Source organism: Hypomesus nipponensis, chromosome 9 (assembly GCF_054491055.1).
Source record: "Hypomesus nipponensis isolate SF chromosome 9, ASM5449105v1, whole genome shotgun sequence".
In the NCBI taxonomy this organism is placed as follows: Eukaryota; Metazoa; Chordata; class Actinopteri; order Osmeriformes; family Osmeridae; genus Hypomesus; species Hypomesus nipponensis.
In genome coordinates, this window is record NC_140369.1 from 17,473,437 (window position 1) to 17,717,229 (window position 243,793).

Genomic DNA, 243,793 nt, shown 5'->3' on the forward strand with positions numbered 1-243,793 from the left:
GGAAGCATAATTCACACAAGAACTCTTCGACTTGTCTGTTGAGCAAAAAGCAACAGCATGTTGGCACAATGTAGCAGCATAGCAGGGAACAAAAGTATGCCATTAAAGACATATCCTTGTGGTGATTTGACATTCTGTTGTACATTTGCGACAGTAACAGTGACAGTGTGTATACCAAGGGGCATTTTGGAGTGAACACTATCTACCCGTGGTTTATTCATGTGACATGATGTTTATACCAGGCTGCTGTTGATCACATAGGTCCCTCGTACAGAACGACCATATTAGGGAATGGTTACCAGCGCTATCAGGGTGTCTCCTTGCCCTTGGCCTGTCCAGAACAGCTGTCATCCCAGCCCCACTGCCTGAGCAGATAAGAGATGTTCCTGAGACCAGCACCCAGCCCCAACCCTAGCCTCGCCCACAGCCCCAGCCCCAACCCCAGCCTCATCCCCCAGCCCCTGCCTCATCCCCCAATCCCGCTGTGATGAGCCCATGTGGAACCTCAGTTCTGACATATCGCCAGTCTTTTTGTGTTATTCGATAAAGTGCATAGTAGCCTGGGCCTGCAGAGTGAATTTGGTCACGGTTTATTTTCACATTGGAGACATATTCCATATGGGTCTTGCATATTTGAGAGCAGCCTGCCACTACTGGGGTTTTTCTCTCTCCCCTCTTCTATCCTTCACGCTCTCCGTTTCCCCTTTGGTGTTGATGTTTGTTCACATCTGGAAGGTTCTCTCTCCTCTGCTCTTTTTCCTCATTCCTCTTGTTGTGTTTATGTCTATAAATTTAGCCAAAAAACATGTTCAGGCCTTCCCTTCGGTGACAAGAGCAGTTTGGCTCTCATATGCTCCCCCCCTCTAGACACTGGTTAGTGCTGTTGGGTGTGTGTGTGTGTGTGTGTGGGTGTGTGTGTGTGTGTGTGTGGGTGTGGGTGTGGGTGTGTGTGTGTGTGTGGGTGTGTGTGTGTGTGTGTGTGTGTGGGTGTGGGTGTGTGTGGGTGTGTGTGTGTGTGTGGGTGTATATGTGTGTTTGTGTCTGCGTGCCAAACTAAAATGAGCACTTCCATTACTTTTGAACTGGAGGTCACTTTAACAAAGGAACGTTTTGTTCTGAAACCAAAAAACAGAGCGATTATTAACAGTCGGCGGCGGGAGGCTTCCAGTGAATGGGGTGTGCGGGTCGCTGCAGGAGAGGGCAGGTCAGGGACCTCTCTTCCCCCCCCCCCCCCCCCCCCCCTCTCTCCAACCTGACAGCTCGTCAGTGCCTCCGAGCAGTAATTGAAAATCATGGGAAAAGTGGATGATGATCGTTTATTTGTGGGAGAATTTCAAAACGAGGACTGGGAGAAAAACCTGGACGTGGCGGTTCGGGGTCTTATCTGGCTGTGGTCGGGTGAGTAATTAAATCAGAGAAGCGGAGTGAAGTTCTGCTCAGCTCAGCGCCGCGTCCTGTTTCTCCTTTAATCAGGCGGCCATTAAACCTCTGATTGCGTTCCTCGTCTTCTGACTCCGGCTTAGCTATTAAAGTAGGACTGAAAGCTTTTTCTCCGTGGCATCAGCCAGAGAATGTGGGGCGGAGGGTTTTTTTTCTGTGTTGAGCCAGGGGAGGAGGTAATGGGAGCACTCACAGGATGTTTAAGAGCGAGAGAAAAGCAGGTATGGCGAGGGAGTTGTGTAGGGAGGGAGCGAGGAGGGCGGGGGGGCGGGAGGGGAGGAGAGAAAGACAGACAATGAGACCGAGAGAGAAATATGTTGGCCGTATGTGTGGATTTATGAGTGCCATTCAGGATGTTTTCTTGTTCTGCTTGAATACGTGATGAATTCTTCTCAGACGGACCATGAATCCATTTCACAGCGTGCGGCTGACCTGTGAGATATAACTGTGACCTCGCGCTGACACGCCAGGATGTGCGCGCACGACTAAAACACACACCCAGGCACTCTTAATTCAGCCGGGAAACAGCTACCCGGCAAACCTGCTTGGTTTTATTCAGTCGACATCGCTGTCTCCCTAACACTGTGACGCGTTACCTTCTCCAAGGTCATGCGGCCCCTCAGCGTTGCTCTCCGCTGCTCCAGACAACTCTCATGTCCTGCCCCCATGACGAGCTGGGTGGCACAGCTGCCTAGCTGTCTGCATACATAAATACAAACATGCATTCATACATATATGCATACGTCTTTATGGAGCCCACCACCGCGGGCGGACAAGGTTATACAGCCAGACTGCTCCATTCTATACCTTACTCTGCTGGACGCGCAGTATGAGGATGCCCTACTTTGGTCCTTGTCATGATGAATGTGTACAGTCCAGTGTGTGTGTGTGTGTGTGTGTGCTGACAGAGTGTGTCTTTCTGGCCTGCAGCCCCGGTCATCCTCAATGAGCTGAACTGGACGCAGGCTCTGGAGAGGGTCTTCATCGAGAACCGGAGAAACGACAGCTCCCTGCGTTGGCAGGTGTTTGGGAGTGCCACAGGGGTCACCCGATACTACCCAGGTGTGTACTGTTCACACACCCACGCTCTGTTCCCACACGTTGACCCTTTTTCTTTCCGTAGAGGTTGGGGGGGAGGGGGTTGGTGATGGTGGCGGGGCATTGCTCTGTGATGGCAAAACGGGGCCCATCGTATGTCAAATACAGCATGTGCTAATATCCTTTATTATAAGGCAACGACGCTACGAGCTTTCTGATTGGCTAACGGGTAGTCATGCCAGCCGCGTATTGACCGCGGTCTGATAAGTATTCTTATTGCCCTAATAATAGTAGTAATGATATACCGGACTCCTCTCAGCTACTTGTATATCTGCCTGGTCATGTGTGGTCCCCTTGTTCCCCCACAGCCACGCCGTGGAGAGCTCCCAACAAGATCGACCTGTACGACGTGCGCAGACGACCGTGGTGAGTAACCCCCACCTCTTCCTGGTTCACTCAGGAAGTCCATCATTAGGAATTCTGCGGAGGCGCGCTCCTGGTCGCGATGAGCCGCTCCTCTCTCGCCGCATTTCAACACGGAGCAAGGTGTCTCCGTGTTCCGGGGCTCTGGGGGTCCTGGTGTGTCCTAACCCCCCCCCCCCCTGCTTATCTCCGTAGGCCACCCTGTTACTTTCTCTCTTTTCCCGGTCGCACGACGACGAGATAATATGCTGGCGCTTGGGCACAGACTTTCGCTGGCGGCTTCATCGTCGTACATCGGGGTGGCCTTTGGTAGAGGCGGCAGACTTCCGGAGCACGTCTGTGCACGAGGAGTGCGGACCCCCCCCCCCCCGACCCCGACCCCCGCTGCGCTTTCTCTACCTGCTACTGTCACATCAGCTTTGGCGGATGACCTGCCTGTTGCCTGGTTGCACATGAAAGCAGACTGGACATTGTCCTGACAGCCATGTTGATTAGAGCCGATCCCTGTTGTCGTCCTTGTCTCCGCCCCGCTCTCGCTTAGCCTTACTGGATGTTCCAGGTCATGGGGGACGGGGTGGCGGAGCGTGGGGGGAGGTGTGTGTGTGTGTGGGGGGGGGGGTGGGGGGGGGTTCAGCAGGGGTTGGTGAACGCCTCTGCCTGGATGAACCGAGACAAAGAACAAACTCGCGAGCGAGCCAAAGCACGCGGGGGAGTACACCGGAGTTTGAGTGAGGAGTGCGGCACGCGCTGTCGATGCTGGCATATACACGCCGCGTGAAGGTCTGGGGCTCCTGGGCCTTCGCTCCGTTGCCAACGGGAGATTGACGGGAGCTAAGCGCGTGTGAAGGGGCCCAGAGTCAGCCCAAAGTCCTGCTGCCGTGCTCCCCTAAGCGTCAGGTTGAGGCGCTAACGAGGTGCTTCCTGACTCATTAGACTCATTAAGGTTCGCACGGTGGAAAGAGTCCCTGGCGCGGCGCGTGTCGCCGCCACGTGACCGCTACCTGAGAAGCGGGGTCCACTTCTGCCGTAGCAAACTCTGCACCCCGGGGGAGCTCTGCAACCGGCCGACGGCGGGCCGAGTCGCCGGCAGAAAGGAGAGCACTGAGGAGCACCTCGCGGGAAAACGAGCTCGGGAGAAGGTGGGGGAGGGGGGGGGGGGCGGGGTGTCTAGTTTGTCACTGTCATCTCTCCCATGCCCCCCACCCCCACCTACCCTTGCTCCCCTCTCCCCCCACTCCAATTGCCCCACTCCCCACCTCCCCTCACCCCCTACCTGTACTTCCTCTCGCCCCCCGCTTCCCCTCCCCTCACCCCGCCCCTCATCTCCCCCCACCCCCCCCCACCTCTACTTTCACTCCCCCTCCATTTCCTCTCTCGGCTCCTGTGGCCTGTTGCCTAGCAACCTGTGCCCTGCCGCGCTGAGTGGCAGAGTGGTGGCAGGGAGTGCCATGATGTGTCAGGTCAAGCTTGTGTGATTATGGTCTAACACGCTGTCTCCGCTGGTGACAGTCTTAGGAGAGGTCAGCCAATCGCTGAGCCCAAAGGACAGGCCGTTAGCTTAGGTAAGCCTATCGTGTGGTGTTGTGACAGACATAGATCAGCACACCTTTCAAGGGGAATCTGGTATGAACAACACACACGTAATCAGACAGCCAACCAACCAACCAACCCCCCCTTCCCCGATATGCACATCACTGCATATCTACAGTAGGTTGTGGCAGTAACACACACACGCACACATATATATATAAATATAGAATACCAACACTCTATGTCAAATACGTGCAGATAAGTGCTATCACACTGAACGCTATGCCTTGAGATACCCTCCAAAAATACCACCATAGGAAACCGAGTGCACAGATGCAATCTGAGAAACCCCTGATAACATGGTCCATGGCGGTGAAGAGGGCCTGGTTTCAGTTAGCGGCCTAATAGACCTCCACCACCGTGGGGATGGATGGAGGGGCTGCCCTGCCTGGGCAGGAGCACCTCCAGGGGGGTCAGGAGCACCTCCAGGGTGGTCAGGAGCACCTCCAGGGTGGTCAGGAGCACCTCCAGGGTGGTCAGGAGCACCTCCCAGGGGGTCAGGAGCACCTCCCAGGGGGTCAGGAGCACCTCCAGGGTGGTCAGGAGCACCTCCAGGGTGGTCAGGAGCACCTCCCAGGGGGGGTCTGCAGACCAGGAGGCTGCGGGTCCCCCCTCCCCTCCCCACAGATGGTCTCCCTCCGTCTGCTCCGCTTCTCCGCTAACGGCCCCAGGAAAATTAATGGTCTAGTCAGCACACTTAATTGTCTCCAATTGCTCTGACATTAATTATTCACATTTGTCCATTATAATGTCTGTTCAGGTTATCAAAGGAAGAGGGGGTGAGAGGGGGTGAGAGGGGCCGGGTGGGAGACGGAGAAGGAAAAGGGTGAGAGAAATAGAGAGAGACAGGCTAGGTCCTGTTAGCCAAGCGTTGCAAGGATCCCATTACCTCCCAGGTTCAGTACAGCATGCAGGCCATAACAGATATTGATTTCTCAGAAAAGTCAATCTACCCTTCTCAGTAAATATTATGGCTTCTGGTCAATCCCAGGAGCTGAAGTTCTGAAAAAAGACCCCCCCCCCCCAAAAAAAATAAAAAAACCTTGAGCCATGGGCTTACCTCCAACCATCCCATGTTCTATCCTCGCCTGGGTGTTGGGGGGGACGGCCTTCAGAATAAAGGCTACGGCATTAACTCTGGGACTGTCGTGTGAGAGGAATGAAATAAGCCAGTATTTGGGACCCAGTAAAGTCACAGACTTCGAGTTGGACCTTTTCGTGCTCCAGTTAAGTAGTGACCTTGAGTCTTTTAAAGACAACACAGGAGATATTAGCAGGTAAGTCAATGAATGACAAAACGCTCAGTCAAACTCAGATCGATTGCAATGATTTGAGTCTGTACATAACGGCTGTACTAAAATCGAAACCATTAAAAGCACATTTACAGACACTGTGTATAGAATAAATTATTTTTCACAGAAAATTTATTTTAGTAATGTTTCCTCATCAGCCAAATGTAGGTAACACTGTAGCAAATATTTCATATGGAGCACAAATATTTAAGCTGCGAATCTAAAAATGTAAACGTGAATCTCGGTGTCAGCCTCTCGTATAATCAACAAAAAGTAAAATAAATAAAAGCCAGACAACATCTCTTTCTCCTGCAGGCTCTCTGGGCCACATCCTCCTATATTTTTTATCTTAATTTAATCTTTATTCGCCACATCCACAAGAGCGCTAAGAGAGCAGCAGTCCATAAAATAATAAGCCCATCAGCACACACACACACACACACACACACACACACCCTTCTCTCTCACTGGCACCAAGCTGAAACATTTCAACTGTAAACAAAAAAGAGTCCCATACACGTTCTCACACATTCCTGTGTGACACACTGATCATATTCCTCATGTAGCGTCCTCTGAGGCACACTGCTGTGGGTCTCCTCCTGCACACACAAACACACACACACACACACACACACAAACACACACACACAAACACACACACACACAAACACACACACACGCACAGAAACAAACAAATACATGCAGTCATGCAGATTAACGCTGGCCATCACACAAACTCATGCTCCTCCACTCATAAACCAGCACGTCGTGAAAGGGGTCTCTGGTCCCTCCGTGTTATATCAACATGGATTATTTGAAATGTGTGCGTAGATCATTCTGCAGATTCAAATGGGAACCACAGTACCCGGTGAAATGGGTCAGGGTGCATAAATGCAATCTCTCCAGCCCCCCCCCCCCCTCCCCCTGGCAGAGTTAATGTATTGATTTTACAGCGCCGCTCCATGATAAAACTATTTCATGAATTCCAATGAGACCCTTTTACTAGACTGCCAGAGAGGGACAGAAATACAATCACAGCAACGCAGAATGTGTCATTGTGTTCTATTGGTTGTATAATGTGTTCCTTTTCCAAATGTTGAGTGGGTTTGGGGTGTGAATTTTAGAGCTTTAATCTACTCTTGTTTAGCCCGCTCGAACCCTTCGCCACTCAAACAAAAATCATTCTATATCATGACCGTAGTTTTCTTTACATTTCTGAGCGTTTGCGTGTGTAGGAACTAGACTACAGTTCTTTCAAGAGGATTGCTAGAATTTCTTGCGAAATTCTCAGTCATAATCTACCAAATGAAACATTTACAAAGTACTTGGCATATTTTAAATTCAAGACATGTCAGCAAATAATCTACAATCGAATGAAGATAAAAAAAAAACGTTTTGAAGTTTTGAAGTAAAAAATAGAATGTAGGATTATATTACATTGAAATGTAATGGCAAACATGAACGTATAATTTGGTAGGCTTGTGGTTCTAATATCTATAAGATTTCATGACACTGCTCTATTGGACTGTTGCACACTGAAGTACTCAACTGACTACCTCATATATCTGTCTATATTGACTTTGTCTGCACTTAGTCTGCCTCAGTGTCTAAATGATTACTATTTGCACTTTTGGCTGGATGTTAACTGCATTTATTTGGCTCTCTTCTCCTACTGTGCACAATGACAATCAAGTTGAATCTAATCTAATCCTTTTATACACCAGAGAGTATTGTTTAGCCATTTGATGGCGAAGCACAGACTTCTTCGCCGTTATTGAGTGAGTCTCGATTTAACCGCCACTGGAAGTTTCCCTCACCTTCCGAGAAGTAGCTGTGACGGCCTAGGTCGCGACGGCGTGACGGCGCCGCCGTGGTTCCGTGTAATATCACATCGGACTAGTCATTGAACACCGAGAGGCTGTTTGTCAGAGGCCTCGGGCTGATGTCTGTGGACGTGTGGCTGGGAGGGGAAGAGGGGGGACAGGCGACTGGGCGCAGTTCAGCACCAACCAAGCCCATCTGCCCATCACCTGGCCTTGGCATGCAGGGGGACTGGGTAATGACAGGGAAAGAATGGCATCAGTGAGCAGGAGCCAAGCGGTAATTACAGACCGGAATCCATGCAGAAACAACACATCTGGACCCGCGAGTCAAATCCAGCCGTAGCAAGGGCCCGGGCCGTGATTTTGGATCCGTCAAACCGCGCAGCTATACATCAGCCTGGAGATTGAAAATCTCTCCCCCCCCCCCCGCCCTCATCCAGCCCCCAGCCTGCTCGGAGGGAGGAAGGGATACAATTCACTGTCGGCAATGAGGAGAGGCTGCGTGCTGACGCAAGCCAGACTATCTGAGGCGGGATCGGCCGCGGAAGCACTATCACTTCTGTCCTGAGTGCCAGCACCCTAGCTCAGGCGCTCCTCCTCCGCCGTCTCTCTCTCTTTCTCTCTCCCTCTCTCTCTCTCTCTCTCTCTCTCTCTCTCTCCCTCTCTCTCCCCTTAAAGTCCTCCTCAAACTCATGACTTTCTTGATAAATGCAACCTCTGTTTGGGAGGTAGGACTGAGAAATGTTTTCTCCGAAAGCCCATTTAGAGTTGTTGGGAAAGCATCTTGTCAGCTTGGCGTTTCTCACTGTGAGCTGACTGAGAGACAGCGGGAGATGACTGCGCAATTTGGTCCCAAAGTGATTAACGTTTGGGGCCTTTGAATAACTTCAGCCATATTATATCATCACCACTGTGAGCAAAAGACTTGCTGGACGAATGAAAAAAAAAATCCATCAGTTGGTCTTCAGGTCTCAACCTTCTCCAAATGGACCTCAACTCAATCAGCAGGCAGGCCTTTCTGTAGCCTGAAGCCATAGCAATGTGGGCTGCTTTCTGGCTGGATGCATCGATGACCCCTTTCACAAGCCCGTCTACTCACAGAATGAAACCATCAATTCTTGCCGTCAAACTCTCTCCTTACCCTCTTCACTGAAATTAAGACCACGGTAATTAAACTGATAAAAAGTCATGCCAATATACTTCATGGTGCCAGACCTGATTCCGAATGCCCCCCAAAATTGTGGGAAGCTGAGGAAATTCTATCTTTGATGTGGCGTTCTCTATTATTGAAAATAATTGGATTCTCCCCCCTTCTTCCACACACTCAGGCTTCTCACTGATCTGGGCATGCTCAGTGATTGGCCCTCCTGCTCGGCGGCGCCGGCGGCGGGGCTGCGTTCCGTCCCGGGGTCCCAGACGGAGCTCTAGCGTGATTAGCAGGAGGCTTTGGCTGTGTGTGTGTGTGTGTCGAGGGGCCAGGGGACACTGAAACAGGGGTCAGAGGTCACGGTGCAGGTTGGAGCTGCGTCTGAGACGCCGAGACCCTCTGGAGAGCAGCGGAGAGGCCTGTTGGGGGTGTGGCCTCGCCTTACCTCCATATCGGCTCGGCCAGACTTCAGCAAAAGCGCCTCGCTAGCCCACAGGCAGCTGGCACCCCTCCACACACAGCCTAACGTCTGATAATCAGCAGACAGAAACCCCCTCGACGATCGCTCTGCCTCTGCCTAAGAACCGAACCGCTCGCTCCTCTCAAGACCCGGCCGACACTCCCCGTCTTAACCCTTTGCCAAACCGCAGAGGCTGTCCTCACCGTCCATCCGTCTCCGCTCCATTTGTGTCAGGTGTAATGCGCTTTTAATTGCCGCTGGAACCGAGTGAGAGCATTTCCGATTCCCCCTCTATATGTCAGCTTCTATCGGTCGCGGCCAGACCTTCTCCAGTCGGCCCCTGTGCTCGTGCGTGGCGTCTGTGTGTCTGTGCCCCGCCGCATGCACACACACACACTCCCAGAGCAGCCCTGCCTATTTTGGGAGCGGTGCAACAGTGGCATACTGGTCTTAAGCAGCTTGTGTCTCCGTGTGACAAAGAGAGAGAGCGCCCGAGTCAATCGTGTGTTTGACGTTTAGGACTGATGAGTCATCAGAGGAGTGTCGTCGACGCTTCGGTGTCCTGACAGCGCTGAGCTGAGCTCCGGTCCCCAACATCCCGGGTCAGCCTCCGTCTCCCAGCTCACCGGCAGCAACCGAATCTGTCGAGCTCAGACGCCGAAGCGTACCAAGCGCTGACTATCAACGGCTAAACAGTCGTCCCCGAGATGTACGGGTGGCACTCGTTAACCCGTGTTCCGACGTTACATCGTTGTACACGTATTTATCCTCAACTCAGGCTAATTGAGCGATGCTGCCATGGCTGTGGCTTAACTTGGGGGGAATACACAGCACAACTTGTTAACTCTTCTAAGCTCCTAAACTATTCCAGCACTCTCTTAGCTTAGGTGTTCTTAGCCTTGGTGCCTACTTATCATTAGAGCTCAGCTTATTGTAACTCCATTAAAAACGTTGTTCAATTTTGGTCAACAAAGACGATTTCTCCGTAAATTGGACCGTTTTCTGTTTGCTTTTTGAACAGGTACATTCGTGGAGCATCGTCTCCGAAGGACATGGTCATCATCGTGGACGTGTGAGTGCCTGGTCTCTCTGTCCTCTGTCTGGTCTCTCTGTCTTCTGTCTGGTCTCTCTGTCCTCTGTCTGGTCTCTGTCCTCTGTCTGGTCTCTCTGTCTTCTGTCTGGTGTCTCTGTCTTCTGTCTGGTCTCTCTGTCCTCTGTCTGGTCTCTCTGTCTTCTGTCTGGTCTCTCTGTCCTCTGTCTGGTCTCTGTCCTCTGTCTGGTCTCTCTGTCTTCTGTCTGGTGTCTCTGTCCTCTGTCTGGTCTCTCTGTCCTCTGTCTGGTCTCTCTGTCCTCTGTCTGGTCTCTCTGTCCTCTGTCTGGTCTCTCTGTCCTCTGTCTGGTCTCTGTCCTCTGTCTGGTCTCTTTGTCCTCTGTCTGGTCTCTCTGTCTTTTGTCTGGTCTCTCTGTCCTCTGTCTGGTCTCTCTGTCCTCTGTCTGGTCTCTCTGTCCTCTGTCTGGTCTCTCTGTCTTCTGCCTGGTCTGTCTCCTTCTCCCTGCTTCTCCTCTGTCTCACCCGCTGTGTTGCCAGTCAGCACTGAAGGCCACCAGTGCCACCTGTTGGTCTGAACGGAATCTGATCCGAGTGTTAACTAGCCTGCACCTTGAAGGTGTTTATATATACAGGCCTATCTCTATTCCATGACTGCGTTCAGACGCACAATATCCAGATTATTATTCCGAATGGGAGGTTTAAATCGTCCGGGATTGGGTCGAGGTGACGGGTAAAGAATGTGGGGGATTTTTCTGTTGTGGCTTCTTCGTACCCGTTGATACGCATTGGTGGGGACGTCATCATTGAATACACAGGGAAAAAAACACGTTGTCCGCAAACTGACACGCTGTCTGGGTGTGGATCAGGCGCGGCGGGGGTTAAGGGAGTGTCTCTGCTGTTTGCAGGAGCGGGAGTGTCAGTGGGCTGACTCTGAAGCTGATGAAGACCTCCGTGATGGAGATGCTCGACACGCTGTCAGATGACGACTACGTCAACGTGGCCAGGGTGAGTGTCCCAGCGGGCTCGTGGGTCGCAGCAGCGCCCATCGTACCTGTCCCCGCGCTGCACATTGGCGTCCTGCCCCGACACGCCGACACGCCGACACACACTGCCCTGGACAGGCACGCGCCGGGCCTCGCCCGACGTTTGACTTGATGTGGTCGCAGGAACCAATGGGTTCTGCTGTCAATGTTTTATTGCTCGGTCCGTATAATTACACAGCCATGATGGGGGAAGCGTTGCCTCTGCGGATGATTGTAATTTCACGTCCCCTATGTGTGTGACTGTCACAATCTCAGTCTCCTCTCCATTCCATGATTAGTATTGGATTCCTATTTCCATTCGATATTACCGCAGACCATGTTTTTACACACGCACCCACGCACACACACACACACACTCAATGTACGCACACAGTACCGGTGGGGTAGCCCTGTTTGGAGACTTCCTTCAGTAATCCCATATAATCCATTGCTCTTAGTCAGGGTTTGCCTCTAAGTCGCGACTCTCGGAGCAGGAAATGAGCATGCTAATCTGGGCGTGGACACAGACGATTTTCACCCCTATAGAGAAAAGAAGAGCTCACACGAGTGAGGATGGGGGAAGATTGGGGATTTAGTGTGTTTGTGTGTTCTCGTGTGTGTGTCTGTGTGTGTGTGTGTGGATGTTACAGTACATGATGTGCAGGTTTAGCAAATAGGGTCCATTTACAACAAACACGGTCAATCTGATCAGCTCACTTTTTCCTTTTGGTGTGGTTCTTGTTTTGTTTAACAAATCATTCCTTCAAGGGAACAAGTCATCTTTAGAAATGTCATCTTTTTCCAGACAATTTTGTTCTAGTTTCTCATCTGCCATCACGACGTCCTCAAAATGTCAGCAGATTTTGAATTGACCTTCTAGAAGAAAACATTTTCCAGATGCCACATATCTCACATTGGAGACCGAACTACAGTGCCGTTCATCACACATACACGCAACCGCCACCCTTACTACCGCCCTGGTTCTCTCACATCTCAACACACGCTCCAACGCCCACAAACAGACACACACACATGTACACGCCAAAAATCAAACTCATCCCGGGGCTAATTTTGTCAAAGAGCTTCATGCCAGAGGACATTACCTTGGCTGGGTGTCTGTCCAGGGTTTGCATGGGTATTTCAGGTGCACCTGTTCTTTGTGTGAAATGTTGTAATTATCTCTGTTTATTATCGCCGGAGAGGCACTGAGCAGCCCACAGCTGCCTACATCCTCACTGCCCATCCTCTCCCGAGCCCGACAAACACACACACACACACACACACAATCATGAAGAAACACATTTGACAGCCTAAGTGGTTTTGAATTGTCTTCTGTCCTCCCTCCAGTTTAATGAGAAAGCTGATGCAGTCGTCCCGTGCTTCAAGACGCTGGTCCAAGCCAACATCAAGAACAAGAAGATCTTCAAGGAGGCTGTCATGCACATGCAAGCCAAAGGAACCACGGACTACAAGTCGGGCTTCACGTTTGCCTTTGAACAGCTTCTCAACGTAAGAACCCCACCGCCAAAGCCCCGCCCCCCCCCCCCCCCCCCCCCCCCCTCAATCGAACGCCTCCCGCATGAGCATGAACACTGCCTGGACGCCAGGAAGCGCCCTGGAGGCGTTACCCTGGTGGTGTGTGTCTGCCTGCGGGGAGGGGGGTGGGGGGAGCGCAGCTGCCCATGAGAGGTCCTTGGGGGGCCTCCGGTCCGACTAGGACAGCGGCGGCACCTGCGGCGGTGCCGGCCGGCCGGTGCGGCAGAGGAGGCATGCACAGGTGCCTCCTGGGCTCCGTATGCTGCGGCGGCCCCACGGAGGCTGGCGCCCCTAATGGGCTCTGATGAGATGATTGATGAGAGGAACCCAGAGGAGATGAGCCACAGACACTCTGTATTCCTCTGGCAAGGCCGGGGGGGCCGGGAAGGGAGGGTGCCGGGGGGGGGGGGGGGGGGGGCAGGCAGAGAGCCAGGCGGCGGCAGCCTCGGCAGCAGAATGAGAAGTGAGAAAGGCCTTTCAATCGGGCGTTTGCGGCGGACGCACTCCCGCGATTGGTGGCGGGAGCGCCAATTAAAAGGGTGTGACTGTGGCGATATTGCTGATCTTTATTAGGATCCTGTCAGGGGGACGTGCCGCCGGCCTGCATGGCGAGGGCAGCTGCCAGGAGGGCAGGGTGGAGGAGGGGAGGGTGGGGGCCGGGGGTGTTGGGGAGCAGGTGGGGTGCGGGAGTATGCCGTACACAATGTGTACTGGAGCCCCATTCAGGTCTGTGTACGCTGCTGCATGCGCACAAACAGCTCTTCACGGTGTCAAATAGGAAGCCTGCCAGTTTTGGTTACTTCCTGCAATAAAGCCCTCTCCCCTTTCATTTCTTTCCTTCTTCCCTCTCTCTGTCTCCCCCCCCCCCCCCTCTCTCTCTCTCTTTCTCTCTCTCTCTCTCTCCCTCTCTCTCTCTCTCCATTCTCTCTCTCTCCATTCTCACTCTCTCTCTCCATTCTGTGTCTCTTCTGTGTTCCACAGGAGAGTAGCGCCCCGAGGGCCAACTGCAATAAGATGATAATGATGTTTACAGATGGTGGGGAGGATCGTGCACAGGACATCTTTGAGAAGTACAACTGGCCCAACCAAACGGTGAGCATGTTCCCACCAAGCCAATTATCGCCTCATCTCCAGTGCGTCCCCTGCCAAAACCACCACCCATGCATATCGAAGCTTGAAGCTTTCCTTATTTGGACAACGTTGTGTTTCACGGCAGACAATGTGGTGCGAGCTCGACTGCTGATTCATGGGCAAACGAGCGGCTTTTCTCTCCGGTGTTTTTCCTCCTGGCTCTCTGTCCCTGCCACCTCTCTCTCGGTGGTTTTCTGTCTCCTTTCTTGTCTTGATGCCGGTGTTAACAGCTCTGACCTGCGGACTAATTAGCCACTTTATCATCGGAGACCATGAAATTACAGCTAACACATGGGCTCGCTCGTTTTTCCTCCTTACCTCTCTCTTGCTCTCCTGTTTCTCTCCCCTCTCACGGGCGCGCACCCTCTCTCGCTCTCAGTCGCTCGATCACTCTCTCCCCTCCGTCTTCCCCCTCTCCTCTGACACATCTACCCCCCCCCCCCTCCTCGTGACATTCATTGTCATAATAGTTTCCATCCTGAGTCCTGTCTTCAGGGAGGCTGTCATCTTAGAATATGTGCCTTTTAACATCTCCCTCTATCTCTCTCTCTGTCTCTCTCTCTGTCTCTCTCTCTCTCTGCCGCATGTCAAAATGCCCATCAGTTGACATGGCAACGAAACAAATGTCCCTCGCAATCAGACATGCAGGAGGAGCACGAGGAGTCTCTCCTTTCCTACTCGGAGCAAAAGAACCCATCGTGGTCCACCGCTCTGCGTCACTCAGAGCGGGCGATGGTGGGTGGCGCTCGGCCCCCCTCTCTCCCTGCCATGCGGGTGGCGCTCGGCCCCCTCTCTCCCTGCCATGCGGGTGGCGCTCGGCCCCCTCTCTCCCTGCCATGCGGGTGGCGCTCGGCCTCCCCCCCCCCCTCTCTCTCTCCCTGCTCACCCCGCGCTCTCTCCTGCCGTCCTCAGGTGCGGGTGTTCACCTTCTCCGTCGGGCAGCACAACTATGACGTCACTCCCCTGCAGTGGATCGCCTGCGCCAACAGAGGTCAGTAGAGGTGACGAGGGGGTGGGTGGGAAAAGACGACACGGAGGGTCGTGTTTGTTCTGAGCAGAGGGCATCGGCGCAGGAAACCAGGCGGCCCGCAGGCCTCGCACCGAACATCCTTCATGGCTTCGCTGCGTGCCGTGAGAGTCACCGCAGATGACTCAGTGTTTTCCCCCCTTGACAAACGGCTGCATCCCCGGTGAGATAGCCCCGCCGGACGGAAACCGGATGACGAATCCAAACGTGGCCGTCAGCCACGATGACCCCGTCGAATCCTGAAAACCCCCTCCCACCCCCCGCCACGCCGATTCCCGTTTCCCCTCTCCCGCGCCATTTCCCACCGTCACTCGGACACGGAGTCTCTCTCCTTCCGGAGCCTTCCGTGGCTCCCGGGGTCTCGCGCTGACGAGCTCGTTTGGCGGAAGAGCCGAGTGCTTCAGAAGTGCCTCCCCACAAGTCGTTATCAATTAGCGGGAGGAGCCTGGTCGACGGGCGATAACCGCGCTGTCTGTCTGTCGGGCTCGGGGAAGGGCCAGGATGAGGCTGCTGGTGCCAGCCTGCGCTCTGCTGCCACGGTGCCAAAGCCGAGCCGACACAATCGGTGGCGGCGTCCTATTGGTCTCTGAGGAGCGGCCCTGCGACATGGGCTGTTGAGGGGCTCTTTCGGTATCACACTCACACAGTGGCTGTCTCTCGACACCCCCCCCCCCACCCCCCCCACAGGCTTGAGCCTCACGGACGCAACATACACACAGGCGCGCACGCACACTAGACCCGAGGCACACGCCGTGTACTCACACACAAATCCCCGCAAATAAAGTACAAAACCAGGCCACTTGACGGGCCCTGGTTCCAGTCTCACTTGGCTTGAAGCCGCAATCCTGTCTTAAGTAACGGCTCACCCCCTTCTCTGGCTCTCAGCTGGCTGAAGTCTCTCCTCCTTGGCTCGTCACACTGCTAAACGCCCTACTCCACTCCGCGGTCCGTGCTCTCTAGTCTGCCGCTCGGCTTTCCCCCTGCCCTCCTTTTGTCCTCCGCTGCCCTACAAGCAGACGTGTCACCTTGCCTGGCAGGCAGCCAGGAGCACAAAGGAAAGGAGCGTGACCCTTTTTTTTCTTTTCTTCTGGCTCTCAACCTGCGTCCTGTGTGCGTGCGCACGTGTGCTTGTGTGTGCGCGCGTGGCTGTTCGTGTGTACTTGTGTGTGTGTGCGTGTGTTTGTTTGTGTGTGTGCGTGTGTTTGTTTGTGTGTGTGTGTGTGTGTGTGTGCGAAAAACGGAAAAGGCGGAGGAGCAAAAAAAAAAAGAAAAAAGAAAAAAAAGTGTTGAAATAATGACAGCCATTTCGGCCTCTTTACATTCCGGCGGCGTCGTCTTTATTTCGCGGCTCTTTGTATAAACACTCGCGGCTTTAATAACTTGGGGAGCTGCGGTTATTGACCCGGCGAGTCGCTCTCCTCCATCCCTAATCAGGCGTGCTGCCTGGGGGGAGGGGGGGGGGGGGGGACTCAGCATCCCCTATGAGGCTGCACATGCCGCAGAACAGCGATGAGTGCGGAGGTGTCTCTGACCCCAGAGCCCCTGTCGGCCTGCTGCACGCACCCCCCCACCCCATCCCCCCCACGGCCCGACGACTTTACATGTACCTCATGATCTGAGCTCACTGCAGCTTGTTTTACAAACAGAGCGGCTCGGTTGCCGTGTTGTCGTCCCCCCCCCCCCCCCCTGCTCGTTGGAAGCTTTGGTACGCCGAGTGTCCGTAGGAATACCTGCAAGGCATGTTTGTGATGCTCATCGCTATTGATTCTGTCTCTTCCGATCTCCAGGATACTACTTTGAGATTCCATCGATCGGAGCCATACGAATTAACACACAGGTGAGTCTGTGCGTGCGTGTTTGTGCGTGTGTGTGGATGGGTTACTTTACTGTATGTGTGACGGAATCCCAACGACCCGATAGCACTCGCTGGAGTTCACCACCGTTCACGCGTGCGTGAGAGTGTCGAAAAAGGAACCCCTGGTTCATTTCGAGTTCGCACTCCTTTTGAAGATAATCATGCCGATGGGAGACACGCCTCCCAATCCTCCCGCGCGGAGGAGGAGCCCGCGAGGCTTGTGTGGAGGTCTGCGGAGCCGAGATGGAGAGATAGGACCGCAGCTCTCCTCGCTCCTCCAGCAGGTCTCAGTGCTGTCGGCTCAGAGAGCCGGAGGGCCTCAGACCTGATGCTGTGCAGCCTAATCCCACCACCCTCCTCCTCAGCGAATGCCCCCAAACATACACACGCTCGCGCACTCTTCCGTTCCCCCCAACCCCCGATACCCCCTCCAGGACCTACCAGGGCCCAAAGCCCCCTGGGAGAACCTCCTTCCAGCTGTACAAATTGAGTGAGTCGCTTCAGGGTTCTGTGCACCCCTTCCTCCCCCTCCCCTCCATCCAGCCTCCCTCCTTCCCTCAACCCCTCCTCTCCTCGCCTCTCCCCCCCCCCCCCCAACCCCACAGAGCGATCAGGGCTCTGAATAGACTGTCAGCTGTTCCATTAACTCTGGCTCATAATTATATTCTGAGAACTGCCACTTACTTTAATAGGTTTCCTACAGCAGGTGTGTGTGTGTATGCGCGCGCGTGACAGAGGCAGGATATATGGCAGTCTTGGATACACCTGGGCACGGCGCATTGCACTGTCATATTCTGTCCATGTTCGGTTCACACCACTGCTAGGTGTACCGGGAGTCCTTTCAGACAGACGGAGATACCACCACACTGGACGTTGGCTCATTCAATGGTGCGTTGATCTTTGGGCACGTTGACTTTAGAAAAGGGTGTCGTCGGATCACATCCCCTCCGTTTCTTCAAGCCGATGTGTCTCTGTGTGGCGCGGTCACAGGGGTGTGTGTTTGGGGCGGACGCGGACAGTGTGTTTGCGTGTGTGAGGATGGTGTATTTGTACTGTGTGTGTGGGTGTGGGTGTGTAGCATGTGTAGACAGTGTGTGTGTGTGTGTGTGTGCATGGGCTACTCGTACCGCGGGTGTGGTACGTGTGTGCGTGCGGTGGATGTGATCGCCTTGGTGAACTGTGTGTGTGTCTAGCATGTGTATGCAGTGCGTGTGTGTGTGTGTGTGTGTGTGTGTGTGTGTAGCATGTATATGCACTGTGTGTGTGTGTATGTGTGTGTGTGTAGCATGTGTATGCAGTGTGTGTGTGTGTGGTGTACCTGTATGTGCGCGAGCCGTTTCCAGCTCAGTGAGCTCTGAGATGAAGCGAGATGGTTCAGGTGTTACCAGAGTGGGTGCTCCCCTAACCCTGCAACCAGGACGAGGCGTAAGCCGCCTCCAGCTCCCTGCTGACTTTCCCAGACAGACAAGGGGCTAGTTGGCTCTGCCCCGAGAAACTCGAAACAGTCCCACAGCCCACATCCTGGCCCCCTGGTCCGTGTCTCCTCCCCCCCCCCCCCTCGCGTAACACAGCCGCATCAGCTGCCTTGTCTGGACTCGAGATTGTTCTAGTCAGGCGGAACGTTTTCCCCATATCCTGCGAAAAGGTCTGCCTGTCATCTTCCTGATGAAATATGTCCCCGTGGCGCGTTAAACGGGACTTTTAGTGAGCTAATAATAGAATAGGTCACGCCTGTCAGTGGCCCAGTGTCGAGGAGGTGAATAACAAATGGTCAAAGGCATTTACACTGGAATAGGAGTGGGCGACACAGGACGCTCCTTTTGCATGTGCAGGATAGATGTGGGTTGGGGCCAAGGTCAGATTTTTTGGGATAGCGCTTTGTTGCCGACTTTGTAAACGCCTCAGGAAAGGGTCACATTTGTGTCCATTTCATATCTGATTTTCGCAGTCTGGTCTGTCATACACACTGGTTGTTTGTACAGAACTCAATATCGTGAGATCATATTGCGTTGGACGCTACAGTGGTTCAGCTTTGTTGCCGGGGGGGGGTCGATGCTAGCAGACCGGCGGGCCATCGGTGCCCGTCGAGGGTCCCGACGCACAATGGTTTTCTCAATCGCGCACCAAGACCAGCATGACAGGGATCAATACATCATTATCCCCCCCAAATCTCTCATCTGGGTGAGACCCCGCTGCACATGCTGCAGAAGGGGCCAATCAGATGAAGGGGGAAGCACGAGCTGTAGGTTTAACCCTCCACCCCTCCTAACGCACTGTGGGCTGTCGTTTTCCTGCCCGGTCGACACCGGCGTCGCAGAGGGAAGGGGCCTGTTTGCGCCGCGTGCCATCCGACGCTCCTAATGTGTTTTTAATAGCTCCTTCATGATGATGAAGAACAGCCTTGGGAGGCCCAGGCCCGCGGGGGGGGGGGGGGGGGGGGGGGGGGTTTACGGCTCCTGGGGGGCTCCCGGTCGGACTGCTGCAGGCTCGCGCCTCCGTCTGTGGGAGACGAGCCCTGTCATGGTCCTGTCGTTTTACGATGAATGAACGCTGACAGGCTCTTACAGCTCACTGTTTTAACAACCCCGGTGTTTGACAAGCGTTATAAACCAAGTGTATATAGTGTGTGTGTGTGTGTGTGAGAATGTGTGAATGTGTGTGTGTAGGTGTGTGTGTTCACGTCTTTAGAGGTTTGCATGTGCGTATATGGTGTGTGGGTGTGTGTGTGTGGGTGTGCGTATATGGTGTGTGTGTGTGTGTGTGTGTGTGTAACGACTGTGTGTTGTGCGTTTCAGGAGTACCTGGATGTCCTGGGTCGTCCCATGGTTCTGGCAGGGATCCCAGCCAAGCAGGTCCAGTGGACTAACGTCTACCAGGACGCCCTGGTGAGAAGCAAACCTTTTGAACGATGCTCTTTGTTCTCGGCATGACGTCCAAACGTGCCCGTGCGAAGGCGCAACATCACAGTGCTGTTTCAGTGACAAGTTGACCTTCAAGCTGTCCACGATTCAAACAGACTGTCTGGCATATTTGGCGCATGTGAGATAAGGTACCATTCTGACTTGCTGATGTCTGTCTGTCTCTCTGTCTACAGGGATTGGGTCTGGTCATCACTGGGACAATGCCAGTCTTCAACCTGACAGACGACGGCAGTGCTAAGGTACTCCCCGCTCTGTGGACCCAGAGCTCCCCGTGTCTGTTTTTGACATCGCCACATTTCAACACGACAGCAATCCCTAGTGTACTGTTAATGGCATTCAATGACGTGTCGCTCAGAGAGAGGATTGTTTCAGCCGTGTCGGTGAGTCTTTCCGACTCTGTCTCTTCGGGTGTTGGCACATTGTCGCCCCCATGGTCATCTCTGTCAGCGTCAGTTACGTATGCCTTCAAACGTTCGTTTAAATGTCGGAGGAGCTGCAGTGTGGCAAGCCAAACACCAATCCTAACTGGCCAAAAGTCTCTTTCCTTCCCCCCTTAACCATGACGTCGACCATACATCATCTGTTGGTCCAGCCTGTGGGGGCTCTGCTAGGCAACACTGCCCCCTGGAGGTGTTGCGCATGCACACCAGCAGGCTGTCTCCCCCCCAGTCCCCACGCTCCATCTGGCAGAGATGGATCTGCTCAGCGCACCAGCCTTCCCCCCGTTTACTAGGCAATGATTCACACCGAATCCGAAAATATTGACTGTGAGATAATGGCGGCGGCTAAAAGCAGAGACTCAGTGAGTAATTGACTCCGTTTCAGGGCGTGGAATAGGGAGTAATCAGATGGTGCACAAGATTAGGAGTCACAGATGGCGAGGAAAGCTCTTCAGCGTCCCACTAGCCCTGTAGGCTGCTGGATGAGAGTCCGCTGGTTGAGGCTGTTTGAGGCTGGCTGAGGCTGGTTGAGGCTGGTTGAGGCTGGCTGAGGCTGGTTGAGGCTGTTTGAGGCTGGCTGAGGCTGGTTGAGGCTGGTTGAGGCTGGCTGAGGCTGGTTGAAGCTGGCTGAGGCTGGTTGAGGCTGGCTGAGGCTGGTTGAAGCTGGCTGAGGCTGGTTGAAGCTGGCTGAGGCTGGCTGAGGCTGGTTGAGGCTGGTTGAGGACATGGTCAGTCAGACTGGTCCGCAGACGTTCTTGACACCGATGCGAGACTTTCCGCGGGAAGATTAACTCACCACATTGTCTTTGCTCGTTTAGAATCAGCTTATTCTTGGCGTCATGGGAGTGGATATTGCAATTAACGAGATCAAGAAGAAGACACCAACGTACAGAGTAAGTGTCTGACCGTGACCTCAGGAAGTTCACCATCTCACTGTACTGAAGAAGGAAGATACAGTGAGGGAGAAACCTTGTATGAACTGATGTGTGAACCCGTGTGTATTTCCAGCTTGGCGCTAATGGATACATCTTTGCCATTGACCTGAATGGTTATGTACTCCTGCATCCCAACTTAAGGCCCAAGGTACAAAATAACTGAACACCAACCTTCTCTGCACGCCGTTTGTGCTTCCTCTCATCAGGAGTGGTACACACACACATGCTCGTAAACACAGATTGTAATGTTTTCCTTTCCTGGGCTGGCTCCCCTGCTCTCTGCTCAGATCATTAACTTCAGGGAGCCTGTCACTCTGGACTTCCTGGATGCAGAGCTGGAGGACAGCAACAAGGAGGAGGTAAACACTGTCTTGAACGCTACCCAGAACACCTTGCTAACACGGTGCACACTGGGTTCGGCATACCATATTGATCAGCTTCTTTTTTGTGGTTGTATTTCTACTCTTCTTAACATGTCGTTTTTTGAATCCCTTTCTGTCTTTCTTGCTCTCCCCCCCTCTATCTCTCTCTTTTGCTCTCCCCCCCCTTAGATTCGTCGCCAGATGATTGATGGCAAATCAGGGCAGAGGAGAATCAGAACCCTCATTAAGTCAGTTGATGAGGCAAGTTGTCAATAAACGAGGTTTAGCCATGATCCATACTGGCCCCAAACAGAATCGTTTGGTCATGACTCTCAGCCAGAGGAGTCGGCATTTGAATGTATGTAACAGCAGCCTTCTCTGGTGCTGTGCCCTGTGTGTTGGTGTCTGCTTGCAGAGATACATCGACGAGGCCATGAGGACATACACCTGGACACCCGTCGAGGGGACTAATTACAGGTCGGTGAAGCGCTAGCTTGGCACCTGAACACGCGGTCCGACTGAGAAATAGCTTCTGTTGTTTGCTTTCGATCCTCCACGACTGGGAACGTGTGCATGCACGCTCTCCACGTCGAACCTGGATTTGTGACCTCTGCCTGACCTCATCAGTGTCGACCCGTAGGCCCACTCTCACAGTCGCGCGTCGGAAACACGTGATTTCATCGACCACCGTTGGGTGCGAAAGCGGGATCCTGGGCGCCAAGCATGAGCGTCCATGAGATCTATTCCAGAATAGAAAGGAACTGTTCGTGCTTGAGCTGTGTTTGTCAGAAGATCCCTCCGGATCAACATACATTAAGAGCCCATGTGTCTTTATCAAGGCACTGTAGCATTCTGAACACAAATTGACTGCATGGTTTATTCCTCTTAAAGCTACGTTGAGCATTTGAGGTTGCATTCAAATTATATTTCCTCCAGGCAACACTTTGCAAATGACATTTGATGATATTCAAGAGTCCTCCAAGTGCCTGATGAGTGGTTTTGTTATTGCCCATCTGTTAGCAGGAAACCAGGGCCCGCTTGACGGCGAGCAGAATGCCGTCTACCCTCCGCTCTCATTAGTGTCGAACATTATCCATCAACTGTTTTATTTCTCTCTTTCTCTCTTGAATTTGATTTCTACGACTTTGTTGTTCACACCACTGTAAACATTGACGTGCCCTGTGAAGGAGGTGTGGGAATGTACGTGTGTGTGTGTGTGTGTGTGTGTGTGTGTGAGTGTGTGTGTGTGTGTGTGTGTGTCTTTCTGTGACTTGGTGTTTTTTCTGTGTCTGCCTCATCCCTGCAGTCTAGGGCTGGTACTGCCCACATACAGTGAGAACCACATCAAGGCCAATCTGAGTGACCAGATCCTTCAGGTGCAGTGTAAGTACCAGTAGACCACCCAACAAAGGGCCTTTCACTCTCTCTGTCTCTCTCTCTGTCTCTCTCTCTCTCTCTCTCTCTCTCTCTCTCTCTCTCTCTCTCTCTCTCTCTCTCTCTCTCTTTCTATCCCTTTCTGGTTCTCCCTTTCTCTCTCTTCCTCTCTCCCTCTCCCTCTCTCTCTCTCTCTACTCCGAATATGACCTCGACTCAGTGGTGCATCCTGGGTCACCAGTACCAGTGCATCCTGGTGGGCGTGTCCTCCCCCAGTCCCCCCCCCCCTCTCCCCTGAGAGACTGACAGGGACTTACTGAAGGAGTGAGAAGACTCCTTTACTCTCTACTGCCCCCTCTACCCTCCTGTCTCCATGCTGTGCTGTACTATGGTGATTTTTTTTTTTCTTCACATTGTTGAAGAAAAAACCCGAAATGACAGAAAGGTGAAAGCTGTGGTTTTACTGTGTTACAAAAAAGGTGAAAATAATGGTGACCTTGTGCTATTATTTTTTTTGCCAAATGCTCTCGCCTGTTCTCCACCAAGTAATGATTCTGAAGCGTCTGTTCAAAGTTCAAACGGGTGAAAAAGGCATGCTTTTCACCCCCTTCCATTTGCTTTTTATGATTTGGGAGTATGAGTTTGGTGTGCAGTGCTTTTCCGTTGGACTGCTTTTCTGGTGGATGTTTTGTTTTTGTCTTCAGCTTTGGAATCATTTTAATAGATGAACTCCCGCAGCCCTGCAGGAGTTTGTGTTCCCTGCGTCTGAATGGGGACACCTGTTGTCTCTCTCATTCTCTCTCTCTGCAGAGCCGGTTGTTCTGTTCTTTTCCTGACATTATTCACTTTGGGTTGACCTTCCGTTGTTCCACATCCTCTTTTGCGATGCTGATTATGTCTTTAACGTTTTCTTATAGTTTACTTTTCCCATTTGTTCCGTTTCTGGTTTGCTCTTGCCAAGCTTGATTTGATTTGAGTTCATTTTCTTGTATTTTTTTGTCCGTTTGACTGAATTGGTTTCCTTCTTTTTAAGAAAACAATATTTTTATTCAAACAGTAATTGAATAAAATATTGTCTGTGACCCCCCCCTTCCCACCCAATCCCCTGTTTCTTTTCTTGCTCACTCCTTCTCTGACGGATCCACACAGTGCCATACTCCAAGGGCAAGTATACTCCATATTGGTCCACGTACTCTATCTTTACTTCCTACTCCCTACCGCTGCCTCCTGTCACACCTCCTGTCCTGAAACCCCTCCCGCTGCCCCCCACCCTCACCCTGTCCCAGCCTGCTTGCCTTTGTTCCTGCCCGTCTTGCCTCCAGGACCCTATCCCTCCTCCTCCTCCTTTTCCTCCTCCTCACTCTCCACCCACCCACCCACCCACCCTGCTGCTGCGGCTCAGACCACATCTCTCTCTCTCACAGTGGCTCCTCCCTCCGGTGTCCGGCCTCACCCCCACATCTCCCGTGCTTCGGTCACTCTCAGGTCTCGAATCCTTCCAACACGCCCCGAAGGAAGACAGGCGCTCGTGTTCCCTGTTAAAACGTCTTCTCTCTCTCCTCTCCCCCCCCCCCCCCTCTCTGCCTCTTTTCCCTTCCGACGATGGCTCCGATCGGGTTGTTGTCGCTCTCTTCTTCTTCTGTTCCCCCTTTCTTTCATCTCCCCTCTCGTGTTTTCTCTCTTCTCCTTCCCTCTTCTTTCTCCGTCTCCCTGCTCCTCTCTCCTCCTTTGCGTCCTCACTCCCTGCTCCTCACTCCGACTCTCACTCTCAGTGGCTCCTTCCTCTTCTCGCTGACTTGTCTTCCTGTCTCTCTCGGTTTCTGTCTCTCTCTCTCTCTCTGTCTCTCCTTAGTATCTTGCAATCACTGTCTGACGATGTCATTTGAGCTGAATAGCTGCTAATGAATGAACAGGGTTTAAGAGAGATTTAAAAGTAAATCTTTACTGTGCAGGACAGCAACAGACTACCCCGCGATGATGAACCTTAATTAATTCAATTCTGTATTTAACCTAAGGTTTACTGCATGTAACCACTGTTCAGGCTGACTTCATTTGACCTAAACTACAGCTTATTTAACCGACAATCAACCTAACTAGTGTCACCTAGCCTAGTTTAGGTTAGTGTAACAACAATGGAATGTAACTAAGCTAAAACTGTTAACTTAAGGGGTAGGTCGTCATTAGTAGGGGAATCGGGCTATTAGTCTGAAGGTTGCCAGTTCGATTCAGAATGACGTTGTGTCCTTGGGCAAGGCACTTCACCCTACATGCCTCGGGGGGAATGTCCCTGTACTTACTGTAAGTCGCTCTGGACAAGAGCGTCTGCTAAATGACTCAATGTAAATGTTACTTAGGCTGTTATGTATTTAGATGTATATAGATTCGACGAGTCGATCTCCTTGTTAAATATGACACTCACAGTATTTGAGCTTCTCCGCAGTGGGGCTCATCCAAGAGGAGGGATAGTCTGTAACCATACGGTCTCCTCTGAGTTGTTCCACCCCTCCGTGTGAGCAGACGTGGGTGCAGAGCGCCCCCCGCAGGGCCTCGCGGTCCCCCTCGTGTGGTCGGGAGGCAGAGCGCCCCCGAGGCCCCTGACTCGTGTGTCGTCCTTCTGTAATCCCTGTCTCCATCAGCTTGTGTCCCTCCCTCTCCCCCTCCCCCCCCCCCCCCTCAGCCCTCAGACTGCCAGGGTCACGGCCCCCCCCCCTCAAGTTCCTCCAAACCGTGACCTGGAAGTGCACGGCATTGTGGGCGCAACACTACCTGGGCACTCAGGCCGTCCCGCTGTAGACGCCCAATCCATGACGTCGACGACCACGTCCGCCAATTGAATATCACCGTCTGTAAAAAATAAAATAAAAAAAAGATTTCGAATGCAGATCCGTCATTTGATGGAGGGATTGTCATACGTACGAAATGTTTGGAGCGAGAGGACTTTGGGAATGAGCCGAGAACGTTCACGTTTGAATTCACACCGTGAAGAAGAACAAGTTGCCCTTCGACATGCCCTTCACAATGCCATGCACTTCCCCTGATTGTGTGTCCCTCGGAGCCCTCTGACCCTGCCAGTCTGAGGGGTGACCACTTCCATCAGGACCCCTGCGCCACCCACCTCCCCTGCAATAGTTGGCCATGTTGATGCCTGCCTGAGAAAACGCACTCATTGTGGGTCAATTGTCCGAGAACTCACTTCCTATCATTGACCTTTGCCGGGTAAGTCAGTTCTCCGACATCCAAAAGTTCAGAAGCTTCAATAACGGCGTAAGAAATAGACGTGGTTGGATTTCTCTGCTGGTGCCACTGTAACGCAGTGTTCCATTGAGGCAGTCAGGTTCCATTTGAGGCACCATATTGGCTAACGCTGGTGTTCCCCCCCATGATACCTCGGTGTTGCTATGGTGAACTCCCTCCTGCGTCCCCGCACCCCTGAAGACCGGCTGCTGTCCGCCCAGACCTCCCCACTGCTCTGCTCGTGGCTCTTCCCCGATAATCTTCCCCCTTTCTGTTGCAGATTTTGAATCGCTGCTGCCAAACAGTTTCGAGTCCGAAGGCCATGTTTTCATAGCTCCCAGGTAGCCCTCCTGTGTGAATTCTCGACCCAGTCTTCCCCATTCGTCATCGCCGCCTTTTCGTTTTCCGTCCTCTCCGACTCACACGCCACCTCTGTGTTTCACCACCACTCCTCCATGACCCTCGTCACCCCGTCACCTGACTTCACTCCCGTTCTGCCCAACGGGCCACTTGTTAGCGTCGGTCACACCTCTCCTTTTCGTGTGGACGTTTCGCCCACCGTGATTTTGAGTTGAGTCCTTGTTGTCGCTGTTTGATTCCATCCCGTATTTGACTTGGTATGCTTTGTTGTCCTCAAAGTGACATTGATGTATTCCTACAAATCATTTTGGAAAAAAGACCGAATTTAGAGCCATCCATTTGGGATTCCACACATTTCCCCCTCCCCCACGCAACCCTCCCATCCCAAGTCTTCCCTCCTTGCCCTGCCCTTTCCTCTGGCTCCAAACTCTGCACCGCACTCGGCCAGTTGAAGTTGCATGTCTCTGACTGTATCTGGGTGTGCGTGTTCACGGTTTGGTCCACGGATGCATGCTACTCTGAGAGGGACACACGTCGTGTGTGAACGCCCATTGTCCGCCGAGCGTCATTTGTGTGTGAACATTGAATGACGTCCCTCGCGTTCTCGGACCTGACCCGTTGATGTTTCTCGTGGCATGAAACTGCTCCTTCTCTGACAGACTGACAGTGTCCTCTCTCAGTATGCTGCCCGCGCTGTGTTCACCCTCCACTCCATATCTCGAGCTGACAGCCACTATTGTCAGCACATTTAATACCCTTTGAGCCACAGGACATGCATGCTTATGAGTGCGAGCCAGTTTGGGAAGGTTGAAATGGGCTCCCACTTTGTGAAGGAGTGCTGTTATGTCTCTGCATAAATAACAGAGGCAATAAAGAGGCACTCGGGAAACAGGATGTGTTTGTTTTGAACATATTACCAGAGACTAAAAATGTCCCTCGCTCCCCTCAGGGAATACTGCAACGATCTGGAGCTGTCCAACAACAACACAGAGTTCCTGTTGAACTTCATCGCTCTCATGGAGAAGGTCACACCTGACTCCAAACAATGTGAGTACCTCCATGTTCTTCCTGCTTTGCAGTCAGAGTTGACTCGGGTTCAGACTAATGCAGGACCAAGGCGTGCTGCCTCTCATAGGAATATGTGTTCTCACTCACGCCCCAGGTGACAACCTGCTCCTCCATAACCTGATACTGGACACTGGCATCATCGGACAGCTGGTCGACAAAGTGTGGAAGACTAAAGACTTGTTTACGTAAGTGGAGGACCGGCTCCGTTCAAAGCACGGCACGGTTTGCGTGCGCCCGCGTTGTCGTGCGCGCCTCACGATTGTCGCTCCCCCGCTCTGCAGGTACGGCTTCCTGGCCGTGTTCGCCGCGACAGACGGAGGGATCACGCGAGTGTTTCCTCACAAGTAAGCCCCTCTCATGCTGTCACCCACGTCTCCACGTTTATATATATGGGGCAAATCTGCCCAAGAATTCACTTACGAGGCCATAAAAGCCTGTGGCGACGTTATAAATGGGCGAGGCCATAAACCCCCAGTAAAGATTGCGGCCGACACCGGGGCCCAGCTGGCATTTTACAGCTCCTTTGCTCGGCCGGCGGTTTTAATGTTTGTGCTGCATATCAGGGCTGCGGAGACCTGGGAGGAAGACCCTGAGCCCTTCAACGCCAGCTATTACCGCCGCAGCCTGGACAACAGGGGCTACATCTTCAGAGCGCCCTTTCGCACCGGTGAGGGAAGGTCTCCACACTCGGCGAGCTTTACGGCGTTCTTCTCTGTGTCTGACTCCCCGCCTGGCCTCTGCCTGTCTTTCCATCCCTCCCTCCCTCCCTCCCTCCCTCCCTCCCTCCCTCCCTCCCTCCCTCCCTCCCTCCCTCCCTCCCTCCCTCCCTCCCTCCCTCCCTCTCTCTCTCTCTCTCTCTCTCTCCCCTCCCTCCCACCCTCTCTCCCTCCCTCTCTCTCTCTCTCTCTCTCTCGCTCTCTCTCTCTCTCTCTCTCTCCCTCCCTCTCTCTCCCAGCGAGTGATGAGCTGCTGAGCCCAGACAACGACACCATCGGGATCCTGGTCAGCACGGCGGTGGAGATCACGGTGGGGGGCAAGACCATCAAGCCAGCAGGTGGGAGCTCTCCCAGGGCTGGGAAAGGAGGGCGGCGTTCGCGGGTGTCTGATAGCAACGGATTGTTGATTGGCTCGTGCCAAGTGGAATGAAAGACCTTTCAAAAGAAAGATAGAAAGAAAATGTTCCCTGTAAAGGACACATGATCCTTTCCCCCCCCCCCCTCATCGGCTGGCTGTGTGTCTGTCTGTCTGTCTGTCTCTAGTGGTTGGGGTGAAGCTGGACCTGGAAGCCTGGTTGGACAAGTTTAAGATCCTGGCCAGCAATCACACCGACAAAGGATCCACCAATACGGTACAAGAGTCTTTGCGACCAACAGCCCGTACACAGACACACGCTGACATTCTCACACGGCAACTTCACACGGCCACACCCACCCGCGTGGGGATGCCGCGCGTGTCGATGTTTGGGTTGACCGTCTGTTGTCTCTCTCAGCAGTGCGGGCTGTCGGGCGGCTGCGAGATGGACTGCGAAGTCAACAGCGACGTAAGACCCCCGACACCAACCTCCTCCTCTGTCACTGCGCATGACATGGACCATCTTGCTGTAACACAGGCTCTTTCTCTCTCTATACCGCTGATGTCGTCGTCCCCCCCCCCCCCCCGCCCGCATGTGTGCAGGACCTCCTGTGTTACCTGGTCGACGATGGGGGATTCCTCATCATGTCCAACCAGAAGGATCACTGGAGCAAGGTGGCCCGTCCTGACTCTTGACACTGCCTCACCACGGCCCTTCTGACCCCCGACTCACCCTTCTCCACTGTGCTGTCTCCCCCCCCCCCCCCTCTGCCCAGATCGGGATGTTCTTCAGCGAGGTGGACCCCTACCTGATGCACGCCCTGTACAACAACTCCTTCTACAACCGCAAGCGCTCCTTCGACTACCAGTCTGTGTGCGCGCCCGTTCCGAGCAGCAACACCGGCGCCGCCCCCAGAGGGGTGTTTGTGGTAAGGGGGGGCCGGGGGACGCCTCGAAGGCTGTTTGTGAGGGAGTGTAGCGTGGCGTTGGAGCTCCCTTGTGTTCATTTGTTGTCGTTGTCTCCGCCTCAGCCCACCATCGCAGACTTTGTGAACCTGGCGTGGTGGTCATCAGCGGCGGCCTGGTAAGACTGGACGACCGTCCTTCCTGTGACGACCACAGCTAACTGGACGGCACACGGCAACATGAGCGGGGGTCTTGATTGCGATGTCTCTCTCTGTCTCTCCCACATTCTGTGTGTGTGTGTGTTTGTTGTTTGTGCGTGTGTGCGTGTGTGCGTGTGTGGCTGTGTCTCTCTGCTCCAGGTCACTGTTCCAGCAGCTTCTGTATGGCATGGCCTACCACAGCTGGTTTGTCACAGGTATGTGCAAAGAGCTGCTCTGATTGCTGTCTCCCAGAGAGAATGTTCCATGAATGTAAATGCCCTATGTGAACGCTATTACTAGAGAATGTAGAAGTACCGTGAAAGAGATGCATATGTAAATAAAACATAATTTCTGTCTGTATGTGTGTGTGTGTGTGTGTGTGTCTATCATCTATACTAGATGAGGTGGAGGCAGAGGGCATGGACTCCAGAGAGACCAGCTGTGTAACGATACAGACCCAGTTCTACTTTTCCAACATCACCAGCTCCTATGACATGCTGCAGGACTGTGGCAACTGTTCCCGGTACGCACGCGCGCACACACACGCGCGCCAACACAGCACACACACACACATTTCCACAAACACACAAGGAAAGCGCAGTTAAGTCGTGACACAGCTAATGATCAAGACTGATGGTGATGAGTTCATGGTGCAGTTAATGAAATAGACATCGTCGACCGAATGAGCCTTGCAAAGACTGCTCCATGAGCCTTATCCCACGGCGAACGAGGCCGTGATGAAGCTGCGGTGGGAGGAGTCGGTTGAGTGACCCCCCCTCCCCCCTCCCCCTGCCTCCCCCCCCCCCCCCTGCAGGCTGATCCACGCCAAGAGGATAAACAACACCAACCTTCTGTTTGTGGTGGCAGACAAGATGCCGTGCAACACCTGCGAGGTGGAGAAGCTGTCCCAGGTGGAGACGGAGCGTATCCTTCACTGTGCGTCACGGGAACCCCCCCCCCCCCCCCCCCGACCAGGAAGTGGTGGCTGGGGTTCACGTGTCCGCGAGGGGACGATGCCCGTGGGTGTTTTGTTCTGCTGTGTGCTGTTGGGCCTAGATGTTGGTATGAAAAAGGGACCGTGTGGTGTGTGTGTGACAGTCCTTAGCCGCACTTCCCCCAGTGAAGGACAATAACCCCTGTGGGTACAACACAACGCAGGATCTCAGTACGGCGCGGTACCGAAAAGGGCCTCTGTTCTGCTTCGACTACAACAAGGATGTATGTGTATTAGGTTTTCTTGTTGTATACATTGCGATGAAACACGACACCAGAGTATCTGTGAAATAACTTTTGCACTACTGGGTAAGAAAATCAGCGCATCAGGTGCTTGTCTCTCCATGTGGCTTCTGCAGAATAATGAACAGCATCCCTCCCTCTCCCTCTCCCTCTCCCTCTCCCTCTCCCTCTCCCTCTCCCTCTCCCTCTCCCTCTCCCTCTCCCTCTCCCTCTCCCTCTCTCTCTCTCTCTCTCACTCTCTCCCTCTCTCTCTCTCTCTCTCTCAATCCGTCTCTCCAGGAAAACAGAACGGACTGTGGGCGAGGACACTCTTTCCGCCCCTCCCTCCCGACTCTGCTGCTGATTCAGCTCGCCCTCCTCTATCCTCTCGCCAGTCCTCATATCCTGCCTCTCCTACTTTAACTCCGCCCCCCCCCCTCCTTTCGCCCCCCCCCCAGCTCTTCAACCATCCAGCCCCCTCCCCTTCATCCCCCGTTGCCCCCCCCCCCCGTGCCCAGCCCCTGCTCTCGTCATAGGTAATAATAAAGGGACTTCCTGTCACTGCAGTGTGGAAGCCCTGAGTACTGCGCTATACCCAGCTCGCTTCAGTTGATGTCGCTTCGTGACAGTTGCAGGGCCTTTGTGTCCTCAGCCAGCCCCCCCCCCTCAGCTGGTGGGGGGGGGGGAGCCCGGATGAAGCTCCACCACCGGGATCATCCGAAGCTGTGTGTGTGTCTGAAAAAAGCAAAAAAAACAACCCCTCCCCGTCGAAAAGGAAGAGAGTGGAGACCGATGCCTCATCGCAGACCTCCAGTCGTCATGGACACAGCGTTCAGTTTGTCCGTCTCTGCCCGTGATTTGTCAGAGGGGCGAGGAGAGCTGGCTCCCTCTCTCTCTGTCTCTCTCTCTGTCTCTCTCTCTCTCTCTCTCTCTGTCTGTCTGTCTCTCTCTCTCCGTCTTGCTCTCATCCAGACCCACTCAGAGCCTCACCCCTCTGCCTCTCGTTGGGGGCTATGAATCATGCAGCCTTTTTCAGCTAACATAAAACAAAAGGAAAGGAGACAAAAAAAAACATAAGTATAACATCAATTATAAACTGCTGAAGTGAAGTATTCAAAACATGTTATAGGCTATCATTTGAAAAATGGAAGTGCAAAGGTGTTACTTTAAAAAAGAAAAAAGAAAAAAAGATTAATTTATGCACTATATCTACTTCTTGCCAAAATGAGATAGACTTTCATGTGGTCTTATTTTTATAGCCAAATTAGCGAGAGAAAAACCAGGCTACTTGGGTAGAAGAAGCTAGAAGAAATTGCGTGAAGAAAACAGTCGCGTAAGCCCCACTCATCCTGTACACCTCTCAGTCGCTTCACTCAAAAAGTGGCTTCAAGGCATTTGCCGTCGTTACGTAGTCAAGGGATCATAACAAAGAAGCCTCGGCGTGGAGTGATGTCAGTGTTAGCGACCCCTTCGTCCTCCGTTTCACCGACGCCGGCGACGCTCCCGTCGAGGGTCGTCGGCGGGGCCGCGACGAGGGGTTGTGAGGGTCGGCGGTACAGTTAGAGTGGGTCTTCTGGACTTCAGTGCTGTGGATGGCGCGTCGTGTGTCGTCCCGTCCCCCCCCCCCCCCCGCTTGACCTGAGGGTCTGCTGTCGACAGACGTCCTCTACCCCCCGGCAGTGCTCTCTGACGCGGACGCTTCCATCCTCTGCCAACTCGTCATGTGGCTGCTCTACCGACCTCCCCCCCGCCCCTCCTATTGATCTTTTGACTCGTTTGGATGTGTTTGTTTCTGTCGTGGCGATGACAGGATCTGCTGACGGCTCCCTCAGACTCCGGAGGTGGGTGTGGGGGCAGGCTCGCGCTTGTATTACCTTTTGGACGGATGCTGTTCAATTTCAGACCATTTGCTGCTGGGGGAACAGGGGCTTTACGGTACATTTCCCACAAAACAAGTGCGTCAGAGGCCAATCTATATGGTGATGCACTGCAGCCTGGTGTAACCTGTTTGAGTACATGTCCTTTGATCAATATGAAGTGAAATGTCATTAGACTCCCGTGTTTAGGAGCCACTCTCTGTTTTATAGTGCCTTGATGCACTTTGTTTTGGAAAGCACTGGCTATGTACAGGTGGGCTACTGTATAGTATCTTTATAGTGCAGCCATCTCTCCTCACGGCTGTGGAGCTACATGATCTTCAACAAGCAAATGTATTGGCTGTAGAGCTGTGGTAGCTTTGTATCATGCCACACGATTGGCTTCAAGTTATTTTAGCTGAATTTTGTCATCCAAACGGCTTGGGTCATTGTATCTTTACAAAGCTACTTGACTGCCACCACAGAGTTACTGTACAGTACCTTTACATAGCCACCTATAGAGCTACACTATCAGTATAAAGCGACTTTAACTGGCCAATAGAACTATCTTTATAGGGCCACCTGACTGCTGTTGTTGCATTTCTGCCTGAACTGTATGTGCGTTTGTGTTTGTGTATGAATGTATGTGCGTTTGTGTTCACCCTCAAAGGGAACGTGGAGAGGACGAGGGAATGGCAGTTGTGGTAGCATAGCTGTTTGTCATTCCAATTACAATGGATGCAGTGTTAGACAGTGTTGTTATGGACAAAAAGAAAAAAAGAAGACGAATTTATCAGAACAAAAAAAAAAATAATCCAACCCGTCTTTCCAGACCAGTTTGATCAATATTGTTGTTGGGGAGCCTTGAGCTCCCTGCATTCACACAGGTGTTTCGAAAGAATGTTTCATGATGTTGGTGTGTTTCTGTTCCAAAGGCAACATAGTGACTGCGCCTCTTTCAATGCCTTAGTGTTCTATCAAGCTGTAATTCAATGTTTTTTACAGTATCTCTCACAATTCTCTCACAAACACAATCTCTCACTCTTTTCTCTCTCTCTCTCTCTCTCTCTCTCTCTCTCTCTCTCTGTTGCTTTCTGTGATGCATGCAGTGGACCTACTAGATATCAACCTTCCTCTGTGGGAGATGGTTGGTCTCTGAGAGTAGGGTATCTTAAGCAGGTATGGAGAGCTGGTTGTTTTAAGGGTTTGGGATTCTGACCTGTCTGTTAAATTACATTTTTGTCACACACCTGTTTGATTCATGCTTAAAGTGAAGAAGATTCAAAGTTGGAAACCACTGACTCGGACTGTCCTTTGCCCTTCTCACTGTATTCCCTACGTTATATCCAGACATCATAATCTTAACCCTTAACTCAAAACACTCGTATATACTGTATAGAGAATGAAAAGGCTAACTTGAATAGGTATCGTAACTGCAGGACAATTCAAATTGAGAATCTGATGTTCCTTGTTGGAAAATTTCAATGTGAGCAATTTAAATCTGGATGCAGTTGTGTGCAGTCTATCTTGGCTTTTGTTTAGCTCTCCTTTCTGCTCTCCAACCAATGAATCCTCTGTCAAACATCACATTCACTGTGTCACTGAATGCGATACATCTGCCTGTGGAAATGCACTCTCTGTGACTTCCTATTATCCTGACTCGTGGTAGTACGCACCAACCCACACTGACACACACACACACACACACACATCACCTACGTACTCAAAGCACACACATGCACAGTCTTACGACGCCCTCGCGCCGGCTCACGCACACAGCTGGGAGATGTTTGGCACCAAACTGAAATAAGCCAAGGACATCCCTTTCCCAGGCGCCCGGTCCCAGTGTGCAGCCGACCGGTCCGAGGCGAGCGCAGGGAGTGGGTTTCCACAGAGCAGCATGGATGGCAGCTTGCCTCCTGAGGCATGTCGCTGTGTCAAAGGTCAGAGAATCAAGGTCGTGTCAGTGGATCGTCCCGGCCGAAGCCACCAGAGTGTGCTGAGGGGGGGACACAGGGCTGTTTTCTGTGGTTTGAGACATTTACTTTTTTTTGCCAAAAACACAACAACAAAAGACGAGAAACAAGGAACAGCTTGGGGTGAGAGGGAGGGGTCTGCTTTATGGCCGTCCCCTAAAAAGGGGAGGGGTCTCCATGTAGCCCTTCCCCGGCCCCTCCCTGCCCTTGCCCTGTCCGTGTGGGTGTCTCTGTGGGAAAGACACGTGTGTATGTGATTCTGTAGTCTGTAGTCTGGTGCTATGTGACCATGTTTGACAAAATGTGTTTAAAAAAAAGTCTGTAACAAAAGAGTAAAATCTGTCAAATTTTAAGTGAAGTAAAAAAAAAAAAAAAAAAAGGAATACAGTACTGCTGATAAGTTTGAGATCTGAAGTCAACTTTTGTTTTGGTTTTGTTTTGGTTTCTTGTGTGTGCGTGAGTGTGTTTGTGCGAGGGAATGATTTAGCTCCTTCTCTCCGGGACTGGTCCATGTCGCTCCATTCTTTTGTACAGATGAAGCTAAAAAAAGAAGAGGGCAAAATTTGTAAAATATTGTGTCTGTGACTCCTTGTAAAATATTTTCAAATTGTTTATTACAGAGAATCAGTTATTAAATAATGTTCATATTTTTCACTTCATTTCCGTGCGTAGCGTTTGTTTTCACATCTCAAAACAGGCAATAATCACATCTGTGATACTGTGTCAGCTGTGGTCCCACACAAACAGGAACATTATGGCACACCACTGATTTGAAAAGCACTCTTTAGACCCATCTTTATCAGTCAGCACAATATTAGAAAAAAAAATTCTAGAAGATGTTAATGTTCACAATCAAAACTGGTAATTAGTTTATAAAAATCCCCTCTAAAAGTATTACTAGATGCAAGAAAAGAAAGTCATTTGAAGTGCATATACCAATCTGTGTGTACAGTACACATTCATATTTTAAGTGTTACTCTACATATTAAATTCCACGACTCACTGAGAAGACTGATCATTGACACGATTACTGATAACATAGACTTTAAGTCTGCACGCGATCACACTGGGCGACGACATCACACCGTCTGCAGGAAGTCTGTCAGAGCCTTGTGCCACGTGGCTGGGTCGTCAAGGTAACAGGGGTGTCCCGCCCCTTTCATCACCACCACTTTGTGATTGGCTAAATGTCTCAGGTTGCTCAGAGACGCCTCTCCGAGCTGATGGTCCTGGTCTCCGTAGACTATCAGAGCCGGGGCCTGCAGGGAGAGAGAGAGAGAGAGAGAGAGAGAGAGAGAGAGACCACAGGCATGATGAAGCTCGCCCCACCACATTAGGGACTTGTTATGCAAGTGACACCATCCCTCACTCGTCACAAGCACCCCAGTCTAATACGCAGCGCCAGCGCAAAGCGTCAAGGGGCCGCGCTGCTTTCTTGCGCCTACCTGGATGCCGCTGTACTGCTCGGCGGTGAACTTGTCAGTGCAGATGGGAGCGACGGGGACGTAGCCCCGCACCAGCGCCTGGTTCTGGAAGAGGAAGGGCAAGGAGTAGCTGCCACTGAGGGAGGGGCTGATCACCACGGACGGCTCCAAGTCCAACGCCTCAAACACCTGCTTGAGGAAACCTCCGGGGGCCAGCTGGCCCACAGCCACAGGGGCCTCGGCTGACTTGGACTGGCCCAGCCCTGGACACCAGGAGAGAACCGACAGGGTGGTCGGGAAGGCGGGGGTTGTCGTGCTCATATCAAGAATAGTGTTGCAGTACTGAAGAGATGGGTAACGGTTTGAGGGTAGGCTGATGTTTTTTGAATGGTTCTTCTGTTCCCCCCAGGTAACTGTCCTACTCACCAGGCAGGTCTATGGCCACAGCCCGACAGCTGGCGTTGGCGAGGGCTTCCAGGGTGCCGATGTTGAGCCAGTTCTCAGATGAGAAACGAATACCATGCAGGAGCAGGACAGAGAGACTGGCTGCACCTGTGGCAGGCTCAGCTTGTCTGTAAAACAACGGGGCCTTGCAGGACTCTATGCTGAAGGTCCCTTCTGTCATTTTAACTCCAGCCATCTTGCAACAAAAAGGACATTTCAATAAAGTAGGGGTGGAAAGTTAGTACGTGCAACCAATCTCACGCTTCATTGCCCAAAGCATTGTCAACGTTGTGGCTTTAACAATTAAAGTTTCAACTGAGGTTTGGAAAAAGACTGAACACTTCCATGATGTTGTGTTAAATTAGGCGCTCTACTTGAATGTGGTATTTGTCTCAACGTTTTGATTTTGTTTTCACTTTCTATTTGGCAATCTGTCATTTCAATGATCTGTGATCATTTATTGACTAAGTTTGCCATTTCGTGGTCAGCCTGCCCTTGCAGGTTCTATTTTCTTATAGACAATGTTTCATTTGTAGAAACGAATTATTAGGGAGACGTTCTTTCCGTGAAAGTGTAAGTCTTCACCCACACAATGTCACCTTCTGCTTTTGCAACAATCTTAACAGCGTAGGCTATTAGGTATTTAAGTTCTATATGAGACACCATTACGCTTTACCTTCGCAGGAAATCAGGAAAAGAAAGTGACTCGACCCGGTGGATGTTGTTGCGACAGGGAGAGGAGGAGCGAGTAAAATATCCACTTTTTTCCGGAAATCTTATTGGTATTCTACTGACCTCTAGCGTTGATCATGTCACTGCAGTGCTTGTTCACTGTGAAAGGAGAGACACCAGTTGACTTAACCCCTCTCTCTGTCTGTAGGAAAAGAAACCATTTTTGTGGAGGGTCCCTGGTGACGAGTTACAAATCATTAGAAAACCACAGAAAAGCAAATTGCTATGAAATGTAATCGAATGAATTTGTAATCGCTTTCATGAGGAGGGTGAAGAAGCTGTTTGAGACAAACGTAAAGTTCTGTTAGGCGTCAGATTTCATTAATGATTAATATGTATCGATTGGTTGAGTTTGGAATAGAGCCTCTGTTTGGTTAGGCTCCCTGAATGTTCACATGTGGGTGGATGAGATTAAGTCATCGTACATCTATACCGATTCAATAACATTCAACACCCCTGAACACCCATGAACATCTGACCGCTCTCAGTATTTTGGATGTGTTCCTCTACCATTTCATAAGGTGATGTTAAATATATAGTTTTGCTAAAGTAGCCTAATTAGCAGATACGCGTCAGAGGATCCCCTTCACTCAGAGCTGTCAGAAAATCAAAGTCCTCGACTCTGTTTTCGACCAGTGCATCTGCAGGAGCTATGAAACGTGTTATTCGCGTTATTTCGTGTATTCTCGCATTTTGGACTGGATTTGTTACAGGTAAGACAATGTTACTGGTCTTGATTAATATCTTGTTTTTCTTTTGTGCTCCTTTGGTTTTGAGTTGTAGCCTACGAGGTAAATATTTTCAATAAGGGTCTCTTGATCTTGAATTTGATCATTCATTTTATGTTGCCGTAATTTGGTAATTAGGCCTACTAGAGCCGACAAATGATAAATGTACCTATTTTTGTCAATGATAGAATAAAAGCTATGCGAAACATTTCAGATGTGTCTGTGAGTACCGACATAATGGAGAAAATACATGTGAATAATGTGAGCAGTCAGAGGTGTCCTTGTAGTGCTTTGTTAGCTGACAGTGAACACAGGCCACTCGGCATGCAAAAAAAAACTAGACTATTTAGGTCCAAAGGTTATACCTAATATGTACGCAAGCCCCATGGTCACAAACCATCCTGCATGTGGCCACCTAGGACAGTTCACAAACACGTTTCAGCTATATCGAACCTAAAAAGTACAATTTGACACAATCCGCCGGGTCTGACAACAGGGACCCGTAGTCTCTTGAATGACTTCCAGCGCTCCGAGGGAAGGGAGCTGGCCCCCACAGTCTGGAACTCCGCACGTGTCCACATGTTACCAGGACTCACTCTGGAGGACTGTGCCAAGAGCTGCTCAAAGACTCTGGACTGCAGGTACCTCCCAGGGTCCCTGACACATTCATCACACGTCGTCATGAAATCTCCTCCAGGTGTGTCCATGACCATGTCTAACCCTCAGAGCCTTCAACTATGAGACCCGTCCGTCCATCACCTGTAAACAGCTGCCGTGGGTGGGGGATGGAAGCAATGCCGAGGTCAAAAGAAACGTCAACTGTGACCTTTACGAAAAGAAGGGTAAGACTTCAGATATCTACTGACGGATGTTTGGAAAACATCCTATTCCCCCCCCCCCCCCCCCCCGAAACGTGTAGGTCCTGAGTTTATTCACTTTCGTACCAGTTTGAGGCGGCTCACATCTTCACAATTCATAGTCTATGTAAGGAAATGCATCGTGGGTAAAGGGGAAGACTATCGCGGCAAGGTTTCAACGACAAAAAGCGGGCATACTTGTCAGCAGTGGTGGTCCAAGTTTCCACACGATCACAGGTAAAAAAAATCCTTCAGAATAATCACTATTCAGATAATCCTTTGAATAGCTTCAAAGTAAAGATTGTTTCTCTCTCATGTGACACTTGTGACATGTTTCCCTGTGTGTGATAGGTGGATCCCCTCATCCACTAACGGCTTGGAGCTGAACTACTGCAGGAATCCTGACGGGGATCCCATAGGGCCATGGTGCTACACGACTGACCAGGAACGCCGCTACGAGAGCTGCAACATCCCCCACTGCAAAGATGGTACATTCCACTTTCCCATCACAATGGTTCAGATACGACACTCTGCATTGAGAGGATTTCTCATAGTATACATGCAAGAGAGTATACCATTCTAGTTTTAGGCTTGTTTTGATCGATGTTGATGTGTGTGTGTGTGTGTGTGGCGGAGGGGTTCCCTAAAATTCATTCATTCAGTCATTTAGCAGACGCTTTTATCCAGAGCGACTTCCAGTAAGTACAGGGACATTCCCCCCAAGGCAAGTAGGGTGCCTTGTCCAAGGACACAACGTCATTTGGTGTGGCCGGGAATCGAACTGGAGACTTTCAGATTACTAGCCCGATTCCCTAACCGCTCCGCCACCTGACTCCCCTCCTTACAGAGGTGTGTATTACCTGTAACGGGGAGGACTACCGAGGCCAGGTGGACCACACGGTGAACGGCAGAGAGTGCCAGAGGTGGGACCAGCAGTTCCCCCACCAGCACATCTACCAGCCAGAGAAGTAAGACTTTAGTCTGCTGCTGTCATCCCCTCTCCACTTTAATCTACGCCTTTGTTCAAAAACCTCCTATCTGCGATTAGTACTCTGCTGCCGTTAGGCTATACTGCCGCTAGCCTATTACACATTTCATCAGTGCATGTCCACTTATCTCTCAATGTCATTTAGACTGCTATGGATTCTTTAAGAGACGAGGTATTACGGCAATCGATATTCCTATTGAGCTGTGAAATAAGTGAATGGTCTTTTCTAGGTATCCAGATAAGAGCCTGGACGACAACTACTGTCGTAATCCTGATGCGTCTCCGGTCCCCTGGTGTTACACCATCGACCCTCTGCTGGAGAGGGAGAGCTGTGAGATCAGCAAGTGTTGTAAGGCTGGCACCACGCCACACTCACAGACAACATGGATCCTCGTGACACTGTTCTGTAGTGGCATGTTCCACATCTCTCTCTCTCTCTGTGTCTCTCTCTCTGTGTCTCTCTCTGTGTGTGTCTCTCTCTCTCTCTGTGTCTCTCTCTCTGTGTCTCTCTCTGTCTCTCTCTCTGTCTCTCTGTCTCTCTCTGTCTCTCTGTGTCTCTCTGTCTGTCTTTCTCTCTCTGTGTCTCTCTCTCTGTCTCTCTGTGTCTCTCTCTGTCTCTCTGTGTCTCTCTGTCTGTCTCTCTCTCTCTGTGTCTCTCTGTCTCTCTGTGTGTCTCTCTCTGTCTCTCTCTCTGTCTCTCTCTCTAGCCGTGGTTCCAAAAAGACGCGCTCGCTTCAGCTTCACCACCAACTGCTTCCGCGGCCGCGGAGAGGACTACCGTGGCAAAGTGAACGAGACCACGTCCAGTATCCCCTGCCAACGCTGGGACGCCCAGCAGCCTCACGAGCACCCATTCTACCCCAACACCTACGAATGCAAGTAAGCCAGGGGGGGGGGCCGCAAGGCAAGGCAGGCTGGACACTAGTGGGAGGAGTCCCATTTGAACCCCGCTCAAAGTACACATGGAAATATATGATCCCCCTGGAGCGTGTTCTGAAGTAACGACTGTGAAAGCGGCACGCCGCTTTGAAGAGTAAACGTTTATGGTGCGTTAGACGCAGTGGTAACTGTTTTTCTCACTTTTGCTCCCAGAGGTTTGGAAGAGAACTACTGTCGCAACCCAGACGGGTCGGAGGCCCCCTGGTGCTTCACCTCCGTGCCTGAGATGAGGACCGCGCTCTGCCTACAGATCAAACGCTGTGCAGATGACATCGAAGCTGAGGGTACGGCGCCCTCTGCTGGTTTAGCCCCCTCAGGACACCATTGATCCGTGGACACAGCGTTATTGACCGATGAATCCTTTTTTCCCCCCACCTTTCCCAACCAGATTGCTACCACGAGAATGGTAAAAACTACAGAGGCGTGGTACGCAAAACCCGTAAGGGAATCACCTGCCAGAAATGGAGCGTGAACACCCCTCACAAAACCAAGTAGGAGACACAAGGTTTAAGACCGCCATGATTTCATGGCGTATGTTGCGACGATGCGATGCGTGTACTTCCTGTTGCATGTAACTTCCTGTTGCATGTGTGGACTCATGCTGACACTGTGTTTCGCCAGGATCAACCCAGAGACACACCCTCAGGCAAACCTGACAGAGAACTACTGTCGGAATCCAGATGGAGATCAGCATGGGCCCTGGTGCTATACTACTGACCCCAAAACTGAGTTTGACTACTGTGCCATCAAGCAGTGTGGTAAAGTCTACGTGTTCACTATATGTTCCACTGGATGCACACTTACTTCCCTGTTTACAAGTCTCTATCGCTCTCTGTAAATAGTGGATTCTTTATTTTGAAACCCTTTCTCCTATCACATATATGGTCTTTTAAACAGCTGGAGAGAAAGTGTCCCTGATTGAGCCTGCTGGTCAGTTCCTTATTACACATCACTAACTAAAGAATATACGCTTTCTTGATGTTGACCGAGTTCTTCATTTCATACGTGTGCTTGTTTGTGTGTGCACGCTCACGTTTGTGTGGATGCAGAAAAGGTGGAGTTTAGTGAATGTGGGAAGAGAGACGATCGTATCACAAGCAGGTTACGCATCGTTGGTGGGGTCCCGGGCAACTCTCCCTGGACAGTGAGTCTCAGAGACAGGTCAGTAGGCGTGCGTGAGGTCATCATGGGAGGGGCGGGGGGGGGGGGGGGGGGGGGGGGGAGAGACAGCAGTCGACTTAACCCCTCTCTCTGTCTGTAGGAAAGGAAACCATTTTTGCGGAGGGTCCCTGGTGAACTCCAAATGGGTCATCAGCACCAAGCAGTGTTTCTCCTCGTGGTAAACTCATCTTCTACTAACAGTGCCTGTGTCAGAAGTAGACAGGTTGCAGAGAATAACGAGTCTGAACTGGTTGTTAGATGTCATGGCAACATTATTCCTTTCGTTGTGTATTGCTGTCTTTGTTCATCTGATGAACACGATGGGACCCTGCTTCTGTGTGTGCTTTTCTGGGTGCAGTTATGTGGACTTGCCAGGGTACTCAGCCATGATGGGGACCCTGTACAAAGACCCTAAAGAGGGCGAGCCAGACCGCCAGACAATCCCCCTCACCAAGATTGTCTGTGGACCTTCAGAGTCTCAGCTGGTCATGCTACAACTGGAATAGTGTGTACAATCCAGCCTCGAACATTGTGTATTGAATACGATCAATGTATTTCCCTGCCCTGCTCTACCTGAACCTCTTGTGTCCTCCACCTCAGCCCCGCCCAGTTTAATGAGCGTGTGTCTCAGATCTGTCTGCCCCCCGAGCGCTACATTGTTCCCGAGGGGACTGCCTGTGAGATTGCTGGATGGGGGGAGACTAAAGGTAACAGCAGCCTCGGACATCAACAGCTGGGCGGGGACTCTGGCCCCTTGGTTCTCCATGGAAACCTGATATGAAACCTAGTGTGGTTGTAGTCATCTGGTTAAATGAAGCGAAAAGATACTCTCATTATGTCTTATGCGACACGTCGTGGTGGTTTTGATGTCTTCTTGAATTCCCTTTACTGAACATCAAACTTCTTTTACGGTATTAGTCCCACTTGTCCTGTTTGTTTTCAGTAACAGGCTGAGACTAGTTTTGCAGTTGAAGTATCTGTTTTACTAAATGACGTGTGCAAATGAGGCAGAGTTTTTTTACTTGAACAACAGATTGTTATTTCCAGATTGTTATGTGCCCCCCCCCCCCCCCTCCCCCAACCCTTTCGTTTTCTCTTTCTGTTTTGTTTAAGGCACTGGAGATGAAACTGTCCTCAATGTGGCTCAGATCCCAGTCATTAGCAACAAGGAATGCAACAAATACTTCCGGGGTCGTGTCCGGGAAAATGAGATGTGCACAAACCCCTTTCAGGGTGGAGTGGGAGCCTGTGAGGTAGGTCGGTGTGTGAGGGTGTCATCCTCGTGTGAGCGGACAGACACAGCCTGGTCGGTGACTGACTATGTTCCCACCCCCTGGCCCTCAGAGAGACTACGGGGGTCCTCTGGCCTGCCAGAACAGTGACTGCTGGGTCCTGGAGGGAGTCATCATTCCAATGCGGCGCTGTGGGCACCCAGGCCAGCCCAACATCTTCATCCGGGTCTCCGTCTATGTGGATTGGATCAAGAAGGTCATGGAGATGGCCTAGGAACAGATACACCTCCAATCAGGGACTAGCCCTGCCCTTCTACCTGTCCTTATGATAGTGCCTGGTTTATTTGTTTGACTGATGACTGTAAGCAAAATGACGCGTAGTGAGTCTGCAGTCTGACCCATGACAATGAATGCATCTGCGAATACTGTGCAAGTGTGAATCTTAGGAATAACCTCAGGATGTGCTTGTGAAGGGTGTTCAAGTTCATGTTCCCCAAAATTCCCCTTTCACCCCTCACTAAAAATGCTGACCACCAAACCCTACACCATCACTTCTGTGGGACTGCGTGGTGCACTCGAATACCTTCTTTGCCCCCCAGCCTCTGAAGAAATCCCCCTCTGCCTGTCTTTTGATGCCTGCCCCCACCTCTAAAGACATGCCATTGTGCCTTATGCAGAACTGTATACGCTGCACATTCTTTCGGGTTCTATAGGAGGATTTTTGTAACTCGGTCCTGATGAGCCCACGGAATTCAGCTTAAATAAACCGAAGAGTTTAGAGATCAGAGACCAACGGAATCTCAGACACACCAGTCTGTAGAAGGGCAGTGGACTGACTCTGGCAGTGGTCTCTCTCTCTCTCTCTCTCTCTCTCTCTCTCTCTCTCTCTCTCTCTCTCTCTCTCTCTCTCTCTCTCTCTCCCTCCCTCCTGCCCTCTCTCTGTGTCTATCTCACACACTCTCTCCCTCTGCCTATATCTCTCTGTCTCTTTTGTGCACCCACACACAAACTAAAAGCATATGGCAACACAGAATCACATGATTATCCAGAAGCATCTATTGATTCTCTGACAAAATGTATATGCATTGGTAGAAGAGTTAAGAATATGATTACACAGTTTAGATGGCAGTTTGGCAGTTCAGAGTTTACCGTCATGCTGCTCACTTTCATGAAATGATGTTCCTGATAGATGACTAATCAAATACAGGTATGACTGGTGTACTACTTTAGTTCTGAAAAACATGACCAAAATTGTTAATGGATGAGTAGGTTAACGTCACAACATGTAGATTCTGATCTATCATAAAGCTGTACATGTGTTGTAACTGTAGAAAGAGAGATCTGAAAGATTTAAAACCCCAGTGGTGTTTGGATACTTTGTCAAGTTGTGTGAATTTTTAACCCCCCTGTCTCGTATTAGAAATGTGCACAGTGTTGAACTCAGGTTGTAATCATGCAATATTATGCAGTATCGTACTGTAGACTGAATAATTGCACAAGCCCATATGAAGCCCACTTCGTTTAAGTGGGGGGTGGTCTATAGAAAAGGAGGCGTGGCCGATCGTTTCACCCCTCCTTCCCTCTGCTCTCCTGAAGCATGCTATAGAGAAAGTATGTAATGTTCATATATGCTCCTTCAACCCCCATCCTACTTCAACTGGGTGACTAAACGAGAACGCTACGACAGAAATGTAGCCTAACGGATCAAGTTCAGATTCAGAGAGAAAGAAAGGAAAGATTTAGTGTAATATTAGTCACATTGCATTTAAACTTTATTCAAAGCGTCCGTCTTTAAATAAACGTTTGTCAGCTAGATAACTAGATACAAAAACCACAGAAGAAGCAAAGTAAGTAACCCAATTCTCCAACTTCATTTTGCAAATGAATCAGTGTAGTTACAAACATCTGAATGACCAACAGCATGCCCCACTATTAAACATCGGAAAGGATACCTGTAAAACGCTTACCATCATCCTCATCTTCTCGCGCCAGTGTAGCCCGAAGAACATTCCCGCAATACTTCGTTACCTGACTAGTATGGCTTCTGTGAACTTCTGAGGGCCCCATTTATTAACGATATGATTTCTAACGATATCAATGGCCATTGACTAATGTCCCGTCGCATCTGAGGATGTGTGGGTGGTAAGCACCCACAGTAAACCCACAAGATCATGGCAGATTAAATGTATAGTCTATGCCAAGTAAATTTGAATTTCTTCCAAATACGTTTTGACAGCTTGGATGTAGCCTGACTGCCACACAATTTTGTAGATTTCCAAAAATGTTCATAATGTGTTTTTATGGTTGTAATTTACGCCGGTATGGGAACAGTGGATTCAGGACAGGGCTCCTGAACTGCCAACTGTTGTTGAAAGGATTGTATCTTACCTTGCAAGAGTGCATATCTTGCCGCGGGATATTTAAATTACATTGAAATGTATAAAAGTTTATTTAATGTAGCTACGCATCGTAATCTTGTGTCTATTCCATTTAATATAAATGTATGTTTGTTTATTATGTCCATGTAGCCTATGTATAATGTCTATGTATGTATGGTGACCTTGATTTTGAAATGAATCAGAATGGATATTGACACCCATCTGTTAAAAATTATAACTTCACTTTAATGCTACACAAAATGTACATTTAATTAACATTAAATGTATCAAAGAAGGTAAATGTTCCACTACTAACAGAGGAATTAACAGTAGAACTCCATATGGTTTTGTATGACCACTTCCGAAACCTTTGGAATAGGCCCATGCTAGAAGCATTGTGTAGAAATATATAAAATATGGACACACATACATAAGCAATCACAGTGGAGCGTCACAGTAAGATGTGACCAATAGTAACGGCTAAAGGCTGGATACATTTTGGATAGGATATTGAGTTGTGAATATCTGTGCTACTTTTAGTCACTGCACACCGTTCTCATGTTTCCCTGCGTTTGCCAAACCCCTGGCTGTGTCCGGATGAACTTGCAGTGACTGGTGCCAAGGCTGATATTAAACAGTTCTCACGGTTGCACTGCCATAGAAACCCAGTGTGGTTTCCAAATATTATTTCATGATGCGTTTGGTATAAGTTCGATGATCTGTTTTAATGTCAACCAGTCAAAACACCGAAAATCAAATGAGAGTCAAACTGTTACAATAAAGAAACTACAGTCCATCGAACCTAGCCTTTTCATCCTTGTTTTCTAGACGTCCTCTCTCCTGTTTCCCAGAAGTTAAGTCTGCACCCTCTCTTGTCCCCCCCAGCACACAGGCCTGTGCTCGGGGCCTCCATGCCCACATTCCCTTCTTGCTGTCAGGGAGAAGCAGGTGGTCAGACACAGGAATGAGCAACCGTGGGACCCAGGAGCCGTCTCCACAGCCAGACGAGGCCCAGTCGTCTGACCAGCCTCCACGCCGAGGTCGAGGCCGACCGCGGAAGCAGCCGCAGGTCAGTCGTCACCTTGTCCTCCAGACGCGGTCACAATCTCTCACGTGAGAACACACGCCTACTGTAGAAGATCCGCCGATTCATCTTAGTTTGCGGACCGTAATCAAACTCATCTATGGTCTCTGGTGGGTTGGATGATTTGAGGTTATATTTGATTATGTTGTGTTTACCACATTCCAGATGTTACTTCTTGTGAGTATACACATAGCAACGGTAATATGAGGCTGTTGACACTCATTGTCTCCAGGAACCGAGTGGCCCTCCAGTTCCAAAGAGGCCAAGAGGACGACCAAGAGGAAGCAAAAATAAGGGGCCTCGCGTTGCTCCAAAGGTACGCGACAGCTTGAACTGTGTCATTTGGCGCAACATTATGGATACAAATATTGTTTGAAGTGATGATTTGAAAGAATCCTTAAAGGCAGGAAATTCAAATGGTCCTAACTCAACTGACACGTTAACAAGGTGTTTTGTGATGTATGATTTAGTACAGAACACCTATAGTGCTGTAATGGATCAAGGCTGTTGACTGGAAAACAATCTTGTTGGAGAAGTTACAATTGTTAGAATGCCATTCATTAAGATTATTTGAGCATGGTTGGCAAAAGACTTAAGTCTATGGAGGGTCATTTGGAATCGTGAAATAAAATGTTAATGATTGGTCAACTTTATCAACAAAATGTGCTGTACTCTATATTACCCATGGCTAATCTTTTCATAGCAGTCAAATTTACTGACACAGCTGTAGGCTTGTGCTAAAATAGAGCCAGATTGAGATCTCCCTCATTTGAAAACTACCAAACAAATGTGCATACATTTTTCCCAATGGCTGGACCAAAGGGCTTTGTAATCAATTGGGGAATGGCTGAAATATTAGCTATCATTTAGAAGATTTCGAAGGGAAATTCTGACCGCATTATAACCGTCTATAATTCATGTCATTTGGTTGTCTAGGAATTGGAGCATTTCTTCACAGCAGGCTTATCATACTCACTGCATTCTCTCTTTCTCTCTCAGAAAGTAGAGCAAGGGGAAAGAAGACCCCGCGGCCGGCCAAGGAAATGGGTACGAGACGACCTGCCAGACCTGCAGCCACCTGGAACTCACTACACAGACACTGAGAGTGAAGCTAGAACATATTTAAATCTCTTCTTTCTTCCTTCTCTTTCATTGCCGTCATCTCACCAACCAGCCCCAAAGAGTGGTTCAAGAAGTAGTTCAAGAACCACAGGTAAGAAAACGTTTGTAAGTGTGCAATAAGTGAACACTCCCTCCTCAGTTCCATTAACCAGTGTGCTCATGTACTCGTCTGCATTATTAAAATAAAAAATACAATATAAATGAGGACCTGAGTTAATTTACTAATCATATCAGCTAATTTGATCAGTTTCTTGATAAAGTAATATACAAAATGATTTGTTCTTTTAGGAGGAATAATGTAATCCATTAAAATAGAGATCATTTTATGACTGATGACTCTTTGCCAAAACAAAAAGAAAGAAATTGTTTCACTTCACATTCACTTCCTTTCTTGCTGTTTAGAATGACTAGGTTACACAAACATGTATTTCGTAGAAAGAGGGCCGTTCTCCCAATCTTCTCATCTGTTTTAGCGGCACCCTCACTGTCGAGAGTCAAGAAGTTAAGAGACTTGAAACCGTTAGACTCCTTTTCTGAGATGTATGCACGTGGAGGGGAAGAATGAGTCAATGTTGAGAAGGGAAACCTGATATAACCGCTCTCTTCCCCTGTCTTCTTGGTTTCCTGACATAACCGTCTTCATCCTGACTTTTCTCGCTCTCACAGCCAGACCCGTTTCCCCCACGTATACAAAATCACTCACAGACATTTTCAAACTCATACAAGGATCGCATTATTCATCACACGCTCATGGGCATGCGCACATGTGAAAGCACACATGCATGGGCTCATGTGCAGGTGACAACACCCGGGTCCATGCATACATATGCATGCGCACAAACACACACACACACACAGAGTAAGATCTAGGATGTTCTATCACCCTTGTTGCAGGGTCCACCAGACGAACCCGAGGAGGGTCCATCACATTCTGGGTCCGCTGAGCTTTCGACATCTCCGGTTCCACCTCAGGAAGAAGGGGAGTAGACAATGTGCAGAACTACCTCAGGGCTCGGGGGAGAACATAGGGGTGCAAGCCTGATTCCAGCGAAACAAAGGAAAAACAGGGATCTTGAATGCAGATGAACTCTGCTAAGGTACCACAAGTGTTATTGTGTTGAGGGTCTGTCTGTCCATGCCTGATGTTGGCTCAGTGATGGGTTAGTCATACTGTCTGATCAAATATTATTCAAGGGTTTGGTCAGTGGGTTTGGCTGTGCAGATAGTCTGATCGGCAAGATCCTGAATCCATTTTTTTTTACTAAGGTACTGATTGATTGATTGATTTTGTCTGTATATGTGAGTACTCAATGTGTATTGGGATGCACATTTGAGTGTATTTGATTGTGACGTCAGTGGCGATGGAATGGTTGGAAGGAGGTTCAACATAAAGAACAGCTGCTTTACTAACATTTACAATCACATCACACGGACAAGAGTCACAACCCCTCATGTTGGGGCAGGACTTGAGGAATTGTATGTTTGCTAAGTGACATGGAAATGCTGTGCTGGAATTATTTAATGAGAAAAACCCTTTTGACATTACCATAAGAAACATGAGCTTGAATGTTTTCTATTGACATTTCTATCGACAGTTTACGAGTACTTTGCTCTTACCACACTTACTTAAACCTCAGGTACATTTATATTCAGGAACAACTGTCACTCTACTCAATATGACTATTGTACAATGTCTGTTGTGTTTTTCTGGTCTGAACCAATTCTTGATACACATCCCTCTTAGACCTAATCTCTCCTCAGTCTCTTTGTTTCTCAGTCTACCTCACTGAAAGGTCACTGAGCAACTTGAACCATAAAACATACCAAAACACCTCAGGACAGTTCTACATGCACTCTTACCAACCCTACACTCCTCTTGTAAAAACGATTTTGCTGGCTAGCAAAACCATCCGTGTTAATGCTCTGGAAGGGATCTCTTTGTTTTACTGTAACTCTCTGTAATAAGGCTTGGGTGACTGTAAATCGTCTCGTTATGGAGTCAAAAACACTTGACAGCTACTGTACATGTTTATGTTTGATAAGTTGGATACTATTCAACCCTTTTTTTTAATAACTATTGTCTGTTCTCGGAAGAGCCATTTTGAAACAACATTGTCATATTCTTTTATTTTAAAATTCTTGAACACTGTATCCACAATATAACATCCTTAGTCCCAGGGTCAGTTATACCAAGTACTACTCAGAACACATAGATAGCCAAATGTAAGGTTTTGATTACATTGATGTTGAGAGTGTAGATGTACAAATCCATGCATAACATCTCATTTACCATGTACTTACTCTTTATTTTCCAGTCAGCTTGAGTCTATTTAGTATATTAGTTGTCTTTCTCTTTTTCCTTTGCTTCTGTTGCTCTCGTTGTGTGGCCTGTGGACTAACTTTAGTATGAGCTTTTCAAAGTTTTCTCCAACTCCAATATTGCCATGGTATACTGAATAATGTAGTCCACTCTACGCCAAAGGTACTGTATTGTCAAATCATTGTGAGTGTCTCTTAACCTGCTCACTAGTTATTCTGTTATGCGTCTGTGTCATGCTAGGAGGCCCGCCAGCTAGCTAACAGTATCTAGGTGATGACAGTATTACTATGAATCTGATATTCACAACATTTTCAAAGCACTTGATGTACAGTGACACTTGAGTGAGAAGTATGTGATTGAGGAATAATACTTTTATATTTATGTACTGTATAAAATTGGTCATCCTTACTTCAATCCACCTCCACATGAATCACCTCACATTTTTGTATTTGCTACCACCCTGTCTTGTTTGACTGCATGTTTGCCATAATGTAGAGGTGCTACTTTACCAATAAACGTTTTCAATCATTTTTGTCACGAATGAACCACTAAATAACTGCACACTAAATGTTGGAGGTTGAATGTTTTATTGAAAAACAACAGCTCTTCATTACTCATGAAAACACTAACATTTGAGGGAATGTCCAGAGTTCACCAGGGGAGTGGGAATGAAGCCATGTTATGGTGGAGTGACATGGATGTTGCCCATGCAGTGAACACATCCAGAGCTCTATGTCCAGTGTCTTCAATACCCCCATGTGTTCTCAGCCTCAAGCCCACAACTGTTACATCGAGAAGTCAAAACTTCACATTTTGCAAAACAGCTTGAGCCCTTTTGTCAAACTTATTTTTACTTTTTCCAACAAAGTTTCCTATGAACATATAATATAGACAAAGATTTGTTGACAAAGTATTTTTCTTAGCGAGCTCTCAGATTTATTAGAGAACACTCAGAAACTCCAAAAGTCCTGCTATCAGTTATATCCCACACAAGTACATAACCCTTGTGCTCTGGCTGACAAACAGTGTAAGATGATCTGTTCCAGACAGTTCACATCCTATATTTCTAAAACAGTCTCTGAAGAACATGACTGAGAAGAACTCAGGTGACAGTGAAAATCTTAATATGGTGGACGACAATCACAGTTAAACAAACACCATGCTACAATGATACACGCCTCTGGTATCAGCCATACTTCCGCGACTCAAATCCAGTTTTCCTTTTTATTCTTCCTGAGCAACAAATCTCGGTGATAGGAAAGCAAGTCCCCACACACCCACTCCTGCCTGGAAGAGTGCTGTTACGCATTGAGAGCGTTGGCTACGTCTGTGAAGACCAGACGACTCGGCCTCTGGGTCGTCCCCTGGGAGGTTGTGAGGGTCTACAGAGAGAGGCAGTAGGACAGTGGTGGTTCATATTAAGACCATCTCAAGACCAAGTTAGGAACAGAAATGACATGAGACTGTTAAGGTACTACCGTGTTTTTAAATCCCTACTGCTGAGCTTTAAACAAAGTATGAGCATGCAGAGGAAACATACATTTTTTGCATTATATTCAACTGCTGGGTCTGACATCTGGGTTTAGTGTTGGGAAAATATTTAGGAAATAGTTAGGAATGTATAAGGAAAAAAATTACATTTATTGTTTTAGGTATATCCACATATTAGTAAGTTATATATTTCATAAATTAATTTGAAATGATTATAGTCAACACCAGACCTGAGGAGAAATAGTATTTTTTTTGTTCAAATACTACGTTTCTACTCGGGTCTGTCCAGGACAAATGAAATGAAAGACATTGCAATATGCAATAGGAGCATTTGATGGTAAAATGCAAACAAAGGATAGGATGAAAGATTATTTCAAGGAACGTGGGTCAAGACACACAGTTTATACTTTACCATATTTGACTTTGACCAACATGCCATTGTCACAACTTAAAAAATGAAAGGAAGAAGAACATAAACAGTGACATTTTGCGGTGATCCAGTTTCACAGGAGCACAAGGAGTTTCACAGGAGCACAAAAGTGATTCTGCAATGCTTTCTATACTGTCGTATTATGTATACATACGAGAAGCCACATAAAGGGAATATTGACAATACATGTCCATACGTGAGTGATAAAACGGGGCATATCATAACGGCTACTAGATGAGCGTCAGCATTGTTTAGGTGCGTGTTCTAGATTATTCACCTTGGCGTTGGGTCCTGTGAGGGTGCCTTCACGACCGTGGTCCAGCAGTTCCTGTTCTAAGTCATCCTGCTCTTCTGCCGGGTCAAAGTTGTACATGGGCATGAGCTGATGCCTTAGCTTCTCCAGCCTGGTCACCGGGCACAAGAAGAAAACCAGTTGTGGGCTTGGATGGTTTGAGGAAAGAGGGTAGTACGTGTCCATTGGGAAAATACAACATCAGTTGAAATGTCAGTTGAAATGTCAGTTCTCACCTCTTCCTTTTTCGGATATACAGCATCTGAGGATGGGGACATGGAGGAAGACACAGGGCTTAGGTCTGAGCAACAAAACCACTCATTTACACCACGGTGAAGCCCAAACTGTTTTAAAAACATCAATTATGTTCATGGGCTAAGCAGGCAAATGAACTTCAAATCATTAAGTAATATCTGTCAACATGTTTACAGTGAGATTTGTTGAAACTGAAAAATGTGCGTAATTTGCTGAAAAATAGCCTGGTAATATTTAAATTGGTTACGGACATATGTTTCTCCTCATAGACACTGAATGATAATGGCTGAAAAACATTTGATCAATAATAATAAACAATTGTTCTCTTACAATGATAAGTGCCAGACCAATGACAGTGATGATGCCGAATGGTACTAGAACCATGCCAATTCCTGAGCCTTCGACAGCAACCTCTGGAAGTTTGGTGGAATTGAAACTTGTCTCATTAGTGGCTATCGTTAAGGTCATCAGTGTTGTCCTGGATGTGATATTGTCCCTCTCCATCCTGGCGTCTGGGGTGACTGGGAGGAGGGAGATGCTGGGAGGGTTGGATGTGCTGGGTGTGCTGGAAAGAAAGCTAGCAGTGGTCTTGACTGTGGTCAGATCCATGCTCTTAACTGACAGGAAGCTCTAGGATAGAGAAGATAGCTGCGTTTTCTCTCTGTTGTGGATGTCTCAGGTCTCAGTGTCACTGGCTCTGTCTCTCAGTTCCCAATGAGTCTCAAAACTGACACAGATTTTCCCTTTCTGGACTGAGGTCTGCGGAAGCATTGGGATTCCAACGGGTACATTCTCTCGGGGGGGGAAAACCTGCAAAACACAATGAGCATTTTTACATAGAACCTTATCACGTGCAGATCCCAAACATATCAGCGCTTGAAATGTTATCATCATTCTCAGAATCAACCTTGCATTTCTTGGCTGGTACAGGGTTTGTCTAGAGTTTGTTCCTGTCAACATGAATAGTTGAAGCACATGCACCCCTCCCCCATTCCATCTGAATAAAGCCCACAACCGGTTGTGCCAGCAGGCCAGAGGTGGGGGTTGTGGGCAGGATGTGGGCACCAGAAGCAGTGAAAGAACGTGGCAGAACAAAGAAGATAGGATACCAAGCCAAACCAACCCTGACGCATGTATCATGCAGTGTGAGGTACTAGTATACACAAACTGACAGAATCTGACACCCACCCACATAAACTCTGGAGTACAGAACACACACACACACACACACACACACACACACACACACACACACACACACACACACACACACACACACACACACTGAGAGTGACAACTGAGAACACATACAAATACAAACGAGCAGGTATACAAAAACACACCGCAAACAAACACACGCGTACATAAATATTGACATGGGAATGTTATACTGGAAGTCATTCTTTTGATATGCATATACAGGGGTGTAAATAAAAATGTGAAGTTCACCATAATGAATGATGGTCACCAGCTACAGAAGATAAATATTATTTGAATTTTTTGCCATCTACATTTCTTGCCTGCCATTATTGGAAAGTGATATCACACAGAGTGGTGTCACAGTCAAACCATGAAAACAAAGACACGTGAACCATCCCGCCCTCCTCAGTGCATCCTGTCTTGCCTGCACTCTTAATAAGGAACAGGTGCAGTTTAAGCCTACAACCAATCACCAATCAGACCTTTTTGTTTCAGCCATACAAAGGCAGCGTCCATAACATTAGCATAAAACACAATGGTATCTCACAGAAATGTTACACACAGTATCTTTGTATGATTTAGACAACACAGTTTTCTTGCACTGTAATGTGTATGCCTTTATGCCTATACCTACATGCCTTCCTATGTTACAGGCTAGGCTTCTAATCCTGCCAACGTGACGACCAAGCTGTAACCCCATATGCCTTACCAGATTATATCTACCTACCCTCTTGATGTCTTAGAAAGAAGCTGTAAGGGGAACAGTAGCCGGCAGCTATAGAGGAGGGGTAATATCCCTAGGAGAAGGGATACCCCTCTGTCTACCCCTCCTCCTCTACTTCTCCTTGCTCCTCAACAGCAACACAGGCGCTCCTCTGGGAGCTTGTAAACATGGAGAAGATAGCCGTCCTCACAGATAACCGGCTCCACACTCAGTAACTCGGCACCAAGCTCTGCTGCTCTGCCTAATACAGATGTCCTTCTCTTTCTCCTCACCTCCTTGTATCTATTCCCCGTGTCCTGCCCCTTTTTGTGCTCCAGATAATAAAATCATCAGCAGGGATGCTGCAACCAGAGATGTGTTGCTGCAAAGCTCCCCCCTTTTACTCTGTCATTGGTCAAACGGGGCATGAGCAGCAGCTGCCATTGGCTTGCAGGGCTGTCTGTCTGGCTTTATAGGGATGAGAATGGGATTTAATAGCACACCAGATGCTGTAAGGCAAAACCAAATGATTGCATCCGGGTGGCCAGCCGTGGAAAATTAACCCTTCAGTGTCCCCACATTGCCTCTTAACTGAGGTCTTTAAACGCTTCTTACATTATTTTCTTGACAATGGTAAATTATGGAAGGTAAGTTAAAGGGGCCAGTTGCAGACTAGTAAATAGGATAAGATGATTGAATTGGGAATAATATTGGGAACCTCATATCTTCTCACAGTCAAAATCCTAGTCAAACTCGAGTAAATATCTTAAGCGAATAAAACATACAAACACACAACAAATCTTATATATTCTTGTTTGTTTGTTTTATTATTTTACATGATTTACCACAACTTTTGACAATTTTGCTAGAGCTTTTCTCCACGTGTACATTGACCTCTTCTTTCTTTGAACCACTTAGGTCATCTTGAATAAATCCCCAGTCATCATAGCCACAAATTCTGTGAACGAAAGTTATTTGATGTCACATGAAAAAACACCGACGAAGAATATGTGTATTTCTATAAATGCTTTGTCTTAAAGAACTGTATGCCATTTTACCTTCATAGTCAATAGTGCCATCTCCATCTTTATCAGCCTCTTTCATCATCTGCTCTGCCTCCATTTCATTAAGTGGTTCCCCTGCATTCGTCAACACATATCTGAAATTGATTGAATAACGTTATAATATCCATAATTAAAAAACTGATCGTTGTTGAAGTAATAATTTATGAATTACTTGGTTAAGAGCTACCTGAAATACACCACAGCTCTTGCAAGGTTAATTAGGTCGGAATTAACCGTTGAATGAGTCAAGGAGTTAGTGTATCCCTGTGTGTGCTTACTTGAGCGTGTTCCATTCAATATAACCTTTGGCCTCCTTGTCGAACACTTTAAAAGCCGCTCGTAGTGCAGCATCTTGGTTCTTTGTCCGTTCATGGTACAATGCCATCAGACCCAAGAAGCTGTCACAGTTAAAAGCACCTTTTCCTGTGATGGCAAAAAATGACAAAATATTTGAACTGAATGCAAAGAGAGAACGTTCCCTGTTTTTAGTTATTTGTATTCATACATTTTGAGCAGTTATTTGTATTCATACATTTTGAGCATGGTGTGTTGTGAGCAGTGGCCCACAACACACCAACCTGCTAAATCATCCATCAAATCATAAAGTGAAAATATTCATTTTGACGAAATACAATTGTTGTTGCAATGAATAGATTGTAAGAGTGGATATAATTGTAATTAATGTAGCTTAGCTCCTTTGTCAATAAATAGTTTACGTTACGTTCACATAAACTTGAATGTAAGGAAATACTGACACCTAGAGACAGATCTCCTACAGTTTCATACACAATGACACAAGACTCCCTCCAGTCCTATGTGTTATGAAAATACATGTATCATGTAACATTTTTGTTTTCAATTTAATGTGGTTACTTTACTACTATACCACTGTACTATTTTACTACTATACTACTTTATTGTAGTTTTGTAAAAAAATATATATATATATCAATCACAAAAACCATAATACATAAATGCAGAGATTATGAGAAAACTACCAACCATCTTTGTCCACATCTTTGGCCATCTGAATGAGTTCTCTCTTGGTAGGATTGATCCCCATCAGACTCATGAGTCGCTCCAGCTCTTGTGTCTTCACGTCTCCATTTCCCTCTTCGTCAAACATCTCAAACATCCCTTTATACTCAGTGATCTGCTCTTCGGTCAGTTTGTTTGCCTTAGGAAATGTAGAGGAATACAACATGTAAAAAGGACCTAGAACATGACTGTCCAATATTCTTCCTGGAGAAACTTTAGGCTTTCCATCAAGGTTTACCCCTGATGTAATGAAGCTGTTTCAGCATATCAATTTGCTGATTATTTCTTACAAATGGTGTTCTCTGTCGGGGTTGCAGTGCTAACACAGAGGACAGTGGCTCTCTAGGAACAAGCTAAAGCAGCCTACGGGTTAAGTAAACCTCAGGCACATAACTAAAATAAAAGTATTGCACATAATTAAAAGGAGCTTACAAAATGTAAGGAACATAACCAACACTGAGGATACATTTGAAGGCAATGAGACTTAACAGGCAATACAGATAAGGCAAAAACATACTATTCAATGATAGACTCAATTATAACTGATTCTTGCATTGCATAGGAATCATTGTTTGTCTTTCAAAAGTGAACCTACCATTTTCAGTTTTTCTTTTTCTACAACTGCTTACAACAGACGCTCCGTGCTAACACCACTGTGGCTTGAGACTGACTAAATCCATCTCTAACTTGACTACATGTTACTTTCCCCTGGGTGTAGCAGTTTCTTGGAGACCTTTTATGGAATCAAAGAGGTGGCCATATACAGAAAGTTCCAAGAGAACCCTGTTTTACTGTGTTCGCTATTAAAATGGTATCAATAAATGTGTAAAGTCCAAGACATATGTCCACATTTTTTGTGTTGAAAATGATGGTTTTGTCTATGTTTAGTCCAAATTCAATAGAAATTAAATCAACACAAGAACTTATAAATATATTTAGTAGTGACAAAACAGGACATTTTCTCAATCTAACACAACATTATTTTATTTTGATTTTAGTTACACCCAAAAGATCCGGATACAAAATAGCTCTCAAATGTATTTGGTGAGCGGTGACATCATTGCTCATCTGTGGGACCTGCAAGCTTTCAGCAAGGTCCATGATCAGCAGGTGCTGGACAATCCCCAGTGATTCTGCAGGCTACAACTGACCAAATAAGGAGCCTTGTCAGGGTCATTAGAGTGTATTTCTAACATTGCGGTGAAAGACTTCCTCCACCACTACAATTGGAATTCAATACATTACTGGAACAGAAAGCTTTGCCCGTCAGTGCCTTATCTCTACGAGTTATTACGCTATTTACAACTATTGGTTTTAGAGGCTGTTCCAAAGTATGCTTATTCAATGGTACATTCATTTGAAAACATAAAGCCAAAGTAACTTCAAAGTCAAACTGGTGTATCTTCCAAAGGACCATGTGATTAGCAGATACTGTCTCATAAATGCTGGCACATCCATTTGTGGATTCAACCTTGTCCAAAATATGATTTATTTATTTATTTATTCATGAATTCGTTATCACCTTAACCAGCTCAACATGACCGGAGAGATGGATACAGTTTTAAACTAGACTTCAGTGAGTTTAGTCTTCTGGGTTGGAATACTGCATGTACCCTGATATTTACAATCAGCTAAAACAACTGCTAACTTGGCTGACTTGATCATTGGGCTGATTGTTCTACGTTGGGTCACTACAACCCGGGGTCCAAGTTATATCATAACTCAACCAAACCTTTGAATACACATGGGGAATTTGACAAGGTTACAGCTATGTGTAGATACTACCCCTACTACTACAGTAGATGTGTAGACGACTACACCCAAAAAGTAATTAACAACATAAACTGTTTTGTTAACTCTCTAGCGCCCCCAAAGGTAAACCTATGAATGCCAATGACACTATCTGCAGACGTATTCCTATATCAAGCAGGTTGTGCCCAAAGGAAATGTGAGAATGTCAATGTTCTTTTTTGCTTCAACCAAGACAAGTTGATTTCAAGACTGGTGACAAAATCTATGAGTTACTGCTCTTTCCAACATCCATCTAAACATATACTAATTCAGGTGGATAGTAGACAAAAAAGATCTGGTATGTCAGATTTTTCACTTTTGACCTTCCTGATGTGGTTGGACCTCACAGGCACTGGTAGGCACCTATCTGTAGAAAGATACCACAAGTTTTGTGGCAGCTATCATGAAAATTGTCTTTAAAAATCCCCACAATTCTATTTTGCGGATAATTTTAGGAAGCTTCATAGAAGGTCGTAAACTTAGATTAAGGTTTAATATTATTTTCTTAGATTTGAATATAATTTCTGGTCATCAGGACCAAACGACAATTTGGAGGGTTAAACTGAAATGTTCCTTTCCTAGATCTTGAGACGTTAACCTGTGGGGTACCAAGTAGCCTACCAACTCGCTGATAATGAATGTGGGTGCTGTTTCATTCATACATACTGTTTTCATAAAAATCGAATGACTGTTTTTAACGCATTAAACACAATGTCCGCACCTCTCTCGCAGTTAAATACCCAAATTAGACCAACATGTTCCTACTATATTGTTGGAAGGGCTAATTTGATATTTTTAAATATTCAAGTTTGAAAATAACATAAGCAAAACTTTTAGAAGCTATATGACACCAAAAACACTTAACCTACTACCCGACTCTACTAAAACCATTGTCTGTTACAGAGACAGTAGAGTCCCGGTTGCAGCAGAGAGTGGGTGTGAACCCCCCCCCACCCCGATTGGTTGAGGTTGTTGATAGCTAAAGCTTGCTAGGCAGCGGTGGCTACGTTCGGGAAGGGCTTCTCCTCGAAAAAGTAGCTTGCTAGCTGGTGTGCAAGCTGGCTGTTCACGGCGTTCGTTGATGCTTGGATTGGAAGTTTCCATATCTAGTCAATGCCAAATACACACAACCAAACGCTAATTGAGAAAAGGTAAGAAGAAGAGCAAAAATTGCTCATTTGAATGGGCGTAAATAATTGTGGAATTGTGGCAAATGTAGAATTTCCCGGGGGGGTGGGATACTCCTACTACTCATTGAGATGGCTAGCTAGTTGACAGGAAACGCTGCCCAGGTTTTTGCAAATAGGATTAATAATACTCTACAAATATGAAGATTCTAGTTAGGACTGTTAATATGTGATTTTTAGTTGGTAGTTAGTTAATTAGCCACCTGAGCACAGGACTGTCAGTTGGGTAGTTCAAGAAAACATCGACTTGGATTGTTCACCCGGGCCTCACGAGCAACAGCCCAGGAGTTAGCTACTATTCAGCAAAACCAGTTAGCTTAAGCAATTTCGTAATCTTAACGAAGCAACTTTACGGGAAACATTCTTCACCAAGCAAGGACATTATTTGTCACATTACCATAGCCACTAGATTACCATATTTCATACTACTGGTGCAGTAAGTATCCATAGCTGATGTTGCTACCTCACACGAGACAACCTTTCCGGTGTTTCATTTGATAGCGCGATTTCAAGTTAGCAATAGCCCGCTATCTTACTAGGCTACCTAATAAGGAGGCAACATTTTTAGCTGTGACATAACGATACTTCAATTAATTTATTCAAGAAGTAGTGTTCCATAGAGTATGACAAATCCAGCTACAAAATCAGCTACTTGCAAACAGCTTACTTGAACTCGATATTAACCATCCACTGCCTGGTTGTACCCAGTTAGTGAGTTACTGTCTGCAGTATAGCTTGCTCTTAACTAGCTAGCTACTAAAGGTAGCTAGCCTAAGTCTCTAATCGAATTAAATGGCCACTGCTGGATTTAACGAGCTTGGCCAGCAGTAAAGGTAAATAGTTAATTGGATTCTCTTGGACCGAGTTAGATCATTGTATAGAGTAATAAATGCGCAACATGGACACACAGAGAAAATATGTGAGTGCAGCAGCCCAATTGTTTGGCTAGCTAGCCACCCATTATTTTCGGGCCAATTTAGCTGAGATTTACATTTGCGCCCATGTGTCTACTTTTTTACAAACTAATTTAACAGACTATGTATTGTGTTATTGCACACCAATATGACTGTGCAGTTACTTGGTGGAAATAAACATCTGACTCGTATCGTTATCCTGGGTTTTTCAACCTTGTCTAGGCCTTCATTTATTTCCGTTTACAAGTTAGCTCGGTCTCTTTGCCAGTTGTAAACGAGCAGCAGCTTAGCAAGCTACAAGATGGCGTACACATCACTTCTCCTGGGGTTTATCAACCCAAGTCATACTGGTTAGCCATCGCTTCAGTCATTCAGTTGCTGTTGCCAGTTAGACTAATACTTCTGCAGAATATTTTCAATGTCCTCTAATTTGAAACTGAGCGTCTACAAGCTATCTGTTTTTGAAAATGGTAAGCAACAACAATGTCTGGATAGACTAGCGTTAACATACAGTTTATATGTTATATCCTCATGCTTAGCCATTTGGGTAACAAACCGTACTTCTTTCATGGTGGTAAAATTTGCAAAATGCAAATTTGGTAGTGCAAGCAAATCATGGTAGTACAGTACTGACTTGACCATACAGTGCAGTCCGCATGTAAACGAGTATCAGAAATCCTTTAATGTGAACTTGATTTGTGCAATTGTTGATTTGTTGGCCTTGTGGAACTGTATTCTGACACTGTTTTCCACAAGCCTGACAGAAGTCTTGCACGGAGAACAATTATTCATTGTGAATAACAGAGGGAGGCCATTCATAATGATGAAGGCTTAGGCTATTTGAGAAGTGTTTTGATTCAGATAACACTGACAGGGAGAAATCTAGCTACTTGTTTTAAGTATGTTGTATGTAAGAGACTTATCACATACTCATGGTTTATTTTCTGAATGGAGAAAAATATTTATAATCCAGTGGTTGGCTTTTACCATCTGTTTTCGTATTTGTGGGTATGGATGGGATTAGAGATTTACCGACTGGATTTTAGCTTTCAGGATTATGGGCTTGGTTAGTGATAGTGCTGGTTATGGTATTTTCTATGATCCAGCTTTACACCTGTAAATTCCTCTACTCTCATAATAATAATAATAATAATAAAACTATACATTAAGCCAGTACAATTATTTTGAATATCAGTCAATCAAAATTAAGTTTTCCCACTACACAGAAATGCAGTGCTCGTGGTACAAGAAATGAAACCGCTGTAGTCTATAGTCTTGATATATTAAAGTAATTGTGTTTGTACACAGGCTTATGACTAACCGAATTGTACAAACAAGCCAAAGAACCCAGGGACGTCTTTCTGGTACAGGGAGCAGCAGATAGTCTGGCCTGGAGAGACCTGAGATGGAGCAGTCAGTAAGCCACACCTCCAGGCTGTTTGCTACAACTCTCTGTTTATCATGCAGTCAGCTGACCCTGATCAGGCGCTTAGAAAGGAGAAATGATGAGACATAAGAACGTCTTACAGCAGGGCTTTATGGACTGTCCCCGTCCATTCCAGCATTTATGAAGTCCTTCTGTCCACTCCACCATAAACGGCATTGACCCAATTGACGTCTTCATGACTATGGGGGCATGAGAAGGAGGCATGTCAGGAGGAACGCTCATTGACTTGGTCACAATGACATTTTTATCAACAAGATTAGAAGATTAATGCGCATTTACAAGACGAGGACCTCTCTCTAAAGGTCAACCAATCAGAGAAGGCCTTAAGGTGACCAGGTAGAGAGGACTGTCTAGCACCTTCATTTTTATCAGTGAAGCTCTTGCTGATCAAAATACAAGGTAAGGACATGGAGTGGGAGTTTGCAGGACAAGCTAGTGAATTGGGATGTTTAATCAGTGGTGTAATAATTCAGCATTTATTTTATAATGATATTCAGTCTTGAAATATAAGATTGCAGTGTTTTATTTTCACCTTTGGTGTAACTTGCATATTGGTTGCTCTTATTGTCATTTGGTTGATCGAATGTTGACTAGACTCAAACGTTTATAATGTACATCCATACTAGGATTTAAATCATATTACCCCTTTTATTACTTGTGTCTGCATCTTGATGTAATGTTACCACAGTGACCTACCTGTTGAATGTAAGAATGCAGCCATCCATCAAATTAAGATTTTGTGTTTTGGATGGGAGGCTAAGATGAAGCATAGCTAATGTAATGTGTTCATGTAGCTATCAACCAAGATACTATTTGCTAAATGAGTTCCAGTTTATCATTTCCAGCGTCTTACTAATATAAAGATTACTTTAATGAAATTTGTTGAAGTACAACCTTTTTCATTTTGGCATCGTGTTGAGTTGGCCCAAAGTATGTTCTATACCTAAATAAATGGTTTAGTGATCACTTGGCACAATTGGCCACACCTCTGAGCATCCAAAGGATTGGGGTCAATAGGATAATGGCTGCTTTTCGGATCATTGGCAAGTCATGTCTTAAACGGATTTGGCCAGCAAGGGTAAATGAAGTCTGTCACAGGATAACGCCTATGACATTGATGCGAGAAGGTAGGACTATGCCTAGTCATGTGATAATCCCAGATTCCCCATCTTTTGGTATAATAACAAGTGGCGATATTGATATATTATTGTGTCCTGCTGGAGCCTTGTTGTGCCCGTCGAGCCCTCGTCTGCCTTGGTTGTTTTGTGCCGTGACATCAGTGACCTGAAGGTTGCTGTGGTTCTCCTTTCTCTTCCTTCAGATCATCAAGAGTCCCGGCAGCTGGAGTGAGGCAAACGTACTAGCGGAGAAAGAAAATGAGTGAATTGGACCAGTTGCGCCAAGAGGCGGAGCAGCTCAAAAGCCAGATCAGAGTGAGTGTTCCACAGTTGGTTCACAAAGAGACAATGCTAGGTATTGCATGAAGCGACCGACACGTTTCACTGTTTGAGTTATCAAAGCGTGGGGTGGAGCAACAACCAAACATGCCCCTTGAACAAATTGTACCATTTTGTGTGCATTGATGTGTAATGGTCTTTTTGTCCTTTCACAGGATGCCAGGAAAGCATGTGCAGATGCTACACTATCACAGGTACCAACTTTGGACAACGTTATTCATATGTTACAAAATACTAAAATCATGTCCGTTAAAATGTTTATTTGTTTTTTGTTTGTTGCTGCTGCAGATTACAGCCAACATTGACGCTGTTGGTCGAATTCAGATGCGCACAAGGCGAACACTGAGGGGGCATTTGGCAAAGATCTATGCCATGCATTGGGGTACTGATTCCAGGTAAAGTTGACCCTCAGAGGAGAACTGCCGAGTTATCTAAAAGGAAGCGGCGATCAGTATTTCATGTATCGCTTCACAAAAACAACCCCTACAATTGCACAAAGTGCAATGTGAGTGGTGTCATTTGATAACCACGGCTATCAAATGACACCACATCATTTTGTATGCTTGTACCAGCTGATTGGTTAATCGGAGACTTGAGGCCTTTTCTTTGTTGTTGCGACTGAGTGGGGCGTGTGAGTAATGAGACGTTTCTCGTTAGGATGTAAATCCACGCCCCCGATACCAAGTATGACAAGGCAGAACTCCATTTCTCTGTTTTGTAATGATCTTTAATGTGACCTGGTCCACATGGACTGGGAGAAGAGTATGGACTGTAGTGAGCTTGGAAAAAGCATTTTACAAAGAGTTTCAAGAATACAGTACGAGATACAAAAAAGATGCACTGTCATTGACACAATGGAGGGCCAAATATTCCATCCCCCAAAACCTGACAGAACCCATGCCAGACAAATGTTGTTCATGTACAGCACACAAACACATACAAAACTTACTTTAGTGTTGTCGATATTACTCGCATGGCAAGTGTATGGTTCCTGAACTGTTTGGAAAAGTCCTGGTTATTATGCTACTGTACGAGTGATGTTCAATTATAAAATACCAGGAACAGTTATCCATGAAGTTCATATTTTCTCTCCCATAGGCTTCTGGTCAGTGCTTCCCAAGATGGCAAACTCATTATCTGGGACAGTTATACCACAAACAAGGTAAGACTGTAGTGAGCAAACTTTGATCCATCGGACGCTACTAACAGTAGCAAACGTATTGTCTTCCTGTAGAGCTTAACCCTTGAGCTGCCATCGGGTCACAATGACCCGATGGTAAACAACGACCCTTCGTTGTGTTGCGACTACTTTACCCAATACAAGAACAAAGTGAAGCATTTTTCTTTGAACTGGGGGGGGGGGGGTCTGAGACAGCCTGACGGTTAAAAGAAAAAATGCTTCACTTTATTTTTGTATGAGTTAAAGTTGACGCAACACGACAGTGGGTCACAAGGACTGAAGAGTCACGAGGTCCCAGTGCCCATGATTGCATGTGTGGTTGACCCACCTGTGTTCTCCTTTCCAGGTTCATGCCATTCCCCTTCGCTCTTCCTGGGTCATGACCTGTGCATACGCACCTTCAGGAAACTATGTGGCCTGTGGAGGTCTGGACAACATCTGCTCCATCTACAACCTGAAAACTCGCGAGGGGAACGTACGCGTGAGCCGTGAGCTGGCTGGACACACAGGTAACTTGGGTTGTCGTTTTATTAGAAAGTGTTAGAAAACACTTGTTGGCAGCACATCCTGATTACCATGCTGATTTACTAAGGCTTATATGTGGTTTTTGTCCCCAAACCAGGTTACCTATCCTGTTGTCGCTTCCTTGATGATAACCAGATAGTTACAAGCTCTGGAGACACAACCTGGTGAGCAAAGCATTTTTCATTGGTTCAATTCATAGTTTATTTGTTGAGTTGAGAACTGTAGTTGATACACAGCTTATACTGTATACTACATTGTTTCCTTGTCCAGTTGAGGGATTCTCAAAAAATCCACTCCACAGGTGCAAAGTGTATAGAGCTATTGGATGGATTTGGGACATAACCTGACTTGTCTTTTTGTTTGCAGTGCTCTTTGGGACATTGAAACTGGCCAGCAGACAACCACATTTGCTGGACACACTGGTGATGTCATGAGCCTTTCGTTGGCTCCAGATACAAGGTTATTTGTCTCTGGCGCTTGTGATGCCTCGGCTAAACTCTGGGACGTCAGAGAGGGCATGTGCAGACAAACGTTCACCGGCCATGAGTCTGATATCAATGCTATCTGTGTAAGGGCGACGATCTTTTATATTCCTTACCCATATATCTGCACTATCATTGTTTGTTTTGGTGGTTAAGATAAGGAAATGGACCACTGTCACAGTCTTTGGGTTTTAATACGTATTTCCTTGATGCTGTGACAGTATGCAAGTGATGCTTGTTTCTCTAAATTGCTGTATTGTCTCGTGTTTTTATTTACAGTTCTTCCCCAATGGCAATGCTTTCGCTACGGGCTCTGATGATGCAACCTGCAGACTCTTTGATCTCCGTGCTGACCAAGAGCTCATGATCTACTCTCACGACAACATCATCTGTGGCATCACCTCTGTTGCATTCTCCAAGAGTGGCCGTCTGCTCCTCGCTGGATATGACGACTTCAACTGCAACGTGTGGGACACACTAAAGGCCGACCGTGCTGGTGAGTAGGCCCTGTCCTCCCAGAGAGCTGCCATGTGTTTCACATTATACCTACAAGTGTCAGATGGCTGAGCGGTGAGGGAGTCGGGTTAGTATTTAGAAGGTTGCTGGATCGATTCCCCGCTGTGCCAAATGACGTTGTGTCCTTGGGCAAGGCACTTCACCCTACTTGCCTCGGGGGGAATGTCCCCGTACTTACTGGAAGTCGCTCTGCTAAGAGCGTCTGTTAAATGACTAAATGTAAACCTACAAGTTCTCACCAGCAACAGTGCCCAGTCTTGTACCATTATAACTCACCCCCCCCCCCCCCAAAAAAAAACGTTTATTACTAATAACATTGCATGTACTTTAGACTAATACACGTTCTGTTTCAGGTGTGTTGGCTGGGCACGACAACCGCGTGAGCTGCCTGGGCGTTACTGATGACGGCATGGCAGTTGCGACTGGATCGTGGGACAGTTTCCTGAAGATCTGGAATTGAAGCCTCAAGGTGCTCCTGTTTAAAAAAAAACTGCTGTAAATTTAAACTGTTCAATGTTGTTGTCTTTCCTTGGCGTTCATTTAAAGGAGACATGAAATGCTGTTTTTGGATGCTTTTATATAGGCCTTAGTGGTCCCCTAATACTGTATCTTTAGTCTCTTTCCCAAAATTCAGCCATGGTGCAGAGTTATAGCCACTACGAGTTGTCCCACAATGAGCTTTCCTCAGAACGCGCTGTTTTGGTGTCTGTAGCTTTAAATGCTAATGAGAAGCATGAGCCATTACAACAACATCAGAACAGCTGTCCAAATAACAATGAAGGGTACAACACTCGCATTTCAGTGTGTATTCACACACATATTTTCCGGACTTTAAATCACTAATTAATCGTTAACTGGGCTGTTAGCTGCTAGCTGCAGAGCTGACGTTACAGCCACATTCGAAGGGTAACAAGCTAGGTAAACGTATACAGTAAAGCAACACAATTATGTAGCGTTAGTTGACTTACTGAGGTTTGTAGCTGGACCCAAGAGAGTTGGTACTGATCCAGTCTTCAATTGCAGACGGCCAGGAAAGCCAGCTTTGTATTGTCATGAGTTGTAGAAACAGCTGTCGCTGAAATGTTTGGAGCAGACATGCAAAACTTTGGGGATTGACAGTGAAAATAAAATTGAGATAGTGGTTGTGAAGAGGCTCAGATGAAGGAACTAAAAAAAGATTTGTGCTTGCATTTGTACATCCAAGCACTGAGCAACTTTTATGCATCGTTTGTTTGCTCGCCATCATTTCTCTCCAGGAAAAAACGATATTGCATGCGCCTTAGCACGGTGGTACCTCAGTTTCTCATGGGCGGGCCAGATGATCTGGGCGGGCAAAGCAGAGAGAGGGGAGGTAACCTTCCCCCTATCTACGTCACTAGGGGGAGATTTTCAAACAGAGCAATTGAGCTTTCATTTTGTCAAAGGCGGAGAAGAACACGCAGGGCTTGGTTTACACTTGTCGAAAATTATAGCCACTGGGGGACCAAAGGCAGGCTAGGGGAACTCATATTAATGTTAAATCACCTCATAAAATGAAGTTTTCATGTCATGTCTCCTTTAAACAGGCAAGTTAACAAACCTTATTTGCAACCATTACCTTCACTTAACCCTGTACTCAAATGCAAAAAAAACAAAACTATCAATTCATTCCAGTTTCAAAATGTTATAGTGTCAGCTAATATTTTGGCAGGCTCAAATTGTGTGTTCAGTCACCTGTAAGTGTGACTTGAGATGTATAGTTCAGTGCGGTTTTTCTCTATTCCTCAGATGATATTTGAACTCCAAAGTTGACTGGAAGACCATTACAACTCAGAATGTTTTATCTCACAGCATCATCTTCAACACCGTTTTAAACTGACTTGGACGCCACAAAAACTAAGGGAAACCAATGCCTTTCCTACACAAAGAAGAGCACAATTGTTTATCACCTAGCTAAAAAGAAGATTTCTGTGGTATCAAATCAAAAACTTGTGCATTCCTTCTTGGACCATTGTATGTTCCTTTGAAAGAGAAAACAACACTATCATCCCATGCAAATGTATGTGTCTTGAAAGCAAATGTTGGAGCATAATTGTACAAATTATTTAACTTTTGTTGAAGAATTCTATTCTCTATGGTTTGTTAGTTATATTCAAATGGCTTTCTTTAATGTCATGTTTTCTCCTGGTGGTTTTAGATATGTTTATAATTAAAGTGTGTCTTTTTAATCCAGTTTAATCATGCAAGGAAGATGAGGTAAAATAAACATGCAGAAAGCAAAAGCTTGATCAGATGACATGAGCAGCTTTCAGAAAATGTCCATGGTGTATTTATACTAGCTGTTTTTGTTTTGTCACAGCTTTTTTGCACAGAAAGCTTTGCCTCTACTAATACTATGTTAACTAACCAAGCACATGCTATGAATTGTGATGAATGCTCATTCCAATACAGAGTTGTGAGTAACTATGTGGTTAACCCCTTAACTCTGTTCATGCCTTTGTCTTTGGGTGGGAGGGGGTGGGGGGGTACTGTGAGGTTTAGGGGAATGGATGGATTTTATTTAAGGGATTGGGTAAGTCTGTTAAGTATCCACTTTTCAGTGAAACACCTCACTTGACTAAATAGACAGACACATTCTGTGCTTGGGACTGCAGTTGCTACTCTGTGAATGAAATGTACAAATCAATGTCTGAAAATAATGATCTGAAATTGTTAGGATTACATTTTTGTTTTGTCTGCCATGGATTAATTTAGATGTGCATGCTGTAGAATTGCTTTCAATGGTGCAAATATCCCCCCCACCTCCAACATAATTAGTTTGACAAAAGCAGAGTAAGTGATTCAGAATTCCAGTTTACTCAAGTCACCACTGGCAAAAATGTGCCAGTATATGTTCATGTTTGCAAAGTTATGTACCAGATTGAGCAAGAATGGGGGAGTTACTTAAATAAATGAATGCTTACATGTTCTAATAATGCCAATTTCATATTTCTAAATGGAAGGATTGTGAGACGTCCATTCCAATAGCGAAGGCCTCCTACTCCTTGACATTTCTGAATCGAATATAACCAGTTCATTCTAAAACTTTTTTTTAAACTTAATTTCTTGGTCTTAAATGGAAAGTCACAAAGCATCTGGGTGGCAGAAGATTTCACACAGAAGCACTTGACATTTTCACTTTTTTTTCTGCCATAGTGTACAATAAATGTGATGTATTTGTGTGTGGCCACAAGTAAAAATGCAGTTCAATTAAGATGGATTCCCTTTTCTCCTTCCATTAATATGATAGAGCTCTGCACCCTTATGTACCTTTTCACCTTTTGTATTTTATTTCAGTCTGTTGGTGTTCCACGGTGAGCTGGATGCAAGATAGATACTGTACTAAAATGTACTGTTATTGAACCTGTAATAAAAAGCTGTTTGAGATGTACCTTTCCTTGTTGCTTTATTGTCTACTACTAAACATGTATTTTTTCGTTTTTACATCTGTTAAATAGAAGTAAACATTCTTTTTACCCGATTAAATGCGTAAATCACAGATATAATTTATTAATCTGAATGTATGTGAACGTTACGAGTTACATTTTCGTTTTGTTTTACTGTTCCTGTTTTTCAATTTACACGTTTCTTTTGATAATCACCACCGACTCGCTATGATAAAACTACAAAACCTTGCCCTACACTCCCATCACACGGAAGGAAAACACGTTTGGCTGCGCTCTGGACTCTTTCAATACGTGTGATTTGATGGGGGACATGGTAATAGTAGACAAAAGTTTAAAAACAAAGAGCATACCTCGCGCGTAATTACAGATTCCAGTCCCTACATAAACAACAAATACATCTAGTCTATGTTTTATCCAAACCAATCATTACCTTCTCTAAATAAGATATTTAAAGCAATATAAAATATCCTTTTTATTTTGAGACGGCCCGAGTTTCTGACGTACTTCCTCCATGACTTAGATAATGCCATTTTGAGCTAAATAGAACGGAGCTGTTTTTTCTGTCTTATGCGCAGATATATAAATCGCCACTAGTCCTATATTTGTGAGTCTGCCTTGTTTTGTTTAAAAACAATTGTACATGTTTATCATCTAGCTGACATATTTCAGTCGTGTTTCCAGGAAAATATTGTAGGTTTTGATTGGCATACGCACTTGGTAATAGCTAGCTAGTCCATTTAAAGCCACACTAGGAACGCGAGGACGCCTTTTGGTGTTGATTGAGATAGCCTGCTGTCGAATCGAGCTAGCTAACCGAACAAAGGAACGCAGTGTGACCGAGGCAGCGTCGTTGGTCAGCAGGTATCATAGTTTTCAAATTAAAGTTCGAATTCGTCTAATTATAATATCAATGTACTGGATCGATTAAAGTCAGTGTCTGTTTGTTAGATCCGTTTTGTTTGAAATTATATCTGCAGCCAAACAACCCTTTTCCGCCAACATTCTTTTATAGCTAGGCAACTTGCTAACGTTAGCCTATGTTGTAGCTAGCCTAGCATTGCTAGCAGTAACGTGGTATGCTAAGGCTTGGTCTGTTGTTTATTTGATCCATTAGCTAAAGGTCTACGACAAAAATGGCAGAGGTGTACATTCGCGTGGCAGAAGAAGAAAATGAGGAACCAATGGAGATTCCATCAGAAGACGATGGCACCGTGTTGCTTTCCACCGTAGCCGCTCAGTTTCCAGGCGCGTGCGGCCTACGGTTCCGGAGTCCCGTGTCTCAGTGCATGCGAGGAGTTCGTTTGGTCGAAGGAGTTCTTCATGCTCCAGAGAATGGCTGGAGTAACTTAGTTTACGTCGTAAATTATCCCAAAGGTAGTAATCAAGTAATGCTTTAGATGTTTCATTTTACTAGTATACACGCATTTCGTCGAATACGATGTTGAAAGCAAATTAAGAATGACCTTGTTGTTCTGCATTCTTAAGACAATAAAAGGAAGATGGAGGAAATTGATGCATCCTCTGCAGTGAAGATGAAGAGAGGGGACATGAAAACGTCAGATCTCATTGTGTTAGGTTTGCCTTGGAAAACCACAGAGCAAGACCTGAAAGATTACTTCAGCACCTTTGGGGAAGTTATTATGGTCCAGGTGAGGTCAAGAAAGCAGTCCTATTGCCGTTTTGCCCATTGAGAGAATATGCAAGATCCTTTCATCATCCTTTTTCTGCTTTTTAGGTGAAGCGAGATGCTAAGACTGGGAACTCCAAAGGGTTTGGTTTTGTGAGATTTACTGAATACGAGACCCAAGACAAAGTGATCTCTCAGCGTCACATGATCGATGGAAGATGGTGCGACTGTAAACTCCCCAACTCTAAGGTGTGTTCAGGTTCACCTGTTCAGCTGTTGTGTAAAGGAAGACTTTGTTGGACATGGGATGCATATTTATATATATTTTATATAAACTGTTGAATAGTAAAACACTTAAGAATATTTGCACGAAAATGCAGACAGTGGACTTGCCTTCTAAAGTGTCCCTTTCCCCCCGAAACAGCAAGGCCCTGATGAGCCCATGAGATGCAGGAAGGTGTTTGTTGGCCGTTGCACTGAAGACATGACTACCGATGAGTTGCGCCAGTTCTTCATGCAGTACGGCGAAGTCACTGACGTCTTCATCCCCAAGCCATTCCGCGCTTTTGCCTTTGTCACCTTTGCTGATGACCAGGTACCATCCATTTCATGAGGCTGTTGGTGATAGCGGGCCATTTAGTTAATGTCTTGCTGATGTGCCTGTCCTGTTTTTTTAGGTTGCCCAGTCCTTATGTGGAGAGGACCTGATAATCAAGGGGGTCAGCGTGCACATATCAAATGCTGAGCCAAAGCATGGCAACAGGCAAATGGATCGTGCAGGGCGGTTTGGAAATGGTTTCGGGGCTCAGGGGTTTGGTAGTAGCCGTAGTGGGATAGGAAGCAGCACGAACAGCAATCTGGCAAATTTTGGGTCCTTTAGTTTGAATCCTGCAATGATGGCAGCTGCTCAGGCTGCCCTGCAGAGCAGTTGGGGAATGATGGGTATGTTAGCCAGTCAGCAAGGGCAGTCTGCTACCTCTGGCACTGCATCTACTGGATCTAGCTCCAGTAGGGACCAGAGTCAGTTCTCCAGTACAGGAAACAGTAACTACAGCACCAGCTCAGCCAGTCTAGGTTGGGGCACTGGCTCAAACTCAACAACCAGTGGTAGTGGGTTTAGCTCAGGCTTTGGATCTAGTATGGAGTCTAAGTCATCTGGGTGGGGAATGTAAGTTAAATAGTTTGTATGGTAAGTATTGTGAGAACGACAAGTCTTTTCCAAATTTATTTTTGGTGTTATGCGTGTCTGAAAAAGAGACCGCTTTTGTGAAAGAAATGTTTTGTACATTTGGAAAAATGCAAAAGATATAATTTAGAAAGTGTTTGAAGTGAATTTTTGTTTACCAGGGTTCTCAATTTAAGTGCTATTTTGGATGTCAAATAATTTGTTTTTAAGTTTGTATTATCCTGATTAATTTCAACTGGATTCTCTAATGCATGTATTGTGGTATCTAAAAATGCATGAGTAATTAGTATGGCTCACCATTCTACTGTATCTACGAAAGCAATCTTGCATTGGAAAGAATCTGGTTGAACTTAAAATGTTTTAAGTGCAACTTTATTTGCAGTCAAGTTCTATGGAAAAGCCTTCACTAAAATCTCTTCTGCAGTTCACCTCTCTTCCATTTTCCCGGGAGGAAGCTCCTCTTTGGCAGCATTCTTTGGGTGGTGTGTATCACTCTCCCTCTGCCCATCTGTAAATGCTTTGCCATCAAAGAACGGCTTCACTCCGCATGTTCTAAGAGACGGTGGGTGTTTCATTTTTATCCACTTTTTAATGGAAAGATCTGCGCGTCTGACATTTTAAGAACTCATGAGTGCGATTGAGGATGGCTTGTGGCGAAGAGTGAATCGATGAGTGAGCGAACGGAGAGCGAAAACGAAACAAAAAAGCGTGGAAAGGACTGGTTGTGCAATGAGAGCCCACTTTGACTGCTTTTGTGAGTGTGAATGCAAGCTGCAGATGCAACAAGCGCCTCCCTAACATGGACATTCATTGATTAGTACTTCAAGATCTCCTTTTTTTATCTTTGCAATTTTTCCTATCCTTTAGTATATCGATCAAGTACAGAAGTAGTATCAAATGTAGTAGTGTGTTGTGATGAATATCTGTCTTGCTTAAATAACCTGACCTGAATGCTGTATGGTGTGTGTGGTTTCTTTCCTTGTTATTGAACTGATCTGTAAGTGTGAATTTGATGTGGATGGCACCTGCTGGGGACTCTGGGGACGTGAGTGTTGGTGTGAGAACGTGGAGTGGTGTGGTTGTCAATGATTCCCAGTAGATCTCAATGTCTCAGCGTGTTGTAAGACGTGTCAAATGAAGGGAGTTTCTCTAATAAAGCTTGTTTGAATAGATATGCTTAGTTGATTTGAAATTGATCACATTTTGTGTCATTGGATTTGTCAAAAGGAAAAATCTAATTCAATTCACATATCTAGGGACCTTGGACTCTGCTGCCCGAGGTCTCCGTCTGAACCCTGACGGAAGTCACTGTTCTGAAGGATGAAGATGGAAGTTCCAACACTTTCAGTGTGGCCCTCAGACATGACATGGGGTAGTACTTGTATTTTTTGCTGCTTCTATGAAAGCTGATCTTAGTTTTCCCTACAAGGAGTAAGTAAACATACACATATCCCAAAAAGTACTCTTTTCCCACCCCACCCCCAGTTCCCATCACAATCTAGAATTTATGATGAATTGGGTGAAGCATAACACTTGCTTCTGGTAGACATGGAATATCCTGATCAAAGTCCAATACATTTTGAACCTGCAATTTAAACATTGCACGTTTTATTCTAGGACAAAACCAAAACAATCAAGAATCGTCTACCGTAAACAGGTTATGGTGCTGCATCATACTGTGATCATTGACAAATGCTGCATGTGTGTATCCTGTCTTTCCAAATCACCAGGTAACCCAATACAACATTGTTAATGAAGTGAGTTCTGTTTCAGCTAGTCAGGGTAAGGTGCTGAAATGGTGCCTTGATTCTACAATGTGCTGTACCCCAGTATGGATGGTTGCCATGAACAGAAATAAATGTTTTACAACAATGCCAGTTGAAGCCCATTGATATACAAATATTTCATATGGTGCACTGCACAATACAAGCATTGGTCAACTACTCTACATTTCCCCAAATGAAACCTTATCTGTCTTCACTGTGGATAGTTACACCGTGGATGGGTACAAATTAAGTTTGGGATTGTGCCTCTATTCTTGGACCTCCATCCCGTCATCCTTTTTCCCACGGCACGCTTCTCGTTTGTCCCTCTGTTCCTGATTACTGTTGGCAAGCTCTTCGCTCTTCCTGTGGATGAAGTTGGACTAGGAAGAAAAAGGAATGAAATGAGGGACAGTGATTGTAGTAACATGGATCATGGGGAATGTTACATGGATTCAGCAATGAATGGTGAGTCAACTGGATGTGAAAAGAACACATGTTAAACCATTGCCATGTTATAGTACTAACTAGATGAGTGATCTGTACTCACCAGCGATGTACTCCTACGGGCTGCAAGCTTGACGTCCTCCACAGATACTGTATTTCTCTTGGCATGTCTACATCCCGCCACAACCAGCAGTGTTGAAATGAGAAACACTTGTGTGGTGGGCATTTTCTCCATTTTATACTTCACCCATTTATGAAAACTAGTGATGAGATGTGAGGACATACCTTGCAAAGGCCTCCAAGTCTTTTGCAAATATGTCTATGGAAAAACAATAATTGTAACATTAGCAAACTAGTACTTATGCTATGTGTTGAATACTGGCCATGAAGCAGCCACCCCACTGGACCGACACAGGGTGTGTGAAACATTGTCTTTTTGAAAAATTACATTTTATTCAGAACTGGGGAGTAGACATTTTTCAAAATACCAGTTAGTAAGCTTGTGGAACTATGATGTAAACTTAATGTCAGGTCAGAGTTCATTTTACTTAGTACACTGGTATTTAAATCGTCTAAAGCATTTCAACCCTGCAGTACACTAATTCTTGGAACAAATCAAATAGCTGAAATTGACACAATATATTTTCAAGAACATGAATTTGAATTGAGTACATAACGTACATTCTACACAATGCAGTCAATGGCATGAGTTTCGGAAGAGATCGTTACTACTCACCGCATTGCCTGAATGTTGTTTCAGCTAAGGCTGCAATGACCTGACGGCTAAATGTCTTCTCATGATCTTCTCCTAAACTATCACAAAGGCGTCCCACGGTGAAGTGAACCGCTGCCTTCAGTCTCTGTGATGATCAATTGAGTAAATAATATGATAATATAACCCAAACTTCTAAAATAACATACCTTAGCTAGCCTGCAAGTCAAATTTGTTGTCACATCAAATTAGCTCTATATGCCTGGAAAGGTTTACGTATTGTTTAAAAAAATGTCAATCACAATTTATTTAGCTAGCGTTTGTCGAGTTAGAAAATCAAGAGATATGAGCACAACCTGAAGATGTTCTTCTTTGTCCATTGACTGTTTCTGGAAAGGTAGCTGCTTTACACAACTACTTCAGTAGACAAAGGCAGTAGCACTAGCAGAGAATGTGTAATAAAGATCACACGCTCTGGCAGTAGTCTGTAAATGCTTGTTAAAAGTTGCGCCATGAAAATACTACCCGTATCTCCCGCCACAGGCTACAGACCCGGAAGTTACAAAAAGGAACTACAATCATGGAGACCAACAAGTCATTAATGGCATTCATAATTGAACAAGACCAACAAGGCCCCTTGTTTGTCAATAATTCGTAATCTTAATGACAAGACGATGATGTCTCTGTGGAAACTATGATGTCTTTGTGGGGAAACGTTTATTTTCCAAAGCAGTCCATATATGACTTATAGGTAGGGGTAACTAGCACCACAGCCCCAGGCTACCACTGATCTTGTTCCACTAAACATGTCCTGTGAGTCATCATCATTTTTGGACATATTCCCACAAAACGATTTTGAGGTCGATTGATTTAATCAAATTTTTGGAAAAAATGTAAAGATCTTTATGTCTATATATAGGCCTGCATATGTTATGTATAGCTCTTAACATAAATTATTCACTTGTTTAGAAAGAAAATATTGTATATAATATATTTTATAAACTAGTAACATGTTGGATGAGTGTGTTGGGGGAAACTTCTAAAATCTACACTTGTACCTATGGGTTCACACAAGGGACTTTGAGGAGGCAGTTACCCCACTGCAAACAAACAACAACCTTTTCATGAAATAGCAAATCAAATATGAACTGTAGCCAGTTTATTATCTTTGAGTTTATTAGCCCTAACATAATCATCACCCACATACTGTTATTCCCCAAATATTGCCTGTTTGCTCTTTAAAAAAATGTTTGGATAAAAATATCTTGACATACTACATCTGGCATTTCAAAGTAGGCCCATTAATGCCAACATTTTCTGGGTCTCACACCATACTATTGGACAAAGATTTAGTACATTCTGTTGTAATCTCAAATTCAGTAATCTATGCCAAATATGCCAGGTCGACCTTGTACATCATGTAACAATTTTCTGGATGAAATCCAGCATTCCTTTCTGACTATTCTAATCCACAAGCTTTGAGAGTGGAACAATGGTGAACCAAAATGAGCTATCTGCACTTATTCAATGGGCAATGACTGTTGGCCTATTTAGTACATTTGTTTAGCCTTGGCCCGAACCAAAGACAGGGCTGGGTCTCAAAGGGCATGATTCTATTTCTTGGTATATGGTAGATAGCTTGCAGCTGTGCTTGCATAGTATAAGGTTTGACGTGCAGAGGTTTACTATGTGCTTCCAGTATGAATCCCTCAAAAATGTGTACCAAAAAGCATGACTCTGGTACTCACTACAATATATGGTATATATGGTTTCATCTTTTAAGGAAAGGGGTCATGAAAAAAGGTGACAAAAAGGCTACCTATAGATTGATTATAGAGCTTATACTATGTGATGTTAGCTGATAAATACAGACAGTCTAGGCTACACAGTCTATACTTAAACTACATGATAGAGGTATGTCTCTTTGTAGGAATAATAAATAACATACACATTTCAAGTCAGTATGTTATCATGCACTCCTTTTGAAGATTTGCCTGCAGGTTTTATCTTCACAGGTGATATCCTTCAAGAAGAGAGGAAAACAATATTTTTATTCAGAATATATATTCAAGCTATATGACTGTATTCTTGGTTAACAAGTTGAGTGGTGTTCTCAAAATGCATGACTCAAGACTTACCAGATAGAGCTGGTCTCCCTCTATCCAATGGGTCCACCCTCGATTTTTCTTTTCTCCTTTCTGGACACACACGAGTTTATCGTTTTCCCAGTTGACAATAGTCTGATGGCACAGAAGAAACCAGTTCATGGAGAATGCTTTGCAAAAAAGGCCCAATTATATGAATGTGTAATAAAATAATGAAAACTTAGAGAAGACTGCTTGCTTTTTAGTGTCACTGTTTCTACCTTGCATGTTCTGTTATCCATTCCTTTGGTCACATCTTCAAACTCTTCACCAATCTTGAATGATGTTGTAAGGTTCTTGAATGTAGTAAAGGTTTTAATAGTGAAGGAATCACCATTTTGCTCAATCACCTTCTGAGGCTTTAACACACTTGCAATCTTCCGAGTTGCAAAATCAATCCCTGTGCAATACATTTACACAAAGACAAAGGTTAGTCAAAGATAGTCAAGAAGAAAAAAACCATTCATAATGCTATCTGAGAACCCATTATGTGTGTTTTGCTAAAACCCTAAAACTGATCCAGCCCATGTAACATCCTTGCCTCTGACTGGGCTACATGATGTGTCCTGTCTAAATCTAGATCGACAAAACACAAGGTAGGCCTACAAACAGAACTGGGACCAGGCCACAACACTATTCTTACAGAATTATTATTATTATTTTATTTATTTGTTGGTGTTGATCGATGATCAAACTATGGAACCACGTTTTCAATAGCAGTAACATTTTTAGAATACTTACCAAGAGCAACCATATAAGCTTCAAAGTTTTCATTGCTAATGATGTCCCAGGTTCCACTGTAGTCGACAGGCATGTTGGATGTAAGTTTGGCACCACGATAACTTCAAATGACAAACATTTGGTTTGAGAGAACATATTTGTAGGCACTTTGGTGGGATGTCCCCTAGAGTGATAAAATAGGGCAGGGGTGACCTCTTGCATGGTGGCAAAGTGTACAATGGAGCCGCAGCGGAGGGTGGATCATGACTTTTTGCACACTTGTGTGAGGAAATGGTGCAATTCTCTAGAGGTATGTGCCTCTAAATATGATATAATGAATTACCCATATGGTGGCATTACTGTTTAACAATCGAACATAGCAAAATACAATATTAGGAAAAGGTATGAAAAATATTCTAGTTTATTATAGAGAAATAAAGATTAGGCATCCTAGTAGCCTTGTCACGAAAGTTCACCGTTGCAGCAGCATGTTATTACGATTAGTGACGTCTTCTAAAATAAAAATTTAATTGTACAGTGTACAAAGACAGCCACTGACATTTGATCTGTTTGTACCCTTTTTAGGTTAGGAGCATGATGACAACGTTTCTAGGCTACATAATACAGGATGTTTCATTACGCACTTGTCTACATGGCATATTTTTTCAGTAGATGGCTACCGAGAAACCAAAGGTCGAAATTGTAAGTTGGGGGGTGAGGTGAGAGAATGTAGAAATCTACTTAAATTTTTTATCAAATAGTTCAAAGTAAGTATAGGCTACACAAAAACAATTGTGTAGACATAAACATGTAGCCTATTATCACTATCCTTGTAATAACATTTTGTCTTACAGTCAAATAATAAATGTAGTTTTTGTGATGCTCGTCGTCATTCCTCAAGTGTATGTCCTGACAAGGTGAGTTCAAATATATCTTAGTTTCAACAATAGGTTATTGTTGGCACGTCGTATTTTGAGACTGCAATTTTTAACTGTCGGTTTTCATTCAGACTCAGATCTTCCCGTTATTGTCGGCAGCCTCTCCTAAGCAATCTCTCGGCCTCTATTGTATTATCCTTCATTGCTATAGGTAAAATTTCCTTTATCCAAGTCTTGCCTCAATCAGAAAACAAAATGTATGTAAAAATACAAATATGTATACGTTATGAAGATATCTTAAGGTTTGTCATCACGTCACAAATATTAGTTGGCTATTTCACTCTTTTTAAACTCTCTAACTGTGCCTGACTAGGTTTTGCAGTGATATTCACATTGATGGACCCTGTACCCCAGGGCTTCAGGGCCGCCTACCATCTGTTTGGGTTGGTGTCCTTTGGCCAAGGACTGTGTACCATTATCATGACTCTTACAGCAGCAACATGCGTAAGATATCTAGATAAAGCTGCCTCGATCTCATCCATGTGACCTTTTCTTTTCACAGTGCATGTTAATTATAAATGGATCTCAAATGCAGACATAATAAAGTACTAATTTATCCACAGGCAAAAACCACTCCAGAGTTGTACTACCTGTCCTTGATTTTGTCGTCTGCTTGCATTCTCAGTACAGGTAAATTACAATACTGATGTTCGATTTGTTCAGTACCATAACCTGACGGATTGTTGTATGTTTGTAATTTACTAAATTGTGGGTGTCTTCTTCCAGCATTTGTTTTGGTGAAGGGAGGACTATGGGTAACTCAGAGACTTCCCTCTGTTTGGTCTGAGAGACAATGAAGAAACCAGGCAACAGTGTTAAGTTTCTCTATTCTCCTTAGAAATCAATATTTAATGGGGTTTCCATGTCAACACACTGTAGGCCCACTGAATGGCAGAATGTGAAGTATAATAATGTGGAAACATTTGTTCTCATTTAGTTTTAAACTGTATGTAGTATGTTTGTGTCCTCTGACAAGAGAAATTCATCATTTAATTGTGAATAACCTTACAAATTACTTTTCTCAATTATCACCAAGTACTACACAAGTGGAAACATTGCTTGAAAGTTCCAAGCAAACATGGTAAATCTATTGTAAAATTAGGAATTTTCATATTCTAAAAGGCACTTTAAATATACAACTGTATAAGGCCCTACTTAGTCCACTCTCAACAAATTAAAAATCATACCATCAAATGACATGCAATGTAAACCATGTAACTGTTGTTAGACTGGTTGGAAAACTAAAAAGAGAGGGAACATCAAGAAATTGACTGAACATGGTCACAAACGGATGTAATATTTGGGAATGTGCAGTTGGGGCATGTCATATTCGGAACCATGTACCTGGTCAAATTAAATTCGTTTTGGAATTTGTCGATTTTCCATAAGGAAAAATAATGTATTGTGTAATTTTGCACGTAATATCAGCAGTCTTTTCAGGTACATTCACACATACTTTGGATGCCTCATTCAAAATGCTTTCCTGAGTTCAATCTCTGGCAACCCCTCACACTTCATTTCCCACCAACACACAAGTGCACATTATTGTTGTACGAGATGCAGGACTGACAATGTATATGAAACATTACATTCTTGGTCAAAATACAGCATAAAGATTCCACCTACAGCAAATTCCTTCTCATTTAATGTACAGCTACATTCTCCTACCGCTACAATTGAACAAAGTCACTTCTCTGTCACAACAAAGTCACTCACTTTTCTACCCTAAAAGAGCATCATAGTCTATGTACCATACTAGCTTGCCACTGTTTGGCTGAACTCCAGTTATGGGCCACTTCTTGGGGTCATCTTTGACTCGGCTTAGCTGAGTGACCAGCTCATGCTTGCTCTTGCCCATTACAAGCACCGCAACCTTGTGGGCACGATTTAAGACATTAAAGGTGAGGCTCATCCGCTGGTGGGGCTTCACTGGGCTCTCTGTAAGAACCACCAAGCTGTCCCCATGGTTGACCTGGGATCCTGGGAACAAAGAGGCGGTGTGCCCGTCAAAGCCTACGCCCAGCAGAACAAAGTGGAAGCTGGAGGTATTGACCAGATGCAGGATGTCTTTCTCATAGAGAGGTGCGCCTCGATCTTCTTCCACACACAGTCGCTGGTTGAGCTGAACAGGCATGGGGTGGATGTTGGTGTATGGAATCCTCACGTGCTGGAGCAGGTTGTCGTGGAGATGGAAGAAATTAGAGTCCACCTCGGTCAGCGGAACACATCTCTCATCCACCAACCACACGTGGGTATCCCTCCAGGGGAAGGAGTAGTGGTGCTCAACGAGCCTCTGGAACAGAGCTATGGGGCTAGAGCCCCCAGACAGGGCCAGGTGGAAGGTGCCCCCCTCCCTCACAGCCGCCTCGGCAGCATCTTGCATGTCGGCAGCCAGTCGCTCCACAAGGTCCTCCGGCCACGCGGACACCATGTCGTTGCCCTTGAACTTCCCCTGCATCGTCTGGAAACTCGTCGACCCCGCCCCACCCAGCTTGTCCTGGGAGATCACGACCACGGCTTCGCTGGAGAATTTCAGTTCCTGTCCTTGCAGGTGGAAGTCCAACAGGTTGGTATTGTCAGTGCCCCCGGGGTAGATGCGAGGGAAAGTGCCGTGCAGGCTTTCCAGAAGGGGAGTCCAGAAGCCCCAGGAGGCCAACAGGTTCTCGGCACTGATGAAGTTTTCCTTTCGGCCGTGGTATACCTGAGAAATAAGTTCTGCATAGGCTTCCTTCTGCACTATTGGTGTTTGCACATAGTAGTCCGTGATGGGTAATCCCAGTACACTGACGACTTGGTGTTCTGTCACCTCTTTCCACTCACTGTTGATGAGCTGTGGCTTGAAGAGGTTCTTGCTCACTAAAATAGCTGGGTACTGCAGACTACCATGGCCAAAGTAGAATATGATCTGTTTGGGCTTACAGTAAATGCTTTTGTAGTTCTGGACACAAAAGATTTCATTCTTGAAGAGAACACGAGCATATCCAACCCTTTCATCAAGCATCTTCCCCGAGGTAAGAATGATTGGCAGTCCATCATACTGGGCCATGTCAATGTGCACCATTACACCTTCAATACAAAGACATAATTTTGTAAGTGTCATGAAAAACAATCGTCAACAGCAGAAACTGTGTTTATGAATGTCATATGATAAATGGAAATCACATTTTTCAGAACCTCCTCATTCAATGCAGGATTTGAGTTGAAACCTACTCCACACTTACCAGCGAAGGTGGGAGTGAGGCTGACTTGATCCGTGGTCTTGTTCAGTTCTTGCTGGACCTCTGCATTGTATGTTTGGTACTGACCAATGACAGCTCGCCTCTTGTCTAGGGGCTTCAGGACACTGAAGATCTTTAACTTGTTCTGTAGAATGTCATCACAGTTGCTAATGTTGGCCGGGAGACTGAGGGTCAACAGGGTCATGACCTCCGTCAGATGATTCTGGATCACATCTCTGATGACTCCATACTGGTCATAGAATGAAATACGCCCTGTGTATAGGATAGTCATACAAGTGGACACCATGACAACTTATTAGACAGATTAAATTAGGTGACAAGCCTTTTGATGCTCGAGTTTTACTCTCAGCCCACACCAAGCTGCATGGACAACTTCTTCTGCGACAATATCCATTCAGTCTTAACCTTTATTGTTATGCAATATAGCCAATGGTGTGATTGAGTTTGACACTCCTAGTCTAGTGAGAAAGATGAACACAAACCTTTGGCATCCAGGGTTTCCTTCAGAACAATCTCTATTCTCTCAATGTGGTGTTTGTTCCAGGTGGGATCCAGAAACTTCTTGTTCTCCTTCCTGAATGGCAATATTCCAGAGACAACCTTTTGATTAGGAGAACAAAACAAAACAAACACAATATCGTTTACACATTTCAACCCCTAAAATGAATGTATTTCTTGTGAGCGTGTGGCCTGAGAAATCAAAATATCTTTTGTCACCTGCTTTCCTAGGTAGTGGTCAATCCTATACATTTCCTTATCCTCCAGGGAGTTCGCAAGGTCAGTCACAAGAGTTTGAGCATTGTGGAAATCATGGCCAAAGGGTTTCTCCAGAACCACTCGTAGCCATGCCCCTGTGGCGGGCCTGCAACTGCCGTTGATCTTCTTTGCAATGTCGGCATAGGCAAAGGCTGGCACAGATAAGTAAAAGAGGCGGCCCGCCTCTGTCAACCCCTCTTGTGTCATCTGTTTACGAAGTTGCGTATTCAGCTCCTGGTAATGCTTCGTGGTGTTCAGCTGCTTGTACTGAGCCAACCGCAGGAACTGCTCCTTCAACAGGGCACAGCGCTCCACGGACACATCCTTGCTGCACGTCACGCCCTTCAGGATCTTGAACAGGATCGGTTTGGCCTTATCTGCAGGTGACAGTCCCCCGCCATAAAAGGAAAAACTGTGTCCACTACTGACCTGGTTGATGTAGAGCTGGAAGAAGCCTTGCCACAAGTACTTCTTCGCCAAGTCACCAGTGCTACCCACTATGACCACAGAGACGTGCCCCAGGCTTGGTTTCCCCCCTCCTCCTCAGCGTCAGCTCTATGGCTGCACACAGTCACTGAGAGCAGCACTGCCCACACAACCTTCCACATGCTTTATTCCGTCCTGGGCCAGCTCCTACAAGGACAAGGAAAAAGACCATTTATTACAGAATAGTAAAGCTTTATTAATGCAATGAGGCAATACATACTTCTTTAGCATCAAGTAAACTAATGCTGATTTTGTCTGATGCAAGCAGGATCTTAAGGAGGTACCATCATGCATTTCAGCTCATTTGCACCTGGGAGTAAAACATTTTAAAATTTACTTCCAGTAAAATGATGTCATATGCAGATGAGTGCGCTCCATTCAGATGATTTAGTCAACACATTTAAGTGTATTTTACAGGTATGCATGACACTCAAATATTCCGGTAATGTCGGGATAATATCCATACTTGTCAATGTAAAGGCACTGGTCATTTTATGGGGGGGAAGTCTAGAGTACATTTACCTGGTAAACAAACCATATCCCGTAAAGTTACCCAATCACCACTACCAGTAAAGTTGAACCCTGTTTACACATTGATTGTTAAAACAAACAACATAGGGCACAGACATTTTATACAGTCATAAAAAGTTTGACCAACTCCTTTAAAATATGATTTTATATTTTTTTGTTTGTTCTGTATGACCGGTAGCCTTGAAACAACTTCAGGAAGTTGTTTCAAGGAAGTTGTTTGGGCATTAAACTGAGTGAATCATGAGGTTGGGATATTATTAGTAATAGGATATGCCTCAAATTATTGATACTTTCTGCACTGTAGCTGCATCAATGCTCCCAAACATACACTCAGCCCACTTCTAGACAAGAGTTCTGTTGATAAGACCATGTGCCTGGCTGACTCACATAATCACCAAACACAGGCGATCTGACAGTACGGACCTGTTAGTTCATCAAGCTAAATGTCTGTTTGTGATTTATTCAGCAAACAAAGTCAAACCCAATGCCACAATTAAATATTTCAATACACCTCATGCCAAAATACGACAGTTGCCACAAAGAAAGCAGCAATTGTGCTGTACAACTGGCAATAGATTTAAGGTGCTATATCGCATTTGTTTAATTAATATTATGCTGTGAATCTGAATACATCAGCAGCGTAGTGTTTTGCTAGCCTGACCGAGTTTGACATGATAATAACACCTTGTTATTGCTAAACATTACTATCAAGCTAGACCTGCCTGCGCTGGTACAGCGTTGTCACTCGAAGGGCCTTTAGACAACCATGTGCGGTAATGTGCATAGCCATCACAACTCATACAAAAGGTTGTCACTGTCAGTTTGCAGTTGTCAAACGCCGATTTCGCTTGCAATAGTTCCTCAAATGTTCATAAAAATGTACTTCCAAGTCTGTATAACACTATGCCAGGCGTGTCTGAAACTATAGTAAAAAATCACAGTAGGCAATGTGAGAAATAAACCAACACATACCTGTTCTCTGTAGGCAAGTTAGAAGAATGGTGCAACCATTCTCTGGTGCAACCTTTGTTCAAAGCTTCAGCTCAGTTGCTTCCTCCCAGAACAGTCACGTGATATTAGAGGCCGTGGTTTACACACGTGTGACTTTGTTTGAGTGTATTTAAAGGACTGTCAAAGTGCTCAATTTATGTGAGCTGGATGTGTGTGCTCTGTATGCCTGATCATTTGTAGTAAAAGCACGCAGTTGTCGATTTTAAAATATTTGGGTCATTGAACTATAGAACAGGTAGGCCTAGAACCAATTGACACAAACAGACCTGTACTACGCTCAAAGTAGATTAGTTTTTTGGGGAACAAAATTAATTGCTCAAATGTAGAATTTATTTGGTTTATCTTCGCAGCTTGTGTACAGTACTGTAGCCTGTCATTGAGGTATCACAATATTGTATTCGTTTTTACAGTCTATCGTTTTTGTGATCAAACTGTTTATTTTAAATTAGGTTACATTTTATTGATCTATCTGTTGAACCTTGCAGAATTGCCTTTTGAGCTGGTCGTCAGGTCCGACAACCCACGGGTCAGCTACCTCTCCGTGCTTACCCTTGACTGCCACCCTGTGGTGGGTCCCTTTCTGTCGGTCCGCCATGAACATTTTCATTTTTCGCCATTGTGTTAATTGTAGGCTACACTGTACTTTTTTTTTTTTTTTTTCACAATATTTTAAAATATAGATTTAGGCCTCATATCGATACATACAGACTGTTCAAAGTTGGCTTCTTAGCATTAGATGTGAGGAAAGGTGGGTTTTTTTCATTCAATTTAGCCAGATTGCCCATCTGTTGTTATCACAACCCTGTTTGTGCAGCATTGATTAGCTGGATGCATCATCACTCACCCTCAGACCCACCTCATAGAAAGCAGGTGCACTATTGTTGAAGACCACAGTGTTAGTTACACCTTCTGGTCTCTAAGTATGTTTACACACAGATGTCATGGCAGATTCGAATTTGGGACAGATGCATTAAACTGCTTTCTAAGTAGGACCACAGCAGGTAGATGTGTTTTGTCTGACAGTGGCAGTGACATTGTTTCTTGGTTTCAGAAGGAAAAATATGTATGTTCTATTACATATGTATGTTCTACACCTCCCGCCTCAGCCTCAGCCACCCCCCACACACTAAACGTACATGCATGCTCCTAGACCAACAAAGCAACCTAGCAAACTCACGCACACCCTCACATGCAGCTGTAAGGCCTGACCAAACCACAGAGCCCTCCCAAGTAGGCCATCCACTGTGAAATGTAAACGCGAAACAAGGCACAACTTCCTGAGTGTGTGTGTGTGCGTGTGAGAGTGTGAATATGCATGTGTCTGTAAGAATGTGTGTGTGTGTCAATGGGCCCATGCAGAGCCTGCTAGCCCAGCTGTTGCTGTCGCAAACCTAACTTGTGAGGCCTGGCAAGCTCTGCTAGATACAAGCAGGAGGGCCACAGTGTGTGCTATCAGCCCCCTACCCCAGGCATTCTCCTCAGCCCCTCGCTTCCTTCCTTCCCTTTGTTTAGGCAGGCTCCGGGGCAGACTTCGTCAAGCTGAGCACACAAAGCAACGCACATAAATGTGTGCTGTCATCTTTATTGGAGCCCTTTGCCAACATGCATCACATTCACCACAACACATCACATTTACCACAACACATTACTTGATGACATTTCTCTTTTAATAGCTCAGTCTTTCCCCACTCCTTCATATATTACCAGACAAGCCTGTCCCTGTGGGAGTGAGACAAAAATCCCAATACACAACCTTCATTTTATCCTTACGGACGTATTTGGGAGTAACTGATACAAAACATACTGCTATAGTGTCAGTAACAACATTTACATTACATTTACATTTATTCATTTAGCAGACGCTTTTATCCAAAGCAACTTTCAAGAGAGAGCTTTAAAAAGTGCATAGGTCACTGATAATAACAACAAGATAGTCCCAAAGCATTGCGGGTAGCCAAAACAAGAAGCACCCATTGTGAACAACCAAAAAGTAAGTGCCAAAGGGAAAAACCATAAGAGCATGTAATTAAGCAAGTTACAATTAAAGAACATGAATCTCTAAGTGCAAGTATACCTGTAGAAAAGCAAGCAACAGTAAAATAAAAAATTAATAAAATGAACTAAAATAGAATACAACAGTTTAAATCAGCTACCACTGACCAACAAGAGCAACAGTCTCTAAGCAAGAGTCATTGTGATCCTTGAGGAAACTAGCATTGGGTTGAGCAAACCATTCCTAAGTACCGTTGTACTCTCGGAACAAGTGCGTCTTGAGCCTTCTCTTGAAGGTGGAGAGACAGTCTGTGTCTCTGATGGAGGTGAGGAGTTGATTCCAACATCATTTTTTTTAATATAAATATCGGCTTTTGCTGAAACAAAACATTTCCTTTTTGACTTGACAGAATAGTACTCTTCTAGTATAATAGAAGTAATAGTTCCTCTACAACAAAGTCTAGATACAAAAAAAAAAAATCCCTAATGTAGTCACCCAGGCTTTTAAAATGTAGTTTCCTATCAATACACAGTGATAACAATGAGTGAGAGGTTCAAGTTTGTGATGGGCAATATTCAAAACATGATGCAATAAGGAAGACCTTTCAGTGCATGAAAAACAATGTTTTGAGTCACTCATTGAGGCGCATTGTCACATTACTTATCTTCCTGAAGTGAAAACGTGTCTGAACAGGTTCATTTTGTTCCTCATTCTTTTGTTCTTCCACCAAAAACATGGGTCCTGTGTTACACACAGACGCCCGCCCAAATTCCTTTTGATAGAGGTAGTGTTTTATGGGTGGCCACGGACTAAGGTTTCAGTGTGAGAATCCCAAAAGGTTGTGAAAGAGAACATAATGGAATGTACGCCATGTTACAGATCACAGTATGGTGTATTTAGCAATGTTGTAGGCCTGTGTCTTAGCAACATGAAGTCACAAAGTTGTGATTTTTTTATGTGCCATGGCTATGGTCGCTGTTCAAATCTCTAAATGAGTTGTAAACATATCAAAGATAAATGTGAAAGCTATTTCTGTTTAGTAATTTCTGTAAAAGTTTTACATGAAGAAGTTTTACATGAAGAAGAAAAGACAAAAAGAATCGAAGACTAATCACAAACTAAAAACACAACCAACATCATGCATACGACTTTGTGTCTAGACACGTTTCAACATAGTCCTAAAAGTATGTTTTTAACAATACATTCTGATGATGAATACAAATGTGAACACTTCTACAATTGTTATCATTGATCATCTATTACAGGTGCCCTAACCGTGAGAATTGGAGAAAACGGTAGGCCCATTTGATGTCGGCATTACACAAAAACTCCCCAGAGCTCACAGTAGTGCTCCTCCTCTCTGTTTGCTGATACCACAAGAGGTGCAAGAAAAGTGGGGGATTGGGGGTGACAGAGCCTGAATGACGTGGTGTCGATGCTGCCGCTGCTCAGTGACCCTCAAAATGCAGACCTGGCCCCCAGTGTGAAGTGCTTTTGTGTGGGCAGACCCCTATGAAGCAGAGGACCAGTAAAGGGGGGGTGGTGTGGGCGGGCCTACACTCCACTCATCAGCAGGACGCATGCTCCATAGGTGGATAAAGAAGCCTGTATTGTAATGAAAGCATTTGCATACTTGTGCGCCAGAAAGGGTGTTAACCTTTGACACCTATGTGAAACGACTGACAACAGAAACCACTCTCCGATTTTACTGAGCATTAACATTCTTGAAACACATAACACCTCACTTTACTTCAGCGTCTCTCAAGGCTGTCGAGGGAAGAGTGTTTAATCCTTATAAGTGTCCATGGAACTCCCTTAAGATGAAAGAGTGTGCTAACTTCAAACCTATAATGGTCAATCTAATGTTACTGGGTCTACTCTAAAGATAACCTCAGACAGGTTTGAAGAGAACAATCACGTGGTGATCAGACAACTCGGTTTTGACAAAGATGACAAAGCTGTCAATCCCAGTTGGGATTTATACAAAAACAAATGAGGCCCACTTGACAAATTCCTGAAATTATTATTACATATTGCCTTTAGCAAAGATGTGTATATAATTTAAAGATGATGATCAATGATGACAAATGGAGTAATGGTATCTCCAGCTATATCCTAAAAAGAAACCAACGCTGCCAGTAAGGGAGTTTTTCTGCATTAGTTAATGTTATCTGCTTTCTTCAACAACAGTCTAAAGCCAACACACTCCAACGTGCACTTAACCCGTTAATCCATTTTTAACCAACAACTTTCACTCTCTCTGTTGTATGATTAATGTCCGTGTATGGTAACATCAGACAAGACAATGTACGTGTCTGCTGTTGATTTTTTGGTGTCTTTGTCCGGGCCACTGGTTGTGTTCGGCTGTCAGTTCAAGGAGCTCTCATGAGTTCTGTCCAAGTACACGCCTCTCGACAATGAGGACTTGACTCTGACATTCCTTCAGATAAGAGTTGCTAGGTGATGCCATTGTCCAGGCTTTTTTGTATTCACATATTCATACCCAAATTGTGAGGTTCTCTATGAAAACTGTCTCATTAGTAGTCATATATTCATACCCGTCCACCCCCCTACTTGACCCCACCCTTTCCTGGCGTGGGAAAAACTTGTCTTAGGTAAGACATTGTGGAAGACAGTTAGAATGAGCAACGGTCCTCAACTTCCTCATTTATGATATGCTACTTTACCACACAATTAAATGCTTTTGTTGAATGTGCCAGATGTTTTGGAAGTAGCATTCTGTATAAGACCCAGTTGTAATGCATTCTAATTTAATTGAGATGGGTTCCTTGCAAATCCAGTTGTAAAAGCTAGGCTTATCAATGTTTTCAATTAGGCTAGTGAAATTTGAATTTTTCATGTTGCATTTCATCCAACACAGTCAGAAAATGTTTTTTTATTGTTCTTTTGTTTGGAATAAATTGAAATACTTTTTTTGCATATATATTTTTAATGAATTAGCATGTGCCGATTTGTTTATTTGACATACAAGTATTTAAAGAGAATAATGGAGGAAATCGGTTTTCGTGTGTCCCCCGTTCACAAAGCTTACAATGATTTACATCAATACACATTCGTTTTGAACAGGTAGGCTGCAGTCCGACAGCCTAGACCACGCCCCTCCAGCATACCATATTTGGAATGGGCCAGCATTCCAGGCGGAGCTCATGACGCCACCTGTTTCTCAATGGACTTTCTAGAGAACAGTCGAGAGTAGAGTAGCCAGCCACACTCAAGTTTTTGAGGTACTACCACCAGTGACTGAGACGGAGGAGCTAAAAGATAAGAAAATGGATTCCCGTCGTGCACATTTTTATTCCTTGTTTTTGTACATATTCATGAACCTTGTATTTATTAGTCTACAATCAAAAGAACGTAAGTAGTCTTCTATTTTATTTCACGATTGTAACTCATCAAGGCTAGTGCTCAAGATACGTTAAAATGTATGGAAGAGTTGTAGCTGCTTTTAATGTTTTAGTTAGGCTAGTTGTTGTTTAAATTATAGTTTTACTTTAGCCAAAACATTTTCTGATAATTTGTTGGTGGTTATGTCATTTGAATTTTTTTAAATAGTTAAACTGTTAAATATAGGCTATAATAAAGATATAATTAAGATATGCTGAAATGTACACTATAATATATATTGTATTATTTATATGAAGGCTACAACACTCAGCATTCGGCTACATTATGAAGAAATTTAGCACACCCTTTATAATAGGGCCTAACAGAATATAATTTAGTTGTAACATTCTAAACCTTGGTGTAATTTTACAATTCATAAAAGTCTGAAAAGGGGCAAAATTAAGCAAATAGGGCAGGTTTTTTCATTTGGAAATTAAACTGAAAACAACAAACAGAACTACAGAATAATGTCCCAGACTGTACATTTGAATGGTTGTGTATTATTAAAGGGAAGAGATAATGTGTGGGTTTATAATTCATCTAGTCACAGCTTTGTATGCACAGTTAATCCAGAAGTTTCATGTTCTATGCTTTGTCACTACCCCCGCTTTTCTCAGCCATCATTAAGCTGACTCCTAAAATGCAGAGGTCATGGTGAATGAAACGTTCACACATACGGACACGCTTGATTTAAACGTTATGGAAAGGCATGTGCCCCCCATAAGGCTGTTGTGACCTGGCTAGGTGGACACTATCACCCTGTTCATGTTGTGACCTGGCTAGTTGGACACTGTCACCCTGTTCATGTTGTGACCTGGCTAGTTGGACACTGTCACCCTGTTCATGTTGTGACCTGGCTAGTTGGACACTATCACCCTGTTCATGTTGTGACCTGGCTAGTTGGACACTGTCACCCTGTTCATGTTGTGACCTGGCTAGTTGGACACTATCACCCTGTTTATTTTGTGACCTGGCTAGTTGGACACTGTCACCCTGTTCATGTTGTGACCTGGCTAGTTGGACACTGTCACCCTGTTCACAATCCCCCTGTGGATCAGGTTAGGCTTCCTTTCTGTAATGACATTATTGCGACACTTGAACTTAAATATGAATATTCATGTTTCTGTCTGTAGAAGTTCTTCTGGACATGAAAGCCTCAGGAAGTGAGCTGGGCTGGTTGACCATGCCATATGAGGAGGGGGTAAGTATTTATACCACACTGAGACATTGTACGAATTCCAGTCCTGCTGATTTGTATCGAGAATATCTTTCTTCGGCAATACACTGCAGAGCAGTGTAGATGTAGACCTATCCCAAATATAAAATGAAAGTCACATTTGCAAGTATTTACATGGACAAATATGTAAATTCATTTATCAGATGCTTCGTCAATACAATGTACAAATAGTGCATATGTGTTACATTTGAATTGGACCATAATTTGTGTGCTTCTAAAGAAGAGTTGCGAAGGCCTTCTTTCTGCTTGCTCCTTCCATTTGAATATCTTTCTGGGAACGATGGAATGAGTGGCAGCTAAAGAACTTTTGGCAAAGCTGGTCTGCTCTTGTTTTAGAGCAACCCTTTCATAACGCAACTGTGGATGTCATTACAGTGTTGGGTTTTGAGTTGCCTCGAAATTCACAGTACAGGAGTGCATTCTCTAAAAGTGAGCGCTCACCAGGGTTGTTATCATTCCTACAGAGTCCACACAAGGCTGGATGTTGTGTTTTTTATATATGTGTAGAGAGAGGGTGAGCTGAGATATAAGGAGGATCAATCAAGACAGAACATGAGCTGAAGAGAAAGGAAAACAGGCTGGTTGTGTGGGAGAACCTTTCCTCTATCTATAGTTCTGTGGCCACCTGACTAAAATAAGCAACAAGACGTGGTTAGGTCCAGTTTTGTGACTACTCTCCTCGTGGAACACTCACGTTCACACATCCAGAGTTTCTCATTGTAGCTTGTTTTCTGATGTTGGTCCCTTCTCATCCAACTTCCTCAGCCATTTCTAACAAAAGACGATACATTAAATACATTACACGCCATTAAGCGCCACTCTCTTCAATCTACTTGGGTATTTTATTTCTCTTTCTCGGTAACTAGATTTGAGTTTGAAATTAAAGGACCAGTAAAACATCCATAGATGGTGGCCAGCTGAGGTGTTAAATGAATTCATGATGGTTATTCCTTTAAAAGGCCCTCGTTTAATTAATGGAGGCTTTTAAATGATTCTACCAGGCAAGCGTTTCCATCTCTTCCCTCTCCTAAAAGTCCATAATTACAGCCAATATTACACTCATGTTTTTGCCATGAGCTCATAAAACTCATTTAACTGGCATAGTGTTGGTTGGTATTCCACAGCAGTAGCGTATTTGTTCTAGAAGATGAATGTCTGTCTCTCATATTCACCGTGCCACATCCCAAAGCGTCTGTTTGTGGAAACCACACACGTTGTGAGCACAGCACATGTCCAGACCAATTCCCCACCTCATGTGCAAAGTAGCAAGGCAGCTTGTGCCGTTTATGGGCTCCTCACTACACATGCAAGGAGTCGTCTTAACAATTCAGACAACTGGTCCTTAACAAGAACAAAGTCCCTCAACCCTTCTCTAATTCTGTGAAAGCAAGGCCTCCCTCTTTATTCCCGTGTCTGACTGACAGTGACCCCTGCCCTCTAAACTCTTCTCTTCCCACCCGCCCCTTCTCTGCCTGCAGTGGGAGATAGTCCAGACGGTGGTGAATGGCTCCCTTCTCTACACCTACAGCGTGTGTAAGATAGACGCCGGTGACCAGGACAATTGGCTGCGTACCACTTTCATCCAGCGCCGGCCAGGGGCCACCAGAGTCTCAGTGGAGCTCCGCTTCGTCGTGCGGGACTGCAACACCTTCGATGGCGCCTCGCTGTCCTGCAAGGAGACAATCAACCTGTTCCTCTCCGAGGCCGACGCCGACGTGGGCACCACCTTCCGGAAGGGCCAGTTCCGCAAAGTGGCCACCATCGCCCCGGACGAGATCACCCGGGGCCGGGACCTGAAGATCAACCTGGAGACCAGGACGGTGGGGCCTCTATCCAGGAAGGGCTTCTACCTGGCCTTCCAGGACATGGGGGCTTGTGTGGCACTGCTCTCTGTGAGGGTGTACTACAAGATGTGCCCGGCCACTGTGCGGAATCTGGCGGCCTTCCCAGAGACGGTGGCCGATGCTTTGAAGGAAGTGGAGGGAGCATGTGTGGAGAATGCCATCAGCCAGGGCTCCCCACGCATCTACTGCACAGCTAAAGGAGAGTGGGTGGTGCCAGTGGGCCAGTGCCAATGCCTCGCCGGCTATGAAGCCATCGGAGATTCCTGCCAAGGTAAGACCTTAAACCCCCCCCCCCTATGCTTTTGTTGACGACTGTTTGTTTTTAAAGGCAGCTGTATTTAGACAAGCATTGATTGAGCCCATAACCACTATGTGGGCTATGTTTGAGAAATGACTGCAAAGGAATGTTAATTGTGGTATCCTTCTGTTATTTCACACGTCTCACCAGAGACGAGCTGCTCATTTTTTGGTTGGGAAGTAAGTCAAGAAAAGTAGGACTTTTCCTGTCTTTTAGGATGACATGAAAAGGGATTTGGAATTATTTGTTGGTTTTGTTTTAATTGAGCGGACTTTATGTCAGAAGTCCTACCAACCCACAGGTTTGGTATACAGGTTATAAACTGTAAATATATATACAGCAGGGACCTTTTATAGGTTTGAAGTAAATATGTCTGTTAATGAATCATCTGACCTGTTCCTGTTGGACAATACATTCTTTCCGCTGTCTGTCTCTCAGCGGTAAGAATGGGGCGGGGTAAGAACACAGAGTGTGTGAAATCTAGATAGATAGGTGAGTGTACATCCGAGACTTACACTGGAGTCTACTGCAAAACACTTCGGCACTGTGTACAGTAACATACATCGGTCTGTTTGCTCACTTTGTTTGTATGGAAGTTGCCCTGTCTTTGGTATTCCGGGGTGTGGTATGTTGAACTATCTGGAGGAAACGTGGGTGGAGAGAGGGGAAGGAGAGACTGAAAGGGAGGAACAGACATGTCTGCTGGTTGAGCTGTGGGGATTTCTACAAGGCATTCTTTCACCCTCACGTCACCTACAGTAACTGATTGACTAAGGAGGGTCGTGTGAATGTGCCTGCAGGAGACTACCTGAACGGTGTGTCTTCTCCACACAGCTGTTTGTGTGCATCCGTTGCCATGGGTGCCAAAACCGCAGATTACAGGGATAGTGCCGACACGCCTATCTCGGGGTATTCTGAGTCAGAATGTGGTTTATGACTATAGGTTCCCTTGTTGAGCTACTAGTGATTCTGGTCACCTTGGGTGGCAGAGTGAGTTCAAAGCTGGACTCTAACCCAATGACTTTTCCTGGGCCGTCACCTACAAAAACATTATTTGGAGTCTTTTAAAATAATTCCAGTTTTAAAAGATTAGAGCACTTCAAAAAAGGAGATAGTTAAACTCTGGAATGTTCCAGAGGTCCCAGACGTAGGAATATATCTGCACCTGAAACGGAAGACTGCAGGCCATTCGGCAGGAAGAGGGAAATATTAATGACCGGAAAAAGTCCGATTCCAAACTCCAAGATGACCATGTTATCAGGATACAGGAAACATGTTTTGTCATCTTTTTAAATGTTAGAACTTGTTATAAAAGAAGAAATGCATTGACTATGTTTTAAATTCATTCATTACTTAGACCCTAAAAGAAATGCACGTCTTAGAACCTAATTTATAGATTTTACATGAAACATAGTGGCTACACTTTTTCATTTCAGTTGAAGTAAAAGAGCCCACTAGCCTTCCTGTTGTGAAGGAACTCAGTTCTGTTGATTACACACTTTTAAAGATATACAGTCATTGACATCTATCCTATATCCACTTTGGTTTTCAAATCCCAACATGTCTGAGCTGCTAGATGTCTAAGATTTCAGTCTAGGTTCAAATGTGCTGGGAACAAAGAGTTGAGGAGGAATGTAGAGTGACACAAATAAGCAGGTTGTACGTGAGAAGGAGAGAGGAAGGGCAGTAGGTCGACAGTTGGCGTATGAGGTTTGTTAGGTGCGTGGCTGCTTAGTTGGGTGTGCTGGTGTAATTTAGTCAAGAGGATTAGTAGACCCACAGGCCAGCTGTTAGCCAATGACATCCCCTGCTTTGCTCTTCTTTGCTCTTTCATCCGGTCGTTAACACACGCAATGAGCTCCCTAATCCATGTTCCCACTCATTAGAACAATGGATCGACATAGAGAGCAGAAAACAGATTCAATTAACTGACGCATTGGTGCACACATAAGTCCTTTCATAAGTCTTTAATCAGAAAACCTCTATGAGGCAATTCTTCAAACGCGTTCTCAACCGGGACCAGAGTGATAACCAACCTTTTTTGAATGAAATGTAGCACAAATAACACAATGTCGCACAAAATCAAATAAACAAAATTATTTTGTGTAGTACTATGTAATGATCCACCACAATCAAACTGCAACGGTCCAACAAAACAGAAGGTTTTTCGGCCAAAGCCCCCAAAGAAATTCAAACATCTGGAATGTTCTTTCTCTCCACAAATGACCTTCCCTGTCATTGATGAATGCTGAGCACATGCCACTATTCTAATGTCCTTGGGTTCTTAATTCAACAAAATTCAACATATTTATGGCACCACTCTGTCCAATCTCAGCAACAATGGATGAATAGGAACAGAGGGGTGGTTGGTACGTGACAGAGGCCCTGCTGCTTCAGCTCAAGATGAAAAAGGCAGGCCCCCTTTTCTTATGCGAGAGACCCCGAGCCACCCCCACACACCCCAAGTGACTCCCCAGGGAGAACTTCTGTTGGCACTCAGGACCTTTACCCATCCCCCATCCACCCATCTATTCATTGAAATCCCCTCTACTCATACTCAGACCCGCTCCCATTCAACTATTGTAGGGATCGTTGTAACACAGGGGTCCGTCTGCCGTGCTGGTTAAGTAAGAAGCCGATCCCTGATGTCCATCACAGGCTCTCCTCTCCCCCCCCGGCCACCAATACACAGGTCACATGAAAGCCTGACCCCTAGGGATATAGGAAATGAATGGAGGAAAAACAATCTCTCAAAAGAACCCCCTTCTCCCGTGTTCTTTAAGTCAACAGTCCCCTCACTCATCCCCCTGATAGATGTGTGTGTTCGGACTCCATCAGCACAATCGCAGGCTCCCTTCAGCGGTCCTTCTTCCTCCAGACTTCCCCTCTCCCCGCTCCATCCTGGTATGCTGTCATTCCTAGCGATCACAGGAAGAGAGGAAGGAAGGAGGGAAGGAGAGGCTCAGCGCAGCATCCCGGTTTCTGTCCACCACACACTCGTTAACCCCTGGCACTGAAAGGGGATTTTTTCTTCTTCTGTATATTCTGAAACACCTTCGAAACACCTTCAGTATGCACAAGGCTAACCGCAGATATTTTGTTCAAACAAGACTTCAAAAAGGGAAGAGTTGAAGGATTATCCGGGGGGGACTTAGTGTCATCCGGTTTACTCTGTCAGTGCGACTTGAGAAGAGAACTGGAGGCAGCTAGAACAAGTGGAGGCAAATCTCAAGGAAAACCCCCATTCCGTGCCTTCAGTTTTGTTCTGACGGGGTAACCAGAAGGGGCTCCTGCCAAGTCCTGGTGACGGGCAGTTTGATTGTAGAAACGGTATCTCATTTCACAATTTAGAGTTCTTAAGTTGTGTGTGTGTGTACTATGACTGATACGCACGCACTTGTCTCCCGCAGCGTGCACACAAGGCTCCTTTAAGCCGGCGGCATCCAATGAGTCGTGTGAGATCTGTCCTGCCAACACCAAGGCCTCCTCCCCCGGCGCCCTCCTGTGTCCGTGTAAGGACGGCTTCTACCGCTCCCCCTCTGACCCACCTACCTCAGCCTGTTCCGGTAAGCCTCCCTTTCACCTCGCGACGACAAACATGTCCCCCTGGAGCTGAGCGTCGACTTAACCGACCTTCGGAAGCAGGTCCATCCCAATGGTGCAGTTGCACGACCGGTTCTTCCTCGCAATGACGACTTGGCAGTGGTGGCAGTTTTGAAAACGCGGCTCGCGTGTGACGACTCCACTCATGTCTGCTTCTTCCCCCCCCCCCCCCAGCACTCCCCAGCGCCCCACGTGACCTGTCCTCCACCACCCTGTCGGCAGACGGGCGCCTGCAGCTCTCCTGGGCGCCCCCGCTGGTGACGGGCGGCCGCAGTGACATCACCTACAGCGTGGTGTGCGAGCACTGCGACGGGGCCCTGTGCCTGCCCTGCGGGGAGGCGGTGCGCTTCAAGCCAGGCGCCGCCGGCCTGCAGGACACGGTGGTGACCGCCAGCGGGCTGGAGCCCCACCTGAACTACACCTTCACCGTGGACGCCCACAGCGGGGTGTCTCAGTACGGCAGCGAGACGCCCAGCAGCAGTATCACCACTGCTCTGCACTACACAGGTGAGGGCCGGCTCGACGGTGGCCGCCGCGGTCGCCCTGTCTCGGCGGTGTCCCAGCATGACCGCGTCTCAAACTCAACAAAACGCAAAACAACCCTCGGAACAGGATGTTTGATTGTCTTTCTTTTATCCTCTACTTCCTCCTTTCGTCCTTCCTCTTCCTCCCAGATCCCCCCAGAGTGACATCCATCCATCTGGATGAGCGCGGCCCCACCAGCTTGTCTCTGTCCTGGGCCCTCTCGCGTCGAGCTCCAGCTCATATCAACCACCGCTATGAACTCATGTTCCGCAGGAAGGTACGAGACACAAGGACTTCCTTTGTTTTCTGTTCCTTTTGTTTCTTTTGTTGTGTTTTCGTTCTTTCTTTCTCCCATGCGAATCTCCTCTCAGTATCACCCCCCCCCCCCTCTCTCTCTGCCCCATGCAGGAGGATGAGAGTGAGCGCGACGTCACCACGTATACAGTCCTAGTTCTGGACCGAAACTCGGCCCAGATCGGTGACCTCTCCCCTGGTACTACCTACATATTCCGGGTCCAGGCCTTAAGTCCTGACGGCCACCCTGGCAGCTACAGCATGGAGCATGAGTTCCGCACACTGGCTCTACGTAAGTGTCCTATCAAACAACAAACAAAGAGGGGATTGAGTGTCTTTTGGTCGAGCTCATTAATTGGCAGTTTGTGTTCAAAACTAATAGCCGTTTTCCTGTCCTTTCAGCGGAGTCTCAGATCCAGAACAACTCCACGTGGGCTGTGGGAGCTGTCATCGGAGGAGGGGTCATGCTGCTTATCGTTGTGGTGGTTCTACTGCTGCACAGACGGTTAGAAAAAAACACTACTTGTCATAGTCCTTCTCTGGCCTGTGTGTCCCTAGATAAACCCTGGCACCACATGTACTGCCTGCAAAGATAACCTACCTCAGCTGAAGGACGTACATTTTGAACAGTTCAGGACACGCTTCAACTTCCTTTTTTTACATTGTAAAAATCTAAAAGTTACCATTCTGATGCTCCTCACAGGAGATTGATTTCCCATGGGAGAGGTGGACCTGAGGACCCGTACTTTTCCAATACAGGTAAAGACTACAATACCCATGAAGGCTGAACACTAATCCCACATTGCCTTAGACCAAGGTCTAATTCTGTAGTATCCGTAAGAGCATGCCAGTGTCCCTCGTTTCTAATAAAACTATATAAACATTATTCCACTATTACCTCCTCAGATCAGCTGAAGCCTCTGAAGACTTATGTTGATCCGCACATGTACGAGGACCCCAACATAGCCGTCCTGAAGTTTGCCAGTGAGATTCATCCCAGTCACATAACCAAACAGAAGGTCATTGGAGCAGGTATGAGTGAACTCTATGATACTTATTCACGGTTTACTAAATGGGATCGGCTGCTTGTCTCCAGGAGTTAGCGGATGTTGGTGTTTACCTGTCTTCACCTGTCTGCCCCAGGAGAGTTTGGAGAGGTGTTCTGGGGAGTCCTGAAGGTCCCGGGGCGGAAGGAGGTGGCAGTTGCCATCAAGACTTTAAAGCCAGGATACACAGAGAAACAGAGGCAGGACTTCCTGAGTGAAGCCAGCATCATGGGCCAGTTCTCCCATCAGAACATCATCCGTCTGGAGGGAGTGGTCACCAAATGTGAGTCCCTCCTCAATGACACACACTGTGTGCTCATCAACTTCACGTTAGTGCAGTGTTAGCCGTGGACGTTATCAAGAAGCCTCTCCCGTTTCCTCTATTGATTTGTAACTTTTCTTTTATCTTTCTCTCCAGTTAAACATGCCATGATTGTGACAGAGTACATGGAGAACGGAGCTCTGGATAACTATCTAAGGGTAGGTCCATGTTTACGTCTGATAACTATCTAAGGGTAGGTCCATGTTTACGTCTGATAACTATCTAAGGGTAGGTCCATGTTTACGTCTGATAACTATCTAAGGGTAGGTCCATGTTTACGTTTGATGACAAAGAAGATGTTGTCAGTGAATGTTATCCGACTGCATAGATGTTCAAAGAAGAAGCACTCATTTTGGGAACGTGTCTGGTGTGTCATTCAGGACCATGATGGGGAGATAGCTTCGTACCAGCTGGTGGGCATGCTGCGTGGCATCGCCGCGGGTATGAAGTACCTGTCGGACATGAACTACGTCCATCGCGATCTCGCTGCCAGGAACGTTCTGGTCAACAGCCACCTGGAGTGTAAGGTGTCTGACTTTGGCCTTTCTCGAGTGCTGGAGGACGACCCGGAGGGCACCTACACTACCAGCGTGAGTCCTACTGACAAAGATCAGATATTCCTCTCTCTGCACTGTGAATACTATGAACTTCCTGATGTGTAACAACAAAATAAACGACTAGCAGTTCTAACACCAATGGTGGCCTTTGTCTTCAGTCCCATTAACATGCTGTGTCCATGTCAGGGAGGGAAAATCCCCATCCGATGGACAGCTCCCGAAGCCATCGCCTACAGGAAGTTCACGTCGGCCAGCGATGTGTGGAGCTTTGGCATTGTCATGTGGGAGGTCATGGCCTTTGGAGAACGGCCATACTGGGACATGAGCAATCATGAGGTAAACACGCAAGATCTCGGTACTCTGTTGCCTTGGGAGTCTGTATGTGTGGTGTCGAAGGATGCTTTAACAAAAGACCGAGTTCTCACGCACCTCGTCGCATAAAACCGTCGGCGTGCACTCATAAATAACGGCGACACATGCTCCCGAGGGTGAAACATCATGGGATGGTGAAAACAGTCTAACGCGGCCTCTACCTCATTTCCTCAGGTGATGAAGGCCATCAACGAAGCCTTCCGGCTGCCCGCCCCGATGGACTGTCCGTCCACGGTGTACCAGCTGATGTTGCAGTGCTGGCTACAGGATCGCTCCAAACGGCCCCGCTTCCCAGACATTGTCAACATCTTGGACAAGCTGCTCCAAAGCCCAGAGTCTTTAAAAACCATCGCCGACTTTGACCCACGGTATGTCGAGAATGAACCTGCTGCGTCCTCCGCCGGATTACAAAGCGAAATAGCGACGATAGATATTATTGGAGTGTGTTGATGGTGGATGACTCATTTAGTTCCTTGGTGGTCTTCCCCCTAGTGTGTCCATCCGACTTCCCAGCACCAGCGGCTGTGACGGCACTATGTTCCGGTCGGTGTCGGAGTGGCTGGAGTCCATCAAGATGAGCCAGTACAATGAAAGCTTTGCCTGTGCAGGAATCACAAGCATGGAGCAGGTGCTAGCCATGAGGCCTGAGTAAGTGCACACATGTTGACGGACACATGGCCCAGATGCAACATTGTCACAGTGCGTTAGCCGAGCTGGCACACTTGCTATTTAGGGGAAGCACAGAGAGGGTATTCAGATCTGCCTCGGACATTTGTCATCTGGTATTTCTGAATGTGGCAATACAATACTCTCATCTCCTGTCCATCTCATTCACACCATTCCTCTGTGCCGTGCCCTAACTCAACAGGACATTTGTGCTCTGCTTGATTATAAATCCCATAGCTTAAACATGGCTTTGCTCTCTTCTTTTTAATGTTTTAATTTTATTTTGACTTCTGCTAGCAATGTTAGGTGATTCTTACATGAATGTATTCATTCTTCATTTGGTCATATAGAAACCTAATATGAAATAATGACATATATAGTAATAGTCTGTGTTCTCTTTCTTAGGGACATCAGGAACATTGGAGTGAGGCTACCAGGTCACATGAAAAGAATTGCCTACAGCATCCTTGGTCTGAAGGACCAGACAAGCACACTCAGTGTGTTTGCAGTGTGACCCAATAATGTGATTCCCCAGAATCAGACTGCACTGACCGCACATTTTTACAGGCGCACTGAATACGGGGCAAAGAGTTGGTGGGGCAGGATATGACTGAGCTATGACCAGGATTATTTACTCAGACATGGCAATCTAAATACACGGTGTGACTGAACAGGGACCCTGCCCTGGCCACTCAGAAAAGACTGAGATTATACACTTTGAAGTACTTTATGCCAAGAAAATTAATTAAAAAGTATGTATCATATGTACATAATGTTTTATATTAGCAGACATGTAAACATAATGACAGATTGGAAACCAGCCTTAAAAAGGAAAAAGAGAGAAAAAAAGAGACCTGAAACTGTTCTGTGTTGTATTTTTCTAAACTGGAAGTCTTACGAGGAAACAGGGAGAAACAGGAACAAACCATTCCAACATAGATTTCTCAACCCTAATGAGGCTTTGCAATAACTCATAAATAGAAGAGTAATTTTACCGTTTTAGGAATGGTATTTTGATTTATTGTGCTCAGGGCAACTTATCATATCAATACACTCCTCCATTTTTGTTAGCTAACAATTTTATTTTGTCTGTACAATCCAACTCTAAGTGTTCCTTTCCTATTGTTGTTATGTTTTTTACACTTTGTCCACAAGTAGTCTTACAATGTTTTATTTTCAGTTGTATTTAATATTTATTGTATTGCATATTTATTGAAAGAGACTGACCTGGCACATTTAAAATAAATATTGTATGTTACTGTACCAATAAAATCAGTGTTGAATACAAGTCTAGTGGGTTGGGTCTAACAGTCATTCTCCAGTTGGTAAGAAACAGTCAGATGGTGACTACCATCATAGCTAGGAATGTCACAGCTCCACACAACTGTAGACTCATCACGACTCATTCATAGGCTTCTGTGTCTGTGCTAAATTCCCCTTTCTTATATTACATCATCCTTATTACCCTTTTGTTTATAGTTCTGTTTGTATGGAAGCTGCGTCTGTTTATATGGAAGCCGCGGCTTCCATATAATGTCATACAGAAATGGAGAGCGACAAGTAGTGCAGGAATAACTGAAAGTGGGTGCATGGATGAGTTTGCAGTGTTGGATGTTACAGCATTCATCTTTCAATTCTTGCACTCTCCCTTCTGACAAATATAGCACACTGTTCTCTGACCTAACATTTACACCCCCTTGCTCACACACACTAGTCAAGAATCCCTCTAGCTGACAGTATAAAAGAATAGCGGGGGAGAAATGCAAAGAGCCTTCCTGGCGAACACATGGGACTGGTGAAGTACAGCACATGAAACCAACCTCCTCTACATCGTACACACTCAGGCCTCAATGGAGAACAGTGAAGATATCCTTCCTCAAGAGTTAGAATTGTCCACACCTGTACCCAATGATGAACAGAAATGTGCAGGTCAGTCAGAATTGCAGATATGTTTTCATGTCTTTTTGGTCCAAACTATTTTTTATCGTTATGAAGTTATGCTGTTCAAATAGGCTTTTATTCAAGGCTTTTACAACCAGGTCACACTCACCCCACGGGAAAGATCCAGTCTATTGGGGACATTTATCAGTTCACAGTAGATGTGAGTGAATTTTCTCTGGAGGATGTTGTGATCACTACTTCAAACAATCTCATAGAGGTCCGTGCAGAAAAGGTGAGTTGTTTAGAGACACATTCTTATTGACTTTACTCAATGCTGTGTTGATGGCCATGGTCTATTTCTTGATTTTCTTCACTTTTGTCCTTAGTATGCTGAGAATGGCACAGCCATAAACACTTTTGTTCACAAATGCCAGTTTCCAGTGGACGTGGATCCCATGTCTGTGACATCTTCACTGAGAAACAGAGGGGCACTCACAGTGAAAGCTCGCAGGATTTCTTGATCAAAGACGATCCATCTGTTTTTATATATTGCTGCTCATTCTCTCTAATTACTTGAAATTAAAAACCAGTGCAAACATTTAACACGTTTAATTTAATTATTTTGATTCTGCCAGTGACTGCTCTAGATATGCATATGGACACAAGGCTACACCCAATGTTACCAGATTAAAACTTTAACGTGATACCAGCACCGCTGATGTCATTGGGTTTTAACATTCTATAGTTTCAGTTAGCGATTGTCTGCTGAGTACCTATGGATTATAGTAATTACGAAAGAATTAAAATGTTCACTCCGATAATCAGAGACAAACGTTGCATACAATACCTGTAAGATGCCATTCAAATAGTTTGTTGTATTAACGTACAAATCTATGCTAAATTGCTGATGAATGCTCACTAATCTTAAACACAAGGAGACCGCAGTCTCATATGCGATATGGTCCCCATGTCATAACGTGTAAAATAGTCTACAATAAAAATAAAGTTACCAGTTTATTTGGTCGTTTTCCTTCAGACTTTCAAGTGTCCAGTTCATTTATCAGTAGGCTATAACCAGTCAGTAGGCTATAACCAGGATTCAGACTAGTCTCTACCAGTTTGTCCATCACATAATTTACATTATCAGTCAAATCTATAGATTTGGTCAACTTTGGATCTTTACAAGAAAGCAACCAGACTTAAACATTATAACATGTAAACTGGTTAACGTTGATATTCTCAGCAGTGCACCAACGGCTGGTTGAGTATTATTTGAGTATGACAAATTTCCCCGACACAACTGTGATCACTGGTTGAGAATAATCCTGGCAGTTGTGAAGCCGCCTGGTGTTTGAAATGTGCAACTGCATCTCTTAAGTCTTGAATTAATAAAAATATGGACAGGGGACTTTTATTCTGAAATGTTATGGTTGTCAAGGAACTTGCAAGAGTTTGAGGAAGAGCCTGTAGCTACAAGACAAGTAGCGTGTCTGTTATCCCTGTGTGCTGTTATCTACCGAAACGTGATCTATTTTGATATTTTTTCACTTTCATTGATAAACTGCAGCAAGATAACCTAATCTGACGACCACAGCTAGCTAAATATATATGCCGAGGCAATATCACAGAAATGCTGGATCCTGGGTCGTTAATAGTAGCTGATTGGCATCGATCCTTAGAGAGCAAGGACTTTTTCGGTCGAATTTTGTTTAAGAAAAGACGCAGACACTTTGGTGGGACCCTTTTTGATGTTTACATCGTAACCATTAATACGTTCAATGTCTCATATCATATTATAGTTCATTTTAGTCTGCACCCTGGTTTTATTAGAATTGTATTTTAGGTCTTCTAGAGGCTCCAGTGATGCCTCCCAATGTTGCTGTGGACACAGCCCACTACAAGGTCTTCCTCTCGGGAAAGAGCGGGGTGGGCAAGACGGCGCTTGCTGCGCGTCTGGCTGGACTGAACATTCCAAAGTTGCACTACGAAACGACAGGCAGGGCACCTATGTTCTTCCTTATGCTTTCTATGTAAAACTAAACTACCTAGCAAGCACATTTTCAATTAATCAATTCAGGCACGAACCTCAACATTTAGCCAGCTCTACTAACAGTAAAGTGGTATTTGACATGGTTTGAGATTGACAATGTCTTGCAGGGATTGAAGCCACGGTGATTTATTGGCCTGTGAAGCTGAGAGAGAGTGGCCGTGTGCTCTTCTTCCGCTTGCAGCTGTTCGACTGTGGGGAGAACGCCTTGCGTAGATTTGACCATTTGCTTCCGGTATGCACGATGTACCACATTCATAGCAAAACACGGAATATGATTAAACAAAACAGCAACATTAAATCACTGAATAATAAGGGAAAGACTAGTGTTTGTATCTTGTGTTTCAGTCCTGTAAGGAACAGGTGGACGCCATCCTCTTCCTCTTCTCGTTTACCGACAGAGCCTCGTTTGATGACCTGACCAACCAGATTGCCAAGAGCCGGTCTGAACCCTCAGACAGAGCAGTCAGACTGGTGGTTGGAACAAAGTATCCTACAACACCCATGTTCAGGAAACAGGAAACGTTGCATGTTTAAATTGATGAAATCCATCTTTGTCCTTGACAGTGCCCTCAGGTTCGACCTCTTCATGCACACGGATGTGACGCAGAGCGAGGTCAGCAGCTTCCAGGAGGTCCTGCGGCTGCCCGTTTTCTGTGTGGGGGGGAGGTCAGCGACGGGCTGGGTGAGGTGGCACCCCTCCTCAACTGTCTGGCTGAGCATCTGTGGCATCAGGACTGTGAGGCAGCCAGCATGACCACCACCATCCCCTCACAGCCAGGACTGTGAGGCAGCCCCCATGACCACCACCATCCCCTCACAGCCAGGACTGTGAGGCAGCCCCCATGACCACCACCATCCCCTCACAGCCAGGACTGTGAGGCAGCCAGAATGACCACCACCGTCCCCTCACAACCAGGACTGTGAGGCAGCCAGAATGACCACCACCGTCCCCTCACAACCAGGACTGTGAGGCAGCCCCCATGACCACCACCATCCCCTCACAGCCAGGACTGTGAGGCAGCCCCCATGACCACCACCATCCCCTCACAGCCAGGACTGTGAGGCAGCCCCCATGACCACCACCATCCCCTCACAGCCAGGACTGTGAGGCAGCCCCCATGACCACCACCATCCCCTCACAGCCAGGACTGTGAGGCAGCCCCCATGACCACCACCGTCCCCTCACAGCCAGGACTGTGAGGCAGCCAGAATGACCACCACCATCCCCTCACAGCCAGGACTGTGAGGCAGCCCCCATGACCAACACCGTCCCCTCACAGCCGGGAATGACGAGTATGGGCTAAATGAACTGAAATGCGTTGGTCAGTTGGACTACAGTGTACGCATCGCAAATGGTAACCAGAGGGGATAAAGGATGACCTCTCAGAGTAGCAACAGAACATTGATAGGAGATGACATGCAGTTTTGATGGTTGGTAGGTTTGCCAGTGAACCACCCGATGTCAAAGGTATTTGTTAACTATGTACTTTAGAGTATTAATTCAAATGTATATTGAACCAGTAACATCTCCAACTGCACACATCTGAAGATTTAGAACAAAGTTTAATATAAATTTATGAATTAAAAAGTGTGAAGAGCATTCATCGTTGTCTCATGGTTCTGTCACTGTTGACTTTGTAGGGGATAGAGCCTTCATCCATGACTGTAGGTCAGACCTTAAATACATTTAAAGTGTACTAATTAGAGAACATTCAGCCATTTAGTTTGACATTCAAGATGGTACAATGCCGCAGATTCTCACATTGTGTGCGGCACCAGTATGAGGGCAATGGCCTGGCCTGCATGGTTCCGAGACAGTCGCAGCAAGAAGGATTCCGAGGGCAGACCAGTGACCTCTTTTAACGGCTCCGTGCACACATGGCTGGGAAACGCAGCATAATCCAGCACACTGAAACGCAGACCCCTGTGAGGTAGAGAAGAGGAGGTATTGGTTATTGGGTATTGGAAACGACGAAGCAATGTGTTGTACAAGCATTTTGTTTGCAAGTCTCTGCGTGTGTGAACCCCTACTTTTTCAAGGAGATCAGCAACAAGTCACTGAAGAGGTGGACGTAGATCTCCTTGAAGGTCACCTTGGTGCCCCACGGGCTCCCCAGCAGCGGCTGCCTCAGAGAGCCCTCATGCACCAGATAACGTCCACTGATGATCAAAGCGATGGACTGGTGGGAGGAGGAAAAAGAGACGCAATGTTTCTACTTTGAGGCATCCCTGACATATTTGGGTAAAACTGATTTCCGTCACCGGTTCCCCTCTCAGTCGAGAAGTGAAAGTCACCAGAGTAGCACAAGAAAGAATAACCTTCACTTTGCGGAAGTACACTAGCTTCTCCAAGTGCACTAGTTCCTCAATCCGTTTCATCCGCTGGGTCTGCTCATTACACTCCGACACAATCTGGTCTCAGCAGCAGAGGTAAACAGAGAACGGGAGGAAATGATACATTTTATGTATATAAAAAGAACCATCTACAGTGTAGATACATCTATAGACCCCCCACCTTGTGTATAGCTTCGATAGCCTCTTTGAGACAAGGAACTGACTCAGAGTCTTTTTCTGTCAACTTTACGATGCTCTGAAATGACAGCAGAGATTCACTGGACTGGCAGACTATGGTCCCTGGCTACTGAGTCAGGAAGTCTTTGAGGCTGGAAAAAATGTCTTCATCATCACACTCTGGATAAGAGCGTCTGCTAAATGACTTAATGTACATTTAGTCATTTAGCAGACGCTCTTATCCAGAGCGACTTAGTGAGTACAATGACATTCCCCTGAGACAAGTACGGTGAAGTGCCTTGCCCAAAGACACAACTTCATTTTGCACAGTCGGGAATCGAACCAACAACCTTCTGATTCATAGCCCGACTCCCTAACCGCTCAACCATCTGACCCCCACATGTCAATGTATGACCTCCATTATAATCTTCAGACGAGTAATTCGCTGGAATGGCAGGACCAAGAAGGACTTCAGCCTCTGTCGTTGACACACCGAATCACTCTCCAGCTTTGTCACCGCAAGCAGAAACTCCCTGTTCTCCTGCCTACATGAAGACCATAAACAGCAGTGTAAACAAAAGACAGGTCAAAACAAAGACCCTCCAAAGACTCGGTGGAGACTCACAGCAGCCTCTTGAAGAGGGCCTCCTGGTACATCATGTTGGTCACGTAGGGCACGTAGAGGGAGCGAAACGCCGGGCAGTGGCGCAGCACGATGTCCCCAAGCTGGGATATCATCACATCCTCCCCCAGACGAACCTCGAGGTCCTTCAGAAACCTGGACGAATGAGTACACCAAGAGAACATTGACGTGACCACGACACGGATGTGCAAATCGAATTGAAGAAAAACGTGCGTCACCTCTCACTGGCTGTCTGCACAACGCAGACATTAGAGAACAGAACGCGATGCTCCATCTTGGACAGGGTCAGTCGCAGCGTCGTCGACGTGAAGAAGTGATCGATGACGACGCCGAGGCTCTTCAGGTAGGACGCCTCAGAGGCGATCATCTCAAACTTGGACTTTGGGGGGGGGGGGGGGGGAAACACAAAAGGCAAACATTTCACAGCGAGTGGACGGGTTACGACGAACGCACAAGAGGTAAACGACTGGGTTTGTACAGGGTCGACGCCCACGTGCAGTACCTCCTGTAGGCGAATCTCTCCGAGGGCCAAGCAGGTGAGCAGCCTTCGCTCTTTCACCTCAGCGAGGTCCTGCCAAAGTGTACATGGCGTCACCTTGAGGATGTGCTGCGGGGGGAGGCGGTGTCCAGGCTGGTGTGCAGCGGGCTCCGAAGGCCGGGGAGACCCTGGGAGGTCACTAGCTTGCACAGGTTCATCATGTCACCTTTTCCAGATGCTTTACAATAGTCCTGATACAGAGGGCCTGGGAAGGAATGAGTGGATGAAGCCAGAATGAGTGGATGAAGCCAGAATGAGTGGATGAAGCCAGAATGAGTGGATGAAGCCAGAATGAGTGGATGAAGCCAGAATGAGTGGATGAAGCCAGAATGAGTGGATGAAGCCAGAATGAGTGGATGAAGCCAGAATGAGTGGATGAAGCCAGAATGAGTGGATGAAGCCAGGTAAAGCAAGGCATGCATGGTGACAATTCACCGAGACCCATCAACACAGGTCGTGATTTAATGAACGCCAACATAAAAAGGAATAATGCACTCAAATCTCACTGTTGAAAACTTACAACCGTGAATGTACTTGGATTTAAAATGTGTCGCAGGTTTATGCTTTCCAAATGACCTAGAAAGGAACAAAATCACTTTAGGAAGCTACTTCCTTAAAAAGGGTAATTGATGTCATTCATTTGTTTGCAGTTACATAAACTTATACCATTGGTGTTTGGCCTTTGAGTCTGAGGAGTCCTTGTTCTGGTCAGGCACAAGGCATGGCTGGGACTCTGGTGAGTCACACCCTCCATGACCCCACATATGGAAAGCCACAGACTTGAGTGCTGAGGTTATGCCCTCAGGAGTACTAACCACAGAACACGGAACCGTTATCACACACCCAACAAATATGGGAAATCTAAACTTTGTATATGATGAAGCTGTATACCCAAACAAGTGGTCCAGTTGGTTTGCAGCCTCGCTCCCCTTATCCTCGGCGACACCGTTCATCTGTTTGGTACAACCCTCGGCACTCGCGTAATCACTGTTATGAGACCAGGAACAAGCGAGGTCATGCTGAGACATTGTGCGCTCACCTGCTGACAGAAGACAGGCCAGCTTTGTCAAACATGAGCAGACATGCAGTAGTTGATTGATCCTAGGAAGTAAAGAAATTCACAAAACTTTTATGGAAGGAAAGCATGTGCACGATAGGATTAGATAGTCATAAGTGAGGAGACCCACCTGCTTCAGCAGGGATTGGGCAGTTGTTAGGTACAGCTGTGCGTCGCTGTGCCTCGTTCACATCATCGAGCGCCCCAATCACAACAAGTACTTGCAGGTGTGCAGGCTTAGGAACATTCTTGCAATGTGAGGAGACGCCGACCCTAAAACTGCATAAAAAGCTTCAGGGATGTAATAACCAAAAGGACAGATAGATTTTAAGCATATTTTAAAATTCCAAACTTGAAAAGGACGGGGAAGATTAACCACTCAAATGACACCAATTAGAAATAAAGTTTTTATTTTTTATTTGCATGTTTAAATTTGGTACAAGATAAAAGTGAATACTTTGATCAGCCTGCCTGATGTTGGGACATTGGCATAAAATCATTATTCTCATCCTAAATCGTTTTGACAGCTTGACCAGATGACACCTATTGACGATGGATGATTTCACTAATGATGATGCTATATAATTAGGTGAAAGTAAAAACATGAAACTGGAACTACTTTAAGGTCTAAAATCAATAGATCGGAATTTCTAAGATGTGCTATGCCAGTGCTGCAAGGACAACACGCTGAAGACTATCTCCTAACCCTACTAGCTCACTTTCACATTAAATGGCCCAAAATCTATGCATCGCTTTCATGCCATATAATCCCATAAATCCTTTCCATCACTCCACTGTGCATCGCAGAGGAAAAGGAAAACGTATATTTCCACTTGATCTGGCCTTAAAATACGGGTTTATCAACCATAAAAAAACACCCTTAAATCCCAGAAGATTGGCAATGGCTGCATGACAGAGGATGACGTGCCGTGACTGCCGAGTGTTGAAAAGGATTCAGCAGCACGTGTAGAAAACACTTCCTGAAATGTAGCAGTATCCACAGTGTTATAGTGTTTGAATAGGCTTGGTTGGCTTTATTGAAAGAATTGAGGATCATTTTAGTCAAAGCAAAATAACAGGAAAAACAAACAACTCCCCCCCCCCCCCCCCCCAAAACCCATTTAAGCTTTAGCGGACACATTTCTGCTTTAAAATGACTACTGGGGCTCGAACGTTGATGGAATATCTACCTCAGGGAATCAGGTTCTACCTCACACAGAAAACGGATCGTCGATGGATGTCCTCTCGCTCATTACTCCATCAAATAGGTGTTAAAATGTCATTAGAACCAAGCACAAGGTAAGTACCAAGTACTTTAAAATATTTGGGGCAAAAACATGGATGCGAGGACATTGAACGTACCAAATTCAATTGTAAAAACCCATCAAACAAAGGCCTTCGGAGACACCAACAGCAACTGAATGCACACACTCACCCCCCACCTACTAAACCCAGTGAACAAACGCCAGCTGTTTTTAGCTTCACGGTCTGTCAGACACACACACACACACAGCGTTGAACCCCCCCGTTTCACCCTGTAGCAGAAGGAACAAGCGACTGAGATGTCAGTATCAAGAACGAGACAAAAGGTATAAAAACACGAAAAGATGACGAGAGGAGAGCGTGGGCGGGGCCCTCTCAGGTGGGCACAGTGATGTTTCGGGCCAGGAGGGCCATCAGAGCCAGCTCCACACTCCCCCGGGCCTCTTCCAGGGCCTCGGCCGCCTCCCCGGCCGAGAAACCCGCCGCCTGGATCCGACGGATGTGCTCCGACGGAAACCGTCCCGGCGAGAGTCCCGGAGCGGAGGACAGCCGGGCGGAGGAGCTGGCCTCGGGGCTGGAGGGGGAGGTGGAGAGGGGCGACACGCCGGGGGCCTCCTCCGGGGAGCCCGCGGCCAGCGACAGGGGGCTCGGCTGGAGGTCGACGGCGTCGGGGGCGTCGGAGGCGCCCGAGGCTCTTCCGTCGGCCACGCCCCGCCCCTGCTGGCCCTCCGGGGGCTCCCGGAGCGCCGGGTGGCCCGGACGAGGGGATGGGCCCTCCGTTTCCGTCGCCCCGCGTCTGTCCGCCCTCCTTCCCCACGAGCCGTCCGAGGCCTGCGGCCGGCCCCGTCCCTTCGTGGCCTCGGCGGCCGTCCCTGGGCCCTCCTCCTCCTGGCCGGAGGAGCCCGGCGCCAGAGCCTGGGGGGGCGGCGGCCCTCGGGCAGGCACAGCAGCGTGGTCGGCTTTGGCATCGCTCGTGTCTGCACCAGCGGTTGTGATGGCAGTAGAAGGGGGAGGGTCGGGGTTCTCAGGGGTCGGGGCGGTCCGGGGGGGCTCCGCCGGGCGGTCGCCGTCCGGCCCCTCGGCGTCTGAGCGGAAGGGACGGGGGGGGGAGCAGGAGGCGCTGCGGTCCTGGGCCGGGCAGTGGCTGTTGGACACCAGCAGCTCGTGGAGCTCCAGCAGGGCTGCGGCCAGGGAGGGGATGTGGTCCGAGCCGGGGCCTCGCTCGCCCTCCGGCTGGTCCCTCTCAGGCGGCACCGCTCCCTGGGAGGAGGAGGGAGACTCCATCTCGGCAGAGCCGGGCTGCTGGCCCGAGGCTGGGATACAAGTCCCCGGGGGTAGGGACGGGACAGTAGACATGGACTGATGTTGGGGACTGCCTTCCCCCTCTGTGGCCCGTGGAGATGTCCCCCCGGTACTGGCCGACACGTCCCCTCCCTGCTCCATGGGCTGCGCGGGGGACAGATCATCTGGGTGGGGGAGGAGCGGGCCTTCCGCCCCCTCCCCGGGGCCCGTGTCCACCTCTGGAGCAGCGGGTACCTGATCCTCTGTTGGTGGAGGAGGGCCAGTCGCAGCCTTGTCTGCTGGGGGAGGGGAGGGTGTGGACAGCGGGTCTAGAGCTGAGGGGGTGGGTGGAGGAGGTCGGGTCGGGTCGGTGGTCGCTGGCGGAGGGGCTTTGGGGGCTGTGGGAACGGTGGCCTGGACTTGGGACGGGGGCCCGGGAACTCCCGGGAAGCCGGGCTGACTGGGGCTCTGCCCCGCTGTGGGAGCCTGCTGCACGGAGGCTGGAGCCGACTCGGAGCGGCCCAGACTTCGGAGATGGCTTGGCGTCGAGGAGGTCGAGGTGGCTGTTTGATTGAGGGGTCTGGGCGTTGGGAATGGTGAGGAGCTCGGTGAGGTAGTTTGTCCATCTGCAGTGTCTATCGTGGTAGAAACGGCAGAATCATAAGGATTAGAGTCAAACTCAACATTGGAAACCTGCTATGGATCGGTGTCGCAAACCATGCCTTTTGGGTACATGCCAGCTTTTGAAATGAAATATGATACATAGAAATGCTGAGACACCTAATCGTCGACTTAACTCATCAACGTGAAAGACTTTCATATGAGTCGTTCGATAATTGCGTTACCAGTTTTTTTCTTATCATATCGCTTCCAATAAGCTGGAAATAATAGATCTGACAACAACAAAACACGTAGAGCTGGAGAAAAGGAAAGAAACGTCATTGGACTTAGCTAGCATGGTCTCTGTCGATGTGCAGTACCTGGTTGGTAGGACCCTCTCCAGCCGGCTCTCCAAAAGAATCAGTGCTGTCCTGCTCAGGGTTAGGGCACACGCCACACATCATGCGGAGGGACGCAGAGAGTTAGCACTCGACACACAGCATGCGTCACACGGTCAACCTTTTCACTCCCGGGGGTGAAGAGTGTATCAGCCAAAGAACTAGGACTTTGGACCCTCAAGGAGGGGCTCACTGTATGATCACACCTGCTGTCATCTGACCTCTGAGAGCACAATTGGGCTCAAAGGGCCTTTTTGTTTTTCCTGAACTGTCGAAACAAAACCTTTTTAACCAATTCAATTTTCTAATAATAATAATAATAATAATAATAATAATACTGTCACCACTCAAAACTTGACTGCAACAATTATAAGGCCCTCCTTGAAGTCCCAACTTCGGAAGGCTTGTTTACCAGTTACATATGATGCAACCGCGTACTTGGCCGCGGGTAACCTCGGGTCTCAATTTCAACACCCCGTGGGCTCCTGCACATACGCTTTCCAAGATGACATGAGGCGATGACACCAAAGTGATCTTTATGCAGACGACTGCATAAACAAGGGCTCGCGGAGGCCCGGAGCGCCGAAACTGGGGCGCATGCAAAACGCGGGCCCCGTGTCTGAACAAGCTGGAAATGTCCCCCACGCCTCCCCCCCCCTTACCGCTCTCCTGCACGGATCTCTCCAGCGCCTCGGCGAGCTCCCTGTCGGCCATCTCCTCCTGGCGAACGTCCTCGCGGCCCTCCGTCCCGTACGCCAGGCGGGCGCACTCTGGCAGCTCCGATTCGGGCAAAAAGTGAGTTTCCGTGCCCGTGGTGCCGATCAGGACCAGGTTCTTCTTCAGGTCGATGGAACACTAAAAGGATGAAGAGGGGGAACGCATGAATGTCGAGTGTCGTTTTCCACCCCGGAATGTAATGCTGTAACACACAGTGGGGAGTTGGATTTCCGCGCGGGGGGGGGGCCACAGCAGATACCTGATGTCTCTTCAGCATGTCGAGGCCCAGCAACATGTCCATAGGCTGGTCCTCCAGGATAGAGAAGGAGCAGGGCAAGAAGTCCCCTTCTATCTGGACTTGAGCTAGTGGAGCCAAAACGCAAACGACTCGTCAGTGCCATACCAGACCAGGCACAGAGTCGCTTCGGTGAGCAAGTACACACGAGCTAAGGCACAGCCACGATTACAGCTCTGCCACAAACTCACAAACGGGTTGAGGGGCGACTATGAACACTGAAATGCTACCGAAGGGGGGAGGTTCAACGGTGGAGAGAGCAGAGGCGTACCCAGGTGCACTCTGCCGATGATCTTCTGGGTCCCCACGCCCTTGGCGATGCCTGCCCAGCGCCGGTCCACCAGACGCATGATGTTACAGCGCTCGGCACACGCCTGACTCATGATGGTCATCTGGGCTCCTGGCGCGCCCAAGACCCCGCGGAGGTAAAGAGGAGGGGAGGACGTGAATGATCAGGTGACCTTTTTTCGCACGGATTTCCAAAGAAAAGACATTAAGAGACGCGCGGGAATATGGGTTACCTGAGTCCACGAAAGCCTTCACAGGATGTCCGTTGACCTTGCAGTTGATGTAGAGCATGACCACCTGCCCGAAACTCTCTGGAGCCTCTTCCATGGCGATGGTCATGTTCTCTTCAACATTATGCTGCCTGGGCCACAAAGATATGACGACACGTTGTGGAGATGTTCCATGAGGAACGTGGCAGACTAGCCTTTGCGTACTTCAAATTGGCCACAGACATTCATGAGTATAGGGCCTGTTTGATTACCCCCCCCAGTCCCACATCTGATCTGTATTCAAGCCCTCCATGTTGCTGCCCCACATTATTGAATAGACTACCTGATGTCCTCCTCTATCTTAGCCTGGGCGTCCAAGTCAAACGGGTCGGCAGTCAGCAGCCGGATCCTCTCCTGCTCCCTGCGCGCACGGTCCTGCTGCTGCTCCGACAGCACTTTAGTGAAACGCTCTGGAACGCACACAGTCAGACAATATGAAGCTCTGGAATGCACACAGTCAGACAATATGAAGCTCTGGAATGCACACAGTCAGACAATATGAAGCTCTGGAATGCACACAGTCAGACAATATGAAGCTCTGGAATACACTCAGTCAGACAATATGAAGCTCTGGAATGCACAGTCAGACAATATGAAGCTCTGGAATGCACAGTCAGACAATATGAAGCTCTGGAATGCACACAGTCAGACAATATGAAGCTCTGGAATGCACTAAGTCAGACAATATGAAGCTCTGGAATACACACAGTCACACAATATGAAGCTCTGGAATACACACAGTCAGACAATATGAAGCTCTGGAATACACACAGTCAGACAATATGAAGCTCTGGAATACACAGTCAGACAATATGAAGCTCTGGAATACACACAGTCAGACCATATGAAGCTCTGGAATACACACAGTCAGACAATATGAAGCTCTGGAATACACAGTCAGACAATATGAAGCTCTGGAATACACACAGTCAGACAACACAAAGCTCTTAAATAGACGCAGTCCCTCACCCAGGTCTCCACTTAGCAGGGCTTCAGCCAGTGGTGGGTTGCGCTCCTTGAGGAGCGACAGCTCGTGAGGGTTGGCCAGAAGCATCTGCTGGAGCAAGGCTGGATCATCCAGTCCCTGTGGAGAAGAAGCAGAGCCACCCAGGGTCGGGGGTGCGGGAGGGGGCGGAGAACGCTGCTGCTGCTGCTGGGAGTTTGGAGACTGATGTGGCTGCTGCTGCTGCTGCTGCCTTGTGGCAGGCCGTTGAGTAGCAGTGGAGGTGCCTGGGACTGCGATGGAACTGAAGTCAATACGAGGCAGACCTAAGGGGTTAAGACGGAAGACCTTTAAGTGAGATCGGGGCTTATCGTTCCAATGGATTTAAAGGGAAAATAATGAGTTAACGTAATCAGATAGAAATCCAGTATGGCTCTCATTCTTTCAGCTTCCTGAAGAGCAATTTGGATTTAACAATTTACCTGAGAAAGCTGGCGGAGGCCGTCTGTCAGCCTGTCGAAGAACCACCACATCCCCATCCTTCAAACCATAGGTCCCCAAGGCACGTGTCAGGTCTTTCAAAGGTTGCTCTATATATAATATCTGGAAAAACAGGTTAATAGATCAAGTAAAAAAAAGTCTGGCAACAATCATTGAGGCAAAATGCCCTTCATCTTCACAGTATATAGAAACACCAAGAGTATTTATGCTCTAGCTTATAATCAAAATATAGTGGCGAGAGGTCAAGTATCAGGCAGACGTGTATAATGTAGCTAGTCATCCAGCTAACACTGAAAACAAGCGAAGCTAACAAGTTAGCTAGCCATTGCAAGTAGCTCTAAGACATATGCTAGCTTAGTTAAGCTAGCTATATAGCTAAGCTAGCTAGCATCTTTTGTTTTACCTGAATTTCTCCAGCCGGGATCCCTGATTCTAGTTCACAAAGCGCTACGAAGTCTCTAAGTTCGAGCTCTGGAGACACATCTAGGGCAAATGTTGTTTCTGGAAGCTCCCTCGGTGCGCAGAATACGGTCACCAGCATTGCTGTTCTTGGGCTGGTCAGGGTAGCTAGCTAGCTAACTTGTAACTTGCTGTGATAGAATATTTTAGCTTGGGTGTAGTTTCTTGTATCACTCTCAAGCTAATAGCTAAATATGTCCACGTATATTTGTAAGCAAACACAAATGTCAATAAAAACGCTCATCGAAGTGCAATTAGCTTACTAACATGACATAACGAAATGTCAAATGACATTCATGCCAACGAAACATTAAAATAGTGTCTGCCCGGTCCGTTGATTAGCTTTCGGTTCCACTTGTGAACCAAACAACCGTTACCGTATTCCGACAGCTGCCGCATTTGCAATGTGTTGTCGTAATTACGATCGCCACCCTTTGACGACACCACAACCACAATGTAAATCCGTTTTCCACCCCGATCACTACTCAGAAAGTATTTAAATAGCTCAATTTATTCAACTGTGCAACCCGTACCTATTACTTCTAGTACCACACTTTGATAATTTACATATGTGTTATCTGCAACTACAAAATATATAGAAGGCTATATGGTCAGGATATGATGTAACCTACATTACCCTGTGAACAGAATGTCGAAACTTAACCTGCCTGTCAGCTCATTATGAGAGTACGTTAAATCTATTCTTCATTTACAGCCGTAAAAAATATTACTGTTTTTTTCTCCATGGAGGAAGTTGCGTGTTTGCAGGAAACGTTGTAGACTATTTCCATGGAATCCAGTCTCAACTTCTGACTAAAAACAAAGCATAGTTTCCGTTTATAAACCCACAGCCACACTTAGGATGCAGTGAACGTGCAGAAGAAAGTGCACTTGTTAATGTTTCTATACACGATATCCTGTTGTTCACATTATATATACAAATCCTTAAACATTATTTGCCAGAGTGACACCCATAAATACAATACAATAAAGTAGTCATGTTGACTTGGCTTTACATCACACCTTACTTTATTTGTAACCACTCTCAGTCACTTTTTAAAGCCTCCAACAATATTGTCCTCAATATGCAGAAGGTGAAATAGCTGATTGTGGGGCTGTAGTGGAGCATGTCTCCAACTTTACATTTCTTGGAGTTCACATCTCTCTGGAAATCAATGAACTTCTCCCTCATGAAGAAGGCCCAACGACGTCTGTATTAGCTGAGGCGGCTCAGAAGTGCCCACCTGTTACCCAGAATCATTCTTTAACCACTGCACATGAGAGCATCTTGACCAGCTGCATCTCAGTGTGGTACAGTAAATCCACATCCTGAGGGTCGTCAAGTCGGAACAGCATATTACAGGTACCCAGCTCCAAGCCACCCCAACATCACCCCAACACCATCCCAACACCACCCCAACACCATCCCAAAACCACCCCAACACCACCCCAACACCATCCCAACACCACCCCAACATCACCCCAACACCATCCCAACACCACCCCAACACCACCCCAACATCACCCCAAAACCACCCCAACACCACCCCAACACCACCCCAACACCATCCCAACACCACCCCAACACCATCCCAAAACCACCCCAACACCACCCCAACACCATCCCAACACCACCCCAACACCACCCCAACATCACCCCAACACCATCCCAACACCACCCCAACACCATCCCAACACCACCCCAACACCATCCCAAAACCACCCCAACACCACCCCAACACCATCCCAAAACCACCCCAACACCACCCCAACACCATCCCAACACCACCCCAACACCACCCCAACATCACCCCAACACCATCCCAACACCACCCCAACACCATCCCAAAACCACCCCAACACCACCCCAACACCACCCCAACACCACCCCAACACCATCCCAACACCATCCCAACACCACCCCAACACCATCCCAACACCACCCCAACACCATCCCAAAACCACCCCAACACCACCCCAACACCATCCCAACACCACCCCAACACCATCCCAACACCACCCCAACACCACCCCAACACCATCCCAACACCACCCCAACACCATCCCAAAACCACCCCAACACCACCCCAACACCATCCCAACACCACCCCAACACCATCCCAACACCACCCCAACACCATCCCAAAACCACCCCAACACCACCCCAACACCATCCCAACACCACCCCAACACCATCCTAACACTACCCAACACCATTAATTGTATATAGCGGGAGAGGTTATCCCTTACTTCTCAGCGTGAGAAATGGTTGAAATGCATGAGAAATACAAGGTGTTACAAGGTGTATACAAGGCGTGAGAAATGGCTGAAACGGCGAATGCGTGAGACTTGAGAGCCCTGGAAGTAATATTTTTAAAATATAGCTTATAAAATAGACAACGAATGGGTAAATGAGAATAGTAAGACAACAAACATGTTTTACAGGTAATACTATTTTATTTGGGCATTCGACCCAGAAATGATGCCAGATGTGTGTCAGATGATGAAACACAGATAGGCCCACACAGAACATCCTTGGACCGCTTTTCTATGGTAGGCTCAAAGGAAGGAAATCACGGGGATTTATAATTTCTGAAAATATCGTCTTTAGTTCCTCTTATCACAAACGTTTAAGCCAGTGAAATGTTGCCATACATTTTAAATTCAATATGCATTAATTAGGCTAGAATAGCCTAGGACATAATTAAATATGCCTTTTGATTCATTCTGGGAGTTCAAACAACTCTGCAATGCTTTTTAATGCATTATTATGCTATTTTAAGGGCGGTTTTAGAAAATATAGAAACTTTTTTCTACTTAAGTAAACAAACATTATGGCCATGCATATTATAGCCAACTCAATATGGTATTTATTTGGGTGTAGCCTATATTTCTAGGTCGGTCTATGTAGGCTAAAAGCAGTGAGAACAGCTATTGTTCCGATGAATAACACCCTGGTTACAACATCAAGGAAAGGAGGCGTGTGCATATAGGTTAAAATGATTCAACACTGAGATCACATGCAGAGATACCTTCGGCAGGCAAAGTATCTGTCATCTGGGGTTCTGATCTTTTTGCATAGAGATTCTGACATTTTAAATTGATTTCTGTCTTTTGCCTTCTAAAAGTATAGTCTAGCAGCTGTGCTCATATCTCAGGCTTTTTCCCACATCTCATAATGAACTTGAGTGGAATCAGTGCTCTTGTAACGCTAATATGCTATTTTAACATTCCGGGACTGTGTGTGGCTGGAGAGTGCGGTAAAGGTAAAGCAGCCTATATCCAAAATTACCATTGCTATCTCTAAACTGGTGTTACGGTATAGGCTATAGTTTTGTAGTCCTAATTTAGATTGAGATAATGCTAATCATAAAGGACAAAGTCGAGGCTGATCACATATTTACAGTGTGATATTTTGTATTTGTTAAAGTCGCTTTAAGTTATCCTCCTATTATTACCATATTATTTTAGCTTATACTACAGGCAGTTCAGACCTCGAAATGGGACTGGATCTGAGCCATGGTAGATACTAAGTTGTATGATATAGTCTATGGGGATATTTCTCTGCATTGAACGTAGGTTATTAGTAAACACGTTTATTCATTATCATGCTACAATGTTCTCCATCTCTACTGAACATAAATGATCCAATTTGTATTGTCTTGCTGGTCCTGAGGGGACTAGTTTACCACTAAACTAGCTTTAGGAACTTATCTTCTTGAGATATCATGATATATCACAAATGTGCTGTGTTGCAGTCATACCACATCCTCTCTTGGTTTATTGATTCATTATATCTGTTCAATATATTTTCTTTATCAAGGTCAGAGGATAGATTCAAGGGGTGTGGGGTGTTCTGACTGTTCCGAAAAGACTTTCCAGCCAACACCAAATGATTCAAAGTTTTGTAAGCCATGTACCCTCTGTTACAAGAGTAAGTCATACAGTGTTTTATACATTAACTGTATCTGCTGTCTTATCATACAGTTTGTCTCTCAATTGGTATTATTAGGAAGCCTGTATATAGTATTAATGGTATTATCGCATTATATAATGCAAGGACAAGATACGCATTGCCCAATTAATTTGTTCTATGTAGAGCATTGGAGTGTAGAGGTGAAGATGTGCACAAGGATTATGGACACAACTTGCGAATGCCAGGATGGATTTGTCCCCACAAATGACAAATCTTCTGCATGCAAGTGTGACAAAGGATCAGGAATAATGAATGTGAAAGGTAAAGGTTGAGCTCAAAATACTTCATATCATATGATTATCTTTAATGAGGATTGTAGTCTGTTTGTGTTCATTTGCCATTGAGTCCAATTTTGTTGTCTTAGGACAACCAATATGCCGTAAGTGTGAGAACGGATTCTTTACATCAGAAAAGGACAATTATTGTGTTAAATGGAAAGAGTGAGTACATTCAATAGTCTTTTCTCATTTGTGTATGGTATGTTTAGATTATGTTTTTGATATGATGCTGTAACATAGTATAGACTTGTGCACACTCAATATTACAATGTAATATAGTGCTACATCTTTTCCTGCAGCATTTGAGACTCCAGTTTTGTACTAAGCTTGTATTTCCTTGTGTTCCAGATGTAGTAGTGGAGTTAGAGTGAATGGCAGTAAGACGTCAGATGTGATCTGCAACAATAATTCAGAAATTCAAGAATTCAGGATTCCCCCCACTGCACCGCCCTCTCCTCTCACCATCCAGACAAGATTCTCCGAGAGACCCCCTCTTGAGCTGACTTCTCCTACCTTTATATCAACCCCCTCCAAACACGAGGATGGTAGTTCAAATACAAACCGCAAATCTGGTAAATGTTCTTTGCTCCCAGCTCTGTGGCATCTCCATGGCCATCTAATCTTCTATTGTATAGTCTCTGCTAGCCAAGACTTCTAAAATATTGAGGTAAACATTAACAACTGTGTTGTTTCTGTTCGCCAGGAATATTACCCTTAACCTTAAGCTTAATCTTTGGACTTACTCTGCTGGTGTTGGTTTTCCTGACCTACAAATTTACCATCACTCCTTGTGTTGAAAACTACAAGTTGCCAATAGTAAAAACAGGTATGAGACTCCTTTAGAGATTATAAATTGGACTGTACCATATTCTTGTGCTTAAAAGAGTTGGGAATGAGGAGGTAAACACTGGCCAACACTGAGGGCCTCATTTACTAACACTGCGACAGCAGCTTAATCTGCGCCTTTGCCCAACCGCACATAGCGGACGGTGTATTTCCGCATTTTGCGTGGTATTTTTCAAACCAGATCCTCGCCGGGCAATCAGCGCCCATTAGTGTGAATTAGCGCGACGTTAAAAGACGGGGAAAATCGCATGCATGTTACTGCCCCCATGGGTGATTCGAGGAAAACAAACGAACAGGAGCTAAACCCACAGTAGCGGTTATCTGCGTTTTTACCCAAATGCGCTGCCTTTGTAAATACAGTGTTATGTCTTTAACCGCCAATTTACGAATGAAATGGGCGCAATCCAAATGAGGCCCTGAGTATCTTGTACATTCATAGTCGATATGTATTCTGACTGTTGTTTTCCCCCAGCTCAGGACTCATGTCGAAGGCCAGTTGAGGAAAGTGGGGACAGTAATCTCTCCTCTCTGGTTAAATCAGGTGCTGAGGAGCCATGATAGAACAAATACCATCCAAGAAAAAGAAAGTATCTTCATCACTGCCAGTATATGTCAGTTGTCTTATTCTGAAACATTGTCAATATTTGACATCAGTGTATTGTTTTTGATTAAAGTGTATCAAATACAGTAAATCAAGATGACACATTTGTAATTATTTACTTGTAAAGTTACTTATCAATCAACTCCTGTCTTCTTTAGACTTTGATGAATGTAGCTGACTAAGGACTGTCAATGCTAAATATATATACTGTCTGATGTTACAGATGGGCTACCGACATAATTCTGAGAAACTGTTAAATTTACTATTTCAGAGGCATGTACATAATTAATGCTTTTCTGGATAAATATGCAAATCTCTGTGTGAGACATGTCTATGTGTGCATTGCTAATTCTGTCTGGAGATGAGTAGGGCTTAGATTGTGTTTCTCTGATGTTATGTTAATGTATTTCGATAAAGTTATTTGGGTGATGTTGAGTTCTGAGAATCTGAGACGTTGGGACTTGAACTGGTGAAACAAAGTGACAAACAGGAGGAGGAGTGGTTTCAGAAGCAGAGTTAGAGGTTTCCCCTACAGTGGTTTTAAGCCTACCTCGTTTCCATGAGATACCTTGTATGAGATTGAACCTGCAGAGTTGCAAATATATGAATATTGTCACAGTGATAGTTTGTAAGTAATCATCTATTCAGGGAACAAAAATCATACATTTATCAAACATTTTACTCAGAACCTCTACGCATGTTAAATTTGAATTGCTTTAAATGGAAAGTCAAAAGATTTTCTGTCTAAAAACAACTTTTTTCCTCTCGCTACTTCCGTTATTATTATGATCAGCCTATTATCAGTTTCAGGGAAAGGTCACCACATCTGTCGTGGAAAAACAAAGGCACGAGTGCACCTTGAACAGTGAAATGTCCTGGCACCTTGTTTAAAAAAAACAATGCAACAAGTCTGTTTTTTAAACGCGACAAATTTTGCTGTGTGCCTGTTTGTATGCAAAGTAAAGGTATTTCAAACACTATTTTATCTTTACTGTCACTTTCAAAAGGATGTTTTATCTCTGGGTCAAATTGATTCGGCGCTGCTTAATTAAATGTACAGGATAGCAAGTTTCAGGGAAAAAACAATTACCACATTTTAATCTTACATTCTTTTTTTGTTTGTTTGATACAAGACTGTTAGCAGCACAAAATGCTTTTGTCAGGGAGTCAAAGCAGAAGTCCCACGTTGTAATGTTACCAAATCTTTCACGATGTGTCATCATTTAATCCAATAGAATAGTGCAACTCGCTGCTCGCTGGTCTCCCAGCATGCGCAGTCCGCCCTCTCCAGAGGATTCAGAACGCAGCTGCCCGCCTGGTCTACGATCTACTCAGATGCTCCCATGTTACCCCACTCCTCATCTCCCTCTACTGGCTTCCCATCACGGCCCGTATCAGATTCAAGACCCTAGTACTGACCTTCCGAGTGGTGAACGGGACTGCATCCGACTACATCAAGTCTCTCCTCCAGCCTTACACCCCCACCCGCTACCTACAGTCTTCTTCTGACAACCGTCTGGTGGTCCCACCTCTCAAGAGCGCCCGCTCTCAACCCAAGCTCTTCTCCTGTCTGGCCCCCCAATGGTGGAATCGCCTCCCCACCTCCATCAGAGACACTGACTGTCTCTCTCCCCACCTTCAAGAAAAGGCTTAAGACGCACTTGTTCCGGGAGTACAACGGTACTTAGGAATGATTTGCTGGACCAGATGTTTGTTTCCTCCAGGAACACAATGACTCTTATTGAGTGACTTGTTGCTCTTGTACTTGTAACTGATTTAACTTCTTGTACTCGCTGTACATTATATTATTGTTGCTTGCTTTTTCTACAGGTACACTCTTGCACTTTTTGAGGTTCATGTTGTTTAATTTGTAACTTGTTTAACTGCATGCGCTTATGGTTCTTCCCATTGGCACTTATTTGCTTTTCACAATGTATGCTTCATGTTTTGGCTAACCGCAATGTTTTGGGGCTATCTCGTTGTTATGATCAGTGACCTATGCACTTTTGTAAAGTTCTCTCTTGGAAGTCGCTTTGGATAAAAGTGTTTGCTAAATGAATAAATGTAATGTTTCATCAACAACCCACAACATTTCTCTGTTATTTTGATAACGTTTATTTTGTATTCATGGAAATAAAATGGCCTTTACAATATTCTATTTTCTATTTAAAAATGACTGAAGCTGTGTTTAATAAAGACAAACCATTGGCAATATTTTTTCAAAATAATGAAAAACAAGAACAATATCATAAATGTTAACATTCATTCTAAAGGATCAAGTAAATTGCCAAACAACATCCCTCAGAAATTAACAAGTAGAATGTTAATATATTATGAACACAATTGTGTATTACAGTATAATATACTATCATAATACTTATTATCATGCATGGTTGCATTTTGTAAATCGTTCTGATACTGCTGTCGTAATGACAGTTTACATGTCATTCATCCTGTGGGTAGTTCTGAGTAGGCTTTGTTAACAGTGATACCTCACTAACGGAAAATTGTACGTGTGAAAGTTACGTAGATGAAGGTAGTGTGACATTTCAAGTTATCCAACGTCAACCACGTGCTTTCGGTGGTCATATGCTGCAGCTGACGTCTCTGAGTTGGTGGTAGCAAGTGTGACGTACATTTGTGGCACCTTCCCATTTTAGGCTATAGGCTGTGTGTGTGTGTGTGTGTTTGTGGGTAGCATACAGTGACAGAGAAAAAGAGGAATAGAAAGACAGTGAATTGAAGTTCATCGTGACAGTGATTGAGAACATTTAAACCACACATTGGTGGGCGTGAAACAAGAAATAGGGGTATCACCAAACTTGACTCAGAGTGAGAAAGGTCTTGCACTTATGGTGTAATCATAAGAACAACAAAGAATGGAATACCCCCTCATCAAACAAGCAAACAGCATCGTCAAAAATCCTTGAACATGTACAGATGTTTTTTACACCTTCATTCGCCATGTGATGTAATGCACACGTGCAGAGAACAAGGCACTGTGTCAGCACACCACCTTTACTTTCAATCACCCCAGTACCTACCTCACCCTATCTTTCAGCAAACCCAATTACAAGGCCCTCCAACCCCTTCTTTATAACTTTTGGATAACTATTCTTTGAATGGGCTGTCTGTTTCTCTTAGCTTAGAGTTTGGCTTTCCTTCTTACAAATGTGAGGTACCTGTTGTTTTATTTTTTTTGTTTAAGGTTTTTTTGTTTGGTATTTTATTACTTGAAAATAAATCTTACTCTGCTCATCCATTTCAGAGTGCTTTACATCAAAGTATATGCATGCTTTGTTAGCACCATCTTACTCACTAAACGTACTTGCACTTTGTGACTGTGACCACAGCTTTGTAACAGTACATAGCATGGTAACCACAAAGGCCGGGGTGACGTCTGCATGTTGTCTCATAAAACCTGTCAGGGAGTTGAGCGGAGAGGACACTGACAAGAATGGACGTGTTGCATCTTTATCAGACAGTTATTAGTTTTTTGACTGTTTGGGCAATTGGACTGGCGGTAAATTGCAATGATAATCAGTTTGAGAGAAATGGATTATGTTGTGATGTTTGTCCTCCAGGTAAGCAATGCTAACAATTGCAGCATATAGGGAATGACAAAACTATTTATTTTATAATGTTTAGATGTTTATTTACAGTTGTAGTTTGAATAAAATGAAATCAATGCAGCCACATCAACACAACGTTTCTCTATGTTTTGATTGTGTTGTTGAACATTCTTTCTTGCTCTTAGGAAAATATGTCAAGGAGACCTGCACTAAGGATAAAACCACTGTCTGTATCAACTGCTCAGAGGGCTATTACTCTGAGTTCCCTGACAGACTTCCGAGCTGTCTGCCATGCCTCAAATGCGAACAGGGTAAGGAGTAAATTAATTAGACCTGAACTTCAATGGTTCAAAATGGAGAGCAAATGTTGTTTTCCTTTTCACTACATCGGAGAATCCCTTTCTATTTCCATGGTGTCATTAACGTTTGAAAACTATGAACTTACCAAAACATAGTATACCACAACACAAGAATATCTAAAGCGTTATAGCTCAGAGGACTATCTGATTGACATATTGTGAGAAACTACACTTATGGTACTGAAATGCATCGTCCTTCTGAATTGACCAGATGTGTCCGTGTTATCAATGTCAAATTGTAAATGTAACGTGGTTTATATTTCTCTGTGGTACCTTATCTTCATCACCTGAACATATCGTGTCTTTTCACTGCAGATTATAACCGAAAATGCACCCTGACCGAAAATGCAAAGTGCTCATGTCGATCTGGTTTCCGGTGCTCAGACCATGTCTGCTCAAAATGTGAAGAGGACAAGAAATGCCAAAAGGGGGAGGAACTGAAGACAACTGGTAAAAAACACTTAAAGAGAGGGTTCCTTATTATTAAACATTCAACAACCAGGTTTTGAATCCTAACCCTAACCAGGTTTTTGCTCAATTGCAGGTTCCAGGGATTATTCCTTTAAGTGTGAGCCGTGCCCTGATAACACATACTCTGACACAAGGGAGGGTATCTGCAAGCAGTTTACACGGTAAGATGACTATTTAGAGACATTGTGTCATCAGAGTAGAGCTTTACACCATTTACCATCTGAACTAACAATTTGTCCGAATGCACTGAATGTGGCAACTTCTAATGTACAGGTGTGGTGACATTGGTCTCGCAGTGGGATTTCCTGGAAACAAGACCCACAACTCAAATTGCCATGCTCATGGTATGTTGAACATGACCATCTAAAACATTGAGATATATTATAATGCATTGTTTTGATGAATCACTTGGTCGTCCATCAGTCCAAAGTGGCACCCTGCAGATGACAGCCATTGGACTCTTCTTGTTTGCCTTTGCCCTCTTGATATTTCTCTCCCAAACCTGCATAAAGAAAATCAGGCAGAGAAAACGCAAAGCCAGTGAGTACCAAAGAGCTATATCTTTGATTTGGACTCATCGCACTTTTGTTAAATTAAGTAATCAAATAAACTTGCATTAATAACTAGTTTTACAGAAAATAGCAATGAGTGGTTTGAGGGCTATTCAGCGGTAGAAACAGTCTGCTAATGTCCTCTCCCTCGCAGGAAACTGTCCTGTAGCAATCATCTCAGCAAATGTTCTAGAAACGTCTTGGTGTCCTCTGTCGAAAGAGGAGATTGGGAACCAGCTGATCCAGCAGACCAAGCTAGACTCAGTACATGACAGTGTTCTCTCCCTGGAACACCAGCCATCTACGCTCTGACCAGAATGGTTATCATGGTCAGATCTCTGAACTAAAAGAGATTACATTACATTACAGAATTGAAGATAGCAGGACATTCAATTGATGGTGTTTTCTGTTGAGATCCTACCCTGCATTTGGTTTACTGTAGTTACCTTTTCTCATATAAAATACTTTTAAGTGACAATATTCTGCAGTTTAGAGTCAGGTGGCTGAACAGTGAGGGAATCGGGCTGGAAATCTGAAGGTTGGCAGTTCGATTCCTGGCCGAGTCAAATGACGTTGTGTCCTTGAGCAAGGCACTTCACCCTACTTGCCTCGGGGGGGAATGTCCCTGTACTTACTGTAAGTCGCTCTGGATAACAGTGTTTGCTGCTAAATGACTAAATGTAAATGTAAACTAGTGAACTAATTGACAAATCTGACATCCCTCTGATCTGAATAATTCCTCTGATCAAGGTGGCATTCTATAAAATGTTATTCTGATCTTTTCATGCTCATTTGTTTGTCTAAAGTGTTTTTTTTTCTTTCTGTTTGTACTTTGTAGTTTGTTCATTTAGTTGACTTACAACTAGCAAGTAATGTTCTCTGTTTATAATTGACATTTGTCGGTGTGTGCACTGCAATAATACTTAAATGCAGATGTAGTCTTTCACATAAATCTTTTCTATTGGTTTTGTAAATAATAATGTGAAACATGTGTGACACATGAACAGTGACATAAAAAAGGCTAGGTTCATGCAATAAAAACGTTTTTTCAGATGACGGGTATGCAAATGTTATGCAATAAATGTATAAATCATACATTTATGTTGAGTCATGGATTGGATGTAGTAAGAGAATGGTATAATTATGAAAGTATCCACGTGAGGGCGTTGTATGGGCTAGGTCGGGACTAAGTCATATGACAGCTGCCAGCCAGCCAGCCACCACCACGCACTTCCTTTTCACTAGTTTTGTGGAAACGCCAAACAGACAACAACAATTACAACAAAGTTCAGTGAGCACGTCAACCCGAAGATGCTGGCCCTCATAAACCGGCTTTTAGACTGGTTCAAGTCACTGTTTTGGAAAGAGGAGATGGAGTTGACTCTTGTTGGACTTCAATACTCGGGGAAAACCACATTTGTTAATGTGATCGCTGTAAGTCTTATAGCCTCAGTGTAAACAACCTAAGACTATTTAGCACTCTTGACGACTTCTAGCTAGCTAACAGCTAGGCTAGCCAATTAGCTAGCTTCTACGGGCTGTGTAGCTATCTTAGCACATCCTCATCAGCTTAGCTCACACATTGTAGCTAGACTAGCTACATCACTAGCAATTGTTATGTAAGCTACTCAACTTGTTTTCCTCAGCTTTGGAATTACCCACACAGAGTAACTAGATAGCTAGTGTAGCTCTATTGATGGACTAACTACAAACTCAGAGCTAGGCTTACCATGGCAGCTAACTGCTAAGTAGTTCCAGCATCCCCAACTTATGAACGTGCAATATCGTAGGGATCACATAGCGCTAGCTGTTAAACACTGCTTAGCTGCATATTACCAACACTGGAAAACTAGCTTCCATTGTAGCCATGTATTTTATTTAGTTTAACGTAGATAGCTGGAGATCAGGCTACTATAGACAGCCACATTTGATTTAATTCCATATATATGGTGGTGTAATTCAACATCGTGGTGCAGTTTCTTAGAGCACCCTGCGTAAATATTACTGGACGAGTACAACTCATATTAAATACGTTTGGTTTACCATCTCCCAGTGTTTTAGTCCACATAACCAGTGACACAGCTTTAGATAAAAATGAGGATATCTTCTCTTTAGCTCAAGAGTGCCTTAAGATACGATAAAGTAGACCAAAATAATCTATCTTCTCTGTACATTTAAATTCAAAAGGCTTTCATTCGAATTGTACACTGCTGTTATTATGCTCCATGTTGTCTCAAAGTTGCACCACATCAACATTCGTATCTACTTCCATCAGTGGGCATTTACCATGGCTGAACCTGAGAGCACCCCCTGTTGCCCCAACAGCAGTAGTTATAGTGTTCACTGGCTCTGCTGTATTGTACTGTGTACGTCAAGGTCTTCTCAAAATCACTGCCTTGTTATTTTGCCATGGTGAATCAAAAACTAACAGAACATTCAACATTTTGTGACACAAAGCTAGTGGATGTGAACACTTTTTGGCTTGCTCCTTTGCAACAGCGTTGCAAAGCGTCTATTGTATTGTGCCAACTGTATATTACCAGTATTGCAAAAGGATGGCTAGAGTACAATAATCTCGGGAAATAGTTGAACTTTCCTATTGGGGCTGGACATATTTGAACACTGATATCATGACATCTAAGAACTGACAATAGCAAAGCTATGCATTCTAACTCTGATGCTACATGCTTGCCTTTCACCTATTTACTGTATTCTCAGTAATAAGTCAACAAGATGTATAATCCATGTTTGGCCGGGTTTCCCAGATTTGTTAAGAAGCTCTTAACGCTAAGAGCTTCTTAAGAACGTACGAAAAGCGCTCTAGAACGCTCTTAGCGTTAAGAGCTTCTTAACGAATTTGGGAAACCAGGCCTTTGTATGTTCAACTGTATGTCCTGTGACACATTTGTGATTAAGATCCCTCTAAATGATGTAGAAGTGATTGGTGATGGTCAGAATTGTATGAATGGACACAGTGGGGGTGGTGCTCACAGGCTTCAGTCATATGATCTCTGCATTCACTTCCACTTAGTTTTTGCTCTGGTGACTTTGCTAGTCATGTGGTACTACAAGTGAGCCAAAATATAGCTGATTGCTACCACAGAGACTGTAAGGATGCAAGAAAGTGGGCACTTTTGAAGTCTTTCTTATAAAAATGAAATTAAAACAGTTTAAGTCCTATTGTCACTGTTAAAGATAAAATACGTCTTTCCTTATGTGTAGCTGGATATCCCCTCTCACTGCCCCGCCGTCTCTGGGAGTTTTCCTTTTTCTGAATTCATATAAGAAGCTTGGAAATCTGCACATTTTTCTGTTGAAGCCATGACCACTCATAAGCCTTGAGCTTAGTGGAACTACTGTTGAACTACTAGTGGCATTGCAAAAGTGCAATGAACAGTCGTGGCCATAAGTTTTGGCAATGACATGTTGTGTTTTGCAAAGTTTGCTGGTTCAGTATTTGAGGAAAATGTTTTCACATGTTTCTATAGAATACTGGAAGGCACATCCCATATTTTTTAAAGCTTTTTTGGGGCAAAGATTTTCAATATTTGCAAATAGTCCCCTCTTTTACAGCAGTCCAACTGCTCTCAAAATCCAATTAGAATGATAGAGTGATTTCACCTGGCTAGAACTAGTTCACACTCCCCCCTGTGCTGATGATAGTACTGAAATTATGTTAGCAGTGATTTTATGCGAAGGCCCAGCAAGCTTTGCAAACACAAAATGTATGTCGCTCCCAATACTTTTGGCCACAGCTGTACAGCTATAATAGTATTTGTTTTGTAACTAAACATGTTTTGTTTTCTTCTCCTATTTCAGTCTGGGCAGTTCAGTGAAGATATGATTCCCACAGTTGGATTCAACATGAGAAAAGTCACAAAAGGAAACGTCACCATCAAGGTAGGTATTAACAAGGGTGGGCCTGTCGATTCAAATAGATAAGATTCAACTTGATATGTTGTACAAATAGTAATATGTTATAAACTGAGGAGTAGAGCTGCGTAGAGCCTAGAACTCTCCGTCACTGTTGACCTCACCTCTCGCTTGGCAAGACACCTCGGTGTCATCCTCGATGACAACCTGCGAGCACCTGGCTTGCATGTCGGAGGACATTTAGTGGCACCTTTAAAACGGTCCTTTTCTGCATGTTGTATTTGAGATCTGGAGAGCGCATCTCGTAACCAGACTGCACCTACAAAACTGTTTTTTTGATGTCGCCATTAAAAGTACTATGTGACATTGTCGTTCAGATGTTGCACTGTGCCGGGTGAAATGCCAGCAGTTCCTCGGCTCTAACCACTATGATACTGTTAGAACTGCACTTCTGATCCCTGCTCAGCTGCGGGGCTCTCTATATGCACCGTCTCTATGTCACTTTCAAGAAATCCATCGTATTTATTTATGTAGCACATTTAAGAACAAGAGTCAACCATTGCGCCGCAGAAAGAAGTACATCGAGCTCTGGATAAAAGTCTTTGCCAAATGAATCAAATGTCAATCGCGTCTGTCGGTAGATATTTATATATATATATATATATATATATATATATATATATATATATATATATATATATATATATATATATATATATAAAAACATATTTCATGCTTCTAATGTTCCAGATCTGGGACATAGGGGGACAGCCGAGGTTCCGGAGCATGTGGGAGCGGTATTGTCGTGGAGTCAATGCCATTGTGTACGTACCCTTACGTTTGGCCTTCCATGACAGTCTTCAGGCACCATGGTGTAAGAGTTATGGTTAACAGTGTAAACAAACAGTTGTGGTTCCTGAACATTTAGGATGCTAAAAAAGCATGACCTTTTATGATACTTTATGTGCTTTTTTGTTGTTGTTCAATTATTTAGATACATGGCGGATGCAGTTGTGGTTCCTGAACATTTAGGAGGATAAAAAAGCATGACCTTTTTTGATACTATATATGCTTTTTTGGTGTTTAATTATTTAGATACATGGTGGATGCAGCAGATAAAGAGAAAGTGGAAGCATCCAGAAATGAGCTGCATAATTTATTAGACAAGCCGCAATTGCAAGGAATTCCTGTGAGTACCTGTATGCAGGAAATAACGTTCTATACAGAAGACTCTTCAGTTTGACACTATAGTCTTTCACGTCTTCCATCTGCTTTGAAAAACTTTCAACATGCATAAAACGGAGGGATGTTTTGCCACAGGAAACCTGAAATGTTGTCCATTTTCAGGTGTTGGTACTCGGCAACAAAAGAGATCTCCCCAGTGCCTTAGACGAGAAGCAGCTCATCGAAATAATGTGAGTCAGAAGGATGTCATGGGAAACCAGGGACAGTGTACCAGAGCTCTACTATCTAGTGGACTGTAACACAGTCACAAGGCTTTTCAATTATATTCCTCCCATGTGATTCTAATGTAAAAACATGTTTTAAGGGAAACCATCTGGAAACAAATATGCATTGGTTTATCTGTTATAAAATTCTTCCTACAGCATATTGTTTACATGACAAAAAAAAGTGTTTTGGAGCTTTTGTTTATGCTCTGCCTGGATTTTCTAAATAGACATAAATTGATTCCAAAATGAACAAAGACATTTTCATAGAGTAGTGTTTCACTCCAAACGTATATCTAGCGTCTATAACGGTGACCAAAGTTTTTTTGTGTGTGCTTTAGCTTAACCCTTGAGCTGCCTTCGGGTCACAATGACCCGAAAAATCAAAACGACCCATCGTTGTGTTGTGACAACGTAACCCAATACAAGAACAAAGTGAAGCATTTTTCTCTCAATCGTTGTGCTGTGTGTGTGTGTGTGGGGGGGGGGGTCTGAGACAGCCCGACAGTTAAAAGAAAATGCCTCACTATTATTGTATGAGGTAAAGTTGTCGCAACACGACGGTGGGTCACAATGACCCTAAGGTAACACAAGGGATGTATTCATGCTTCACACTGTTTCATTGTGTCGGAGGAATGTTTACGAGTCACTTTCTTCGGTTCTGCAGGAATCTGGCAGCGATCCAAGACAGAGAGATCTGCTGTTATTCTATTTCCTGCAAAGAAAAGGACAACATAGGTGGGTGAGGGTTGTAGAAACGGCGGCGGCGGCGGCAGCACGTGTCCGTGTCCTACGTCGCTGGTCTCTGTATCACACACCGATCTAACCATCAGTCACTCCTTACCCGCCCTCTGTTCCTCTCCACCTTCTCCAGACATCACGCTGCAGTGGCTCATCCAGCACTCCAAGTCCCGGAGAAGTTGATCGCGCAGGATATCTCCCAGGTCTCCCAGCTCCATCTGCCGTGTGTCCCTCATGCCGTACCCCGTTCGCTTTGTGAAATGCGGCCGTCCCACCAACTCACTGGGCTGCACTCCTCTGCTCGTGTCTCCCTGTTACTGTTTCACCCCCTGGTTCTCCCTCTAACCCCTGTAATGCACTACTAGATGTCCCCTACGTCTCTACCGTAGACACAAAATCAGCATTATATCTTCTGGAATGTGCTCCTCTGGCATTTTGATACTGAGAACTTCAGTCACAATCTGCTGGCTAAATTACAGGTATATCCAGTTGTGTAAGGCCATAAATCCTGTTGTCTGTAACACCAGTAGTGTTGGGGATGGATTGGCGCCATACCCTCAGGATGACTGTTTAGTCATGCTATGGGGTCTCTAGAATCATGAATGATACTAGGTGATTCTGTAAGTATTCTCAAGATAGTCCAGTAGCTAAGGAGGGGGAATCAAGTGGACTCCTTCCTGTCTATGTTATGTTTAACTGTGAGATTGTATATTTTTTTTAATGGCTATTGCTTTTTTTTTGCCAAATCAAAGTGTATCTCTCAAGGACATTTATATTGTTTTAGAGAAGAGAGCAATGAAGTAAAAAAAGAAAACAAACAAAAAAAATAGTTTTGTAGTTCAGAAGGTATGTATGAATATCAAGCTGGCAAGATTTTTACTGAGAAAGCTGAGCGTATCTGAATGTGATTCTATTTAAAGTTTGAATGTACGGAAGGTAAATTTGTATTGGATTGTGTGGGTATCAGCCTTTATTGTGTGTAATTTGTCTCAGTGGAATGATGTCCTCTGTGCTGTCTATAAGCTTGGAGAGAGAGTGGCAGACATGACAGTGCCTTGTGCAATATCTCTCACCTCTGAAGCAACGCAGCATGAAAGGTGTGCCTACTTACGCAAATAAAAATGAAATTAAAAACCCACTCATATTCAATAAATAAAATGGCATGCTTTTCAATTTAGACTGTAGTGTTTTTGTATTCACACGCACAGAGTTCTTTACATCCGCCGTGTTCAACATGTGTGTTCTCTATTCATCCACTATATATTTCATAAATATTGTAGTACTGGGAATAAGTAATGTCAGAATGAGTGTCACTGTCGCCGAAATCGATGAAAATGAACTTTCTGGGACTTCTGCTTGTGGCTATTTTCCATTGGCCAGAAAGATGTCTTGCTTTAATGACGAGGCATGCCACAATTCAGAGGTAGGATTCTGATGGACGTGCAGTCAGCCAATTGCAGTGACTTGCCTGTATCTAAATTCTAATGACGACTTGACTGAAGGTCCAATCACACTTCAAACCCGGGGAGGGGCTGGTTTGTTGACAGGAAGCAGAAAGTGGTGCGTTTTCAGACAGCCTCTTTGTGGCTTTTGACCAAAGAACAGTTGGTGCAAAATACTTCGATCGTATTTACCTCGAAGGTCAGAGGAAGTTCATTATGGTTTTTAAGACCGACTCTGGGCAAAGATGCAATGGAGGTCAATAGTAGTTGGTCTTCTCGTGCTGAGACTGACTCTCAGTTGTCTGTTATGGTTAGCGTTTGGTTTGGTACCGAGCTGGGGTTTCAACTTCCCCTTGAATTTTAATTTCAATTTACACAAAATAGAGTTGTTCAGAGAGAACGAGGGGGTGACTGTGAAGACTAACTCTTGGTCACAGCGAACGCAGAACCATGGAGAAAGTGACACACGACAGACCTCATGTCCCAAGATGGGTGATGACTCCAGCAAAAGGTCTTACCTGAATCTCTTTGATGGCAACAGGGACGAATATGCCAGGAAGTACAACTCCTTCCCAGACACTCTCAAGACAGAAATGAGACATATGGCTAAAGAAATGTTCTACTTTGGATATGACAACTACATGAAATATGCCTTTCCCGAGGATGAGCTAAATCCTATTGACTGCCAAGGAAGGGGGCCTGACGTTCTGAACCCGTGAGTCTTCCAAAAAGTGAAATTATACGTATTGTAGAGATTCAGCACACAGTTAGGTCCGTGTGATATGTTGACAGACCGAAGTATTCCAGTTGGTTGATAGACTGAGCCGATTTGTGTGGCCAAAATTGGCGACTGTCAGCCATGCATAGCCTTCAAGCAAATCTGATAAGTGAACAGTTAGCAAATGTGTGACTGTAAGTTCCCTTCTGCCACGAACCAAGTTATGTAGTTTGTACACCATTCCTGATAACGGAAAGCTCTTTCTGTTTTGTTTTTTACCATGACAGTCAAATAGCTTTCAATGGTTCACTTTTGTAACTTGGTTCATAGTGCTAAGAAAGGGTCTAATCATGTTCTCTCAATTCAATATAGCCTAGATCTAGTGAGTAACCCATGTTCTGATTGGTTGTGTTTGTGTGTATTTTCTTTCAGGTCAAACATCAACATCAATGATGTCTTGGGAAACTATTCCCTCACACTCATTGACACCTTGGACACTCTTGTGGTAAAACATTTTGGTTTTATTTGTGTGAGCTTCCGACAAGTTAGGCTGTACAGTCTTTCAAATCAAATCAAATAGCTTACCTATGTGAAAGATAGTGACGTCTGTCCTCTTAGACCATAGTGGTGGGTCTGCTCTGCGCCATGTGAAGCTACGGCTGTATGATTTAGTGTCCGGCATTCAGTAAAGGACTAATGGTTAGTTTCTCTTTTCAGGTGCTGGGCAATGTCTCCGAGTTTCACAGAGCTGTTAAGTTAGTAATAGAAACAGTGTCCTTTGACAAGGACTCAACAGTGCAAGTGTTTGAGGCAAACATCAGGTATACATGACTTTCCTTAAAATGTTTATCTGGTTTTCTACATGCTATGTCTAGATTCTAGAAACAAGTGTGTCAGGGAAGTGTTTAATTTCCATGGTAAATCATAACATTTGTTAAATCCTAATCTGGCTAAAGGCTGCTTGGCATGCCTGATAATGGCAGTTATAAATCTTCAGGAAACTGCCAATAATGTGTGATAATGTGTAATCTAGAAAAGTTGAGATCATATGTTGTTTAGAGTAGAACTAAGTACATTTGCCTCCAACCCTGCTAAAAATGTCAGCAGTGTTAATCGCTAACTTTCTTTCCTTTTTGTCATTTTAAAAGGATTTTAGGAAGCCTTATCTCCTCTCACATTCTCCTGACTGACTCCAAACATCCCTTTGGAAATGTGGGTCTGAAGGACTATGATAACGAGCTGCTCCACTTGGCCCACGACCTGGCCGTGCGTCTGCTGCCCGCCTTCGAGAACACGGGCACAGGTATCCCCTACCCCAGGGTGAGAAGCACGCGGCTGCTCTGGATGCTAACGGGCCGTACGAAGGCTGCGGGGGACATAGCCGTGCTATGGAAACCCACTCGCACACTCACTCTGTTGACTGCTGTCTTTTGCTCGTGACCTTTTGTCCGTGGTTTGGTTCCCCCTTTCCCAGGTGAACCTAAAGAACGGGGTTCCTCCGGACAGCATCAACGAGACGTGCACGGCAGGGGCGGGCTCTCTGCTGGTGGAGTTTGGGATCCTCAGCCGCCTGATAGGGGACTCGACGTTTGAATGGGTCGCTCGGCGGGCTGTCCGGGCACTCTGGAGTCTGCGAAGCAACGAGACCGGCTTGCTAGGTCAGTCGAGAAGGTTTGGCATTGGTGTTGCATTAAGTACAACTCAACTATGTAGCAATACATCCTTGTGGTTACACGGGAACTGCTATGCAGTTCCACTTCATTACGGTTTCGCGGAACAAGCTGTTGGGATGGGCGAGGTTGGGCTTTCCAGGGGTTAAGTGGGGTGTTACCGTTGATCTGGTTTTGCTAACCGCCGCGTTACTGACACTGATCCAAATCAACGTACAAGGGAGGATTTGAACGTGCATCTTTTTGTTCTGCCGTCAACTGCTGTACCAATAAACTACACCGTGCCATTTATTTGAACGTCTGTCTCGACATCAAACCTTTTTGCCGACCACCTCTTCAACCTGCAGGGAATGTGGTGAACATCCAGACAGGCCAGTGGGTCGGCAAGCAGAGCGGTCTAGGAGCCGGGATGGACTCCTTCTATGAGTACCTGCTCAAGTCCTACATCCTGTTTGGCGAGAAGGAGGACTACCGGATGTTCCAAGCTGCTTATGGGAGCATCCAGAACCACCTCAGAAGAGGGTCAGTACTGGATGCCATCTTGAGTAGGGTGGTGGGCCCTCTGTTGTAGATTGGGATGTTTCTACATCCAGCGCCAGAAGCTCTTTCTCGGAACCACATGCTTCCGTAACCAGTTTTCAGCATGCACGTCCTCCAATGTCCTGTTTCCCTACGCAGGAGGGAGTCCTGTAACGAGGGCGAAGGCGACCCCCCTCTCTACGTCAACGTGAACATGTTCAGCGGCCAGATCATGAACACCTGGATAGACTCCCTGCAAGCTTTCTTCCCTGGTCTCCAGGTAGGATTGGAGGGCCTCCGGCGAATGATCTCCCAGAAAATATACGCCGAATGTACAAAAGAAAGTCTGAAATGTACGTGATCGCCGTGAAAGCGGGATCGTTTTGGCGACATCAACGTCACGTCCGCATTGTGTGGCGCAACAAAGGATCCATGGACTGCTGCCTGGCCCAATACATTGATTATCTCGTCCCTGTTAACTCATTTAGCTGACGTGAAATTGAGACTTGTTCCAGCATTCATTTGTCATACGTAGTTTGCTGTTAGAAATCCTCTGCGTTGTCGTCTTCCGTTACCTTTTGACGTTTGTCTTTTTAGGTTTTGAGTGGAGATGTGGAGAATGCCATATGCTTGCATGCCTTCTACTATGCCATCTGGAAGCGTTTTGGGGCTCTTCCTGAGAGGTATAACTGGCATCTGCAGGCTCCAGATGTCCTCTTCTACCCTCTGAGACCAGAGCTGGTGGAGTCCACCTACCTACTGTACCAGGTACCAGGACAGGACCTGCCCCACGTCCAACACGTCAACAGTTAGCTGCAAATGTCCTTGGGACAGTTGATTTTAGTATTTCATACTGTCCCAAGATAAATTAAAAGCCAAGTCTGGTCCATTGCCAACTTCTCTTAGATATATTTCATGCAAATCTTTTGGTGGGTGAAGGTTTTACTGTATGTGTGTCATTATACACGCAGTCATGTGCAGTTTATAGTGTGGTTCAACCCAAATTGTCCTTGTAGGCAAACAAACATTGATCATTTTGAAAACCGTACATCATCCAAATGACAAGAAATGCATTGCTGTCCAAAGATAAGTTTCTAATTGTATGTGGAATTCCAAAATAGGCTGTTTTTAAGTTAAAACACTTTTTTAATTAATTTTTTTACACCTCACAGGCAACTAAGAATCCATTCTATTTACACGTTGGAATGGATATCCTTCAGAGTCTGGAGAAACATGCCAAAGTCAGGTGAGAGACGTTGCTGTTTTCACGCTGGATCAGAAGGGTAATCAATGGTGTTGTTTCCCAGAAACGGGAGCAAGAAGTGCAGTTATTTCGACGCATTTTAACAGTCATTAAACTCCTAGGTGTGGTTACGCTACTCTTCACCATGTGGTGGACAAATCCAAAGAGGATCGCATGGAGAGCTTCTTCCTCAGTGAGACCTGCAAATACCTTTACCTGGTATGTACAGTGGGTTCTGCCCGGAGTTTTGGATCAGATGTCGAATCCCTTAGCTCAGTCAAAGGAAGCCCACCCTCCAATGAGAAAAAACCTGTCTTTGTCTCCCACAGCTGTTCGATGAAGACAACCCGCTGCACAATTCGGAGAATAAGTACATCTTCACCACCGAGGGCCACATGGTGCCTATAGACGAGCGCTTCCGGGAGAAGCAGTGCAACGACCTGTTTCCCTGCCTGGATGACGCTCCGCCCGACCAGCACACCACCAGCCAGCCTCCCAGCAACAGCACAAACGTAAACTCCACCCCCCCACACACACACACTCACTCCTGCTGGGGCTTCGATGTCTTTGTGGAACTGCCCACTTTGCCCCCCACTGCCCCCCACAAGAGCGTCTTTGAGGGGGGCTTGTTGTGGGGTCCGATTGCTCCTTCTGTCCCCCCCCATACCTGTAAAGTCACACGTCCATGTCCTCTGCTTTTCTCCAGTGCGACCGCATCTCCGAGGAGAGGCGCTACGCGCTGCCTTTGAAGAGCGTGTACATGAGGCAGATCGATCACATGGTGGGACTGTTCTGAGCTGGAGGGAGGGAGGGAGGGAGGGGGAGCCGGACGAGGGCCGCCCGTCCACGCCCCCTCGGTCCCAGCTGTAGTGAGGGGGGGCGAGACCTCCTCAGCCCCCGCCCCCCCCCTCCCCCTCCCCCCGCGCTTGGGTTGTCTACCGCTCAAGACCGGGAGGAAAAAAGACCAACAATAGGCAACACTTTCAAATTGAAGTTTGTTCATGTACTGTATTCATTGAAAGTATACGTAGCCTTTTGAGTCCTTCTTCGATTCAAACTTTTTTTGTTTTGAATTTAAGAGGAAAAGTAACCTGTTTTGTGGAATCTTGTTCCACAGCATTTTCGTGTGTGCGAGTCACTACGTGGTTGGGTTTGAGCATGACTGAGATTCGTTTTTGTTCAGGAATGAATGACACAAAAAGGGCTTTCCTGTTTTTAGGTATTGGTTTAGGTGTTCCCGTGTACGCCCATGTGTAAATTTTCTGAACAAACACCGACGCTGTGAATATTGGGGTGTTGAGGGAACAGTGGCATCCAGTACCACATTAAGTTTGAAGCTGCTTATTACACAGCGAGATCTCACTACGCAGTGACCAGTGCCTCACATCAAAAATGGTTTTCACTTGACCTAGTGTTATTTCTCAAGGGCTTCACACTAACAAATGGGTAAGATTCTTAACACAACTAAAGTCACATGATGGATGTAAATGTTGCAGCTGCCTGTTCAAGATTGTGCATTGTCCATTATCTTATAGAAATTGTTCTCATGCACAATTACATTTAACATTTTGAAAATGCTTGCAGAAAGAGTTACCATTTTCATCTATTTATTGAGACCGCGATATGAGGCGAATGGAACGAGGTGACATACCCGCATTAAGATCATATAATAACAGCCCGGCATTCCATATGCATGTGGAAATAAATTGAACATGACATGGTGGTAGGTATTCAGGACTACACAGACCCTTTTAAAGTGCCTTTGGCCTTTTGGTAGCTGAATCCGGAACCGTGCTTTAGTCCACTAGTTGTGATGCTCATCAGTGGTTGACGTTAGCGTCACAGCAGGTTGACTCAAACTAAGACAGGTCTGAAGCCAAGTCTGCTTTTTAGGTACCTCATGATGTTGAATCAAGATGACCGAACAAAAAAAAAGTATTTATCTTTGAGGCCATGAAGATTATGGCAAGCTGGGCACCATTCCTTAATAGTACGTGTGGTGTTGTATCTTATCGACACTGATGATGGCACAGGCTCTCTCTGTAAAACACAGGGACTGTCAGGACTGAACAAAGCCATAACTTTGTCATTTCGTCGGTGGATGTTTGTGTGTAAAGTTTCAAGAACAGAATGGATGTGAATGTCAATAGCCAAGCATGAATAATACCAATGTGTTACCTGTCCACAGAGTTTATGCTGCATAGTTATTTGAACATAGGTGTACCAAGTAACCACGGTGACCTGTAGGGTTATGGGACATCACTATGTGTATTGGCACGAGCCCTCATCACCCAATGCTCAGACAAGACCTCCCTCACCTAGGGTGTACCCCCAGGAGGATACTCAGGGATTGACGAATATCACTTACTTTTTGTTGTTGCGGTGAATACTATTGTTGACGACTGTCTTAACATCTTGTTGCCTACAGTGACAAGGCCCAACCTTGGTCATTTTTGGGAGGATCATAAAACAGATTTGTTTTTAAATGATTTTAAATTTTGTTTGATTTCTTACTGAAATGTCTCTTGTCAAAATGTCTGCAATAAATTCAAAATACTGTTCATGGTAATATTTAGTACGAGTGCTTTATCCCAAACTGCGGTCCTACATTTCCAAATCGAATATGTTACACACATTCTATATTGGTGCCGGAAGGAATCACAACAATCCCAATTTTATTTTCTACGGAAGCTTTAATAAGATCATTTCAGACTTCTTTCATAATTTTCATTTATGTACAGACTCCAGGGCTCAAAGGCCTACATGTTTGTAATTCCTTGCAACACATATTTCAAAATGTTGCTTTAGCACAGTCACTGAACAATGGAGCAGAACAACACTGGAGGGTTCCTCACTGTGATATTTCACTAACTACCGTGTAAGTAGAACTGGCCCAATGAGACATGATAAAGGTCTTCTCCTGCTGGTAGTTTATTCCTCGTTCGAATTCCTAGTTGTACAAATAATTGTTTTGTCTAAGATGTGTGCGACATCTACGTATCCAACGCCGTTTAGCTGACGAACGACTCTGCGTCGCAACAGAAGTTGAAGTGCATATGCAGGTGGGGAGAGGCCATCTTTTTTTTGTTCGCAGTTTGGCTTTGTGGGCCTTTACTAGAGCTCAGATATGTTTGCCTTACAACGCACTTCCACTTACTGATGGGCCTGAGAAGACATGTCGCTGTTTGCCATCAGAAGCGTCTACGGCTCCACTACAGTTTGCTTAGCACTGCGGCGAAAATTAATTTCGATTCCAGAAGATTGTGATGTAACAGCTTTACTAAAATCAACTTGTAATGAACGTCAGTACAGGGCGTATCCGCTAACTCTCAGGTCACACCTAGGTTAGGTCTGTTATTTCAACTGGTCTTAAACTACCGTGATAGTCTTTGGACAAAAACTGATGTGTATTTTTGAACTATCAAATTCATAGATGTATGCGTGCGTACATTTGGGTGCGTGTGTCTGAGTGTTTGCAGAGACCATTTCTTGTCTTGGCTCTCATTGGATGTCCTGTTGGGTTGAGGAGCGAGTGTCCACACTTTGAATATAGGAAGCTTAGGAGTGATGGGTCAAGATTAGACCAACACCCTGAAAGAAAGACAGACATTGTCACTAGCTAGCGAGAACCTTATTTACCAGATGGCATTGTGCATAGTGAAGGGAACAACAAGGTGTGATTCCCGGATCAGAGACCAAAACCCTTACCTGCTCCAGGGCCATGCTCAGCGTGGCTCTTAGAAGAGACCACAGTCCTTGAGATTTTCTTTAATGATGATGTCAGTTACGGCATCAAACACAAACTTGACGTTCTCTGTGTCTGTGGCACAAGTCATGTGCGAGTAGACCTCCTTGACGTCGCGTGCCAAGTTGAGGTCTAGGAACTGGAGTTTGATGTAGTTACCAGCATCCTCATAGGTGTTGGGGCCTGTCGTGAAGGTTTAGAACGTTTTGTCACACCCGAGGATCTGAATATCATCTAGTCTCTGCAGTTTCAGAAGGCATACAAGGAGTACATTTGATCAAGAAAATGACTCAGAGTCAGAGCTGCAATTGAGGTCTCACCATCATAGTCAGGGAAGCACATGCTGAGGTGAGCCTTCTTGATCTTCTCAGTGAAGACATCTTTCTTGTTGAGGAAGAGTACAATAGAGGTGGTGCGAAAGTAGCGGTGGTTGCAGATACTGTTGAACAAGTGGAGACTCTCATGCATTCGATTCTAAACCGGGGAAGAAATCATGTCAAAAGGACATAACATTTGATTATAATCCAATGAAACGTAATCAAAATCTCACATCTTAATCATATGATGAGAAAAAAGAACGATGACTAACACCACTGTGAAGTGCAGTGATGTTTCTGCAGCAATACCTACATGCTGGGGGCTGGCTACCAGGACAGCTAGCACAATAACACATCAACTTGACTCCATAAGGCCATCACAATCGATACCATTAGTTTATATCTCATTCTATGATGCTGCTTATTCGATCTGTCTTGTCCAAATGGAGCTCCTTCTCGTCAGGTCATCGTATCTCACCACTTCATCGTCCTCCACCAGCACCATGTCGTAGGCGCTCAGAGCAGCGATGAAGATGATGCAGGTCACCCCCTCGAAACAGTGGATCCATTTCTTCCTCTCAGACCTCTGGCCTCCGACGTCAAACATCCTGCGAGAGAGACGGGGAGAGACGTCAGCTTTCGTTCTACCTTCACGTCTCCGGATGCCGGGTGGCGTTTCCGTGGGTTTCCTTGTCTGGCGTCGTTTCGTATCCTGAGAGGAAGACTCACCTGAAGTTCAGATCTTTCAATCCAAACTGAGTCTCGATGATACCGGTGGTCTTCACTCGTGATCGCAGCATGTCCTGCTCGGTGGGGATGTATCCTGGCTGGATTAGCCTCTCCAGGTCCATCAGGTAGCTACGAGGGAGACACAAGTCACGTTTGGACATTCCAACGCAAAAGGACAGTTGGGGAGACTTTAAAAGAAGAGAGAATGTTCGTTGGGAGAGAGAGCCGTAGACGGAGATGACCCACTATCCAGCCGAGTCGTTGAGCTGGTACTCGGAAGCTCTATCGTAGCACGCCTGGATCCCAGAATCCTTCCAGAGACGCATGATGATATCTGCCAGCTCCTTGGGCATGGAGCCCTCCTCTATGGTGTCGGCCAAGTGCATGAGCTTCCGGGCGTCGTCCTAACAACACACTGTCTGTTACAAACCCATACACATTGGTAGAGAGCAGGCGGACACACTTGTGAAGAAAAGCGTTTGGCATTTTTGTGAGGAAATGGAAGGACGCCTGCACAGAGCAGCTGTGGAGATACACAGATAGCGATGACCTCGTTGACCTGTGAGGCACGGGGACACCTACCTGCTGAGCGGGATCGCCATAGCCAATGTTGAGGGTCGTCATGGCCTTGACAATAGCCATGGCGGACTGCAAGGTGTTGCTGTAGATGATGGTGACGAACTCCATACTCTCTTCAAGTGAGTAACCATCTTGATGGATAATTCTGTGGAGTGCAGAAAATAGGCCATGGAGGAAGGAATACGTGCACATAAACGTATACAGCCGTGGATTCACAGGTCACAGAAATGCAGAACATTTGGAAGGTCAGCACTCACTTCATCTGTTTGACAATTGTGCTTTTTCCTGATTCTCCAGCACCTGTAGACAGAAAGGGACAACAGTCAGGCAGTGTGGAGAAGTAGCACAAACTATCAATATATCTGCAAAACACTTTGGTAACAAACAGCTGTGTACATTGTAGAGTCCTAGCAGTACAAGCCAGTACATTTGGCTTATTTGGAGGGACTTTCAGTGTCAGTCTTTGGAGCAGGTTTAAAAATCCAAATGAATCATGATGTTTACCAGGTGTCACCACAAGGGCTCAGTGTTTAGTTGAACTCATTTCTTCATTACTATATCGAAAGGGACGGTTCTGCCAATGTGCATTTGACCAGTATTAACAAAACGGAGAAATGATCGCAATTTGCACCTCTATAGACAATACCCAAATTCTGCTTCCTGTTTTCTCTCAACTTTGCAACTCTGCTGGATAATTGATCCTTGGTGATTTGAACACACACTTTGTATTTCCCAGTGGTGACCACTGGGGTGTGTTGGCCTGCTGGTAAAACCATCTCAAACCTAGCTGCTCCTCAGTGCTGGCCCCAGCACCCTGACTTAGTGAGAATCCACCTGTGGGTGAGAATCTCATTACTAAGCTCCCCGGAGCTGATGTCAGGGGGAATACTTTCTGTCCCTGACCTACATGATCATAAAGATGTAAGGCCCCTGAGAGCGCTGAGGGGGAGTGACTTCACCTGATTATGATTACCCGAATCAGCTTGAGTCAGATTCAGTCCCTACAATCCACGACTGGGATATTTCTAAGTACAACTCAGGTGATGAGGAATTTGGTGGTTGGAAAAAGAGCGTCTTGGATCGACAAATCCTTTTCTTTTCACCTAAGTACATCAATGTTTGTTAGGTGCTGAGGGAGGTGAAGGATCTTCTGGTCACAGTGGGGCTTTGAGGAGTTTGTCTTTGGGTTAGGCTGATGGCTTACTGAGTAGCACAGCGAACCCTGTGGACTGGAACAGTTGTTGTTTTAGGATTATAAAAGATTGAGGTGAGCAATTCCCAAAGTGTTTCAATCAACACAGTGACAGGGGTGGATAAGCTGTTTTCAGCTCCAGCAGAGTTTGCAAGGAAGATAATCCACAGGAGATAGTAGCTTGCACCCTGTCCGCAGGTAAATCAATGTTCCTAATGTACATTTAGAAACTTCTTAAAAGACAACTGAACTTCTATGAGACACATTTGTTTAACACTTTGTATTTAGAATGACTATTCCGAGACTGAGATTAAGGGCTCTATAGCAGTATCTATTAAATGAAACAGAAATGGTCAAAAGCAAATATTATCTGGAGTATTAACATTTTTCCAACATCTTAAGTACTTTCATAAAGTCTGTGAAGTATTAAAATACATGACCTGCGATTCCCAACAACCCCTGTCCTAAGTAACATAAACAGTGGAACGAGGATCCCCGAATCAAACTTTTCCAGAGCACAAAACGTCAATCAGTCCTTTGGGAGGGACTTTTTAACAGTTTCCTCACGCCAAAAGTAGATGATCATGCCCTAGGGTCCTGTTAGGGGGGGTCTTTGTTTACGGATGACTCAGATGGGTGTTCCACAGGGATACCTGACTTCCATTCTTTATACCACCTTTCCTGTACCTCAGGCCCCATAGACCAGCAGTCCACCAGTCCCCCAGTTCCCCAGACCTTCCCCCAGAGAAAGGCACGCAGACATTACCCAGCAGCAGCAGCTTGACTGTCCTGGCGTCCTTGTCGGCATCCTCCTTCAACTTCTTCTCCAGCTCCCTGGAGTGCTTCTCCTCACTACTCGCTCCTGCCCCCATTCTCACTCACCGGCTTCGGCCTTGATACTCACAACCAAATGGCGGGAAGAAAAAAAATGGAAGGTTCCAGCAGATTGCCTACAGGCCGCCTGGTGCCGTCAACTACGCCGCTGGCCAAGTCAACTGCTCCTAACCAACACTGGCAAATTGCTGAGTGTTTTCCTGTCTTAGGGAGGATTTGGGGCATCCTCTGTGCACCTGATCAGGTTCGGCCAATGAGCCACAAGGACAGGAGGGTTCTGGTGCTCAAGGAGGAGGGAGTGCGAGGCAGGGGTACGCTGGTGTGCGAGCATACGACCTCACCTTCGGTTTTAGGGGACTTTGCTGTGCTCAGCTGAAGATGCACATCGGCTCAAGTGCTTATCTGCCCTCACTGTTCTCAGCTGTCTTTAAAAGAGGAGTGGAAAGAAGAACACTGAGCTGTGTTTGTCTCTGATGGTATGAGGGATGTAAAGGGTCCTACACTAATATACTGTGCGGACACATAACTGCTCGGATGACCATGAGGCCTGAATAACGAGCACAGTGTTTCTCGTCGATGACGGAGGACACTTGGAAGGCATTTGCCTTTGTCCGTCTCATGTATGAAGCCTAGATTAAAACACAGCAGGACAATGTCCACCACAGCCCTTCGTGTAGTAACGAAACTGGACGCACTGATATCCTATACACGACTGCAAACTGAGGGGTGATATATAAAGTACTTAAAGAGCTTTGCATTCTCACCTGACAGATCTCATTGACCTCAATCTGAAGATGGCAAGATATCCTAATCTATTCTTGTGTGTCCTTTTAGAGAGAAAGAGAGAGAGATATACAGACAGACAGACAGAGAGACAGAGAGAGAGAGAGAGAGAGAGAGAGAGAGAGAGAGAGAGAGAGAGAGAGAGAGAGAGAGAGAGAGAGATAGTGACACCATTCCCATGCTCCTCTTGTACATTAACATAGATATCAATCACTGGTCCACAAAATAAACTGCCTGTATTTATAAAATATAGAGCTTTAATTTATTAGTCAGCAACATCGATGAGAAAGGAGAGATACTGTACTCATTTATAGAAGTCATTACAATAACATCAAATGTGCATTATACCCTATGCAACCTTTCCTCTTAAACCCCACAGGCTAAGATGACAGAAGAAAAAACTATGCAAATGTTGGAAATCAACCGATAGATTTTACAGAGGGAGAGGGAAAGGGAGAAATAGAGAGAGAGAGAGAGAGAGAGAGAGGTCGGTCTAAAACCCATTTCTTTGTTATGTATTCCACCATAAGGGTAAACCTCTGTCTTTCCCGCCTTCCACTGACACTATCCCCACGTTCCCACAATGAGAGAGAGACGTCCACTGACATCCACAACAACATAGCATTTTTGGACTAATATCATATACGTTACATACACATTTCATGCACACAATGAAAAGCCACCATCCCAAAAGTTGGGTATGTGTTTTTCTGTGTTTAGATGTGTTTAGATATCCTAGTGGTTTTAATTATATACATAACGTTCAGTTTGGAAGCAGAGTTGTCGGAGGAAGGTTCTGTGGCATATGAAACATTTTGATGTGTTTTGGGAAGATGCCATCAGCACCACCTGATCTAGCAGTGCCGGATAAACAGCTCCGAATAACAGAGGCAGAAACCAAAGAGCCCCGTTCCGCCCTAAACGGAGCTTCGCGTGCGTCTGCTCAGGAAGACTGACGACAGCTGCTCCAGATCCACTCGAGTCAGTGACAACCCACGGCCCCCACGCTACAATCTTCCACTCATCCTCCGTAAGTCTACATGGCAAGCCTGCGTGCTGCTCTCTGCTTCCCCCAGGCTCCATCTGACCCACGGGTGACCGCCCGGTCACAACAGCCTGACTCTGGACAGTCTCCCGGGGCCTCGGACCACAAATCAAATCAAACAATCCCGCTCGTTAAGGTGTCTTCAGACCCTCGTCAACTTGGATAACTTGGCCAACAGTATTGATGTTGACTTGTGATATCATTTCACTGTCGTTCTCAGACACTTACTATGTTGCTGACCTGAAGTTATGGCAATATGGGCATCTAGTGGAATGCAAACTATAACGGTATAGTTCTGTTCGGATCCGTTTGGAAGCAAAAAATACATTGGACAAGTTATTATACTCTTCCATAGACAAAAACACAATACATGCGTTGGATGTGAAGTATATGCCACAAATACCAACAAATGTTACGTATTATTTACCAACGACCGATTCAGGTAGTGGATGGTGCTCCGTCGGTCTCTTGTGCACAAACAAATTGTTTGAAAACGTACGTAGCTGCTTGCTGGAGATTCTCCGTTTTAGTGTGGACAACAACAGGGTCCTTCCCGTCAAAACAGCTGTTCTAAGCATCACATTCTCAAGGATACAACATTGAGATGTCATATTTACACATCAACAAAACACCCCACAGCAACTACTTTGGAAGAGACTTGGCAGGTATTGTAGATGTAGCAGGAGGGGAGGGGGGGGGGGGGGGCTGGGCTCAAGGAGAAAAGAATGGAAGCCTCCTTCAGCAGTCTGTGGAAGAACGAAGAGGTTCTGGGTCTTTTCAAACCCCATTGGTCAGCTAACCCTTCGGCACCTCCCATCACACAGGTGTGGCCAATGAATATACTCAAAGCTGCAGTCTGTGGGCTTTCCCTTTCTCTGCATTCATGACATGCCTTATCTGAAGAGTCCATTGGCTGTGTCCCATAATGGAGTCAGCTGTTCATTCTGAAGGTCCTGGATAGTGTTCCATATCAGAGGCTGGTCACCACCAGCAGTTGAAGTTGATCCAACATGCAGCCAGTGCACTATAACCTTTCTTAAAGAATCTACATCAGTCCTCCAGTCCATGTCCATAAATCCATGTCCATGATATATACACTTTCAGTTCTCTTCATGTTCTATGAAGTGCTGCTGTTTCTCCAAACAACAAAGCATAAAGATATTTGTAATATAACACAATTTGTAATAAACAATACAACTAACGACAATAATATCATAATAACAACAATATTTGCACAGATTTACCTATTCACAAAAAAAACGTTCCTAATTAAGTACAAAGAAATGCACAGAATCCTACTATGTACAACCTACAATAAATACTGTGTAAATTCTCCAACCGCTAAGAAGAACCTGTTTGCTGACGGCGTTTCTCAGGGGGGAGGGGGGGGGGGGTTTCGAGCGTTCGGTTTTCGAATCCTGTGCGGCGGTCTTTCCCATGTTGTAAGGGGTGTGCAGAGAGGGAGACAGGTACACGAGAGGGGGGGGGGGGGTAGAGGAGATGTAGAGGAGGGGTGCGTGAGAGGGGGCCGTCCCCGCAGGGGGGGGGGCAGGGCCCTCATGTATCGCCCGGGGTGGTGTGCTCGTCGTGATGCCGGCGGTTGCGAGGCTTCTTCTGCTCCTTGAGCTCCTTCAGTCCCTTGGCCTTGCTGAGCCCCGGGGGGGCCTCGGCCAGGCTGCCTTCCCCCAGCTGCCAGTAGTCCTGGCAGTACTGGTTGATGAGGCCCATCTCGGGCTGGCTCAGGATGGTCAGCAGGTCCTTGTACTGGCCGGCGCTGGGCGTCCAGGCACTGGACTGAAGGGGCGGCAGGGCGGGGCTGCCCGTCTCCACCAGCACGTTGTTGACGGTGCGTCCGGAGAGCACCACCAGCTGCAGCTTGACCAGGGTGTGCTTGAAGTTCTTCTCGGTGGACGTGCACTGGTAGATGCCGCTGTCGGACGACTGCAGGGAGCGCAGGAGCAGGCCCTGCTCGGTCTTCAGGAGGCGGCCCTCAGAGCGGATCTGGACGGGGCAGAGGGGGGAGAGGGAAGTTAGCGTCGTCCGCGAGCGCGCACAGGCTCATACCGCACGCCGGGCTGGAAGAAGGCCTGGCTCACTCAGACAGGGGCCTCGGGGGCAGGTTATGACGGGGCGCCATGCTCTCACCTCCTTCCTCCTGTCACTGTTCTCCCTCTGCAGGTGCCACTTGAGAGACACGTGAGGGGAGCGCGCCTGGCACTCCAGGAAGGTGGTGCTGCCCTCCACCCCGTACTGAACCATCTCCAGGGTGTTCTTATTGGCTGCAGCAAAAACGTCACATGGGTTTAGACATCCCAAGGTCAAGACAGCGGTATGAATGCATGCACGTAGACACGAAGGCATTCGACTATTTCATAACGCGCGACGTGCTGTGTCGACAAATCGCTGTTGGTTGCGAGAGTGACTTTCTTCCAGCGCTGCCTCGGTGCGTGCGTGTGAGGGTGGAGCATGTGTGAAGGCAGAGTGTGTGTGAGGGCAGAGTGTCTGAGGGCAGAGTGTGTCTGAGGGCAGAGTGTCTGAGGGCAGAGAGTGTCTGAGGGCAGAGTGTCTGAGGGCAGAGTGTCTGAGGGCAGAGTGTCTGAGGGCAGAGTGTGTGTGAGGGCAGACTGTCTGAGGGCAGAGTGTGTGAGGGCAGAGTGTGTGAGGGCACAGTGTGTGTGAGGGCAGAGTGCGTGAGGGCAGAGTGTGTGAGGGCAGAGTGTGTGAGGGCAGAGTGTGTGAGGGCAGAGTGCGTGAGGGCAGAGTGTGTGAGGGCAGAGTGTGTGAGGGCAGAGTGTGTGAGGGCAGAGCGTGTGAGGGCAGAGTGTGTGAGGGCAGAGTGCGTGAGGGCAGAGTGTGTGAGGGCAGAGTGTGTGAGGGCAGAGCGTGTGAGGGCAGAGAGTGTGAGGGCAGAGTGTGTGAGGGCAGAGCGTGTGAGGGCAGAGAGTGTGAGGGCAGAGTGTGTGAGGGCAGAGCGTGTGAGGGCAGAGGGTGCGTGAGGGCAGAGTGTGCGTGAGGGCAGAGCGTGTGAGGGCAGAGGGTGCGTGAGGGCAGAGGGTGCGTGAGGGCAGAGGGTGCGTGAGGGCAGAGGGTGCGTGAGGGCAGAGGGTGTTCTCACCGTTAGAGTTGTAGCCACGGCACTGGCGGATTGGGTTGCCGTACTTCACATCCTGCCGGCGGCTACGCCTGGAGGGGTCAGATCAACATTCCCCAAATAAAGAGGTTAACTACAACATGCTCTGTACCACAACACCTCGGCACGGTCCACCTCTACATGAGGGCAAACGCTCCCAAAAGGGATTCAAGGCCCTCACCCACACACACACATTTTCTTGGTCCCTCCCTCCCTCCCTCCCTCCCTCCCTCCCTCCCTCCCTCCCTCCCTCCCTCCCTCCCTCCCTCCCTCCCTCCCTCCCTCCCTCCCTCCCTCCCTCCCTCCCTCCCTCCCTCCCTCCCTCCCTCCCTCCCTCCCTCCCTCCCTCCCTCCCTCCCTCCCTCCCTCCCTCCCTCCCTCCCTCCCTCCCTGCTCCCCCGTCAGGGCGGAGGCGTCGGGCATGCCCACCCGCTCCAGGAAGCACAGGCCTGGATCTCTCTCCCTCTCTCTCTCTCTCTCTCTCTCTCTCCCTCTCTCGATCCTCACCTCTTCTGGGAGGCCGAGTAGCGGGAGCAGGAGTTGCCGTCCCAGGCGCAGTAGGGGTCTCTGGCCAGGCAGCAGTCGGCGCAGGCCTCGCCGTACACGTCACAGCGGTGGAGGGCCAGGTGGGTCACGCCCAGCACGGAGCCCACGTACAGCTGTTGCTGTAGGGGGAGAAACGGGGACGAGGGACGAAAGGCGTGAGAGAGGGAGAGGGGGGCGAGGGAGACGGCCTTCCCAGGTAAGAGTGGCTTCGGGAGAGGCGTCCCTTGGCGACGTGGGGGTTGAGAAATGGAGTTTGAAAGTGTAAACCTACCCTCTTGGAGGAAATCTTCATGGTGGTGATCGGGGTCGGAATCTGAAAGGGGTAAAGGTTGGCGGGAGGTCAGGGTCGAGGTCGATACGCTGGGGGCCGAAGGTGAGGACAGAGAAGAAGAGGAGGGAGAGAGAGGAACTCACCCTGAACACCTCCACCTCCTCCAGGACCAGCTCCTCAGTCTGCAGGTCGTCTCTGGGCAGGACGATCACCTTCTGCACCGTGCCGCGGTCTGTGAACGCCGCAAGACAGGGGTCACTTCCCACCTCTGTCTCTCTACCCCTCTCGACCCCCCCCCCCCCCTCCTATAACTGTCTGCATCCCCCACCCGACACGGTGAGTACACCAGGAAGGACGGTCTCCCGTGTTGTGGAGAGCTCCGCGCCCGCCGCCGTTCATCGTGGAGCCGAACTCCGGCGAACGCGGCAGCTCAGGGTCTCCTCCACTCTGATCCAGCTGTGACTAATCGTCCGAACAACAGAGCGAGCACGAGCGAGGCCGCGTGAAGCTCTGCCAGACGGCGAGAGAGCCGGCCGGCCTCACAAACCCTCCCCTCCCTTGACGATAACCCCAGCGTGCGACCCAGTGGGAAAGCGAGTTCCCGAGGGGGTTTTCCGAAACCCCAGGGCCCTCGTGGACTCACCTGTCCCCAGGAACAGCACCTCGTAGCTGCCGTCGGCGGCCGCCACCTGGTCCACGGTGATGGTGGTGAACTCGTAGTCCACGTTGGTGCGCACCACCAGGGGGCGCTTGTGCACCGGGTACACAGCGTTGTACATGGTGGGGTGGTTCCTCATGAAGTTGATGACCTCGTCGGGGTAGTCCTTCGTCGACTTCATGTTGGGGGTGAACGTGCCCCCGGGACACTGCGTTTTCCGAGGAGAGAAGCGTCGTTGAAATAACAAATTGAAAAACCCAAGAGTCAAGAGTGATGAGGATGATTATGTTGATGATAGTGATTACGGAGACCGCGCTGGTGATGATGATGACGATAATGATGATTGAAAAGTGGAATTTTTCGTGCCCGGGTTCTGCGTCTGTCTGTGTGGATGTGTCACCCATTGAGCTGGGCGTGTTTAGCCAGCCACGTACCGTCCCAGGGCGAGGGTAGGGGATCTTCCCAGTGTAGGCCACCCACTGGTAGTTGGGACCTTCCTTGTGGGCGAAGGGTCCGTTGAAGACCTGCCGGATGTCAGCCATGGAGTAGACACACACGGCAGAGCCCTTGAACACCGAGCTAGAGAGAAGAGATCAAGACAGTGGCACGTGAGAAGCTGTAAGCACGTCAACCGAGCCCATTCGGACTCACTCACGTCCCCACACTCGGACGCAAGCACCTGGGTCCTAACGCGCTCTCTCCATTCGACCGAAGCGCCCCCCGCCGAGCCCGTTTGACACGATGACGTTCGGTGCCAAACGCCCACGCATGCGGGATCAGGCCCGGCATCTCCCGGCCGCTGAGCAGGGGCGGGCTGTGTTGATGTCTGATGTCACAGACACCTCTCATTACTGCTTCTTTCTGTTGTCATCAACCGTGCCGCCGGCTGGGGGATCCACCGGCCGAGAGGCGGGGAGGCGTCTGGAGCACATGTGACAGGGAGACGGCCAGATCCCGTTGGTGACGGCTTGTCGTCAGAGCTGACCCCATGAGGGGCCGTCCTCTCTCTCTCCCCTTGCTCCCCCCCCCCCCTCTCTCTCTCTCTCTCGCTCTCTGTCTCTCTCTCCCTCCACCCCCTCTCTCTCTCTCTCTCTCTCTCTCCCCCCACCCCCCCCCCTCTCTCTCTCTCTCTCTCTTTCTCTCTCCCCCCACCCCCCCCTCTCTCTCTCCCCTCTCTCTATCTCTCTTTCTCTCTCCCCCACCCCCCCCCTTTCTCTCTCTCTCTCTCCCCCCTCTCTCTCTCTCTCTCTCCCCCCCCCTCTCTCTCTCTCTCTCCCCCCACCCCCCCCCCTCTCTCTCTCTCCCTCTCTCCGGGGACCCTCGGCCTCAGAGCCCTGGGCTCATTTCCTCTCAGGTCTTTGTAGTCGGGCCGGGGCGGCACGGCATGCGAGGAGAGGAGCGCTTCAATAAGGGAGAGAGCGGCGAGCAGGTGCCTTCAGGCAGAATGAATATGGATGGAGGAGGAGCGGAGAGCACAGAGGGAAGCCCCGGCCCATCTGGCTCGCATCAACAGGTCAGGACACACAGGACACGAGTCGGGGGGAGGGTTTTTTTGGGGGGGGGCTGGTCGGTTGTGAAAGCAGTCGGCCGGTACTCACCCTGAAACGGAGAACACGCCGTAGATGACTGGGTTCTTGGTGTCCTGAGTGGGCTGGATGTACACATCCCCTGTTAGAGGAGACAGAGAATCCGTTAGAGGAGCAGTGCGATTCGTGCTGCGCGGCGTATGTCGGCTATACCATCTGGCGGATGGTGGTTTCCGAAAAGTCGATGTGGGATGGCGTTTGATGTCGATCCCACAGGCTGTGCAGGCCTGCCAGGTTAGCCGGCGGCTTTACGTCTTTGACCGTGAGCCGTAAGCGTGACATGGAGACGGGTTCTCCTTCCTCCCTTTACACGAGAGGCAGGTTCCAGGAGAGGCCCGTGGGGCCACAGTGAGGTCTTCCATCCACCCAGCCCTTCCTGAGCAAACACCCGATCCTGAGTTACAGTTTCTAGACACAGAGCTCTCTGGAGGAACGGGACTTTAATCGGAGCCATATGGATTCGAGAGGGTGAGGCTGTTCATCCAAGGGCTTTAATGAGCAAAAAGTGCAAGGAAAAACAAAAACGGGAACATTTAAATCAAGTCAAAATAGACGACCTCAGAAAAACACCATTCCAGACTGTTTTCTGACCGGGGAAATAAGTCAGGGGAGAATATCTCACGGCTCGCATGGACGAGGAAGTGCAGAGGCTATAGGAGCACACAGGCACGAGACCCTGGGATGACCAGTCACTACGGATATCTAACACAATAAGATCAAGCATGGAACCCTCTCTTCTTCTCTCGTGGTCTAGAACTTGGGACCTTTTGTTCTGTGCTTCTATGAGACCAGGGCAACCACGTGGCACACCCCAGGGTTAACAGGGCCCTCACCCCACACCACTCCAATCTATGTCACATACTGCCTTCTCAGGACACTATGCAACAGAGTGACACAGCCCACTTTCTGCCCCCAGCCTCCCTGCCCCTCTGGACTGAGAGTCATATTTAATATATATAAACTCACTTTTCCGCCCAAAGGCGTAAGTCATATTATCCAGTATGGAACGTAGTATGGAGAATGTCCAACCAATACCATGAGGAGCTTTCACCTCGCCCCCCCCCCCCCCCCCTGCTTTGTAGTGATTCACTTATAGTTGTAGCAGTTGTATTATGGCTCTGACATTTATGAGCTGATATTCATCACAAAAGAAAATCCTTTTTACTGGCAGGGTAAAAGGGTGACGAGAAGGGGCGCAAACAAGAGCGGGAATTAACTTCTGGCAACTTCTGGGGATGTTTCGTAACCCATCTGACGCCAGTTTGACAGAACTCCCGGCTCCAGACTGAGAGGGAGGGGAAAGAAGACGTCCATAAAACAATAATGAAACAAGTTGCATCACCGACTTTGACTTTAAACTGTTAGGCTGATGCCCATGTGCTGAACCTGGGCAATTCAAAAAGAAGACATGTAGGAGATAGAGAGACAAGGAAAGACGGAAAGAAATATCGTATATGCACAGGATATATATCGAGAGCGTTACTGCAGAGAAAGAGAGAGGATGAGAGAGAGGGAATGACAGACAGCGGGAGAAGACAATAAATGAATGAGTGATGCCACTATTTTCCTCAATGGTCCCGTTTAACCAGAGAGGACGAGGGCTGTCGGATGACGGCAGACAGTATTCGTCCGTCTCCATGATGGCTACTTGGACAGCAAGCAAACAGCAATAAAAGCCACACTGCTCCCTCGGTGACACCAAAAATAACACAGAGCCAACATTTCCAGAAAAAAAAACATTGCTCCAAAAATGATGACAAAGGAAAAAATACAAATAAAAGGGACTGTGTCTGATCCGAGGCAGAAGATCGCTCAGACAAGATGACTCAGGCCCAGAATAGCCTTCAACATCGTATTTTAAAAACAGGCAGTAACGTCTCGACACACCCATTCCTCCCTTAAAGTTTTGACTGAAACATGGGCCCTCGGGATGCCTGTCAACTCTCTTCACATCGACATTCCTTACCGTACCTACTGTAGCTGACAGACTGGGCAGGCTGTATGCTTTGAGTCCTTTTCTCTCCCCAGGTTTCCCAGCATCCCCTCGCCCTTTCTCCCTGACCCCTCACAGCCCCTCTCTGAGCCTCCTCTGAGCTCCACCAGCACCAGGCAGACATCCCTCATCTGCTGCCCACCAGACATCCCTCATCTGCAGCCCACCAGACATCCCTCATCTGCTGCCCACCAGACATCCCTCATCTGCTGCCCACCAGACATCCCTCATCTGCTGCCCACCAGACATCCCTCATCTGCTGCCCACCAGACATCCCTCATCTGCTGCCCACCAGACATCCCTCATCTGCTGCCCACCAGACATCCCTCATCTGCTGCCCACCAGACATCCCTCATCTGCTGCCCACCAGACATCCCTCATCTGCTGCCCACCAGACATCCCTCATCTGCTGCCCACCAGACATCCCTCATCTGCTGCCCACCAGACATCCCTCATCTGCTGCCCACCAGACATCCCTCATCTGCTGCCCACCAGACATCCCTCATCTGCTGCCCACCAGACATCCCTCATCTGCTGCCCACCAGACATCCCTCATCTGCTGCCCACCAGACATCCCTCATCTGCTGCCCACCAGGCATCCCTTATCTGCTGCCCATGGCTGAGGGGAACCACAGCACAGACGGCTGTTGTACTGTACGTCAGGTCTACCATGTGACCTCACTGGGGGGGGACCCTGCCTGTGCTCAGGATTGGGTTAACCCCTGACCCCCCCCCCCCCCCCCACCTAGAGGGACCGTGGCACTGACAGAAGAAAAACACACCGTGTCATTCAACGTTGGGGGACGTTTGCCTCTAATAGCCGCCCTAAGCTGCAATTTGAGTACAGCAGGGTCACCCGGTAGATCATCATTCATCATCATTTTCCCCTTCTCTCTCTCCGTCTGTCTCTGTCCCCCTCTCGTCAGAAACACACTCGTGATATACCTCTCGCTAACTCTTAACATGTGGAGTATCAGTCACCCAGAGGACATAAACCTCAGACGCCTCACTGTTCCAGGAAGCCGCACGCACACGATTCCCACGTCGGTGCGTGTGCGTGCGCCAGAGCCGACATCGTTCGTGACACGTCAAATGAAAAGGGAGTGCGGCTGATGTTGAGCACGCGTCGGGCTCGCTCGCTTGGCGCCCAGTGACGGCCGTGTCGACGGACAAAAGCAGGACGACTTACGGAGCTCGTCGAAGTGCGTCTCGATCCCGTCCGCCCCCGGCACGGAGCAGATGAGCCGGGCCTTCAGGAAGGTGCTCCACTTGTTGACCAGGCAGCAGTGACCACCGTCGTCATTCTGAGGGGGGGAGGAGGGGTAAAAGACACTGTCAACACCCCCCTGGAAACCACCGCAAGTGGAACAGTCCACATCGATCCAACCAAACAGCTGTTAGCGATGACTCAGAGGAAGGAGCCACGTCCGGCTCCGAGGGGGAACATTTCAGAGGTGGGTAGCAAAAACCCAGAGAACTGGGTAACAGAACAGCCCACAGTCTCTCACACGTCAAGAACTGTGAAGAGTGGGAAAAGGACGGGAGTTTTAGCACTTCTAGAAGTTCTGCGGTACTAGACGTTCCGGAGTGTCTGGGTTCACATGGAAGAATCTGTTTGTGTCTGGGTTTGGTTGTTCGCTCCGGAATCCTGCAGCACTCCAGTATCCTGGTCTGAATGTTCCATGACCGTATCTGTTTCATACACGTTCAGGAAATGTTTCAAGTCAAACTCTAAACCCTATGCTCTGAGTCTGCGGGTTTTAGGTTTGTTTAGGTGCAGTCACGTGGGCATCTGTGAAGCCCTTTGTGACATGGCTTATAAAAATGGCTATTCAAATACAATTTGATTTGATTTGGTGTCAAGGGGGGCTATAGTATTCATTGGAGGACAGGGGCAGAGGGAAGACAGACCATGGACAGAAAGACAGACAGACGGCAAACAAAACCTAGACAGACCCTAGACAGGCAGACAGACAGACAGGATTGGATTTAATATGAGACACAGTGCAGTGAGAGAAAATGGTCCCCCACTTAACCCCCCCCCCCCAACCCCCCCTCCCCACGAGCATAAATAAACACAACCACACCACAACTGGGACTCACACTGTTGAATAAACATCGCTCGGAACCCCCAGTACATGCTTGTATGCATATATCCCTGTATGTTTACACGGCGGGGGGCAAAGGGCAAACTCTCCCACTGTTATAGTTTATGATTAGGAAACCAAAACATGCCTTCAAAAGGACAATATGTTATCCTGTATGTGGACTGGCAGTTAAGGAAACGGGGGGAGGGAAAGTGCTGTGGGTCTCCAGGGGCGTCGAATGGCCAGAGACGGCACGTGCTCGGTGGGGCACGTCTTGACGTCAACACGACACCAGAACCAGGGCCCGACTGGGTGGCTCGCTCTGTGGGGGGTCCCACTCACCAGGCAGATGCGGCCGATCCTGGACTGGGCCATGGGGCTCTGGCCCATGTCGGACGCCTTCTCCCGGAAGAAGAAGTACAGCTTGTCGTCGTTCTTTTCCGCGCTGTCTGGGATGAGGTGTGCGTGGATGAACGTGGGGTCTGAAAGAGAGAGAGAGTTACCTTAGGACTCTTTTGAAGCCTGAGCATGAGAGAAAGAGCAGACGACAAGAAACAGCCGGCGATATGGGATCCCACAGCCTGACACTTCGGCCTGTTTACAGTGCTGGTCTTACAGCAGAGCCTCCGGGGACAGCCTCCCCACTCTATCTGTCTCCCGCTACGGCGCTAAGAGGCTAGCGTCCTCCTCCAGGACGTGTGGCTGTCTTTCATGTGTGAAGCGACCCCGCAGGGGGTGAGATAAACCAATAAGGACCGTACCGTTCAACCATCGAGAGTTGTACTGGTCTGTCCTCATGGCTGTATTCTTTCCCAGCGTCCGGAAGATGGCCGAGTCAGTCCCCATGAAGTCGATGTAGACCCCTGCATAAAGCTCTCCATCTGCCAGTCAGAAACAGGGGAGGAAGAGGGTGGTAGGGAGGAAAGGATGACGGGTGACACCATGCCAGGTGTGCAGTAATCACACAAAGGAAACGATCCAACTAAAGAAAGAGCAGTCTGTTTGTATGTGTGTATGTGGCACAGCTCTGTGGGCAAGTTATGTACAGGATGGTTGCTGCTCTCTAAGGGTTAGGTCTGTTGGGGCTACAGGAGGTTTTAGACACACACACACACACTCACACACACACACACTCACACACACACACACAAACACACACACACACTGGGGGGTAGAAGGTCAGAAGAGTCAAGACAGGGAGGAAGAGGTCAGCCTCGAGACTGTCCATCTGAAAGCTGCTGACAAGTCAGAGCAGACCACCTGCTGCTAGCTTAGCATGAGAACGACAAGTCAAAACACAGCATGTCGTTGAGTGGCGCAGGCCAGGCCAGTAGCATTGCACAAGTACAAGGGTATTTGAAATGCCAAATGTCACAATAATATCATTAAGACTCCAAATATAGATGGTGTCTTGGTGAGATGTATGGGAGGGTATTAGTCTGGATAGGAATGAGCCTGTTTTCTATATCTTGAAATAAGGGGGCATTGGTACTTACTGATCAAAGACGAGACACTGTTGAGCTTAGGGTCATACGGGCATTTCCCTTTCCCGGAATCCACTTTGCCCGGCTCCAACCGAAAAATGTACTCCTGAGTGAAGAAGAGACCGGAAGCAGAGACAAGCAGAGACAAGAGAGAGAAACAATTATAAATCCCATTTGGCTTCAGAGGTTTTTGAGCATGAATACCCTTCCTTCTACCACACTCAAGGCATCCGTGACTTCTGAGTGTCTGGCTTCCCGGGAAAGTGTTAGGACATGAGAATATGACTGCCTGACATTTTGTTGCAATACTGCAATAGCATGCCACTGTAGAATGTCTTGCAGTCATAAACAGACAGGCAACAAGAATGCACACGAGTTACCACACCGCCCAGCACTGAAACAAATGACTATGTAAGTCCCACTCGGGTTGGTGCCACTGTATTAGATTGCAAAAGCAAGAGCACACATGTTATCAGTTATTATCCAGCTGGAGATCTTGAGACGAGAGCAGAACGCAGTTCCAGATCTCTTCCATCTAGCTTCTCAGAGTCAGTGAGGCGGATGACAGCTCCTCACTGCCCAGAACAGGAGCACAGCAGCCCTGGGATCAGCTTTGGACAGACAGCCTAGTCCTGACTGGGATGGAAGAATACGTTTGACCACAGTGGGGCCCAAATAAAGGCGACACAAACCAATATCTGTACCGCTGTATTTTTATACCATTTGTACCTCCTTCAAAGGGCTTTTTGGAAAAGCACAATTATTCCCTGTGAGTCCATTAGAATACTAATGCACCAATGAAAGCAGATTTGTTTCGCAGTTAAAACAGCCTGTTGGAGCTTGATGGTGTCTGTGGTTTCTGGTCTATAGGCTTCTTCCCAGAGAGGGTTCCCTTGATAGGCTTGTGTTTCGGCAGAACAACGTATTCTTTTGTTTTCCAAGCTACTGGAAGGATTCGAGATTTTGACATTGCAAGAAATGCATATGTATTACAAAGCTTTGACAGTAAATGTTACGGGGTCACAAGTTGAGCATATTTTACAGCTTGTTGTGGAACTCTATGGAAGACTCGAGGTATGGTAATCCCCCATCGCTGTTGTTTGTCTTGGATGGCTCTGAGTGATTTGGCAAATACTCAGCAACTCAGTCTTAACAAACAGTGGAGCCAAGATGAACCATAGGCCAAGTCCAAAGCATTGTGCTATGCATTGTTTGTTGTATCATTCGTTATGGTCATGAAACCTAAGGGCATTTTATGGTAATAACTGGTTGCACCATGACACCAAACATGACCTCAACATGCCCACTCTTGAACCCTCATGGAATCCTCAATAACCCTATCACCCTTCTCCGGGCTGTCTAGAGACACCACATATCTTCAATCACCATATCGCTACATTATCTTCCCCATTCAGCGCCATCCACATATAACGTTTGGACGACTGAGATTCAAGATGGACGCCAGACCCAGATTTGCTGACGTACCAGATGTAGTCCCAGTCCTTAAGACGCAAACCCAAACCCGATCGAGACCCCAACCAGACCCAGAAGAGGGGATCCGAACCTAAACCCAACGCCCGGGCCCAGAGGGTCCCCCAAGCCACGGCCCACCTTTAACTCCAGAGGCCCTGCTGTGGTGGTGAAGTCTGCTGCCCGACTGGTCCTCCCTCCTGACTGAGGTGCCTGGAGGTAGAGGGAGCCCTAGAACAGAGGAGATGACACAGCGTGCCGTGGCCATTACCACCACGAGCACCCCAGACCACCCACCCAACAGTCCTCTGGAGACGACCCACAGGAGAGCCATGAAGAAGAACGCCGGCGAGAACCATGACGGCAACAGCCCAAATAAAGAGTGTACTAAATGAAGAGAACGGAATGGAGAAAGAAAAAGTCTGAAGGACAATTAGCTCTGAGAGAACACTAAAGCGTCCGATGGAATCAGACAGCAGATATCACGAGAGGTTCAGAAATTGTGTTTACGTGCCAGAATTAGTAGTGAAGAACAAAGAACATGCATGAAATGCACCACGGCATGCATCCAGTGGCTTCCGCAGACATACGTTTCATCACAACATAAAGAGAAGAGAAATCAGGACAAAAGAAGCAGCGGTGGAAAGAAATTCGGAGAGAAAGCAACGGGTGGAAAAACGTGAGAATGCGCGAGGAAATATCTGGAACAGCTCTGGGGCCGTCCACCTAGATGTGGGAGTCCTCCAGTCAACTGGGACGATTCCTAGACAAACAGTTTTCTGTTCCCACCTCTAATTTCACTTAAGAAAATCTTTACAGTTTAAATGACATAGCTACAGGGCCTTGAGGGTGGTGGTGGGGGGGGGGGGGGGTTTGAAAAGTAGGACGGCTGGTCTCCACGCTGAAACCCAATTCTCCAATTAACGAGTGAGACTAAACAGGAGGAATCGTAACTGTAAGTGCACACTGGGGGACAACAGCTGCTGCCGCTCCAAAGGCCGTCCAACAGGAGAGAGAGAGAGAGAGAGAGAGAGAGAGAGAGAGAGAGAGAGAGAGAGAGAGAGAGAGAGGGAGAGAGAGAAAGAGAGAGAGAAAGAGAGGGAGGGAGGGAGAGAGAGAGAGAGAGAGAGAGAGAGAGAGAGGGAGGGAGAGAGATAGGGAGAGAGAGAGAGAGAGAGAGAGAGAGAGAGAGAGAGAGAGAGAGAGAGAGAGAGAGAGAGAGAGAGAAAGGGAGGGAGGGAGGGAGGGAGAGAGAGAGAGAGAGAGAGAGAGAGAGAGAGAGAGAGAGAGAGAGGGAGAGAGAGAGAGAGAGGGAGGGAGGGAGAGAGAGAGAGAGAGAGAGAGAGAGAGAGGGAGAGAGAGAGAGAGAGAGAGAGAGGGAGGGAGAGAGAGAGGGAGGGAGGGAGGGGAAGGGAGGAGAGGAAGGGGAGGGGTGAGCTAGCTACAAGCCCGCTGATGGATGAGGGGCTCCATCAGTAATGATAGCCTTTCAGAGGCTCCCAGACGGAGAGGCCGCTAACGCGGAGGCTCTGCTGCCTCTACACAGGTGAGGGTGGTGAGAGCGCACAGGGCGGTGCCCCTAGGGACAGTTGTTTCAGATCAACTGTCGACACGCTTCCCCCTGCGGGAGGAAAGGGAAGGGCGTTCCCGCCGACGCGACTGTGGCGGCAGCTCGCTCCCTCCTGACCAGCAGGAGCCGCGCTCTCCCCTGCGTTAGGCATCTCGGCTCGCTACGACCTTTCTCCGGGGTCACTGGGCCGCGGATAAAGCAAATCAGGGAAAACTAGCAAGCGGAAAATGACAGGCGAGAAGAACAGCCCGTGACAGACAGCGACAAGAAGCAAAATGAGATGATCGACCCGTGACAGATTGACAGGTCCAATAGCAGAGAGAGAGACAATGAGAGAGAGGGAGATAGAGAGAGACTAGAGAGAGAGAGAGAGAGAGAGAGGGAGGCGGTCAACGCGTCCCCGTGGAGGGTCAGACGTGTCTCTGGTTACCTGGGACCTGCGTCCTCGGTCCACATAGGTGCAGACGGGGTTGTAAGCGCCCGTCCCACACACGTACAGGTGGGTGCGGTTCCACGGCTCGATCAGGCGGATGAAGTTGCCACACTCCCCCTACAGGAGAGAAACAGGGAGACACCAGCGCACCAACGTGAGGAACAACGTTTCCTTGGCTGAAATAGTCATGCACACATAATGACACGAACGTACAGAACAATGGGAAACACAATCCCTTGGGAATATTGAACCGAGAACGCCGACAGAAACGTGTGTACGTCTTGATAAAAGACCTTCTATTCTTTGAGACCCAAACAAAGCAGCTCCCATTTCTGATGACTACGCGTGCTGACGAGGAGGGGGGGGGAGGTGATTGTATGTGCGGCTGAGCTCGTCCCTGGCCCAGTCTTTGGAGCAGGTTTAGCTCCCAGAAACCAAGGAGCACTCAATAGCAACAGTAGTGTTGGTCTGACTTCAAATGTTCTAATCTGTCCTGCCAGCTGTCTGGAACCACAGCAAGACCCACACTATGACACACACACACGCACACACACACACACACACACAGCCAGGCAAGCAGGGAGGCAGGCCGGCAGATTAGATCTCCGCTAATTCTGCATGCCGTGTGGCGGGGACGCAAGTGACAGCTGGAAAGAGGAAGAAAAAAAGGATGTACAAACCACAATACGGCTCGGTGTGGAAAGAGATAAGCCATTTCAAACAGGCCTTGGCAACATGACAGATGCCCCAATACGAATGTTACTGTGTGTGCGCTTGTGTGTGAGTGCGTGCGTGTCTATTATTCATTGCACAGTGGCTCCCCCCCCCCCCCCGCAGAGAGAGCTGTAGGCATGATTGCCTTTGACCTCCCGCCTGAACCGACAACCCCTCTGAATTGCTTCTGAATTGTCATCATCTGTCACCCCCTAAAGAGACACAGATTTGCCGGGACGTCGACAGACAATTTCTCTCGAGTCGAGGTGAAATTCTACGTCTCGCCCTCGCGCGCGCGCGCTCGCACACGCGTCACCCTCATACATGCACGTACACACGTATACACACACACACAGAGGCCCATACAAGGTTGCCAGAGGCAGTGAGCGGCGCGGGTCACTGAGTGTGTCTAAATGAACATTCCAGTTGGATAAACAGCAGCCTGCTCTCTCTCTCAGCAGGGGGGCTGGGTTATTATCCTGAGCCCCTCATCTACCCCTCAGCGACTGTCACTGTGCACACACCCCCCCCCCCAGGACGGAAGGTGGGGGGATGTCGACATGTGCGTACAAATCAAAAGAGAAATCAGAGGCGGATCGGGTTTTGAGATCTGGGAATTTGAATGCTCTCCACTTTTGGGGGTGGGGGGGAGGGGGCGGTTGTGGGTGTCATTTGAGAGTGTGTGCGTTTGTGAGTGGGTGTGTAGGGGATTTTAACCCTTCACGCCAATCTGCTGAAGCCGGGGGGAAAGCATCATCTAGGGGAAGTTGACTTGATGCGATTCACTCCAGGCCAGAGGTCAGGGCGTTTAGAGTCCCTCACAGGATTCAGCCTGTCAGAGCTCGCGGAGGGAACGACTCGGGAGGAACCTGGAGTCGGTGACGCCTCGTCGCGGCTCTTGTGAAGCCGGCGGGAAGGACGAGGAGGGTTCGACGACTCCGACGACTCCAAAGGACTCGGAAGTCGAGGTGGATTGGGGGGTTTTGGGTGAAGACGCGGGATCTATACTCACGTTGATGTCCTTCCCGGACAAAACACACTCCGTCCTCCTCTGCGTGGCCACGGGCCAGTGGATCTGAGGGAGAGAGAAGGTCCCATTTAGAGCTCCGGACGCCCCGCAATGTTCACAGCTAGCCGACGAGACGGCGCTTCTCTTACTATGAGAGGCTCCTTGTTGATGTCGTGCAGGTCCAGCGACAGGATGTAGTCCTTGCTGCCCACGTACATGCGGTCGTGGTCCTCGTCCATGCGCAGGATCCGGTAGTCCGTCGAGTTGAGCAGGAAGGAGAAGTGGTGAGCCGTGCCAGTGGACTTGAGCTCTGCAAGGGAGGGAGAGGAGAGAGGGTGGATGCAGGTTGGGTCGTAGCCACACAGTACACACTGAGAAACACATCCAAACCACACAGAGATTTGTCTTTATGATAGGAGTCAGTTCAGGCGAGATGCTTTCCTATGCCAGAACTATAAAAGTGACTTATTTTCTTTTGGAAAATCCTGTTTCCTCCATATAAAATGGAGCCAAACACATCTAGGCACGGGGAAGAATACATACCCTTGTGCCATGCTAAACTTCAACCCCTCATAAACTATTTCGCAAATCAAGACCTCAAACAATCCTGACCACATACAGTAGCAGTCGTGGCGTGACGCCCAGCCGAGACTGATATGATGTTTACATTCGGCTGTTTTGCACGAACCTCAACAACCGGCTGTTACAGGCCCCGTGTGGTCAGAGACACCTCCGCAACAGAACCCATACAACAGACCTTTCTCCCTTCTGTCACATGGTAAGAGGGAGGATGAAGGGGCGATGGGGAAACGAACCCAGGTTGTGCTGTCTGTCACAGACACCCGTAGACGCGGCCAGGGAGGGGCATGATATCAGGGAGGACCTCACGGCGAAATGCCACGTGCGCTATCAGCAGAAGCCGTCGCCTGCACAGTTTGGTTCGGGAGGCGGAGAAGGGACTGGATAGATGGGAGCAGACTGCCCTGGCCAGGGGCAGAACATTATCTCTGATCTGACCTGCAATAGGAGGACATGTAACACGAACCCTCATGTGTGGAGTGGCACCGGTAGAGACATGTAAGAGAGACGGAAACCCAACCAGAAACAAAGAACAATCCCCGCTTTTTTTTTGTCTGTCGCACAGTCCATTAGAGCCATTCGAGTGCACGCACTCCATTGGAGCAGTCACTTTGGTGAGCTTTCAAAAAGGAAGAGAAACAAAATCTGTCGCCGATGAATGGCATATGGCCTTAATGCCGGGTTTGTGTGCGAGAGCCAATGGGGGGAGCGTGCGTGCGTGTGTTTCGGTGTGTGACACGAGGGCAGATAGTCGGAGGTCTGAAACACAGAGAGCCACTTTGTCTCTCCTGATGCTGTTACTCTAAACTGGTGTGGTATGAAAATGGCTCCATTAGCGGCCCAGGGAGAGGAAAGGGGAGTTCAGCTCGGAGCTAGCTGGGTACAAGGCCATCTGAAACGGGGGGGCTGGGTCTCTGGAGGTGGGCCTCTGAGAAAGTCCCTGGGAAAGTCGATCCCGCTCCTGCTTCCACAGGACACTACCACGGAGGTCCTGCTCATTATCCAGTCCAACGGGTACACACAAACCACCCTGGTGTCTTCCTTCACCACCACCCCCCCCCACACACACACACAAACCCCCCTGCCCTGGCCCCGAATGGTAAGGTCCACTGAACTTGGAAGAGAAAGTGGAAAGCCGACTGATGATATATATATATATATAAAAATTTAAAAAAAAGTCCAGACAACAGCTGATGCTCCACAGCTGTCCTTGTGGAGATCGAGGGTTTCTCTGCCGTGTCAGACGGAGCCTGTTTATGAGAGGCGGCCGCTCGGAGCCGCGGAGGGCAGAGAGAGGGAGCGACACTGACGCGAGTCCTCCGCCGCCGCCGCCGCCTCTGAGGCTAGGCTGGCGCGCCTCCTTCACGGCGTGGCCACGGTTTAGCATGGCCACACACTGAGGGGAGGGTGGGGGGTGAGAGACGGCCGGCGGGTATCTCCTTCCCCTTGTAGCGTTTCCCCATGCCGCACTGTAGACGATCGCGCACGGACGGAGGCACGCAAACACACGCGAACGCACACATGCCCAGGGGGGAAGCGGACGCACACCTGCTCTGTAACTAGACTCAGTAACTAGAGCAAGGACACAGGTGCAGGCGGTGATGGCAGCAGACTGAAGAGGCATATCCACACTGGATACCTTATATCCCATTCACGCACACACACACACACGCACGCACACGTCCACGTGAACACACCACAAACTCAACACAGCCAGTGCAGTAAAAGGTCATCTTCCTCCGTAAACACCCAGGTCGGGCGGTTCAACCGCCGCCATGTCGTCAGCCCTGACCATCGGCACGGCGCCAGGCCTCCCTCGCCCAAGCCTCCCTCGCCCAGACCACCCCGGCTGCCACCTCCCTCCCTCCCCGCCCCCTTTGGCAGGACACTGGAGACGCCGGGTTTAGAGGACACGCCGTCACCAGCTCGCATTCATCACCTCGCCACTCAGATTAGCGCTCACGGCCGTTGGAGAGGGACCGCTGGGTGCTCTTGGACTGCGGTGATGCCTCGAGCCAAAGACGCAAGCAGGCCCAAGGTCACCGGACACACACACAGTCACACACACACACGGACATACGGATGGATTTCCTGTTACTGGGTAACATCCATCAAACACCTTATCAGTCCCCCAACAGCCAGCTGTAGGTGTCAGTCTGTCTGTCTGTCTGTCTGGGCAGATGGTTCACCTCACCTCCAACGATCTGTCCTGATCATTTGATCCGACTGTTATCACATCACTTGGCTTATTATGACCAGATAAAGATGGCTGAAGCATAACCATACAGAGGACCCATAATGATGTGATTATTGGCTGCTAGAAGCAAAAACATTTTCAGTTTGGCGTTAGCGAAGAAAATCAATCTGCAATAACATCCCAGCCATCGGAGAGAACTTACAATAATGTTTAAGTAGCGAGACACTCAATAGCTTTGGGGTGTGTTTTTGCCTAATCAGGGGCACGGATAGTTAACAAAATACACGAGTGAGGTGCACGTTCCCCACCTTGAAATACTATCAAAACAACCATGTAACGAAACACTTTTAAAATAGAATAATTGCTCTCAAAGCTTACAGTCGTCTGCGCTCTGGTCTGTGGTTTGTTTTTCGAGGAGGACATTTCATGTAATTGTGTTTTGGAGAGCTCAATGCATCCAACAATCTCAAAATACACATCATCATCACCAAGTCTGAGTCCATGGAGTTCTTCATGAGCATGAACAGATAATGGGTAAGATCTCTGGCGTTGTTAAGCCTAAAACAACACTTGGGAGGGAAAATGGGCTTGGTGCGGGGTTGTTCTGGGTACATTCCTGGTAGCTCCACTTCCAGACACACAGTCTGTGTCTCTCGTTTCAAATTGGGTGACTGAGAAGCACAGACTGCCAAACGCACAGCATGGCAGGCCCTTGCATGAATACAGGGTGAAGATGGATGGGGGGTAGACTCTGCAGGCAAGGCATTTAGCAGGAAAGGTGTGTGTGTGTGTGTGTGTGTGTGGGGAGTGTAGAGATGGAACAGGTTCCTGACTGACTCTCCATCTCTCTGATGAGCAACTAGGCCTAAAAACATGGTGGGTTTAATCGTTTGGAATAAGGATCTAAGGAGTTTTAATAAGGAGCATGCTTCTCAACAGTGTGCTCTTACTAGGCGCTGCAGAAGCACAGCAGGTATAGGCAGGAACACAGAGAGAGGCTGGGCACAAGACACAAAGAGGACAACTGCCTCCTCGTGATCAGATGAGTAATCCTTTTGCGACACCTACAGCAGAGCGGTACGAAGGCCAAGCAGCGCTCACGGTGAGAGACACCACCCATAGCTAGAGCTCTCCCAAGGCTATGGCTAAGAAGTATTTCTGCCTTTGCAATGCACATGCTAAAACGTGTTTTTTTTCTCTTTCTTTTATGGTACTGTTGCAGTCTTTGTTGCGGTCTGGTTTGATCATGGCGCCATTTGGATGACTCTCAGTACCCTGAGGCGGTGTGGAATGATCGTGTGGCAACAAGATCACGAGGACTCCTTCAGTGCCCATCTGACACAACTGTCAGACAGACAGGATGGATGGAAGTGGAGAGAGAGAAAGAGAGATAAAAAGAGGGGCGGGAAAGAGTGTCATCCCTGCTCGATTATGGGATGTAACAAGCGCCGAACCTCATGAACTGGCTGCACGCCTCTTGCATTTGCCGTTGCACGGCAGAGAATTAAGATGATTTAGGACCATGGGAGCATCTCCTACGGACAGACTGTTATGGCTTTGAGTCAAACAGGATGGACAAGCTCTCTACCGCAGAGCCGTTTTCGGTGTCTATGAAACATCTGCTGGTAAGATGAGCCGCTGCTGCGTCCACCTGTTGGTGGGATTCATCCGCACCCTCGTCCCTCCCGACTCTGTGGAGGCAGAGGAGGCAGGGCAGGGTCAACCGGTCCCCTCGAGGCAGAGAAAGCACTGTTGTTTTCCGCATGGCTCTCTCAGGGTGGAGGCTGAAGGGCCCCAAGCCGCCCTGGGAGCCTGTGGACACACAGAGAAGCAGCTCCCCCCAGCACACTGAAACAGAAGAGGTCCCATCCAGTCATTCGCTGCTGTCAGGCCAGAGGATCTTCCACCCCCCCCCCCCCCTCCTACCCCCTACCTCCTAGCGTCCTACCCTCTAGCTCCCACCTCCTAGCCTCCTCTCCTGCAGTGAGAGGTGCCGACCGTAGCGAATCCCTTCCCGTACCCGTCCAGGCGCCTACCTCCTCCACCCTACCTGCACACCCCCCCCCCCCCCCCCCCGAACCTCCTACCCCCCTACCTCCTACCTTCAAGCCCCCCCCTGCAGCGAGAGGAGCCGACCGCAGCGAATCCCTCGTACCTGTCCAGGCATCCCCGGTATGTGGTCTGAATTCCCCATCTCCGCTCATGTCCACAGTCTCACCACGGGAGCCGTGGCTCCACCCAGCTGTGGCTCGTCTCCAGCCCATGTGTCTGTCGGCGTGGGTGCGTGTGCTGTCTCAAGATCCTTATCCGACGACTCGTGACAGTCGGTAGATATACGGGATCCACACAGGATTTACAATGTTCTTTGAAGGGGGTTTGCGAATGCACCTTCACTATGGATTGTATGCGTTGGAAAGCTCCACAGAAGGGGGAAAAAGGATCTCAACACTTTCACCCTATGGCCCCTCGTCAATTTCTCTTTCTTGCAATCCTTTTTTTTCTTCTCAATCTCTCCCACTCTTCGCGCACATAAAAGGAGTGATGTTTCTTCATCGAGAAAGATCGCTTGAATCCCTCGCCTGCTGGAAGGCATGTGTGTGTGGGAGTAAATATGTGTTCAATTAGTGTGTGAGTGAACGAGGGGGGGGGGGGGTGGGGGGAGATAGAGGGGGGTCATTCGTTCATGCTGAACAGCGTTAGAGAGAGGACATCCAGGACATCGCAGAGAGCCCAGCGGGGGGTTCTCGTCGCGGTGACAGACAGCCCTCTGTTTGCCTCCCATCGACACCTCATAATCAGGCCCCGAACACCCGCCCACGGCCCAGGTTATTGACTCTGAACACATGTCACTGGAGTGTGATTGGTGTTTACCTTCGCCTGTCAGACGGAAATAATTGGTCCGAGATTACGTCTTATCTCCTAGCTTCCGGATTCTGTCACTCCAAGGCTCTCGGTCGTCTCTGCGGTGCTGAGTGTGTCTGTGTGGCTCTTTGGTGTCTCTCTCTCTGTGTGTGTGTGTGTGTGTGTGTGTGTTTGCGTGCTTCTGTGGTGTGTGTGTATAGACACAGAGGCTCTCTCTCGTTTCCACGTCAGATCAGGGCCACCTGTCTCCCCCTGCTCCAGTCAGGAGGAGGAGACATTGATTGCTCTGTTGCAGCAGCACTCTGTTGGGGACTGGAAACAGGAGATTATAAAAATCTATTTCTGCTTTTTGGATGACAGGAGAGGTTAATTAAAGCATCGGGGGCGAAGCGGATGATCTGAAGATCAACCGACAGGGTGGATGATTTGCTTCTCCTCTCCTCATCCCCCTCCCTTCTCTCTCTCTCTCTTTCTCTCTCTCTCGCTCTCTCTCTTTCTTTCTCAATCTCTCTCTCAAGCTCTCTCTCACTATCTCTCTACGCATGAACCTCATATCCCGTCTCCTCATTCAAACCCCCTCTTCGAATCCCTGGTATTAATTAACAGAGAGGTGGATGGAGAAGTGATGATGAAGAGGATGAAACAACAAGGGAGGTGAAGGGGACAGGAGGAGAAGAATGGAGATGAAGAACGGCGGAGAGGGCCGAGGGTCTGCAGAAGACCTGGAAGAGTCGCCATAACATCTTGCTTTGTCGTCTTTCCATCAACCAAGTAACATACTGGCCAATCAAGGAAACAAGGTGGACATAGCGAGCCATTCCACACAGTGCCGGGCAAATGGAGAGGGAATGACGTGATGATGAACACTAGGTGAGGGGTGATGGACCACCGGAGTCTACAAAACAAACAAGGACACTCTGTGCTCCACAGGCCTAGATGAACAGATGCCTGCCCCCGCCCAGGGGTCACAGGTGAAAGGTGAAAGGTCACAAGGGGGGTCTGATGGGAAGGCTCATTTTGACCGTAACACGCTCCAACATAATCTGGGATTATCTCGGGGGGGGGGGGGGGGTCAGGAGGCCTGGTCCATGCCTGATCAGAATCAAGACCCGGGGATGGGGGTAGGGGGGTTTGGAAGATGAGGAGGGCAATGCTAGTCACTGGAAACAGAGAGGAGACTGCGTGGGTGAACGTTAAGGAGAGATGGAGGGGCCTTCATTCATCACAGGACGAAAAACGGTGACAGTAAACCGCATCACAGAATAAGACCTCTCGGTCTGTTTTACTCATCAGCATCCAAAATGCGAGGCAAAACCTCTGATCCAACTGCCTCATCCTCCACTCAGCAGCCCTCCCCCAGTGAAAACATACAACGACTCCGGCCAAAATCACTTACTTTACAGCTCACTGAGAATGATGTTTTTTCAGTAGCCAAAAAAAACAAAAAAAACAAAAAAAAACAAAGCAGCGGCGATGCCAAAAAGGATGAGCTACATATTTATAGGATTCGTTATTGCAGTAAAGTTGTGCCCTGCAGCGAAGCAGTCTGCCTGGTTCTAATCCCAGGATTCTGGTGAACATGGACAATGCTGGGCGGGTTCCTCGCTTTGTTTACTCTGGGCCTATCCCAATGGTGCTGTCTGAGCTGCTGGCTAGCCAGCCATGTGTGTGTGTGAAAAAGGGTGTGTGTGTGTGTGAGTGTGTGTGAGTGTGTGTGGGTGTGTGTGTGTGGGTGTAAGGGTGTGTGTGTGAATGTGTGTGGGTGTAAGGGTGTGTGTGTGTGTGTGTGTGAGAGTGTGTGTGGGTGTATGAGTGTGTGTGGGTGTGCGTGTGAGGGTGTAAGGGTGTGTGTGTGTGTGACTGTGTGTGGGTGTAAGGGTGTGTGTGGGTGTATGAGTGTGTGTGGGTGTGTGTGTCTGTAAGGGTGTGTGTGTGTGTGTGAGTGTGTGTGGGTGTAAGGGTGTGTGGGCGCGCACGGTGCAGGGGGCAGCTAGTCCCTGTAAAGACGGCGATGAAGCCGTGTTTATTGCGTTAGCCGTGCTGCGTTGTCGCGGGGCAGCGGCGAGAGGTGTGTGGTCTGGAGGTGGTCAGCTGTGGAGCCACAGGTCGGGGTCGGGGCGGGGGCTGGGGGGCTGGGGGGGTGGGGGAGGTGGAGGTCAGGGTTGAATAATGAGACGGAGCTGGCGCGAACAAACGAAGCATCCATCTCTCCCTTTCTCTCCCTCGACCCCCCCCACCCACTCCCCCTCACTCTGGTGACCTTTGACCTGGCACTTAGAGCAAACACTCTCCCAGTCAGCTGCATCAACACGACCATGATGGATTAATGGGACGGAGTCTGTCTTGGTTCCCCTGGCGACGTCTCCTGACGGCCCCTCCGTCCATCCCACCTGTCTGCTTCCTCATAGGACCTTCGCGAGCACAGAGCCGCAGGCTCAGCCACAACTACCACATGCTTTGCGTCGTTGGTTCTCCTCCAACGGTGCCCTCAACGCGATCTGGGGTGTCAGCCCCCCTCCCCCTTCTCCCCCACCTCCTCCAGCCCCCTCAGTGACAAGGTCATGGTCACTCACGCAGGGGAATGAGAGGGGGGGTAATTAGGGGGTAAATATAGAGAGGCCATTAAGGGGCCTTGACTCAGGGACCGACCAGGGGACGCCACCGTCCGCCTCTCCCTGCCCTCGGTGTGCTGGTAGCGGGGGCGGCGCCGCGAGGCTCCCTGGTCATTTGTCAGGTCCCGCAGGGAGCGGTTGGGGGTGGGGGGAGGGCAGGGAAGCAGGGTGAGGATGGAGGAAGGAGTCCCCAGGGGTGGGAGAGTCCGACAGGCTACCTGAGAGCTTTTCATTCGTCAATGTGCGCGCGGGGGGGGGGGGGGGGGAGTCCCCGCGGTAACCCAGCCCTCGGGCCTGACACTGAGAGCTTGTGTGAGGGGCTACCGGGAGACGGAGATAGACCCCCTTTTGTGCTGGAGGGCCGGAGAACGCTCGGCTCTCTTCTGTTTCTCCTCTGGAAGTGGCTCTCAGGCGCACAGGCGCTCTCCGAGGCAGCCTCACCAGGGTTTGGCAAGAGGGGGAAAAACTCACAGGGAGTAGTAACCCTCAACAAACAGGCGAACGTGACGTGGAGGGAGGGAAGGAGAAAAACGGGAAAGGGGAGGAGAGGAAAGGGAGGAGAGGAAAGGGAAGAGAGGAAGATAGGAAATGAAAGGAGGAGAGGAAAGGAGGAGAGGAAATGAAAGGAGAGGAAAGGAGGAGAGGAAAGGAGGAGAGGAAATGAAAGGAGGAGAGGAAAGGGAGGAGAGGAAAGGAGGAGAGGAAAGGAGGAGAAGAAAGGAGGAGAGGAAAGGAGGAGAGGAAAGGAAAGGAGGAGAGGAAAGGGAGGAGAGGAAAGGGGGAGAGGAAAGGATGAGAGGAAATGAAAGGAGGAGAGGAAATTAGGAGAAGAAAGGAGGAGAGGAAAGGAGGAGAGGAAGGGAGGAAAGGAAAGGAGGAGAGGAAAGGGAGGAGAGGAAAGGAGGAGAGGAAAGGAGGAGAAGAAAGGAGGAGAGGAAAGGAGGAGAGGAAAGGAAAGGAGGAGAGGAAAGGGAGGAGAGGAAAGGGAGGAGAGGAAAAGAGGAGAGGAAAGGAGGAGAGGAAAGGAGGAGAGGAAAGGGAGGAAAGGAGAAGGGAAAGGTAATAGCGGACCAGCATTGATCCCAGAAGACTGTCTTGTCTCAAACAGAAGTGCAACGTCAGCCTTAGCTCCACTTCAGCACTTCAGTTAAACGACTACATCAGTAACAACTGGTGCCACTTTCCTTTCCCTCCTCCACCCCCTTATCATCTAACGGCCTCAATAACGTCTACTTCTACTGGCCTTTGTTTCTGTCTGAAATCTTCCCTCCTTCAATATAATCTTCACAACCAAAAATTTTCCCTCTGGTCTTTAGGCAGTAACTCAACATGTCTAGACGTTGACGGTTCGTGCATTTCCTCAGGATCGCCAAGTCTGGGTCTGTATGGAGACGGCTTGTGAATACTCAGCAGACATAACAGTCTGTTCAATACAAGCTATGATTATCATCGTCTTCACTTTGCATATGCTTACGCTGTGCCTTTGAGATAAACAGCGAGGTAGCATAATAGGTAGCATTATAGAAAGGCTGTCAAATGAACGCGAACAGGGCCACAGTGCTGTTTTTGCACCTGTGTCATTTCCTCGAAAGTCTGTAGGCTCTGTGGTTCCTAGGATGTTGGCAGAGCATTTACAAGGCGTTAGTTACAGCACTCTGGGATTACACAGACAGCACAAAGTAGTACTCATCGAAAAAAAAGGAGTTTGCGTGCAAAACTAACTCCTGAAAGAGATCTGCCTGTGGCCAGAGGAAGGGGGGTCGTTTGATTTGACGCTCCTCCTCTCCCCTCTCGACGGGCTGTGCAGTGGGCCAGAACCATGTATCAAGTTAGATGTTGCTTCATGACCCTCGAGGCCCTTTGTCCTCGGGTTCACTGGATGTGCTTTCTCTAATAACAATCGTTTCACTTTGTGCTACATCACGTTCATGCGCTACAGCACCTGCGCTGCAGCCTCACAGCCAGAGTCTGGGTGGAGCGTCAGGCCAGGCATGAGGTCATGGACCGGGTGCAATGCATTATGGTCAAAAAATCCATCTTTCTGTTTGAGGAGAATGACTTGAAATGAAGGGGTAAAGGGAAAATGCTCCTCATAGGGTAAAAGGATATACATGAACAGGGTATGCCAGGAATCGTTTTCACAGGCTCAGGCACAGCTCCATTCAGAGGTCTGTTTTCGAACCGACACCCTCACGTCTCCTCTCTGATCATGCTTTGTTGGATAGCTTCCTTTGCCATGAGATGGCTTTTACGTACAGTGCAAGAATGTCCGTGGCCAAAAGGAAAATAGGATTTCCCTGTGTTACTTAACAAGACATTTAAAAGGGATTGTATTCAGTCGTGTACACACAGCCACGGTAAGGTTCACAACCGACGAGGTGTGGTACTGCTCATTCCAACGCCTTGGCCCAGGGAACGACAGCGATAAACACATCCAATAAACCCTGATGGATAGAACCTGGTTGGAAGTTAGACGGTGCTCAACACTTTCCAGACCATGGCCCTTCAGCATGACTTGACTGAAAGTGTTTTTCCTCACGTCATTCCAATCAAGCGTCGGTCAGGCGGACGCCTGATTGAGACGGAGCAGATGACGGTGGCCAACCGGAGTGAGATGAGCCAAATCCCTGCTTCCTATTACACCTCATCAGACTCCAGCATCTCTCCAGAGCCAGTATCTCAGCGATGCATCTCGCCGCCTCTCCCTGTCGGTCCTGCCTCGCTCTCCTCTCCCTGTCGGTCCTGCCTCGCCCTCCTCTCCCTGTGGGGTCCTGCCTCGCCCTCCTCTCCCTGTCGGGTCCTGCCTCGCCCTCCTCTCCCTGTGGGGTCCTGCCTCGCCCTCCTCTCCCTGTCGGTCCTGCCTCGCCCTCCTCTCCCTGTGGGGTCCTGCCTCGCCCTCCTCTCCCTGTCGGTCCTGCCTCACCCTCCTCTCCCTGTCGGTCCTGCCTCGCTCTCCTCTCCCTGTGGGGTCCTGCCTCGCCCTCCTCTCCTTGTCGGTCCTGCCTCGCTCTCCTCTCCCTGTGGGGTCCTGCCTCACCCTCCTCTCCCTGTCGGTCCTGCCTCGCTCTCCTCTCCCTGTTGGTCCTGCCTCACCCTCCTCTCCCTGTCGGTCCTGCCTCACCCTCCTCTCCCTGTCGGTCCTGCCTCACCCTCCTCTCCCTGTCGGGTCCTGCCTCACCCTACTCTCGGTGTGTTATGACAACACCCGTCGTCGCGGTCTCGGGTTCGAACGCGAAGCCTGCCCAGCGCCACCCTCCCCCGTGTGCTGATCTCCCTTTGTGGGTCCCTGTCTGCTAATCCATGTCTATCCGTCTCACGTCTTCGGGTACCTCTCCCTCCCCCGATGCCTTGTCTGATCCTGCCAGCACCAAATCCCCCCTCCCCTCCCCCCTCCCCACCTCCTCCCGTCTGCATTCCAGCCCTGTGAGATAACGCAGGCCTCCTTCTGCCGATTCCCTCCCTCCTCCCCCCCCTCCGCCCTTCCTTTCTCTGGCACCTGGCGTGACCCAGGTGGAGGAGCCGGCAGCGGTGGAGGCAGCGCAGGCGGAGGCGCGCCAGGCGTCCTCCGCAGTCCCGGGCCGCCGGCCTCGCGGTCCAGAGAGGGACAATAACTGACGGGTCCGACGCGATTCCGTCTGGTCACCAGGGAGAATCGGGGGTGGGGGGGGATTTGGGATTCATATGACGGCGGCGGAGCTCTCAGACGTCTCCGCCTGTCCGGGTCTCCGTCGGGAAGAAAGAGAGAAGAGGCTAGAGAGCTGCCGGCCTGCCCGGACTGGATTCAGGGAGGAGGTTACCACCCCCAATATCCCCACGGTGAGAAAGCCCCCCTGGGACCATCTGGCCCCCCTCTCCAGGCCCCCTCTCCAGGCGACCAGGCCTCTACACCCCCAACGTGACCCCCCCGTGTCTGCACGAAACACAAAGACCGGGGTCACCCCCCAACCAGGTACGCGGACCCCAGGCCCTGCCCCCCCCCTGCTCTAATGCCATGTGACAGGCGGGGGACGGGGCCAGATAAAGGGGTCGATGTGGCTGGCTGCTGTGCAGCGTGGCGTGGCCCATTGACAGGGTGTCAGGGCCGGGTCCTGGCTGCGTGTCGGCTGAGGGAGCAGATCATTCGGCAGACATGCCGGCTGTTCCTTCAGACGGTGGAGGCCGTGTCGCTAAGGGGACGTGACAGCCGTGTGGAGCATTAGGACGGCAGGGGAGACGTCAGCCTTACTATGACCGTCACTGACACCGACCGGCAGGACAAGTAACCGCCTATAGTCTCCGCTGTTTAGGCCCTCAAATCGGATGGGTTCATCTCCCCAGCATGGTCAATTGGCCATGTCAACGAGAAGTAAGAAATCTGTTAGATAATAAATGGTATAAAATGATGGGGGAAACAAGTGTGAACAGGAATGTAGAAATTACAGTGGATATATACTGAATATATATATACATGGCTTTTAACTGTGAATTGACAGTATAGCTACAGTATTGGATTGATTGCTTACATTGAACTTTCTCATAGAAGGTGAGGGTCATGTTTCCTTTCCATCACATTTCCCCAGAGAAGTCCAGAAATGTCATTCCTTCACTTATTCATTCCATGACTGGCATTCAGCTCACACACACACACGCGCGCGTGCGCACACACACACGAGCCAACACAGGTAAACCAGTGGATCAATACTACATTGACCCAGCCAGAAAGTTGTGTGGATAATTACAGTGAAAAAGCAAACTCTCCCTCCAGGGTCTGTTAAAGTCCATGACCGTGACCCCGGCTCAGAATAACATACTAACCCACAGGTTCCTACGAAGATTCCTGAGTAAATCCTTAAACAAAAACAGAGAAAGAGTTCTGACAAGTTGTTCCAGTTCACCCCTGTGCTGTTATTGCTCTGGAAGAGCCAGCCTCAATATTATGCTTCCCTTCTCCTGCACTGGGAAGACAGACAGACGACAGAGGGACAGACAAGACCTGCTGCTGGGAGACATCTCCCACTTTTCTCTGGGTCTGCCTGGGTCTGCCTGGGTCTGCCTGGGTCTGCCTGGGTTTTCCTGGGTCTGCCTGGGTTTGCCTGGGTCTGCCTGGGTTTGCCTGGGTCTGCCTGGGTCTGCCTGGGTTTGCCTGGGTCTGCCTGGGTCTGCCTGAGTCTGCCTGGGTCTGCCTGGGTCTGCCTGGGTTTGCCTGGGTCTGCCTGGGTCTGCCTGGGTCTGGATCCAGCATTAACAACACAAAGCCTCACCAGAAAGAGTGGCAGGACGTCACAGTACCCTCTGTCTACTCCAACCAGGGCCATCTTTCATCTTTCTCCCTTTCACCAGCCGCACACACACACACACACACACACACACACACTGTCGCAGGAACACAGCAGACTCCTTGCGACCTCGTCCATGGGAAACATGAGCGGGCCGGGCATCACAGTGCACACGCCCCCCCATGGGTGCGTTCACACACACAGTCTACATTGGACGCAGGCTTTGAGAGAAGCGCAGCGGGTGTGGTTTGGTTCGGGGTCGCGGAGGGGGGAGAGACGAGAGAAAGAGACCGCGGGGGTGCCGTGAGTGACAGACAGGACTCTCCTGGAGGCTGATCCCTCTCTCCCTCCCTTCGACGGCCCGGTGGGCATGAATGAGGAGCGGCGGGAGGGGGGGGACGGGGACGAGGAGGAGAGCTGTCAGTCAAGGCCGTTCCTTTGCTCTCTGCGGGGGTCCGCGATGGAGGTAATGATAGTGGAGGCGGAGGCGTAGGGGGAGGGGCTGGGAGGAAAAGGGGTTCTTCGAGACTTGGAGACAGAGAGCTGAGGCGTTGTTTTGGGTCGGGGCTGTGTCTCTCTGGCGATGCGGTCTGCTGTAGAGTGGAGACAACGTTCCTTCATGTCACGACGGAATGCAAATGTTTTCGACTACGTTCGAATCTATTTCCCTGTCTGACATCCGGCTGACAGGCTGAGAAGCGACAGACTAGTTTGCTGTACTGTACTCACAGCCCGCAGCTGCACGCAAGGATGTGGAGTAACGCAGTGTTTGTATTGTTGAAAAATCTTCAATTTCAAATCAATTTCAAATGATGGATCGAAATGACTCACACGCCGAGTTTAGATACAGGGAAATGAATGGAAAACCAAATCAAACACTCTCCAGACACAAATGGCCCGAAAATTCCTTTCAAATGAGGTACACTCGTACAAAATAATTGCAGCCTAAACGACCATTTTACATTCCAATCGGGAAGAAAAACGGGGCTTTGAAAAGCAAATTTGTCATTCAAGATGTAACATGTTGGCAACCATCTCTGATGGTTCATGTGAATAGTGGCTTTTGGGGGGGCGGGCCCTTCCCTCTCATCCTCCTGTGTAATTAAAGCAGCGCTGCCCAAGGCCAGACTGACGGACAGGCCAATAGATGGCTGCCTCATAGTGTAACCCACAGCCCTTTGACTCTCCCTGCTGACTGACACACTAACCCCACCCATTATGAACACCAAGGCCCGGTCGCCTGGGCCCTTTCATGTTTGATGGACAGGTGGGACATCCTACCCTGTGACCCCGTGACCCTGTTTTCACCCGCGACCACTCGGGTGGGTGTGCAGGGGGAGGGTCGAGAGGGAAGGGGGAGTGGAGGCTTGAACCGCTCCGGTTCCTCCTGAGACAGAAAGGTTGTGACCCCTGTGACGTCCACTTGAAGGCCCATGCTGCTATGGATCACTTTACAGATCATACACAAGCCCCTTCGGATAAAGCTGGTCTGAGCCGGGCTGGTTCATCACAGCTCTATACAAGCACACAGAGAGAGAGAGAGAGAGACCAGAGAGAGAGAGAAAGAGAGAGAGAGAGAGAGAGCAGGCCGACACAGGAGCACAAGCAACAGGCCAGTCAGAGAGACTGCTAAACAGACATTCCTACCCTCTGCTTTCTCCCTCCATTACACAGTACAATAATTACCATAAACCAGCCATGAAATCCACTAATACGATTGTCCCTTGTTCAGATTAGGAGATTAATGACTCTTGTGAGCCAAGCGGAACAAAACTTATCGCAACGGGCAGCTAACATCGGATCATAAACTGTTCGTAATTTCAACGGCATGTTATTGTTGGCTGTGCCTACCCAGAGAGACATAATAATACAGCCGCTTGGACAGTCTCTCTCTCGTCACACAGGACAGAGGGGACAGACAGACCACTCATCTCGTGTACTCTAGGCCCCTCGGGGCCCGACGTCACGTGCTGACACATTCATCATCATATCGGAGGAGTTCGTTGCCTCTAAGCTTTCGATTCCTGGCCCTCCGAGTCACCAACGCGGCCTGCTGGGAGGCGCTCAGGCAGGTCTGAGGAGAGAAGAGCTGATCTGCATCTGCTTCTCCTGTGGCCCGTCAGCCATGTTTGAGACGAAGTGGGAGTGAGGGAGAGAGAGAGGGGGAGAGAGAGGGAGAGAGAGAGAGAGAGGGGGGAGAGAGAGAGAGATAGAGAAAGAGAGAGAGAGAGAGAGAGAGAGAGAGAGAGAGAGGGAGAGAGGGAGAGAGAGACAGAGAGAGAGAGACAGAGAGAGAGAGAGAGAGAGAGAGAGAGAGAGAGAGAGAGAGAGAGAGAGAGAGAGAGAGAGAGAGGGAGAGAGAGAGCGAGAAAGAGCGAGAAAGAGAGAGAGCGAGAGAGAGCATGATGTTAGAGTTGGGTGGCATGCGTGAAAGTGGGCAGCCCTGGTCCGTCAGGTGGCGTGCTTGCGGACGGCCCGTGACGCCGGGGACACGCGGGCCGCTTAAAGCTCTCTTATCACGCCCCCGTCATACCTGCTCACACATCCGCGCTCCAGCCATCCGCTGAGCACTGATAAGAGAGACAAACACAGACGCATCCACGCGGGGAGATGAGTCTCCCATTGCAGTCGAGACCTCTCTCTTTCTTTGTCATCAACCCACGCACTCGCACTCTCACACACACGCAAACGCACACACACCTATCTCCTATCTGTTTTTCACCGATCTGATTAGAACAGCGGACGTGTTCTTTTTCCGCTCCGGGGCTTGTTTGCTTGTTGCTGCCAGGTTTGGAGGAGAAGACTGTCCAGAGTTCAGATGATCCTCTGAGAGCTTGAGATAGTGTTCACACAAGGGGGAGCTGGGAGCCAGCCAGGAGATGATACCATCAGTGTCTCATGATCTGCTGTAAAATATGAACGGACAACGCATTTCATTTAACATGTCATTTCTGGGGGTAACTTTAGCTGCAACAATATATCTGAGATAACACGAGCGTGTCAGTCACGGTTTAATCTGGAGCCTTCCGCAAACCGGCGAGAAACTCGACCTGCACTCTGGGATGTCGACTGGAGCACCTTATAAACCCATCCTCTGAAGAGTGACTTATGGAAAACATCTTTTTGGAATTAGGCTACAAACACACAGTGTGCTTCACGAACCTGTGAAATACAGTCCAGACAAAGGATACCACAACTGTCAAGTATGCCAGAAAATGTTCGACAGCCGTCCACAGGCATCTTAAGATGTTTATTTGATATAATTTCATCCTCGGATATGCACCTCCCCTCAAATGAACTCTACTTCTCAGCCACCTCAGTCTTGGAGTCAGGTCATCACGTCTACAACTGTTGCAACAAGAGGATTTCCTCCCATAGAGCACTCCTCCTGACCCTTTGTCTTTACGAGGGTCTAAGAACTCATAGCACTTGAACATCATTCGTCAAAACACATCTCTTGCAACATAAGGGCGTTTCCAGATGGCCAGGAAGCCAGCACTGTTGTAGCCTAACAACCGCAGGAAACATCTACTGTTAAAGAGCAGACAAAGAAAGACCCATTGTCTTCCCTGTGCACATGACCCTGTCGTTTGAGCAGAGTGGTGACTAGCGTGGTTATGTTTCACGGTCTAATGTGCCATAATTCAATGCTTTGCCATGAATTAATTATGCCTAGCTGCTTTAGTGGGGCAGTGTGGGTCAGCCGCGCTGGTGAATAGGTGAATTTCACGCTGCGCACCAATGGCATGTGAGACAGCAGTGTAATCAGTCTTCTGGGAGGCTAATGAATTCCAGCCTGTTTACGTTTCTAAAGGTGATTAACCATGACGACAGAGTTTTTAACTTCCTCATCGCCCCTCGAGCCGAAAGAGATCTGATTTGTTTTCTTATGTCTGTTTGCCAACTGAGCGGACCGCAGCATTTTAAAGGAAATCAATCCGACATGGGAGCGTGTCTCTATCTGGTATTGACTCGCTGGGCCTGGCGGTTCTGCTCCTCGTGACGTTCCGGAACCTTCCGCCGAGGGCTCGGCATGGGACAGCGGAACGCATCCATTCACCCTGAAACTCGACGGAACACGAACGCCGGGGATCACTGCCACGTTTTCAGGGGGATGAGAGATCGCTGAAGCGCGTCGACCGAGGGGGGAAGAGAGAGAGAGGCAGGAAAGGAGCGAGCGAGGGAGCGGAGAGGTAACGAGAGCGACGTCCCGCATTCGACGCGAGTTCACCGCCAACGCCCGACGCCGCTCCTCCTCCGCTTCCCCGGAGCCGTGAGTGAACTGGGTGAATGATGGAGCGAGCCCACACAAACGCCCCTCCGCTGCAGAGACGGAACAGCCCTTTCACAGCGGTGAGTGAGGAGGCGACACCACCAACAACAATAACAACAGAAACATAGTCGTCGTCCCCCGCCCCGCCCCCCCCTATGGAGGCCCTCGTCCCCATTTCTCATTCATGCAAACACACACACACACACAGACGCACACGGATTGCCAACATGCCATTAGGGACACCTAGAGAGGGGTTCCTGAGAACAGGAGCCGCTGACAAAGCGGAGGGCCAGCGGGGAGGGGGTAGGATGGGCCAGGGCAGGGCGGGGGAGGGGGTCGGGGGAGAAGGGGGATGGAGGTGGGGGGAGGGGGAGGGGGGGGTCTTGGCATCACGTCAATGCAACAGCCAGAAAGATCAGGGATGAGAGGCCTTCTCCTCTCCCCCACCCGACAATCAGCACATTAACTACGGAAGAGCAAGCCCCGTCAGTGCACGAACCCGGGAAACAAGGAGGCTCCAAACCTCACGATCCCACCGCACTCTCCGCTGCTGTTCTCCAGGGCCAGGAGCAGTCCAGGGGGTCCCGGCCCACCCAGGGGAGACCGGAGGTGGGGGGGGGGGGGGGGCGTGGGGGGCCACAGCTCCGACACCCACTCTCTCAAACGCTGTTTGACTTTGACTCGCTCCCAGCAAGAACGGCTGTGGAAAACACGACGAGAGAACCGATCCAGTTGGACGGAGAACAGTCCGACATTGCAGCTCCACCGCCGTTTATCAAGTCTCCCCGTGGCGGCCTGAAGGTAGGGCTGTGCCATGAGGTTAGCGTTTGACGCTGTGCCACGGCATCAGTGAAACCTCACTCTCCAAACTCGCAGGCCTGGGCGCCTCGATTTCCACGGCACGCACACGCGCCCCGGGACAGATCGGGTGCCGTTGACGGGATGCGATGTGTCAAATACAGGAGCCTTCAGAGAGGAGCATGTTCAGACGGAGGCACCTGGTTAGAAACAGCCCTCCACCCCCCCCCCCCCCCCCAGTCAAAATACTTTGTCTGGGCTCATTACACCCCAGCCTCCTGACGTACCTGGCAAAGAGGGAACGTTTTGCGACAACATTTAGGGCGTGAAGTTTCTGGTCTCCAGGCGGAAGGCGGTGGGGGGAGGTTGGGATGTGGGGAGGGGGGGGGGGGGCGGCGACACGCCCATCTATCAGAGGGAGGGTGAGGAATGTTCCGGGCCTTGCCAATCCGGCAGAGCAGTGCAGCTAGGAAGCTGCCGGAGTTCACCACGTGCTCCCCCTCCTTCCAGGAAAACGAGCGCCGGTACATTGTCCCACGCGTTCTCAAGACGACCATTTGCGGTGTCTGTTTTCGAGTCTAACGCGATAATTGCTCCTCTCTGGTGAACTTACAGCATGAGGTCTCGGAGCAAGAAGTCCATCTCTGACGATACACAGCCAACCATGCACAAAGCCAATTTGCCAAATTGGTGTGTCGAAAAAGACGTCCATGCCAGTAATTCTGCTTTAAGACAAATATGAGTATATCTTCCCACTCTGGTAGACGAGGACCGCCAGCGAATGAGTGTGGAGATTAGATTAGTTTGAGAGTGAGTGTAGAGGCTCAAGCACACACACCAGGCTCTGGTCCAGAAAGCTCTCTGATGCCAAATGATTGAAAGTGTTCACTTGAAGACAATTTGTCTGACAGGTCCTAAGTGTGAATCGAGCCGGGGCTGTGTTGACTTTCCGATAGGCCCTTCCAGCTGGGGGTTATCGTGGGGGCATGGCCATGCGGCCGAGCAGCCACAGAAACAGCTGAGGTGAACCCCTCTCCGCCAGCACCCACTCCTCCCGGGCCTTCTAATGGGAAACAGACCCGCTGTTTGTTCAGAGCAGGCCTCCAGCTCCCACGCTGGCCTCGTTGTTGCCCTCCCTCCCTCACCTCGCTCCCTCCCTCCCTCGCCTCCCTCCTTCACCTCCCTCCCTCCCTCCCTCACCTCGCTCGCTCCCTCCCTCACCTCCCTCATTCACCTCCCTCCCTCACCTCGCTCCCTCCCTCACCTCCCTCATTCACCTCCCTCCCTCACCTCGCTCGCTCGCTCCCTCACCTCCCTCCTTCACCTCCCTCCCTCACCCCCCTCCTTCACCTCCCTCCCTCCATCCTTCACTATACTCTGTGAGATACCAGGCCTGACACTGATGCCCCAGCATCCATTAGCGCTATCTCAGCCCTCTCTGAGTCTCCGCCGCTACTCCCTGCAGAATATCACTTCTTCCTCCCCGCGTCTCTCTCTGGCTCCCCCCCCCCCTCCTCATCGTCTGTCACATCTCTCTCTCTCCCACCCCCCTCCCTCCTCCGTATCTCCCTTCTTCTCTTTCTCCCTGTCCCTCCCTCCCTCTCTGCCCCTTGTCCCCAATCACTCTCTGCCTCTCTCTCTCTCTCTCAGATGAAAACGAGCCCAGTCCGTCCGTTCCGAATGTCAGGCTGTCTGTAGAGTCCCCCCAGAGGGGGACGCGACGTCATCGCGACAGGAAGAGAAGGATCCTCCGTGACGGGCTCTCCCCCCCCCACCGTGGGCTCCATCTCGGCCTTTATCAGCCCCAGCAGCTCTTCGGCCGTGGGTCATGTGATCGATCAGCGGTCCTGTCCTGCCCTTGTCCCCCCGTCACTCTCTATCCAAGTCTCCAAGCACGGGGGGGGGGGGGGGGGGGGATAGATAGCCGTAGCCATGCTATAACAGTTAGCAGCATTGTGGCAACGTGACCCAGCACTGACTGACATGTGGTAATGAATGGCCGTCTGGGTAAACAAGGCTGGGGGGGCGCCCTTAAACGCCTTCTCCCACCCCCCCCCCCCTGCCCCCCACCCCCGTCTCTTTAATTTTCAGCCCTGACCACTAACCTCAAGGACACCCCCCCCACACTCGGGGCACATCTGGTGGGGGCTGAAGGGTGTGAAAAGCTCGCCCTTGAAGAATGGCCTCATTCCCTTTCTCACCTCCGCCCCCCCCCCCTCCCCCAAACACACCCACCCACCAAGTTCAATTACACTGACGATATCAAACCCCAGCGAGAGTCCATTGTTTCAGCCAATCTCCTTAGTAAAAAAAAAAAAAGTAATTTATCTCAGCTGCTTCTCTTCCCCTCTCTGGTCTACATACTCCAGAGCTGTCACTGAGCAGACATGACAACAAACACTGAACCGTCAGGGGAAATAAGCCCAATTCTGAGATTGCATTTCTCTCCACGGACGACAGAACCATTCGAACCCTGTCGGCGTGGAGAGAAGTGACAGGTAGGGGGGGCTGCTATGGCAACCGAGCGAAAGCGTCGTCGTTCCTGCGGATCCTCGCGCCGAGCTCTCCTCGCCGCGAGACACGTGTCGGCTCCATTTTCTTTGTGCTCGCGAGCAACAAAACGAGAGCCGCGAGGAGACGCAGACACGCGCGCGCTGCGCCCAGACACACACACGCGCGCACGGTGAGATAAGCATTCACATCCGCGCGCTCCCCCTCCGCCTCCCCTGTCACTTTGAATCTGAAGAGAAACACTTCCGAAGAGAGAGAAAAGCGATTATGTTCTCTCCCTGCCTCTTTTTCCAAACCACAACTGCTGCCATCCTCCCATCCCTCACCCCTCCTCCCCCATCACCCTTTTCGGGGGGAGTGTAATTGACTGTAGCTCGTGTCTCCGTGCTCATTTATTATAAACAAAGGACCCCAGTGATCACGGGCGACAGGGGCCCGGTCTCCAGTCTCTACATTTGTCTAGCGGGCTTTAGTGGTCCCATCTATGGCAGTTACAGGCTTCATATTTAACAACAGGCAATCTGTGGGTGAAAGAAAACCACACTCGAAACCCAGCACAGCCTCCAGACACCGGACGTCTGGACGTCCGGGCGCTCGGCGGCTGGGTTCTGCGCCAGTCGGAGATATGAGATGACATCGTGTCATCGACGCCAGAGGCCCAGCCCGATTTTGATCCTGTCTGTCACGTTTCGATCGGGCTGAAAAGGGAACAAGCAATACCGGGAGACACACGCACACACATCCACAAATGCGCACACATACACACGGGTACACCCACACAGACAATCCATCACAGAGTGACTGTCTCTCGCCCCTGCTGAGTGCTGGCCCCCCTTAGCACAGCAGAGAGGGAAACAGACGGGCCATTTATCAAGCATGCCAAAGGAGAAGCCCCCAAGTGAAGACAACTATGGTCTACATGTGATATCACTCTGAACAATATTTCAAATTGCACTTATGGGAAACCCATAAAAAGGTTGATCAGGTTTTGCATGGACGATCAGAATTCGAGGAAGGAAAAAGAGAATTCCTTCGACCCGCACATGCATGAATGGACGCATTGGGGCGTATCAAACAACCATCTTAAAACATCATGCTATTACCGTAGTTACCCCCGGAGAGCAACAACGCCGTGGGGAGGGAAACTGTTGAGAGGTAAAATGCAGATGAAAAACACAGAGATGGAGTACGGAGAGAGGGAGTGTGAGAATGTGGAGAGGAAAGGCTGACAATATAGAGAGTGGAAATGACTGGCAGACACTGTCTATCCTCTTTTGCAGTCACTCGTCTGTCTGTCTGGGTGTCTGTCTGTCTGACTGAGTGTCTGTCTGTCTGTCTGCCCGACTATCTGCCTGTCTGTCTGGTTGACTGGCTGTATCAACAGTTCCCCCCATACGCCAGTCCACCACGCTGCCTGATCCAGCAGAAACAGACCACACCGGCCGATCCCTGAGAGGAGCAGATCCGCTCTTCCCCGGAGCAGAGAACAGCTCTGGCTGTGATTAAAAGGCCTGACCCGAGCCGCAGATTAGGAATAATAAAAGCAGAATCATTGTGATTTCATTTGGATGATGTGGACCTCTGTGGGGAGAGATTGCCGGATGATTAAGCTCTGGGTTCTGGGTTTGTCTTACGGTCATCTGCTAATGCGAAATACTCCCATGAGTCTAAACCATATCAACCTGCTTTTCGTTTCCCAGCCGTTTCCCTTGCCACAAGTTGGGAATACGATGTGCCCCATTGCAACCTGACTCAGGACAAGGACTCCCTGGTAACAGGGCTCTGTTATTGTGTGTCTGGGACTCGCGGTTGTAAATGAGTCTCTAAAAGAGCCGATAGGTCAAAACCTTCTGTCCCATGCTCGACCCTCTCCACCCTTAACCCCCCCCCCCTCCCCCCGCGGGCCCCAGTGAAAGTCTGGACCCTTCGGAGACCACGCGACCCCTTAGCCCCCTTCCCCCGTTTTAGCCGGCTAAAACAGGGTTCCCCCGCTGTGGGAAGCACGCCGGGGCCCTTTCCTTCCCCACGCTCTGCCTGGCCTGCCAACCTCTCACCGTCAGGCAGGGGAGAGGCTGTGAGGAGGAGATAGAACCAGAGAGAAAGAGAGACAGGAAGGGACACTATATTTAGAGCTCAAGCTGTCACCTTCTGTTTTTCTTCCCTGAATAATCACAGTTTGACAGCACGGATCCTTTTGGAGCAGAGGTTGCTGTGGATGCACTGCGCCCCTCCCCTCCCCCCTCCCCTCCCCACGTCCCCTCCCCTCCCTCCCTCCGCTCCCGCCCACCCCCCTCCTGCCCGCCAGCGTCTCCAGAGAGAGACAGGCAGCGAGGTAATAGTGTTTGCTGCAGGCTTGCGTGCCACCGCCATCATTCTGTTTTCCGTTTTTAAACCTGAATTTCCCAAAAAAACTGAGAGAGAGAGAGAGAGAGAGAGAGAGAGAGAGAGAGAGAGAGAGAGAGAGAGAGAGAGAGAGAGAGAGAGAGAGAGAGAGAGAGAGAATGCTGCTGGTCTGCTGATATTCATATTCATATGATATTCATGTGACTTCCATGGTCTGTTGGGTTAGCCTGAGGCTGTTACGGCAAGCCTCACCTCCAGTATGGAAAACCCCTCCAGGATGCCCCTATCAGCGAAAGGAAATCTCAGACCGTCCAAGCGACACTGACTCCAGCCTGCTTACACCCCAATGCGGCGCCCCTCGGACAGCAAACGCTAAACTTAGCGACTCCGTCGCCACAGTAACGGCGCGTCGTAAAACGTCCGTTTCTCGTCTCGCCGCGCGGACAGATCCCCCTCGTCCTCCACAGGACGCCGGGAGGCTGTCAGAGAACGCCGCGGCGGAGCACAGCTGGCGCTGCCGCCAACTCGGGGAAGGAGACGAGGCGAAGGACCAGATTAGACATGACACGGCAGCAGATGTGCAGAGTGAAAAAGGGGGGGGGGGGGGGGGTGGAGTACCTCCGTCGGTGCAGACGCAGGATAGCAGGCTCTGCTGGGGATTTGCAGCACAGGGAGGCGGGGCTAAACACCCGCAGGTACAGTACGCACCGCCACACGGACGGTGTCGGGGGCTGTGCCCCGCCCCACACACCACTCCTCGCCGTCCCCCGTCCCCAAAAGCTCCCTCGGTGCCCCCACCAAGGTGGGGGATTCGGGGGGGGGGGGGGGAGGGAGGGGGGGTCCACAGGGCCTTCGTGACATTCAGTCGTGCGGTAGGAGATGGGCGGTTATGCAACTAATGAGCACATTTGCAGAGACTTTTTTCCCGAGCGCTCTCCTGGGAAGCACCTGTTTATGTCGTCTGACGCGGCGGAGCCGGGAGACAGGCTTCCGAACGTTCGCGCGGAAGAAGGGAGGGCTCTGGCTGTGTAGAGGAGCCGTTCCAAACGTCCAAGACGCAGACCCCGCTCCCGCCTCGACGGTTCCCGCACCTCGGCGGTTTTGATTTCCGAGCGGGGCCAAGGTTACAGACCTGAAGCCGAAGGTGGGACGCACGCCTCACGGGTTGGGTGTAGCAGGGCTGCTCTTGCACAGGTGGATGTGGTTCCCGTGTGAGTGGTACAGTGTTACACCCCGGTACGGCGTGTCCGGTGCCAGGGTTCCACCCTTGGCAGGGCGTCGTGTTCCGTGTGGGAGGCCTAAGGAGGAGACTTGCCCCCGGGGTGCGTGGGTTCTCTGTTGGCAGGTTAGCTATGGATAAGCTTTCAGGGGCTCATTGATTGCTCTGCGCCTCTTGTGTTCTGGCTAAGGTCAATGCCGAGGCACTTATCTCAGTCTCCAGTGTCACAATTGACCCGAATAGGAAGCCAGGAGCCTGAGAGAGAGAGCGAGAGAGAGAGAGAGCGAGAGAGAGAGAGAGACAGGCAGACAGAGAGAGAGAGAGAGAGAGAGAGAGAGAGAGAGAGAGAGAGAGAGAGAGCCAGAGAGAGAGAGAGAGAGAGAGAGAGAGAGCCAGAGAGAGAGAGAGAGAGAGAGAGAGAGAGAGAGAGAGAGAGAGAGAGAGAGAGAGAGAGAGAGAGAGAGAGAGAGAGAGAGAGAGAGAGAGAGAGAGGATGCAGGGAGATACCATTATAGAGATACCATCTCTATTTGGGGTCCAGTCTCGGCACCTGTCTTTGGCTGGGAGGCGATGTGTTCCTACACTGACTCACATCGTGCTCTACCCATCAGCAGACACACCAGCCAGGGTATCAGACATCACACGGCCTACGGTAGAGCAACACCACACGGAACTGGAAGGCAAAGAGACAGCTCCTCACGGAAGGCAAGCACAGATTGCGCCCCCCCCCCCCTCCTCCCCTGAACAGGTTTCCTTACAGTACGGTAACCGCTCGAACAGTCAGGGTCTGCACGTCGACGCGCACATCTATAATCTAAGCCTATTGTAACTGCAGAGGCCCCGGAAAGTTCATTTGGAGCGGCAGCCTAATTCGCATAATGGGGGACGGGGGACGGGGGGGGCGAGGGTGAGAGCTGATCTTAACCGCTAATGTATTCTGCCCCTGACTGCGCAGACAGCGGAGGTGAGCTAACACTGAGCTCTTTGTGCTGCCGTGACAATCATTTAACCATTACGTTACGCCGGAGGAAAGCTGGGCGGGGGGGGGGGGGGGGGGGCTGGCGGGGGGAGGGGGAGAGAGGCCTTGAGGACGAGCGAGGGAAAGAGTACAACAAAACCGGGGTAAGTCGAAACAACCTTGAGATTTTCTCGGCCCAATGCTAACACCGTCCGCGGCTCTGTCTTCCCTCCGAGCCGTCCTGTTTCCTCACGACGGCCTAAGGTGCTCCCAGGTGTGTTCCTCACACACCGCGGGGACAAGGAACACAAAGTTAAACACTCTCAAATGGGACTGAAGATTGCTCTGACTGGCTATTACTGGTTAATACGCTCCTATTCCCCCCCCCCCCTCACAGCGAAAGGGCAGTTAACCCCGTGTGTGCCTGGCTCCTGTTGTCAGGGTCACGACCCCACAGCCCCCGGCTCTGAAATAGAACGGGATCAGACCCTGTTTGAGGGTAAATATAGGGGGCCGCCTCCCCCCGCCTTAGAAGCTGGTGCCACTTAGTTGCATTCACTCTATACCAAAGGCAAGGGGGACGCCAAATGAATAACACAAGGGGTTAGCCTTTGTTGGTCTTTTAATATGTTACTACGTCGATTCACTTACGCTGAGTTTTCCACGGGGTCGAAACAAGCGCTAAGTCAGACACGGAAACAGAAAAAAAACGATGTCTGTCTCAAAGGCTGCTCTTTATGATCTCCGTAAACGGCTCAGAAGCACCCTTTTTAATGTCTAATCCGAAGCACCTCTTTCTCGCCCCAACCTTCTCACGTCGATATCCACACTGTGGTCTGGTAAGCACCGTTGCAATTCGATTTGATTGTGTATGTTAAGTGCATGCATGTGTTGATACCCATTTTGCTAAGCCTTGTAAAAGGCCGAGGCCCAGCAGTGGAGAGCGGACATTCCTTTGCTACTCGTCGAGGTTTACTCTGTCCTTATCGCGAGCCGTAACTCAGAGATCAGCCCTGGCGCTGACCCACTGCCTGCTTTTATAGACCCCTCCATCATCATCAACAGATTTGGCAAAAGAGGATTAAAATGGTGCACTTCTCCAAATACTGGGATACGTTTTGCAAATAGGAATCTGAACTCGAGTCATGCCAAACTGCTGGGGTGACGGCCCTGAGCTGACGAGGAAAAAAGATCCATTCACATTTTGGGACTATGTACATTCCACGTATAAAAAGCTTCGCTGCAACATGGGCAAGACGTCCTTCTTTCTGTTTTTTTTCCTCAACCATTATGTGGGAAAATGATCTGCATGAATCTGCTGTCATGTCAAAAAGGAGTTATGTGATGGCCAGCATGTGACGTGACTCTCTCCTTTGGGAAATCTTTTAGCATGTAAATCCTTAAGCTTTCAGTCATGCAGCGCATGGCTTTTCTCAGATCGGAATAAAAGACACTAGATAAAAAGAGATTTAAAGCCTTTTCCATGCAAATAGAATGAAAAACTGTAGCTGAGGGTTTCGAAGGGGCCTAGTGAACTATTTTTGACTTTAAAAATTGCTTCGTCATTTTGATGAAACATAAGACATGATGGAATTTAAACTTAACAAGTGCATTATACTGTAGAATCATTGAGCCTTAAACTAATTCACCCCACCCTACTTGCCTTATTAATGACTGAAAAAGTCAACGTTCATTTTTACTATTTGTTGTCCATGTCTTTGCCAAGATCTTCACACACACACACACACACACACACACACACACACACACACACACACACACACACTACTTGAAGGGACTAGATAACCTTGATCTTCCTTAATAAAGTCATCTGTTTGCCTTCAAGCTTTTTCTGACTATCTGTCCCCTCTCAATTCTCAGTAGATAGTTGAGTAGATTGGTCAGGACAAAGTCTACTTTCTCTGATGACCAGCATGCACATGCCAGTTAGTGAAATCCACACTAGTTTAGCAGCTTATTATTAGCATTGACCAACCTCAACTAATGGGCTCTGCCAAAGAGTCCCGACAAAACACAATTAGGTGAAAGGCAGACTTTAACGTGCCTCCAGTTCTCATAAAGGACAACAATATCCACAATTCTTTAGATGGAGTCTGAAGTGTTTTCAGTTGCAGGGATCATGGCTGTCCCATTGGTGTTTGGAAACACCACATCAACACAAAGGAAGATAAAGAGGTTGGTATTATTAGCTAAAGACTTTATAGATAGGATTCAGACAGACAGAGGTGGAGAGCCTGTGCATGATTTAATAGTTACCAGAGGAGAACAATATTCATTCAAACTCACTACTTAAGAGATGTGTTGCATTTATTATGCCATGCGCACACTTAGCAAACTCAGTCAAATTTGCTAGACAGCAATTACTGTAGAAACCTTGCTCCCCATCGTAAGCTAATGATTTGGCTAAACAAGGTTGATAGACTCACAGTGAAGTTTAAAAGCAATTCCACTCAGCAGGAGCAAAGCGAGCGCAATTGAAAAAAAAATTGGCAGCTTATGTTCAATTTTAACAGCCAACCACGTTGCTCTGTCAAGCATAGAGGTCTTTCAAAAACCAATTAAAAACTAAAAAGGAACTTAATTAAAATAAATAGGAAAGACATTTCCAGCAGTGCAATGTGAAAACCAGCAGACTATAAACTGTGTCCAACCTGATGATAGAGGGCAAGCAGACAGGTAAGCCAAAAGAAAAGAGAGACAGAAGGAGTATTGTCTTAAGTACCAGAGCCAATGAACTGGTGTTGGTCCATCTAAGTTTTCCTCTTCAAATCATAACGCATAAGAGCCATGCTTCAGTGGCATGTTTATACTGTATGTAGCTGTCAGGTTATTTGCAGCACCAATCCAATCCACAGATGAGGAATGACATGTGTGACAGATCAATGCATCGTGCACACAATGCATTAGGGATTATTTATTCAAATATTTTGGTGACTAAAAGAATAGACTCGGAATCTAAGAGAATGGATACACAAAACATGTAATTAAGATGAAACTGATTAGTTGAAGAAAAAGCTTTCCTCCAGGCTATGTTGAGTCTTACACAGACTACTTACTGCCATCATTCCTCATCTCTCGTCTGGGAGAAACTTAAAAGCAAGTCAAAGAGAGCGCAGAAAACTAGCTTGTCAGTCTTTCCTCACGTGAGAAGACGAGGATGGGAAATAATCTGAGGCTTAGCCAGGCCTCCTCTGCTTAGAGTCACAGGTCCACTTCATGACTACCCCCTCTACGTCTGTTGCACGTACTCTGATTAGGTTGGCAAGGAAATGACAGCGCTCTAGAGAAGGCGCCATTAAGACCCCTTTTAAATGTACAGTTCAACACACCGGGCGTCACGTGACACGGAGGCGCATTCATAACGTGCTGGGCCTGGGCCCTGGATGGGTGCCCAGCCAAGTGTTAAATCCAACTTGATTTCAGAAGGGAGCCAGGGGCAGACAAAGCCCTGTTTGGGGGACTGTGGAAGCTCGTCTGGCTAATGAAGATGTGCTCTGAACAGCAAAGACAGACAGCAGCACCTCTCCTTGTTCCCTTCCCCCAGGCAGATAACCAGGGTTCACAGCTGGGAGAGAGTGGACTGACCCACCAGTCTGCCAAGCACAGTTGGCTGTATTGCCCCATTCCCCCAATAACCCCACAGCCAGGAAGAATTTATGGCCCACCACAGGAGTAAGCATATCCATCTGGGGTTTTTGAAGAGTGAGTCATAGAGAACTGTAGAAAACAACAGGGCAAGGCACAGTCATGTGGAGCATGCGAGTGAGAGTGGGACCTACCTTTGAAGGACAGGAAGACTCGGGGGGCAGAGAGGGGCTCATTGGGGAGGCAAGCGCCCCTGCTGCCAGGGCCAACAGGGTCTGCAGCCACCACAGGTTGTCCCACAGCATGGTCCCTCTGTTTCCACACAGAGGAGGGGAGAGAGTCCTGGAGCCTGGCACAGAAGTAAAGGTCGATTATATTAAAAGTAAAAAAAAATATATATATATATATATATATATATAACCAATAGGTCTTGCAAAGAAAGTTTGGGGCATATGAGTGTGGAGAGTTTGTTGAAAGACGCAAAAAGTTGCGATGTTTTAGGGTCAGCTTTTATAGTATGGTATGGTTTCAATGACACTCACGATAAAATGTATTCTCATGAACACAATAATGTGCCAAAGAAAAAACAGCTGCGGGTGGAAATGTCGTCGGCATCAGTCATGCACTAATATATCCAGGTAGGACTGAGGTTAACGCTGCAGATAGTCTGAAAAAACTATGGAATTTTGTGGGGCGCGGCTGGTGCTGACATGATCGGCTTTGCTCTCCCCCCTTTGCTTTGCTTTTACTTTGCGTCCATCCCCTGTCTCAGTTCACTCACGAGACAACCGAAACATCCCACGCTGTCAATTATTTTAAGCTCCATCTCCAACGCACTCCTCTCATAGGAAAGAAACTCCACCACCAATGCCGATAGCAAGGACAGCGGACGTAAATCTCGAAGCCCCGAAAAAGGTTTCGGTCAGTTTCGATTTTAAACAGCGCGCAGGTTGCTGAGTAATTACATTTTGTCTGGGTTCTGCCACGCTGTCTTGACACTATAGCCTACATTTCTGTCGACTTAGTTGCGGCTACATGGACAAGTGGGTCCAGTTTGTACGTTGTCGAACGTCTTCGGCAGCCAAAGCATTCTTTATTTTTATCTGAAATATAGGCTACATCACTAAAATGTTCTTCAATAGTGATTGAGAGTATAATGAATATAAGAGTGATAATGATTAGACGTTTAGAAAATAAATTATAGAGCGTTGGTGGATAACCAATACTTAAAGAGATTGTATGCAGAAGGGGCGCTTCAATTACGCATGGCGAACTTGAATAAGGCTCATAACCTCGAGCATGAAACGCATCTGGCCAAAGCCACCCCTAAATAGGCCTATACTGATTTGATTAAGGTGGATGAATGGGCAGAAGAAGAAAAAATGGGCGAGCATGATACTATATCCACTAGGGTCAAAACAAATTCTGATAAGGTAAGTGTTCAATAGATGTAAAAAAGGAAACGCAATGACAAATGAACACTAAATAGGACTAATAAAATGCACACATTTTCTCAAGATCACCACACTGAGACTGTAAATAAGTGGTTATTAACGGAGCGTGAAGCATATAAATGCTTCTTTAAGACCTGCTTTGCCAATTAATCATTGCGGCAATGACACTTCTCTGCTTGTAAACGGGGGTCAACAGGGTATGAGGTCAAGCTGCCACGGAGGGTCTTAGGATCAAGTTCCTTATAAGTGTTCAGTCCTCAAGGTAGATCTCTGAGCATAAAATTCTAAATTAGATAATGTAGCCAAAATGTTGAATGTGGGGTAGGCTATTCTTATCTAAGAACTTCATGCATACAGTCCATACAAACAATAAATAAATGAACAACATTAACCTCTCAGTTGCCAAGACATGCAACATGTAAATGCTTGCATGCATAAACCGAACAAAGAGATTCTGAGTCCTGAAATTAAAAACTGTAACGCTGTTATAACGAGACATATCTTAGACCTAATCTAGTTATAGTTTTTTGTGAATAGGCCAACTACCAAAAAAATATCATGGCAAATGTAGGCTTATAAAATAAATACGTTGTAAAGGTGTTTGCACAACCTCTACAGTATCATTTAAATAGAAGCGAAGGCAAATGTAGGCAAAAATTATTATAATCAATTTTAATTTTGCTGTTCTTTATTTAATTACCAGTAGCATAAACACTTCTTTTATCACGTTTCAACATTATGATTTTGCTAGGCTTTTCATCATGTTCGACTAACTCCACTTAACATATGATTAGCCAACTAATCGGTTTGTCAGAGCCAAAAAGTATAAATCCAATCATTTAATATAAAACAAGAACACAATTTATCAGACGTACCGGTTCAATGTTATCCTTAAAGAACTACGTTGATTCCAATCATTTAGAAAGCGGCCAACCTGATCCTCGTTTTCTGTCCAACGTAAGCCGCAAAAATCCTCCACGATGACTCGGAAACAAAGCGCGGAACCAATTAAACTTAGAAAGCCATGAGCCGGTGGTATTTGTCTTAAAATCACCTATGGCAGTAGTGTACAATCCCACTTTTTCATATAGAGTAATTCCTTGAGAGAAAGGAGTTGTCGAAGTTCAGCCGCGCGCACGACAGCAACAGCGGTAATGAAGAGAAGACGCATTGGCAGGTGGATACAGTGTGGTCCCCCGTATCAAGACACACCCATAGGGCGGGAACTTACCTTGGCATCAACTGTCTCCGTACCGCCCTAAATTATATACAAAAAGACTAATGCATCATCTTGCGCTCCCAGGTAAATAATTTGAAAACCATCGAGCATATAGTCTTCAACGCCAATACACTATTTGAAGGTGTGCGTTACGGGAACAGCTTTGAATTAAGACGAAAATATCATACAATGGAGAAAGAACCTGGGAGGAGAGAAATCGCTATACAGTTTTAGATGTCGGGGTTGTGTGAGTTAATTCGCAGCACATCGGATTATCTTAGATTTGCCTAGATTTGAAAGGAAACGTCATGAAATCCCATCTGGATCATTGATTTGAAAATATTTTAAATTGTTGTGGTTTTCCTCCCCCACCATTTTTATCAGTGAAGCACAACCGAGATAACTACTCAGCATGTGTGAGTCGAGGGAGTAGGAAGGATCATGTGGATAGGATAGTGGACGCATGATCAGAGCGTAAACACACCTGCTGCCCTGGTAGCAGGAACCATGGTGGGTCTATCCCCCGACAGGATCGGTTGGAAAGTACTTTGACATGGGCTCCAGGTCGAAACTAAGTAGGCTATGCTGATATAGACAGAACTTTGAATACAGAGACAAATAATGTTACCAATGATTGCAAGTTAACCTTCAAGTATAAAATCTTGTGTCTGAAAGTGGAGATTTATGACAGTACATTTTTATCTTTACAGCCTGGCTGGAACATGGAATGTGGGCACAGGTGTGCTTCACAGAGGTAACTGTTGAAGAACTGCCAAGATGCAGATAAGGGAAATTTCGTCCAACACCTTGACAGAGAACCACTTTTAAACAACGATAGGTATCTAAACTATTCACAGGCACAGTGAGCCAGAAATACTGTTCTAATCTCAACCTTCCTGCTGTTCTTACTGGAATCTGTAGCGATCCATCTAGGTGCAGCAGATGCCCTGCATACAAACACTAGGGTAAGATGCTGGGACATCTGGACTTCTGTCCTGAGAAAGGTTAGTGAAGGGGCTGAATGACGCTATATTAACTATACAGTATGTACCTATTAAAAGACACCTATAAAAACTGCTCAATCCTAACACAGATTACAGTACAAAAAAATGTATCTCTTGTCCAGAGAGAAATATGTATTCCAAACAGGAGTCTCCAGGGCAAGGTTCATGACCAGGCTGTGTCCAGGCTGGACCAGGACAAAGCCATGGACCAGGCAGCGTAAGACTTGGACCCCCCAAAGAGGTAAAAACAACAGGTCGGGGGGAGTCGATACACGCCCTGGAGAAGAAGTTGACTCCCCCCTGATAGTTATTGTATAATCCGCACTCTGTCCATGACCACTTCCTGTCCTCTGGGAGTCACCACCGCGTGGACCAGACCATGGGGCAGCTGGCAGGGAGACACCTCCGCGTGGACCAGACCATGGGGCAGCTGGCAGGGAGACACCTCCGCGTGGACCAGACCATGGGGCAGCTGGCAGGGAGACACCTCCGCGTGGACCAGACCATGGGGCAGCTGGCAGGGAGACAGCAGGGAAGGGTTTGCGACTTTGAACTTTTCAATTTCACATTCTGTTTCTAAACCATTTTTGGGGAAAAGGGAAAACACTTATCACATCTGTCTGTGGAGAAAAAAAAGTGGGCTTCAGAGGGGTGACCTCGTGCTTTGATATGTGCAGCAGAGAGGAAGAGACTCCAGAGCCATAGATGATGGTCATAAAAACAGGTTTTTAAATTTCCCCTGCCACTCACTAGCAGGAGGGTCTGAGAAACCAGTTTCTCCCACACGAACACACCCACACACATGAGGTGCAGAGGAGCCTTTTATTGCAACGGTGGTATACGTCTCTGGTCTTGCAATCATGGCAACAACAAAAAAAACAGGGTCTCCTCTCCCATACACACAGCCGTTTACTCGGACGTTCAGACGGTGACTCCACCCCTGCTTGGTACAGGCTCCGTCGCCGAGAATGTAGTGGAGGTGGGTTGGTGAACGCTTGCCCTTTGCGTGGGACCACCTCACCGCAGGAGCAGGTTGTCTGCCCCCATTGCTGGCCTTGTTGGACTGTCTCCACTCATCACTATTCTTCTTTCTGTCTTTCAGTCACTTCCTTCTCGTCTCCCTCCCTCCCTATCTCTCTCTCTCTCTCCCTCTCTCTCTCTCTCTCTGTTGGGGCTAACAGCTGTCAGTTGTTCTCTCTTGTCTAGTTCCTTTTTAATCAACGTTATTATTTCCATCACCCAGGCCAGTGAAGTTCTGCCATCTGTCACTAGCTTGAGACAAGAGCAGGGTAATTACCCAGTCCTGGCTCTGTCAAACATTTGCCTTCACAAAAGTCCTTTAAGCTTTCCAATTTGGTTTCTGGAGGCCCAGTCTTCAGCAGCCATTTGAAGAGGGAAGTTCCATGGCAGCAACAAAGCTATGAGGAAAGAGAAGTTTATCAAAAGAAGGCCAGAAGGGAGAAGTCCATCAATGTGTTGATCATTTATTTTGAATTATATGAGCTGGCATGTGGTGTTTCAATTGGACTGGGAATAATGATTAGATGCTCATTTAATTCCAGTAAAAAGAGTATGCACACTTGCATTTAAATAGTGGACATTCAAAGTCAAATATATGCTCATATTTAAATACAATATTATTTATTGGCGGCTAACAACATTGTCCTCTTTCCTACCACACCCTCCCCTTAAGCCCACGTCTGCAGTCAGTTCCCAATGATAATATCACACTTTTATTAAACAGTGAGAACGCGTTCCTGTTTCTGATCTCCAGTAACTGGCACCGTTGGAGATAGAGAATGACCATGTCCTCCGAACACTCGTTAGATCCACTAGAACGAGAGCCTGGGGGAATATAAACCAATGAATACCCAGGATGGTAGGGGTTATTCCTCCAGATGAATTTGATTACGCTTGATGAATTTTCCCCTGACCTCGTGCCATCCGCACAGGGGCCGATGACTATAGCAGACGTGGAAAGTCATTTGTAACCGGCTGTGACAACCTGAACCTCCGTTGGCTTTACCACAACTCCGGGAGGTTATTAACTCCCGTTCATTATTGATGAGGTGAGGCTACGATTGCACTCGCGCGGATGTAAATGAGACAGATTGGCGTGAACACACACCTGGCCACGTGTAGAGTATTAGGGCACACCGAGTCTCCCGTCAGCCCAAAGCCACACACATCCAGTTCCCTGACACCGCCTGCCCCCCAGCCCTCCCTGTGGGTCAGAGCCTCTGTTGAATTGAATGAGTGAACGTGTACTCATCCCCTACACCTGAACGGTAGAACTCTTACCTTTTGGTGAGATAAGATATGACAATTTCACACTCTTTGACTAGTATAGCAGCGCTCTCATTAGCATTTAAATGGGAAAAAGATAATGCTGCGGTTGGCAGAGTCATATTTCCACCACAGGGCTGGCAGACGACGAAGGGGAACTTGAACGTGGCCTTTTTCAAACTCGAAGAAGTCATGAACGGCAACGCCGTCACAATAGCTGTATTGGCATTTGGAGTAACGTTTAGTTTGAGAAATTCCATGAGATCGTAAAAGTCAGTGAGAGCACGGTATTGCGTAACCTTCGCCTCACTGAGTGTTTTCGAATCTCCTGTCCGCTGTGTTCATTGGTGTGTCCATTAGAAGGTACAGTGTCATAGAAGAACCCATACTGTTAGCGCCTAGCTCATGGCCCTGTTGTGATCAGCCACCTGCTCCCAACTCCCTGTTTCTGTTTTGCAGAGCAAGCAAGCAACATAAATGTTCAACGCTGGGAACCCAATGCACAAACTGTTCTCAGTCTGTACCACAATTCACACACAACATGCCCTCTCACGGACCGGCGTGAAACATGCCAGGATTACAAGGATTAAACTGAACAGTTCTGGGATTGGGCCTTGCCAATGTTTCTCTGAGTCAGATCTAGAAAGTCCAAGTGATTCATTTATCAAGTGCACTGTACAAGCGTGAGGTCGTTCCGAACAATGATATTCTCAGGATGTGGTTCGCCACAGCTATGCTGTGTAGCGTCAGGGGTAGCATTCGTAGAGATCTCCCGGTATTTGAGACAGACTCGATTTTCTCTCCTCAAGTCGGACCGTTGCTCAGCTCGGGGGCTTTGCGCGAGTTCAAACAGGACAGCTGCCCTTTTGAAATGACACAAGTCTGTCTCTTCGTATCGCCGTCGGTTTTCGCGGCTCCCCGGGAAATAAGGGGATGAGCGCAGCTGTGGCGGGATGATTTGGGATGAATCCGAGGCTGTGTCCTATGAGGCTCCGGAAGGGTCTAATCCATCCCTGCACGTCCGTCCGACGCTCTTTCACTTCCTGTCACGCAACCGGAGGAGCACATGGATTACACTATGTCAGCCTCTCGTTGCGAAAGTGTTCCGGCGAACAATAACAAAAGGGTTGCACATGGGGCATGGGTTTCTGGGGTTGAACAAGCCTCCGTGCTGGTGCTGTATACCTGCGGTGGTTTGGTTGTGTAATCGTTTCCCCAGCGTTGTTGGTCCCTCCCCCCCCCACCCCCAGGCCTGTTCTACAGTATCCTTCCTCGCCCCCACCAAACCACAGCTCCCCCGGCTGAGGGGGAGAACGGAGGGACAGGCACAGGAAATGACTCGGGTTTGATTCCACAGGTCACTTCGCAGGAAGCGGTCAACTGCTCTCATTCGAGCTACGCCAGCAAGTCTGCTCAAACAGTTTGGGGTAATAACTCGGAGCTGAGAGCGTGCGGCGTGGAAGACAGTCGTAATGGCCGTGCTTGTCTTTGTGGGAGACTCTCTGCCATGTCCGTCTCTGCTGGGTTCTAATGTGCTGTCCTCCACAACCAGCATGTCAGAACATAATCAGCGTGTCCATCTTTGATTCACTCCTCCTTAATGTCTCTCCCAGGACCTAATGCCATGCCTGGCAGTTGATCCTGCCTCCCCTCCCTCCCTCTTATCCCTTCCTCCCCTCCCTCCCCTCCCTCCTCCTGTCACCACCTCCTCCGATGAGGCCGGGAAACAGGTGGCTGTGTGGCACAGGGAAGATGCAGACCTCACAGAAGGGAGTGTGTGTGCAGGTGTGTGTGTGTTTATGAGGAAGGAGGGGAGCTTTGCAGCTTTTCCACATCCCAAACCTTGATCCTGATCCAGGACTAACCAGATCATAGCCAATATCTTCACTGGCACGGATGACCATGCAGGATACATAAAACTCCAGGACAGAAAGACAGTTATGGCTGATTCATAACGCAATTACAGTCGAAACACTGTGACGTAAGATTGAAACAGAAACGTTCTCTGATCGGAACATAATTAACGACGTAATTTCGACTAAGCTTAAAGAATCTTCGTAAACAAACCAGACAATTGCCTCGAGTGTCTTTCTCTGATGAAGAGAACCCTCCCCACACATCTGTTCCTGGAATTTCCCAGCTACTAGTTGTGTTGTGAGGGATCCTGTTCTCTCTACAAAGTAGTGTGGAGCCTGTGTGGCGCATCGAGGGAATTTTCCGAATGTTTCTTTCACCATGGCTCAGCGCTCAATCGAATTAAGTGTGACAGTGTCGTCAGAGTGATGTCACAACCTCCAATGGTTCCTCAGCGAGGACCAGTACTGAGATGGTTATCTCAGTCCTCTTCTCCGTCCTATCTCCTCTCCCACATGCAGTGGAAATTGACTGCACAACCCTCACCCTGCTTCACACAAACATCACAGGTCAGTCTGGGTCAGAGGTGAAAAGGTCCCTGTTGTAACCATCAGCGTCTGAACATTGGCTCCTCCAGGTGCACCAATAACATGACAGCCCATCCACGTAAGGACAATGTAACAATCGATGTTTGAAAGAAAAACCAACAACCGTATGTGCACCGACATGCACGCTAAAGCAAATTGACTTTGTTACATAACTTTAAGGTATGTGAGGTATCATGATGAATATGTCCGTTGATTTACTGTGCCAGAGTTGGAGTGGAACAGCCTCCTGACATCTGTACAGTTCATCACCGAGGACAGAGGCCCACCCTCAACCCCATACATCTGCCTTCGCATGGCAGTCACGCTTCCTAATGATGCACTAATAAGCGGTAGCCTCGGTTTCGAAACCAGCGCTGCCAGCGAGTCGTCAGCCAAGGTAAACCAACCCAACGCTCTCCTCCTGAAGCTGTGAAGCTGTCAGCTGGGGATTAGCCTGTACTGTATGCAGGCGCACCGCTGCTCTGTATCCTTCCACACCACAATAAAACACCCTCTGACAGTCCCCCCCCCCTCCCCCTCCCCGCCTACCAACGAGTTGTGCTGAAAACCACCGCGTCCAGCCAACTCGCTTTGGCCCAAGGTGGTGGAGCTTCGTGTGTGCGTGTGGATGTTGGAATGGAGAGGCCTGCTCACAGTGGTCTGGAACATGGGTCTTTTCAGAGCCTTCACTTTTACCCGACTGGGAAAGGGGACGGCTCAGCTCCTCAGTGCAGTGGGACGAAGCAGCATCTGTTTGGGACGACGGTCATCGTTTGGCTGTGAATACTCTCCATCGAAAGACTGGGATTTCGTACAAAAGGATCCGGCGTCCAGGTTTTTGGAATGAGTGGAGACATTGTGTCTGGAAGGGCCGTCGCTGTGACGTGGCCACGAAGCGTTTGGCTTGTTTCTGCTCTTTGTCAGTTTCCCCCCATGTGTTAGCGTTTCATTGTTCCTCCGAGCTTCCTCTCCGCCTGTGTTGGCTTTTTCCACGAGGTCTGTCGTCTTAAAGAGATGCGTGACAGGCCTCGTTGCTCAATCTCTGGAGTCGGACCGGTCGCAAGAAGCACGGAGTGCTTATCCAGGCGGGAGACGGCTTCAGCGCGGGTTCCTTCCCCCCCCCCCGGCGGGCCGGTCAGAGACGCCGGCCCCCCCGGGTGCGCAGAGTCCCCACGTCAAGAGCACTGACGCTGCAGAGCACAGACGACTAGCTCATCCGTTGAACAAACCCCCCTGCCCCCTCCCCCCTCTCTCGACAAGCGCCCCCCCCCCCCCCCCCCCCGGAGGAACACGCAGCTTCGCCGCGGTGCCGTCGGCACGCCGTCGGCGAGGACGTTCGGGGGGGGGGCTGAGCTCAAGGCGACGAGCTCATTATCGATCGGACAAATGAGCGGTTCATGAAAGGGGGGGGAGGGGGGGGCCGTCCAACGCCGAGGCTGGCGGAGCCCCCGCAGAGCTGCCGACTGAGGAGCCGACACCTCCCCCGGCTCTCCACGTACTCCCAGTGAGGCTGCGCTGCGCGCGCCATCACGCGCCGGTTCACGCCCGTGTCGACTCTTAACACCATGTCCCACCATGTGCACACACGCTTCCTCCCCCCCCCCCCCCCCCCCTCCGCCCACTCTGTCCTCGATGCCGCAGTGCAGAAGGCAGCGACACATGCAGTCGGGGGGGGGGGGACCTGACTGGAATAGAGAGGGTCACCAGACAGACGTTGGCCGCTCTGGGAGAGGTGGCGCCCGTCACCGTGGAATGGATCTCATTAAAAGGGGGCCCCCCGGGTCACACTGTGATGGACAGGGGAGACGTCACTCATCCGCCAGGGGCGGATTAGCACTGAGTCACAGCCGACCCCCCCCCCCTCCACCCGACCCCCCCCCCCCCCCCCTCCGGCCACCCCTCTGTCACCCCCCCCCCCCATGAGAACACACGGCATACCAAGTGGGTCCACGCAGACTCTCATGTGAGACCCCCCTCCCCCCCGTCCCCCCTCCGTCATCCGCACTCGACAGTCACAGATACGAAGCTGCAGCTCCCGACACCATCCTCCAGGCCCGGAGCAGGGGAGGGAGGTGCGGTACCAGTTCACCCCAGATTCCTGGTCTGGGAGCTGGACGACTGGAGCTCATCTGGCCCCCCTCTCCACCACCTCCAGTCTGCACCACCCACCACCCACCACCCGCCACTGCAGCCCCGGTATTTTCATGAGCCTTTACAATCCAAACACTTTGCCGCAAGTCAAACAAGCAGGCCGTTTCCAAGCCCGCTAGCATCAATCATTTGTCCTATCCGAGACTCAAACCAGACCTCGTGCCGTATACCCACGCCACCACCTCTCCACCATTGTTATCCCCAGACCCACATACGTGGAGAGCGGCTTGCCATATTCCTAACGGTGTTCACATACTCTGCCACATTGTGGTGATGCTACTCAGGCTAATGCTGGCAGCGTGACCCTGGCCTGTCCTCGCTCCGGCCTCTCGTAGGATAAGGAGGGGCTGGTCGTGTAGCCTCCTACTGTATCACTGCATTCCCTGGAGATCAAGTGTCTAACAATAGACCTCTGGCACCATGCCCAGGACAGGAGCGCGGGCGGTGGGCAAGCAGGCGGGCAGCGTGATTGGTCAATCCTCAGGACTCCACGAACCTTCATCCAACTCCTCAACCAGACCACAGAAACAGTATAGGAGTTGAAAAAGTATTTTACTCAAGTGACCTTGAGGAAAGTCGCTATGAGATGATCCTTTTAAATAACATTTCCCAATGTTATTGACGCGACTTCTGAATAAATAGCATTCAACAATTAGTTTGCTGGTTCGTTATTGTAATGAGTTCATGACCAAAGAAGGGTTAACCCTTGTGTTATCTTCGGGTCATTCTGACCCATCAGTCATTGTAACCCACCGTCGTATTGCAACAACTTTACCGCATACAAAAACAAAGTGAAGCATTTTCTTTTAACCGTCGGGCTGTCTCAGACCCCCCACATGAAGAAGGTTAAAAGAAAATGCTTTTTTTCACGTAGTGTCTCCAATAAAATGGCATTGACCATGCTGCCAAACATCCAGGGGAATTCTAGCGTGGAAGTTGGGTGAAGGTGACTGCTGCCCTGGATCCAGATGGCTTATATGGATTATAAATGAACTTACAAATGGCTTATAAAGGTCTTGTAAATGAATTTGATCATAAAGTGTTACCAGCCCATTTGAATAACATCTAAATCCATGGCTAAATCCAGAGCTGTCATCTGCAGCAGTTGTTCTGGTTCTTGGCAGGGACTCATCCAACCTATTTCGAGAGCCCGAGAGAGATAATGACTTAGTTACGATCGTATTCTACGATGACGCCTCGATACTGGCTTCCCTAACTGTTGTCGTTTAGTCGTTTGGCACCTTATTCCCCACCACTGCTCGACAGGAACAGTAATCCTTGTTCAACACTCAGCAGCTTTTTGTGTGTCATACTGAACTCCACGCGTCCAGCCTAACAAAGGGAGAGAAATGTTCAGTCATGCCCCGTGCCCAGTTACAAGCATCAACAGAGTTGACACGTCAGTCATGCGCCCAGCTACCGGAGAGGTGTTAACACCCGCGCCACAACACACATAGCACTTTCACCGGCTACACCCCTGTTCACGCTTACTGTCGCAACGAAATCATGGGTTGACCATAACGTTGAAATCTTTTTGGGCCTCGAATCCTTCAGACCACGGTTATAGAAAAAGCACACGCAGACTGTGGACTCGCCTGTGCTGACGTCATACGGCGACGCGCGCACCGGCCTGGAGGTTGCGGATATATTATCGTGAGAGATAGAGAGACAAAGAGAGAAAGAGAGTCAAAGAGAAAGATAGACAGGGAGAAAGAGTCCAAGAGAGAGAGAGAGAGGGGGAGGGAAATAGAAAGAGTCAAAGGGAGACAGGGAGAGAGAGAGAGAGAGAGAGAGAGAGAGAGCAGAGCCGGGCGCTGAGGTGTACTCCACGGTGACAGAGAGGTCAGAGGTGATCAGCAGAGGCTGGGTATTAGCGTTACCTTTCTGAGGGATTATGACATTTTTAGGGCTGGGGAATGTGATCCCTCCCCTGAGTGGCCTGATGCGGCCCGCCTCCTGAGGTGCTCAGGATGGGGGTCAATCTGCTCTGACGTGCCCTCTCACCTCCCTGCCGCTCCCTTCCGTCTCTCCCCCTCCCCCCCTCTTCCCCTCTCCCCCCCTCCCCCTTATATAACCTGAGTGTGTGGGTATGGGTAGGAAATACCTCGTGTGAAGAGCCGCCATGCGCTTTGTTTTCCGTTTTCAAATGGCCTCACGATGGAGACGTGTGGCTTTGAGCGGCTGCTCTCACGTCACGTGTTTTTCGACAGACTTTGGATACGCCATGGGTCGTATCATCACTGTGAAGTCTGTCCTGGGCGGGGGGGGGGTTTGCGTGAGAGATTACAGGTCGCTTGTGCTAGGTTAGCCCAGTGTGGAAACAGCCCGAGGACATGAACAACTTAGCCCCTCAACGCACACGGGGGGGGGTAGAGGAGCTTCCTGCACTGTGACACAGGACAAATGAGGAATTTACTCATTTATGAAGGGAAATACAAAGCATCCGTAATCACAGCAACATTGCTAATCCCTTCCCTAAAACAGCGGGGGGGGGGGGGGTGAACCTGTCGCCCCTTAAAACACAGGCCCCCCTGGAGCACAAAGACCCCCTGGCAGTCCACTGAGGGCTGGCCGTGGTCAGGGGTAGGGGGCGGTGAGGGGAGGGAAGGGGGGATGTTGATTCAATGCTTCGTTACCCTAACAAAGACCTCTGACAGTCTTTGATGGTCTGGAAACTGGACCGCAGATTGTCTTTGAGGCTGGCCGAGTGGAGGGGGGAGCAGGAGAGGGGAGGTGAGAGGGAGGGAGGCGCTGGACTAACAGAGACATTTATTGATTTTATTTAGTGATTTATTCACAATGCCACTTCAAATATGACAATAATACAGTTGGGGTACAAGACCAAATGGTCGAGATTTATCGACAACAGGAGCCTCCCCTTCCATGAATGGACAGCAGGAGCAGCGGAGCGCGTGGCCTCGTGTCGAAAGCACGTCCAGGAGGTCCAGTCAGCCTCTGAGGGACCTGCCATGTATGCATCCAGAAAAGTGGAAAAATCGAGAAATATGAAAAGGATCCATTCGGAGAAAGACATATTATGGCCTACTGCAGCAGTGTTGCACGGTGAGACTTGGCTGCCACGTTTTCTTTCTAATTAGCATTGCGTTTCACGAATGACAGCCGACATACAGTTGACTCACTCGTTCGTCCCTCATTAGGGAGCCGCAGAGCCAGTTTGTAATAATAGCCCCATCAGCAGGGTGAGGCTGATCAAGTCATCAAGCTCCACTCCCCTCGCGAGTCCCCTCTCTGGCCGTGCGTCCGTCGCACGCACAGCCATCCCTCTCCGGCAATCTCCAAATCACCTGTCATCCCCGCTAATACGAAGCGACTGCCAGTTGCCATGGAGGAAATCATCCACGTCTTTAATGTCACTCCTCATTAGCCGGGAGGCAGAGGCAGGTAAGAGAGTTTCCCCTCCAGACTGTGGCCCGTGTGAACCCCCAGCCTCCTCAGCGAGAGCGGCCTGCCCTCCATCCACTTCCAGCGGGGAGGAGGGCAAATCTTTGGCCCTGGAGGGGCTCCCACTCCCAATAAACAAGCAATTAAAACATGGGGGTTGGTGCCTCTCGCTGCAGGAATGGCCCATGGACTGACAGCGGGGGTGTTGACTTCTGCCGTTGCGTAATTGGCTCTCTCTTTTCTTCCCCCTCCCTTTGGGCATCCGAAAGTCATAAACAACAGTTGCTTCCTGTGTTTGTATGACGACTCGCGTCGGGGCTCCTCTCTCCCCTTCAGAGCTCGTCCTCATCTCTCTCTCCCTCCCTCCTCACCACCCCCCTCTCCACGGCGCGAATGCTGCCCGGGTCTGTCACCCACCTCTGGTGAGACACCCTCTTTAATATTAATGGCGCATTAGCCGCTTTCTGCCTGACATGCCGTTCGCCCACGGCGAACAGAGGAGAGCGGGACATCTCTCGTACGAGGACGCATCATGCCTGACAGCCCACCGTGGAGGAAGCTGCTGACACACGGATGATTCCAGAAACCATTCCCCCGTCATCAGCCAATCACCCCCCCGCCTCTCGGCTGTCCCCCCTCTGCCTGTACTCGGGGGAGGGGGGCAGTCCCATCTGTCACAAACGCCCAAGGATGATGAGTGTTCACTGGTTTGAATCTCAGAATCCATGTATCTTACAAGTAGCTCCTTCCCCACCATCCACCCCCAACCCCCTTTTGACTGCGTTGTCCCTGAGTCCAGTAACCATGACTAAACGTCAACCGTACCAGACGTTGGCCAGCAACAAGGCTGTCAAAGGCTCCTTCTGGACAATGCGAAGCAGCACCTCAGAACAATTGTTTATTCTGTACCCCTGCAAGGCACTCGACTTGTTTTTGAAATGCGTAAGCGTACACAACGGTAGAGCCGCCTGGCATGGGAAAAGCCATCAAGCCTCGTCAAGCATGACAAGTCTCTGTGAGAGTACGTGTTCTCCCAGGGACTGCCATGCCCCCTCCTGACATCTGACCCCCAAAAACCCTCCATCAGGCCTCCAGGCCTCTCCAGAGACACCCCCCCCCCCCCACCACCACACACACACACACACACCTGCCGTGACATCGACTCCGTTCTGCAAATCTATCCGGTCACGCTTTGCATCAGAGCTGCCAACACCAGATCTACCCTCTTCTCTTTGTTTCTGTGCACACACACACACACCCACACACACACACACACACACACACAGACACACACTCTTGCATACAGGGGCTCAGGTATGCAGTAATCCCCAGCCTTGTAGATGCATCCCTGCTGTTGGCGACACAGAGGGAGAGGGCCTCAGGACAAACCACCACTGTGCCTGAGCTCTGTGGGACACTTGGGAGAGCAGGGTCGCATTAAAGGACAACTCACAGCAGTCTGGACTGCGTCGTCACCGGGCCATGTAAAGACCCGAGATGCAAGCCCAGAGCAGAGAGCTCCATGATGTGGCTCTGCTGCCACTGCACTGACTAACGGTTCTCTGTGTGTGTGTGTGTGTGGGGGGGGGGGGTGTTGGCGAGAGAGAGAGAGAGAGAGAGAGAGAGAGAGAGAGAGAGAGAGAGAGAGAGAGGGGGGGAGAGAGAGAGAGAGATAAACTAGATATATAGAAATACAGCAGCATGATACTTGCATAGTTTCCCCTCAGGTTTTTCTTTGCCCCACGTAGCTCCACAAACTTCTCCCCTCCTCCCTCCTCCCTCCTCCCTCCTCCCCCCTCCCTCCTCCCTCCTCCCTCCTCCCTCCTCCCTCCTCCCTCCTCCCTCCTCCCCCCTCCCCCCTCCTCCCTCCTCCCTCCTCCCTCTCCTGTCCCCTGAGCTCAGGGACCTCATGGAAGCGGGGGAATAAATAACCGGGCAGCCATGTTCTACCTGTCTGTGATCCATTATTCAGCCGACTGGAGCACAGTTGATCTGATGCTGGGAGGAGGGAGGGAGAGCCCAGGTATGGGGGAGAGGAGAGCGCCTGTGGCCAGCCGGGGGGAACAGCTGACACGACCTGTCCCTGGCCCTCCCTCCTCTCCCTGGCTGTCACATGACTCAGCCAGCCCAGCGATGGAGCGGCCACAGGATGGACTTCTGCACTGACAACAAACAAACTGTACGAGCATGGGTGCTACATCACCCACGTGCACGCGCGTACTGTCCGCACACACACACGCTCACACATACACACATGCTCACACATACACACATGCGCACACACACATGCGCACACGCCGGATGATAGCCTGCCAGCTCCCCAAACCTTCTCCCAGTGGCACTTCCACCTGGCTCTGCGGGAAGGCGTTTCCATGGAGACTGGGTGGTGAGCGCACTAACGAGGAATTGTTTGTGTGTATTTGTGTGTGTGTATGTGTGTGTGTGTGTGTGTGTGTGTGAAGGGGCAGGTGTGATAAAGCAGTGAGGACAGGTGTTGGGAAGCTGTCAGTCTCTGAGATCAGTGCAGTTGATTGGGGCTGATTGTCTGGAGAAACTTGTTTAGGAGATAGTGCTGGTTATAGGGGGCTGCTTCAGAGATAGTGCTGGTTATAGGGGGCTGCTTCAGAGATAGTGCTGGTTAGATGAGGGCTGCTTCAGAGATAGTGCTGGTTAGATGAGGGCTGCTTCAGAGATAGTACTGGTTAGATAAGGGCTGGTTCAGAGATAGTGCTGGTTAGATGAGGGCTGGTTCAGAGATAGTGCTGGTTAGATGAGGGCTGCTTCAGAGATAGTGCTGGTTAGATGAGGCTGCTTCAGAGATAGTGCTGGTTAGATGAGGGCTGCTTCAGAGATAGTGCTGGTTAGATGAGGCTGCTTCAGAGATAGTGCTGGTTAGATGAGGGCTGCTTCAGAGATAGTGCTGGTTAGATGAGGGCTGCTTCAGAGACAGTGCTGGTTAGATGAGGCTGCTTCAGAGATAGTGCTGGTTAGATGAGGGCTGGTTCAGAGATAGTGCTGGTTAGATGAGGGCTGCTTCAGAGATAGGGCTGGTTAGATGAGGCTGCTTCAGAGATAGGGCTAGTTAGTAGAGAGGCCTTGTTTGGTCATATGGTTGGTTAAGTGAGGGCTGGTTAGGAGTTAGACACTTTATGACTGCTCAACTCTCTGAAATTCCTCACTCAACTACTGTAGCAACGATAGAAACTACAGCTCAATAAATGAAGAAAAAAAGCTTGCGATGACCCCAAGCATGCTTACCTGCCCATGCTGACCAGGGAGCTGGGGTCACCTGACCAGGGAGCTGGGGTCACCTGACTAGAGAGCTGGGGTCACCTGACCAGGGAGCTGGGGTCACCTGACCAGGGAGCTGGGGTCACCTGACTAGAGAGCTGGGGTCACCTGACCAGGGAGCTGGGGTCACCTGACCAGGGAGCTGGGGTCACCTGACTAGAGAGCTGGGGTCACCTGACCAGGGAGCTGTGGTCACCGATGTGGAGTGGTGGCCAGAGGATCTCGGCGATCAAGCCGTCGGCTTCGACGCGAGCTATAATAGGATGGGGCTGTGTCTTTTCCACGACCTTGAGGGCTCGCTGTCCCGCCAAGCGCGTCAGCTCCTCTGATTAGACACGCTTTGATGACCCGCCAGAGAACGCTCCTAAAAATACCAACGTCAGATCCCTGTCATGCCCGCACGCAAACATCTCAGCCGTCAAGGCTCGTCTGATCAACCACAGCCTCGTTGGGCACGCAGGCAAACAGACACAAGCTTCGCCTCAATATGACTGTGATGACTGGGATTTGAACCCATGGGGTTCGAGCATACAGACAGTTCAACTCCAGAGCACGTCCCATCTCTAGGATAAGCTGCACTCTCGGAAACTGTTGCTGAGTGGGAGAAGTGGGAGCTAAGTTTCCGTTGTGCTTACTCTCTAGTGCAGCGTTTTCTCATACACACACCAACACGAATTCACACACGCATAAAACAAGCATGCACACCCACACACACACACACACTCAGCCACACAGTGGGGACAGAGGAAGAGGTCATCACACGGAGGTGTTGACAACAAAGTGTGAGAGTGGTTTTCGAGAGGATCAGAGTATTATGGGATGGCCCACTAAACCTAAAAGCCTCTAGATGTCTGCGCACCACTCCGAAGGACCGCTCACACGATACTGCACCTACATCGAATAGACCGCACAGGACAAGGACTACACTAGCTCCATGTCTGGTTATGTCATATTGCTCGTAGCAAAGACTGAGGTCTCTCAAAGCAACAGTACAAGCCCAGAGTCTGAGCGAGTGTTTCCCCACATTCCTCGGGCCCCACCAACCCTGAAAACCAGTGGAATGACGGAGGCGTGCAGCCGGTCCCGTGACCTGTGCAGTGACCATCATTCCTACACATCTGCAGAAGGACGTCCTTCTCCCAGGCCTGCAGAGAAGACCTGCAGGTGCACCTCCAAACTCCTCCTCCTCGTGTCTGGAAAGACTCCACACTCGAGTCATGCTCCGCTGCAGAAGTGCGTGTGCTTGTGTGTGTGTGTGTGTGCTTGTGTTGTGTGTGTGTGCTTGTGTGTGTGTGTGTGTGCTTGTGTTGTGTGTGTGTGCTTGTGTGTGTGTGTGTGTGTGCTTGTGTGTGTGTGTGTGTGTGCTTGTGTGTGTGTGTGCTTGTATGTGTGTGTGTGTGTGTGCTTGTGTGTGTGTGTGTGTGTGCTTGTGTGTGTGTGTGTGTGTGTGTGCTTGTGTTGTGTGTGTGTGCTTGTGTTGTGTGTGTGTGTGTCCTGAGTGAACTTCCTTTACCTTCGTCAGTCACCCAGGGGAGGCGTGCGTACTAAACTCTGAGTTCTCTGCACCTGAAAGGAAGTTCATCTGTTCTGGGGATCGTCCGAGACCAATGCGTGCATGCATCGGTTCCTGGCAGACAATTAGGCACAGTGGTCATGATTTTGGAGACACGAACACGGTTTATGAAAGTGGACACTATGGGGTTTCACTTTTGATAGTCGTAAAACGATGACACGATGTCGTGAAAATGCACCGACTGGCACAAAGCGATCCAAGCCTGCTGGTATAATTGGCGGTCCGGTGCTCTTTACTTTACTATCCACCTCTTCGAAAAAGCATCCAGCCGCATAAATCAGAGCGGGGCCTATCTGTCTCATGAATTCAAAGGGATGAGTGATTGCAATCACCTGTCCCTCCACGGACTCCCCTTGGCCCCGATGTCACATCTCAGGGAGTTGAGCTCGCCCCCACCCCCCTCTCCCGCTGGTCCTTCTCCAGTCCCCCCCCCCGTCCCCCCCCGTGTGCCTAATGGGGTTCGAGCTGGCCTGTCCCCCTCTGGCGTCCCCTCTCAAGTGATGTCCCCTCTAATCACAGGGCCGGGGACTGAGGGCTTTAAATAACACATAGTTAACGTCTGCTGGCCACGGGAACCACCGCCACACCGCTTCGCTACAGTGTGCGACCTGACAATGGGAGGCCCTCCCTCGCTCGGGCTCGCTGATGGAGTGTCCTTTTCGAGGTCGCATTGAGAGCAGCTACAGTTTAACAGAGCTGTAAATGCAACAGTTGCTTCAGGCTAATCAAGCGCCTAAAGGAGGGACAAGTGGCCAGACTGTGTCACCGGTGTAACTCTAGAAGCCGGACAATGACGAAGAACAGAGGTGAACATTGTTGTTATGCAACATACTGGTATGGCGAAGTGTGTTAGCTTTTTTGTGGAAGCTCACAAACTTCAGGTTAGCCGTCTGCTGCGATACAGACATTCCTGTCGTCGTCTGAGGAGGTTATTGTGCTCTCATTTCCTCCAGTCTGTTCTCAATATAGAGAGGCCCCCCCAGACCAAACAAACAGGCCAGCAAATATTAGTTGAGCGTAGGTCCGGGGGAGCCAGGCCTACAGCGGTGTCTTGCAGTGACCACAGAGGAAGTGACCTTTGACCTATACCTTTCATCCCCCAACCAGAGAACAGCCTGTCAGTAGACATGCGTGCGATTCATTAAATGTTTGTGCCTCCTAAAAAGAAAAATGACTGTTTAGGAGCTGTTTCAAAAAAGAAAATAGCTGAATTCCAAAACAAAACTTTTTTTCAAAAAGATTTTTACAACACTTTTTATGTGCTGTATGTCCAAGCCAGAGAAGAGTAACATTTCAACATATGTGGAATTCACTCAACGTTTCTTTGCGAGTGTGAGAGAGGAGAGAGACTGAACTTCCTCAAAGACAGCCAGCTCAGGGCACTTTCCCAGGGGAAAGGTGACCCGTGGTTTAAACGATCCTCTACACATGTGTGGTGGAATATATCACTGCACCCAGGGAACTTGTCAATCTGTGTCAAGACCAATCTACTTTGGTGGCATGGCTGCACACAAACACACACAGGGTAACACACCCTCACACCAACACGCGCACATCCTCACCCACACAAAAAGACACACATTTGGACAAACGACACCTTCACGTTTTGTACCGCGAGCGTCAGTATGCCGACCACAAATCTGCGCACGGCCATCTTGTTTTTCAACGTTTATGCTGAAATCTTCCCCCAGTGCTTCTTCCTCTTCAAAAGGTCAGGCTTGTTGGCTGTAGTTCTTTTAACGCTTTGGCATCGTGGGGTCATGGGGAGAGCGATGTTCTTCGGAAGTGTTTACAGGCCCCCTGCCCCCTCCTCCTGCACACCCCGGCTCTCTAATTACAGAGACCTCTGCATACTGACCATGCTTCCTCCTCACGCTTCAAAGCGGAGGCACCATTCACACATTCGCACACATCTCCACGAGCAGAGAGAAGAACAGCCACAGCTGTTGCCATGTCATCAGGAGGCGTGTCCAGCCGGCCGGGGGGGGTCAGAGGTCAGACGCAGCCCAGGAGCTGCGCCGAGGCCGCTCCTTCCGAGAAGAAACGACGCGCGCAGACGTGCCCTTTTCGAGTCTTCCCGACGACGCCTCCCGTAATGAGTTCACATCAACCGGGTGGTAGCACACGGCCTTACGACGAGGAGGGCCCTGTGTTGAAGCAGTGGTCACCAGGTGCACTGTGCATGTTGTTCTGTCAGGGCAGGGATTCTGAGGATGTCTGACATGCAGGGAGGAGGGACTGGAACCCCCTGGGGGAATCAGGATGATCATCGTACACTGCTCCAACTGATCCGAATGTCAGTGATGTCAGAGTCGGCGTTCCTGAGGGTTTCCTGATAGCCTTCCCGTCTTCCAGCGCTCGAAGTGAAAACCCGGGAGGATTCTTTCCCAAATGAATAACATGTCACTCTTGAACTTTGACTTTGAGCCGAGCTGCGCTATGATTGTTTCGCTCTCCTCGGAGTGTGTTTAAACGAGGCCCTTGTGTGTTTTCAAACACGTCGACAGGAGGAACCGGAGGATGGGGGGGATGGAGATGGAGGGAGGGGATTGCGCTGTTCCTCGCCTCGGGAGAAAAACCCACTCTTGCAACTCCTTTCCTCACAAATGAATTCATAGTCGAGAGACATCTTTGAAACGGGTTAGTTGAGCCGCAAAGCTTCCTTTGTTTCATCTGTTTCAGATGATGTTTGTCATCTGTTTATTTCCGGTCATACATTGTTGTCCTCAGTTTCTTCACCTTCACGATGATGATGCTTCGAAAAGTCATTCAAAAACAAGCTGTGCAGAACACCACACATTAATTAAATGAACAATATGGGAATGGAATAATATTGGGATTCCTGGCAAACAACGTTAGTGTAATTGGATTAGAACAATTAAGCCGATGAACTCTTATTACGGTGGAAACATTTAACCGCTTTTGAAGTTTTTGAGACAAAATCCTGCCTGGGGCCTTTTCTATTGGATATGTCGGTGCCGCCTCAGTGTAATATAAGCACAGACATATTCAGCTTTAGATTCAATTGAAGCAGAGGTGAGGCCAGAGCAACGTCGCAAGAGAAGATACCCAGTAGAGGGTTTGTGCTCGTCAAACTTTCTGTCATAACAGCAGGGAGAAGCGCCTTTGCAGGAGAAGTTCTCGTGGAAAAACTCATGATCTCACTAAAGCAGTGACCCTCAGGTCAACCCACCCCAAACGCCACAGATCAAGGGCTATCGCCACACTGGGGAGAGAGGGAAAGCCCATCTCCTCATGTTTATCTGTCCATCTGCCTCTTTAAAGGTCTGGTTTAAGCAGCCGACCTCTGAACCCGGCTGTAAACAGTGATTGGGTTAGCTAAGCTGTGTGTCGGTCTGCTCCTCTTGGAGGCCCAGAGGAGTCTGGTGCCTCAGGGTCTGGAGACAGGGCCGCGGGCAGACTGGAGGGAACTCCGGAGATAGCTCATCCCATACCATTACGGCTGGGCTGGATGTCACGGGGAGAGTTGGGGAGACTCCGAAACGGACCGAGAGACAGAAAAAGAGACGGTAAGAAAGAAAAGTAGGCATCGAAAGAATTTAAGACAATTTATGAGGCTATTTAGAGCCCAGAGTGCCTCAATTCAAAGAAAACAGCAATCACGACAGACAATCTACAACAGCAGGCTTTGATTGCAACCAAACCGCAAAGATACGCTTTTTCAAGGAATGATAAGTGCCAAGTGTGAAGGGTTGAGAATCAACAACAACAGTTCTCCCTTTCCCTCCCCCACCCAGACCCCCCCCCCCCCCCCCCCCCGCCCCTGGCCTGCAGCCAGTCATTCCCGGGGGGGCCCTCAGCCCATGTCTACACTAATTGGTCATTGATACAGATTGGGATGATCTGTGCTTAAGGGGTAATTAGATAGTGTCAGTCTCTCTCAATCAGGTTTAGGAATGAAGCTATCGCTGTGCAGGCTGTCTGAGGAGGGGGGTGGGGGGGGGTGGGGCTGGGATTGTGTTATCTCCATTCCACTCAGGTCTTATCTTCAGAGCGTGAGCCTGCAGAGAAACAACAGCCTGGCCACAGCCAAAGCAGACTGGTAGTTGGAGTGCCAGACATGCGATGCAAAGAGACAGAGAAGAGGAAAAGCCCCTCATGACAAACGCACTCGCCAAACTCGTTCTAAATCCTATCGTTTCATATCGAGGGGGAAAATTGTCCGGTTCATGCATATGTTTTGCTATTCAGACGATTTGGATGGGAACATTGTTCCAGACAGTTGGGCCACAACGCTTTTATGCACTTCACAAGGGGATTTTATTGAGCGCTGCAATTACGTAGATGTCCGACTAATCCGAAATGACTGATTTGATGGCCAGGGATTTTATGGGTGGTGGAGTTCTTTTATGACACAGCGTTTTAACATCGTGTGGTAACAAACAGCCTGTGTGGCCGTGAATGCTGGCCGGGGCCGACCCTCTCAGCGCATGGATCTGTTCTGAAGTCCATGTGTGAAACCCAAGATTAGACAGCCTCAGCCAGGAAACATAGGGACTGGCCAAAGTAACTGCAGCAGGACAACCACCACGCACACCATGCACCATTCTGGTTTCTCTGGTTATGTTACTGAGGTAAAAACCAAACATATCCACAAGTTCTTGGCTAAAACAGTCTACTAAGTATGTTGTTTTGTGTTCACCCTGTGTGTCTGTGGCATCGGCGGTCAGCTCGTGTGACACGGGAGGCACCTGTGAGAGGCCAAATCATTGAGCTGGGGGAGTCGCACAGGAAATACTGGGATAATTACTCGGGAGCAAACAGTCTTTAATTTAATGTCACACCTAATACCAATCCAGACGTAAGTGGGTGATGAATCAGAGGGGACCGTGTTGGCCGCCATTCAGAAGGGAGGGAAGGGATTAGCCCTGGGTTTTCTGATTAGGGCTGGATGATTGGATGTCTCGTGTCGCTCTCCACTGGGCGACTACATTCCTGTTTTAATGTCATTTATAATATCAGCGTTCAATGTGAAGATGCCATCGAATGTCAAACCGAACCAGCACACAGAAGCCCAAGCAGGAGTGTTTTAGATGAGTCACAACTATAAAAAAGTACCACGTTTCCACAACTGCTTCGACTCTCTCTGACAGACAGCACGAGCTTCCGATATGTCGAAGTGCTGAAAGCCTCAATGACTGACCAGCGTTCAGGCCCCGACTAAAGACGTCACTCGGAAGTCCTCGGAAATAGTTTTTTTTTTTTGCGTGTGCATCTGTACAATGTCACGGCCACATCTGCACTTGACAACTTGCGTGTTTTGTAGCGACCGGACTGACAACCTAGACTTCCCACGGCCTCGCGTCCATTCTTCAGATATCTGCCTTTCTGAGTCTGTCTCTCCTGCCATTTCAGAGCTCTAAGAGAGGGGGACATTCCAGAGACTGGGAGCAATGCTCTCTCACTCTCTCTCTCGTCTCCGGTGCTTGAATGGTGACCCTGAGAACTGGCTAACGTTATGGAAAGCTATAATGTCACTTGGAGCAGATCCACTTGGCTGCTCCCCCAGACCTTACATGTTGGAAACGTTTACGTTTAAGGGAAATTGCCATTAAGAATGTATGGTGAGTCTCCTGGTCCTCACAGAATGGATTTGGAGTGACGTTGGCCGCTGGTCTATTGAACTACTGTCCATCAAATGCTTCCCACTGCGCGAGTGACCGGCAGCACTATGAACCAGCGAAACAAGGCTCGAATTGTGTTTAGTTCAACTTGTGTGCTCCCCCTTTCTAAAGCAGTTGTGTGTGTTTGTGTGAGTGTGTGTAGGCCCTCATAGTGCTCTTGGTGTTGACCGTGACCACCCCACTCCCTAGTATATTTTTCTGAAATCAGCATGACTACATCAGGCCTAACTAGAGTTTTCTGGGTGTGGACCCAATCATGTTTATGAGAGAGGGCTATGTTTAGTCTGAAATTCCCCCTATTTTGGTCAAAAACAAATAAAAGCCATTCACGGTTCGCAGTGGTACTGACTTTGTCACCACTTGTTCAAGCCTGTCACCAATTTGCACATCAAAACTCATTCAGGGTGACGGTTACAATTGGGCCTGTCGTCTCCCAAACACTCACCAGCGACCCCCTTTGCCAGAAATGACATTCACTCCAAACAAATACACGAGACTCAAGCTGGGGTCGTCTATACAACTCCAAACCCGTGAGCCGAAACGGGTCATACCTGGTGTCAGGTTCAGTGGACCTCCTCTGCAGCACAAGCACCCCAGTGTTAGACCCTGTGAGACCCATGATGCTTTGCTATTACAGCAGGGACCAGAGCTGATTCGCTGCCACGAACGTTTCGGACCGAGCCACAAACACAATCAGACCGAGTCCACACAGCTGTCTAGCGCACAAAGGATCAAAATACCTCGGAATACAGCAACAGTCCACCTGAAACACAAGCAGAGCCCTGTTCAGACCCAGTTTGGAGATCATTCATCAAAAAACAAACAAGGAAATCACTCTAAGGGAGAATCGTCGAACCGGGTGCAAAGGTAGGTGGGAGAACTCCAGCTGTTCTCACGAGCAACCGTACCTTCTTGAAACCTGAGGGCAAGTTCACCATCCTCCAGAGAACTGTGGCTCTGTCTCTGATGACCTCCATGTGAGCTTGGAGCCCCACGTCTTTGTGAAGACCATCTCGATCCGTGCCGCGGTCGGATCGCATGGCTTAAGAACGAATCCTCTCCTTCTTGTTTTTGAACTCCCTTCGTTATCTCAACGTTCAAACAAAAGACAGGCAGTCCCCCAAAACATGATGCAGCCAGTGGTAGATGGCGTGTTGGTCTGCCTGCGCCCTGTCCCCCCCCTCCCCCCCCCCCTCCCTCTGGCACACTCATCGCACGGAATACAGATTAGGGGGTAGGCGCATCCCTTTGTTGTTGCATGGAGGGGATGGGGGTATTTGAGTTAGATCACCTGGATAGCATTCGAAACGCACACTGCACCTATCTGGGCTCCATTTCTCACTGGTGTGTTTCAGGGCCGTCAGAGTAGCGCATGCAGGAGGGCTGAGTGATCCAGCCACAGCAACACAACCGCAAATGATGTGGTGCCTGGTTTCAGAGGCAAAACCATCCCAGACTGGCTGCACAACAGGCCCAGAGGAATGACGGGTCAGGCTGGGCACCACTCCTACCATGACCATAACAAGCTGAAACATCATTGCGGTCATGATAAAGCTTGTTTGTGGTTATTCCAGTGGCGTAGATCACTTCATATCCCCCATCCTGTCCACTGAGATTCTTCCAGTCTTCCCCTCAATCTGCGATGTCTCTTTACTGGAAGAAGCTGGGACAGGCAGCGCCAGGCAGACCGACAGGCAGCTAGGAGATGTTTCTGCTTTGTGGCGTGATGGACCGGCCTTATCGCAGTCTTCTGGGAAAGCTGACAGACTGGGTCTCGATATCTCATCAGCGCATGTTTTGTTTTGATTACCACAGACTGTTTGTGGGACGGAGCTGGGAGCAGGCCAACCTTAGACCTGCGGTCCCACGGAGGTAGGGCAGGTTATCATCTCCCCCCACCCCCACGCCCTCCCTACCTCCCTCGCCCACCCCACCCCCCTTCAAGCACAGATGTCTGGGGCTGTCGCCGTCCGCATCCTGCTGGTGGAACACGCCGGGACACTTTGGTTTCAGAGTCGTCTTCTGAGTCGTCTTCTGGGAGAAGAGAAAGAGAAGAGGAAGAGAGGAGAAAGAGGAAGAGAAAAGGAAGAGAAGAGGAAGAGAAGAGGAAGAGAGGAGGAAGAGGAAGAGAAAGAGAAGAGGAAGAGAGGAGGAAGAGGAAGAGAAAAGGAAGAGAGGAGGAAGAAAAGAGGAAGAGAAGAGGAAGAGAGGAGGAAGAGGAAGAGAAAGAGAAGAGGAAGAGAGGAGGAAGAGAAGAGGAATAGAGGAGGAAGAGGAAGAGACGAGAAGAGGAAGAGAGGAGCAAGAGAAGAGGAAGAGAAGAGGAAGAGAAAATGAAGAGAGGAGGAAGACAGCTTTCATTTGTCGTCATCAGCCGCTTCTACATCAGTCGCTTCGGTTTACGCGGCGCCGTTACTGTAGACAGTTGGACCCGCGAGGTATTTGTCCTATCCAGTTGTTTATCAGTGTTAGGAATTGCGATCCAGCAGCCATGACTGATGGGGTGACGGCAGAGCCCACACAGAAACCATCCTGCCCATGTGTATAAACTTCCACGATACAGTCTCACCTCCACATGTAAACCCAGTCAGAACCCAGTCAGAACACTATTTACAGCCTGGAGTGTGGAGAGTGTACTGTCAAGTTCATTAGTCCGTTTGTTGTGGTTTGGAAAGCATTCATCTAGCTACTAGCCATCGATGTAGCCAGGCACAGATGAATGAACTCCCAAACACGATATACATGCCGAATGTGTGAACAGTCATGCCCTGGGGTATCTTGAGATACATGTATTAATAGGTGTCATGAATACATCTTTTCTGAAGTCTTCATAGCATAAGTAAGATATTTGGCCGTGGATGACTAGCTCAACTGGTAATATAATACACTGTCCTAAAAGAGGATGAGACGAATGGATGATGTAGCGCTGGACTAGATCATGTCTAATCTCAGCTGAGGAATGTCGGTGTAATGTGCGTTCCAACTCCGCAGAGAAGCCTGGATGAAGGAAGGAGCGCGAAGGCCCATTTCTCAAAGCGGAGAAGCTTTGCTGCTCCACTGAGGAACTCTCATCCCACCCTTCCAAGAGCGCTCATCCATCTTCTGCTATCAGGACAGGTCCTGCTGAGGAGAGCGAGAGGCTGCCCAGAACCCTAGTGTGAACTCAGCACAGGAGTGACACACAGAACTGTGAGAACGCACACAAACCATCCAATCTTCATCCTTTTGCCGGTTGGGGAGACAAGACTTCGGCGGTCTCTCCGGACTTTTCTCACCTTGACAACCCAACTGAAACATGGAAAACTCATCACACTTAAGCACACCAGCATCAGTCAAACATCACGGTCCCCTCGAGTCGGTCGGGTGTCTCGAAGAAGTGCACCGCCCCGCGCTTTCACAACTCCTGGTCCTGCTACTTCCTGGAGGTGAACACGATCTGTCAGGGATTTGCTCCAGTCTGCATCTGTGTCTGTGTAAAGTGACTGTGTCAGTGCAGCGCCTTGAGGAGCTGCTGTTCTCCTCGGGCCTTGAGGAGTGGACCCAGTGCTCAGGGGTCAGGTGGGTGAGCGGTTAGGGAATTGGGCAAGTAAACCGAAGGTTGTTGGTTCGATTCCCGGCCATGGCAAATGACCTTGTGTCCTTGGGCAAGGCACTTCACCCTACTTGCCTCGGGGGAATGTCCCTGTACTTACTGTGAGTCACTCTGGATAAGAGCGTCTGCTAAATGACTAAATGTAAATATCTTCCCCTCTCGTGCCAGTGCCCACGAAGCCAGCTCTCCCCCTAATGCGGGTGATGGGCTCCATAACGAGCCCCTATTCCTAGCATCGTTTAGGGTGCGAGATATGAAATCGTTAAGAGGATCGAGAGTCAAGTGTTTTGTCATGATGTCCATGTGCCCTCTTCACTCAGTCGTGAAAACACAAAGGTAATCAGGCCGGAAAACAATGTGTTATCTGCAGTCTTCATCTGGACAGATGAAGCAGGGTCGAGAGACGGCGGGAAGAGAGAGGGAGATGGAGAGGAGGGCGATGAAGAGGGAGGGAGATAGTGAGGGAGGGAGGGAGGGATATGGAAAAGAACGAGAAAGAGAGAACGTCAATTTGAAAAGGAGATAATGGCCCACGATGGCACACACACACGCACAAACACACCCTCACACACACGCGAGGGCAGGGATCGTCGCGGCGGTGTCCTCCTCTCTTCTTCGGCTGCATTCCGACCATTCAGGGTCCGGGGAGTGCCCCCCACCCCCCCCCCTGTCAGAAGATCCTCTTACTGCTTCACACGCCGCCGCCGCCGCGGTCGTCAGGGGGGGCTTCACCAGCGGCGTCTGTGAAACCCGAGAGCTTCTGGACAGGCCCCATGGCTGTGGGGGGGGGGGCTTCACTGCTGAGGGGGGGTGGGGGGGGGGGGGGTGGGAGGGGGGGTTAACCACCCCCCTGCCAGCGGGGGGCCGTGGCCGGCCGCTGGGATGGCTGAGGGGCAGCGAAGGCGAGCCCACTCGTCTGCAGGAGGGTCGAGTTTCCTAACAACTTGTTGCCCGATGCTAAATAAACTCTGGCATGCGGTGTTGACACCCGATCTGGACTGAAAGGGCCGCTGCTGGGGGGGTTCTTCGGCACCCACGTTCACTCATCCACGGCCCCTCCCTGCCTACGCCCAACTCCCCCCCCCCCCTCACACACACACACCCTCCCTCCCACCCCCCCCCCCCCCCCGGGTCCAGTCATCCTCTGTGGCCCCCCAGCGGTACACTCCCCACGGCTCTCAGTGACCAGCCGTCATTGCTGTGCTAATGAGAAAGCAGAGGGAGGCTTTGGCCACGTCTCTGGGGGGCGTCGTGAGGGGGGGGGCGGGGCGGGGTGTCAACAGAAGTCTCTTTAGCCACTGCAACCGAGGGGGGGGGGGGCCTCCTCCTCCCTCCCTCCCTCCCATCCTCTTCCCTTGAGCTTGACAGCTGTCCATCTGCTCTGTCAATCACCCCTCTCCCAAGTCTCGACTGAAAGAAGCATGCTTTTGTGTTGGCGCACAATGCAAGGATTAAACGGAATTCCCAAAAGTGGGAATGCGTCACTGAAACTAATGATGTAGGTGCACTCGCTCCACGTGACGTCCAGCGTTTGCGCCGCCATCTGCCCGGTCTTTTTGTCCCCCCGCTGTCCGCTGTGACAACAGCGGACCAACGGCGAGCACGACTGCGCGGCTCCTGTGAAGGCTCGCGGTTGCTCAAAGCTGAGGAGAAGCAATGCAATGCTGGGTTGTTCCTCTTGCATCAATTATTCAGCCTCACTGGATGGATGATGTTTAGTCGGTTCTCCCTGCCACGGGAACGTGCTGCTCGGACAGGCGACCTCCGAGAGAGGGGCGGCGAGAGGCTTCAGACGCGGCTCTGAATCTATCATCACGCAGACACAGTGCAATCGATAGCACATACCCCTGTGAAGATCAAGCTAATGCACTGGCCTGATTGAGGCTTGTTAGCCAGGGGGGGGAGGGGGGGGGGGGGGGGAGGAGAGGCAGAGGGAGAAGTGGGAATGGTGGAAAAATCAATGGACCCCCCGCCCCCCCCCCCCGTCGCCCGGCCCCCCCCGTCTCCTCCCTTCCTCCACCGAGGCTTGAGAGCTCCCCCGTTAATGATGCGACCTTGACGCCAACGCAGGAAGGCTCCTCCAATCACCAGTCACCGCTGAGTTTAGAACGGAGAGCGCCCCACACCCCGTAGACAAAGAATCGTGGTCGTCCGTCGTCATATCCGTCGTGTTGCTAGCCTGGATGAGGTCTGTGCTGCCAACCATCGGAGACTGAGCTCGACGACAAACCCGAAAAGGGGATGCAATATTTCCTTCGCCAGATGGACCACGGTTGGACTCCAGCCCAAGTCTTAACACAGGGATGAGGAGAGTGAGACACAGTCAGAATGAGAGGTCATCCAACTCCAGCTACACTTCACAATTTCTTTTCTGTGGTCCATCTCAGGAATCCTCCCACTCCGGTGGGGTTCAGTTCTCCAGGGGTGAATCCGAGCTGGGACCCCCAGGCTGAGTGAGGGGGACCCCACGGGGCTTTCAAGCCCAGGAAAGCCACTTCAGAGAGGGATTAGAACGGGGAAAGGGGGGGGGCTGGAGCTACTGGAGGTGGCTCTTTTTGTTCCACCACAGAAAGGAAGTGTGAAAACAAGCCCCGATTTCTCACAGCGGGGCTCAAAAGGGAACAGAGAAAGAAGGGGGAAAGATCAGCTCAAGCAGAATGAAGGCCTCTTTTCCTCCCAGCAGTGACTGTTGTTGGTGTTGTCGTTGATGGGCTTGTGAAATCTCCAGACCTCATTCTGGGAAAACCCTTTGGGAGCTGACTGTGTCCCGAGCCTGTGCGTCCACAATTCAACCAGGAAGCCAGTCAAGTGTCTACATTATTTATGAGGCAAGGGGGCTGCTGTTATGACTGCTCATCGATTGTTTCGATGCCTTGCCATGGAAATATAACATTGGGGAAATGAACCCGCGAGCTGTCACCAACGGAGCGCGAGTCACACAGCTTGTTGATTTTGGGGCGCTGAAGACACCAGACCCATTGGTTGAAACGTGAGCTGTTTTCACGTCGGGCAGGCTCCGAGGAGTGGCCCCATGACCATTTCACCGTGAGTGAGTTGGGGTTCCAGGTCCTGTCATGGCTCAGAATGGGGATCTCAGGTTCAACCAAGGGGTACAACACAGAGCGTTCTGGCCCTATACTGATTGGGTAGTCATTTTGAAGTATTTTCTTGATACTTGACCTACAGGCTAATTACGGTAACGTCAGAAAGGTTTAATGTAACATTAGGCCTGATGAGAGTGTACATGGAGAACTATCTGAGAGGAAAAGAGCTCCAGTTTAAATGTGCGAGGCCAGCCGTTGAAATCATTCACCCCTAATACAAACCAATGTCAAGGCCATACATTGATTCAACCCCCTCCTGCCAAACAGAAACCTTTCAACAGGGTCTGGAGTTTCTTCATTAGTCACGTAAACCAAATCACTCAGAACATGTTTCCCCTGCGTCCAGGCGGGTTTGCATCTCCTCGTCCGTTTTCTCTCCTCATGATCGCTTTGAAAGATCAACAAGCACAGGAGAGACCTGCTCAACTTGAATCAGCTTCAGTCAGACGGTTACCATTGCAGCAAACACACACACACACACACACAAACACGCACTCGCGTATAATACTCCGAGACAGATGTAAGTCATTCGTTTGGAAACATACATGTGCAAGGCCGCGCGCACGCACGCACCTGGACGGCCTGGCGTCTGGCCCCCAGCTCTGCCTCGGACCTCCCAGGAGCTCCAGAGGACTCTCTCTCAGGCAGCCAGCTGGGCCGCGGAAACACCAGCCGGCCTGCCTGCTGTCTGCGCGCGCACGTCCAGATGGAGAACGCCACACATCGGTCGCACCGACGTCCCGCTTCCCGTTCGCCGAGGTTCGCGCGGCCACGTGAGCACGTGTCCATGACCCGCCTGGGCTAACTTTACCTCGCTCGGTCGAGCGGGGCCGGGGGCAGGGCGAGCTGGGGCTGCCGTCAGGGGAAATCAGGACAGGAAGGTTGGAGGGGGGAAAGGTCTGGCCTTGGCGTTATCTCAGAGCCTGGACGGACACCTCATTACACACTGCCATCACTCCCGGCACCTGGACACGACGCCGGGGGGGGGGGTGTTAATGCAGCCCCTCTAACTGGCTCCAAGCAGGGGGGGGGGGGGGGGGGGGGCGGCGCCTTTTCTGAGACGCTACGAGAGGAGATTCTCAAAGTACGTACATGTCATGGTTCATCTACTGGTGAGCATGAAGAAGACGCACCCTCCAAGCGCACCAGCTCTCTCTCCCCCCATCCCCTCTCTCCCCCCACCCCCTCTCTCCCCCCATCCCCTCTCTCCCCCCATCCCCTCTCTCCCCCCATCCCCTCTCTCCCCCCACCCCCTCTCTCCCCCCATCCCCTCTCTCCCCCCATCCCCTCTCTCCCCCCATCCCCTCTCTCCCCCCATCCCCTCTCTCCCCTGCTCACAGTGCTCATGTTCGTGTCCTCGTGTCCGCGCTCCTCTCCCCCCGCACATGTTCCTTGTGAAGGACAGCTCCACAGCATGGCCGGCCCTGTTCTCAGTTAGCTCCACGTCTGGTGCTGATTCAATGTGAACTTGTGTCTTGTAGCACCTCGTCAGGTTCACCCCCCCCCCCACCCCCGACCGCCATTCCTCTACGTGTGGAAACCCTGGGGACCACCCCTCCACCCCAACCCCAGCACCTCTACCAGCCTAGCATCCACGGTCACTGCCTCTCCTTCTGCCAGATGTTTCCAGTGCCCCGTAAAGGGGATCTCAGCTGGAGAAAATGACTTTGGCAGGCCCCCCCCTTCATACGAGACTCTCTCGAAGTGTTTCAGCTCCGTGACCTCTGACCTCTGTGGAAAGTCTGGAGACAGATCCAGCTGCGCGTCAAAATGACTGCCCATATCGGGCCCTTCTCCAACCATGCTCGTGAATGATTCATCGAGGGCCCGCAGCGAGTTGCACTGCACACTCGAACCAATCGGCAACAAAAAAAAAGACACAAAGCTGTCAACAGTCAACAGCTGGGATGACGTGCCGCGTTCTGGCTAGGGGGAGGATATTCACAGACACGTTTCCCACCATGGGCGGGGTGTGTCTGCTCCAGGCTTTGGGGCTGGGGGGGGGGGGCAAGAACCTCCCGGACACCTGACAGGCAGGGCCCGTAGGAGGGGGGACAGGCGTGCTGTGAGGGGGGCGGGGGGCCAGATGCTCCTCACTTCAAACACAATTATCTAGCTCCTCATCAGCCAGCTTGGAGACAAGAAATCGAAGCAAAGCACTCGCAGGCGCGACAACGTGCTGAGGTCTTTTGCTTCCGCGCGGGATTGGAGGTCTGAAGGACAGAGAAGAGAGACACGAGCGAAAGGACACGCGATGTTGTCCGAACCGACGTCGCCGCCTTGTCTCCCCAGCCCCCGTTGTGCAAACAACAGAAGCAACGGAACAGCCGGGCCTCTCTCCTGTGCCCCGTCTAATCTAAGTTCCAGCCAATCAGCTCTCCTTTAACAAACTGTGACCGACACTCAGGCACGTCCCCCTGCTGTCCACAGAGTTATGGCTGCAAGTTCGTTTCAGTAGACTTGAGCCCTTTTGGGACGGATGACTTCTGTCCCTCCAGCATACCCTGGAGACTGCACGGTGCGCTGGCCAGGTTCTCATTAGCAGGGAGCTGTAGCTACAGGGGCTGTCTGAGGTGCAGCCTGCAGGGAGGCTGGAACAAGCAGGAGGGCCCTACTGGAGTCCTGGAGCTCTCCTGCAGAGTGGCATGAGGATCATTCTGACACACGGAGCCCAGGGGGGTCCCTGCTGGCCAGGCTGCCTTCATTAGTGTGTCTAACGTCAACACTGCCTCCTGCCTCCTGCCTCCTGCCTCCTGCCTCCTGCCTCTTGCCTCCTGCTTCCTGCCTCCTGCCCTCGGGTTTGTTATGACTGTGCCCGAAACAAGGCTGGAGTCAAACCCACCAGGCTAAGCAGGAACAACTTGGACACAACTGACTGGCAGTCGGGAGCCCCACTGGGCCATAAAACATTGCTCAAACTAGGAGAAGTTACTGAAGGACTTCTCTCGGCCCCCCAAATAACTTTCTCACGAATGCAGGTTTTTAGCGTCCGTTCTCACAATTTGGGAGGAGAGTTGAAGCACACCGTCTACTGAGGAAACAACGTTTGGTTTCAGAGAATTTGCTGGTTGTTAGCGTGAAGGTCTCACGTCCGGTTCCCCGTCCGTCATTAGCGAGGGGAGCCGAGCAGCACCACGAGGTGACGAAGCACCAGACACAAACTTGAGGACGTCACTCTCTGGATGAGTGGGCTCTCAGGCAAAAAAGTCGATAAACCAGCATATTCATCTCATCGGATCACATTGCCGCGTCGTTTCAGAAACGGCAGGGTCGGGAGCCCACGAGGTACACGTGACACACATCACGGGCGATTGGACTGTGTCGAAAACAGCCGCCCCATGCCGTGGTGTGTGCTATGCCCCTCAACCCAGATGCCCCCTGCTCCATCCTGCTCTGGTTTGAACATCCAACAGACTCGAATTTCAATCCGCAGCAGAGGACGTATCGAGCGGTTCAACGCTAACGCGAAGAAGCTGTGGAATTTGTCAACACGAAAGGTGCCTTGGTCTGGACTCAATCAGAGGGCTTTCTGATACAGGGAAGAACACACTGACTCACTGACTCACTGACTCACTGACTCACTGACTCACTGACTCACTGCCCCCCCCACCGCCCCCCTCCCCACATCAAACTGACGAACACAATTACCTCAGAATCCCTCAGACATGATGATCTGTTGACGTTGAGCTTTTACGTGCAAGGCTCCCAGACAGCGTCAACATCACATTGGTGTGCGGCCTCGTGGCTATGAGATCCGCTCGGCGCTCATCTGGATAAGCTTACGCGGTTGTGCGGAGGGCGGCGGGGGTAAAAATGGGCTCATCTAGGTGTCACACCTTTGCCTCCTTCATTTCCTCCCTCGTGCGCCCCCCCTTGCGCAGTGTCAGAGCCGTCACGCCCCCCCCCCCCCCTCCTCCACGGGCGAGGGGCCTGACGAGGTCCAGATGTGGCCCAGATGAGGCTCATTTCCGAAGGCTGGGCCCAGAGAGGAACCGTGGACAGCAGGGGGCTCCATCAAACTGCCATTGGCTCTGCTCACAGCACTCTGTGACAGGACCCTCGGCTCATTAATGTGCTGGAGATCGACATGAGAGGGGAGGGCAGGGGAGAGGAGGGCAGGGGAGGGGAGGGCAGGGGAGGGCAGGGAGGGCAGGGGAGAGGAGGGCAGGGGAGGGCAGGGGAGGGGAAGGGAGGGGAGGGGAGGGGAGGGGAGGGGAGGGGAGGGGAGGGGAGGGGAGGGGAGGGGAGGGGAGGGGAGGGGAGGGGAGGGGAGGGGAGGGGAGGGGAGGGGAGGAGAAGAGAGGAGAGGAGAGGAGAGGAGAAGAGGGGATAGGAGAGGAGAGGAGAGGAGAGGAGAGGAGAGGAGAAGAGAAGAGAGGAGGAGGAGAGGAGGGTGAGATTCTAGTCAATATTTCATGTAATCAGACGGCCGAGGTCACAAATGCGGACGCAGCCCCACTTCCCTCACACAGCACGCACCTCCCGCTCGATCCTCTCCCAGATCCCAACACCTCTGCAGTCACGAGGGAGTGACGAACCCTGCCAGGAGAGTGCTGAGAGAGTGGTGACCACCGTCACCTCACCAATCCAAGTGATTCCATGTTGCCACACGCCCACACGCAAACCTCAAACCAGCCACACATACCCAGTGATGTTGCATGTCAGAGGTCTGAATTTAACTTCATGATCTAACCAAACCGCAGCGTTTCATTATGTCACACTTGGGTTGTAAGGGGGGCGTGCTGTGATTAAGACTCAAGTCTTTAACACTAATACATCTTGACAATGCTGTTTTAAAAGGCATTCATGACATGACATCACATGATATCGGCTCATTGCATAAAGTGGGGTGTTTAAGTGGCCTCAGAGTGTGACTGTGGCGTGACTGTGTGAACAGAACACTGAACACTGAAGTCATCCGACGACGGGGGAGCCCGGTCTCTTGGAAGACTCACCATGGCAACAGCTACAGTTGTAGAAAGGTAACCACAGCCAGGCCTGAAGGCACTAAGGTTCACCAGATTTGTTGTTTTGATGGAAGAGAACACCAAAGAACAGTGGGGGGGGGGGGGGGGGGGTTGGTCCCAGTGGCAAAACAAGCTCATTCTTAATCTGTTCTCCAAAAACAGGTTTAGGCACAGCACCGTCAACGCTTGCCTCTGCCAGACTTAGACGGGGGGTTCATGTGGAGCCAGCCCCCACAACCGCACCCCATTCTCAATCAAGCCCCACACTCTCTCTGACCCATATTCCTGAGCAGCTGACATTATTTAGGTGTGAAGTTCAACCTTGTGGAAATAAAAATCCTGTCTGTGGGTGCAAACCGTGTGTGCCTCATTTCCCTGGAATTCAACAGGAGGAGGGGAGGGGGGGGGGGGGTCTGCTCTGCAGCAGGAAGTACTAGCACCGTGGTGTTTTTAAAAAACCTCACAGGAAATAACCGCAGATCCGATTTTCCTCGGGCTGAGGTCAGAAGGTGAGCAGAGTCGGAAATACTTTGAGTCCGTCTCAGACCCGGGTGCGATCGTAGCCCGCAGACCCAGAGCGGTGTGCCCCGCCACAGAGCTACGCAACTGGGATCATTTGGCACCTTGTGAAAGGGATCAGGGGGGGACAGAGATACGGCCCACAGCTCATTATTCCTGTCCTGGCCTGATTCTATCTGCCCAGATGTCTCAGCTGCACTGCCCCACCACACAGAAACGGGACGGAGAGTATGGCTGTTGCTAGGGAGAGCAGTTTCAACAAACATAAACAGTGCTGATCAGGGACAGTTTGGTTTACTTGGTTATCTTGACAGATCTTTAGTCTTTCCGTGTGTGCACACTGCAGATATGTGTCATTCTGTGTTTTACCAGTGTTTTCACACAGCACAAAGCCACCATCACAGAAACGCTGTCCCTAACCTGTTGTCCGATAACCTTCCACTGACTGAAGCATTGCCCATCTGCCGGGGAAAATCAGCCACTGGTATATTTGGCATGTACAATAAAGTGTCAAGTCTTTCCTTGGTTCCATTCTGAAAGGTCCTGTGGCGTGGGTCTGCTGACCTTGGCTGGAAGTTACAGAGCCACAGCCCTCCTCTGCCCCCCTCCCCCCCCCCCCCCCCCCCCACGCAGAGCTGTTTCAGCACAGGCTCTCCGGATTCACAGCTCGTCTGTCAGCGGCGGGCCTGATGAACACCCTCCACCCCACCTGCCCCAGCCTCACACCTGGGACTAATGGGCCTGTAAACGAGAAAGCAATTAGAGTGCTGAGAGAGCCGTTCCCCGCCCACCATGCCCGGGCAGCGGTGCCAGTCTGTTCACAGCCCCAAATTGGATTCTGCCGTTGGCCAGGGGGGACATTCATTAATCCCATGCCCGGCAGCCTGTCAGAGGATTTATTGAAAGGGTTGAAAATGTTATGCTTTCCCCTGAATTCAGAAGCGAAAGCGAACAGAGATTACAGGATTAGTCTCTGCCCCAGCATGGTTTCTTTATGGCATCAGCCAGACACTGATGTTTAGTCCCAACCACTGTATCTCCGCCATGGTAACGTGAGTCAGCTATGCTAGTTGCCAGTGCTCCAGGCACGACGAGGCTTCACACCTGCACTCGTCTTTGTCTTCAAATTGATGCGGCCCCCATGCGATGTGTTCGCTGAGGACATCCTGTGTGTCTGTGCCATCGTTGAGACAGGCTGTCTCAGGCGTCGGCTTGTTCGATCCATTACTAAAAGAAACCCCCATTTTGCTGGTCTATCTGCTGTCCTGCTGCTCTAACATAGGGAGTTCAAAAGTCAAGAGACACACGTTTACCAGGTACTTCCAGAGGCGGGTAGGAGACATTGCACGTGTATGAAGGATTAGCCGCAGCACAGCCAACAGACAGCTTAGTTATCGTGTTTACCCGGAGCATGTGAAAATCACATCCATATGGAATGATTTACAGTATCGTAAGAAACACTGAAGGACTCGTTCATACATAAGAGTGAGGGCTATGCGTGCCTCTTGTATACACAAGCCATATCGACTGGGTTGTAATAGTGGGTGCAGGGCCAGTGAAGAGCCTTCTCACTGGCTCCATTGTGTTATGGTTGGCACCAACTCCATGGAGAGAGAGAAACTGAATCCTCGGCTGTTCTTTTATTTGGCTTGGGGAAACAGAAAATTACCTACTCCCTTCAGAGCAAGCCCTGTGGAAACAGGTCTCCACCGTTGCATGAACAGCTCGGGGGAGATCGACTCGAGGTAATAATTCATTCAGCGATGGCCACGGCCACATCTACGGACCTTGTTAACAGCACCTCAAAGGGGGTCCGATGTCTGTTCACCTTCGTAGGCCCTCGACGAGCAGCTGTTGGCTCTCCCGTCCGAGTTTTTCATGTGCCACCGCTGATAGCTCTGATGTCAGATTGTGTTCGGCCGCGTCCGTGAGAAGCGAGAGAGGCCAGGTAGACTTCTAGAAGGTGGGAGGGGAAGAACGGGAGAAATCCTGACGAGGATAATTAAAGCCTGTCAGAGGACAAGGGGTGTGCTGTGGGACGATTACGGTTGACACGTAAATTGCCGTGAAGCGCGATTGTAATTCCAAAGGCTTGGCAGCCTGTCAGGAGCGGTTCCTTTCTCATGGCCCTCGGCAGATGAGACTCCAGCCGGACCTGGCGCAAGGTGGGGCCAGGGGGGAGCCAGGGGTGGGCGAGGGGAGGTGGGGGAGGGAAGGAAGGAGGAAGAGGTGAGGCGAGGCCACGGGGGGAGGGGTGGACAATTGGACTCCATTGTTGGACTTGTCTGCAATGTCAAGAGCTGAGAGTGTCCAACACATCCCCGAGACAGAAGACTGGCCACCGGCTGACAGGATGTCGAGGTAAAGAGGTATAAGACCAGCCTTTCTTCAGGAAGCTGCTCTCCTCTGAGCGGGTGAGTAACGTCAGGCAGCCGCTCCAAGATCCAAGGAAACGGCCAACAACAAATGTGCTGAGGGGAAAAGTTTGAAGGTGAGAGCGAGAAACTATAAATATCGACGTCTTGCAGCGCCAGAGGAATGTTGTTGTCAAATATCCTAACAATTAACACAGTTCCGGTATGTGTAACTGAGTTTAATTGGTTGGACTCACTCAATCGGTTCAACTACCGCCCACCAGGGACATTATGAATTGCTAGATTTTCATTGGATTAACTGTGTTTGTGAGAAGTAGTCAGTTAAGCAAGGAGTCAGAGAGCCCTAGATAGACCCAGAGAGGGCAAATGACGGAGGAAGTGGTGCTGATATGCAACACAAACACCTGTGATGGTGGTGACACAACCGGCTGGGGTCACTGGGGTGTGTAGAGCTGTTTTCAGAAAGACCATCGAGTTGAATTGGTTAAACACTCGTTCGTATTGAAGTACTACTGCAGTTTTAGTTCCATTCCAATTTTGTTCCTACAGCACGTATCCTCGATTGGAACTCCAGATGCCGTAGACTGTGACTGCCTGGGTGAAATGCAGAGTCAGAGATTCGAAACTATAATCCATGAACCCCAGCATGTGACCACCCCTGTTGCATGTGCATGACACACAGTAATTACACATCCTAATCCAATCATGGAGCATAATCCCCAAGCCCCTTTACTCCAGTGTTCTTGATGAATCACGCCATAAACAATAAGATATGCTATGTTGGATCTCTGGTGGTGGAGCCCCATGTGTGTGTGTGTGGGGGGGTGGGGGGGAGAAAGGGGGGGAGGGAGGGGATGTAGGTCAAAGCAACACGCACGTCCAGATCCAGAAACGTCCGCCTGCACTGAAGCACAGGGACGTCTGGGATGAATTTGCCTTCCAGAGCTATAGTTAATACCGCGACACGCCTGCAGTAAACCTAAACCGTTCCACATAGAGGAAAGCCTGGTGGGACCAGACACCCACAGAGAGCCTGTCTCCTGACCCCCATCCACCCTGAATGGCGGGGGAAGCAGGCGAGTGATGAAGGGGCCATTACTGTCCTCATTACCTGCCCTGACCTCGCCTCTCCTCACCCTGGTGCACCTTCCCACCATCCGTCAGCTCCCCCTGACAGCTCCCATTCTGCTGGGCCAGGTGAGGGAGGGCGGGGGCTCCGCCCGGACCCCCCACCGTGACCCACGCTGAGCCGGGCTTCGAGGGCGCTTCTTGGGGTGTGTGCATGTGCCGTCCTAGAGATCACCCACGCCATGACGACGGATCCGTAAATACTGCCTGTCGCTTCTTCCTTTGTGCGGGTTCAAAGCGAAAAAAAGATTTACCTCCTCACAAGTCGAAGGAGACTCGGAAAAAAAGTGTACGTACCAAGGATGAGAGGCAGACTCTCTGCGATGACACTAATTGGGGAGAGGTAGCCGAGGACTGAAATAGACGGAACTGAGAAGAGTGTGGCGTTTCAAAGGTAAACTTCTGACAACAGATGCAAAAGGGAAAGAGACGGTTTGAAGGAGGCTCACACAGAGCTGACACCTCTGCCTTTAGAAATCCCCAAGAAAGGTACTCCCTGACGGACGGGAATGTGAAATGTCAGCGACGGCAGACCTGGAAGAGATTTTGAGCTTAGCGGATGCCTTACTCGTCTGCCATTTCTGCTTTTAGCCCCGTTGGTCGAGGGGGTCTCGACGTTGTTCTTTAAAGAGGGCAAGACCCCACACAAAGAGCAGTGCCGAAAAGGTTCATTAATTGTTTAATTAAGTCAGTGGTTGAACACTGCTAGTCTTTGAAGCGAAAAAAAAAAAAACTTCAGCCATTGTAGCTATGTTGAATCTAGAGCTGTGCTCTACAACACCCAAAGTTCATCACTCCAGTGGATAACTTTAAAAAGTACTGACTGAACTTGAGCTGTAAACATCAACACTTGATAATTAAAGCCTTAATTACCCCGGAGATTTAATGATGTTACTTGACCTTTAAACAGATACAAACACTCATTACACATAATCAATGGCGAGGACATGGATGACTCACAGCTTCTGACTCCTCAGTGGTACCCTTTACCCCCACTTGGACATTTAGAGAGCATTTCTAAAGCTGTCATCTTCCCTCCAGGAGATTCATGGACACCTTCTCTGTGGGAAAGCATATCTGTGTATCCATTCTTCTCTCAGATATACAGTTCGATTTTCTTTAGAGTCTATTGTAGAATGCCGTATTATCCAGTTGTTTAAATGTATCCTCTCACACAAGACACTGTAAGGCTATTCCTGTTAACACCCTGTTAAAGACTGGAATTTACCCACATCCATGTCCATGTTCACGCGTCATTGTTAGTGATGTTTTCAGTAATCCTGGCTACCTTGTCATGTTTCCCTAACCAGCTGACCTCACTGTTTCAGTGGGTGGGTGCTGGAAGTCAAGCAGGTCCATGAACAGTGGTTGATTCTAAGGAGTTTGTTGGAAAGTGTAGAGGAGATATTAGAAGACAGGTGTTGGGAACCAGCCCTCTGCAGATGGGGATAGGTGATACACGATGCAGTTTTCCATGTTTAACAGTTGACCAGAGAGGTTGTTGTTCAGTCCCGAGCTGAGAGAGAGACAGTGTTAGAAGGACAGGCAATGTGGATGGGTGTGGGATAAGAAACGAGGTTGAAGTGGTTTCCAAATCAAAGCTGCATTTCTTCTATTATAGAAATGATGGAATGTCCCAGTTTGTTGGGCCTGTTTCAGTGGTGAACTACATCATAGACTGACTGATTGTAATAACTGATGAAATTATAGACATGAAAACGAGGAGATGCCACACTGGAATGTTTTTACAGCCTGGGAATCTTCTTGTGTGAGAAGCTTTGATTCAGGAAGCAAAAAAAGCTCTGAATTCTTGCTGTGACAGTTTTCCTTTAGAAGTTGGAAGAAAATGTCAAACGTTCCTTCACAACCAGACTAACCCTGGGGGGTGTTTTAACAATCAACAACAGTACTCCAATAGCTGTGAATACATCGAGTGTGAAAGTTTTCTTTTGGACTTTCGATTCTGGTTTTCCATCAACATTTTCCTCAGATGCGCTGCAGAGTGGCACTCTGCCTTAAACAAACCAACCCGGCTCCCAGCCTTTCTTTGAGGTTTATTTTATGGCTCTTTAATTCGTGGGGACTCTGCCTCATTTAGTGCATGGCATAGGGGGATTGATTGAGCTGACATCACTTTTTTTTCCCCTGCGTCTGATTCGTTAAAGATGCCTTGACTTGTTTCGTTGTCCAATCCATTTCTGCGTCCGATTCCTCGGGGTGCCAGTCCGAGCTGCTTGTCATCTTCCAGGTCGTCTGCTCATTCACTCAGTCGTGCTCCTGGCGTGGTGGGTAGAGGATGGGTGCCAGGGTGACGGCTTGACCAAACGAGAGGTCAGGCGTGCCGTGTTAAGGAAGTGGGGATGCATGAGGACAGGGGCTCCACGGGCCGCTGAGTCTCTCGCCTTTCATGACCAGAGGGACCCGCTGACCTATGAGGAAGGAAAACCCGCCTCCTTCCCCTGACCCGCGCACACATGCGCACAAACGTGCGAGCACGCACACGGATCCTCCCGGCTTTGGGCCCCAATTGAATCTAGATCCTTCCATTCCCTGAGCACACACCTTGGCTATCCCTTGGTTCAAGTGATTTGGAGAGGATTCCCCTCATGGATCCTTTTAGTTCTGAGTGGGCTTGGTTCCGTGACAGCCAGAGTTACAGCCCCTCATCATCTACACGAAATGAGCCCTGTGAGAGCACAGGGCACATAGATTCAAAAGCAATCATCTACTTTGATGAGCACAGCAGACAGGCTTATTGAAAGGTAGCGAGCGTAGAGATGGAGAGTCAATCATGTCCGTGGCACTGCTATCAGGTTCATCAGGTTCAGTTTGGCTGTCGTCTTCTATCAGACAGGCTATTCTACTGCATGTGGCTTGATTGTATCCACAGGAAAACGCGTGGGGAAATCTGTGCTTCTTAAATTGCTGCAAACTACCTCTAATCAACCAGATAGTTACCAGTTTAGGACAAATAAACAATTGTCTTCAAAGAAAAGCTGAATGACATGGGAGATCTGCGATGCAAAAAAAAAATCTACAAAAAGCAGTGGTGAAACTTGAGGTTTCAGTTCCGATGCACTCAATGTATGAAACGATAGGACTCTGAAAGGATCATGCATGCACACCATGCAGTACACACACACACACACACACACACACACTGTATGTACACAGCCCTCCGGGGATGACAAACGGCAGACTCCTGTCTCCAGCTCTTTCTCCCCGAGTCAGCACCTTCTGGAAGAAAACTGAGACAGACAAACAAAAGAACAAAAAGGAAGTCTGCCTCAATAAGAAGAAAAAAAAGAAGAAAAAAAAAGATCCATTCCTTTTTCTCAGAACTAGTTTGGCTCTTGCAAGGAGCAGACTCCGGAAGTCGCAAACACCTCGCTCATTACGGGACCGTGGAGATCACATGGTCTCTGAAGCTGTACGCTGCCTTGTGTAAACTCCTCCAACAGGGCTATTTCTTCTCATACCGAGGTGTCTCTCAGAAGACTAACCATGGGAGTGATTTATGAGCCTACTCTGGGAGCCCCCCCCAGGGGGCCTCCAGCCCTTCAGCTTCAACACAAATGACATTAACAAGACACAGACACCAACTGTCTCTATCCAGACACAGACCCTTGACTGGTGAAGGAAAGGTGATTTTTTTTTTTCAGAAGGGTCTTTTTCTTCTTTCTGAGAGGAGCGTCGGGGAGAGGAAGTTGGTAGCTGTCAACCGAAATTGCAAGCAATTGCTTCTTAGTACTAATGGAGGAGCAGGGGGCAAAGGCTGGAGATATTACATTCTTCTCATTTCAACAGAAACACATTTAACTTGCCTTGGTTTTCCAAATACATCACATCTATTGTAGAATGTTGTTTTTTTTTTTTTAAGCGAGGCAATCTCTTACCACAGCGACCATCTTGCAGAGTTGATGGCAAAGACTGAGTACATTTCAACCGTAAACAATAACGTCCATACATGTTACATTCATTTGCCTGTGTATGAAACGAAAGCTATAAAAGCACCATGCCATTTCTATGTAGTCCTGCAGCACACACAGTTATGCAGTTACTGTCTTGTTGAGATGAGGCAAGAAATGGGAGTCGGTCATTTATGTGTTGCGTTACACTCTACAGTGTGTGCAATGCAGTAGATATCTGCATGACAAAAACGGAAGGCCAAAAAGTTCAACCAGACACATATAGGCTGATTCTGTACCAAACCTTCTGTGATCTTATTCATTTTCAGAAGTGATGTAGGATTGATCCATGAAAAAAACAGCTTGACTTGAAAATAAAACTGTAATAATCTCCCCGGTTTTTATTCACAGTATCAAGTCAGTTGTTGGTGATTTAGGGGATGTGCTGTCCAAACAGTTCAGGGTCAAATCAGCAGTTCTGTCCCCTCTGTGTTATCCATGGACTCAGTTGGTGCTTATCATCCAGCTTAGAAAAACAAACCTGAACACCATGCTGACCTTTCATTACGCAAAACCAAAGACCGACTTCACAGTACGAAACCAGGACACCCAAGGTTGCAACACCCAGCTGATCGTTATCCTTCAGAAGTTATCACACGGTCCCCTTCGACATCTTCACCCATATTCAAAACGGCATCAAAAATCTATTTTTGTAAAAGGACAAACTGTGAATCTGGCAATGTTTGACAAAATCACACCCTCGAGCCTGAGCTGGAGTAGTTCCCCAAAGCCAAACAAACGTAGTGACGGTGAACGCAGCCCTGCAATGAGGACCCCTCCACAACGCCCTGCTGATAGGTTTATCGTCTGGTCGGTGAAGCCCTGCGTGTGTTCTCTGGTGTGAACGGTGTCGAGGGGAGGCTGAAGAGGGAGTCCGGCGGGACGGGGAGGAAATACTACGGTCGCGAGCATCTTTCAACGCCCGCTGGTTCAGTGCACACTGAGAGGGCCTGACTGCCAGGCAGGTATATGGGCCAATGTAGCAGGGGCCAAAAGACAGGCCATCTCTCTGTCATCGGAGGTCTAGAGTGGCAAGCTGTTTACCAGCTGTTACAGTACAGACCTTCACAACGTTGTACTGACTGTCCTGAAAATGACCCCATCCGCCCCCACCCACCACAGCCCCCGACCCCCCTCCCCCACCACCAAATCTGGGTCTGCATGTTTCCCACATTAAAAGGAGGGATTGGATATCTGTGAGAGTGGACAGTGAGAGAGGGAGAGAGAGGGAGGGAGGGACTTGTCTAAACACAAACTCCTCCGTCGTCCTTTCCCTCTAGGTCCAAACCGCTCCATCCCTTGTCGCTTTATGGTCTCCATAATTCTGAACAAACACTCCCCCCCCCCCCCTCTGGCACATAAATATGCTGAAGATAAGCATAACAGGTGTTAAACTAAGGCTTGGAACAGAGTCCATTTCTATTTGACATGTTATTCATTTAGCAGGTAAGCATCCAAATACAATTCAGCCGGTACAGTTCTACTTCAGAACTAATGATGCAGTCCCATTTGGCGTGGTCTCAGCTATCACAACTGACACTTTAAGTCAGCCCATGGAGATTGATGTCCCAATCCTTAACCTTTCAGCCCCCTGCTGGTTCTTAAACAAACCCAATATCATCACATAACTAAAACAATATTTGGGGATGACAAAAATGTCCATCAAAACATACTCGCACGACACAGGAATACTGAACAGAGACAGTGAACGCCCAGCAAATGAAGGCCCAGGAATGCGAGGCATGTCAATTGTTCCAACTAGTTCAAACGGGCACCTCGCGGAGAAAGACGCGTCGATAAATACTCATTATGAGCCGGGTGTTTAATTTGCAAACAGGCCTACGGAGGCTTTGTTTGAACAGGAGGACGTGTTTTCATTTCAGTTCCGTGAGAAGCGCTCTAAACCCTGGAGATGTCGCACCGTGTGCGGTACAGAAAGCACAAACCCCCCCACCCCGAGCGGAGCGAGTGACTCGTGTCGCAGAACGCTTCCTGATGCCCGGACACACAATCAGCAGTCGCTGTTGATTGAGATGGCACGATGAGACGACACATATCTGCAGCTTCACGAGAGCTCACTGGCTTGATTAAAGGATTCACAGCCCACAGCCTGATAGGATCTGAGGGATGGCAGAGGGGGAAGATCATCTATTTAATCTAGGCATGGGACTGATAATGAGAAAACAGAGCCCTGGGCACGGGGAGATGGAATGACATTGACAAGAGTCAGAGAGAAGTATTGGCGGATAGAGAGTGCGACAGAGTGGCAACAACACAACAAAAGAAAATAGGTGAGTTAGTGATCAAGAGTTGAGGGTGATCTAGAGATGTATTCGAATGGAAACGATGGATGGGAAAGAATGCTGTGTAAGGTAGGAGGTTTACATCGATGCAAACACAGCTAACTGTCAGGTTTTGTCGTTCCAGCTTCCATGAGAAGCAATCATCAACACAGGACTGACTTCACCTAACCACACACATTAGAGATGGAATCTGTTCAGTCAAGATTCCGTCATGCAATGTCAAGTTCTTCACAACAGAATGAGGGAATGGAAAAAAAAGGAATCAAGAAAACAAGTTAAAAAACAACATGGCTAGTTTCACATAGACATACAACACATCGACATCAATTACATCTCACCATAATTGCTATTGTCTCTTTCCATGGTTGCCAAAAAAATATTATCTTGAGGTTGGTTTGAATGGAAGCCAGGCACAATAACACTAGGGTTAAGGAGGAGGGTAGTCTGAGATGAAAATTCTCTTTAAGGTTCTCAAGTCTTCACTTTAATCTGTTTTGAGATCCAGTGAGAGAAATATGACTGTTGGAGATGATTGGGATTTATGGAGCATTTTGGAACAATTTGGTGACAGGCGTAATAAAAAAAGATCCATGACAAGTGATTCGTTCTCTGGCTACGACATGCAGAAAACACCACAAAGCTGGGAAATACTGTGGATGTGTCCTAAATCACATCCATAATATTGACAGTATTATAAATATATAAATATAATACCACAATCGGATCTGCTGGTTAGTTTAATGCTTCTGTCATGAGATCCCAGCAAAGTCTGTCCATGGAGAAGTCGGTGTTCACACAACCTTTTCCCTGTGTGTCAGCGAAGACTGGGCGTAACAATGACCAACTAAGATGAGTTCACAGATAAAGCTGACGTTCTGAAGGAAGCCACTTTGTGCTTCTTTGAACCAACCTGAAAATATGAGACTACAGAAAACTTGTGGTTGGCTTGGCAGTGAAAACAATACACAGGCCATTCAAAACAAAAAACGGTTTTCAATTGAGTTTTAGAGAGAGAAAGCAAGGGGAGATCTCCATCATCAAAGGAAGCGGTTCCAAACTCCTATTTTCCGTACCAAGTCAAGACTGTCCCTCCTGTTCTTTCTCATGTCTGCACAGAGCTATGACATCACATTCATATGTTCCCAGAATGTCCAAGAGTATAATGTTCTCAATGACAGACAACAAGACCGGCAGTGCTTCCAACAAACTGAACCAATCTCCAGAATCAGAGTCAGCTTACTGAGCACATTTGCTCTCTGACAACCATGAGGACGTTTTCTTTCGATGATCTCACATGGAAACTATCAATAGCAAACATCATTTTTCAACTTGAACTTAAAAGGATAAGTGCTGTAGATAAATTGTACGGACGAGTATAATCCGGTTGAAATAGCGAGGTCCCCTCTTCTGTTGGCACGGACGGACCACAAACACATGCTGCTCTTTAAGCGGAGTCCTTTTACATGAAGCAAATGATCATCTGTTATTGAACAAAAGGAACCTGAAGAAAATCTAGTCTGTCATCTTTAATACTTGACGGGTACAATTTCCCTGCATTCAGACCCCAGTACAGACATCTGAAACGCTCTAATCTAATGTCTGAACAGAATGTTACCCAGGTCCACATGAGGCGAGCCAAACCACTTCCTTCACGGTATAACATTACTAACAATTGGTGAGGGTTGTGTGGTACTAGTATTGCATCTAGTAAATCTCCTAAAAAGATCGATCTAAACCCTTAACCCTTTACTACCCCACAACGTCCAGCTGCACCACCAGCATAATATTTATATAAAATTAAAAAAAGCCTTATTCAGGAGATCCTTCATGTTATTGAACAGGCGATGCTAATTCTGTCTTCATCCATCTGTGACTACTGTGTCCCAGGCTTCCAGCCGGTGGGATCAAAAGGGGCCACTCCCTCCTTCTCTCCTCTCAACTGACCGATAGCCCATCTCAATATCTGAGGACCCTGCTGACAGTGTCTTTCTGAGGGCCGGTCCCCTGCTCCTCGCACAACACCACACCACGCCCCACCCTGTCTGCCCCCCCCCTGCTGAGAGCCGTCCAGCTGGGATAATTGGGCTCCCTGCTCAACCTCCCTGCCACCCCTGGTGCCTGAAAGCTGCCCTCAAACGTGCGGGGCATACAGAAACGAAGGCTCTTCATCCTAGCAGACTCGACCGCCCCCCCCACCACTACCACCACCACCCCTCTCTCTCTCACTTTCGGTCCTCATCCTCAGGAAGTCTCGCATTCATTTGCATCCCATCGGCGGAGACCCAAGCGGCTCGGCTAATGGCAGGTAATGATGACATCTGTCACAGAGGGTGCTTTTCACAGTGGACAGAGGAAATAGGACTGGCAATTAGACAGCGAGACACAAAGGGAACCCTAAGACGCCTCTTTCAGGCAACGGCCTCGCCTGCGATCAAAACAGAAATGAACAGCCTTCCCCGAGCACATCCTTTTTTTCCCCTCACTGACAGATATCTGATGGATATCAATGGGATTTACAGCTTGGGGAGAACCACGGAGAGATGATCTCATTATTGGTCATTTCATTTCGTTCAGCCGGCACCTTAGGATCCTTGAGACACACGTAGCTCCTAATAGGAGGCAGCAGACCAGAGATCTCATCAACATCAACACGACCCAAGTTGTCTTTACGGAGACCATACTTTACCCACAGACTCCATA

General features: G+C 48.4%; 22 protein-coding genes and 1 long non-coding RNA gene across 32 annotated transcripts in view; 12 read left to right on the plus strand and 11 right to left on the minus strand.

Annotated features, from left to right (window-relative positions):
- The window catches only part of cacna2d2a (calcium channel, voltage-dependent, alpha 2/delta subunit 2a), a 106,190-nt gene extending 74,846 nt beyond the window's left edge, over positions 1 to 31,344 (plus strand). The window contains exons 7-38 of the mRNA XM_084704538.1: positions 2,371 to 2,502; positions 2,847 to 2,904; positions 10,235 to 10,285; positions 11,170 to 11,269; positions 12,634 to 12,795; positions 13,804 to 13,914; positions 14,866 to 14,944; positions 16,768 to 16,817; positions 19,631 to 19,720; positions 19,930 to 19,995; positions 21,015 to 21,089; positions 21,205 to 21,279; positions 21,419 to 21,490; positions 21,683 to 21,754; positions 21,909 to 21,970; positions 22,800 to 22,876; positions 26,382 to 26,442; positions 27,411 to 27,508; positions 27,624 to 27,714; positions 27,811 to 27,873; positions 28,093 to 28,196; positions 28,485 to 28,583; positions 28,789 to 28,877; positions 29,019 to 29,069; positions 29,204 to 29,275; positions 29,377 to 29,529; positions 29,632 to 29,684; positions 29,866 to 29,921; positions 30,106 to 30,229; positions 30,521 to 30,630; positions 30,827 to 30,924; positions 31,222 to 31,344. Of these exons, the coding sequence (XP_084560664.1) occupies positions 2,371 to 2,502; positions 2,847 to 2,904; positions 10,235 to 10,285; positions 11,170 to 11,269; positions 12,634 to 12,795; positions 13,804 to 13,914; positions 14,866 to 14,944; positions 16,768 to 16,817; positions 19,631 to 19,720; positions 19,930 to 19,995; positions 21,015 to 21,089; positions 21,205 to 21,279; positions 21,419 to 21,490; positions 21,683 to 21,754; positions 21,909 to 21,970; positions 22,800 to 22,876; positions 26,382 to 26,442; positions 27,411 to 27,508; positions 27,624 to 27,714; positions 27,811 to 27,873; positions 28,093 to 28,196; positions 28,485 to 28,583; positions 28,789 to 28,877; positions 29,019 to 29,069; positions 29,204 to 29,275; positions 29,377 to 29,529; positions 29,632 to 29,684; positions 29,866 to 29,921; positions 30,106 to 30,229; positions 30,521 to 30,630; positions 30,827 to 30,924; positions 31,222 to 31,344 (2,777 nt within the window). The remainder of the gene's footprint in view (positions 1 to 2,370; positions 2,503 to 2,846; positions 2,905 to 10,234; positions 10,286 to 11,169; positions 11,270 to 12,633; positions 12,796 to 13,803; positions 13,915 to 14,865; positions 14,945 to 16,767; positions 16,818 to 19,630; positions 19,721 to 19,929; positions 19,996 to 21,014; positions 21,090 to 21,204; positions 21,280 to 21,418; positions 21,491 to 21,682; positions 21,755 to 21,908; positions 21,971 to 22,799; positions 22,877 to 26,381; positions 26,443 to 27,410; positions 27,509 to 27,623; positions 27,715 to 27,810; positions 27,874 to 28,092; positions 28,197 to 28,484; positions 28,584 to 28,788; positions 28,878 to 29,018; positions 29,070 to 29,203; positions 29,276 to 29,376; positions 29,530 to 29,631; positions 29,685 to 29,865; positions 29,922 to 30,105; positions 30,230 to 30,520; positions 30,631 to 30,826; positions 30,925 to 31,221) is intronic.
- A 3,742-nt stretch (positions 31,345 to 35,086) lies between these two features.
- abhd14b (abhydrolase domain containing 14B) lies at positions 35,087 to 37,364 on the minus strand. Of its 2 annotated transcripts, none has more exons than XR_014766740.1 (4): positions 36,604 to 37,282; positions 36,199 to 36,440; positions 35,757 to 36,012; positions 35,087 to 35,293 (listed from the first exon to the last, which is right to left on the minus strand). XR_014766740.1 is itself a non-coding variant. In XM_084706353.1 (4 exons), exons 2-4 carry the CDS (start codon positions 36,815 to 36,817, stop codon positions 35,833 to 35,835), a joined length of 636 nt encoding a protein of 211 aa, XP_084562479.1. In that variant the 5' UTR covers positions 37,298 to 37,364; the 3' UTR covers positions 35,351 to 35,832. The 2 variants fall into 2 exon arrangements, 1 of the variants encoding a protein (XP_084562479.1); XM_084706353.1 differs by lacking the exon at positions 35,087 to 35,293 and adding an exon at positions 37,298 to 37,364 and having other exon boundaries at positions 35,351 to 36,012; positions 36,604 to 36,817.
- A 167-nt stretch (positions 37,365 to 37,531) lies between these two features.
- On the plus strand, positions 37,532 to 44,633 carry mst1 (macrophage stimulating 1). The gene is made up of 18 exons (XM_084704539.1): positions 37,532 to 38,066; positions 38,578 to 38,722; positions 38,808 to 38,923; positions 39,061 to 39,175; positions 39,290 to 39,426; positions 39,786 to 39,906; positions 40,157 to 40,275; positions 40,634 to 40,805; positions 41,019 to 41,149; positions 41,254 to 41,356; positions 41,487 to 41,623; positions 41,763 to 41,795; positions 41,915 to 42,026; positions 42,127 to 42,204; positions 42,385 to 42,531; positions 42,627 to 42,733; positions 43,140 to 43,279; positions 43,371 to 44,633. The coding sequence occupies exons 1-18, from the start codon at positions 38,006 to 38,008 to the stop codon at positions 43,530 to 43,532; spliced, it is 2,136 nt and encodes a 711-aa protein (XP_084560665.1). The 5' UTR covers positions 37,532 to 38,005; the 3' UTR covers positions 43,533 to 44,633.
- Positions 44,634 to 51,075: 6,442 nt separating this feature from the next.
- c9h3orf18 (chromosome 9 C3orf18 homolog) lies at positions 51,076 to 54,897 on the minus strand. Of its 2 annotated transcripts, none has more exons than XM_084705545.1 (5): positions 54,827 to 54,897; positions 52,961 to 53,440; positions 52,612 to 52,637; positions 52,361 to 52,487; positions 51,076 to 51,544 (listed from the first exon to the last, which is right to left on the minus strand). In XM_084705545.1, exons 2-5 carry the CDS (start codon positions 53,237 to 53,239, stop codon positions 51,464 to 51,466), a joined length of 513 nt encoding a protein of 170 aa, XP_084561671.1. In that variant the 5' UTR covers positions 53,240 to 53,440; positions 54,827 to 54,897; the 3' UTR covers positions 51,076 to 51,463. The 2 variants fall into 2 exon arrangements, with proteins under 2 accessions (XP_084561671.1, XP_084561670.1); XM_084705544.1 differs by having other exon boundaries at positions 54,558 to 54,854.
- A 459-nt stretch (positions 54,898 to 55,356) lies between these two features.
- LOC146273307 (calglandulin-like) lies at positions 55,357 to 60,085 on the minus strand. Its single transcript, XM_084705093.1, has 5 exons — positions 60,011 to 60,085; positions 56,600 to 56,774; positions 55,876 to 56,020; positions 55,592 to 55,692; positions 55,357 to 55,491 (listed from the first exon to the last, which is right to left on the minus strand). Exons 1-5 carry the CDS (start codon positions 60,059 to 60,061, stop codon positions 55,448 to 55,450), a joined length of 516 nt encoding a protein of 171 aa, XP_084561219.1. The 5' UTR covers positions 60,062 to 60,085; the 3' UTR covers positions 55,357 to 55,447.
- Positions 59,346 to 69,543, plus strand: gnb1b (guanine nucleotide binding protein (G protein), beta polypeptide 1b). 2 transcript variants are annotated; one of them, XM_084705091.1, is made up of 11 exons: positions 59,346 to 59,577; positions 63,296 to 63,407; positions 63,587 to 63,625; positions 63,720 to 63,826; positions 64,530 to 64,593; positions 64,958 to 65,120; positions 65,234 to 65,300; positions 65,503 to 65,704; positions 65,898 to 66,114; positions 66,488 to 66,603; positions 67,902 to 69,543. In XM_084705091.1, the coding sequence occupies exons 2-10, from the start codon at positions 63,351 to 63,353 to the stop codon at positions 66,592 to 66,594; spliced, it is 1,023 nt and encodes a 340-aa protein (XP_084561217.1). In that variant the 5' UTR covers positions 59,346 to 59,577; positions 63,296 to 63,350; the 3' UTR covers positions 66,595 to 66,603; positions 67,902 to 69,543. The 2 variants fall into 2 exon arrangements, with proteins under 2 accessions (XP_084561217.1, XP_084561218.1); XM_084705092.1 differs by lacking the exon at positions 59,346 to 59,577 and adding an exon at positions 61,783 to 62,373.
- Positions 69,544 to 70,072: 529 nt separating this feature from the next.
- Positions 70,073 to 74,244, plus strand: tardbpb (TAR DNA binding protein b). Of its 4 annotated transcripts, none has more exons than XR_014766584.1 (7): positions 70,073 to 70,163; positions 70,674 to 70,933; positions 71,045 to 71,208; positions 71,295 to 71,435; positions 71,611 to 71,781; positions 71,864 to 72,934; positions 73,629 to 74,244. XR_014766584.1 is itself a non-coding variant. In XM_084705089.1 (6 exons), the coding sequence occupies exons 2-6, from the start codon at positions 70,693 to 70,695 to the stop codon at positions 72,356 to 72,358; spliced, it is 1,212 nt and encodes a 403-aa protein (XP_084561215.1). In that variant the 5' UTR covers positions 70,073 to 70,163; positions 70,674 to 70,692; the 3' UTR covers positions 72,359 to 73,544. The 4 variants fall into 4 exon arrangements, 2 of the variants coding, with proteins under 2 accessions (XP_084561215.1, XP_084561214.1); XR_014766583.1 differs by having other exon boundaries at positions 70,080 to 70,420; XM_084705089.1 differs by lacking the exon at positions 73,629 to 74,244 and having other exon boundaries at positions 71,864 to 73,544.
- Positions 73,946 to 75,854, minus strand: cenps (centromere protein S). Its single transcript, XM_084705095.1, has 5 exons — positions 75,651 to 75,854; positions 75,319 to 75,442; positions 74,868 to 74,901; positions 74,686 to 74,752; positions 73,946 to 74,518 (listed from the first exon to the last, which is right to left on the minus strand). Exons 1-5 carry the CDS (start codon positions 75,672 to 75,674, stop codon positions 74,405 to 74,407), a joined length of 363 nt encoding a protein of 120 aa, XP_084561221.1. The 5' UTR covers positions 75,675 to 75,854; the 3' UTR covers positions 73,946 to 74,404.
- Positions 75,855 to 76,452: 598 nt separating this feature from the next.
- On the minus strand, positions 76,453 to 78,345 carry rbp7b (retinol binding protein 7b, cellular). Its single transcript, XM_084705094.1, has 4 exons — positions 78,180 to 78,345; positions 77,660 to 77,838; positions 77,433 to 77,534; positions 76,453 to 77,317 (listed from the first exon to the last, which is right to left on the minus strand). Exons 1-4 carry the CDS (start codon positions 78,250 to 78,252, stop codon positions 77,264 to 77,266), a joined length of 408 nt encoding a protein of 135 aa, XP_084561220.1. The 5' UTR covers positions 78,253 to 78,345; the 3' UTR covers positions 76,453 to 77,263.
- A 3-nt stretch (positions 78,346 to 78,348) lies between these two features.
- Positions 78,349 to 80,470, plus strand: LOC146273312 (uncharacterized). The gene is made up of 7 exons (XM_084705096.1): positions 78,349 to 78,468; positions 78,744 to 78,860; positions 79,013 to 79,075; positions 79,168 to 79,247; positions 79,410 to 79,540; positions 79,660 to 79,726; positions 79,823 to 80,470. The coding sequence occupies exons 2-7, from the start codon at positions 78,787 to 78,789 to the stop codon at positions 79,891 to 79,893; spliced, it is 486 nt and encodes a 161-aa protein (XP_084561222.1). The 5' UTR covers positions 78,349 to 78,468; positions 78,744 to 78,786; the 3' UTR covers positions 79,894 to 80,470.
- h6pd (hexose-6-phosphate dehydrogenase (glucose 1-dehydrogenase)) lies at positions 79,912 to 83,634 on the minus strand (the record flags this gene model as incomplete). The annotated part of the gene is made up of 4 exons (XM_084705087.1): positions 79,912 to 82,162; positions 82,318 to 82,587; positions 82,818 to 82,935; positions 83,053 to 83,634. Coding segments are annotated over 4 exons (2,316 nt in total), but the record flags the coding sequence as incomplete, so codon positions are not given.
- Positions 83,635 to 90,333: 6,699 nt separating this feature from the next.
- Positions 90,334 to 102,569, plus strand: epha2a (eph receptor A2 a). Its single transcript, XM_084704657.1, has 17 exons — positions 90,334 to 90,487; positions 91,651 to 91,718; positions 93,233 to 93,869; positions 97,307 to 97,462; positions 97,674 to 98,006; positions 98,174 to 98,301; positions 98,433 to 98,610; positions 98,721 to 98,823; positions 99,022 to 99,077; positions 99,225 to 99,350; positions 99,462 to 99,647; positions 99,783 to 99,844; positions 100,067 to 100,276; positions 100,430 to 100,579; positions 100,790 to 100,983; positions 101,108 to 101,263; positions 101,687 to 102,569. Exons 1-17 carry the CDS (start codon positions 90,403 to 90,405, stop codon positions 101,793 to 101,795), a joined length of 2,937 nt encoding a protein of 978 aa, XP_084560783.1. The 5' UTR covers positions 90,334 to 90,402; the 3' UTR covers positions 101,796 to 102,569.
- LOC146273315 (uncharacterized) lies at positions 102,415 to 104,446 on the minus strand. The gene is made up of 3 exons (XR_014766559.1): positions 104,173 to 104,446; positions 103,332 to 103,635; positions 102,415 to 103,180 (listed from the first exon to the last, which is right to left on the minus strand). It is a non-coding gene; the product is annotated as an uncharacterized LOC146273315 (long non-coding RNA).
- Positions 103,071 to 104,151, plus strand: LOC146273316 (heat shock protein beta-7-like). The gene is made up of 3 exons (XM_084704658.1): positions 103,071 to 103,210; positions 103,321 to 103,454; positions 103,549 to 104,151. The coding sequence occupies exons 1-3, from the start codon at positions 103,132 to 103,134 to the stop codon at positions 103,681 to 103,683; spliced, it is 348 nt and encodes a 115-aa protein (XP_084560784.1). The 5' UTR covers positions 103,071 to 103,131; the 3' UTR covers positions 103,684 to 104,151.
- Positions 104,447 to 104,599: 153 nt separating the features above from the next.
- On the plus strand, positions 104,600 to 106,603 carry cplane2 (ciliogenesis and planar polarity effector 2). The gene is given in 6 exon segments (XM_084704905.1): positions 104,600 to 104,895; positions 105,006 to 105,158; positions 105,320 to 105,444; positions 105,558 to 105,697; positions 105,786 to 105,859; positions 105,862 to 106,603. Coding segments are annotated over 6 exon segments (732 nt in total). The 5' UTR covers positions 104,600 to 104,792; the 3' UTR covers positions 105,999 to 106,603.
- A 153-nt stretch (positions 106,604 to 106,756) lies between these two features.
- Positions 106,757 to 110,009, minus strand: LOC146273318 (rho guanine nucleotide exchange factor 19). 2 transcript variants are annotated; one of them, XM_084704903.1, is made up of 12 exons: positions 109,796 to 110,008; positions 109,571 to 109,714; positions 109,425 to 109,480; positions 108,869 to 109,109; positions 108,585 to 108,745; positions 108,349 to 108,501; positions 108,139 to 108,268; positions 107,728 to 107,802; positions 107,532 to 107,624; positions 107,244 to 107,392; positions 106,975 to 107,136; positions 106,757 to 106,888 (listed from the first exon to the last, which is right to left on the minus strand). In XM_084704903.1, the coding sequence occupies exons 5-12, from the start codon at positions 108,731 to 108,733 to the stop codon at positions 106,825 to 106,827; spliced, it is 975 nt and encodes a 324-aa protein (XP_084561029.1). In that variant the 5' UTR covers positions 108,734 to 108,745; positions 108,869 to 109,109; positions 109,425 to 109,480; positions 109,571 to 109,714; positions 109,796 to 110,008; the 3' UTR covers positions 106,757 to 106,824. The 2 variants fall into 2 exon arrangements, with proteins under 2 accessions (XP_084561029.1, XP_084561030.1); XM_084704904.1 differs by lacking the exon at positions 107,728 to 107,802 and having other exon boundaries at positions 109,796 to 110,009.
- Positions 110,010 to 110,354: 345 nt separating this feature from the next.
- ddi2 (DNA-damage inducible protein 2) lies at positions 110,355 to 117,372 on the minus strand. Its single transcript, XM_084704902.1, has 9 exons — positions 116,920 to 117,372; positions 116,498 to 116,618; positions 116,042 to 116,341; positions 115,356 to 115,482; positions 115,037 to 115,164; positions 114,787 to 114,915; positions 114,480 to 114,583; positions 114,166 to 114,358; positions 110,355 to 113,140 (listed from the first exon to the last, which is right to left on the minus strand). Exons 1-9 carry the CDS (start codon positions 117,055 to 117,057, stop codon positions 111,600 to 111,602), a joined length of 2,781 nt encoding a protein of 926 aa, XP_084561028.1. The 5' UTR covers positions 117,058 to 117,372; the 3' UTR covers positions 110,355 to 111,599.
- A 2,533-nt stretch (positions 117,373 to 119,905) lies between these two features.
- On the plus strand, positions 119,906 to 123,111 carry LOC146273320 (tumor necrosis factor receptor superfamily member 4). 2 transcript variants are annotated; one of them, XM_084705742.1, is made up of 7 exons: positions 119,906 to 120,241; positions 120,799 to 120,909; positions 121,075 to 121,212; positions 121,316 to 121,391; positions 121,578 to 121,801; positions 121,933 to 122,055; positions 122,548 to 123,111. In XM_084705742.1, the coding sequence occupies exons 1-7, from the start codon at positions 120,154 to 120,156 to the stop codon at positions 122,631 to 122,633; spliced, it is 846 nt and encodes a 281-aa protein (XP_084561868.1). In that variant the 5' UTR covers positions 119,906 to 120,153; the 3' UTR covers positions 122,634 to 123,111. The 2 variants fall into 2 exon arrangements, with proteins under 2 accessions (XP_084561868.1, XP_084561869.1); XM_084705743.1 differs by having other exon boundaries at positions 122,553 to 123,111.
- Positions 123,112 to 126,133: 3,022 nt separating this feature from the next.
- tnfrsf18 (tumor necrosis factor receptor superfamily, member 18) lies at positions 126,134 to 128,728 on the plus strand. Its single transcript, XM_084705832.1, has 7 exons — positions 126,134 to 126,260; positions 126,434 to 126,559; positions 126,923 to 127,057; positions 127,152 to 127,239; positions 127,352 to 127,422; positions 127,502 to 127,618; positions 127,784 to 128,728. The coding sequence occupies exons 1-7, from the start codon at positions 126,134 to 126,136 to the stop codon at positions 127,939 to 127,941; spliced, it is 822 nt and encodes a 273-aa protein (XP_084561958.1). The 3' UTR covers positions 127,942 to 128,728.
- Positions 128,729 to 128,826: 98 nt separating this feature from the next.
- On the plus strand, positions 128,827 to 134,864 carry arl8ba (ADP-ribosylation factor-like 8Ba). The gene is made up of 7 exons (XM_084705834.1): positions 128,827 to 129,063; positions 131,449 to 131,529; positions 132,253 to 132,326; positions 132,598 to 132,691; positions 132,850 to 132,917; positions 133,618 to 133,688; positions 133,825 to 134,864. The coding sequence occupies exons 1-7, from the start codon at positions 128,941 to 128,943 to the stop codon at positions 133,872 to 133,874; spliced, it is 561 nt and encodes a 186-aa protein (XP_084561960.1). The 5' UTR covers positions 128,827 to 128,940; the 3' UTR covers positions 133,875 to 134,864.
- Positions 134,865 to 135,215: 351 nt separating this feature from the next.
- Positions 135,216 to 141,852, plus strand: edem1 (ER degradation enhancer, mannosidase alpha-like 1). Its single transcript, XM_084706109.1, has 12 exons — positions 135,216 to 135,848; positions 136,284 to 136,356; positions 136,569 to 136,672; positions 137,000 to 137,171; positions 137,326 to 137,509; positions 137,869 to 138,043; positions 138,200 to 138,320; positions 138,638 to 138,808; positions 139,213 to 139,286; positions 139,406 to 139,502; positions 139,613 to 139,795; positions 139,990 to 141,852. The coding sequence occupies exons 1-12, from the start codon at positions 135,379 to 135,381 to the stop codon at positions 140,077 to 140,079; spliced, it is 1,914 nt and encodes a 637-aa protein (XP_084562235.1). The 5' UTR covers positions 135,216 to 135,378; the 3' UTR covers positions 140,080 to 141,852.
- A 1,168-nt stretch (positions 141,853 to 143,020) lies between these two features.
- On the minus strand, positions 143,021 to 146,717 carry gnat1 (guanine nucleotide binding protein (G protein), alpha transducing activity polypeptide 1). Of its 2 annotated transcripts, none has more exons than XM_084705530.1 (8): positions 146,612 to 146,717; positions 144,911 to 144,953; positions 144,657 to 144,798; positions 144,321 to 144,478; positions 144,075 to 144,203; positions 143,824 to 143,953; positions 143,349 to 143,502; positions 143,021 to 143,211 (listed from the first exon to the last, which is right to left on the minus strand). In XM_084705530.1, exons 1-8 carry the CDS (start codon positions 146,715 to 146,717, stop codon positions 143,021 to 143,023), a joined length of 1,053 nt encoding a protein of 350 aa, XP_084561656.1. The 2 variants fall into 2 exon arrangements, with proteins under 2 accessions (XP_084561656.1, XP_084561655.1); XM_084705529.1 differs by having other exon boundaries at positions 144,651 to 144,798.
- A 3,281-nt stretch (positions 146,718 to 149,998) lies between these two features.
- sema3fa (sema domain, immunoglobulin domain (Ig), short basic domain, secreted, (semaphorin) 3Fa) lies at positions 149,999 to 220,177 on the minus strand. The gene is made up of 20 exons (XM_084705909.1): positions 220,046 to 220,177; positions 198,674 to 198,862; positions 194,866 to 195,013; positions 165,608 to 165,768; positions 165,462 to 165,524; positions 163,733 to 163,852; positions 161,874 to 161,963; positions 160,275 to 160,368; positions 159,540 to 159,659; positions 159,121 to 159,260; positions 157,881 to 157,995; positions 154,711 to 154,780; positions 153,547 to 153,691; positions 153,098 to 153,320; positions 152,598 to 152,686; positions 152,455 to 152,496; positions 152,145 to 152,302; positions 151,623 to 151,690; positions 150,653 to 150,786; positions 149,999 to 150,508 (listed from the first exon to the last, which is right to left on the minus strand). Exons 1-20 carry the CDS (start codon positions 220,175 to 220,177, stop codon positions 150,065 to 150,067), a joined length of 2,745 nt encoding a protein of 914 aa, XP_084562035.1. The 3' UTR covers positions 149,999 to 150,064.
- Between the last annotated feature and the right edge of the window lie 23,616 nt (positions 220,178 to 243,793).

What these genes read in the sequence shown, in the direction of transcription:
- LOC146273307 (XM_084705093.1), bottom strand. Translation starts at nt 60,061, where the DNA reads ATGGATACTTACTGCACCAGTAGTATGAAATATGGTAATCTAGTGGCT. An exon ending in ATTGAATGGAACACGCTCAA is followed by an intron (nt 55,693 to 55,875) that starts GTAAGCACACAC and finishes AATCAATTTCAG; the next exon opens with ATATGTGTTGACGAATGCAG. An exon ending in TGGCACTATTGACTATGAAG is followed by an intron (nt 55,492 to 55,591) that starts GTAAAATGGCAT and finishes TTTCGTTCACAG; the next exon opens with AATTTGTGGCTATGATGACT.
- tardbpb (XM_084705089.1), top strand. Translation starts at nt 70,693, where the DNA reads ATGGCAGAGGTGTACATTCGCGTGGCAGAAGAAGAAAATGAGGAACCA. An exon ending in GGGAAGTTATTATGGTCCAG is followed by an intron (nt 71,209 to 71,294) that starts GTGAGGTCAAGA and finishes TCTGCTTTTTAG; the next exon opens with GTGAAGCGAGATGCTAAGAC. An exon ending in GTAAACTCCCCAACTCTAAG is followed by an intron (nt 71,436 to 71,610) that starts GTGTGTTCAGGT and finishes CCCCCGAAACAG; the next exon opens with CAAGGCCCTGATGAGCCCAT.
- gnb1b (XM_084705091.1), top strand. Translation starts at nt 63,351, where the DNA reads ATGAGTGAATTGGACCAGTTGCGCCAAGAGGCGGAGCAGCTCAAAAGC. An exon ending in CATTGGGGTACTGATTCCAG is followed by an intron (nt 63,827 to 64,529) that starts GTAAAGTTGACC and finishes TCTCTCCCATAG; the next exon opens with GCTTCTGGTCAGTGCTTCCC. An exon ending in ACAGTTATACCACAAACAAG is followed by an intron (nt 64,594 to 64,957) that starts GTAAGACTGTAG and finishes TCTCCTTTCCAG; the next exon opens with GTTCATGCCATTCCCCTTCG.
- tnfrsf18 (XM_084705832.1), top strand. Translation starts at nt 126,134, where the DNA reads ATGGACGTGTTGCATCTTTATCAGACAGTTATTAGTTTTTTGACTGTT. An exon ending in GGAGGAACTGAAGACAACTG is followed by an intron (nt 127,058 to 127,151) that starts GTAAAAAACACT and finishes GCTCAATTGCAG; the next exon opens with GTTCCAGGGATTATTCCTTT. An exon ending in CTCAAATTGCCATGCTCATG is followed by an intron (nt 127,423 to 127,501) that starts GTATGTTGAACA and finishes GTCGTCCATCAG; the next exon opens with TCCAAAGTGGCACCCTGCAG.
- edem1 (XM_084706109.1), top strand. Translation starts at nt 135,379, where the DNA reads ATGCAATGGAGGTCAATAGTAGTTGGTCTTCTCGTGCTGAGACTGACT. An exon ending in GGGCCTGACGTTCTGAACCC is followed by an intron (nt 135,849 to 136,283) that starts GTGAGTCTTCCA and finishes ATTTTCTTTCAG; the next exon opens with GTCAAACATCAACATCAATG. An exon ending in CTTTCTTCCCTGGTCTCCAG is followed by an intron (nt 138,321 to 138,637) that starts GTAGGATTGGAG and finishes TTGTCTTTTTAG; the next exon opens with GTTTTGAGTGGAGATGTGGA.
- LOC146273320 (XM_084705742.1), top strand. Translation starts at nt 120,154, where the DNA reads ATGAACTTGAGTGGAATCAGTGCTCTTGTAACGCTAATATGCTATTTT. An exon ending in GGCTGGAGAGTGCGGTAAAG is followed by an intron (nt 120,242 to 120,798) that starts GTAAAGCAGCCT and finishes TTCTTTATCAAG; the next exon opens with GTCAGAGGATAGATTCAAGG. An exon ending in TATTGTGTTAAATGGAAAGA is followed by an intron (nt 121,392 to 121,577) that starts GTGAGTACATTC and finishes CTTGTGTTCCAG; the next exon opens with ATGTAGTAGTGGAGTTAGAG.
- sema3fa (XM_084705909.1), bottom strand. Translation starts at nt 220,177, where the DNA reads ATGCGATCCGACCGCGGCACGGATCGAGATGGTCTTCACAAAGACGTG. An exon ending in TGTCCGGGAAGGACATCAAC is followed by an intron (nt 163,853 to 165,461) that starts GTGAGTATAGAT and finishes TCTCTCCTGTAG; the next exon opens with GGGGAGTGTGGCAACTTCAT. An exon ending in CAGGGCCTCTGGAGTTAAAG is followed by an intron (nt 160,369 to 161,873) that starts GTGGGCCGTGGC and finishes TTCTTCACTCAG; the next exon opens with GAGTACATTTTTCGGTTGGA.
- c9h3orf18 (XM_084705545.1), bottom strand. Translation starts at nt 53,239, where the DNA reads ATGGATCTGACCACAGTCAAGACCACTGCTAGCTTTCTTTCCAGCACA. An exon ending in TATATCCGAAAAAGGAAGAG is followed by an intron (nt 52,488 to 52,611) that starts GTGAGAACTGAC and finishes CCCGGTGACCAG; the next exon opens with GCTGGAGAAGCTAAGGCATC. An exon ending in TCACAGGACCCAACGCCAAG is followed by an intron (nt 51,545 to 52,360) that starts GTGAATAATCTA and finishes CTCTCTCTGTAG; the next exon opens with ACCCTCACAACCTCCCAGGG.
- LOC146273312 (XM_084705096.1), top strand. Translation starts at nt 78,787, where the DNA reads ATGTTTCATTACGCACTTGTCTACATGGCATATTTTTTCAGTAGATGG. An exon ending in AGAAACCAAAGGTCGAAATT is followed by an intron (nt 78,861 to 79,012) that starts GTAAGTTGGGGG and finishes TTTGTCTTACAG; the next exon opens with TCAAATAATAAATGTAGTTT. An exon ending in ATTATCCTTCATTGCTATAG is followed by an intron (nt 79,248 to 79,409) that starts GTAAAATTTCCT and finishes GTGCCTGACTAG; the next exon opens with GTTTTGCAGTGATATTCACA.
- epha2a (XM_084704657.1), top strand. Translation starts at nt 90,403, where the DNA reads ATGGATTCCCGTCGTGCACATTTTTATTCCTTGTTTTTGTACATATTC. An exon ending in ACCTACCTCAGCCTGTTCCG is followed by an intron (nt 97,463 to 97,673) that starts GTAAGCCTCCCT and finishes CCCCCCCCCCAG; the next exon opens with CACTCCCCAGCGCCCCACGT. An exon ending in AGGGCACCTACACTACCAGC is followed by an intron (nt 100,277 to 100,429) that starts GTGAGTCCTACT and finishes TGTCCATGTCAG; the next exon opens with GGAGGGAAAATCCCCATCCG.
- rbp7b (XM_084705094.1), bottom strand. Translation starts at nt 78,252, where the DNA reads ATGCCTGTCGACTACAGTGGAACCTGGGACATCATTAGCAATGAAAAC. An exon ending in AGCTTATATGGTTGCTCTTG is followed by an intron (nt 77,839 to 78,179) that starts GTAAGTATTCTA and finishes TGTATTGCACAG; the next exon opens with GGATTGATTTTGCAACTCGG. An exon ending in AGGGAGACCAGCTCTATCTG is followed by an intron (nt 77,318 to 77,432) that starts GTAAGTCTTGAG and finishes CTCTTCTTGAAG; the next exon opens with GATATCACCTGTGAAGATAA.
- abhd14b (XM_084706353.1), bottom strand. Translation starts at nt 36,817, where the DNA reads ATGGCTGGAGTTAAAATGACAGAAGGGACCTTCAGCATAGAGTCCTGC. An exon ending in TGTGGCCATAGACCTGCCTG is followed by an intron (nt 36,441 to 36,603) that starts GTGAGTAGGACA and finishes CCTGGTGTCCAG; the next exon opens with GGCTGGGCCAGTCCAAGTCA. An exon ending in AGCAGTACAGCGGCATCCAG is followed by an intron (nt 36,013 to 36,198) that starts GTAGGCGCAAGA and finishes CTCTCCCTGCAG; the next exon opens with GCCCCGGCTCTGATAGTCTA.
- arl8ba (XM_084705834.1), top strand. Translation starts at nt 128,941, where the DNA reads ATGCTGGCCCTCATAAACCGGCTTTTAGACTGGTTCAAGTCACTGTTT. An exon ending in AAGGAAACGTCACCATCAAG is followed by an intron (nt 131,530 to 132,252) that starts GTAGGTATTAAC and finishes CTAATGTTCCAG; the next exon opens with ATCTGGGACATAGGGGGACA. An exon ending in CGTGGAGTCAATGCCATTGT is followed by an intron (nt 132,327 to 132,597) that starts GTACGTACCCTT and finishes TTAATTATTTAG; the next exon opens with ATACATGGTGGATGCAGCAG.
- mst1 (XM_084704539.1), top strand. Translation starts at nt 38,006, where the DNA reads ATGAAACGTGTTATTCGCGTTATTTCGTGTATTCTCGCATTTTGGACT. An exon ending in TCAAAGACTCTGGACTGCAG is followed by an intron (nt 38,723 to 38,807) that starts GTACCTCCCAGG and finishes TCTAACCCTCAG; the next exon opens with AGCCTTCAACTATGAGACCC. An exon ending in TGACCTTTACGAAAAGAAGG is followed by an intron (nt 38,924 to 39,060) that starts GTAAGACTTCAG and finishes CACAATTCATAG; the next exon opens with TCTATGTAAGGAAATGCATC.
- cenps (XM_084705095.1), bottom strand. Translation starts at nt 75,674, where the DNA reads ATGGACAAAGAAGAACATCTTCAG. An exon ending in ACAAAGAAGAACATCTTCAG is followed by an intron (nt 75,443 to 75,650) that starts GTTGTGCTCATA and finishes TGATCATCACAG; the next exon opens with AGACTGAAGGCAGCGGTTCA. An exon ending in CCCGTAGGAGTACATCGCTG is followed by an intron (nt 74,519 to 74,685) that starts GTGAGTACAGAT and finishes TTTTCTTCCTAG; the next exon opens with TCCAACTTCATCCACAGGAA.
- ddi2 (XM_084704902.1), bottom strand. Translation starts at nt 117,057, where the DNA reads ATGCTGGTGACCGTATTCTGCGCACCGAGGGAGCTTCCAGAAACAACA. An exon ending in GCCTCCGCCAGCTTTCTCAG is followed by an intron (nt 116,342 to 116,497) that starts GTAAATTGTTAA and finishes TTAACCCCTTAG; the next exon opens with GTCTGCCTCGTATTGACTTC. An exon ending in GAAGGCTTTCGTGGACTCAG is followed by an intron (nt 114,916 to 115,036) that starts GTAACCCATATT and finishes TGGGCGCGCCAG; the next exon opens with GAGCCCAGATGACCATCATG.
- LOC146273318 (XM_084704903.1), bottom strand. Translation starts at nt 108,733, where the DNA reads ATGATCGCCTCTGAGGCGTCCTACCTGAAGAGCCTCGGCGTCGTCATC. An exon ending in GTGCAGACAGCCAGTGAGAG is followed by an intron (nt 108,502 to 108,584) that starts GTGACGCACGTT and finishes TCATTCGTCCAG; the next exon opens with GTTTCTGAAGGACCTCGAGG. An exon ending in TTGCTGATCTCCTTGAAAAA is followed by an intron (nt 107,137 to 107,243) that starts GTAGGGGTTCAC and finishes TCTACCTCACAG; the next exon opens with GGGTCTGCGTTTCAGTGTGC.
- gnat1 (XM_084705529.1), bottom strand. Translation starts at nt 146,717, where the DNA reads ATGGGGGCAGGAGCGAGTAGTGAGGAGAAGCACTCCAGGGAGCTGGAG. An exon ending in ATCCCGCTCAGCAGGTAGGT is followed by an intron (nt 144,479 to 144,650) that starts GTCCCCGTGCCT and finishes GTGTGTTGTTAG; the next exon opens with GACGACGCCCGGAAGCTCAT. An exon ending in CTCAACGACTCGGCTGGATA is followed by an intron (nt 144,204 to 144,320) that starts GTGGGTCATCTC and finishes TCTCCCTCGTAG; the next exon opens with CTACCTGATGGACCTGGAGA.
- LOC146273316 (XM_084704658.1), top strand. Translation starts at nt 103,132, where the DNA reads ATGGAGAACAGTGAAGATATCCTTCCTCAAGAGTTAGAATTGTCCACA. An exon ending in TGATGAACAGAAATGTGCAG is followed by an intron (nt 103,211 to 103,320) that starts GTCAGTCAGAAT and finishes TTTTACAACCAG; the next exon opens with GTCACACTCACCCCACGGGA. An exon ending in TAGAGGTCCGTGCAGAAAAG is followed by an intron (nt 103,455 to 103,548) that starts GTGAGTTGTTTA and finishes TTTTGTCCTTAG; the next exon opens with TATGCTGAGAATGGCACAGC.